Source organism: Aotus nancymaae, unplaced genomic scaffold (assembly GCF_030222135.1).
Source record: "Aotus nancymaae isolate 86718 unplaced genomic scaffold, 86718_ANA_hifiasm-v0.15.2.pri h1tg000019l, whole genome shotgun sequence".
Taxonomy (NCBI): Eukaryota; Metazoa; Chordata; class Mammalia; order Primates; family Aotidae; genus Aotus; species Aotus nancymaae.
The window spans coordinates 50,097,982-50,386,339 of NW_026988431.1; the positions used below are offsets into that span (position 1 = coordinate 50,097,982).

Below are 288,358 nucleotides of genomic sequence, written 5' to 3' on the forward strand. Positions count from 1 at the left end.
AAGCCCATTCAAAAGTAGGCGAAGGATATGAACAGATACTTTACAAAAGAAGACATACATGAGGCCAACAAGCATATGAAAAAATGCTCATCATCACTGGTCATTAGAGAAATGCAAATCAAAACTACATTGAGATACCATCTCACGCCAGTTAGAATGGCGATCATTAAAAAATCTGGAGACAACAGATGCTGGAGAGGATGTGGAGAAATAGGAACACTTTTACACTGTTGGTGGGAGTGTAAATTAGTTCAACCATTGTGGAAGACAGTGTGGCAATTCCTCAAGGACCTAGAAATAGAAATTCCATTTGACCCAGCAATCCCATTACTGGGTATATATCCAAAAAATTATAGATCATTCTACTATAAGGACACATGCACACAAATGTTCATTGCAGCACAGTTTACAATAGCAAAGACCTGGAACCAACCCAAATGCCCATCGATGATAGACTGGACAGGGAAAATGTGGCACATATACACCATGGAATATTACGCAGCCATCAAAAACGATGAGTTCACGTCCTTTGTAGGGACATGGATGAATCTGGAAACCATCATTCTCAGCAAACTGACACAAGAACACAAAATCAAACACCGCATGTTCTCACTCATAGACGGATGTTGAACAATGAGAACACACGAACACAGGGAGGGGAGCACTGTATACTGGGGTCTGTTGTGGGGGAGTGGGGAGGACTGCGGGGGGTGGGGAGTTGGGGAGAGAGAGCATGGGGAGAAATGCCACATATAGGTGAAGGGGAGGAAGGCAGCAAATCACACTGCCACGTATGCACCTATGCAACAATCTTGCATGTTTTTCACATGTACCTCAAAACCTAAAATGCAATTAAAAAAAAATACTGGGTCTAGATGCCAATTAAAAAAAAAAGAGAGAAATGACATTTAGACTATTTCCTCATATAGCAGTAGCTCTGAATTAAGAGGGAACAGAACACTTTCAAAGGACATCTGGTGCATAGAAGTGGATCTTCGTTAAGAATAGTGGAGCACACATAAAAGTTTCTTCTGATTACATGAAATGCCAGGAGAGACAGAGAGAGAGAGAGAGAGAGAGACAGAGAGAGAGAGAGAGGAGAGATATAAATAGAATATAAGATAATGAAGTAATGTTTTGATTTCTACAAAACACATGTAAAAACAATAGTTCTGTTGTCATAATACCTGTTTAATAGTAAATGTGTATATATGTGTTATGGATATTCTACTAATGTGAGTGAAATAGTAGTTAAAATAAGGCAAAAAATAATTCTAAAATAATTCAAAAAAGGAAACATTAGAATTTACTATTATTAGCATCCACTCCGCCTCAATTTCCAATGTGGTCTCATGAAGCGCTGTTATTCCTAGGCAAAAATGAGTCTACCATGTGTTTGAGTACGTTACGTTTTCACATTATTTGAATACTTTATAACTCTTCTAGATTGTCAATGCCAAAGTGAATTCTAATCATTTTATTGCTTGAAAGACAGAGAAAATGTATTTTTAAATTTGATGTAAGATTTTCAAAGATTTGTCTATAAAGTCATAAATAACTTATGTAAACACAATGCATCTGATTATCATTTTATAGAAAGTTCCAGAATTTCCAGCCCCCATGCTCTCAGAAGGTTTTTCTCTGAAGTTGACAAATTCAATATGTACTGGGGTTGAGGGGCAAGGGACATGAGAAGAATGTTCATATGGAATGTGCTCTCCCAAGGCTGGGGTTCTTATGGCAGGACTCAGGAGCTAAGGTTATCATCAGAGCCGGCTGCCTGTTGTGCTGAGTACATGGCTATAAGCCCTTGCATAACTGGGGAATACAAGGACATCCATGAGGAGGTGGACATCTGTTTCATCAAAGCACATTAAACAGAACCCCAACTTACCTAGGCAAGTACCTATAAAAACCAAGCCATAAGAGTTGTCTTGCTCTTCTGAAGTTCATGCAGCCCCCACCTATTGTACTCATTCTGCTCTATGTCTCCCACTGCTCTTCCTTCTTCTCCAACTTCCAACTTGACTCCAGGCCTTGCCTTTCTACTCCTGTCTTTGGTATGGTAGACTTTGAAGGTCTCTACTGGAAATGCTCCTCCTACTTGATTGGAATTCCTCTTCAGACACCTTTCTAATTTCAACCATCGGGTCCCCAATCTGTGATAGTGGGTAAAAGGCATATCATATTTTTATAGTTTTGGGTTTTATATTTAAGTCTTTAATCCATCTTGGGTTGTTACATATGGTATAAGGAAGGGGTCCAGTTTCAATTTTCTGCATATGCCTGGCCAGTTATCCTAGAACCATTTATTGAATAGGGAATCCTTTGCCCATTGCTTGTTTTTGTCAGGTTAGTTGAAGATCAGATAGTTGTAGGTGTGCAGTCTTACTTCTGGGTTCTCTATTATGTTCCGTTGATCTATGTATCTGTTTTTGTACAACTACCATGCTGTTTTGGTTACTGTATCCCTGTAGTACAGTTTGAAGTCAGGTAGCGTGATACTGCCAGCTTTGTTCTTTTTGCTTAGGATTGCCTTGGCTATTTAAAATCTTCTTTGGTTCCACACAAATTTTAAAATAGTTTTCTTTAGTTGCAAGAAGAATGTCAGTGGTAGTTTAATAGGAATAGCATTGAATCTATAAATGGCTTTGGGCAGTATGACCATTTTCATGATACTGATTCTTTCAATTTCTTTTTCCATTTGTTTGTGTCATTTCTGATTTCTTTGAATGGTGGTTTATAGTTCTCCTTGTAGAGATCTTTCACCTCCCTATCTGTATTCCTAGGTATTTTATTCTTTTTGTGGTAATTGTGAATGGGAGTTTGTTCCTAATTTGGCTCTTGTCTTGACTGTTGAATGCTAGTAATTTTTGCACCTTGATTTTTTATGTTAATACTTTGCTGAAGTTGTTTATCAGCTTAAGAATCTTTTGGACAGAGACTATGGGGTTTACTAGGCAATATCATTTAGGCACAGGCAAAGATTTCATGGAAAAGGTGCCAAAAGTAATTGCAACAAAAGCCAAAATTGACCAATGGGATCTAATTATACTACAGAGCTTCTGCACAGCAAAATTAACTATCAACAGAGTAAACAGACAACCTACTGAATGGGAGAAAATTTTTGCAAACTGTGCATCTGACAAAGGTCTAATATCCAGCATCTACAAGGAACTTAAATTTACAAGCAAAAAAACAAACAACCTCATTAAAAATGGGCAAAGGACATAAACAGATACTTTTCAAAACAAGACATACACGTGGCCAACACTCATGAAAAAAAGCTCAACACCATTGATCACTAGAGAAATGCAAATCAAAACCACAATGAAATACCATCTCACACCAATCAGAGTGGCTATCATTAAAAAGGCAAAAAAAAAACAACAGATGTTGGCAAGGTTGTGGAGAAAAAGGCACACTTTTGCACTGTTGGTGGGAGTGTAAATTAGTTTAATCATTGTGGAAGACAGTGCAATGATTCCTCAAAGACCTACAGGCAGAAATACCATTTGACCCAGCCATCCCATTACAGGATATATACCTAAAGGAATATAAATTATTCTATTATAAAGATACATGCACACGTTTGTTCATTGCAGCACTATGGAATCACTCTAAATGCCCATCAGTGATAGACTGGATAAAGAAAATGTGGTACATGGAATACTATGCAGCTACAAAAAGGAACAAGATCATGTGCTTTGCAGGAACAGAAAACCAAATATTGCATGTTCTCTTTTATAAGTGAGAGCTAAATGATAAGAACACATGAACACACAGAGGGGAACAACACACAATGGGGCCTTTCAGAGAGTGGAGGATGGAAGCGGGGAGAGGATCAGGAAAAATAACCAGTGGGTACTAGGTTTAATACCTGGATGATGAAATAATCTATATTACAGGCACCCCCATGACACAAGTTCACCTATGTAATGAACCTGTACTTGTACCCCTGAACTTAAAATAAAAGTTAAAAAATAAAAAGACATACCATGTGCACCCCCCACTGCCATCTCTGCCATCTTGACCCATTCTTTACCCAGCTTCCCTTTCAAGGATGTGCTTGGATAAAGGAGAGCACAGGCAGGGGGGACATAGAGACACCAGAAACACGGCTTATATGTGGACATCAGACATCCTTAGTCCTGTTAAAAGAGAGAGTAAGCAACCACAGGAAGAGCTGACCTCATACCTTTGAGGATAGGTGCATTGGGGGCATTTTAACCATTATGTTTCAAAATTTCTTACACTTGCAATATGCTTTACTGTTGACAAAAATGTTGACATATAATTTTGATTACTCTGAAGCAAACTTGCGTGGAACTATTAATACTTCCTTTTGCTAACTGCTTTACATTTTCTTCCCCACATTTAAATATCTCTGAAATGGGTACATGTTTTACGATAACTATCCACTGGGAATGGCTATGATGGGGTTTCTGTCATTGTCTATAGATGTGCAAGTGCCATCTTAGCTCTTTGTGTTGTCACATTTATACATACATGTAGATGGTTGACAGCACGTGGGCTAATTGCTGTTTGCTATGTCTTAAACAGGTTACAATTTGGTTTGGCTTTGAAACATAAAGTTATCATGTACACAGAAAAGCACAGAAGCAGAGGACTGGGATGAAACGTGATATTAGTGAACCAAAGAGCCAACATTGAAGTGATCACAGTTCCATATGGTCTTGCAAAGCAACCACTGAATGTTTTGCCTAAAAAGGAAGACATCAACATGTAATTATCATTAAGGCATGGCATCATAGTTACTTAATGGTACATAAAATCTGGAGTGTTTTTTTCAAGTACCTATTATGTTAAAGGTTCTCTGCTGGTTAAATTTAAAGGTTTTATGCTTTTATACGATATTGGTGGCTCTACCACTCTGTAGATAGTATTATCCCCAATCCACGGATGAAAGACAAGTAACTGGCTCAGGTTGGTAATCTAGTTTTGATAGAGCGAGGGCTTGACTCTTCATGAGCCTGTGCCTCTTTCCCTACCATGGTAGATGTCTTGATGATTTTCCAACCCCTTTGTCTTTCAGGAGCATCTTTGGGAAGGATTTGTCCAAAGGGATCTATACTCTGGTGCTATTCTGAGACAAAATGACAGTTTGTTTTTTTTCTTGGTTTCTCACCTAAAAATTTAGGGTTTGGGAACTGGAAATCCTTATTAGGGCATTTAAGCCATGGTATTTATTTCTCTGCAATGCACTTTGAATTCAGCTCACATATTCTTTCACCTTATCTCACAATTGTTTCTGAAAGTGGGTAATGCTTCCTTAAACATGGAATCTTTATTTATGTTTGAGAATAAGTCAGCACCACAAACAGGTCAGCACCACTTAGGTGCCTATGGAAAGTAGGTGAGTTGAAGATGACTCAGTAAATGCCCCTTGACATTACCAGCCAAGAATTTTATGGAAAACTCAGAATTAGAAAAGTATTGAACATTTGTTTTTACCAAACTCGAAGTTCTCTAGAAATAGCTAGATGAGCTTTTCATACATAAACATTTATATTTCCAATGCTATCTGGGAGGGAAAAAGAATAAAAATTAAATTAAAATGAAAACCACTTCAATTTCTTTCCATGATATAATTTTATTCATACCAACATTTTTAAAGGTTTAAGCATGTTTAGAAAAGTGGTTTCCTCTTAGATCGGGATCAGAAATGGCAGCCCTCTTGGGAAAGGCCAGTCTGTGGTAAACTCACCAGCAACCAGGGTGGAAGTGCCAGAAATATTCGTGGGAAGCTGATGATTCTGAAATTCCTAGTGCGACTCTGAACCCAGGAGAATTTAGTTGCATTTGGAATTACTAGAAAGTTCATTATTTACACTTCACACATTTACTTCTTTTTAGATCTGGTTCAAAGGCACTGAGAGTTATGTTCTACATTACAGGCATCCAATTAAGTAAATCACAAAGACCTTGTAGCAAGTAGTAAAAATAATTCTTTCCCCACAAATTGAGCTGAGGGGGGGCATTCTCCTCTTTCTTAGGCCAAGCACTCCACATAGCCACTGTTTTACCATGAGCTCTCTGCTATGAAAGTTTTAAGCACATTGTTGGCATTCAAATTGTGAATAGCTAATGCAAGGTCACCTAATACTTTGTCAGTGTTTATCTGTTACCAGTTGTTCCTAATTGACTAAAACAGCTAGAGTTGTTCACTGACTCTAAAGAACAGGGTAGTAGGTAGGTTTTAAAATAATATTTAAAGAATCATTTATAAGTATACTCATTCTCATCCTTTTCCTGCCCAACTTCATAGGAGTTGTCCATCTAATCCAAGGTGAGTCCCCTTTCTATACCCTGAATGTGTACATCAAAATTAAATTTACCATTTGCCTTATCTCTCAAACTGTTGCTTCTGAATTTTCTATTTTGTGAATATCACCATCATCATCTACCAAGTTTCCCAAGCAAACACTTAGGGATCAGCAGAAGCTCTTTCTTTCCATTCCCAAACTTCAGAGCCATTCAATCCACCAGTGTTCTTTCCATTTTACTAAATTAATATTTTTCCTGCCTGTTTGTTTATCTCTATTTCATTTGTTACTACATCAGTACAGGTCCTCACTACCTTAAAAGAGCCTCCCAAATGGTCTCCCTGCTACAATTTTTTATATTCTTATAATCCATTTTCTATATCACTATTAAGGTTATCTTTGCAAATGCAAATCTGCTTAAAACCTTTTAATGGTGCTTCATCATCTTATTTTTTAAGTTTTTTATTTATGTTGCCACACAAATTAATGCTTCATCATGTTAAGGAAAAAGTTTAGACCCTTGGCATGGAACCAAGTCCTACATCATATGGTCCTGCAGGTCTTTTCAGCATCACTCTGAACCATTTTCCATACACCTCTTATGTTTCAACCTTAGAGAAAAACTTACCATTCTGCAAATAGACCATGTTTCCTCTCCTTCTTTTGCATTTGCAAGGTGGTTCACTCTACTGACCATTTGCTCCTTGTTTGCCCACAGCAGTCCCACTAGTTCTTTAAGACTAGCTCATTTTCTGTCACCTCTGGGAAGCAGTGAGAGAATCTACTCTGAGTTTAAAGTCACTTACAATGGTGCCTTCGCTTGTGTTTCCACAGGACCCTGTACATATCTTCATCAAGGCACTTGCCACATAGTACTTATATTTCTGTTGTACATATATGTCTCTTCCACTAAACTTTAAACCACCTGAAGAGAAAAACTGTATCTTTTATCTTTGTATCTCCAAGTCAAGCATGGCACCTGTTGCTTAGTAGGTGCTCAGTTAATTACTGCTGAATAAAGGAGTTTTAATCCTTTCTTATCGTTTCTGGAAACTTTACTCAAGCAAAGTAATTTTGTTCCTCTTTCTTTGTGTATTTTAAACTCCTTCATCTTTTCCTGGAGTCTTACTCATTTTAAAAAGAGCAAGAAAACACATGCTCCATCTTAGCCCCTTTATCATAGCCCCATTTGGTTGGAAAAAAAAAAAGTCCAATTATAAACTCCTAACCTCCCGTTGACTCCCAGCCTGCAAAAGGTTGATGTTTACTCCCTTATTCCAACAGAATTATTCTTACCAATGACACCAATTGCTTCCTGATTGTGAAAGCCAGGCTTTATCTTAAGCGATTACTCTTCAGGATTTCAATTTGTTGCCCTGTCTGTTTTTCCTGAAAGCGCCTCATTAATTTGGCTTTTGTGATATCATTTCCCCTGGTCTGCATCTTCTCTGAACACTAATCAGCTATGCCAGCTGCCTTTACTTAAATCCTGGTGTCTCAAAGAACCCTTATTAATTCTTTTGTCTTCTTATTCTCTCTGGGTAATTTCGTCTAATTTTGCATCGTTGGTGACTACCTATATATCCAGTGATCCTGAATTTCAACCTCCAGAACTCTATTTCCAATGTGTAATAAATTCTGTGACTGACAATACCCTCAAACTTTAAACCTTCAAAATTGAATTGTTTCATTTCGCAAACATGGCCCCTTTTTTATTTCCTATCTTAGTAAGTTAGCAGGAGGATCAAGGTGTTGACCATTCATAATCTTTCTCCAAGTTTCTATCCTAGACTACATAATAAATAAATTTCAAGGAAAAAGTTATCCCCTGCATGTAGCCCAACTTAGCTTTTGTATTAGTTATGACTGCATAACAAACCACCACAATTTAGCGTTTAAAACAGCATACATTTATTATCTGAAAGTTTCTGTGGGTCAGGAGTCCAAGTATGGTTTAGCTGGGCCCTCTGCTCAGAGTTTCACAAAGCTGCAACCAAGGTGTTTGCTGGGGCTGGGCTTTTATCTGAGGTTCAGATGCTTCTTCCAAGATCACATGGTTGTTGACAAAATTCATTTTTTTGCAGCCATAGAACTGATGGCAGCTTGATTATTTAAGGCCAGTAGGAGAGAGTGTCTCTGACTTGTTCATCCTCTTTGAAAGGACTAGTTTGATTAGGTCAGGCCCACCCAGGGGATCTCTTTGATTAACTCAGAGTCGGCTGATGAGAAACCTTATGCACGTCTGCAACATCTCTTCACTTTTGCTACATAATGTAACATAATTATGGGAGAGATGATCCCATCAGTTTTGCCATATTCTGTTGGTTAGAAGCAGGTTACAGGTCCCGCCTACACTGGATGGGGGAGAGGACTATACCAAGGCATGGATCATTGAGGATCACTCTAGAATTCTGTCTATCATAGTGTAATTATATGTGTGTGTGTGTGTGTGTGTGTGTGTGTAGTGAAAAGAATAGATGTTTGTAATTTGGAGGTATTAAAAGGTTGAATACAAAGAAAAAATTATAGAACTTTAAAGTCAATTTTAATGGAGATGGCACATTATTTTGAAGATGGAGAAAATGGCTTTCTGTTTATTGCATATTACACTTACTGCCTTGGGCAGGATATATGTCCAAGTATCTAAACAATAGATTATATTATATGAACTTAAAGGGAATAATTAAATAAGTAATTCTGAAAGACAAATATTTAATGACATAACTGGCTTGATTTGAGAATCATTTTACCGTGTGTTAGCCTCATTTGTAGTAAGAGAGGATCATGTAATTATATGTCTTTAAGTAAGTCATATGGTTTTTCTCAGTATAAATTAGTTCAATATTTCTAACAGTTTTAAAAAAAAATTTTCTTTTAATACCTTTGGCAGACTGTGATTTTCATCAGAAGTGCTAACTTTCCTCAGGATGGGTAGTTCAAGCATCTTTTCATGTTGCTTTCTCACAGTTTTAAATGACGTATCTACAGAAGTTCTTTTATCAGTGACTTTTCCCTTCCTGGCCCCGTGCCATCTGAGGGCATACTCTCTAGCTCTTTTTTTTTTTTTTTGTAGGCATCAGATATATTCTGAAGTCAATACTAAAGCTGTTAGAGTATGACATTTACTAAGAATCCTGCCATTTTAGGCCCTTCTTCTTAAAGGACAACAATTCCATTGGTATTTAGTAAAAAACAACATGATTTGGTAAATTTAGCTCTTTTTCTTGACATTGGCAATGATAATACAATGCCTGTGGTATATAATTTTCGTGGCTGACTTGTAAATCCCTACAGATATGTGGTTACTTCTCTACTTTCCCTCTCTTTGGCTTGGGCAACTGCCACATTGATGCACTGGAGCCATTCTTCTGCATTCTTCTCATCCTTGGCCTTAAAGACATAGGTTTTATTGTCTGTGAAGATTTCGAAAGCCCGGGGGAGAGAGTGGTCCCTGCGTTTCTTGGCCACAGCTTTCACACTCTGTACTTTGCTGAGTTCTATTGGGCAGTCATCAGGGTCATCTTTCTGAAATGCATGGGAAGAAAAGAACATGGGCTGGCTGTTACTGTAGGCAAGGATCTGTGACTACTGGAGAATTTTCTAAGAGGGCCAGAATCCTTTCACTTTTTGTAGCTCAAGACCTTTGTTACTTTGGGTGCTAAGTCCTCAGAATCATTAGAATAACGGAAGGAGTGAGCAATCGGGCCTTTGCTAGAGTATACACAAGATAACTAATTTATAGAATATTATTATAAAGTGAGATTTGGGAAAATTCAGAGTTATTTCGTTTTCTATTGACATTATATTAATAGAGCAAGGTGCAAGGGTACAATCTGGAGTGCCATTAACTTATAATTTCAGATAGCTTGGGAGGCATGAAATTGAATTTTCCTTTGTGCTACCTCTGAGAAGGATTTTGCCAAATCCCTAATTGAATAAAGAGGTTTCCAGTGTTTGCATAGACCAAACTGTTTTTGAAACTCTCTGCAGCTTTGGAAGCATGCTTTGTCTACATAGTAAGAGAAAGAATATTTAATGGTGTCACATTTGCCTTGTATTAAAGCAAAGTATAAGGATCTCTACAATACCAAGGTTATCACACTGGGCTAAGATGAATAATTTTAAGGGGCCAAATATTTCTTTAAAGCAATTTCATGTCTTTAACATGAATACATGTTGTCTACCAAAGAAAGTACCTGTGGTTGAGAATCTTGCCAATTATCCTTGCCCACCTCTCCTCTTGGAATCACCCTCCTTTCACTTTGCAATGAAAAAGCATCCTCCTCACTCATCTCATGCTTTCTATAATGCTTTGTCCAATGTGAAAGAATCTCAGAAGCACCAAGCAAAAAAGCAATTCCAACTATCGACGTTAGGGAAGTATCCATCAACCAAGGCAATGTAATCACTCCTCATCTATTTCATTATGAGATGCATTTTCAATAGTATTTCAGTTTTTAATGTTTAATAATCATTAAGTTTGGCATTATACTTATGGATTTTCATGAAGGACACAACTTTTTAAAAAGATAACTGAATCATAAAAAATAACAGACAGATAGTCATAAGAAATTAAAACGATTAAATTTCAATTTAAAATTTCAATTTATAGTTTTACTGCAGTGAAAAAATGAAATGCCATTCAGGATAAAATGCTGTGATAGAGGTAGAATAGAAACTGATTTTAAAAAAAAGAAACAATGTGAACGTTTCTATTTAAAAAAGAGCTAATTTATGTATTAAAAATAGATAATGTTAGGTATTAAACTGCTATAGTATTTTAATCCAATGGTTACATTTAATGGAGAGATGTAATCCTTTTGTTTTAAAATGTCAATATTTACAATTCAACAGAAATAACAGTCTGGGCAAGTGTTTAAACTTATGATAAAAGTGTTGCTGCAACTTAAAATGCTGCAAGGTATTACATAGATTTTTTTCAAAATTCTTTTAGGGTACACAGGATAAAGTTTGAAGAGGTATACACTAGACAATACTTTATTAGCCTAATTTGGTTTATAGTAAGTATCTGACAGTAACAAAATTGCATTTCTTTGAAGTAGTCTATAATACAGAAATTGATAAATGAAGGACTGATTAAGAAAATTAAAAGTTACCATAGTAATTTTAAGATGGACAATCAACTGAGATAGGAATAGACAGAAAGTCAAAGGACACTATTGCCTAGCTGGTTGGTGGAGATCAAGGTCTTAAAAATGCAAAAGTGAAAGATTAGAGAATTTCATTAGAGTCTTTTAACCTCAGTTCTCATTTTAAAATGCACATTTCTTTCATTTAAAAGGGGCCCTTTCACAAGGATCTGAAGCTTTAGCAGGACTGTTCACCACTGGTAGGTTATTGTTTCCCTGGAGATCAGAGGTATTTTGCTGTGGCCTTCATTCTATATTAAATTATTTCCCACTATTTGAGCCACAAGTTTTGTCAGAGTTGTGGAATGTCAGGCCATTATTTCCTGATAAACATGTCAAACATGTTTGCTAATTATAAAATTGTTTTTTATTTAAACTTTATTTAAAAGCCATGAATCAGAAAGTATAAAGATCATTATTCGAGTTTAGAAAAACTCTTATGGATTAACTCTGCTTTGTCTTAAGGGATCTGGAAAATTATTACATCTTTATTTCTATTCTTGATTTCTGGAATAAAAACAGAAAATTCAGATAGTCATTTTAAACACTTTAAACATGCTTTAGTGTGAACCTACGCTAAAAAAAAAAAATTTCTTTAAATCTCCAATAGCTTCTAAATTGAACTGTCATAATACTTTGCTTTAGAAAAGATGTTCAGCCACAGAAAAGTCCATCTGTATATGTTGTAATACACACAGATGAATAAAGTAACATGAATACACAGTAGGTATTACAAAAATATTCTTTTTCATTCAAAAAGTTAACAGAAGACTTATTAATTAAAAAAGCACTGGTCAGAATTTGCCATAATTCATATATATGATACTTGATTCTTGTTGACTAAAATGTTCAAATAAGTTTTATAATCAGTACTCTAAATATATAGTGAATATGGCCCAGAATGAATTATAATTTTTAACTAATTGAATATTTTTCATTAATTGATTCAGACAGTTTAGTTTATGTGATCGTTAAATTTATGTGTCAACTTGACTAAGCTAATGGGTACTCAGACAGCTGGGAAAGCATTATTTCTGCATGTCTGTGAGGTGTTTCGGGAAGAGGCTGGCATTTGAATTAGTGGACTGAGTGAAGAAGATCCATGCTCACCATTGTGGGTGGGCATCATCCAATCTATTGTGGATCTGAGTAGGATAAAAAGTTGGAGGAAAGGTAAATTTGCTCTCTCTTCTTGAGCTGAGATGTGCATTCTCTCTTGCCTGTGGACATCAGAGCTCCTGTTGTTTTGGGCCTTCAGACTCTGGAACTTACCTCCCTCCCTCAACTCACCCTTATACCCTGGTTCTCAGGCCTTTGGCCTTGGACTGGGAGTTATATCATTGACTCCCTTGATTCTCTGGCCTCAGGACACAGACTCAATTACACCACCAGTTTTTCTGTTTCTCCAGCTTGCACACAGCGTATCATGGAACTTCTCACCTTCCATAATTTCATGATCCAATTCCCATAGTAAATCTTTTATATATCTTTATATATCATATATATATGTATCTCCTTTATATATCTGCTTCTATGGAGATCCCTGGTGAGTACAGTTTACCACTGGCTCTGTATTTTAAGTATACATGGGAAGCAGTAAACTCATTTAAGAACATGCTTTGGTGTAACACTGCCAGGTCTTGACCCCAGTTGTACCCTTTCTCACCTTAGTAGCTCTATCCTTGGACAATCCAATCAGTTTCTTTGACTCAGTTTCCTCATCTATAAAATGGCAATAATAGCAGTGCTGGCCTAATAGGATTGTTTTGAGGATTGTTTGAGGCAATCCAAGGTGTGGCATGATAAGCACTGAGAAAATGCTAGTCATTATGATTATTTTCTAAAATAGCCAAGAAGTAGGGCAAGATTTGATTCCTCTTGATCCTGAATCAGTAGAGTTTAATGATAAATGAAACCTATTTGAAAAGAAGATAACGTTGCATTATTGATTGGAATAGAATGCTACTTCAGAGGCTTCCCACTGAAAATTCACAATATGGATAATTACTGAGCATCCTATTCAAATGGAAAATTATGTTAAATAAATATTTATTAATTTGATCATAATTCTATTATATCCACTAACTGAATATTAAATAGATGAAAGACAGTAACATTTTAATCAGAATTAAACTTTGTTGACTATAAAAAGTACCTAAAGTAAATCAGCCTCCATTTTTTCCTCCTTGCCTATGTCCTCCTTTTTTGGACCCCCACTTCAAAATATAACTTATAGTTATAAAAAAATCAGAGCCAATATCGTAAGTCGTAAATTTGTGTACATGGTCCATAAAGAAACAAAGGGCATGGTCTCTGAGTCAAGACCGAGTAGTCCTTCTGCAGTTCATCTTCTAAAACTTAAGTCAACTGAAACAAGCTTCCATAATAAACTGGAAGGGGACAGTGAACCAACTAATATAGGAATAAATAGACTAGACACAGACACGTGTAATGAAGCAATGCTGTAAGATGGTGAAATGGAGATGGAACAATTATCAAAGTTTAAACTCAAGATAAAATGTCTAGCTAATTGGTGGAGATTAAGACCTTAAAAATGCAAGTGTGAAAGATGATGGAGGAACTTACAGACTTTCCTTTTTGAAACAGAAGTTGATTTCCAGCCAGTGTAAAATAACGTGTTTTCCATCTTTTGATGAACTTCCATCTGACTTGCTTCTCTTTAAGTTTTCCTTCTATGAGAGGCTGGCCATCTTGATTTATAACTGTTGAAGGTAGCAGAATGATCAAGCCATTTATTTTCCATTATTTATTTGGCAGGTGTTCAAAAGTCAGAACTGTACAGTGTACTAGAACCCAGTTAGCATATCTGGAAAGTAGGCTAGTAAATTATGAATTTGGTTAACCTTTCCTCCTTTGTCCCTAAAAGAATACACAATTCAGATGTGACAATGGAAAAGTTGAAAGCCCTCACTGATATTTTCAAAAGGAATTGGCTCACACAAAGAGCATCTGGTTAGCAGTATTTAAAGTTTATTGGGATATCTAGCTTTCTGTGCTTGGCTTCTCTGTTTCGTGGTGTTCCGTTTCTGATGTTGAAATGACCAAATTGATTTGGAACAGTTTGAAATTTTGGCACAAAGTACCCAGTATGCCCTAAGCTTCATTTTGATTTTGCCAGTAACTAGGTAATAAAAAACAAATTTCCATGCTTTATGACACATGAACTGCTGGAAATATAGCTTTAAAAATAATCATAAACCCAAGTATATTTAGCTATTTGGCAGCAAAAGTCAATGCAGCACTCCAAAAGACATGTTTCCTAAAGCCACAACACTAAGCAGCAAAGGCAAACTTACCCAACACTTGTACATACTATTCTCACTCTGGAACACAGGTATTATCTCTTCCCTCTCTGTACTCTCATCTTCACCTAGTCAACAACTGATCATTTCATATTTCAACTTAAATGTTGCTTCCTTTGGGAAGGCCTCTCCAAATCCAGATGAGGGTGGTTTTCCCCATATGTTCTCATGGCACAAGGCATGTTTTTTATATATCAAGGGTTATCATTTGTAGATAGATATTAGTATTTATCTAATATCTTTCTGTCTCATTCAGTTGGAAGCTCCACAAGGGAAGAGTCTTTGCTTTATTCAATGTTGAACCACCAAGCATCTAACATGATGCCTGGCAAATAGTAGGAAGTCTATAAATATTTGTTGACTGAATGGATTAATTTTACATTGAAGCAGAGTGTGCATGATTACAAATGATCACAGAAGATCCACTGCAATGTCAGAGTTTAGATGCTGAACTGAAGAATTTTATTTCTTTTACCAACAACATAAGATTCACTCTTCAGATTCAGATGAAAACATCTGACTTCAGTGGGAAGGGGCAATGGAAAGCTCAATATGTAGTAGGACAATATTTATTTATATACATTCATCTTCAATTTTCATGGCACCTTGAAAGCAATAAGATTTGTTCCGTCGCTTTGAAAAAATTCTGGATAGTGCCTGTTTGACCATATGAACACAACCTGCCCTTTGTACGCTACCATTTCTTTTTTCTGATATAGTTCTAATAATTGCCTCACAGGATTGTCCACCTTCACAGGGCATTTTCAGTATATAAATAATAAATATATAAATATATATATTTATAAAATATAAATTTATAAATATATTTAATATAATTTTTAAAATTATAATTTTTTAAATATATTTATATAAAAATATATAAATATATATAAATTATATATATTATAAAAATATATAAATATATATAAATTATATATATTATAAAAATAAATAAATAAAGTTTTTTTTTTGGGGGGGACATAGTCTACTCTGTCACCCAGGCTGAAGTGCAGTTGCACAATCTCCGCTCACTGCAACCTCCAACTCTTGGATTCAAGTTATTCTCCTGCCTCCATCTCCCGAGTAGCTGGGACTACAGGCAATCACTACCACACTTCGCTAATTTTTGTATTTTTAGTAGAGACAGGCCTGCCATGTATTTTGTATTTTTAGCCTGCCATGTTGGCCAGGCTGGTCCCAAGGTCCTAGCCTCAGGTTATCCTTCTGACCCGGCCTCCCAAAGTGCTGGGATTACAGGTGTGAGCCACTGTGCCCAGCTGAAATGTAGAGTTTTCATAAACAATGTATAACTAAGGCTAGTTTATTTATTTATTTATTTTTGGATGACTATGCAATTGGCTGTTCCAGTGTCACCTCCAAATTAAGGCTAAAAACTGGCCAGGTGCCTTGGCTTATGCCTGTAATCCCAGCACTTGGGGAGACCAGGGTGGGTGGATCACCTGAGGTCAGGAGTTTGAGACCAGCCTGGCCAACTTGGTGAAAGCCCACCTCTACTAAAAATACAAAAAATAGCTGGGTGTAATCACAGCTATTTGGGAGACTGAGACAGGAGAATTGCTTGATCCCGAGAGGCAGAGATTGTAGTGAGCTGAAATCATACCACTGTCCTCCAGCCTGCAGCAGAGTGAGACTCCGTCTCAACAACAACAACAAAAAGAAAAACACTGAAAATACATATCAAATAATGAAATATATTGTAAGATAGTGATAAGGGCTATGATGAAAATACGATAGGGAGTAAGTGACTTGGGAATTTGGTGTGCATGCATTTGAGTGATCAGAAAAGAGCTTGGATGTTCAAGGTTTGATCTGAGACGTCAGTGATGAGACCTCCAATCTTCTGAGAAGCTCCAGTGGAGGCTACTACTGAGCATAGCAGAGGCAGTGGAAAGCAGGAACTTACAATTAATATCAAGAATGTAATTTCAGAGTTCTGCTTTGCTTTGATAGGAATTGTCTGATGTGGAGCATTCTTTTTTTTTATTATTGCATTTTAGATTTTGGGGTACATGTGAATAACATGCAAGATTGTTGCATAGGTGCATACATGGCAGTGTGATTTGCTGCCTTCCTCCCCTTCACCTATATGTGGCATTTCTCCCCATGCTCTCTCTCCCCAACTCCCCACCCCCCGCCATCCCTCCCCTATTTCCCCCCAACAGAACCCAGTGTGTAGTGCTCCCCTCCCTGTGTCCATGTGTTCTAATTGTTCAACACCCGCCTATGAGTGAGAACATGCGGTGTTTGATTTTGTGTTATGTGTCAGTTTGCTGAGAGTGATGGTTTCCAGGTTCATCCATGTCCCTACAAAGTACGTGAACTCATCATTTTTGATGGCTGCATAATATTCCATGGTGTATATGTGCCACATTTTCCCTGTCCAGTCTATCGTCGATGGGCATTTGGGTTGGTTCCAGGTCTTTGCTATTGTAAACTGCTGCAATGAACATTCGTGTGCATGTGTCCTTATAGTAGAACGATTTATAATCCTTTGGATATATACCCAGTAATGGGATTGCTGGGTCAAATGGAATTTCTATTTCTAGGTCCTTGAGGAATCGCCACACTGTCTTCCACAATGGTTGAACTAATTTACACTCCCACCAACAGTGTAAAAGTGTTCCTATTTCTCCACATCCTCTCCAGCATCTGTTGTCTCCAGATTTTTTAATGATCGCCATTCTAACTGGCGTGAGATGGTATCTCAATGTAGTTTTGATTTGCATTTCTCTAATGACCAGTGATGATGAGCATTTTTTCATATGTTTGTTGGCCTCATGTATGTCTTCTTTTGTAAAGTATCTGTTCATATCCTTTGCCCACTTTTGAATGGGCTTGTTTGTTTTTTTCTTGTAAATCTTTTAGTTCGTTGTAAATTCTGGATATCAGCCCTTTGTCAGATGGGTAAGCTGCAAAAATTTTTTCCCATTCTGTTGGTTGCCGATTCACTCTAATGACTGTTTCTTTTGCTGTGCAGAAGCTGTGGAGTTTGATTAGGTCCCATTTGTCTATTTTGGCTTTTGTTGCCAATGCTTTTGGTGTTTTGGTCATGAAGTCCTTGCCTACGCCTATGTCCTGAATGGTTTTGCCTAGGTTTTCTTCTAGGGTTTTTATGGTGTTAGGTCTTATGTTTAAGTCTTTAATCCATCTGGAGTTAATTTTAGTGTAAGGTGTCAGGGAGGGGTCCAGTTTCTGCTTTCTGCATATGGCTAGCCAGTTTTCCCAACACCACTTATTAAACAGGGAATCCTTTCCCCATTGCTTGTTTTTGTCAGGTTTGTCAAAGATCGGATGGTTGTAGATATGTTGTGTTGCCTCTGAGGCCTCTGTTCTGTTCCATTGGTCTATATCTCTGTTTTGGTACCAGTACCATGCTGTTTTGATTACTGTAGCCTTTTAGTATAGTTTGATGTCTGGTTGTGTGATGCCTCCCGCTTTGTTCTTTTTGCTCAGAATTGACTTGGCTATGCGGGCTCTCTTTTGGTTCCATATGAAGTTTAAGGTGGTTTTTTCCAGTTCTGTGAAGAAGGTCATTGGTAGCTTGATGGGGATAGCGTTGAATCTGTAAATTACTTTGGGCAGTATGGCCATTTTCACGATATTGATTCTTGCTAACCATGAACATGGAATGTTTCTCCACCTGTTTGTGTCCTCTCTTATTTCGTTGAGCAGTGGTTTGTAGTTCTCCTTGAAGAGGTCCTTTACGTTCCTTGTTAGTTGTATTCCTGGGTATTTTATTCTCTTTGTAGCAATTGTGAATGGCAGTTCGTTCTTGATTTGGCTCTCTTTAAGTCTGTTATTGGTATGTAGGAATGCTTGTGATTTTTGCACATTGATTGTGTATTCTGAGACTTTGCTGAAGTTGCTTATCAGTTTCAGGAGATTTTGGGCTGAGACGATGGAGTCTTGTAGATATACAATCATGTCGTCTGCAAAGAAACAATTTGACTCCCTCCTTTCCTAATTGAATACCCTTTATTTCTTTTTCTTACCTGATTGCTCTGGCTAGAACTTCCAGTACTATATTGAATAGGAATGGTGAGAGACGGCATCCTTGTCTAGTGCCAGATTTCAAAGGGAATGCTTCCAGTTTTTGCCAATTCAGTATGATATTGGCTGTTGGTTTGTTGTAAATAGCTTTTATTATTTTGAGATACGTTCCATCAATACCTAGTTTATTGAGGGTTTTTGGCATAAAGGGCTGTTGAATTTTGTTGAAGGCCTTCTCTGCATCAATTGAGATAATCATGTGGTTTTTGTGTTTGGTTCTGGTTTATGTGGTGAATTACATTTATAGACTTGCATATGTTGAACCAGCCTTGCATCCCCAGGATGAATCCTACTTGATCATGGTGGATAAGCTTTTTGATATGCTGTTGCAATCGACTTGCCAGTATTTTATTGAAGATTTTTGCATCTATGTTCATCATGGATATTGGCCTGTAGTTTTCTTTTCTTGTAGAGTCTCTGCTGGGTTTTGGTATCAGGATGATGTTGGTCTCATAAAATGATTTGGGAAGGATTCCCTCTTTTTGGATTATTTGGAATAGTTTCAGAAGGAATGGTACCAGTTCCTCTTTGTATGTCTGGTAGAATTCGGCTGTGAGCCCATCTAGACCTGGGCTTTCTTTGGGTGGTAGGCTCTTAAATGCTGCCTCGACTTCAGACCTTGTTACTGGTCTGTTCAGGGTTTCGACTTCTTCCTGGTTTAGTCTTGGGAGGCGGCAACTGTCCAGGAATTTATCCATTTCATCCAGGTTTTCTAGTTTATGTGCATAGAGTTGTTTGTAATAATCTCTGATGATGGTTTGAATTTCTGTGGAATCTGTGGTGATATCCCCTTTATCATTTTTTATTGCACCTATTTGGTCATTCTCTCTTTTCTTTTTTATTAATCTGGCTATTGATCTGTCTATTTTGTTGATCTTTTCGAAAAACCAGCTCCTGGATTTATTGATTTTTTGAAGGGTTTTTCGTGTCTCTATCTCCTTCAGTTCTGCTCTTATCTTAGTTATTTCTTGTCTTCTGCTAGCTTTTGAGTTTTTTTGATCTTGCTCCTCTAGCTCTTTCAATTTTGATGATAGGGTGTCAATTTTAGATCTCTCCTTTCTTCTCATGTGGGCACTTATTGCTATATATTTTCCTCTAGAGACTGCTTTAAATGTGTCCCAGAGATTCTGGTATGTGTTGTCTTCGTTCTCTTTGGTTTCGAAGAACATCTTTATTTCTGCCTTCATTTCATTGTTTATCCAGTCAACATTCAGGAGAAAGTTGTTCATTTTCCATGAGGCTGTGCGGTTCTGGGTTGGTTTCTGAAATCTGAGTTCTAACTTGATTGCACTGTGGTCTGAGAGACTGTTTGTTATGGTTTCCGTTTTTTTGCATTTGCTGAGGAGTGATTTACTTCCAATTATGTGGTCAATTTTAGAGTAGGTGTGATGTGGTGCTGAGAAGACTGTATATTCTGTGGATTTGGGGTGGAGAGTTCTGTAAATGTCTATTAGGTTTGCTTTGTCCAGGTCTGAGTTCAAGTCCTGGATATCCTTGTTAATTTTCTGTCTTGTTGATCTGTCTAATATTGACAATGATGTGTTAAAGTCTCCCACTATTATTGTGTGGGAGTCTAAGTCTCTTTGTAAGTCATTAAGAACTTGCCTTATGTATCTGGGTGCTCCTGTATTAGGTGCATATATATTTAGGATTGTTAGCTCTTCTTGTTGCATTGATCCTTTTACCATTATGTAATGTCCTTCTTTGTCTCTTTTGATCTTTGTTGCTTTAAAGTCTATTTTATCAGAGATGAGAATTGCAACTCCTGCTTTTTTTTGCTCTCCATTTGCTTGGTAAATCTTCCTCCATCCCTTTATTTTGAGACTTTGTGTATCCCTGCATGTGAGATGGGTTTCCTGGATACAGCACACCGATGGGTTTTGGCTTTTTATCCAATTTGCCAGTCTGTGTCTTTTGATTGGGGCATTTAGTCCATTTACATTTAGGGTTAATATTGTTATGTGTGAATTTAATACTGCCATTTTGATGCTAGCTGGCTGTTTTGCCCATTGGTTGATGCAGATTCTTCTTTGTGTTGATGCTCTTTACCATTTGGTATGTTTTTGGAGTGGCTGGTACTAGTTGTTCTTTTCTATGTGTAGTGCCTCTTTCAGGAGCTCTTGTAAAGCAGGTCTGGTGGTGATGAAATCTGTGCGTACTTGCTTGTTCACAAAGGATTTTATTTTTCCTTCACGTATGAAGCTTAGTTTGGCTGGATATGAAATTCTGGGTTGAAAGTTCTTTTCTTTAAGGATGTTGAATATTGGCCCCCACTCTCTTCTGGCTTGTAGGGTTTCTGCTGAGAGATTTGCTGTGAGTCTGATGGGCTTCCCTTTGTGGGTAACCCGACCTTTCTTTCTGGCTGCCCTTAGCATTTTCTCCTTCATTTCAACCCTGGTGAATCTGACGATTATGTGCCTTGGGGTTGCTCTTCTTGAGGAATATCTTTGTGGTGTTCTCTGTATTTCCTGGACTTGAATATTGGCCTGCCTTGCTAGGTTGGGGAAGTTTTCCTGGATAATATCCTGAAGAGTATTTTCCAGCTTGGATTCATTCTCTTCGTCACATTCAGGTACACCTATCAAACGTAGATCAGATCTTTTCACATAGTCCCATATTTCTTGTTGACTCTGTTCATTCCTTTTTACCCTGTTTTCTCTAATCTTGCCTTCTTGTTTTATTTCATTGAGTTGATCTTCGACCTCTGATATCCTTTCTTCTGCTTGGTCAATTCGGCTGTTGAAACTTGTGCATGCTTTGCGAAGTTCTCATGTTGTGTTTTTCAGCTCCATCAATTCACTCATATTCCTCTCTAAGTTGTCCATTCTCGTTAGCATTTTGTCAAATCTTTTTTCAAAGTTCTTAGTTTCTTTGCATTGGGTTAGAACATGTTCTTTTAGCTTACGGAAGTTTCTTATTACCCACTTTCTGAAGGCTGATTCTGTCATTTCATCACACTCATTCTCCATCCAGTCTTGTTCCCTTGCTGGTAAGGAGTTGTGATCCCTTGTAGGAGGAGAGGTGTTCTGGTTTCGGCTATTTTCATTCTTTTTGCGCTGGTTTCTTCCCATCTTTGTGGATTTATCCACCTGTCGACTTTGTAGTTGTTGACTTTCTGATTGGGTCTCTGAGTGGACGTCCTGTTTGTTGACGGTGAAGTTATTTCTGTTTCTTAGTTTTCCTTTTAACTGTCTGGACTCTCTGCTGTAGGACTGCTGAGGTCCACTCCAGGCCCTGCTTGCCTGGGGATCACTTGCAGCAGCTGCTGAACAGTAAAAGTTGCTACCAGTTTCTTCTTCTGCTTTGTCCCAGAAGGATACCTGCCAAATGTCAGTATGAGCTCTCCTTTATGAGGTGACTCTTAGGATATACGGGGGTCAGGGAGCTACTTGAGGAAACAGTCTGTCCATTATAGTAGCTCAAGTGCTGAGCTGTGAGCTCCGTTGTTCATTTAGAGCTGCTGGGCAGGTTAGTTTAAGTCTGCAGCAGCAGAACTCATAAACCTCCTTTTTTATTCCCAGGTGTTCTGTCCCAGGGAGTTAGGGCTTTATGAGTTTCCACTGTGTGCTGCTGCCTTTTTTTTTTTTTTTCTTCAGGGCTGCCCTGCCCACAAGGAGGCAACCTAGTCACTCTCAGCCTGCAGAGGCTTTGCTGAGCTGCTGTGGGCTCTGCCCAGCTGCCATGTGAACTTCCCTGCAGTCCTATTTATATGGGTGTAGTTAGAACTGCCTCAGCAATGGTGGCCCGCCTCTGTAATGACGGACTCTCTCTGTAATGGCGGGTTGCCTCGGCAACGGCAGGCTGCCTTAGCAATGGCAGACTGACTCCATAATGGTGGAGTGCCTCGGTAATGGTGGACGCCTCTCCCCCACAGAGCTGGACCGTCCCGGGTTCAGCTGTGCTTGCTGCGAAACTCTCAATCCAGAGCATTTCCAATTGCTGTTTTTTTGTTTTTGTTTTTGTTTTAGTGGGGGTGGGACCAACCGGGCCTGATCACCTGGCTCCCTGCCTCAGAGCCTTTTGTTTTGTAGTTGAACGGTTGGCTCTCTCCCAGGTGTCCTGGTCACCTGTTGAATAGGCGCTGGGATCTGTGTGATTTCCTGTGCAGCAACCCACTGCGCTGGCTGAAACCACAGCTCTGAGATTCGTGGCGCTTTTTTGCCCAGGAATCTCCTGGCCTGGCTCCCTGTTTCAGCTCCCCTTGCTGACTAAGTGGGGATACAGTCCTGTTTACTCTGCACTGGGAACCGCTGTGCCAGTGTGCAGGCAAAACAGCCACGCTGGCCAAAACAGCCGCGCTGGTGACCCGTGGGACTCCTCCGCCTGGGAATCTCCTGATCTGTGGACAGTAAAAATCCCTCTGGAAATGCGGCATCCACTCACCCTCTGCGCTTTCACTGGGAGCTGCAATCCTGAGCTGCTCCTAACTGGCCATCTTGGATCTTCTCCGATGTGGAGCATTCTTAAAGCTAGTAATGCTTTTTGCAAATTTAAATTTTCCATAAACATGGTGGTTTCCTTTGTGCAACCACATCTACAGAGACTTCAGTTAAAGCATTTAGGCCACTGTGTCTCCCCACTGGGTTACACATTCCTTGAGAGCAGGAACTGCTTTAACACAGGGTCTGCCTAGCCTAGAGGCTCAGTAAATATTAACAGTGCAACGTTGAGTCATAAAGGGTGCAGTAGCCTATCTGAGATGAGGAAAAAAAGAGGTAAGCCAAGTGGAGAAAAAAGGGGAAAAGTAAGTAAAAACAAACAACAGCAACAAAATCCCCAAGCTGAAATTAATTTAAAAAATTTAAAAACACCAATTTTTCATATTTTCAAGTGAGAGAAAATGGTAATCTAATTGTTACATTTGAAGATTTTGAATATTAACTTAGAAGATTTAGATTTGAATCCTCTAAACTATAGTTTTCTAATCAGCAAGTGAAAATAATAATGGCCCCCTCCTTAACAGGAATACTGGGAGGTCAAAAATCAAAAGAAAAAAATTGATGTGAGGACGTTAGGTAAATAGAAAAGCATAAGGCACTACTCCCTCACCCTAGCCGCACTTCTAGGAAAAACTTTACAGTTTGTGATCACTGCTTTCTTGCCACGTTTTTTTTTTTTTCTTTTTTTTTCCCCCTAAGACAGGGTCTTACTTTGTCACCCAGGCACGAGTGCAGTGGTCATGTTTTGGCTCACTGCAACCTCTGCCTCCCCGGCTCAAGTGATTCCCCCACCTCAGCCTCTCGAGTAACTGGGACCACAGGTGTGCACCATCACACTTGGCTAATTTTTTGTAGTTTTTGTACAGTCAGGGTTTCATCATGTTTCCCAAGCTGGTACCATGGTTCTAATGGCAAGATGATTTAATGTAATGTGATTTAATAATGATACATTTTTTGTGTCTCAGTCTTTCATATTTACTCAGAGAAACATTTGAAATAGTTATGATATCTGAGATAATTTGAAATAATGATTGACTTAGATAATATTTAAGTACATGGATCCTTTTGGATCTGACATAGAGGATTAGCTACTTTCTCAAGGCAGATCCAGATGTTTCACTTGAAGAGTTACGTGTGAGAAAAGTTTACAAGGAACACTTGGCAAAATTGTTGGAGTCCTTAAAGACATGGAGTGAGTGGGATATAATGGTTATGATGAGAGAGTCAAGACAAAATGATAGGCTTTCTAACAACAAAGGATGAAGGACTTCAGAGACAAACCAGGAAGCAAATACTTTTCATTATAGCCCAGTGAAAATTAGCCCTAGGGAAAAAAAATCAATGGAAAGGGTTTTAGGAAGGAAATGTTAGCAGAACTTAAAAGAAGCTGAATGTTAGGCCCCAAATTTAGGCATTAGAGTCAATTTCAGAGAAGTCAGTAAAAGCCAAGCTATTTGGAGATTAACTTAAAAATAATTTCAAAAAACAAAACAAAATAAAATTTTTCTAACTGCTATACCATATCCTCAAAACTGTTTTTTTTTTTTTTTTTTTTTTTACTATTATGTCTAACATATGCATGGCTGGAGACGTGTAATTTTAAAGGTCTATTGTCCATAGTACGTCCTTTTAAGCAAGGGATTCATATACAGTATCACAGCCTCTTCACAGCTAAAACAAGAAACTAATTTTTTTCTAAGATTATCATATTCCATTTGAAAAGTAACATGTAGAATGATACTATGAGGGTATGATCATGTATCATCTAAAATAATCTTGTTTGTATGTAGAACATAGAGGATATTCAAACATTTTCTCACTTTCCAATTAACACCTTATTTCATTCAAAGCACCACAATTTGGCCAGGTGTAGTGGCTCATGCCTGTAATCCCAGTGCTATGGGAGGCCAAGACAGAGGGATCATCTGAGGCAAGGAGTTTGAGACCAGTCTGAGCAACACAGTGAGACCCTGTCTCTACAAAAAAATACAATAAAATAATTAGTTGGGCACAGTGGCATGCACCTGTAGTCCCAGGTACTCAGCAGGATGGAGCGGTGCTGAGGTGGGAGGATTGCTGGAGCCTCAGAGGTCAAAGGGTGCAGTGAGCTATGATCATATCACTGCACTCCAGCCTGGGTGACAGAATGAAATGCCATCTTTTGAAAAAAAACAAGACAAACAAAAACACCAAAAAACAAAGCACCACAATTTGGCTAGGACATTCTCTATTAACATGGATCTGTTTGTTTCTTTAGAAATCAACTGGCTGTAAAAGCTATGGGTTATTAAATTGAATTTCCTAGTGCAACTGGAACCCAAACTGTTACTGTGTTTATCAACTTAAAAGTTTTTCAGAATGCTAATACAAATGTTTATATGTTAATTGTATCCATTTTCTGCACCAAGTTAAAAATATTTGTTGATTAAAAAATGAATCGTGAAGATGTTGATCTTATTTAACATGAAGTTGATGAATAAGTATAATAATAATAGGTTTCCGAGAGGTGAGAAGACCCACAGCGGAAGAATAAAAAATAAATATTCATCTGTTCATTTATCAATCATCCATCCATCCCGTATGTATTTTTGAGCACAGTTAAATTGTAACACACTATGTTTGGATCTGAGGGGTTACGAAATCTCCCTCACAGGGAGCTTTAATTTATCATCTAGGGAAGGTAAAGCATTTTATAAATTCTACTGCTCAGTGTAGAGTTTGTCAAGTGCCACCGAGAAGTATAAGCCATGTGTTATAGCATTGGAAGAGTGGAAATTCCACTTCTAGTTGCGACAAGGTGACATGGGAGCTGGGCCTTGATGAAGAAGAGAGAATTTTCCTGATAGAGTGCAGAAAAGGATTGTGGTAGCAAGGTAGGTGTTTGAGGGAAACACAAAAGAATCTGAAGAAGCCAGAAGAATCAACAAACTCAGAAGCAAATATGTAAAGCAGTTGCTCTGGAATAGTCATGGGCTGAGGGCTGAGGGTAGAAGTCAGTTCAAGGTTTTCTAGGGGCAAGATCCAGGAAAGAAATCGGGTATCAGTCAGAGGGACGTCATATTGGACTTTATGGGAAAGTTTTTCTGAAGTCCCATTAGAAAGGACTAAGGAGGGGCCTAGAGAATGTGAGGGTCCAGCCATCCAGGCATGAAGCCTCATGGGCCCCAGATGCAATAAGTGATGTGTCATGCAGGGTCTTGACAGGAAACAGATGGCAAATCGAGCTGAGCAACTGAGGAGAGTTAATAGATTATTTACTCAGGTGTGGGCAAGGTGTAGAAAAAGCACTGTAGTACTCTGGAGGCAGTAACCATATAGGCCTAGTACCCCTCTGCCTGAAGAGGAAAGGGCAGAGAACAGTTAGGATCCAGTGGGAGACTGTATGGAGAGCACTGTTTGATAGGAGCTGTGGCCTGAAATAGAGGACACTGTCGACCTTCAGTGTCCAAGCAGGTGTGGGAGCCAGCAAATCAACAACTCAATCTCACCCTCCTCCCTCCCTCTGACCTCCTACTGGTGTCCCCAGTGGTGGAAGGTACCTGAAAGCCAGAGGTAAAGGAGGCTATTGACACAGTCACTGCATGGCAGCCTGTGGACATGGAGCTGGGCAGGAGAGATGGAGAACAGAAGTGACAAGCACAGATTATATATCAAAGTCAGCCAAGTTCAGATAAATGAGAGAACTTCAAAAGTTCATGAAAAAATGGTATTAAAGGAAAAAATAAAAAGTGGAAACTGTATTTCTCAAAATAAACTCCATCAAGTTCAAGACACTTTGGTAAGTGGCGATATCAGCCATTTAGTCCATCATGGAAGAGCTGAGGGTCCTAGGAATTTGACCATGTTGATGCAGTCTTTTTAACATTATTAACTGAAGCAGAATAAGTGCCCTTTGAAGATTTTTTAAGATTAGGAAATAAAAGGTCAGAAAAAGCCAAGTCAGGACTGTCAGGTGGATGCCTAATGATTTTCCATGGAAACTCACAAAATCGCCCTTGTTTGATGAGAAGAATGAGCAGGAGCATTGTCATGGTAAAGAAGGACTCTCTAGTAAAGCTTTCCTGGGTGTTTTTACCTACTTCCCTCCTTCCCTCCTTCCCTCCTTCCTTCCTTCCTTCCTTCCTTCTTTCCTCTTTTTCTTTCTTTCTTTTTTTTTCAGGGCCTCACTCTGTCACCCAGGCTGGAGTGCAGGGGCACAAACATGGCTCACTGCAGCCTCCACCTCCTGGGCTCAAGTGATTCTCCCACCTCAGCCTCCCTAGTAGCTGGAGTCACAGGCACGTGTCACCACACCTGGCTGATTTTTTTTTAACTTTTATTTTTGTAGAAATGGGATTTTGCCATGTCAACCATGGTCTTCAAACTCCTGAGCTCAGCTTCTAAAAGTTCTAGGATTGCAGGCATGAGCCCCATGCCCAGCCCCTGGGTGTTTTTCTGCTAAAATTTTTGCTAGCTTTCTCGAAACACTCTCATAATAAGCAGATATTATCATTCTTTGGCCCTTTAGAAAGTCAACAAGCAAAATGCCTCAGGCATCCCAAAAAACTTGCTATGACCTTTCCTCTTGATAGATCTACTTTTGTTTTGTCTAGACCAAAGTATTTATGCCTACAGCTTGCCAATTTGTAGGTATTTTGTGCTACAGACATGGTGGTGGTTGTCTTATTGTGGAGGAAGGGTAGAAAGGAGTTAAAGGGGGAAAACCATAGGTCCAAATAATGGAGAAAAATCCTTTTATCTTCTGGTGGTGGAATTGTAGCAAATGAGATGCCTCCAGTGGTTTCTTCTCAGTTAAGAGCATTTAGCATTCATGTCATTTTTGTCATGGAAGGCTGAGTTCCAGTTTTTGTTAATACCCTTTGCCATTTATTGATTCTCCCATTCTTCTATTCAAAATGCCTTTATTGAATGCTTACCATGAACTAGGCACATGCCAGGTAAAGGAGATATAAACACAAATATGACAGTCTCAATCATTGAGATGCAGAGCAATGCAGTAAGCAAATGAGTACAGAGTAGGATAAGTACCAGGCTAGATCTGTGCACAGGGTCTAACTGGAACACACTGAGAGGCACTTATTCTAAACTGGGGCATAGATAGCAGAAAAGCTTCTAGAGTAGATGCTGTCTAGGCTGAATTCTCAGGGACAAGTTGCAGCTATGAAGGTGAAGGGAGGAATGTTACTGAGCCAAAAAAAAAGAAATAAAAAAGAAAAAAGTTTACAGCGAAGGACCAGGGCTAAGAGAGGGAGGCATAAAATGCATTCTGAGAACTGTAACTCATTCTGAGAGGGAGCAGGGAGTGGGAGAAGAGGGAGAGATGAGGTGTGAGATTTAGAGACCAATCTTAAAGAACCTTGGGTACTATGCAGAGTGGAATGTAATGCTTTGTAATGTAACATAATGACAAAAAGCCTGTGTAGTCATAGACCTTATGTATTTCAAGTGCACAAGAGTTCAATAATTCACTCTCCATCTTGTTTTAAGATTTGTTGCAATTATGAATGTCTTTAACCAATTATAATTTATTTAACCAGTGTGCTGAATGCCATGTTTACTTTTTATCATAATAGACCATATGAGACTGTACCAAAGACTTTCTCTGGTACAGGCCTATGGTTTATTGGGTAAGGGCACTGTCTTTGGAGGTAGACCTCAGTTGAAGTCCAGAATCTGCCACTTACTGGCTGACTGGTTCTGGACAAGCTATTTAACTTCACTGAGCTTCCCTTTCCTACTCCCTGGAGTTATAATTAGCACAACACAACTGGCTGTGGGGGTTTTGTTAGTCAGGCCATACATCTAAGACTACATACACCATAAATGAAGGCACATAAAAGTGCCACAAAGGTTGACAGTGGCCTTGCTTAGCTGGGACCTGTTCACAATAATGAATCAATAAATGATAGCTACTATCATCATGATTGACATTATAGATCAATGTAAAACAATCATCATCATCCTTTTATTGTGATGAACAGGTGGTTTGAGAAATACTGTGTCCTAATGGCTTATATAAAAGTGTCAGGAATAGTAAGAGAATTCAGAGTAAGAGGAAATCTTGCAATCTTTGAACTTGGACCTTTAATAAAAATGGAGGTATGAAAGGCATTTCAAAGTGTCTCAAAAAGAAAGGTGTTCTCTCTCTCTCTCCCTCTGTGCATGTGTATGTGTGTTTTACAGACAGGATCTCCTTTGTTGCTCAGGCTGGAATACCGTGGCTTTATCATAGCTTACCATAACCTTGAACTCCTGGGCTCAAGCAATTTTCCTGCCTCAGGTGTGCATCTGCAGTTCTAATCACTGCAGGTGATCACATCTTGATAATTTTTAATTTTTTTTTGTAGAGATGGGGTCTTACAATGCTGCCCAGGCTGGTCTTGAACTTTTGACCTCAAGTGATCCTCCCACTTCTGCCTCCCAAAGTGTTGAGATTATAGGTATGACCCACTTCACCTGGCCCTCTTCTGTTTTTGAGTAATTCATCAATGTATTCATTGAAACTGCCATTTGCAAGCCAACGCAATAATAGATCGAGCTGCCTTGGGAGAATTTCCTATGTTATCTGTGGTTACTTTCTTCTCTTTCTTGTTTCTGCTTGCTCTTGTGACAGGCTGGAAGGGATGACGATAGACAGTAACCTCCACATAACTACTGTTCACATGGCACACTGACTTTCATACAGACTCAGAAAGTCCTTATTCTGTGTGCTTTTTGGCTTATGTCAGTTTTGTCTTGAAAGTATTGTATTGTGCATGAATAACTCATATTTGAGACTGTCATAAGTTTAATTTGTGATATTTGAATTTCTACATATTCTTTTCTGATTGTTAAAGATAAATGCCTTCAAAAGAAAACATATTCTAGAAGAAAAAAATATAAACCCCAGGCTAGACGCAGTGACTCAAGCCTGTAATCCCAGCAATTTGGGAGGCTGAAGCAGGCGGATTGCCTGAGCTCAGGAGTTTGAGACCAGCCTGGGCAACATGGGAAAATCTGTCTGTACTAAAATTTAAAAAATTAGCCAGGTGTGGTGGTGTGCACCTGTAGTCCCAGCCACTCAGGAAGCTGAGGCAGAATTGCTTTGAACCCAGGAGGCAGAGGTTGCAGTAAGCCAAGATCGTGCCACAGTACTCCAGCCTGGGCAACAGAGTGAGACTCCGTTTCAAAAAAAAAAAAAATGTGTGTATATATATATACCTCCAATTCTTAGTTTTTAAGTAAGAAGTGAGAAAAAGTATAGTATGTCATTTTCCCCCCTTGAAAACACTGCTTCTGGGAATTATGACTGCTTTATAGTCTATGGGGAATTTTTAAAAAATATATTTAAAGTTTCAAATTTACTTCAATCTTCTTCCATGGTTTTACTGATTTTTTTCTTTGCTGTGGGTGCCAGTTCTAATAAAGCCAACTATAATTCCAGAGGATATGCATAAAGAGGGCTAGAAGCATTAAATGAAGGGGCTGTAGGAGCCACATTTAGTAGACTGAATGTCTGTGGTTTTTGAAATTGCTAAAGATTATAACAAATGGCATGTTTCTTATGAATCTCCAGGCAGTGTTTTAGAGTGCTATATTTCTCTATTGGTAGTGGATAAACCAGGAGGCATAATCCTCACTGATTTTGTAACATCCTAAACAATACTGTGGGGACCAAAATTGGACAGACAAACTAAGTTTGACAGCAGCCCTTTGAGGGCACTGCCACATGTGACTGAATGGCATCCTTTCTCAGTAATTTCATACCCATCAAAACATAGTACACTTTCTAGGCTTCTCTGGCCAATTACTGATGTACTGATGCAAAAAAAAGTTTCAAAGCTACTGTGTTATAAGCATTTAGAGCTATGTTTTCTGAACTTTGTTGTGAGACCACCTATATCAGAATGATCTGCTGGCTTGTTAGAATGCACATTTCCAGGCACCACTCCAAACCTACTGAATCAAAGTTCTGGGATAGAGTGAGAAACCCTGCATTTTAAACAAGGGCCACAGGTGATTCTTATGTTGCTCAAAAACGTACAGGACATAATTAGTATCTTCATGGTAGATGACAGTCATAAGTTATATGACATATGAAAGAGTAAAATGGCAAAACCAATGGTAGAGAGAAAACTATGACCTTTTGATAAAATTAAAGACAAGAATGACAACATAAGCTTAGATTCATGTTCTTGGTTTCAGTCAATAGGGTTACAGAAAAAATGTTCAGAATTAGTGTTTGTGGAATTTTGCTTATTTATTGTGTTAATAGTGTAACAAAAATTATAAGGGCACTTTCCAAGAAGTTAACCTGTTCAGTAGTTCTGAGCAGTACGTGTCTTTATGAGAAGCTCATCAAAGAAGACTGGCCCAGGCTTGCTGAGCAATGACTGATAAAGACCAATAGGAAAAGACTGGGAGGGTGGCAATGAAGAAGTTATTTTTTATTTTTTGAGACAGGGTTTCACTGTCACCTAGGTTGGAGTGCAGTGGTGCAATCTTAGCTTACTGCAACATCTGCCTCCCAGACTCAGATGATCCTCTCACCTCAGCCTTCCAAGTAGCTAGGACTATAGGCATGTGCCACCACAGGCTAATTTTTGTACTTTTTGTAGAGATGGGGTTATGCCATGTTGCCCAGGTTGATCTCCAACTCTTGGGCTCAAGCAATCCACCCACCTGGGCCTCGCAAAATGCTGGGATTACAGGTGTGAGCCACTGGGCCTGGCCGATAATTGTTGAATTGTAGGATTAGCTTTTAATAAGAAACGGTTTCACACATATCCCATGTTGTTCCTACTTAGTCTTATTAATAAGATCTCATGAAAATATATTATTGATGGCATCTGGCCATAGGACTTTAGTTTTAAATGTTGAGGACTTTCCCATACTGCCTGGACACTGTAGAGTTTGCCTGGGTTGGAAAAAATAGATCTGACAAGCTTGTGCCCCATCTGTGATAAGGAGAGCCAACTTGTTTGGGTTGTACCATTCAAGCACATTGTAACTATTGTCCCACCTGCCTGTAAATTCTTGTATTCTGGAGCATTTTAAGGTGTTACCTACACTGCTTTCATGGAATTTTTAAACACGAGTTCCATCTGTTGTGGTTCAGCACTTGGCTTCAAACCTTTTGACAGTGAATGGACATTTATAATGTCTGCATTGGAAGCATTAGCAGTTATATAAATACCATCACATACTGTATGTTATATATAAACACACACATGTATATATACATATATGTGTACATATCCATGTGTATGTATATTTTTAATACACATATATGAATACATCACACATTCTATTAGCATGATCTGCTTATTATAGTACTTTTGAAAAACTTATTTAAGAAGAGACTGCTTATATAAAGAATATATTTGGCACAAAAGAGGTACTGTAAATGTTATTATATGAATATCTATCTTTTTCCTGTAAAATGAGTCACTGTTGATTCATTAATCTGTTTTTTTTTGTGATCACTTGACTGAGAAAATTTTCTGAGAACACTAACTTTGGCCATTAATTTATTGGTACATATTTATTGAGCATCTATTGAGTGCTAGGGGCTGAGGATAGATGGATGAAGAGAGCCCACTTCATAGAACTTACTATTTACTGGAGGAAGTAGACATTAATCTAAAAGTCACACATTAAAGTACAGGATGGCAGCTGTAACTAATGTTATGGAGGAGAAGTGTGAGGTGCTTTGAGGACATTGGTATGCATCAGGGGATTATAAAAGGCTTCCAATACTGAAGCTGTGAATTTGATTTGTAATCAGAAGGCTAAGATCTAGTTTAACGAGGTGAAGAGGAGAGAAAGGGAATTCCTGGTATAAGAAGAAGCACATATAAAAGCATGGTGGCAGGAAGAAATACAGTGAGTCTGGGAAATTTAAAGAGGGTTCTTCTAGGAAAAGCAAAGAGAGCAAGGGAAATATGGGACAGGGTGAAGCTGGAGAAGCTAGGGGAGACGATTCCTTATGAGACCACAAAAGGTATGTTACGAAGTTTGGTCTTTAAGAGCTATGGGAAGCTACATAAAATTTCATGCAAGGGGTGGCACAACAGATTTGTGCTTTGAAGAGTTCACTCTGGTTGCATTGTGTGAGATTGGAAGGGTTCAGAATAGTTCAATGAGGAGGCTATGGCCATTTTTGTAGGTAAAAGGTGATTGCACCTTGCACTAGTGGTATGGAGAAAAGTGGACATATTTGAGAGCAATTGAGAAAGTAAAATCCTCAATATTGGGGTGATAGATTGGATGGGGGTAGTGGAAAAGGCAGTATGAGTGTGTCTTTGGTTGGTGCAATAGATTGAGTGATGTTGCATTCACTGAGCTAAGGAATGCTGGAAGAAGAGTAAGTGTTTGGGGGAAGCAAAGAGACAAATCATGAGTTTTAATTTAAATGAACTGACACTGGGCACAGTGGTGCATGCTTGTCATCTCAGCTACTCTGGAAGCTGAGATGATTGCTTGATCTCAGGAGTTTGAGAGCAATCTGGTCAACACAGCAAGACCATGAAATATTCGTTTTGTTTCTTAAAAATGAAAGAAAATAAATGAACTGATTTTGAGGTGCCTTAGAAGCAGTCAAGTAGGTGGTAGGCGATGTAAATCTAGAGTTCAGAGGACAGGCTGGGACTGCATATATACATCTGGACATTTTTGCATAGAAGTGATTACTGCAGTAAGAGGGTTATGCCACCAATGACTAACTGGGTAAAGAAAGGTAAGCTGAGAAGGGGTTTCCAGAGAGTAGGAAGGAAGTTAGAGGAGTGGTGTGTCATGGAAACTGAAGGAGAAGAATGTTTTAAGAAGGAGGAATTGGTCTACAGAATGGAATATTCCTAAGAGACAAGTAACGTGAAGACTGAACCATGTGCAGTGCATGGGTGCCTTGCAGGTTTTTAATGACTATATAGAGAGATGATAGAGTTAGAAACAAGGTTAGAGAGGGATGACTCATGAGGAGAAAGAGACAAGGAAGTGGACAGAGATAGACAACTCTCTTGGCTTTAAAGGGGAAGTGAGAGATAAGGCAGTAGATGGAGAAAAAGGGGAGGATAAACCACTTAATTATGTTTAGAAGCCAACAGGAGGACTCGGTTGGAAGGGAAAAATTGAATAGAGGAGAAAAAGGTTAATCTATACTGAAAAGTTTCTGAGATGGTGGGAAGGATGAAATCCAAGGCAAAATATGATCATTCTTTGGTGACTTTATTCTCTGTGGCTGCTAAAAAGTACAGTATGTCTTTTAAATAGGTGTGTTTGTGGCTGTTAAACAAGTTTCATTCTTAGTGTACTTATATAGGTCAATAAAAAAGGATTACTCTACAAGATGATGGCTAGACCTCTTTTAAAATATACTAAGTGCTTTATTTTAAAAATTTCACAAATTTCTTGAAATCAATGTCATCTTATGCTTGTATGGTGATGAAACTAATGTACTCACATTAGTCTGCCTTTACAAAGCTTCTTCTCATCTATATATTGGCTTGACTTAGCTTGTTCTCTATGTGGAAAAGAACACATTACTATGTATAGTGATTTGTTTGTGGATAATCACAGAATGACTCATGCTTTGTTGCAAGTATAAGGCCTACCTGACACTTTTTCTCTATATCAAGACAAGATTGTTGACCCAATATGGAAAGGCAGATGAGTAGGACCGTGATGCTAGATGAAAAATAAAAGTTAACCTTTTATTTTTATACAAATCAAATCTTTTATATTATACAAATCAAATCTAACCCTGAGGGGTGTTAGATTACTGATCTTAGCTTGTTTCTCTTCAAGGTTCACAAGTTATTAGCATGTTTACTATGGGCTCTTTGCTTATGTGTATATTGTAAGATTTTAGCATAATACTAAAATTCAGTTTCCACAATATGTTGAAACCTTGTACACAGCAATGTTTCCAAGAGATGCTATTTCTATTTTCAGTTCAGTTACTTGTTTTCAATTTTGAGAAAGCATTAGATTTTTAAAAGTTAGATTTTACAGTTGCATTTCAAAACAAATTAGATTTTTCCATGGTTATTCTATCACTTAAGTAATTAATGAATTACTCAATCACACATCTATTGGTCAGACACTTATTAAACACTATAATGTGCCAGGCACTGGTTAAGGCATACAAAGATGAGGCATAATCATGGTTCTTCTTGTAGTTTACTGTCTAGAGGGAAAGACTGATGGCCACATGCCATATGCAATATAGAAGTGTGAGCAGAGGACGGAAAGGACAGAGGGAGAGAAATTAATTCTGCTTGGGGGTGGTGTGTAGGTGTGTGTGCATATGCGTGTGTGCGTGTGTGTGAGAGAGAGAGAGAAAGAGGGAGAGAGAAATGAGAGTGTGTGAGGAGGTTTAAGAGGGAGAGAAGAATGCTCATGCCACATAGGCATAAGATAGGAAGATGGAAGATGGAGAAAGGGAGAAGAGGAAGATTTCAGGATAATAAATTATCTGAGTTCATAAATGTGTTTTTATTTTGTCATTGACTATTGCAAAGTATCTCTGAACAAAAAGCTGAGGTTAAATTTTACATAATCAATATATACTCAGTAGTCCCAGTATATAAATGTGAAAATGTGAAGTTATTGTATAAAAAGCATTGCCTTGTTTTTGTTGTTCTGCCAACACTTAGCATGTAGAACAGTGCTCTAACACGTGGTAGAAGAAAAGACGTCATACTACAATGCTAGCCACCACATACGTCAAAATTGAGTTTTCTTCTATCACTTTTAAAGTTCTATGAAAGTTAATATTGAAATTTAATGGAAAAGCTTCATATTCATGGACTCACAAGGTCTTATGGCCTTATGGGCTAGGTCTTCTCAGAGGTCATTTAGTTCATTTTCACATTGGCATCTAGAGTGGAAAAATCATCTAGCCCACATGAAGGGTACCCCTCAAAGGAGAGCCACAACTGCTGTTACCAATTCTTTTGACTGTCTGAAGAAACTCTCCTGATACAGAAGGCATTTTGAAACCATCTCTATTTGCCCATGTATTAATGACATAATATAATAAATACCACATTCTTTTAAACAAATTTTATTTATTTATTTATTTTAGACTTAGAGACAGGGTCTATGCTATGTTGACAGGCTGGAGTGCAGTGACTATTCACAGGCATGATCATTGTGCACTACAGCTTCAAACTCCTGGCTTTAAGGAATCCTCCCACCACTCTCTCCTGAGTAGCTGGGACTACAGGCACATGCCACTGCACACAGCTTGACAGTATGTTCTTATAACACAACTATTTGAAATCAAGTTCTAAAGATGAATCATGATAGAAAGTTGTCTGAAAAAATTGTTCCATTTTCTTTTAGAACACAAGAGGACCTCTTACTCTTGATCACATTCAAATTCTAATGTCTAGTGACTAAGAGACTAATCATATGGGATTGCTTAGCTGTATTGAGGAGGACAGGAGTGCCAAAACTCTAAGTTGTTTTTTGTAGGGCGTAAGAACAAAGGCATCCCATGTGTCTCAAGAAATGAGTGAAAGTCATGACCCAGTTCTTCCTCCTACTTTACAAAAATGTGACTGAAGAGAAAGCCAGATGTGTTCCAGGACAGACCAACTGACTAACTCTTACTGTCAACATGCACTGTGCAATTTCAAGACACAAGGACAACTGATAAAGAATATTAGCTTGGTTTTCCAGAAATAAGTTCTGTTCTGTTCAATCTACTTGCTCAATCTCCATTCTCTCATTTATGTGGAGTAATGAGATCTGCAATAAACACCACGAGGCAAGTCTCTGAGGATTACTGAGTTATTTCAGTAATTTTCTAATCTTCTGTTCTGAACTTTTATAAAATGATTATCAGAAACTGAATCAGCAGTTGGAAGAATTGGAAATAGATTCTACTGTAATCATTTCCTGTAAGTAATAATTTCTCACACATTATCACACCAAAATCTCTGTTCATCTTTAAGTAGAGTAGAGTAAGTCATTGAGGAAATAGATCACTTCTAAAAAATTAAACTTGCCTCTGGGTCTTCATAATATATTTTAACATTACTGAATAATTGTTCTTTGAATTTCCAATATTTTATGTCCTTAACTTGAATTTTCCCTATAGGTTGAAAAGCCGGGTTCTAGAATTGGCCTGTCAGGATTAAATCCTGGTTCCATCACTGAGAAGCTGTGTGACCTTGGGAAAATTAATTAATCTCTCTGTATTTCAGTTTTATGATCTGTACAGTGAAGTCGATAATGGTGAGAAAATGAGAAAAATGCATGCAAGCTTAGCATAGCACTAGAATGATAAATGCTAGCAATTATAATCATTTTAGGGCCTTTACATTATTCTAGCATTTACTTTCCTCTGACTATCTGTACTTTATTAGATACAAATTTTATTATTCACCAGATATTAAACTCCTGTGAATTTCTGCATGTTGATGGTGAAGTTGATGGGAGAATAGTGATGATAATTTTACTTGAAGATGGGAATGTATGTGAGTTGAACATGTCAGTCAGCTGAGGTACTGTCTGTTTCTGAAGGAGTCCCCTGGCTAAGTCTACACACTGTTAGGAAGTATTATATATTTTTGGATGTCTTTCCTAATATCTAATTGAAATTCTCTAATTGTTTTATGTTTCATTTATGGAGATGCTGAACAGGATTAAAAAATATTGAAACATGAATATTTGAAAACAATTATTGTATCATTTGTTAATTCTTTTAAAAAATATCAAAAACCCAGTTTTTTCAGCCTTTTGTTCTGGACTCCAATTCTACTTCTTTTAACCCCTTCTCCCTGAGGCTAACAGGGCATCTGGCCCCTGTGTGAGTGTTGATGAAACTCAGACCATTACATAGAGTACGTAGAACTCAGTTGGGCACAGTACATTCTAGGTGCTAAGACAGGCATAGAAGTGGATCAAGGCTTTACAAATGGTGACTTCTCTCGAGGAGGAAACAGCCCCAACCTCCGTTTGCCAGGTTCAGAATGCATTGAGAATGGTATAGTGATGAAGTTGATATGGTTAGCATATAATCACAATCTTGAAACATCACATTTTGACATTCAAGGAATATTTGACATTGCAATTTTAAAATATTATACATTCATTCATTCACTCACTCAACAAATATAGCATACTAAAAACATGAAAGAAGTATGCTAGATTTTCTCAAATACACCTTTTGGCCCTAACTGAATTATTAATTTCTTTTAGAGCAGATACATCGTACCTTATTCATATTTCTATCCCAAGGGTCAGTGTGTAGAAGACACTCAACTAATGCAACAAACATGCTTTTCATAAATGAAAAATTAGATGCAAGTAATATGCTAACTGTGCATGACCAATAAAGTATTTGTTGTTATGTCTCATCTTTAAACTTTGAATTTAAGCAGAATTTGAATGCAAACACTGTCTCTATGAGTAATATATTTGGCAACAGTATTATGTTAGACCTTTCACTAAGAGTAAATATATAATTTATATGCTTATATAAAAAAGAAGAGAAAATCAACAACCTATATAAACTATCTAGGGAGTCAAGGGTTTCGATGAAAAAAAAAACAGTTTAAAATAGGACTTTTCTCAAACTCAAATCCTCTTTCATGTAATAAAAGGAAATGAGCAAAGAAATCCAAACCCGCTGAAGTTTTCAGGGTCAAGCATTTTGATTCAATATGTTCTGCTCTAAAATATTTGGTCTTGCTTGAATTTTTATTGCTATATGTTCTCAGTTTATATTTAACTGTGAGGAACGCAAATAAGAAAGAGTGAATGTGCAGAACGTTCTTTTCAAGAGCATGGCAGTGAATTTGAGAAAATACATATTAAAGGAACACTTTTTGTGTTTTTAACTTTCAGCCCCTTTTCTGAGTCCTCCTTTGGCCAGATAGGATTAAATATTTATTGATCTAAGGACTCAGCTTACTTGGAGTGAAAACTCTTCAGGGCCTCTCAGAGCTACCTAAGATAAGTACCTTATTTTAGGCCGGGCGTGGTAGCTCATGCCTGTAATTCAAGCACTTTGGAGGCCAAGGCAGGCTAATCACCTGAGGTCGGGAGTTCAAGTACCTTATTTTACTAGCTCTCAAATAAAGTTCCTTTTATGCTCTGTCTTCTTCATATATGAAATAAGGTCTAATTAGAAAGTTTTATAATGGAGACAGTCAATTCCCCAATTCCATATTTGTTTGAATTAACTTTTAAAAAATTGGGGTGTTCACTCTGGTGTCGGCTCAATCCAGACTCTGTAATCAGCCAACAATCTGTGCTTTACAAAGGCTGGCATCCTAACTGCCAGCTTCTGCCATCCACCCCTTTTCCGTGGGGTAATACATTTTAATTGGCACCTCTCCGGGAGCCCTGCACATCTCCATCTGGCCAAATAAACATACTTTTTCGAGTCAGCCTCAACATCTTGGCAGTTAACAAGAGGACAGACTTGCCACAATGGGTAATCTTTAAGATGCATAAAATCCTAAAATTAAAGGACTGAGTACAGGTGGTATAATCAATGGCTTTCTAGAGGATGGCTCATCTACAAAGTGGCTTTGTGTTCAAGAATCTTTTAACACTGCTCTCGTGGTCCAAACTGCGGTTCCTGAGCCGTGACGGCATTGAGAGCTCTCTCCTCTCAAAGGGCACATTAGTGATGAAATATTTCACTTCTAATGACAGCATAACTTTTTGGACATAGCCTTATTAGCAACCTGTTTCCACTGGTCAGATTGAGCCAAGTTTATCCAGGAGGCAGAATGGTGAAATGCTTAAGAGCATGGGTTCTAGAGTCAGGCTGGGTTCAAATTCTGCTGCTGTTAATTTATGTTTGTGACCTTGGGCAGTTACCATATCTCTCTGTGTCTCAGTTTCCTCATCAGTAAAGCAGAGATAATATCAGTATTTTCCTCATAAGATTATTGCAAGGATTGATTAAATGAGATAAGGTATTTGATATGTTTAGCATAGGGCATGACTTGTATTTGCTAACAATTATTTTTGGGCGAGTTCAGTAGACCAAATTCCTTGAGCAGCAGAAAGGAAGTGGAAGGATGAATGACCAGCTACAAGGTTATTTCTCAGATAATTTCTTACTCTTTTAATGCTTCACTTTTTACACAATTTACTCATCAAGCAACAGTGTTGGGGATTACATGAGATAATATGATCTGTGTGCTGATTCACTCATTTAGTGTGGGCTCATTTCCTTAAGGAACACACCTTGACAGAACACTTCTTTTCTCTCTAACCCTAAGGGTCATCTGGTTGAAATGAAGAAAACTTTTAGGGCAAGATGGCTCATACTACTTCTTTGATAACCACATATAGTTAAGGGATTTTTTTCTCTTCCTCCCCCTCCCAAAGTTTTCCCTTTTTCCTATGACCACTTCGGTGAGATGCCATTCTCAGCACAAAACAGGGACATGATTGTGCATTATTACAACTGGGGATGTTCATGCAAGAGGAAGGCCACCTAGAACAATGGGGCAGATAGATCCCTGTAAATCCAAGGGGCACAAATCATTCTTAGCAGCAGGTAGGGGTCTCTTACCAGTTGCTTTTTCAGGGTTGTTGCACATGAAGCATTGCCATGCTCCTGCTGTTTCACTGAAGCCAAACACGTCAAAGAACCTCACTTCTTCCAGATGGAGCTGTACCTGGTCCAGATCCTGTTTCAGAAACACAAAGCACAAAGAACACAAGCCACTTTGCCTGCTACCTAATACTCAGAGACTGGAAAAAGGGGATGTGGATCAGGATGGTCAATGCTCAATCTCAGTGCTAAGGACTAAGAGACAGCATTAAAAAACAATTTATCTTGGCCAGCCTTAAAAAAAGCTTTCAGCTCAAACTTTTCCATGACAGTATTCATAAATGCAGTGGGAGTGAGCACAGGCCCCAGGGCTGAGTGTCAGGATTGACGTGTCAGAGCCTGAAATGGCCCAGAATTTTCTTGCATCTAGCAGTGGCTCCAGATTTTCTAAAAAGAAGGGATATCCAAATGGCAATGTAGTTAGAAGAAATGCTGCTGGAGTATTTACATTTTATATAAAATTGAGAACCAGTTATCCATATCAAAAAATATTGTTGGCCCGGTCTGGTGGCTCATGCCTGTAATCCCAGCACTATGGGAGGCCAAGGCAGGCAGATTGCTTGAACTCAAAAGTTCAAGACTAGCCTGGGCAAAATGGTAAAATCTTGTCTCTACCAAAAATACAAAAACAGGTATTGTGGTGCATGCCTGTGGTCCCAGCTACTCAGGAGGCTGAGGTGAGAGGATAGCTTGAGCTTGTGAAGCAGAGGTTGCAGTGAGGTGAAATCATACCACTGTACTCCAGCTGGGTAACAGAGTGAAATCTTGTCTCAAAAAAAAAAAAAAATTATGTGTGTGTGTGTATAATATTTATTTTATTGGCTTTACAGGGGGCTGATGGAAAATGTGGGGGTGGGCTTAATCACTTAGCCCTTGGCTCCAGTACTGTTTAGTCTTATGCTTTATCCTAAAAGTGTATACAAATTTTGATTCTATTCCATAATATAGCTGCATTGATTTTTTTTTTTTTTCTGAGGCAGAGTCTCACACTATTGCCCAGGTTGGAGTGCAGTGGTGCGACCTTTGCTTAATGCAACCTTCACCTCCTGGGTTCAAGTGATTCTTGTGCCTCAGCCTCCTGAGCAGCTGGGATTACAGGTGCCTGCCACCACACCCAGCTAATTTTTGTATTCTTAGTAGAGATGGGATTTCGCTGTGTTGACCAGGCTGGTCTCCAACTCCTGACCTCAAGTGATCCGCCTGCCCTGGCCTCCCAAAAAGCTGGAATTGGAGGCATGAGCCACCGTGCCTGCCCTGCATTGGTTTTAATGGAAGATAATGCCTTAAATTATATATCAATAAATTAGTTAACTTTTTTCCTCCAGATAGTTTAGTAGACTTGACACTCCAAGAAGACTACCCATGTTTTATGTGCTCCGTGGCACCGCGCCAATGTGTTCCTCTTTAAGGGGCGGGGGAGAGAGGTTCTGTTAGACTGTAAATGGATGGAAAATTATTAGCCTAACCAAATTAAATAGCTCTACTGTCCTCTTGAGGCTTTCCTATTATGTAAATGACTTGTATTCTTTGATATAGGATGGCCAGAAACTGTACTCTTAAAAGGTTCCTCCTCCTAAGAGGGACTTAATGTTCTTGCTAGCCTTGCATATGCCCAGCCAACTAACATGTTTGTGCTCTGTTGAGCTGTGATTTTATTTCCTTTCCTCTAGCTTGCATACTCTTATCTTCTCTCCGTATAGGAACAGTTCTTAGAAATTTCAAGGGCTGAGGGGCATAGGCACTGTTTTCACTGCTTATAAGGGATCCAAATACAGAATGATCAAGTGGCTACCCAGATTGCATCCCAAAGCTCCTGATTCTCAGTTCTAAATTTCTTGACAGAGGTGAGAAGTATGTCCAACTATTAGTTCACTGAGAACAGAAATATATCTATTTTTTTTTTTCACAATACCCCCAGAATTCAGTCCAGCATCATTAATGGATTAGCACTGGTTTGTAGAACCAGCACAAAGCTTTTTTTTTTTTAACTAATGAACTATATAGAAGGTATTACAAAAATTTAAAGGGAATTTTTAAAAAGAACATTTACACACCCAGGAACATAAACACAATGAAGACAGGGATTTTGTCTGTTGTGTTGGCTGCTATAACCTTGGCACCTATAACCTTGGGACCTAAAAGTGCCTATCACATAGCAAGCACTAAACAAATATTTGTGTAATAACAAAAGGCATGCCCTGGGCCTAGAAATGAATACTTTTCAGCATCCTTTATTAAGACTATTGGCCGGGCGCGGTGGCTCAAGCCTGTAATCCCAGCACTTTGGGAGGCCGAGGCGGGTGGATCACGAGGTCAAGAGATCGAGACCATCCTGGTCAACATTGTGAAACCCCGTCTCTACTAATACAAAAAAATTAGCTGGGCATGGTGGCGCGTGCCTGTAATCCCAGCTACTCAGGAAGCTGAGGCAGGAGAATTGCCTGAACCCAGGAGGCGGAGGTTGCGGTGAGCCGAGATCGCGCCATTGCACTCCAGCCTGGGTAACAAGAGCGAAACTCCGTCTCCAAAAAAAAAAAAAAAAAAAAAAAGACTATTATGGCTCGTATTCTGGGGTAGGACATTTTGGAGACTTGACATGGTGATTGCAGCATTTTGGCTTGCTAACCTTTAATACCATATTGCAGGCATTCCAACAGGTGCTGTATATCTGGGAATATTGTTTTGACAAAAGTGATTTTGAATATGTTCAATGGAAAAAAAGAAAACTTTTTTTAAAAAAGTATGTTTTCCAAGATAAAGACTGAAGCACCTGGGAGTTTTGTGAGTTTCAAAGGATACGATCCATATTAAAATGTATGGGGGAAAAGCAGATGTTCATAAATATCAGTTTCAAAACTGCCAAGTCTCTGAAGTCTGTACTTGGCCATTGGCATGCAGATCACTTTGCTGTTTCCCACACAATTAAGGATCAATTTTTCATTTACCACAAACACTACTAGCAAACAAAGTGCTTAAAATAATGCTTAAGGGGTCCTTTATTTTCCTGTTCTGAGACCAGAAATGTCCCAGGTTGTTGCCTATAATCCACATTTGTCTTGGAAATAAAGTTACTTTAAAAGTTTCAGACAGATGGTAAGCTACATTCCTGTGTTCAAGTTCTGAAGCCAAAAGCAGGCTTACCTCTTCAGAGGATTTAGGTGTTGTGCTAAAGGGTATCCATGGTAGTTGTATGAACTTTGAAGTTGGTGATAATAGCAAACTTTGAATGGAAAGACAGATGAAACACATATAGTTTCCAAAATTTGTGAAAAATGAAAGCAAAATAAATCACGAAACAAGCAAACACAAACCAACAACTAGTGATACCTAGATTTTTGGAACTTTAGCCTCTTAAATGTGCTTGAGGTCAGTAGTTCTCTCTCCTACCTAACCTTTGCCCTTCTGGGTCCTGCAGCTTCCCAGGCCTTGACCAAGAATTGCTATATGACTTCTATTTTTTTAAAACAGGAGAACAAAAATAGATTTGTTTAGAGAATTACAAACTTTCTTTAAGATAACTAGACTCCAGAAAAGTGATAAAAATAACTCACATCTAACTCTAAGTCACTGTCTGAGTATTTTTCAGTTCTAATGGGATTGTGGCAGACAGACTCTAAGGTGACCTCCCAGTAATTTTCACCTTGTGGTGTTCATCTGTTTGCATACTCCCATCCCCTGTGTGTGGGAAGGACCTATGATTTGCTTCTGACCAAGAATGTGTCAAAGGGGATAAGATATCAATTCCATTGTTATTATACACACACACACACACACACACACACACACACACAGACCCGTCTTGCTAGCAGATGCATAGGGAGACCCTCTTGCTGTGCTTGAAGAAGCAAATTGCCACATTATGAACTACAGGGACTATGGGTGGCCTTTAGGATCTTAAAGGAGGCTTTCAGCTGGTTGCCAGTTCAAAGTCATCAGTCCTACAATTGCAAGGAAATGATTCCAGCCAACAATCAGAATGAGTTTGAAAGCAGACCCCACACATTTGAACCTCCAAATGAAAACACAGCCCAGCCAATACCTCGATTGTAGCCCGTAAGACCCTGAGTGGAGGACCCAGATAAGTTACAGCTGAAGTCCTGACCCTCTGATACTGTGAGATAATAAGTATATGTTATTTGATGTTGCTTGGTTTGTGCTAATTTGCTATGCATTATTGAAAACTAATACTGAGAGTGTGCCATGAAGAGGAAAGAAAAGTGACATCCTTTTGCCCAGTTCTCCATGAAAGTGATGATTCTATTTAGAAGAGTCACGTGCTCCCAAGTACACTCCAAATCAGGCCTCAATAAAACACAAAGAATGTTGAAGTTCAAATTATTTTCGTTGATGAAAAAAAAAAGGATATATATTCATAATAGGTATGAACTAAGAAGGATGTTCCTGACAAGCATCATTTAATTTAAGAAGGTCAAAAGTCACTGGAGGAAAACATAATATTTTTAAACATTTGGCTAAATGAGCATTTCTCTAGTTTTAGAAAAAAGTCATTAATGAGGGTAGGAATTTGAAAAACTAAAATAAGTCTAAGCCAGGCAGCATAGAAAGATGAGAGAATATTTACAACATCGTTTCACTGACAAATGGCAGCATGAGTCAACACAATGGATTTTGTAAAAGTGCATAGTAGCCTCTGGATCTTATAATGTGGTCTATGTTCTTTGAGAGGGTACTGTGAAGCAATTTTCCAGAAATCAGTGAAAGCATATGTCTGGAAGAACTTTGGGTTTTGGCACATTTAAATTCTGTCCTAAAGTTATTTGAGCACAGATACAAAACATAGGATTGCCTCATGTGCTCTGTGTGCCTGTGGTTAACAGGATGACTCTAGGCACATATTTCAAGTATCTTTCAAGAAATATAAACAAGAATTTATTTAAAAATCCCAAATATTTTCACATAATAATAATGTTTATGTTTGTATAGTTATTTCTAGTGCACATACTCTAATGATACGGAGTCCAGGATATTCCCTTAGTGAGGGAATATAATTAGCGATTGATCTTTATATTGTCTTAAATTGTTACAGGCATAGTGTCTTATAGGAAATGCTGTTTGTTGAATGAATAAACTAGCAAAAGAGACTTTAAAGAATATCCATGGCACAATTTTTTTTTTATGTCTTTCAACTTGTTAAAAATACTACTATTGGATTCAATTTATATAACACATTATTCATGGCACCTGTATCAGAAACCATGGATAAAGCGATGAAGGAGACATAGTCATCAGTCCAAGTGAGAAGGTCATTGGGTCTGCAGTATTCCTCACAGAGGAAACTGAATACAGCTTCATTTATGAGGTGTGATTGTTACTAAGCTTCTTCTGGTGTGATGTTTTTTGCTCTCAACTGGATTAAAGCTCTTACCAGGAAGACTGACTTCCATATTATTTTGCAGCTTTTTAAAATACTTAGTATAGCCCTTAGTACATATTCAATGAAGTATTATACATTTTTACTAATTGATGCACATAGCTCTTTAATTTATATCACAGTAGCATTTAGGTTTTTAATGTTCATGTCTATCCAACTATGACTATTAAGACTTTCCAGAATACATTTGTTTATATATGTATCTGCACATCTGTGGGTATTACAGGAATTCATTTTATTTAACAAGTTTTTAGAATAATGTGTTAATTATTGAAAAATGATGTTTGTCTTAATTCCTCAATATAGTCAACATGTTGACTACTTGTTCTCAAGACCCTCAGCTTTTCCAGATTGTTAATTCTCAGTTCGTATTGGCATCAGGAATCCTTGGGAAATTTGTTACAAACATTCTATACACTTCTCGTCCCTGAAAGCCTAGGCTGATGAGTTTGTGGTGGAGCCTGGACATCTGCATTTTTATTTTATTTACTTAATTAACTTACTGAGACAGGATATTGCTCTGTTGCCAAGGCTGGAGTGCAGTGGTGTAGTTATAGCTCACTGCAGCCTCAGCCTCCCTGGCTAAAGTGATCCTTCTACCTCAGCCTCCCGAGTAGCTGGGACTACAAGCATGTACCATGATGCCCAGTTATTATTATTATTATTTTGACTTTTAGTAGAGATGAAGTCTTGCTATGTTGCCCAGGCTAGTCTTGGATGCTTGGGTTCAAACAATCCTCCTACCTCGGCCTCCCAGAGTGCTGTGATTAGAAGTCCTGAGCCACTGCACCCCATCTGCATTTTTACACAAGCTCCCCAAGTTACTCCAGTGTGCATTTATAGTAAAATTAATCCTGTATTCTTGAGAGGGGATGGCTAATCTGTGTCCATTAATTGGTATTTGAGAAATTTGTCAGTCTCCATGTTCATATGCTCATTCTTTTCCACAATAGTTTGGTTTCAAGAGGCCAGGCATGGTGGCTCACACCTGTAATCCCAGCACTTTGGGAGGCCAAAGCAGGTAGATCACTTGAGGTCAGGAGCTGGAGATGTGCCTGGCCAACATGGTGAAACCTCATCTCTACTAAAAATAAAATTAGCCAGGCGTGGTGGCAAGCACCTGTCATCCCAGCTACTTGGGAGGCTGAGACACAAGAATTGCTTGAACCCAGGAGGCAGAGGTTGCAGTGAGCCGAGATCCTGCCTCTGCACTGCAGCCTGGGCAACAGAGTAAGACTCCATCTAAAAAAAAAAGAAAAGAGAAAGTTTCATTTCATATGACAAAATATGATTTTTAAATATCAGAGATGTTATTATTCCAAATTGTGCAGTACGGCAAGAAGAGATGAGGTTTGAAAATCGAACTTACTGGGCCCAATATGAAGCTTGGCAGAAGGCTAGGGTGGGTGGGGAGGGAGGTGGGCCATGCGGGGAGCAGACTCTAAGCAGAGGCAGCAGGGCACTGATGTGGAGGGATTCATAGTGCGTTTCAGTATTCAACATGGATGCCACGCATGTGCTATGTCCCATTGGCTCTCATATTTCTATGCCAAATTAGTAAGGCAACTTGAGGTAAACGTGACTGTATGAGGCCAATGTGGCAAACTCCTCACTATCACTACAGGTCGCTAAATAAACTTATATTTCTATCCTTTGAGTTTCTCTGTGTTGGGAAGAACAGAATTTCTTTTTGGCAAATCATGGCAGTTCTATGGGTCTGGCTCCAAGTGACTGGAAGAAAACACTATGTTTGATTCATTTCAGAGAGAAGTTTTGAAGAACACTTTAAGAACAGCAAATATGATAAAATTAAAAAAGCCAAATTGGCCAAAATCACACTCATCTAAAAATCGTGAAAAAATAATCTAACTACAGGATATTGGCAGTTAATGCAACAAGAGTTTAAGTAAAGCGATTTATGAAAAATCTAGTGGAAGTATATGAGTTGGGTAGAAAATAAAGGCGGCAAATTGCATAAAGCTATATAACAAGTTTTATAAATGTTTGATAAAACCACAATTATCTTTTTTACAAATCCAATTTCTTTGAAACTTCAGTTCATTAAAACCAGCTAATTATTTTTGTTAGAGTGGGAGCAAGGTCAAAACACTACCAATGTTCAAAATGTCAAGAAAACTTTAACATTTTTTACAGTGGTGTCAGCAGTAAAATGTAATCATAGAACTTTTGGCAATTATAGCGAGCACCTACATGTTCTCCTTTCATGGTGCAAAGCAAATAATTGCAGTGATTTTTTTTTTTCTAACTGATGACTGTCACCTACATTCAACAAATATGTAGTACTATTTGTTGAATATATTATGTAGTACTATACTACAGAAGATACTGATATTAAAGAGTTAATTTGGAGAGGCTCTTTTTTCTTCCTTTGGAAATCAGCAGGAAAACCATGCTCCTAGCCATGCAGGTTATTTGGTTGGAGGCAAGGTGCTTCTCTTATTCTCATAATTTTATTTTTTTTTCCTTTATCCATGATACCACTTTCATTTTCAGACTGTTTCTCCAACCTCCCCTTTATATAAGTACTCACTTTTTGGATTTGATGTATGTCTTAGAACAGATACGTATTCTTGAAAAATATGTAGCAATGTTTATTTTTCATTTTTGCAAATGATGTTATGCTGTGGATTCTATTTGGTTTCTTGTTTGTCTCACTCAAGATCTCTACATGATATTGAATGTGTATTTAGCTAACTGTTGCCTCTACAGCTGCACAGTGATTTCATGGTGTGCATCCACCACCCACCACATTTCACCTCACCGTTTCCCTAGTGTGGACACCAAGCGTGCCCCTGCCTCTGCATTTACACAAGGATGTAACAATGAATATTCTTATACGTGTCCCCTTGTGGATGTGAGCAAAAATTTTTCTGTGATAATCACTCAGGAGTGGAATTGCTGTGTCATAGTGTATTAATGGTAGGGCTGTAAAAATATTTTTGTGTTTCTGCACAGTTAGGGCTTTTTGAACAAATTTTACTGAAACTTGGGACCTGGGCTAAAAAAACAAGCTTTAGAAGTGAATTTATGACTAATTAGAAAGTGAAAGACCATCTAGAGAGATTTATTTTCCTGGAGGTATGTTTATGTTTTAAGATGGGGATGAGAACTAGGATATTGGAGCTTGGGTTGTCAGGTGGAGACATTAGTCTTCTCTTTCCCCTGGAGGGATTTGTTTACATTCTAAACGGTAAAAGTAAGAACCCAGATCCCTTCCCAAGGAGCAAAGATTTTTGTTCCCTCCTTTCACGGACAGCTGTTCCACCCTCTATGTAAATACCCAAATTCATATTGTCAAGGTTCCTGGCCTACAGTACAGATCCTAGGATGTGTAAGATGACATCTGGTTCTCATCACGTTGCCCCAGGGCTAACAACTGAGGCAAAAGGAAACTTAGGAGGTTATTTTGTTGCTAAGTAAATAATAATAATCTGCTATGCCCCAGAAACCTTGTTTGTATGAGACATTAAAAATTTAACATTAATCATATCCTCAATTTCACTACGTTCTACCAAATTGCTATTCAAGCTACTCAGGAGGCTGAGGTAGAAGGACCACTTAAAACCAGGAGTTCATGGCTGCAGTGAGGTATGATGGCACCACTGCACTCCAGCCTGGGCAACAGAGCAAGACCCTGTCTTGAAAAAAGAAAAAGAAGTATCATTTTGTTGACATGTTTACTACTTGGGATAGTTACAGAGGAGATAAAACTGACTCTACTATGGACTTAGAGATAATGTATTACTTCCCATGATGCTGGAATTTTAAATGTCTCCATTTAGTCACTTCACAGAGCAGAGAACTAAGCACTGGTGAAGTAATAGTGATGGAAGCAGTTTAAGAAAGTTGAACCACTACTCAGTAGAGAACTAGATAAAGTAAACTATGGTTGGCTAGGCACAGTGGCTCACGCCTGTAATCCCAGTACGTTGGGAGGCCAAGGTGGGCGGATCACTCGAGGTCGGGAGTTGGAGATCAGCCTGGTCAACATGTTGAAACCCCGTCTCTATTAAAAATTTAAAAATCAGCTGAATGTGGTGGCACACGCCTGTAATACCAGCTTCCCAGGAGACTGAGGCTGGAGAATTGCTTGACACATAACATTGGGCTGGGCACGGTGGGTCACACCTGTAATCCTAGCACTTTGGGAGGCCGAAGCAGGTGGATCACCTAAGGTCGAGAGTTCAAGACCAACCTGACCAACATGGAGAAACCCCATCTCTACTAAAAATACAAAATTAGCAGAGCATGGTGGCACATGCCTGTAATCTCAGGTACTCAGGAGGCTGAGGCAGGAGAACCGCTTAAACTTGGGAGGTGGAGGTTGCGGTGAGCAGAGATCATGCCATTGCACTCCAGTCTGGGCAACAAGAGCAAAACTCCATTAAAAAAAAAAAAAAAACCACGAAAGGGAAAAAAAAACAACAAAAAAACCATAACATTAAGTGCAGAAATCACATTGCAAAAGGTGTGTGGCATCTGATAATATTTAGGTAAAAATTTAAAACAATAGTACAAAAACATTAATGGAAATAATATACACCAACCTCAGGAGAGTATTTGTGACAATTTCTTTTTGTAAAGGGAGATATTTGATGCAAATATGGAAGAAATGTAAACATCTATCTTGTGGCAGGAATGGGTATCCTATTTCTGTACTTTTCTGAATTTATGAGCTATTTCATAATTTGTTGAAAAATAAAAATGAGGCAGAGAACACAGTTCAGTGAAGCAAAGAGACTAGCAAGGATCAGAATCTGTGAGGAAGAACGGTTCTGTGTGTGTGGGGTGCTTCCTTGGTACTCCTCAAACGTCCTATAGAGGAGTTCCTATTTTACTTGTGTGAGGGTGGCCTTGGAGGTGAAAGTCTTTCTCCTGATTTTTGCACTTATTCTTGTTAGAAGGCTCCGTATTACAGTTTCTTTTAACTTTTAGCTCTTCAAACTTGGAGATAAAGGAACAGGTCCAAAATACAAAGTGTTTGATATATGTTCTATTTTGTTTTAGAAAACAAAACAAAGCATGCCGACACCAAGTTCTGTCTTAGGGAATTATCACAGCATCGGCTAAGTGGCAGAGAGGATATTTAGAAATAGGAGTTTTTCTACTGAGTGGTACAGAATGAAGAATATAGGTTTTGGAGTCAGATGATCAGAGTTTGAGCCCTGCCACTACCATTCACTGGCAGTTCTTGGGAAAATATTTTAATTTCTCTTTGCTTTTAATGCACTCCTCACACTGTAAAATTACTTTGATTCCTAACCTGTCTCTTTCAGTGACTTTTTGCTACAATCTATTCATGGATAATTGTACTACTTTCTAAACTGTGGAGAAATAATAGAAAGTAGTGATAATGGCCAGCACAGTGGCTCCCTCCTGTAATCGTAGCACATTGGGAGGCTGAGGTGGGCAGATTGCTTGATCTCAGGAATTTGAGACCAGCTTTGGCAACATAGCGAGACCCCCATCTCAAAAAAAGTAGTGACAATGATGATAATTCAAATAAAGCAAAATAAGAAGCTCCTTATTATGCATGTAAAATATAGTGTTTTTTTATCTCTCAGCTAGGTAAATATATGTAAATCTTCCTGAAATGAATGACTTCTTTAAGAAACACTAATGTTAGGTGCCTGAGAAACATATTTAGTTTTCTAAAATCAAGTAACATACTTATCTGTCTGTTTTTGTTAGTTTGTTGTCAAACCTAGAAGCACTGGATTTAATGAGCTGCAAACATAGAGAGATATAATGTGATGTGTACGTGAACATTTCAAAGGGGAATAATGACATGCACATGCTTGATGAGGCCATAATGAGATGTTCAAATAGAAATGCACAGAAAATGTGCATGGGTAATGGTGCAATGAAATGCATACATAGATAAGTGTAATGGTAAAGGCATGGGGGTGTAATGTGATTTACAAATGGGAGCATTAAAAGGGGAGGGTGGAAGGGCAGGTTGTGGTAGATAAGAAGCAGAGAGAAAGAATGCGGTACTAAGCATGAATGGAGGAGCTAATAACATGTGCATCATGAGGATGTGATGAGATAAAAATGGGATGGCATAATGAAGTTCACAGATGGAGGGGTGTAATGAGTTGTGTAGAAAGGAGGAAATAACGACAAGCATAAAAGGAAGGATTTAATACGATGAAGAAAGAAATAGGCGCAAGAAGATGTGAGGACTGAAAGGAGAAGCAGAAAAAAGGGACATTAGTGAAGAGATGGGAAATAACAAGGTGGGCCAATGGAGCACTCTAACGAGGCTGAAGTGAAAAGGTGCAATGATGTGTACTCATTCAGGGAATAATTAGACACATGCGTAGGACGATAATGAGGTACCCAGGCCCTGATCAGACATAGACCATAGAACTCAGATCTTGCTGAGGAGGCGAAAAATTGAAAAAAATTCAGGGCAGAGCCACAAAGATACCTACAACCACAAAAGAGAAGACTAAACAGGTGATTTGGCCCCAGCCTTGTAGTTTATGAAGTAATAGTTTTATAGCTACACTTACTCTGTTCCAGGTGCTTTGCTAGGTGTTGAACTAAATGCGTCATCTCAATTCACCTTCTTAACAACCCTATGAGGGAGGTGTATTCCTTCCCAGTTATAGATGAAGAAATCAAGCTGTAGTGAGGTTAACGACTTGCCCAGTTCCCAGAGCATGTCTGTGGTGGTGATGTGACTCAAACTAAGTCAGTTGGATCTCAGTTGCCTTTGCCTCTGTTTTGGTGTTTTTTTAGAGAGGCTGTGGGAACTCCTGCCCTAGAACTACCAGGATAACTTGTCAAAGATGCAGAGCCACAGGCCTACCCTAGCAAATATCACTGGCAAAATCTGCAGAGTCCCTAGGAACTTGCATTTTCAACAAGCTCCCCAGGGACTCTTGCATAAACTAGATCTGAGAACTACTCCGCGAAACCAGCACTAGATTGTGTGGTGATCTAAGGCTATTCTCAGTTCTAGTGAAAGACCATAGAGAAAGGGGATTGCATGAGCATGAGGACTTTGGGTTGGTTACAAAGCAGACTGTCTGTTGGCAGAAGAAATTAGCAGACCCAAGAATGAGGCAACAAACCCAAAATTACATTGAATATAGGGTAAAAATATAAAAATGTATGGAAAATAATTAGATTCTAGGAAATATTTGTTTACTGAATTAAAAAGAACATAGAAATTACTCCACATTCATGGAATCCCTAAGAGAGAAAGGATAATATGTCCCTACAACCAAAATTTTTTGCCAATCCACATGCAACTTTCAGGATTCTAAAATTAAAATCTAATTGTAGCACTGACTGTTCTCTTCCTTGGTATGTCTAGTATTGATGTATCTAAATTGCTATGATTTTTAAGGTCAAAACCAATATTTCTATTTTGAAATGAGCATTAAGTGTGCATACTTGCATTTTAGTGACACAGCCTCTGGTCAAAACCTTTTTAGAAATGTATTTTGTAGTTGTTTCCAGTGTATATTTGTGAGCCATACAAGAAAATAATGTTCATTACTTTAGTAACTTTTAACTTGGAAATTTATTATTTTAACTAACCTTTAACTAATTAACTATTTTAATTAACTAACTAATTAACTAGCTAACTTTTAACCTGGAAATTTATTATTCAGTTTGAGTAGTCTCTTTTTATAGTACACATGGGCTCAGATAAATTTTGGGCTGTTTGTGAAAATAGAAGTCATTCTCAAAAGATGAAACCTGGCCAAACACAGTGGCTCACACCTATGATCCCAGCCCTTCGGTCAGCTGAGGTGGGTGAATCACTTGAGTCCAGGAGTTTGAGACCAGCCTGGGCAACATGATGAAACCCTGCCTCTACAAAAAATACAAAAATTAGCCAGGTGTGGTGTTGGGCGCCTGTAGTGCCAGCTACTAGGGCGGCTGAGGTAAGAGGACTGATTGAGCCTGGGAGGTCGAGGCTGCAGTGAGCCATCATTGTGCCACTGCACTCCAGCCTGGGCGACAGAGCAAGGCCTTGTCTCAAAAAAAAAAAAAAATGAAATCTTTGTCATAACTGAGAATATAAAGTCTAAAAACATTTACCGAGTAGCTGCTCTCCCTCAGACCATGATGCCATGATAGGTGCTGGGACATGCAGGCATGAATGGGAAGAGCCTGATCCCACAGCCTGTGAGAGGCATAAAGACATAAAAATTAAATGATTCTGCTGTTGTTGACATCTTTATTTACATCTACATGAAAGGTTGTGGGAATATGGTTGAGGGAGTCATTCATTTTGTTTGGAGAGGTCTTGCAGAAGAGATGCAATAAAATAGGACCAGCTGCTGTTTATTGAGCTCTTACTATATGGCAATCACTGCTCCACGGGCTTTACATGTGTTATATTTTTTAAATCTCATAATATCCCTGTGAAGTGGTTACTGCTATTTTCTGCACTTTGCAGGTAAAGAAGGTTAGGCACAGAGGAGTTAGACAGAAGCGCTGGTAAGTAGGTGGTAGAGGCAGGATTCAAACCCAGATCCTGAGTTTTCAGTTACCACTCTTTCTTCTTGTACAAAAAGAGGTGCTATTTATTCTAATAGTATAATGTCCAGTGTTTGTTGTCATTCACACAATATCCATGATAGCAGCAAAAGAGAAAGAAAAGGATTTTACTCATGCACTGATTATTTAAGAAAAGAACCTAATCACTATTAGATTAGAACAGATGTTGCACAGGGATTGCATACCTCTGCTCCCCCAGGAATAGAGTTATTTCGTTAACTATTTTCTGAATTTTTAAAAAAAATTTCCTTGATGCAGAACATCTGGCTAACTGTGAAGAAATGTTCACGAAAGTAATAAAATTGACATGCTTCATTATAGGACAGTCTGGCTTGTGAAATATGAAAGGAATATAATACGTGTGATAAACCAGGATTCCAACGAAACTGAGAAAACATTTGTGTCAATTTAAATTTGTTAAAAAGTATATGTACAGTAAGTACAGTGTAGGTGGACACTGGTTAGGGAGGTATGAATAGTGTATATTAATTAGCCAAGAGTAAAGGTAATAATTTTCTAAAGGAGATAAGAGAATTTAAAAGAAAGACCATAAAACAACAGACCAGTGTATAACAATGTAAAGACATCTGTTTCTTAATAGTAAATAGAACTATCACTTAGGTTCAGTGCATTTACAAAATCATGTGCAATCACTTAATATAATGGGTGATGTATACCTGTTAAGGGAAAGAAGTGAATCCAAATGAAGGTAGAAATAGTATTTAGGGAGGCAAAGTTTAGAATTTGGCCGAACTTCCAAACTCAGTGGTCCTAAGGCATCAATAAAAGTCATGCTTGTAAAAGTCTCTAAAGGTCATGCCATTTCTCTCAAGAACTCTTCACGTGTGAATGTCTCCTCTGATGTTACTCATATTAATCCCAGATGAATTATCATGGCTCTGGTGGAAAATGTGAGTCTACTGATACTAAATAAACTGTGATAAAAATCCATCTTATGCTTAAGCTGAAAACTCTCCCTGTGTTACCTAGCATTGCAAGTTTTATCCACGGCGCATGCTGTAAACACAGCCAGGGTCAGTTAACCTCATCTTGCTCCTGAGGCTGTTGTCGTAACCTTGGCCAGCTGCTTGGTGGGTATACTTATTCTGTTTTTCTGAGGGGAAGAGTAGAGTGTGTGTTGGGGCTTTAAGGAGAAGCAGAGGGTTCTTATAAAGAGAAACTCAGCACAAATCCCTCGTTTTCTTCACTCAGGAAATAACCGTTTTTTTTTTTTTTTTTTTGGCCCCCGGGCTCTAAAGACCATCTTTCTGTTTCCCAAATTGGTTTTCTCATGTGTAGATGCTTCCCTTTTCAGCATTTAAAATTTTCTTCTTTTGATCTGCATCTTTGCCCTCCATCTTCTCAAATACAGATCTTGAAACATTTCAGTATTTTATTACCACCCAACCAAGAGGCAAAAATCCAAACCTGGATGAATTCCATCACAGTACCTGAACAGTAGATTGGAGCTGGAGAAAATCAGATCTCTGCTTTACTCTAGATCCATAACCTCAGGTCCCATCCGGATGCTCCTCACTGCCTCACCACTCTGTTGTATTTCTCTAGGAAGCTCTTGGCCCCTTCTCTGAGCATTTAATTTCAAACCTTCTCCTTCCTCAAATCTCCTACCTTCCACCCCACCCTTTCCCTGCCTCACTTTCAGCTGATGGCCTCACCTCTTATTTTACTGAAAAAATTTAAAAGCTGTAAAAAATGCATTCTTTTCACCATCAAAGCTATTAATTGATCTGGTTCTGTATGCAATCACCTCTTCTCTCATCTGTTCCATCAATCTCACCCTCTCTATTGCATCATCCCAGCAATTTACAAACAGGCTCTGAAGTCTTCCATTTTTACCCATCTCTACAATCCCTCTACTTACCAACCTATTCAGCACCAAACTGCTTAAAACAGCTCTCTACATATGCTATGTTTCCTTCTTCTTTCCTTCTTGTTCTTCTGTTCTTACCTTACCCTTAAAACTCTATTAAAACTGCTCTTTCCACGTTACCCAGTTGAATGGACACTTATCTTCATTTGGCTACTAAATCCCATACACTTCCTTTCTCTCTCCTTCTTGGACACTTTCTTGATACCTGTGATGCCCTCTACACTTTCCGAGGTTCTTTTGTCTCTTAGCTGCTGTCTGGATGCAATCCTAAACTGGGATCGTTTCCTCTCTAAACTCTCTTCCTAGATTGCTTCAGTTTTCCTATGGTTTTCATCATCTGTATGCTGATGATATCCTCATCTATATTCCTGGCCTAAGTCACTTCACAGTTGGATATCCGATTATCTAAAAAACAATTCCACTGGGACATCTGGCAGGTGTTTGAAACTTCACATTCAGATGTCTGAAAGTCTTGCGTCCCAGCTCCCACCTTCACTCACTTGCCCATCCCCAGAGCTCATTTTCTTCGTTTTATCCACCTTAATAAATAATGCCACCATGCCAGAAACTTGACATCAGCCTTGATTCCTTACTTCCCCCTCACACTTACATGCCATTCATTAGCTTGTTATGTTACTTTTACCTTCAAAAGTTATATTGAATTGTCATTTATTTCCATCTCTAGCAGGATCATCCATGTTTAAGCTACTCTCTTCTCTCACCTGAATTAGCAAGTCTTTTTTGTGATCCCCTTAATTTTACTTTTGTTCCTTTCCAATCTAGTCCCCACACAGCAGACTGAACGATCTTTTAAAAACAAGCTGGTTGCAATGGACTGAAGGCTCACGTACCCCTACCACCACCAAATTCATACACTGAAATGCTATCCCACAAGTTGACAGCATTGGGAGGGGAGGCCTTTGGGAGGTATTAAGTCTTGGGGATGGAGTCCTCATGAATGGGATTAGTGCCTTATTAAAGAGGCCCAAGAGAGATCACTTGTGCCTTCAACCTTGTGAGGTCACAGCATTAGAGCGACATCTATGAGCCAGAAACTGGGCCTGCACCAGACACTGAATCTGCCTTGATCTTGGGCTTCCCAGCCTCCAGAACTGTGAGAAATACATTTCTGTTGTTTATAAGCCACCAGTTAATAGTATTTGTTATAGCAGCCCAAATGGACTAAGAAACTGAACTAAGGACTGCTGCTTAAAACTCTTCTGTGGCTTTCCATAGACTGCAATAAAATCTAAGCTCCTTGCCATGGTCTAAAAGGCCAGGACAGAAATCCCCAGATGGACTCTCCAGTTTCCACTCTCCCCTTTGTTCACTGGCTCCACCAATGCTGTGAAAGGCAAGTGTGCTCACTTCTGTGTAGGTGTGACCATCTACTGTGATGTGGGAGGAAGAAAATATTAGAACTTTCATTTCTATTTTTTATCTTGTCCTTTAAATTTTCTATTTCTCATCTTGTCCTTTAAATTTTCTATTTCTCAATGTTTTATAGTGAAATAACAAGTATGTAAAATAATATATGTATATAGTTTAAAGATAAATAAATATATACATATTGAAGGTACTTATTCAAAAAAATTTTTTTTGATGGGATGTGTGACTTACATTTGAGGAGAATGCTCTAATATCCCAAAGCTTTTCCTTTCTCTTATTCTTCCTTTTTTGTTTTTGTTTTTTGATTTCAAGGCCTTTGTACAAATTGTTGTCATTGCCAGGAAAACATGTCTGACATCTGTTCAGAGAAGCCTTCCTTGACCATCCAACAAATGCTCATTTTCTTTAGGCATTATCTTTTATAGTATCTATCAGCATGCAGTTGTGTATTTGTTTCTTAGTGTATTGCTTGTTTCCATCAGGGCAGGGATCATGATTGCTTATGTTTAGTCTCTGCACAGTGGTTGGTATAGAGCAGGCATTTGCAAAAAATATTTTTGATGGAATACATGAACTTAGAGTCATATTTACCATGATTTTGCTGTGGTTATTTTGTCTCCTCCATGTTATTGCTCATGCAATTCTTTTTATATGGAACTATTTTTCTCTTTAAAAATAAAAAAAGCCTCCAAACTCTGTATTTTAATTTCTACCACTCTCCCAACTGGCTCCTTCCCTGAGCAAAGAGTGTCCCAGACATTTGCCTCTGCATCCACATTCCACCTTCAGTCTGCTCTTCAGGCCCCTCCATGATTTTGCAGTCTTCATTTAGTTTTCCCCTCAATCACTGGATTAGCCCCTTGGCCTGGCTTCTTAGGGTAGACTCTTATTCACACTTTCTGTTTATCTTTTTACCTCACCATTGCTACTTAGAAACTGCCTATCAGATTTTCCTGGTTCTGAGCTCATAGCCTAAAAGCCTAGAATCCTCCACCCTCATCTGGGGTTCTGAAATCCCAAGCCCCGCTTTCCTCTAGCTTGCTCTGAAATGAAGGTTCTCTCGAATATATATTCATACAGCTCTCTTGGAGACTGACCTGCCACAGCACTTGTCACTTCCATCACACATGTAGACTTACGTTTTCTCATAAGACTTTGAACTGTTACATCATATATACAATAAGCTCACTTTTTATTTACTTACTTATGCATTTATATATTCAAGCACATTAACACTTTAACCCAAAACACTACGTCTAAGCCTGTGGGAGCATCAGAAAGTCTCCTTGAGTACCACTCAGAATTAAGGTTTCAGTTTTACTTATGCCTTGACACTCCCATCAGTTATCCTGGGAACTGTCAAGTGTGTTTGTAGCAATGTGGACTGAAAGCAAATCACCAAATGTTAGCCAGATGGGGCACATTTTATTTCCGCAGCAAATGTATTTTTTTTTTTTTCTGTAAGGGACATAGTTTTGAGATCCCGTTTCTGTAGCATATGACATTTCCCTATGCTTTCGTAACTGGAATGAATGTGTCAATAAAGGCATTTTCTTTCTGAAATTCTGGCCCTTTAGCAGTCCCCCAATCAACTTTGTCAACTGTCTGGTCCTCTGATAATCAAAGTGCCATTCCCTCTGAAGTGTTGGGCAGCACATGCACTGAAATGAAATTATTAATAGTAATCTCTACTTGCTTCATGGAGGTCTTTCTCATTTCTTCAATAAATCAACTGGTTTTCCACACTCTTTCGAAAATCCTTATTTTATAATAGAAATTGATTGTCTTAGAATGGATTTTTCTTCAAGTAAACTGCTCTTTTACATAAGGCAATATAACTTAAAGTATATCTTTTTTCCTTGATTATAAAAGAAATATTTTTTGTTCTTTTTTTTTTAATTGTACTTTAGGATCTCGGGTACATATGCAGATCATGCAGAATTGTTGCATAGGTACACAAATGGCAATGTGATTTGCTGCCTCCATCCCACCGTCACCTACATCTGGCATTTCTCCTCATGTTATCCCTCCCCGACCTCCCCACCCGCCCTGCTGTCCCTCCATTGCCCCCCTGACAACAGACCGCAGTGTGTGATGCTCCCATTGCTGTGTCCATGTGTTCTCATTGTTAATCACCTGCCTATGAGTCAGAACATGTGGTGTTTGATTTTCTGTTCTTGTGTCAGTTTGCTGAGAATGATGGTTTCCAGATTCATCCATGTCCCTACAAAGGACACAAACTCATGATTTTTTATGGCTGCATAATATTCCATGGTGTATATGTGCTACATTTTCCTTATCCAGTCTGTCATCAATGGGCATTTGGGTTGGTTCCAGGTCTTTGCTATTGTAAACAGTGCCACTATGAACATACGTGTGCATGTGTCTTTAGAATAGAATGATTTACAATCCTTTGGGTATATACCCAGTAATGGGATTGCTGGGTCAAATGGAATTTCTATTTCTAGGTCTTTGAGGAAGTGCCACACTGTCTTCCACAATGGTTGAACTAGTTTACACTCCCACCAACAGTGTAAAAGTGTTCCTGTTTCTCCATATCCTCTCCAACATCTGTTGTCTCCAGATTTTTTAATGATCACCATTCTAACCGGGGTGAGGTGGTATCTCAATGTGGTTTTGATTTCTCTAATAATCAGTGATGATGAGCATTTTTTCATATGTTTGTTGGCCTCATATATATCTTCTTTTGTAAAGTGTCTGCTCGTATCCTTCTCCCACTTTTGGATGGCTTTGTTTGTTTTTTCTTGTAAATCTGTTTTAGTTCTTTGTAGATTCTGGATATTAGCCCTTTGTCAGATGGGTAGATTGCAAAAATTTTTTCCCATTCTGTTGGTTGCCGGTTCACTCTAATGATTGTTTCTTTTGCTGTACAGAAGCTCTGGAGTTTAGTTAGGTCCCATTTGTCTAATTTGGCTTTTGTTGCCAATGCTTTTGGTGTTTTAGTCATGAAGTCCTTGCCTATGTCTATGTCCAGAATGGTTTTGCCTAGGTTTTCTTCTAGGGTTTTTATGGTGTGAAGTCTTATGTTTAAGTCTTTAATCCATCTGGAGTTAATTTTAGTGTAAGGTGTCAGGAAGGGGTCCAGTTTCTGCTTTCTGCACACTGCTAGCCAGTTTTCCCAACACCATTTATTAAACAGGGACTCCTTTCCCCATTGCTTGTTTTTGTCAGGTTTGTCAAAGATCAGATGGTTGTAGATGTGTGGCATTGCCTCCAGGGCCTCTGTTCTGTTCCATTGGTCTATATCTCTGTTTTGGTACCAGTACCATGCTGTTTTGATTACTGTAGCCTTGTAGTATAGTTTGAAATCAGGTAATGTGATGCCTCCAGCTTTGTTCTTTTTGCTTAGGATTGTCTTGGCTATGCGGGGTCTCTTTTGGTTCCACATGAAGTTTAAGGTGGTTTTTTCCAGTTCTGTGAAGAAGGTCATTGGTAGCTTGACGGGGATAGTGTTGAATCTATAAATTACTTTGGGCAGTATGGCCATTTTCATGATATTGATTCTTCCTAACCATGAGCATGGAATGTTTCTCGATCTTTTGTGTCCTTTCTTATTTCCTTGAGCAGTGGTTTGTAGTTCTGCTTGAAGAGGTCCTTTACATCCTTTGTTAGTTGTATTCCTAGGTATTTTATTCTCTTTATAGCAATTGTGAATGGGAATTCCCTCATGATTTGGCTGTCTGTTAGTCTGTTATTGGTGAATAGAAATGCTTGTGATTTCTGCACATTGATTTTGTATCCTGAGACTTTCCTGAAGTTGCTTATCAGTTTAAGGGGATTTTGGGCTGAGATGATAGGGTCTTCTAAATATACAATCATGTCATCTGCAAATAGAGACAATTTGATTTCCTCTTTTCCTAACTGAATACCCTTTATTTTTTTTTTCTTGCCTAATTGCTCTGACTAGAACTTCCAATACTATATTGAATAGGAGTAGTGAGAGAGGGCATCCTTGTCTAGTGCCATATGTCAAAGGGAATGCTTCTAGTTTTTTCCCATTCAGTATGATATTGGCTGTAGGTTTGTCATAAATAGCTTTTATTGTTTTGAGATATGTTCCTTCAATACCTAGTTTATTGAGAGTTTCTAGCATAAAGGCTGCTGAATTTTGTCGAAGGCCTTTTCTGCATCTATTGAGATAATCATGTGTGGTTTTTGTCTTTGGTTCTGTTTATGTGGTGGATTACGTTTATAAACTTGCATATGTTGAACCAGCCTTGAATCCCCGGAATTAAGCCTACTTGATCATGATGGATAAGCTTTTTGATGTGCTGTTGCAATTAGTTTGCCAGTATTTTTTTGAAGATTTTTGCATCTATGTTCATCATGGATATTGGCCTAAAGTTTTCTTTTTTCATATAGAGAAAAAAAAAAAAGAAAATGATAATCCCATCAACTAGAGCTAACTATCATTAACATTTTAGTATATTTCCTTTTGGTCATTTTAATGGGCAATCCTCCAAATAATATTCTTTATAAATATAATTTTATACCATGAAATATGGTATTTACCATAAGTGAGTTTCATGTCACTAAATATTTCTCATAAATATAATTTTTCAGGATTTGTTAATATTTTCTGTTCTCTCAGCAGAGACAGCCAGGAAATAATTCTCTCTCTTTCTGTGTTGGCCTATTTATCTATCTATCTATCTCATCTGTCTGTCTTAAAAATATTCTTTTATCTGGATTCAGGGCCTGACCTACAAAAATATTCTTTTTTATGGATGTATAATAATTTCATTCTCCCATCTTTAGATATTTAGGCTATTTACAAATCCCTGTGCAATAATTTTTGTGTTTGTTTATCTTAAGTTTTATTTCAGATTATTTCTTTAGAACAGATTCCTAGAAGTGGAATCACTGTGTGAAAGGATATGAATATTTTTAAGACTCTTGAACTGCATTGCTAAATTGCTTTTTAGAAATGTTGAAATAATTTACACTTCAACTTAGAAATGTGTGAGTGTCTTTACTCTCTTGCTCAAGCCAGCACTGATTATCGTATTTTAAAAAATGCATTAAAAAGGTTAACTTATTTTAACTTTGACTACTTTGCCTACTAATGAGGCAGAATATCTTTTCTGGACTGAGTCTCCTAGGTATTGGCTCATGTCCTTGGCTCATTGATTATTGATTTACATGAACTTACAATAGTAGCTTAAGGATATTAAACTTTGTTTTTCATGCTTGTTACAAATATTTTCATTTGAAATTTTTGTGCATAAAAGGTTTTGCTTTTTACAGATTTTATGTTTTAGGTAGTCAAATCTACCAATTCTTTACTCTTTGATATTAGCTACAAGTGAAATTAAGTTTAAAAAAGACAGAAAAAGCATCTACAAAGATACTTTAACAAATACCCATGTACCTGCCAGCCAGACTTAACAAATGCTAATATTTTGCTTCTGGTTATTTAAAAATAAAATTACAGATGAAATCGAGATCTTCTTAATTCCCTTTCCCAGTAACATTTTCTTCCTTCCTTTCCTCACTTTCTCCTTACCCAAAGGCAACCCCATCATAAATTTGGTATAATTTTAAATATAGTGTATTTTTATCATAAGTGTATGTATGTATAAATAATGCATAACACTGCTTGGTATGTTTTAAAAATTTATACAATACAATTTATGCTATCATAGTACTCATATCATAGTTTTGCAACTTGCTTATTAAAACTCAATATCATATTTTCAAGATTTATCCCATGTTATTACATATAGGTCTAATTAATTCACTTTAACTGCCTGTATAACATGACTATACTACAACACTTTTTTTCTCCCATTCCTCTATCAAGGGACATTTATGTTGCTCCTGATTTTTTGCTGCAAAACATGCTTCAGTGAATATTTCTGTACATGTTTCCTGATGCACATATGTAAGAGTTCATCTAGAAATAGAACTGCAAAAAAATATGGCACATTAAATTATAATATAACCTTTGATTATATTATAAAGAGCAGACTGCTCTTTAAGAAGTCTGTAAATGAAAATTTGTGGTTTTTGGTTACATGGATGAAGTCTAATATTTTAGTGCAACCCTCACCTAAATAATGTACACTCTACCCAATATGTAGTTTTTAAGCTTCCAAGTCTCCAGTGTCCATTATACCACTCTCTATGCCTTTATCTCCCACTTATAAGTAAGAACACATGGTATTTGATTTTTTATTTCTGACTTACTTCACTTAGAATAATGGCCTCCTGCTCCATCCAAGTTGCTACAAAAGGCATTATTTTGTTCTTTTTTATAGATGAGTAGTATTAGAACATTTTTGTGTACTGTAATAGAAAACCTCCTTGTACTTAAGCATTTTTCTGATAAGCTTTAAATGGAATGAAGACTTCAGAAATCCAGTTACTCACCCATCTTAACAGTCATCTAGCTGTCATTTGTAAGTCTAATTAATGATTATATACATATATATATATGTTCTTAAGTATGTTTTTTTTTTTCTAAACAGGTATACCTATTTTACTTCCATCAAGAGTGTGTGAACATTTCCACTTTTTCACATCTTTGCCAAGATTTGTATTGTTCTATTTTTTCTAATCCTGGAGTTATAAAGATAACTTTTGATATTTTCTTCTAATTGTTATAAGATTTCATTGATTACATTTAAGCCTTTAATTTGTGTGGAGTTAATTGATCTATATGGTGTCTGAGAAGGATCCACTTTTATCTTTTCAGCTTGGAAAAGTCACATGTCCTTACATTATTTAAAACATATTTTACTTTCTTGTCACTGATTTGTAATCCCCTTTCTATCACCTACCAAGCTTTCATATATGATTGGGACTGTTTCTGGGCTCTTCATTATTTACCATTAACTTATCCCTGAGGCAATAATCACATCTCATTTATAGTTTTGTATGAGTTTTCTTTTTCTCCAGCAAAAAAATATCCTCCTCCACAGTCTTTCTTAGAATTTTGTTTATTCTAAATTTAGGACCAGTTCATCAAACTCCATGAGGAAAGTCTGTTGCCATTAGGATTGGATATGAAATTGTACTTATATTTTAATTTGGGAGAAAGTTTCCATTTATATGATAATGGCTGTCCTTGATCATGAAAAGATCATATCTTTTCATTAATTCAAATCTTTACAATTTTTTTTTCATTAATATTAAAAATATTTTTATCATTAGTTTCACAGCTTTTGTATTTATTCCTAGGTCCTTTATAAACTTTATTGCTATTATAGATGGCATGTTTTTCCACATTTTCTATTTAGTTATTACTCATGTATAGATTTGTTATTGATTTTGCATGTTGATCTTATATCAAATAACTTTATGGATCTTTTATATATTCTAAAGGTTAGATTCTTTTGAACTTTCCACACAAATAATCTTATTGTCTATAAATAACTTCTCTTTCTCTCATCTTCCCTCTCATCTCTATCTCTTTCTCTTTCTGCTTTATTCTGTGGACATCCTTATACTTATCTGCTTTTGTCTTCCTACATTGGGTAGGATCACTGTAAAATGCTGAAGTTTGAGAGTGATAGCAGGTATCTTTGTTTAATTTCTAATTATAGCAAATACCTTTACATTTTTTCTATACGTATAAAGTTAGCTCTAGGGTTTTGATCTTATTCTCTTTTATGTAGGATTTTAAAAAAGGATTTGTTTCATATGTAAACAATTGTATATATAGATTAACTGATTATATGTGATTCATGTTGATTTCTGGACTAGTCTGTTCTGTTTATCTGCATTCTTTCCCTAAAAGTGGAATAATTTAATAATTGTAGGGTTTATAGTATGCTTTAATGTTTTGGAATGTCCTTTTTTGCCTCTCAAAAATTTTCAAACTAGTCTCATCTATTTATCCTTCTGGCTGTATATTGCCATAACTTCATAAGGGATCAAAAATCATTCTCTTAGAATTTAAATTGGAACTCAGTTAATGTGTTAATTAACTTAGGAAGTATTAACACTTTTGTAATATTCACTATTTCCAGTCATGAACGTGGTAAATCACTGTTCATTCAAGTCTATTTCTCTCCATTGCTCTGTGACTTTGAGAAAATCTTTCTTCTACTTAGTTCACTCATTTGTAAAATGGTAATAATAATTCTGTCTATCTCATAGTGTTGGTCTTGGGATTAAGCGAAATAGTTGATATTAAATGAACAGGACAATTACTGGCACATTCTAAATGCCCAGTAAATTATTATTAATTCTAATAGTGTTCTTTTTATTCTCATATTAGCTAAAAGTAATGTTGAATTTATCTCCTTATTTCAAATAATATACTTCTTATTTCTGTCTGTGTTCTATTTGTTATTATTATTCTTATTTTTTTAGTGCCTAGTATGAGCCAGGCATGCTCTTTAGATATCCTGGATTCTGTAATGAACAAGCAGACAAGATCCTTGCTCTCATGGGGCTTATATTCTCATGTTGACTCATGCTTTTGAACAATACTAAATTATAAAGTTTATAGTGGATATTCTGGTTTTATTTCAGTATTTAATAAAAAAATATTCGATTGTTTACCACTAGGCATACTTTTTCTTTTGTTATCAGATAAATATTTATCATGCTAAGAGCACATCTTTCCATTTCTAATTAGTAATAGTGCTCTCTCACTTTATTCCCTCAACACATATCACTGAGTGTCAATTGTTATGCCAGGCTATGCTCTAGGTGCTGAGTGTACAATGACAAGCATGCGTTCTCATGGAAATCCAGTCTAAGGAGACATAGACATTAATAATTTTTTCTTTTTGTCGGGGGGACGGAGTGTCACTCTGTTGTCAGGCTGGAGTGCAATGGCACAATCTTGGCTTACTATAACCTCCACTTCCAGGGTTCAAGAGATTCTTGTGCCTCAGCCTCCCGAGTAGCTGGGATTACAGGTGTCTGCCACCATGCCTGGGTAATTTTTTTGTATTTTTAGTAGAGACAGGGCTTCACCATCTTGGTCAGGCTGGTCTTGAACTCCTGACCTCGTGATTCACCCACCTCAGCCTCCCACAGTGCTGGGATTACAGGCATGAGCCACTGCATCTGGCCAATACAATTTTTATACAAAATATGTGTTAGTAAAATGATTGTTGGATTTTATCAAATGCCATTTAGGTGATAATTTTTAAAAATTTGAACTATTGAATTTATGCATTTTACTAAGTTCACTAATGTTGAACTTTTATTTTTACAGATTAAAAATATTTAGCATTATATTACATAAGCATTTTCACTCTCTGATGCCTGTGTGAGACTGATATATAGTTTGCAAAAGATAATTTGATTGAATTTATTTATTTATTTATTATTTGATTTTATCTTATTTATTTTTGAGATGGAGTCTCGTTCTGTCTCCCAGCCTGGAGTGCAGTGGTGGGATCTTGGCTCACTACAGTCTCCGCCTCCCAGATTCCAGCAATTCTCCTGCCTCAGTCTTCTGAGTAGCTGGGATTACAAGCATGCACCACCATGCCCGGCTAATTTTTGTATTTTTAGTAAAGACGGGGTTTCCTCATGTTGACTAGGCTGGTCTCAAACTCCTGACCTAAGGTGATCTGCCTGCCTCAGCCTCCCAAAGTGCTGGGATTACAGGCATGAGCCACCGCACCTGGCTAAATTTTATACTGAAAATTCATGTTTGAAATTTGGAAAATGTTTCTGGTAATGTCGATCTGATCAAAGTGGAAGAGTACAATAACTTGAGAGATTATTATTCAGGTTCATCTTCCTACCTCCACTCTGAACCTCCCATAATGCATGTAAGACAGATTTGAATTTGTGTTATTTGAGGTTGGGTGCTGGCTAGGGATCAGAATATTAGCTAACATTTATTGCGAGATCACAATGTATGGCCATTGTTCTGAGAGCTCTACATGTATTAACTCATTCAAGTCTCAAAACAGTGCTATGAGGTAGGTACTAATATTATCTCCATTGTTCAAGTAAAGTAACTGGGGCACAGAGACAAAGGACACAGAGCTGGTAAGGAGCAGAGCCAGATTTTAAAGCCAGGTGATTCAGAGGCAACATGCTTAACTACTCTGGTAGGTGTATGAATCAAGAAAGGCAGGTTATGCTGCTGTAACTAATACCAAAAATTCAATTTCTGACAAAACAACAGATATTTCTTTCTCTTGGAAAATGTTTGTTGGGACTGGGTGGCTCTCTAGAGCAGAAGTCCTCCATGTTGTGGCTCAGAATTCCAGGCTGTTTTCATCTTCTGGCAACTTAATCTCAACATTTTCTCCTACGATCATGATGATCGTGGTAGAGGAAAAGAGGGATTGCAGAGGCTTTTAAAAGATTCCTCTTGGAGATAGGAGAATCACTTGAACCCAGGAGGCAGAGGTTGCCATGAGCGGAGACCACCATTGCACTCTAGCCTTGGTGACAGAGTGAGACTCTGTCTCAAATAAACAAAAAAAAGATTCCTCTTGGAGTGACACATATCCCCTCCCATGTTTAATTGGCTGAAGCAAGTCACATGGCCAGCCTTGCTTCAATAGATAGGGAAATGTGATCCTGTCCTGTGCCCAGAGGAGGGAAGTACCAGATGCATTGGTGACAACTCTGATGTCACAAGGGTATGTATATCATTTCTAACTCTGCCACTGACCTTCAACATGTCCCTTCCAATTTTGACATCCAGAAAATGACAAGATTTTTAAATTTCTTCAATTGATACGTACTGTTTAATGAGAGCCTAGTGTGTGCCAAGCACCGTGTAGCTCTGGCAATACAATGGTAAATATGGCAAAATTCCTGCCCTCAAGCAATTTACAATTTAATAGGTATCTCATGAATAATTTTTAGTTCTAAAATTCCAAGATTCTATTATAAAGCAACCACAATAACAAACTTCTCTTCGTATCATCCAGAATGTTATATTCTAGATACTCAGGCATTTTCTTAGGAGTTTCTTCCTTCTTTCTTGTGTACCTGAATCTATTTCGCTGGTACTCCATCGAAATAGTGAAACTCCATCACAGCTGTCGATACACACATGGCCATCTCTTTCAAATCACTAATGTAAGTCTATATGGCACCTATTGTGAAAATAAAACAGACTTTGCACCATTCTCACGGCTGTTTTGAATTTAGTACACAGAACACTTCATAAAAAATAGGAAAAAACAAAGGAGAAAAATACTTGGGCAGATATTGCCACATAATGTACATTGCAGATATAAAAGTTTTTTTCTATTACTCATGAACAAACCAAATTATAAAACTTTAAAAAATTTTAAATTTGGTTTACTGTTAATTTTCCCTTAGAGAAATGTTTATTAGTATAAAATACAAGAAATATGAATAAGTATACTTCTGAGTATGCACAAAACTAGTTTGCCAAGTACTTTTTTAAATCTCTTAGGATTTGAAGCAGCCTGCCAAGTTTTCATTTACTAGTTGCCTCTAGTTAAAATATAGTTCTCAATGAAAAATTTATGAGAACTTGAGGCATTGTCTTCAAACATGATGCAACAGTTGAAAATTTGAATGAAATGTGCAAAGAATTCCATTTTACTTTACACTGATGCAATCGTGACGTTTCCTTTATTTTTAATACTGCATGTTGAATTCCTAAACCTAAGCCAAAAAGTAGTGATGCAATAGTTTGATGTGTCTTTAGAGTCTTACAGACCATTACAAATAAACTTCTGATCAATCACGTTCATTTTCATCTTATTAGAATTCTTAATCACTTGAGAGATATTATGTTAGTTTCACAAGATATCAGTTCTGGAGTACTTAATTTGCTACTTGTTTGTACTTTGAATTTGTTTAATATTGGCATGATTGTCCAGTCTTCTGCCATGACATTAAGTGCTGGCTTGTGAATCCCAAATCCGTATCTCCAGTCATGGCTTTGTTCCTGAGGCCCACATTGGCATTTAACCACCATCTCCACCTGGTTAGCCATATAAACGGCTTGGATTCAAAATATGTAAATCAGAATGCTTTATCTTCTTCTGCTCCATCAGATTACTTTGTGATTTCTCATTTTCAGGGTGATATCGTCATCCAGGTAGCCAAACAATGCAACTGGAGTCACCCTAGATTCTTCTATTTTTCTTATCAGGCTCTAAGTCCTGTTGATTTGACTTTCTTAATAGCTCTCCAATCTTCCTGCAACTTCTAACTTTAATTCAGGCCTTCTTTCTTAGTCACTGTGCTTCTATAACAAAATACCTAAGACTGGGTAATTTATAAATAATGGAAACTTATTTTTTACAGTTCCAGAGCTGGGAAGACCAAGATCAAGGAGTAGTGGAGCTGCAGGCATGGGCTACCATGCCTGGGTATTAAAAAAAAAAAATTAGAGATGGAGTCTTGCTATGTTGTTCAGGCTAATCTTGAACTACTGGCTTCATGTTATCCTCCTGCCTCAGCATCCCGAGTAGCTGGGATTACAGGTACAAGTCACCACACCCAGCTGTAAAATGTTTTCTATTTCATACTCTGCATGCAGTTATTGTGTGGTTCTAAGGAACTGTATTAATACATAGACCTCAAAGGGCAATGACCTTGTTTACTGATACCACTCTATTCTGAATCCTCTATGGTACCACGTGAAAATAATTACTTATAAGTGTTTTCTGATAATGATAAAAAAAAGGTAAAGGAAAGAAGGAAGAAATTAAGTTGCTAAAAAAAAAAAAGGTAAACCATTTCAAGGCAGTCTTAAATCTTGGCTTATAATATGGCCAAGGAAAGGAACCTTTACCTTCTGCTGTGGAAACATGGACTCCATCATGGCCGTTTCAAAGCTGTGAGCATCCCCTGTCTGGGTCTTCTCCCACAGGGCTCGGAGGAATTGCACAGAATGACTCTGTATGGACAGGGGCTCCGGAAACAGGCTCTGAAAGGGCATTACAGACAGAAACAGAATATACTATGTCTTCTCCCATTAGTACTGTTCGATTGATTTCAAGGCACTGCTTAGGCTTGGTTTGAACTTTAATATGATTTAAATTTAAATGAAACAAGAAAAAGATCTGTCTTAAAGATCCAACATATGGGGGTTGGGCATGGTGGATCAACCTGTAATCCCAGCACTTTGGGATGCTGAGACAGGAGGATCGCTTGAGACCAGGAGTTTGAGACCAGCCTGGCCAATATAACAAGACCCCTTACCTCTCTTAAAAAAATTAAACAAAGAAATATCAAACATATATTTCAGGATTTTCATTTTTTAACAGAAATTTAAAATTATTTAATAGGATTTTCAAGGCAGTTGATAATGATCTCCATAAATATGCCTAACCTTTGTAACATAGTGTTTATCTCAGTGATTTCCCAAGGATGTTCCTTAATTGGAATGTAGTTAATATATTCATATTTATTTTCGCAAAGATTTGGCAATTAAGGATAAAATTAAAATAGGGTAAAAAAATCAAGTCTATACAGAGTAGATCATGAAGAATAGAAGTTAAATAACTAAGTTCATTATGAAATTAATCAAATATGAACAGTATGAGTGAGTGTGTGGGGGACAGAAAAACAGTTTTAATTCTAAAATGTATAATGGTTGAATATTATTGAAACTTTAAGATAATTTCTTTAAGTGTTGAGTAGTAAGAATGTGAACATAAAGAAAATCACATTTACATATGTTTCATTCAAGCCAATGAAGACAAACTTTTCAAAAGAAGATTTTAACTTGTTTGTATATATACTAATTAATGATGTGTCTAATAATCATTTACATGTGATAGTGTTATATCTATAAATTTAAGAAGCTTTTCAATTCAAAAGAATAATTTTATAAAAACATATAGAACATCTATAAAGGTATAAAATACCATTTACATACATACAATGTGATATATAGGATCCTTTATGTATAATGTACAATAAAATAATGAGATTGGCTTATAAAATAATATTTTCTTTTTATGTCAATGACTGTCTAAGCACTGACATATGAGACTCTCTAAGTGGTTTGTATGTACAAAGCTTCTATTTAGTGAATGAAGATTAATAAGTACTATTCCAGAAAAATTTTGTTATTATCATCAAAATGAACTATTTCTAGTACTGAATGGGAAAAGATGAAGGATCTTAATGCTCAAGTTAGTGATCCACAGATTAAAAATATTTAAAAGCCAGTAATAGAAAAATTACATAACCCATAATGTGGATACATTTGAGAATTTATTGATTATTATCAAAAACTGATGCAGCACCCAATTTTTCATTTAAAGAACAGGACCTGATTTAATGAATCATCAATCTAAAGAGGAGCATTTAGACTAGAATCTGTGAATTTGAGAACTGTATGAATGTGTGTAGTTGACAGAAAAGGAAAAGAGTTTGGCCCAATGCAAGAGACTAGTGCCAGGTTGTAATTATTAATATTAAGTCAAAGTTTGATTTTTATTTACCCTGAAGCCAGAATTCAGCCAGAAGATGACATATCATAAGTGTGGATAAAGAAAGAAACCTTTATAGTAAAATGAACACGGAGAAACATAGCATACACAGATGCTTTCTGGTGATTTTGTTTAAAGAGAAAGACAAAGAATCAGACAAAGTCAATAAAATAATACTGGCGGGCAAAAAAGCCCCATCAAGATTTCTTGGTTTGTTTTCAGAAAACTGACAACTGTTTAGAACAAAGCCAAAGATGAAAACAAATATAAAATCACTGATGAAAACTAAGTGAAAAATATAAGCAAAGTAGAAAAAAATAAGGTCGTTATTTTAAGAAAAGGAAAGAAAGTCAATGCTGTTCTTTGTATTCATGTACAATTTGTTTGGCACCAAAATATGAGTTGTTCTCTATGCGACATTATTAAATGTTCTTAAGAAGACTTGTTATAGAAAAAAACGGTCTTCCTAAGGCATGTCTAATATGTCTCTTTTCTTAATTACTATAGTTCTGCTTTATTATTATAATGTATTCAGCATTAAAATTCATTATTCCTCAATAAGCCTGACTTTATTTTATAAAGAAATACAACTGTCTGCTTGGTGACTTTTATAGGAGCTATTATAGAAATATTTCATTAACAGAAGTAAATAAAGTGTCATATAATTTGCTTTTCAGTCATATTACAATATTTGCATTTTGTTTTTTTCTGCCTTTGTCCTCTCTGCTTGTAGTTGCATAAAATAATGCATTTTAAAAATAAAAATACATTATTTTTCAACATACATGCAACAATAAAAAGATCACTGGGTCAGGGGTAAGACGATATGAGATCTACCCTTCAATTTTCTTATCTGTAAAAATGATTCCTAAGATTCCTTCTATTACTAATATTTTATAATCTATACTCAAATGTTATGTGAAAGTTTGGTGCATCCAAGAGAACTATTTTCAAATAAGAATCTCTTTTGATGCTAACATCTCTGCATTAAATTCTTCATTCTCGTTAAAAGTTGCTTTTTACATAATTTCACCTATGTATATATATTCTATAGAAAAAAGAGGCACTCCAGTATCTTAACACTGTCAAAAAGAATATACTGACACTAACATTAACTGGAGATTGGAAGGCTCTAGACAAATCAAGGCTAGCACTATGTAAGGGAAGCTATTCTCCCAAATAAGCTGTTTTTGCTGTTGTTTAACCAAAGATATTTTCCCTTTCATTCTTCTATTTTAAAGCTAATGATATTTAAGATATTATTAATATGCTTGGTCAACTGATTAATAATGCCTTCTTTTATAAGGAAACTATTCTGAAATATAAAAAACCCAGGTTAAAATTATTAATGAAATATGTATGTATTGCTGTTATCTACATATCAACTCTGGCCAAAGAATAATTCAATAAAAATGATTATAAGCCCATATCCCACAAGCTCATTGAAGAGCCTGATGAACACAAATTATACAAACCTGCTGAAATAGAAACATGATCTGGATCCATGGCTGAGGTTCTTGGCTGATGAGAATAAAACTGGACTTACTGTATAGGCAGTAATGACCCTTCAAGGAGCAGGTGAAGAACAACTTTGCTACACAACTTCTAACAGTGTCTAGGAACAAATACATCTAGCATTAAACATACGGTCTTTCCAGAGTTACACTTTATATTAATACTTCAACACACAAATGCCTTTATAAAATGTTTTTCAGTTTTCAAATTGTGAGCTAATAACTACAAACAACTGTGTATTTGAGAGTGGATCCATTTCATGGAAAGTAGATTAAATAAAGATATTTTAAATTATTATTATTATTGTTTTAATTAACGTGTGAAGACTCTTTGAGCAACTCTCATGGGGGGAAACCCTCTCGCCAATAAAATGGGAGGTACCATATCATTTTCATCTGATGGGACACGTTGAAGTGATAACCTGGGAACAATAACCAGATGGATAAAGAAAATCCGGGCATTTTCTGGGTAGTAAATGGCTTGCCATGAACTGTGGATGCTATTCTCTTGGTTGCAGAGGGGCCTCAGAGATAGCTTCCAAAATAACTCTGGCTCAAGTGTAGCTCCCTGTGAACTGGACTGTTCTGGTTTGGAAAGGTCATCTCGCCTTGAAGGATTTAAGCTGGGAGGGTTCATGAGATTATCCTGTAGGGACAAGGAAGTAGTGGGTGGGTGGTGTAGAGCAGAGGTGGTGAGGTGCCATAGGTAGAGACAGGAATAATTAATAAAATAAATGAATGAAGCAAATATGGGTTGAAATTCTATATACTAGGCAGTGTGTTAAATACTGGATAATGAAAGTTAACATTAATCAACTTCCACATGTATTATGTGTTTGACTTCATTTAATTTTACCCTGCAAGATGGGTATTATTTCTGTTTTAAAGATGAGGAAACAGCTCATTAGAAAGTCAGTCTAGTGAACCACTGTGATTGCATTGTTAACTCTTATAACCTTGGCACATGACAGATAAATATTAATAGATAACTAATGTCTGAAGAGATGAAAGATGAATGATGCTCAGAGATCCAGAAAAAATGGCTCAGGGCTGCTCAATCTGTGGCAAAGCCAGGATTGGAACTCAGCAGGTTGATACCATGTTGGAATGTTTTAGGCTCTACTATACTGAGGTTTTTTAAATATCTGTAGAGTCATACTGATAGCTCATGGGGCAGCTTTTGTTTCAGAATTAATCTGACATTTTAAATGAAGTGTTTTGAAAATTAACAGAGATCAGGCATGGTGGCTCATGCCTGTAATCCCAGCACTTTGGGAGGCCAAGGTGGGCAGATTACCTGAGCACAGGGGTTTGAGACCAACCTGGACAACATGGTGAAACCCTTTCTCTACAAAAATTTGCTGGACACGGTGGCATCTGCCTGTAGTTCCAGCAACTTGGGGGGCTGAGCAGGAGGATCGCTTGAGCCCAGGAGGTGAAGTCTGCAGTGAGGTGAGATAGTGCCACTGCACTCCAGCCTGGGTAACAAGAGCAAAACTCCGTCTCAAAAAAAAAAATGGAAATGAACTAGAGTTTGTTGAAAGTCGATGAGAAAAGCCAGGCACGTTGGCACACACCTGTAGTATTAGCTACTTGGGAGGCAGAAGTAGAAGAATCCCTGAGGCCAGGAGTTCAAGGCCAGCTTGGGCAATATAGTGAGACCACATGTCTAAAAGCAAACAAGCAAAATAATAAAAACTGATGGGGATCCTAATAAGGGTGACAAAGTCAGTCCTCACCTAAGAGAGTGTTGTTGAATTCTCTAGAGAATGGGAGAGGAAGACTTATCTGTGCTCCATCAGAGGTCAGGTATGAAGGAAGTAACAGGCTTTTCAGGAAAAGTTTGGAAAATCTTAGAGAGAGTGGCCAATGACAGATTAGGGGAGAAGGTCTTGGAAACCAAACAGCAATGTAACAGAGCAAATTAGAGATATATACAGAAATGTTAATCGTTAATAGCTTTCTGTGATTGTGAAACATTAGTACAGAAGATGACTAGTTTTTGTGGAAAGTACTTGTTTCAGTACTATCTAAACTATATTGCTACAATAATTTATAAAAGCACAAACACATGAATATGTTTGCTGAAACTGCTAGACTATAAGTATTTACATATTGAACATAGCTTATAAATAAACAACAAACTCAGAGAAGCCATTTTGAGAGATTTAGGAAAAGAACTAATCTTCATTGACTCCTTACTTTGTACCAACATGTAAGTATAACCAATTACATTTCATCTTTATGAAGTAGGCTTTGTTATCTCCATCTTACTGAAGAGGAAATCTCAAGATAAAACTTCCAGGAAGCAGCTGAGCTGTAATCTGAACCCAGGTGCCAGAGCCTATTCTCTTTCTAGTACATAAGTGAATGGCTCAGATAAAATAGAGGTAATAGAAGTACCTCATAGTAAGTATAATTCAATAGAAAGATCATTGGCTCAGGATTCAAACAAATAGTGTCTTATGGGTAGATTGTGTTACTTTTCCTCTCTGTCCTTGAGTTTCTTATCTGGAAAGTGAGAGCAGACCAAAAGCTAATTCAGAATGAAAAAAAAAACACATCTCATCTACTTAAACAATTTTTATATTTTAATTTGCTTATTATCTCTCTCTCCTAGATTGTGAGCTCCATGAGGGTAATAATTTTTTTATTGTGATAATTTATATAAAACATACAACTTACCACTTTATGGATAACATGGTTTAAATTTTAAACCATTTTTAGGTGCACAGTTCATTGGCATTAAATTCATTCACATTGTCGTGCAATCATCACCACCATTCATCTCCAGAACTGTTTTGTCCTTCCCAATTGAAACTCTATACCCATTAAACCGTAACTCCCCATTCTCCTCTCTCCTGAGCCCCTGGCAACCACCTTTTTATTTTCTGTCCTTATGAATTTGACTACTCTAGGTACCTCATACAAGTGGAATCATATAATAGTTGTTCTTTTGTTCTGGCTTATTGCACTTAGCATAATATCTTCAATGTTCATACATGTGGTAGCTTATGTCAGAATTTCTTTATTAAAGCTGAATTATTTTCCATTGTATGTATATGCCATGGTTTGTTCATTTATCTGTTGATGGACATTTGGGTTGTTCATACCTTTTAGCTACTGTAAATAATGCTACTATGAACATGAGTATGGAAATGTCTCTTTGAGGCTCTGATTTAAATTCTTTTTGGTATATACAAAGAAGTGGCATTGTTGGATCATATGGTAATTCTATATTTAGTTTTTTTTGAGGAACTTTCATATTAGAAATGAAACTTTTATCTCTGAAATTCTTCAATTCTACAGGCCTACAGCGGGCTGTGAAGAAATCTATCTGTGATGGCTGTCCAGAGCAGGGCTGGACATTTGCTCAGGGCTGTGAGGGCTTGCTCTCGGCACTCAGGACAGGCCAGATGACCACAGAAGGAGTTTTCCTCTGCCTACTTGACACTAGTGAGACAGGAACCTTTGAAGCAATTTTCTTTATCTCCCATTTAATTCTTGTTTAATGTATTTCAAAGACAAAAAAGTAAAAACATTGATGCAATGAATGAATAATAGTGTCATTTAGTTGTATGAATGTCCTAAACTAGACAGAAGAAAAAGTAGAAGAAATTGAAACTGGTAATTTGTCTGATAAGAGCTTTTCAAAAGTAGGTAAAATAAAGCATGTTTTTGAAGTAAACCACAAGGTCCAATTTGGGAAGAAGTGTAGAACAAACTCCTTACTTTAAATTACCATTGCTTTTGACTGAAACAATGGAAGAAGGTATCACAAACCAGTGTGGACCACTTGTAAAACTTTGATTCCATGTTATTTGTAAAATACATTAGTATTTTAGACTAAAACTCTATTCCTCCTCACTCCCAAGTTAAAGGTTAGAAGTTTTGAACAGAATAGCAATTATTTCATAACTTTGATATAGTAAATAGAAGAAAAGATATTTTAAGGTAAAAATAAAATGAGATTCTCTAATGATAAATTTGAAATAACTGTTTGAAATTCCATCAAATAATTATTCATGAGTGGACACTGCTCTTTTTACTTAGAATTATCTTGGCTCTTCAGGCTCTTCTTTGGTTCCAGGTGAATTTTTAAATAGTTTTTTCTAATTCTATGAAGAATGTCAATGGTTGTTTAATGGGAATAGCATTGAATCTAAATTATGTTGATCAGTATGGCTGTTTTCATGAAATTGATTCTTCTATCCATAAGCATGGAATATTTTTCAATTTGTTTGTGTCATCTCTGATTTCTTTGAACAGGGGTTTGTAATTCTCCTTGAAGAGGTTCTTCACTTCCCTTGCTAACCGTATTCCTAGGTATTTTATTCTTTTTGTGGCAATTGTGAAGAGGAGCTTATGCATGATTTGGCTCTTGGCTTGCCTGTCACTGGTTTATAGGAATGCAAGTGATTTTTGCACACTGATTTTGTATCCTGGGATTTAAGCGAGTAACTTAAATGATGTCTCACTAATTACCATGTAACAGGGCTAATATTTATAGTTTTAAATATGGTTTTGTTTTTTGCCTTCTGAGTTCACAGCCTTTGCCTGAATTCACTCAAGCCTCCACCTATCTGACTGTCAAGTGGAGGTGGGAGTGGCAATGGAGTAGATATTCAACAGTTATAGGAGTACCAGAAAAGTAGAATGGAATTAATTTTTTAACTGCCCAAATTGAGGCTTTTGTCTCAAGAAAGGATTTTCTAAGTTTCCTTACCTCCCTTTAGCCTATGATTCCTGAGCATGGAGGGCATACATTGTAGAACCTGAAGTATGGAAAGGGTGACAGCTTGGTCAGTTCTATTGTTGTACGGTAGAGGAATATAGCATGGAACAAGTAAAAGAAAACTTTTTAGTTCTGGCAGGGGAAATTATTGAGGGAAGGAGAGAGAGAAGTGTAAAGCCATCAGAAGTGGGTCCTGACTTACCCCCACATTTGAGCTGTGGCCTGGAGAAGGAGTAGTATATTAGATACATTATGGTAACACCAAGGGCAGTGGTCACCATTCAGAAAGAGATTCACTCCCAGGTGGCCCTCAGCACCAACACAGGATAGCCAACTTAATTAAAAGCACAGATCATGAAGCCAGGCAGAAAGGAACCTCTGAGGTTTAGCTTTCATGGTCACTCTTTCCTAGGGGCCAGAAGTAGCTGAGTCTCTTGCTGGTCAACTTTAGAGAAATCACCATAGTGAGGCAAGGGGTATGGTGTGGCTCTGCACAGTAGACTACAGAGAGAATTGTCCAAGCCAGGACTCAGGGGGTGCATCTCACACCAGTGGGTACTGAGATGGGGTCAGATTGGCAAGGGAGACCCCTGGACCTGCTCATGTGTATAGTGAAAAAAAACCATTATCCTTCAGGCAAGAAGACATACCACATCCCATCTAGGGACATCAATGCTTTCTACTACCACAAGGAAGCAGGAGCCACTTCCTCATGCCCCCAGATGCCACCTTAGGGAGATAAGCATAGGACAGATGAGAGAAAGAACTTTTTTTTTTTGAGACAGAGTTTCACTCTTGTTGCCCAGGTTGGAGAGCAATGGTGTGACCTTGGCTCACTGCAACTTCCACCTCCCAGGTTCAAGCGATTCTCCCACCTCAGCCTCCCAAGTAGCTGGGATTACAGGCATGCGCCACCAAGCCCAGCTAATTTTGTATTTTCAGTAGAGACGGGGTTTCACCATGTTGGTCAGGCTGGTCTCAAACTCCTGACCTCAGGTGATCCACCCACCTTGGCCTCCCAAAGTGCTGAGATTATAGGTGTGAGCCACTGCACCCGGCCAGAAAGAACATTTTTATCCAAATGAATGATTGTCTCCTAAAGTACCATTCAAAGGAGCAGATGGGATTAACTTTAGTCAGGGACTCTTAATTTTCTTCCTCACTAACCAGTGGTTGGTTGCTCATGATCAGCTCTAGACATAATGATGGTACATTTTCTCTGCAAATCTAAGTTGTAATGTAAAATAAAATTTGCAATATTACAATAAATGAAAAAGTAATCATGGAGAATAAAACTATGATACAGTGAAGAAGAAGACTCATGTGGGGAAAGAAAAATTGTCCTAAAGAACCAGGGAGCTTTAGGAACACTTACAAGAGTCACACAGCAAAGGGTAGAGGGTGGGGTGTGAGCTGTAGGAGGACACTGAGGATTTGCATGTGAGGGCTGAAATCAAATAACACAGTGGTATGTAGTATCCCTTGGTGCATATACACTTGCGAATTTCTTAATGAAAACTGTTAAAAAAAATTGTGCCTTCTTTATGTTACTGTTAAAGAACAGAGTATGACTTGCCCATTAACTGATTCAAATCAGGTGTTGAAGAGCCTTGCACGCTCTCACAAGCAATGTTTCTGCCCGGAGAAAGGGAACAAAGAGCCCTTCCTCTCAGAAGCCACTCTAAAGCCAGCTTCTCTGATCCCTTATCCAAAGTTCAATTCTTCTCTAAGGTGGTGGTTAGGAGCACAGATTCTGGAGCGAAACTTTCCTATTTACTAGCTGTGTGTCTTTGGGCAAGTTACAAAACCTCTCTGTGGCCTAACTGGGAAGACTAATAAGAGCTCCTATTTCTAAGTGTTGTTTAGGGTGACCAGCCATCCCGATTTGCGTGGGATTAGGGTGGCTCTTGAGACTCAAGTCTTCCAGTGCTATCACTAGGAAAGTGCTGGACAAACTTGAATTAGTTAGTTATGTGAGCATTAAATGAGTTAATTTATGTGGGACTCTAAGACAGACATGTGCTTGGCACAGAGCTTGTGTTTAATCATGTTCATTAACATGATCACTGTTACTGCTACTATTGTATATGGAAAAAAATAGATCCCTAGGCCAGGTGGAAATGTTTGAATGTTGCTGTAATGCTGTTTTAATTAGAGGAAGAGACTGCATAATGACCCTTGGCATCTAGGTTGCTCAGTGTCCTGAAATGTTCACCTAATTGCTTATTTAAAAATGAACTTACTACACAGCTAATACTGACATGCAGGCCAAAATCCAATTTTATACAATGGGAATAAATATCTCTGGGGCACAAGTGGAAGATCCAACAAGAAAGAAGATCTCATAACAGTGCACAAAGTGGTCACTTGCTCTCTCTGAGCATCTCCAAAGTCCTAGGACTGTAAGCTATGTGCAAGTAAGGCTTTTGATGCACATGTTGTTTTGAGGCCCAGAAGTGTAGAAATGTTGCAGGAATGCCACCAGGAAGCTCAGGAAAGGATTGATAGTTTGCTCTATTCAAAGCTTCGTGAAAGGACGACCAAAAAAGCTAACATTAATTGATGAGTTTTTAAGTACTGGGCACTAAGAGTTTTATGTGTGTATTGCCATTTAATAATCATGCCAATGAAGTAGATCCTTCTGGTTTTGTGGAAGAATCTGAGGCTCAAAGTTATCAAGTAATTGACTGACGTTCACATGGCTAGCAACTGTCAGTCCAGACAAATCTAGACTGTTTGACTCTAGTGCCCTTTATACTCTGCAGCTTACGTACGTTGTGCTTCAGACAAAGCAGCAATTATTAGTCCTTCAAGTCAAAGAGGGATTTAATTTATACCCACTTATTTTTAATGATTTAAATCTTGTAAATTATATATCACCTTCATTGATTCTGTATTTAGAGACTTGTTGATAATTTGTTTTGGTTTTTATAGCAGTTTTGATCTTTATAGTATAATTGAATGAGTTATGTAGCACATTCCCATCCATGCCCAAACCCCTCTTGAGAGAAGCCCAAGTGATTGACCCATCAAATCTCAGCTCAAGGTATTACTGTTTTCCAGTAGGAACTACCTGAACTGAAGGCAACAGGAATCAAAGAAACAAGTCAAGGAAATAAATTGCCTCTGTCAGGTTAGCCTTAGAAACCAGAATATCTATAGTAAAAGCAAATGTCATAATCATTAAATTATTTAATGCTTCACATGACAGAGGTCAATATATCTTTGAAATCTTAGTTTCATTTATTGCTTCTTTCAAGTTGTATTCATGTATAACTTATTTCACTTTTATGTGACCTAAAATCCAATGATGATGACATCAATCATCATAATTAATATTAAACAGAGTTGCCTTTTTTTTTTTACTATTTCTGATTAATTATTTTTACTTTCATTTTCTTACTGCTACTCAGATGAAAAGTCATAAAACAGATTCGTAATGTTACTCAGCTTCCAGAAACTCAACCTTCTAGTAGTAAATTTGAAACAGCTGGTTATATATTTTGCTCTATTGAAGGAAACAGAAAGGTCTACTGAAGAACTAAAGTAAAAGTTAACAGAGTTGAATTACCTCTGCCTCAATTGGCTATTTCCCAGTGGTCCATAGGGTAGCATGAACTTTGGGATGAGAAGACAACATTAACTCAGCAGAGGCTGTAGGAGTGTCTTATTGTCCCCAGAAACTCTAGAATCTCAGAAAGTTGCCTTGTGAAGGAATTTTGATATTAGGGGTCAATTCAAAATCTTATGTCCCAGAGTTAGAAGGGACTTTGAGTGGTGGTTGCTCTTCTAATAGGCAGGATTGCAATGGAGTCAACTCAGAAAGCTCTTCTTTTCTTTCAAGTCTTGAGATCCAAAACACTTAAAAGCATGAAGAAGCTCACAGTTCAATTTTCCTCATATCTTTAGATCATAATGACTTCACTTTGAAATTAAATAAAGTGTTTCTATATTAGCAAGACCTCTATTGTCAATTTTTCTGCTTCACTGAGAGTCCTCTCTTGTGAAAGGGAATCTGGAAATTAGAAAGTCAAGATGAAGGCATTTATGACCTAGGGCCTGCTTGAAAATAGTTGGAATATTTAAAACCCATCTGCACTTCATGATAGCTTATTGCTCAAAGGAAATCTGTTAGCAGAAAACTGTTGAGCTGTTGCCCCCAGGAAAGGGCCTTCCACATTCATAAACACGCAACCATCTGAGCGGCTACACAGTAACTCGGATTGTTCTATATGAAAAAACTCTATCATAAAACACTTCATTATTATTGAGTCCTGGACTGGACTTCTGGGTTGATAGAAGTGGTAACAAATAGATAAACGATGAAGGGTCTTTCTCAGGATTTAGAAGGCAAAAAGGCAAAGGGTAGCTCAAGCACTAAGTTTCCATAAGGAGCCTGAAAAGGCCATGCTCCAGCTGTAGGGATCATGGAGCCTGCTCTTGCTTAAGCCAGTCCTCATCAACTGTCAAGAGCAGCAATCTCCCATGGCAGGCTTTAACCCAGCCACATCCAGAACCAAGGGAGGCAGGCCTGGTGGTTAACCAAAGTTCCAAGGCCACTGTGTTAACGGGCTGGAAATAGTCTGGGTTGTGGATAAACAAAGATGGAGATATATAAACAAAGATGGAGATACATAAACTATGAGTCTTCACTCTTCTACCCTGGTGGGATCCACCCCATCTTTTTGTTGGAATAGAAGCCACCTCTGAATTCTACCTGGCTGCTGCTAGTGCCCTCATATCTGGAGATTCGCCCTGCACATGGATATCCCGTGTTCACCTGGATGGATCTTGCTGGATGGATGAAACATGACTTGTGGCCAAGAACCGCATCTGTCGAGGAGCTCTTGCTGCCCTGCAGATTTCATCCTTTCAGATAGGATGCTGGAGCTCATCTGCAGGGCCACTGCTAACAGCAACACAGGCTTTTCACCACATGAGTCCAGGAGGGAAGTCATTCCCACGGGCCACAGTGTAAGTGGTGCCGTCTGGAGTTGGGCAATACAGAAGCTCTGTTTATCCAAGGCAAGTAAGCCACACTCCTAGGACAGTGTGATTTGAAGTGGTATGGTGATCCTTGTGGGAGGCTGACATTCTATTCTAGTTAGTCTCTTCTCATCCATCACTTCTTACCCCACTGCGTATGTCTATGATATTCTTACTTCTTTCAACCCCATGCATGCCTGTGGCCAAGACCCTGCTTTACAACTCAACCAAACCTCACCTCACTTACTAAATCCAGCCCCAGGAATGAAAGACAGGGAGAGAGGGCTATATTTGAGAAATCGGATGTAACTCTTGTTCCAACAGAAGATGACTGCAGAGGGCCGTAGGACCCCTCTGGCCAGGACATAAGGCTTGCATAGCACAGTAAATTTGCACTAAGAGAAAATCACACTTCTTGCAGCCTTCCATGGTATGTGTATGTTCAATGGTAATCAGCCAAATAAATAGTAAGAGAAACAGAAATGTGGTTGTACTTGCAGATTTGAATACAAACGGTCTATTCTTTAAGGACTGAAACTTTGTCAACATTGTTCTGAGAGCTTGAGAGCACTCTCCCATTGTACATGATCTTTATTACCACAAGACAAGGTCAGCTCAGCCCATAGCACAGGGGCTAATAGGACGCACCATGCTGCTACCCAGCCTGGGCTCAAATCTCAGGTCTACCTCGGGTCTGCCAGTTAAGTGATCTTAGGCAAATATTGTTTTCTATATTTCAGTTTCCACTTTTGCAATTTGTGGATAGTAATATGTACCTTACAGGGTCAAATAAAACATTTAAAATACTACCCAGTACATGGTGCTTGCTGCTACTGCTGGCATAGAAGGGTTAACTCCAACCACTCCATAATTATGCTGATTGTGTGTTTATTTGTGGAGGATATGCTGCTTATTAAGTATGGAGTTTGTCACAGAATGTGTGGTCATATATTTAATGCAAATTTTCATTGTGGTAAAATACATGTAACATAAAATTTACCACTTTCACCATTTTCAAGTGTACAGTTCAGTGGCAGTAAGTACATTCATGATGTTGTACACCCATCACCACTGTCTAGTTCTAGAACTTTTCCATCACCCTAAATGGAATTCCCATATCCATTAAGCAATTATTCCTCATTTCCCCTCCTTCTAACTCTTGGCAACCAAGAAATCTGCATCTTGTCTCTATAGATTTGGCTATTCTGGATATTTTATATAAATGGAATCATATAATGAGTGACCTTCTGTGTCTGGCTTCTTTCACTTATTATAATGTTTTCAAAGTTCTTCCATGCATCAGTATTTCATTTTTTTCATGGCTGAATAATATTCCATCATATGAATATATTACATTTTATTTGCCCACTCATTCATTCATGGACAATTGAGTTGTTTCCACCCTTTGATTATTGTGAATAGTGCAACTATGAACATTCACGTACACATTTTGGTTTGAACACTTGTTTTCAATTCTTTGGAATATATTCCTAAGAGTGGAATTGTTGGGTGGTATGGTAATTCTATGTTTAACTTGTGAAGAATGGTCATATATTTTAAAATAATTATTTCCTTATTCTTAGTGTCCAAACTTAAAGATAAAACTGTCATATTAATTATGAAGGAGGTGAATTTGAATAGCGACATCTGCCATCGCTTTCCCAGTCTCCTGATTGTACAGACAGATGAGGAGCAGCCCTCACAAATAGTACTCAAATCAGAATCATTTCTCATTGGGTGTCTGCCTGCTTACAATTACAGAAAAGTGTTATTGAGGCAATGCTGTTCATATTTTTGGATTGATTTCAGTGTTGTTTCTGATATTTCCAGGAATTTAGCCAATAATACTTCCCAAAGTAGGAATAATGAAAGTATAAATTATGAAACTAACTGAAAATTGAACTTCTCTCTAAATGACTATATTGACACTTTTAGTTCTCCAGTGAATTTTTGGTATCCACTAGGAAGAATACACCTTCCAACAATACTGATGAGTGTTACTCAGTTCTGTGATAAGGAATCTTTTCTTTTTTCTTTCTTTCTTTTCTTTTCTTTCCTTCCTTCCTGCCTTCCTTCCCTCCTTCCTTCCTTCTTCCCTCCTTCTTTTTCTTTCTTTCTTTCCTTTTTTTTTTTTTGGAGTCTTGCTCTGTCACCAGGTTGGAGTGCAGTGGTGCGATCTCAGCTTGCTGCAACCTCTGTCTCCTGGGTTCAAGTGATTCCCCTGCTTCAGCCTCCTGAATAGCTGGGATTACAGGTGCATGTCACCATGCCCAGCTAATTTTTTGTATTTTAGTAGAGATGGGGTTTCACCATGTTGGCCAGGATGGTCTCGATCTCCTGACCTCATGATCCACCCACCTCAGCCTCCCAAAGTGCTGGGATTACAGGTGTGAGCCACCATGCCCAGCTGAGGAATGTTTTCGGGCAGTTATCTGATCACAAAATCCTCCAGGGGAAGTTCACTCTGAAGAACTCAACATTTTCCTACGAGGTACTCTTGATGGTCACAAAATGCAAGTTAGATGTCCAAACATTAAGAATACAAAGTAGTCAATGTCAGCATGATCAGAAAGAATCTGGGGTATTTTCATAGGAATTTAGTACAGTTTGTAGACATGAAAGTAATTTTGGAGTTTACATGAATTTTAAATCAAATATACACATATCTATATATTTGCATGATGCTAATGTAGTTGATTTATGGCAACAATAGAGTCACTTTGTGGTCATACTGAGTCAGTGGAAACTCATATGGTAGAAATATATACTTGGCTTTACCAAGCACAGATTGATCAAAAGTTGTTCAGAGGCAAGTAAGGCAGGCAAGCCATGATCCCCTGCAGGTACCATTCCAAGTGCTACCAATTACTTTGCAACTCTGCAAAATGCATAACAGTAACCAGATATGGGGCACAGAAAACTTTAGTAAATTCCATTATTAAACTCCACCAGAATGAATCTGTTTACATTTTTTTTCTCCCCAGAGGAAGGAAGGACAAGCCTAAGATCATGTATACGTGAGTCATTCATCACATTGCTCTCTCCAGTTGGCAGTTCTGAACTAAGACCTTCTGGTCTAGTTGCCACCAGGCCTCAGAAGAACACTCGTGGGAGAGTGATACGTATTTACCAGGAGGTTTATCATGTCAGATATGTTGGTGCAGGGTACACAGGACCTCCACATAGTGTATATCAACTGTATCAAACTCAGTGAAACTCCTCTTAGAAGTGGACTTTAGCAACTACTAAGCCTGACTTTGCTAAGATACCAACCATCTATTCCCTGTTGATTTCATGATCATGTGGCTGACATGATAAAGTTAAGGGGCATCTTATTTCAGCCACTGCTGCTAAATGAGGTGTTATTGAATAGAAAGCAACTAATTCTGTGCAGCCAATTCTGGGGATATATCATAAATTTGAAAGCCAATTGTAGAAAATAATTCTAGTCTTAAGGAAATTCAGTTCTTCAGCCTACAAGTAAGGCTAGACGCCTCTGAGGAAGGTACTTTCATGAGGCTAATTGTACTCTTAGAGCATAAGTTCTGAAAAATGTTACAGATTACTTGTCATTGATGCAGCTGCTGTAGTGACACGAACAGCCATTAAACTTGAGGAAGGTTGATTTCATTTGTTATCCTGCACTAGGGAAATGTCTAACAGCATCACAATCATTAACAAATACTTTGAGGACTTACCAAGAAGGAGACATTGGGCTGAGTGCTAAAACTATAAAAAGACTCAGAGTCTTACAACTTAAAACAGAGATGTCAGAAGTATATGAATATTTAAAAAGAGCAATCCATGATCAAGTGCCAGATGAGAAGTACTAGGAATCACTGGGGTATAGGAAGTAAGACATAGGTGAGCCTTGATGAATGCTAGCCTAGATAAATAAAATAGAGGGCACCTAGAGTAGCAACAGTTTGGGTAAAGGCATGAAGGTGAGTTTGAGAAGGCAGTGCGGGATAGAGAAGCAGTGGCAAGATCATAGAGCCATGGCCAAGTACTGATTCTGCCTCCTACTGGCTATATTACCTTGGACAGGTTATTTGCCTTTTTATTTTCTCATTCATAAACTGAGGACAGTGCTAACTACACTACAGACTTTTCACCAGGATTAAATAAAATTATTTGTTCACTTTTTAAAATTTTCTATCACCTTCATCAATATTATGATGCTCAAAGTCAATAAAATTATCTCCAAAAGCTGCTGTCAAAAAGCCCAAAGTCTGTTGGCACTGGGAAATTAGGAGGTGTTTTTTTTTTTTTCTTTGACATTCTCAAATACATTAGACCACTGAGCAACATAGTAAGACCACATCTCTATGAAAAAAAAAAAAAAAAAAAGCTTTGTATAGTGGCCTATGCCTGTAGTTCCAGCTACTTTGGGGGCTAAGGTGGGAGGATGGCTTGAGCCTGAGGGTTGAGGCTTCAGTGAGCTGTGTTTGCACCCCTACACTCCCGTCTGGGCAAACAGGGAGGCCCTATCTCAAAAACAAAAAACAACTCCCCACAAGAAGAAAAGGAATGTGCATGGGATAAGGAAATGCAAATACAATGAACTGAGACAGAAAAGGAGAGCAACAAAGAGTGGGAGAAGATAAGACGATTTATTATGAAGAAAGGAAGTCAAATCAAAGGAAAGGCAATCAGGGAATAGTGGGTAGTAAAAACCCAAGAAGTCCAAATCTTTTCCCCTTTGAATAGAGCATATAGGATCTGAATATAGATAGTGTCTACTGTGGGGCAGAAGAGGGAACAGAGTACAAAATGTGTCCATCTCTACAAAAAAGAAATCAGTCAACTATACATACTTTTTTTTTCTCATCAATTCTCTAAATACTCTGCTGTGAAAAAGATGGGAGTTATTGGCTCTGAGTTAGTGAAGCCTGTTATATGTGACTCCAGTGACCCTTGAAGTTTGCATGTCACAATTGAGCACACCATTTTCTAACACACTGCCTTTGTCTGCTGGGCTCAAGCAGGGCAGTGGAATGAGTCACTACATAGCCCACCAGTCACCATGGCTACCAGCCTCCCTCTAGCTGCTGCTTCCTTCCTGGACTGAGACCCTAACATGCAAATCAGCATTCTAGAATCCTCCTGCTGGCATTTCTTGTCTTCTCATTTTCTACTCCTTCCTTATAGAATAGCTCCTCATCAATGAGTACTAGGGGCGACTGCAAATATTGGCGAATATTTCCCTTGGGTCTTAGAAAGTAGGCTAGAGGGAAAGGGTTTCAGAATAACTTAATAGCAGTAAAAGCAGTGGATGTTAAACTGCTAGTTATTGTTGGCACGATTGTTGTCTAAACCCTCTGAATACCAAGATATTTACAGTTAGAGTTAGGACCCCTTTCCCCCCAAAACCAATTACTTTGAATTTTACAAATGAGCTAAGTGTGGTAGCTCAGACAGTGACTGCATCAGATTAGGACTTGGCTTTTCTGAAGAGCCATTTACTGGCCCTCCAATGATGGTTAGAAGAACTCAGCAGAACTGGACAAAATCCTTCTTATATAGCACCTCTCTTGGACCACAATGGTATTACCTGGGCTCTGCTTACTGCTAGGTCAGTGAACACTCTTGCATCTGCTTCACTCTGCTCAACATAGTATTAACTCATCTCTGTCTGTTGTCTTCTTCTCTATTCTCCTGAGCTTATACCTTTTATGTCCTTTATTATCATTTAAGTGGGGTTTTATCGCTAGCAGAGATAAACATGTTCAATCAGCCATGTTTACCAGAAGTCTTGCATGGAGGATCAGAAACCCTTACACACCATCTAACACAAAATTCCAGGTGAATGTGGTGGCCAGAAAAAAATATAATCTAGAGCAGGGGTTGATAAACTACTGTCCACGGGGAAAATGTGACTCACTGCTTGTTTGTTTAAACAAAGTTTTATTGGAACACAGTCATGGCCATCCATTTATGATTTAACTATAGTTGCTTTCATACTACAATGGCAGAGTTGAGTAGTTTGAACAGAGACCAAACGACCTGTCCAAAAATATTTACTACTTGGACTTTTATGTGGGAAGTTTGCCAACCTCTGGTCTGGAACACAAATTGATTAATAGTGAATAATATTGTAAGACATAATATAAATATTTTTCTATATTTCAAACTTGTTTGAAGAATGTTAAAATTTTTGGAATTATTACATTTAGTTTTAGTGTTAAAGTAAATGCCATAGGCAGGAAAGAAATACATTTCACAAAGGAATGGCAAAAGAATATCCTTTTAAAGAAAGGTATTACCTAGATACAACATCTTATATCAAATATAGCAGTGGGATAAATGTTACTTATAGAGAGAAATCTGGCATTTCTTTACATATTAAATTAAGAAAATGTTAGTTAACAGGTCTGTTGTTTCCAATGTTTCAACAAAAATAATTTAAAATATTGAATTTAATTTTGTAGCAAAGGCAGCTACTATTGAACATTGCTAGCTTAGATCTTTAAACTGTACTCCTAAGCTATTCCACATTTTTCAATCCTCAGCTTTCACCATCATAATTAAAAAGTGAAGCATCTTTGAAAAATAATCCGGGCCCATAAGGTGAAAACATTTTCCAACATAGAAACAATTCTGGAAGGAAATACATATCATTTCTAAAAGTGGTAAAATGATAAGATTAAGAATGACTTCCTTTAGTTTTTTTTTTCTATTTTCCAATTTTTTGTAGTGAATATTATACTTTTATAATTGGGGAAAAATACCTTCACTAGAATTTTTTTCCACCGGGAAATGGATTAGAATTGAGCAGTGCTGTTATAATAGATTCAATTAACCTTTTAACTGTCACAAAGTTATTATCACAGTGGGCTAGCCTTCTGAGGGATAAAATGATCAAGTAAGTTTATTTTTATTATTTTATTTTATTATTATTATTTTTTGAGGCAGAGTTTTGCTCTTGTTGCCCAGGCTGGAGTGCAATGGCGCGATCTTGGTGCACTGCAACCTCCGCCTCCCGGGTTAAAGTGATTCTCCTGCCTCAGCCTCCGAAGTAGCTGGATTACAGGCGCGTGCCACCACGCTCAGCTAATTTTGTATTTTTAGTATAAACAGGGTTTCTTCATGTTGGTCAGGCTGGACTCGAAGTCCTAACTTCAGGTGATTCACCTGCCTCAGCCTCCCAAAGTGCTGGGATTACAGGCTTGAGCCACCGCTCTCAGCCAAATAAGTTTATTTTATACATAAAATGATTTTAGGTGATAGCCTTAGAGATGCGAAATACTCAATAAATAAGAACTGTGTCTGAAGATCATTGGATATAAATTGGCGGTTTTTTTTTTTCTTCAGCTCCCACTCTGGCTTGAAGAATAAGGTGACATAGCACCTCCCCAGAACATAATAACTGTTCTGGGGAGGTCTTTACCAGGTCCACTTCTCAACCAGGCCTTATGAGTGGGTTGGGGGACAGGAGCAATGAGAACAAGTTATACAGAATCCTTCCCCCCTGATATTTTCCTACAGATAAAAATGCATGTGTAATTAGTGTCTATGATAAATAGATCTTATAATGTGAATACTGATTGAATTTAAGGGTAAATGTACTAAGAGCTTTTAGAAGGAAGTCATTTTTTTTAGATGCTTTCCTCATTTAATTCTCAAATATGCAATGAATTGGCCATTATTATAGATTCAGAAACTAAGTCTGTAAACCAAGGCATTGTCTGCTGGAGCCCATGTTGCAAACCACCCCTCCTGATGGACTGACTTCTGCACTTCTCTACCTTTATGAATGACTATAATGAAGCTAATTTATTTAAAACATTGAATGCTGCTAGTTTAGATCTTCAAACTGTACTTTTTCAAAAACCTAAATTTTCACCATCATGATTAAAAAGTGAAGCACCTTCGAAATAATTCCCACTAATTATATATTTTCTTCAGTGTATCATATATTTGAAAATGCCATGCATGTACTCCCAGCAAATAGTTTAACATCGTAACCATTCTGCTTCTTTTTCAATGCTGAGATTCAGGTGTCATTTATTTGTGACAGTCTCTGTGGGTTTTCAAACTTTTATATTACATCATAAGACAACTAACTTTTCCTAATAAGGGCTGTCACCTTAACTATAAGTGAAAAGTCACATGCAATGTTAAAGCCCACAGAAAGATTATGATTCAGTCACAAGCTCAAGACTGCACATTGATGGCATGTACATCTTATTAAGTCACGTGCTGGGCAGACCTGTCCCTTGCTTCTCATTTGTTGATTCATTTGTGAATTCACTGAACTGCACTGTGTTGAGCTCTTGCTTTGTGCCCAGTGCTGTGCTAGCCACTGGGGCTAAAGAAGGTTCAGAGGCTACAGTGATACTGCAAAGGTATTGACTCAGAACCTTGGTGCTGACTGCTTCTATTCTCAGTTGTTGTGGTTAGGGTGCTCCACTCTGATTCTGGCCCTGGGACTCCAACCCATCCCCTACACACACTTCAAAGGTAACTATGAGGTATGTAAGATAACTGGGTTATTTAAGCCAGACTCCTAAAAGCAGAGGCTATTGGAAAACTAAACAAGGCATCTTGAATTCTACGCAGGGCCTAGGGAATCTCTCCAGGCTCCAAGGGCTGTTTCTGTCCCACCTGGGGCTTGATCAAGGTCCCCAGGGGCTGAGAAGATTGTTCTAGTGCCCTGGGCTTCTGCCTGTCCAGTGTTTTAGGGGACAAGGAAATATTTTGCAAAGGTCATTTATCTGTGAAAGCAGTGACTTATGACATGGGAAGGCCTCTGCTAGCTGCAGGGGTTGGCCCTGGCCAGATTTGTTGCTGCGTGGATTTTTGTGCCCTGGTCAGCCATCCACCAAAGGTGGCAGTCCTATTCCTCATCCTGTGCTGATGTTGCCAAGCACTGGGCCCTGCACTGGACGAGTGGGGCAAAGGTAGCTGAGGGATCCACTGCTCTAATGATACTGACCCATTCACTGTGGACACCTCAATCTCACACTCATCTTTATATTCTCCCGTGTCTCTAAATCCTCACCTGTCTGGAAAATGTCAGCCCCTTGTGTCTGGCAGAAAGTGATAGAGGGTGGGAACACAAATGAATGTACTGCTAATATAAATTATTTGAGTATTCTGTTCAAGAAGGTCCGGTGGCGGGGTTGTAGAATTTGGATTAGAAAAGAGAAAGGGAATTCTTCTTAGATCCCTTGACTCATTTATTGTGCCCAAACCCCTTCACTGTTTGATGGTTGTGGTATTCCAAGCCAGGCTTACCTAAAGTGAAAGAATAGAGTGTCCTACTCGCATCTTCCTGAACAAACCTTGCCCACAATCAGCTCATTCCATGTCAAGTTGTTTTTACTTATATTTAATTTGTAATTACATCTGAGATACAAGGAAACGAGTATGACTAAACCAGAAAAAGATTATTTTTCCTTCAAAAGTCAGTAAGGTCATCATTATGGCAGTCTACGTATAGGCCTCTTCTTAACATCTGCAAAGGGCATTTCTTGATAAGATTTCTATTATCAGCAAAATATCTCTTAGGCATCAGAAGAGCTTACAAAGCATATGAAACACCCCAAAACAGATGAAAGGATAAAGAAAAAGTGGTATATAAGGCTGGGTGTGGGCTCGTGCTTGTAATCCTAGCACTTTGGGAGGCTGAAGTGGGCAGATCACCTGAGGTTGGGAGTTCAAGACCAGCCTGGCCAACATGGTGAAACCCTGTCTCTAATAAAAATACAAAATTAGGCATAGTGATGCATGCCTGTAGTCCCAGCTACTTGGAAAGTTGAGGCAGGAGAATTGCTTGAACCTGGGGAGGTGGAGGTTGTAGTGAGCTGAGATTGCTACTGCAGCCTGGGTGACAGAGTGAGAAAAAGAAAGAGAAAGAGATAGAGAGAGGGAGAGAGGGAGGGAGGGAGGGAGAGAAGGAAGGAAGGAAGGGAGGGAAGGAAGGAGGAAGGAAAGAAAGGAAGAAAGGGAAAGAAATAAGGAAAGAAAGAAAGAAAAAGAAAGAAAATGTGATATATAGACACAATGGAATACTATTCAGCCATAAAAAGAATGAAATCCTGTCATTTGTAACAACATGGATGGAACTGTAGGACATTAAGTGAGAAGCCAGGAAGAGAATGTTAAACATTGCATGTTCTCATTCATATGTGGAAACTAAACAATGTTGATTTCATAGAAATAAAATGTAGAACAGAAGATACTAGAGGCTGAGAAGAGTAGAGGAAGGGAGACACAGGGAAAGATTTGTTAAAGGATATAATCTGACAGGTAGGCAGGAGGAGTAAGTCCGATCACTTAGGATGACTATGGTTAACAATAACATATTATATAGTTTCAAATAGCCAGAAGGAGAATATTGGACATTCACAACACAATGCTAAATATGTAAAATGATGGATGTGCTAATTACCTTGATCTGATCTCTATGCATTATATGTATCAAAACATCATTATATACCCTGTAAATATGTGCAATTATTTATATGTCAATTAAAAATAAAGTATTAAATAAAAACATCCAGTTAGATTAATTTAGAAATATAAATGACAAGTGAATTTACATATAGATACTTGTCTCAACCCACTTTTCAATGTTTTGTGTTTAGGAGAGCATGTATGTGCCTCCAACACATTTTTGCTTAATTTTAATTCTCTGCAAATTTTAAGCTAAATGTGATCTGTATGTTTCTAATTCATTTATACAACTTGGCTAAAAACATAATTGAAGACGTATTTGATGTCCATGGTATTTTGAGGCTTTTAAAACTGTCTTCCATGAGGAACTAAACACTATGTTCATAAAATATCAGAAAGACACAAAACACAAATTCAAACAAGGTGTAAATCTTCCTGGCTTCCAAGTCTATCCATCTTTTCTTAAAATTCATATCCTGTGAGAAGAATTAGACAACCAGAGCCATAAATTCAGTGCCATAAGCAGTCCAGATAAATAAGCCTGGTCTCTTTGAAAAGAAATCTCATCTCTTCAATTTTTTTTCTTTTCTCTTTTTATTTTTTTCGAGACAGAGTTTCGCTCTGTCCCCAGGCTGGGGTGCAGTGGCGAGATCTACACTCACTGCTTGATTCCCGCCTCCTGGATTCAAGTGATTCTCCTGCCTCAGCCTCACGAGTAGCTGAGATTACAAGCGTGTGCCACCATGCCAACATATCTTCATATTTTTAATAGAGATGGTGTTTTACCATGTTGGACAGGCTGGTCTTGAACTTCTGGCCTCAAGCAATCCACCCGCCTTGGCCTCCCGAAGTGCTGGGATTACAGGCGTGAGCCACCATGCCTGACCCATCTCCTCAACTAAGAGGTGATCATTAAATGAAGAGTCCATTTATTTAACCACAAATTTGTTGTCTTTTCTCTATTAGTAGTGTCTACTGGAAATTCTCATTTCTGCAATAGTAGTGCTTCTTACATTTTAATGTGCTTATGAAACACCTGGTTTGTGGGGAGTCTTGTTAAAGACTCCCCAGTAGATGCTGATTCAATAGATCTAGGATAAGTCTGAGAATCTGAATTTCTAACAAGTACCAGGTGATGATGTTTTTGGTCTGTGGACCATATTTCAAGAGGTGAGGATCTGCTGCAGTGTTTCTCAACCACTGCTGATATTTTTGGATTATTTATTTTGGGGTGGGAGGCTGTCCTGTGTATTGTAGCATTCTTGGGCTCTATCCACTAGAAGTCAGTAGCACCCTCTCCCAAACTGTGACAATGAAAAATGTCCCTAGACATTATCAAATGGGGGAGACAAAATTACTTCCAGTTTAGAATAATTGCTCTATTGTTATGTTTAATGGTTATATGCTTGTTGCATAATAGAAACACCTTTTTAATGAATTGGCTTTAGTAAGAACATCATTTGTCAGTCAAATAAACAGCTTTCTTCCCCTCCCCCTGCCAGGACTTAGTACAATTTTATTTATGGACACTGTAGATTTTTAAACCAATATTGTTGCCCTCCTTACTATGACCACTAGAGTGCTCAGAAGTAAATTTCAAACCACATTTAGCAATTGTGAAAATTTCCAGGGATAAGTTCCTGAAAAATAACTCAACTACTGAATTCATTTTATTTCTTTATGTTTGCTTTTTCCCCCCACGTTAAATATTCTTTTTGCTTTATTATATATTATTGTAGGCTGCTTCATGTACTGTTTGAAATAGATTATTTTCTATTGAGTAAGGTAAACAAAACTATTAAAATAGAAACGGCCAGGACAGATACAATGCATTAATTTGCTGATGGTGGTTGGTTATTTGCTGTTTGATACATATTAATGAATAAATCCAAGCAAATGGTGAGACAAGCCTCACAACTATTGAACAATCTGGCTTATTTTCTCCCAACTGTTGTAAACTGATGAATGCAGATGTCTAGAGAAAGGACAGGAAATTAATATGAAAGAAAAATTTCATTTTTTTACTTTATATTGGAGATATAAAATTAGTAATAAAGTTGTTTGTGGCTGATAGCAAAAAAACAAAAACAAAAACAAAAACAAAATTTGGCTGAATAACTAACATTTTATATACTTTGCCAGCTCTGTCATAAAACACTTGGGATTAATTACATTTAGAGCATAAAGGACCTTAAAAGTTATTCAACCCAGCGTTTTACAAGCTTCTTTAAGCTGTGGAATTCTTGGTTTAAACATCCATCAGGAAGGCTAGTGTGTGAAGCCAGCTAAATCAGGGCTGTTCTGTTTGCAGGGCAGGTAAAGGGAGGAAAAAGGGGGCTCTGGAGCCCCTTGAGGGAGCAAAGCTTGCAAACTCATGACCCTGTAATACACTCTTGGGATAAGTGTAAGGAAGTGGTGACCAAATGAAATAACCTGTTCAAGGAATCAGAATTGCCCTACAGCAGAGGTGGAACTGGAACCCGATTTAGACAGGATGCCGGGCATCTGTAGTTATTTCCCAGTTCCAAGTTACCTGCATCTCTATTACTGAAGCCAATTATTCTTATAAAAAATTTCCAAACCTTGCAGAAATATTTACATTAATATTTACTCCCTCTTGCTTTTTTCTCCACCTGCATCCCAATCTGATTCTTCCTCTTTTTATTTTTTTGAGACAGAGTCTGGCTCTGTTGCCCAGGCTGGAGTGCAGTGGCACGATCTCAGCTCAACCTCCACCTCCTGAGCTCAAGCGATTCTCCTGTCTCAGCCTGAGTAGCTGGGACCAGAGGCACACCACCACTCTGGCTAATTTTTGAATATTTTAGTAGAGATGGGGTTTTGCCATTTTGCCCAGGCTCTTCTTGAACTCCTGAACTCAGGCAATCCATCCACCTTGCCCTCCCAAGTGCTGGGGTTAGAGACATGAGCCACTGCAACCAGCTCCAATGTGTTTCTTCAGAGAAAAACAGTGATAGTTGTTTAATATGTGTCCTTCTAGAAGTTTCCCTCCTCTTTTCAAATTTGTACATACATACAGTAAATCCTTTTTTTTTTCTTGGCTTTTCTTGGCTGGCTCAATTTTTTTCTTTTATCATAGCACTTAACACTTTGTAATATCCTACATATTTTACTTATTTATCACTTCTATTATTTATCATGTGTCTTTTCCCACTAGAACAGCCTCCATGAAGGCAAAGATATTTGCCTATTTTGATCACTGATGTTTCCCAAGTCCCTGGAGTGGTGCTGGCATGTAGTAGGCACTCAAAAATGTTGTAAAATGAATGAATGAATGAAGAATGAATAAAATGAAGAAGCAGAACAGAGAACATTTTTAGGGCAGTAAAATTACTCTGTTTGAAACTACAATAATGGTCACATCACTATACATTTGTCAAAACCCATAAAAGGTACAATACCAAAGTGAACCTCAGTGTAAACTATCGACTCTGGATGATAATGTGTCACTATGGGTTCATTGATTGCACCAATGTATCGCTGTGATGAGGGATGCTGACAGTGGGGGAAGTTGTGTGTGTGGTGGGGACACAGGGGGTAAATGGGAATTCTCTATACTTCCCACTAAATTTTGCTGTGAACCTAAAACTTCTCTAAAAAATAAAGTGTATTAATTAAAGAAAAAGAAAGAGTGGTCATATCAAAATTTACATGTCTAAAACCAAGCTCTTGATTTGTATCTCCCCACACGTTTTCTCTTCCTCTAGTCTTGTCTGTCTCATCCATCCATTGGATGATTAGGCCCAACCCACCAGCACTGCTGACAGCCTTCCTTTGAAATATATCTGGAGTGAACACTTCTCACCACCTGCAGTCCAATCACCCTGATCTAAGGTCCCACACATAAAGTGTCCTTCTGCCTCACGGCTTTGTATTTACTGTTCCATCCTTGCTGCTTCTCCTCATTCATGTCTCCATTGCAAAATCACTTCAGTAGAGAGACCTTCACCAGTCACTCTACCTAAATAGCTATCTCATTCTTTATCCAGCCCCCCCTCCCCGCCGCCAGCTTGTTGTGTTTCATAGTAACCATCATTACTTGGCATTATTCTTTCTATATGTTTTTTGTTCTTGGTCCATATCATCCCATAGAATAAGTTCCAAGAAGGGAGAGACTTGGTTTTGTTTGCTGCTATATCTTCAGTGCCTAACCCACTATAGGGACTCAAATTATTGCTGAATGAATGAATGAATGAATGAATGAATGATGAATGAATTTCTCACCAGGGGAATGGCAGTTGCCTCCTAAGGAGTCTTTAGCTCCCTCTACAGGTCAATCTCCACATTGCAGGTAGGGAGATATTTTTTCAATCTGATTTTTCTCTCAGGATAGACCCCAGATCCCTGCCTATGTTGAACTATCCTCCTCCCCACTTCACTTCAGTGCTCCCCAGGGGCCAAGCTTCAGTCCCTGGAGTAGGCTGTGATCTTTCTTTCCACAGGACAGATGGTTTTGTTCAGTTCCCACACCTCTACTTGCTCTTCACATTTCTCAAGAGTTTCTTCTTCAGGGAAACTGCTTTGACTCCCAGATCAGGGCAGATTCCACATGATAGGCTCTGACAGAACCATGTTCCTTTCCTGTAGATAACTCATCTCACTTTGTAACTACGTATTATGTAAGTTCCATGAAAGCAGAGGCCATGGCTGTTCTGCAGACAGTTGTATCCCCTGCCCACAACAGTGTGGTCGGTACCTGCCAGGTTCTCAAGAAGAGTTGGTTGATGAATGAATGAGGGCATAATGATTATGGCGATCTTTGCTGTTGCCAGACCAGTCTCCAAAGCATATCCAGAGAATGAACCTTTCAGGCATCACTAACAAATGCTTCCAGTTTGAGAAACCAGGGAACTCTAGAGGTGACTGGCTAAGTTTTGCCCTGCCTGGCCCAGTGCCAAGTGCTTTGAGCACAAATATTGGCTAAGTAGATGACAATGTTCTTGGGCTTTGAGACTTGGAAATCTCATTGGGGAGACACCGTCATCTGTCATTGTCCCTAGCCATGTAAGTAAGGGATTACTTCCAAGATTAATATTTCTTCAAACATCTCCACTTACGTGATCGTTGTAAAAAGTGGTTTTTACTTACACGTATAAACTAGAGGGCTTTACAGGAGAAACAGAATCATACTCTTAGAATTTCTTTGACAACTTTATGTTTCCTGCATTTGTGGCTTATTTTAATTGCCAATATAATATTTTAATGGCTGTGGGATAATTGATGTGGATATTTTCATCTGAAAAATGATTATTTTCTGTAAAACAAATTATTTTTAAAAGCTTGCTGACTTTTTTTGAGACTGGGTCTCTCTTTGTCACCCAGGCTGAAGTGCAGTGGTGCAGTCATGACTCACTGCGGCCTTAAACTCTTGGGGTCAAGCAATTCTCTCACCTCAGCCTCCCAAGCAGCTGGGACTACAAGTGCACACCACCATGGCTGGCTTATTTTTGTATTTTTTGTAGAGGCAGGGTTTTGCCATGCTACCCAGGCTGGTCTCAAACTCTTGGGCTCAAGCAACTCACCCACCTCGGCTCCGTGTTGGGATTATGGGCGTGAAGCACCACACCAGGTCAACTGAATCTTTTTATAAGGAAAAAACAACAACCTGTTTTTTATAATCTTTCACCAGTACCTAATGTGAACAGGACAATAATGTAGACACAGGAATTAGCTGTCTTTTACTTAGCTCTTTTTGCCTCACTCCAAGTAGGCTCTGTCAGCTTTGGACTCATCTGCTATAAATATGTGCCTCTCTGAAAATGAACTGTAACACAAATCAGTTCCTACCAAATTATCAAATACTCAGACTCTTGATTTTGCTAACTATGTATGATTTAAAAAAAAATTAAAAATCCTCTGTCACCTGAAATTTGATGGTTGTTGTGTAGCAAACAGGAGGAAATAATCTACCCTCCTCCACCCCACCTTTTTCTCTGTCTTATCAAAACCCTTTACGCAGCTATATAATCTCTTTTCAGTTTCCTGGCTACCAACTCCTCATCACCAACAGAGCTCAAAAATATGGATTTACTCTGTTTACTTTGTTTTTAAATGAAATTTGAAGACATCCAGGGACCACTCTGCTTTCCTACAGGGCATATACTGCCAGTTTCATAATGAAAGTAAATGGAAAAATAACGTTCACTTTACTGAAATTTGGTTTGTGGCAAGCTGGATTGGAATGTACTCTTCTGCTGGGGACCGTCAGGGGCTCAGGACTATTTTGTACTGCACTGTATCCCTTAGAGTAAAGATAGTCCCCAAACAACAATAATGGACGATTGATAATAATCTCTGAGTATAAGCTTCCCTAAAAAATGATAAAAGTACTGACTGTGGATATAAGAGTATATTGCTATATACCCTTCTATCTTAAAAATAATACATTTCAAAAAATATATTTAAGAATATGAAATATGCCACAGCAAACTACTTCTTTTACACCACCTGCATCTCCTCATTTTTCTTTTAACGTGGTGACTTTTAGGGTGAGATATATTGAAATGTACTCCTGTGCATTTTTGCTCCATTATGTATTTACTTTTCCCTCTATTTGTTAGCAAGGTCTGTGTAAATCTATTAGAGACAAAACCAAAGTGGCTATCATGTTAGGGGAACTAGCGATTTCAAGGTTTCAGATGACTGATATCATTTTCAGTTTGGATCTGCTCCTGGATCTCCATACAAATGTCCTAAGAGTGCATGCGCTCACCAATTTTATTTTGTGCTGTTTTCTAGGCGGATGAATATTCATCTCCTCTGTAGATAAATATCAGGTAACCGGAGATGCAGACCAACAATATACTCCTTTGACCAACTGTATTGTAAGGAACATTTTTCTTTTTTCTTTTCTCCTTTTTTTACTTTCTTTCTATTTTTTTTTTTTTTTTTTTGAGAGTCTCACTCTGTCACTCAGGCTGGAGAATGCAGTGGTGCGATCTCAGCTCACTATAACCTTCGCCTTCCGTATTCAAGTGATTCTCCTGCTTCAGCCTCTTGAGTAGCTGGGATTACAGGTGTGTACTACCACCCCCAGCTACTTTTTGTATTTGCAGTAGAGACGGGGTTTTGCCATGTTGGCCAAGCTGGTCTCAAACTCCTGACCTCAGATGATCCACCTGCCTCGGCCTCCCAAAGTGCTGTGATTAAAGGCAGGAGCCACCGCACCTGACTGGAACATTTTTTCTTTAATCATTTATCTAAATGTGCAAAGGAAACCAAACATTTTTTATTTTAAAGAAGCGCTTTTAAAAATATAATTAATGAGAAATACAGTTATCTTATGTCCTCTTTTGAAAGTTTGCAACATGTTAAATCGTGGATGTAAGTAGGTAACATCCTTCCCAGTGATTTGTGGTTAAATGCCCGAGTCTTGCACCTATTCTTGGCTGAGGATGTGCAAGGGCAGTGATCTGATATTAACTCATTAAAGCAGTTTGCAGAGAGTCTTTTCAAAAGGATTTGTAAATCTTCATTTCTTCCTGTTATTTGTATATTTTATGTGCTGTTGCAGATGACTGGGATTGGGATATGTGTGGCAGGAGAAAGTTAAGATAGAAACCAGTCGCTGTTCTGTCTGCCTCTGTCAACTAAAATTCAGTTTGGAGAGGTGGGAGCAGGTAAGTAAGGTAATCCAAGAAAAGTCCCAAAGCACCAAGAAAAGTTCTCTAGAAAAGTATTCCTTAATAAGTGTCCTTCTAACAGGGGCCCGAGAGACTACCTCAATGAAATGAGTATCCAGGGAATTTGGCAACGTTTTCCTATTTGCTGTTTTTCTTTCTCAAATTGTGTGAAAAAGATTTAGCATTTTTCTCTGGCTCCAAATTTTACAACTTCAATTCATGGAGAAATTATCCTAAACCTATGATTAAACTAATCCATTAAAAAATAAAAAAGAAAGCTTCCTCAGAAGCATTAAGTGGATGGCATTATCAATATCCCCCAGATGGGACCAACTGGACCAGAAGGATGCGAGCACCCCACAGTCACACCAACACTGAGGCTGGACTTGACTACATGCAAATTTTCAGTAAGGAAGCTTTATTTGTCATTAACCATAAAAACAATGCCCACTAATTTATATTAATAATTTATCTCATTTTAAGCAAAATTCACCTGTGTGGATCAATAAAGAAAGGACTACATTACTGGCTTTAAAATTAGCTTTCTTAAGTCAGTCTTGCTGATATGCTCTACAGATGGGATGTATTTTCACCCAATAAGGAAATACTTCAAAGTAACATCGATAGGTTTTTGTAAGCTTTTATATCATCCTTTATACAACTTCATTGATGGGCCAGGTTTTCAAAGATTTAGTACAATATCATGTATGTGTTTTTGTGACCTCTAATCAGCTTTGTTCAAATAAATGAAAAACAATGATTCATATTTTAAAAATGTTCTTTGGCAGATGAATTCAGTTCTTCCAGTCTTGTATATAACTATAATCAAGCAGTGATATCAGACCATTGCTCTGCTTATGAATACATAACTTTAAGTTGTTGGTAAACCTGCACAAATACCAGAGACCTACAAGGCTCAGAAGTGAATTACTGATCTAGGAATAACAGGCTGTACATACCCAAAACGACATTGCTGACCCAACCTCAACAAGACTTGGGGTTTGACATTTTTCCCAAACACGCTGATAGATTCTCACTGATCTGTTTATACTCTATTGCCTGTCCCCAATGTGATCAATATCATGCAATAATAGATGGCTGACTGGAGTTATGAATGCTATTTGTGACTTTGATTCAACTTATACAGAATTCTGCTATACAGTAACCAGTGAGGTTCCTATTCATTTAACATAGTTTATACTTAAGTATTATTATGCAGAACCATATGAAATTGATATTTTTGTATGTCAAAACAGTCTAATGTCAGTTTTTTCATGCAGACCAACCTAACATCAAAAGAATTTCTTTCAAAGGTTGTTTTGTCGTGTTCTTATAGACTTCGTAACAGCAGTCCAAAATTTTTCTGAACACTTTGTTGCTATTGCCTGCAGGCTAATTTGTCCCTTTAACTTTAAATGTTTCAGAAGTGGTTTTTATAATTCTTCTCTTTGCTTCTTGACTAGTATGCATAATTCACCAAGAAAGATCAAATATGTTGCGTTTATACCAACAACACATTAAACATAACACAATTAAGCCTAAATCTCTTTTTTCAATAAGTTTTTAAGGAAAGAAAAGTAATATTGTTGAGCGATCTTATGATAACAAGCAAAACTGTCAGCCAGATGACTGTGGGCATGTCACTGAATAGTTTATACTACTTCTGAAATAATAACAATGCGTCCCCTGCAATCAGCCTGAGCTCTTTCTCAATGGATGTATTAACAGTGAATTATAAAAATTTTCCATCCTTCACACATATCTCTGTGCAAGGAATTGCCCAGTAAATTCCAAGAGTATGAATGAATTCCAAAATGTCAACCTAAAAAAATACATACTCACTTCTACGTCATCCCTGGTAGGAAACATCAGTATTTAAAGAAAGTATTCTCTTTTTTTTAAAGTAAAGATGATGAATTTATCCAATGTTTTCAGAAAAAAAAGCGAAGTTAACTAGTTAATTGTCAAACTATATATATTTTTGCCTAACTGTAGGCTAATGTACGTATTCAGAGCACATTTAAGGTAGGCTAGGCTAAGCTGTAATATTCATAGGTTAGGTGTATTAAATGCCTTTTCGACGTAAGATATTTTCAAAGTTGAAAGTTGACTTAGATTCCACTATGGCTCAGTAAGACACTGATACTGATCTTGTCATCAGTTAAAATTTTACTGAGTTTTTATTGGTGCCACACATGTACCTGAGGGAGGTCCTGGCCTCTGACATCCTGTTTAAAATTTTTTATTTTTTTTACTTTGCCCTTTGTTTTCTGACTAGCTCAGCCTCTCACTGGCTCCTATTTCTTAAGTCACCTCCTGACTATGGTTGTGCCCTTTTCTTGTGTACAGATGGTCCTGACATATGATTCCCATTTTTTGACTTTACAATGGTGTGAAAGTGATACTCATTCAGTAGAAACCATACTTCATGTGAGTGCCTATACATCCATTCTATTTTTCATTTTCAGTACAGCATTCAATAAATTACATGAGATATTCAACAGTTTAATATAAAATAGGCTTTGTGTTAGATAATTTTGCCTAATTTTAAGATAGTGTAATTGTTCTGAGCATGTTTAAGGTAAGCTAGGCTAAGCTGTAATGTTTGGTAAACTAGGTGCATTTTCAACTTATAATAGATTTTGGGGGACATGGTCTCATCCTAAGTTGAGCATCATCATCTATACTTAATCTCTAAGAGGTCAGGGATTGTATCTGTGTGGTTTATAGCTGAATCTTGAGTACTTTTAACACACTGCCTCGCACACAGTAGCTGAATGGAAGCTGACATTCAATGTTGTGCATGGCTTTCTTGCATGATTATGTGGTTGGGAAATGTCTACGGCAGAACTCCTACCCCAGAGCCTGCTTTAGGGTCACCAACCTCTTTGCAGGATTTTCCTGAATTCTGGGGACAAGGGACCAGAAATAATATATCTTGAGGTTTGCAAAAATCAGAGAGTCAGTGGACTTATGTGCACTCAAGTAGATTCAAATGGGAATCAATGAGATGATCAACCTTTTTTTGCGGAGGGGGGGACCTCAAATAATGTAAAGTGTTTTAAAAAATGATCTATTTTGCAAAAGACCCAGAAAAGAGTATGCTAATTTACAGGATTTGGGCTTTTTGTTTATCTGCAGTGACTCCTGAAGTTGCTGAGGTTTGGGAATTACACAACACTTACCTTCAATGGTACACTGATCAGGGACTGGAATCTTCTTTCCAATCTCCATGGCATATGCTTTCACTTTGCTGAGGTTCTTTTTTAAGTGCAAGTACAGCTTATCTTGGTATTCTACAGGACTGGCAGTTGCCTCTGGAGTTTCTTCCTGGAAGTTTTCTTTAACAGTTTCTGGCAAATTCTCTGAGTCTACACGTATAATATTTGGGTATGAAACCGAAGAATCTCCCAGCTGTAATCTGTCGGTGTCTGTCTTAAAGATCAGCTTGTCACTTCCTTGGCTAAGTGGGTCTATTTCTGAAAGAGAGATGCTGGCTGGTATATCTCCCCTGTTTGCATCTTCACCATCATCTGAACTCACACCTTTTGTGAGCATAGTGTGCAAAGCCAAACTTTTTGACCTAGAGTACAAACAAAGGGAAAGTTAAAGAAGTTGCATTACCATTCACTGACAAGGAAAATAAATAATAATAACATTGGGACAAAAAGTTACTTCCTCTGGAATGTGAAACTGTTAACAGACTTGATAAATGTAGACAACCAACAAATGACATAATAAACCAAACCTTTGAAAATCTAGGTCACCTCCAAAAACAAAGGTTTAGAAATCAATTTCATGGCAAAACTGGCTGCAAAATGGTAGACTTACATATTTTTCATCTTTGTCTACTTTTACTTTTGATTTTTCATCAGAAATCAAGAGACAGTATTTTCCATATGGCATACTTATATTTTAAAATTGCTTTAAAAATTAGGCAATAGGTTTGTTTTCCTTTCATAGTACCCATTTAAAATAGTGAGCTTCTTTGGATAATGAGAGCATTGTGGATAATATTTCATTCATGTAAGGACAGCACTTTGGGTGGCTATAGGTAAAAGATAAAAAACACCCATAACAGAGTGATAACAAAACTAATAGCTAACATGAAGTACATGCTATGAAAAACAAACCAAACCAAAGTTATACCTGTTAAATCTAATGTTTTTTCTTTCTTCTTTAGAAACTTGGCCCAAACTATATCTTCTGATAGAGCTAGGGACATTGCTCTCGGCATTTATCTTGTTTTCAAAAGCCTGGATTTTAACTTGGAGTTTTTCATGGTCTTCATTTTCAGCTACCATGAGCTTGGTTTCTTCCAGTTTCTCAGGGAATTCAATTTCAGTGCTGATTTTTCTCCTAAAGGAATAGAAATCATTGCATTAGATTGTGGTCTTATATACCCTTCAGAACAGTGTTATTCTCTGTTTAACTGCCTCTCACTCAGAAGCGAAAACTTTAGCTAATCATTTTTTTCACTGGTCATTTAACAAATATTTACTGAATATCTACTATAGGCATAGGTCTTTGAAATTGCTTCTATAGCTTGTTCTGCTGGAAGTTTAGAAACAGTGATGTTTATGTGAACTTTGCATTAGAAATGCTTTTTTAACGGTTCAAAGAATAAATATCGGTTTTTATGCTCATGTACTATATTCCTATCTAGAAACTCTTCAAATGTATGGCTTTCACATGAAATGTATGCCAGATATTTTCCTTCCTTCCTTCCTTCCTCCCTGCCTCCCTCTCTTCCTTCCTTCCTTCCTTTCGACAGAGTCTCACTCTGTCACCCAGGCTGGAGTGCAGTGGTGTGATCTCAGCTTGCTGCAACCTCTGCCTCCTGGTTTCCAGCAATTCTCCTGCCTCAGCCTCCTGAGCAGCTGGGACTACAGGCATGCTCCACCAGGCTCAGCTAATTTTTGTATTTTTGGTAGAGACAAGGTTTCACCATATTGGCCAGGCTGGCCTTGAACTCCTGATCTCGAGATCCACCCACCTTGGCCTCCCAAAGTGTTGGGATTACAGGCGTGAGCCACTGCATCAGCTGGGCCAGATATTTTCTAAAAAATTTACATGTGCTGATATGTTTGTAAAAAATTACAGAATGAGAACATTTCACATGGACTGTCTAAACTCATGGTTTTGTTAATTTTTACAAAAATCAGTATAACTCTTTCATCTTCCAAGCAAGAAATATCTTTCTGAATTTTAAGATGTTGGAAGAAAGAGGTTTTCTATGAATGATATTAATAGACCCAAATATCTTTTACAGCAGAGTTTATAAACCACTTTGTGGGTCATTAAAATTACTTTCTTTAAAGCAGGGACCATGTGTGGTATGCTTCTGGATTTCCTCTGAGGGCTAACAGTGCCTTAGCTAGAATAAGTACCTACAAATAAGCTGCAGAAATAGCTTTCTGATGTTCACTGAGGTGCTGAGTGATTATAGAAAAGTGGCATGTATTTATCTTCCCTTACCTATCTTCTAATATTGAGCTGGCTTACAGCTACTTTAATTTTTATTTAACAATCACTATCCATTTTTATAACATATACTGTTATCATTAATTCTTTTCTTAAAAAACAAGAATAAAAGGAATTATTTTTACTTACCACACTTTTGACACCTAATGTGTGGGTTTTTTTCTTATACTAACTAATTCTCTAACCCTGTAGACAGCAACTGTCCTGCAATTCATTTCAACCCTAACACTGACGACCTGGAATTAGCCCCAGGCTCCACAGACTGCCCCCAGTTCAGATGCCAGTCAAAAGTATGAGGTCCCCAGCTTACCCACACTTCTCAACTTGGCTACAAAGGTTCCTGTACTGCTCCACCCCCATGGTTCAATAATTCACTGGAATGACTCACAAGACTCAGGAAAACACTTTAGTTTATTATTATTATTGGATTTATTATGTCTATGGCCACACCACCCTGAATGCGCCCGATCTCATCTGATCTCGGAAGCTAAGTGGGGTCGGGCCTGGTTAGTACTTGGATGGGAGAATTCTCACAGCAAAAACTTTCTCTTCTACACAATCTCCCTTGTTTTTATGATTTAGATTTGTAGAGCACAGAAATCAGTGGACTGGGATGGTAATGAAGTCATCGAGGCAGCCAAGGTCTCCAGATGGATCAAAGGGAACTTTCTGTCCCTGGCCATCAATCCACCTGGGCATGCCACAGAACTTTGCTGTCAGGGAGGTAGGACAAACTTCAATTCCAGTAAGTTGGAAGGTCAGGAAATGGTAGATAAGGGTGTTTGGGTTTATCATAAACATTCCCTGCTCCTTTAATTCTTCTTCTCTTGCTTCTTAAATTTAATATAAAAAGATAGAAGAGGAGTATTTTGTTTGAAACATAGTTTTTGGACAAAAAGTTCAAAAACAAAGATCTTTTCCTGAGGAAAACAAACTTCTGCTTCCCTTCTAGAGCAAGGAAACACATCACAAATGTGACAGTGCTGGTGGAATCATGGGTCCGCTGTGTGTTTGCTTGTAGAGTGGTGGGGGGTGGGGGCCAGTGGGTTGGGCTCACGCAAGGGGTTGTTATTTCTTTTCCATTTGTCACTTTTGACCCCAGAGGCAATTTAACAGGAATCTTTGCCAGAGTTCTATAATCCCCTAAATATTAACTTGGCCTTAACTCAACATGCCACGTTACAAGAGGCTCAGATAATTTCCAGTCTGAACAGTTTCTGGTCTCTGTTGCCAAAGTAAAGTTTTTAAAAGTACCTCTAGGGATGCCTAGGGGGAGGCCTAATTACCTCCCTCCTGTGTGAACAGGGACTCCCCTTAGAAACAAATTGGCCCTTTGGCTACTCACTGCTCTTACTAAGTCAGGAGATGAGACTATAAAGCTGGAAGGGGTGGAAAGATTGGCAGCCTCTCTTCCTGCCTCCTTAAATCAAGGAAAAATAATATTAGTTAATGTTTGAGGATCTTGGCTTACAATTCCATGTCCAGTATATGTACTCCTGCAGAGTTGAGCTTGTTAAAGGAGAAGTAGGAGAATGCAATTGACTAAATCCACATTGGAGTGCTAAATTCTTAGAATGCTATGTTTCTTACTCTTCAGTAATCTCTTGGGTCATCAATCATCATAGAGAAGATCCCCCAGCTTCACAGTGCTAGCATCTGTTTGGGGACTGCAATAAATAATGCTGCTGGAACACCTACGCTGGAATGTTAAGGGAAAGGACAACAATAAGACTCAGTTCTTGGTATCTATTCTGCCTCTGACCTGCTCAGTGGGCAAGAGCAGAGATGGGCAGGTACCTAGTTATGTGGGGGTCAGAATGCAGTCATGCCAATGGTAGAACTCTGCTAAAATTAAATAACTCCATGTTTTACTTCATTCACACAAGATTTTAAGAAGAGATTTCAAAAGGGGACAGTTGTGGGAAAATCGACTGATCAGGATCTTAGGGGAAAGACCTAGGTTCATGACTCCAATTTCATGTTTATTAGTGACGCTGTAAAACTCATAATGACTCTACATTTTATTTTTGTTATATAAAAATGGGACTAATAATATTACATCATCGGATTGCTGAAAGCATTACATAAGATAATGGATTTGACAGTGTTATCCATATAGAATGGGCATGAAAAATTGAAGGCATGGTAAAACCCTGAATGGCTGCTGCTTAGTGTGGACACTTGACACTAAAGGGAGCTTTGCTCCAGTGTACCAAACCTGAAAGATATCCTTTTCATGCTCAAGGCCAGGGAGGACTATAAAATCCCTCCTCTTACTGCAGTATCTTAAAGAGTGTGTACTAAAAGAGAGGGACTCTTTTACTCCATGAGCATACAAGAAGTGGATATAGAAATAGCCTATTTTAAAAAAATCCCTGTACTTCAAGTATGAATTCTGAGCAACTGCAGACAAAGAGAATTTCCTGCAATTAGAGTGAAAATACAGAAGTTATGATACAAGGAAGTGACACTTCACATGCCCCGTCATTTGCTCACTTTTCAGTTATTCAACTAACATGGGAGAGAATAAGACATGGAAAAGGGATCAGCAAAAAGTGCAAAGCCCCTGCTTTTGCTACTCAAAGTGAGATTCCTGGATCAGCGGCATCAGTATCTCCTTGGAGCTTGTCAGAAATGCAGAATCTCAGGTTCTGCCCCCAGATCTACTGAATCAGAATGTGCACTTTAATACGGTCCCCAGGTGTCCAGTGGCACATTTCAATTTGAGAAGCACTGGCCCCAAAAATGAAATAACAGAATCTGAAGAGGACCAGGACAGGGGACTTTTTCCTCAAGCAAGCCTGCTGAGGATTTCATTAATTCTGTAGTAAGATAAGACTTAATCTGTACATTATTTGGAGTTGGTGGGCTTTGTCTTTTATCCTTTTGGGGATACATTCCGAGGTAAAGGTACATTTTTGGTTTTTGCCACTGATAGATACTGGTTCAGATGGACCCCAAGTCTTTAGTTTCCTGAGACAACTGGGCATATTGGGTGAGCAGTAGCCTTAATAGAAGCCTGCCGCATCCTAATGAAGTGCCACCGAGATGTAACACAAGCTACAAAAGCACTTTGTAAATTTTTAAGGACCATAAGAAATGTAGAGTAGGAATATCATCAAAGCACTGTGAATTAGGAGGGAGACCTGTAAGGCAATGTGCTCTTCTTTGTCTAGGCTGACTTTATCCTCTGGGCACAGAAGTAAGCAATAGGGTGTGGCCATGAGGATTAAATAGCTAAGACATTGTCACTCTTGGTATTTGACACTGGAAGAGGAGGAAAATGGTTAAAATGTTTCTTTTTGATACATCCTCTCATAGTCTTCATCTCAAATATGATACTGCAGCCAATTTTTAATTGGTAGAAAAATAGTTACCCCAGAAACGGAGGCATATAATTAATCAAAAACACATCAATAACTGAGCTGGGGATAGAACTCTACAAAAAATCTTGTGATCCCATTCCGAGTCTACCCAGAATTCAGCTCTTACTTACAGCAAAGCTCAGATAACAGCCTTCAGGCTGCCAACTAATGAAAAGTCTATCTTTTGCTTTATGATAAATATGAATAATATTAAGAACCGTTTTTCCTCAGTTGTAGCCCATCTTAGAGTAGCTGTATCTCAGCCATGGCCATAGTGATGTGTGTTCATCACCTTTCATTTATTAAATCTCTTTCCTTTTGGTCCTGGAAGAAAGTTTAGGGAGTAAAATATTAGGTATTAAAAAAAGTTCTCAGATTTAGTCTGGGTCCAGCTGCATCTAACATTTAATATGGTAGTTTTTAAACTCACTGTAGTAAAGCATTATTTTTTATGTTTTAAAAATTTTCATAAGTCACAAACCAGTATATTTGTAAAAATAGCAAAAATAAAAGAGAAATGCAACGAATAAAACAAGACATACAGTGTCCACTGATCAGGTATTTGGATATTACTGCAATATTAAATTGCTATAAAAGTTCTAACTTCTTATGTTCTTATTTTTAATATCTGCAGTCACTTCATAGCAGTCTGATAAGAAACAGTTTGCCGATGGGCACTGGTCTAGTGGATATGCCATGACTTATTATAATGCGTACCTGTAACAAAGTGCTCATGCTACTCATTAACATTTACTGAGGGCTTTCTATGTATAGTCTTCACTGTTCTAAATCTGGTACATTAATTGCTTCTAACACAATCAAGTGAGGCTGACCCTATTAATAACTCCATGTACAGATGAGGAAACTGAGGCATACTGAAGGTCACTTAGTTAAACCAACATTAAATGCAACTGTTTGCCTCCAGAGCTCATACTTAACACTCTGCACTCCACACTTCCTCTAAGTAGGTATGGTTCAGGTTACATCTGAATGTTCCCCAGGAATATGTAATACATATTAGGGGACTGGTGATATAGCATGGTAACCAAGAAAAGTTATTACACTCTGATATCTTTAAATAACATCCTGTGGGAACCAGACACCAGAATAGAGTTGATATATAGTCACTGGAGCAACCCTTCGCATTGATTGGAAAAATGAATTTTGGCACTCTCTTTTATTTATTTTTATTTATTTATTTATTTTTATTGTACTTTAGGTTCTGGGGTACGTGTGCAGATCATGCTGGATTGTTGCATAGGTATATACATGGCAAGGTGGTTTGCTGCCTCCATTCCACCGTAGCCTATATCTGACATTTCCCCCCATATTATCCCTTCCCAACCTCCTCACCCTCTGTTGTCCCTCCCTTGGTCCCCCCAACAGACCCCAGTGTGTGATGCTTCCCTCCCTGTGCTCATGTGTTCTCATTGTTCAACACCCATCTATGAGTGAGAACATGCGGTATTTGGTTTTCTGTTCTTGGGTCAGTTTGCTGAGAATGATGGTCTCCAGATTCATCCATGTCCCTACAAAGGACACGAACTAATCATTTTTCATGGCTGCATAGTATTCCATTGTGTTTATGTGGCACCCTCTTTTAACACAAACTAAAAAGGTGTTCAAAACTCAGAAAATGTCATACAAATGGCAACTTTGAAGTTAAATTATGACAGATGCTAAAAAGGAACAAGGAGCATTTGGGGAACCAAAATAGCAAATAGCTAGGTCAGGCTCCAGGAAGAAGTGTCTGAGCACCAGCTGTCACCCTGTCACTACTTTCATGTGAGTTGTCGAGGGTCAAGGCCCTCTTACCTCTTGTTCCACAAGCACAGTTTTTTCTCTTTCCCCAGGCTAGAACTTTGGTGTTCTCTGTCTTGCTTGAAATGGGAAGCCAGGCCATGGGCACTTGATGAAAAGCTTTCTTTTTTTGTGTGTGCCCTATGTTTTGGACATTGCTATATTACAGAAAATGGACCTGGTTCCCCGTGAAGCTGACATTACATTGTCCACACTCCATACTGGGGCTGCCTGAGTCTCTACCCTACTGTGTCCTTACATGGCAGAGCCAGCCCACCTGAGGCCTCACCCTCCCTGGGCCTGCTTCATTGTCTCCAAAGCTGACAACAATGTCTCCTACCTACGTCTCTTGCTGATAGACAAATTCCTGAAATACCTTTAAAGACCCTCACATCACCCTAAATGCTGCATTAAGGGAGGCCAACTGGTGGAGTAAATGAATAACAGATGGAACATAAATGGTACCACATGTCAGACTTAACCTCTTCAGTAAGAAGAGGGGCCCAAAACCAAAGCCCCTTTCCTTCCTTTTCCATGCACTGAGGAGTAACAGCAGCTGCAGCTACTGCCACAAATGGCTATGATGATTTTCTTTTTATACAAGTGATCACCGTAGACCGCTCTAGATTGAAAAGAGATACTCGACTGACACAAGAACAGAAAATCAAACACCGCATGTTCTCGCACATAGGCGGGTGTTGAACAATGAGAACACATGGACACAGGGAGGGGAGCATCACACACTGGGGTCTGTAGGGGGGAAATAGGGGAGGGACAGCAGGGGGTGGGAGTTGGGGAGAGATAGCATAGGGAGAAATACCAGATATAGGTGATGGGGAGGAAGGCAGCACATCATACTGCCATGTGTGTACCTATGCAACAACCTTGCATGTTCTTCACATGTACCTCAAAACCTAAAATGCAAAAAATAAATAAATACACCCCCCCCCCAAAAAAAAAGAAAAGAGATACTTGTTTCTTATCAAAACAACTTGTTTCATTCTTAAAATTTACCTTGGTGGGGCAGAATTACAGTCAGCTTTTCCTAAGCAGGGGGCAACGCTGACCAGCATATCACATGTTTCTAATTATGGTTCTGAACTGACTTGTGTACCTTCCCTGAACCAAGAGTTGCTTTCAAAGAATCAATTTCTCTTTGTACAAACGCTTCTTGGCTAAAAATGTGGAAGTTCTCTTAAGCATTTATAAGACCTTATTTTTCCTTCCATAGGGCATAGGCTCTGAATACTAGCTCTTCAAGTTTGTGGAAGAGTAGAGGGACAGAGAAAGACACCCAACACTTCAGGGCAGGATGGCATGTGCTGGGAGATGGAGAGGTTGTATGAGCTGTGGGAGCTCAGAGGAAAGTACAGATCATTATGTGTGATGGTGGGCGGGAAAGGCCTCATGAAGAAGTAGTACCAAACTGGAGTCTTGGTTCTGAATATCAGCCTTCAATGGGAAGAGAGGCACAAAGAGGGCATCCTAGAAGGTGATGGTAAAGACTAGCGGGGTACCACTTTGGGAAGGAATAGGCAGAAGTTACCCTTGACCTTCCTTTAAAATTCTTTTAAATTATCCATGAAATACTGTGAACACTATAACTGTCATCCACACTGAAATTTGAGATTCATTGGACCAGATTAAAAGAAGAAATTAAAAGAAACTTAATGAACTGATGTCTGACCATTTGTATTATTGGCTCTCCAGGAATTACCATGGACTCATAGCAAGAATTTTACTTTGTTCTTGCCCATCTGCAAGGTTTATCCCATTATGCTCTAATATGAAGTATCTATTATCCTGATGCATATGAAAAGAGTTTTTGTTGTGAAGATTAAGCAATATATCAGAGCTGAAAGTCCCTAGCACAGAATCTACCATGTGGTAAGAGCTAGGTTTAAAGCTTGATCAGTCCTACATAAGCAGAATATTTTTGCAGAGTTGCAGAGAACTTGGCCTCTGTTCTCTGTAATGTGTTGCGGACTCAGTGAAGAGCCATTACCCTCAAGCTCTTGGGCAATGTCTTGGGGAAATGATGTCTAAGTATGTGCATTATTGTTATTTCTACAGTTAGGTTCTGATGTGACTCCCAGGATATCAAGATGGGAACTCTGGAATGACAGGTTGCAAAGGGCCTCGTAGTTGAAAAGGTTCTTTACAGGCTGTGTTGCTTGAGTATACATTAGGGCCACACAATACATCAAATGTGTCTCTTTGCTGTAATCCATTTCTTTGATATTCATTGCCTGGAATGTGGGATATAAACGGAATTCTGGAGCCACTCCAAGGAAGACAGATTACCTGAAGTCATTTTTCTGTGAATATGGTTGACTTATCCTATTTTCCCTTCATTCTCCCACATGTGCTATTGTTTTATTTCCTTACCTCGTTTGTGTCATCTCTTTTCACTTATTCAAAGTCAGATTCACACCTATTCAGTCAGTTTTGACTATAATTTAGCTTTTATTATTCCTTTCTGTTTTCAGGCCTGATTCTTAAAGTGAAGAGCAAACATAAAATCTCATAATCACTACCACCATCACCACCAAAATAATAAAAAAAACACAACATTCATATAACTAAACCAAAGGGTTGGGGAAGCTTTAATCACACACTTTGTCTTAAACTTTTCTTACACAAACAACTTCTTTTTTCCCCCATAACTTTCATGGCTTTAGCTGAAGTTTGCAGGCTGGATCTGAGGGAACTGTAACCTTCCTCCTCTCTCCTCCACCCCAGGCCTGTGTCAGGACCCTTTCTCCTGTCTCCTCAGGTCTCCCCTTCTGCTTTTTGCCCTCATCATCCTCTCTCACTATCTTTTTTTCATTTCTCCTATTTATCTCCCACTGCTGCTTTCCTTCCATAATTTCCATCCCTCAAGGTTTCCATTCCCAATTGAGGCCTGAGCCTAACCTCTTACTAAGACCACCTGTGACAAATTGCCCCTATTCTGATGGCGCCTGATTATAGCAGCCTCCCTGGCGCCAAATAGATTTGGCAAAAGCATGTTCTGGGTAATGATCACACCACTGCTCTGCTCAGCCAGTTACAGAGGTGCCCGGAGCTCACCCTCTCCCTCCCCAGCTTCAGCTGGGCTCTGGCAGACAAACAGCTTGATGTTTAGGGCTAGATAGGGCTTTCACGGTATTGAAAGGTATAGATCTCTTCTCCAACCTGACACCTTCTCCTTCTCAATTCGTAATAGCTCTTGTACCCTTTTGCTTCTGCAGAATTAATTTCAAATATATAAATGCTTTGTTTGACTGTCCTGTTACTTATTCTCTGTTGGTTTATTATTTAGATATAGACATTCTTTCGAAAACAGGAGCAGGAAAAGTGCAAGTGAGCTCACCTGATGCTTCCAACAAAACTTACCCAATTTATTCAGTCATTTGGCACAAGAAAGGCTCTTGTGTGCTTCAGTTTTTCATTCTCTCTAGGATGCTAATTGTTTTTCTTTTGATAATCTTGTAGTTTTGGCCTGAAGTCTAAAATCTGGCCTGCTGGGCTATGTGTCAGATTTCTAAATTTGATGACATCTGTTTTGAATTTTATCAACTTTAATTTTCTTTCAAGCTTGCTTCACTTATTCATTTCCCTTTTAATTGTAAGGATCAGACTTTGCTGTATGCTTTAGACAAAAGTGTAAACCTTTCTGCTTTGGGGGCAGAGATTAAAATGACTGAAGCTAAATGGTCACAGTGAAGGCTATTCAAAGAAAAGATGTTGGGAGAGAAGGCTTAGCAACCATCCCAGAGAGTATGAGCCATTCAGACAAAAGGCTGGCTGTCTACACCAGGGTTTAGAGATTCCCACTGAATAATTGCAATCGATTGGAAAAAGATTGACAGTGAGGGTTGAACTGAGAGAAGTATTTTCAATTGAGAGAAGCTGAGGTGGGTGATGATGGCAGTAGTGGTATGAGGTGAGTGGTGACCTTTTCATTGCTTTACATTTAATTTTGCTGTTTCCTAATCTCCTGCCCTCTCACCTCAGAAAAATAGTAAATAAAAGATATTTTAAATGCATTCTCATACATGCAGACTCATATTTTCATAGTGGAACCTTATTTTTCCTTTTTATCTACATATCTCCTAAATTCTTTCTTCATGGGGAAATTTTTTATTGCTAATTGAGTTGGGCATTGATATGGTTAGACTTTGTGTCTCCATCCAAATATCATCTTAAATTATAATCCCCATATCCCCACATGTCAAGGGAGAGACCAGGTAGAAATAAATGAATCATGAGGGCAGTTTCCCTCATGCTGTTCTTGTGACAGCAAGTGAGTTCTCATGAGATCTGATGGCTTTATAAGGGGCTCTTCCTGCTTCGCTTGGCACTTCTTCTGGCTGCCTTGTGAAGGTGTCTTGCTGCCCCTTTGCTTTCTTCCATGATTGTAAGCTTCCTCAGGTCTTGCAGCCATGCCAAACTGTGAGTTAACTAAACCTCTTTTTTTTTCTTTTTTTCTTTTTTTTTATAAATTACTCAGTCTCAGGCAGTTCTTTATAGCAGTATGAAAATGGACTAATACAGGCCTACTTATTAAAAGTGGATTTTCCTGTTAAGATGCCTAATGTAACACCTTTGTATAACATTTCCTTTCTTTTTGTATAAACATTTTCACATATATAATCTCAGAAATGTCAACTGGCCTTTTGAAACCTTGTGTCAATAGGACAATAGAGAATAGGTGAGCACTGGCCAGGACATGGGCTCAAACTTTCACTCATGGCACATGTCAGCCATGGCTGGGAAAAGACACACACAGTTCAGCTGTGCATACAGCATAGAATGGCTCCCTCAAATACCAGCTGCAGAGACTGTAAACCAAATTTCTGAAACTGCATCATTAAAATTGGCCAACAGCAACTTTGTGGCTGCATATAAATGGCAAATCTTTTTCATGATGCTGGCCTTGACTCTCCTGGATGCTGCCATGTGTTTAGGTCATTGTTAGTTAACTCATGGGTCTATGAAAATGCTATTTTTGAATGATATATGTATATAGTAGTGATTCTCAAGTGGGGGAAGTTTTTGTTTCCTTAGGGACATTTAGCAAAACCTGGAGGCATTTTTGGTTGTTGCAACTGAGAGGGGGTGCTGTTACTATCATCTAGTGGGTAGAGGCCTGCATTGCTGGTAAATATTCTATAATGCACATGGCAACCTCACAACTGAAAATTATCCAGCCCAAATATCAATAATGCCAGGGTTGAGAAACTCTTGTAATAGGCATCTATGTATCAAACCAGGTGACAACACATTTTTATATGCTCAATCAAACCCATCGTGTTGAAAGAAAAGAATATTTATGATGACTCTACTTCTGTGAATAGTTATTGACTCTGATGACACTATTGGTCAGATTATATTCTCTGTGTGTAGGGGCTGAGAGTCCCTCCCAGCTGGCTCCCCTCCTGCGACCTCCTTTCTTGGTTATCAGCATCATCTTCATTTCTATGCAGTCACTCAAGCTAGATATCTCTGGGTGTTCATCCACTCCCCTCTTCTTCTTACTCCACCTCCTATAGGTGATCAGTTCCCCATAGTTTTGTGTTCTCTACTATAATGATCTGCCTTGACTTCTTAGGCTCTCATCATTTTGTCTATACCTCTCACTTTGTCTTTTGCCGGCTGGCTTCTCCAGCCAAATTAATTCAGTGCTTCATGATATTAGTTACTCCTGATTTACCTATTCATTTGGTGAAAATATTTGAGTGCTTACTATCTGTTAATTCCTGTGCTAAGAGCTGTGGTCATTCTCTACATTAAAGTCTTTCTAAGCCTCCTTGTTGCTTACAGAACAAACCCTTGCTTCTAACGCAGCATGTAAGGCCTCTGATAATCTGCCTCTGACCTAACTTTTCAACTTACTCTCCTACCCTACTGAACAAATTATCTTTCCTTAGTCTGAGCACATACTATATGTATTGTTGTATGTGCTATTTTTTTTCCATTTGTGGTGTCCTTTCTACTCTTATCTGGGGAATTTTCATTCATTCTGTGCAACTTGACCTAGTGTCTAGAGAAATGCCTGGCACATAGAAGATAATAAATAGGAAACAAACGTAAATTTTACCTTCTCTGTGAAATATTCGACTCCCTGGCTGCTGGTCAGTGCATCCTTTTTTCTCCATAGCCCATTGTAATCACTTCTAGCACATCACATCCTCTGACTGTGACTCTTGAGGGTAAGGATAGTATCTTATATCTCTTAGGACCTCCAGGCTCTACACCATGTTGAACATAAAGTGGACTCAAATGACTAAATGCTCACTTCTTTATCAAGATGGCTTCTTGTGGAATTCTTGTCTCACACTGAAATGGCATGCATCACTTGTAATTCCAAAAAACCCACAGAATTTGGCAATAGTCGCAAATGGGGCCCACCTTCCTCCATAACTGAGCACCTTCCATTGTCTATGATGGGGTCGAGTCCCTCCTCTTCCACTTTGTCATTGTGTTACATTGGGAAGATATTTAACCAGTATCTCAGCCTCTGTTTCTTCTTCTGTAAAGTAGGAGTAAGTGACATCTGCCATGTAGAATGGTCATGAGGATCAAATGAAATTACATACTTAAAAGCCTTTTGTAACTTCTAAAGGTTATAAAGCTTTTTCAGTTTCTCTCTATTCAAAACAGAGCAAAATAAATAAAACCCCTCCCTCAACCCTGCATGGCCTTGTATATTTTTTTCCAAAGACAAGCTTCTTGAAAAGGCCAGTTTGTGCATTGTGTCCACTCTCTCTATAACCCCCATCATTCTGTTTTCTGCCAGCCACACCAATGGCAGCTTCCTCACCTCAGTCATCAATAATATCCTCATGGCCAACACCTATGCACACTTCTGCTCTTCCTTCATTTGATCTGGCTCATCTGCCATTATACCCTGCCTTTGTACACGGCAGGGTATAATCAGTCCAGATTTCAGGAAGCTCACCCCGGCCCCAGTGCAGACATCCCCTGCCGTGTACGAAGCTCCAGAATCACTCCTCACTGCTTTGAGGGAAAAATTGAACTCCTTAGTCCACTCCGTTGAGCCCACCATCCTCTGGTCCCTGCCTACCACTTCATCAGCATCTCCTAATGTTATTTTCTTTGTAACATAACCCTAGTCATACAAAATGACTTCTGCTTCCAGAAAGTGCTTTTTCAAAATGCTGCCCAAAAGACACCCTGGTGCAATCTTTCACTACTTGGTTCAAAATATCACCTCTTCAGGAAATCAGCTTCCTACCTCTCTCCCTTTGATGCAGAAGCAGATACTCCATCACTGTATTCTCCATGCCCCTTGAACCCGTCTTGATAAGCATAACCTTTTAGCCATTCTCCCATTATGCACTTAAATATTTATCTCTTATACTAGTCAGTGAGCTTCTTGAATGCAAGGGACATGTTATTATCTCTCTATATATGTCTAGCTTCCTAGTACATAGTAAGCTATGTTAAATTATTCAGTATGACAACTTAAATTGTTAAATGCTTGTTGAGTAAATAAATGGGTGCTATAAAATACTATTTTTACTACATTCTTATTCCTTTACCATATATTGTGAACCTTTTATCTATTGTTTTATTACATTCTGGTTTTCACATATTTAGAAGAAAGATTCTAGCAAGTGCCATGATTTATACAGATATTACTCTCTGTTGAGATACAGGTTTTAGCTTCTTTTGGAAGTTAGAAAGGCTTAGCTGTCTGCGTTCCACCTCCACAGGCGCACAGCAGCTCCCTGAGGTACACAGAAGCTTTTGCTCACCTGCTACTTCCAGCTTTGGCATTTTCCAGTTGTCGGGTAAGGAGTTTAGCAATGGCGGTGAAGCTGTTGCTCATCCGGAAGATGTCTCTGCTCTGAGGGCCCAAGATTGAGGAGAAGGTGTCGGTGATGCTTTTAATCTCCAGGAGGAGAATATGGTGAAATGAATGCTCCATGTTGGCCAACTGACTCACCAGGTATGTCAGGCAGCTCCTGGCTCTCTCCTGCCAAGAACAATGAAGAAAATACGTTTATATTTTAAAAGAAAATCAGTCAGCCATGGTAGGCCATACCTGTAATCCCAGCACTTTGGCAGGCTGAGGCGGGTGGATGGCTTGGAACTCCTGGTTGAGAACAGGAGTTTGCAACCAGCCTGGGCAACATGGTGAAAGCCCATTTCAACTAAAAATAAAAAAAATTAGCTTGGCATAGTGGCACACACCTATACTCCCAGCTACTTGGGAGGCTGAGGCATGAGAATCTCTTGAACCCAGGAAACGGAGGGTGCCGTGTACCAAGATCGTGCCTCTGCACTCCAGCCTGGGCGACAGGGGGAGACTTGGTCTCAGAAAAAAAAAAAGAAAGCAAAAAGAGAAAGACAGAGTCCCATGAGCAGCAGATGGTAATTCTATAGGAAGCTAGCTCAAGTTGAATAATCAGTTTCATTCATAGTTCCTCTGAATCTGCTTCTTTGAGGTTTTTAATTTATTTCTGATTTCCAGGACAGACTAATAAGCAAATATTCTCATTAACCTATCTTTCCAGGTCAAAACCTCTCAATCATCATAAATGATTGAACCCCAGATATGCACTTTTCACAACTACGTGAACTGCTAACTCCACCTGCATGGGGCAGGTATGGTCCATGGTCTCAAAGTGAGCCTTGACCCTGGCACATACAACCCATCTGTCTGTCGGGTGATGGCTGCATATTCCACTAGTGTGCAAGGCTGACTTCCTTGCTGCAGGTTTTCTCAATGACTTGTTAACTTTAAGCATCTTTCAGTGTATTATGGTTTTTATATGCTTGGCTGATTGAGTAGATTATATTGTCTAGCTGTAACCAACTAACTTTCACAAGTCATTCAAGTTTCTTCAAAGAACGGAAGATCAAGAACAATGTGAATAATGTAGGCATGAGCAAATAAGAAAAGCTGACACATCTCTTATATCTATTAAAACTCCTCATTAGACATATTTTGAGGCAATGTGATCTAATCTGACATAACTGGGAGTTAGCCAAAAAATTCAAAATTATTGAAAAGGTTATTTGAAATGTAGATTTGTGCTCAGTAGAAATAATAATAATATACCATGAATAAATAACAATTTAAAATATGGCTTATTTCATCTTTAATTTCTCTTTTAAAATCTTATTTTTGTATATGTCTAAAATTTTTCCTTGTTAGTGTACTGGAACATATGTATAAATATAAATATATATTGAAGATTGCTGCTCACAATCCTTCTAACCAATTGGTGCCCAGATCTAGATTACTCTCCTAGTTAGGAATTCTTATTTACCCTTTGTTCTAGCATTTGAAGCCTTAATTTACTTCAAGATGCAACTCTTCCATGAGGCTGTTTTTGGTGACTCCTTCTGTGTAAATTTTTACTGCATTATAGACTCTTCAAAATCTTAAAATTTTCTTTTCTTTTAGTATCTTTTGAGATAGTCACACTCTGTTGACCAGGCAGGAGTGCAGAGGTGTGATCACGGCTCACAGCAGCCTTGACCTCCTGGGCTCAGGGAATCCTGCTGCCTCGGTCCCCTGTGTAGGTGCATGACAGGCGTGTGCCATGATACTCGGCTACTTTTTAAAAATTTTTTTTGTAGAGACAGGGTCTCACCGTGTTACCCAGGCTGATATTGAATTCCTTGGCTCAGTAATTCTCCTGCCTTGGCCTCTCAAAGTTCTAGGATTATAGGCATGAATCACTGCGTCCAGCAAAAAATCTTTTTAGTACTTAATTGCATTTGATGATTTGCTTATTCATGCTTTTATTTAATCACCAAAGAGGTATGGCATGGCTATAATATGCTTTTACTAGACTCTAGATAACAAAGGTGAATGAAAGGATGTCCTTGCTTTTAAGAAACACACAATCCCCCGACCTGTTATTTATCATTTCCTAATGGTTACATGTGCCAGTCATCTTCTAAAGGAGTTATTTTTCATTTATCAATCATCAACCAGACACAAACTTGAGCCTGTGGATTCCACACCCAGTGTGCGCGTCTCTGTTTACTGATTTTAAAAAACCTTATATGTCAAAATATGACCTTATGAATAAAGTATATTGTTACAAAGGAATTCTGTGCTTTACAAGAAATATTTAATACAAAACAAATTTAAGTAGTGAAGTTCCTTCATTTTTCATACTTGATTTTCAAATGTTCCATGTACAATTGCACTGGAACACATCTCTTGGGGGAAATGGGGTAGTTCTGCCATCAATCCCTTATTTATTTTTTAAACCCCACTAGGGCACAGCACCCTGTATGGGTATGTGAGACAGAGGCTTGTGCTTTCATGAGCTAGACAGCTAGTTGAAGCTAAAGACATCTATTCATCAAAAAATAATGTTAGATGAATGAAAAATAAAGACTTCTGGAATAAGTTCCTGGAGCCCCTGTTTCATATTTTGGCTCATACAATTGCCAGGAATGCTCTTGGATCCAACAGTTTTTTGCAACATTGACTCATTTATTAATTCAAAGGCTCCATGTATGAATTCATGATATGCGATGCATCAAGGGACATTTTCCATTCCCGATTTAAAGGTAAAAGCTGGATGTAGGGGGTCCCTACCGTATGTCAAGCTCTGTTCTAGAAGTTAGGAACATATCACTGAAGAAAAAGCACAAAAATGCCTGCCACGATAATGAGGCAGACAGACAATAAACAAAATACCTATGTAAAATATATAGTGTGTTAGATGGAGAAATATGCCTCAAAGGAAAATGAAACAGAAGGGGGAGCCAATGGCAGATAGTGTATTTAGGTCACATCTCAGAGAGAAGGTGACATTTGAATTAGGCAAGGTTTTAGACTCTAAACTCAGCATTCTCAATAACCTTAGAAAACAATTACCGTAAAATTTATCCTGCTTGATATAGGGTGGTAGGAAGATACAGGAACTCAATTTTATATATAGTTTGTCCTACTAAGATGTGATTTAAAATTTTAGGTAACTTCTTTACTTTCAGAAGTAGATTTTTCATTCGTCTGTTTAAAAGCCATTTCACAAACATTCCATTTGCTTATGCAATAAATGTCCCCAGGATTTCATTAAGAATCCTTCTCACTACAAAAATTTGCAAGCCTCCTTCTTTAAAGCATATGTCTTTTAAAAGGTGAAGGTCATTGTGTGGGTATTTGCTGAAATCAACATAATTCTGAATGATTTTCTGGCAGCCAAACTGAGCTGAAAGGAAAATTAATCACAGTGCAGAAACAAGAAAAATTATAACTGCTCTGGAAGTAACGTATGAAACCAAGCCAACCTCACATCATTTGTTCTGAAACCTTGGAGCACATCCACGTACCTCACAGGGGTAACAGATGTGATTTTGGATTAGAAAGTGTGATATTAGGGCAGGAAGGGGGTTAGAAGATTCTGATTTCTTTCTCAGCTTCATGATATTTTGTCTCTGGGGGCTAGTGACTGGATTTTCCTGCTTTCAGTCTTCCCATTGAGGGGATAGGGTCAGCACCTGTAAGACTTAATTGTGGGTCTGACCTTATCCCTGCTGACACAAACTCATTGTTTATTATTAAACAAAAATAGCTGACCCAGAGATGGCACTTGCTCTAAGCACCAAGCATATTCTATATTCTCTTTAGGTATTTACTCACGTAATCCTCCAAATAATGCTATAACATAAGTACTACAATCATTGCCACTTTTACAAGGAGAAAACTGAAGCACAGATAGAAGACTAACTTGCTCAAGGCCACATATGCCCTCCCTGTTTCTAAATCTATACCCTCACTTGCTATATGGCCAGCTCCTCTCATCAAAAAACTAAACCGACCCATACACATATTTTTCTACTTCTTTTTCTTATCTCATTCATCATCAGAGTTATGTGTTCTTTTTTCTTAATTATTTTTACTTAGTTATAGAAATATTATAAATACTCTGTAAATACAAAATAGATCAGCAATTTTCAAATCTTTTGGTTTTAGAACCCCTTTACACTCTTAAAAATTATCAAAGATCCCAGAGTTTTTGTTATCTGGTTTATATCTATTGATATTGGCTATATTGGAAGTTAAAATAGACAGTTTTTAAAATGTATATTTTCATTAAAAAATCACATTTTCCAAAACAAAAAATTTAGTGAGAAGGCTGGTATTCCTCTATATTTTTGCAAATTTCTTTAGTAACTGCTTAATAGATGACATCTAGACTCTCATATGTTTCTGTATTTGATCTGTTAAATCTGGCCTCATAAAAATATGAAGTTAGAAAAAAGAGGACTATTTTCAAAATAGCCTTGATAATTGTGAATATTCTTCTTGGATACGATACCAGAACTCAACAAGTAGTAGTTTCTCAAAGGTTAGTCGCGATATGTGACATTAATTAACTTTGTATCCTATCACATTAAAATCCACTAGTCTGTCTTTCACTTTGAATAATCTTTTACCTATGCATGACTTTAAAATATTAAGCACTGGTAATGTGGAAAAATACTGGTTTACTGAGTTAGGCATATCTTCCAAAGGTTGATGCATTTCATTACATAGTATAAAACACATTCAGCTCAGAGAAAAATACGCTATTTTCACCACTGATCTCATCAGAAAAGTCTTTTAAGTATTGAGAAACTTTCAAGTTTACAGTGGCAGATATAGATTTTCCAAAACTCCAGTTTTCATTTGCAAGCTCAAAATGTATCACTGGCAACAAATACTAATATCAGTAGTTTTGCTTGAAGTGAAAACCTCACTTCATTCATTTTCTGCATAAGTCTACCAACTAGCCCCAAACGAAGAATCATAGATTGTTCATTAGTGGTTGTTTCAAGTAAAAACTGTTCCACACACAAAAAAAAACTGAAAAAATGTGGCAATAAAAGGGCCAAAAGAAAAAAATTGGTAGGTTGGCACATAGGCAAATAACACAAGAGTTTTTTTTGTTTGTTTGTTTGTTTTTTTAAGATAACCACTGAATTTCTGTATTTCAATTAGCAGCATAAGTGCCAAGCCAATGCATCCTTCCCATTTAGTGGGAGGGAAACTTAACAAGATGTGTACTTAGGATTGAGATTTAATAAAATTAATAATTTCTACTGCTTCATCAGGTTAACTTGGTGGTTCCTAGTGGGAGGGAGTGGGGAAAAGAAAGGGAGAGGAGTGATTATTTTCCTCCTCAGAGGGAATTTGGAGAATGTCTGGAGACATTTTTGTAATGACTAGGAGAATGGGAGGGAGGGCTAGTGGTATCTGGTGGGTAGAGGCCAAACACTGCACAATGCACAAGACAGCCCCCACAATCTAGAGTTGTTTGGTTCGAAATGTCAGTATTGCCAAGGCTGAGAAACACTGACTCAGGTGAAACTGGCTTTTTTTCTTGTCCTGCAAATGGGTGGTGGGAAAGAATATGAGTATATGGTGCCACTGTCTTGGTTTGTGCTTAGGCACTTGCAGTTTTACCACCATTGCTTTATTCTATTAATGCAAATGTCAACTTAGTAAAAATGGTAAATGATGCCTTAGTACTATTGTAAAAATAGCTTTGACCTTACAGATCCCCTGAAAGGGTCTTGGTGTCCATGGACCATGCTGAGTATTGATGAACTAGGATCAAGGGTCAAATAAACATTTTCTCTAAAGAAATGGACAGTAACTATTTTCAGCTTAGTGGGCCAGATGTCTCTTGTTGTGGGAGAAGAGCTAAAAGCAGTAAGTAAATGAGTGGGTGTGGCTGAATTTGGCCCACAGGCAGTAATTTGTTAACCCCTGAACTAGATTATGTGTTTGAAAAATTGCATTGGCCATATTGTTCACTTTTTATCAGTTATTTTGTTTTTTAATACTACTAAAATTCCATAAAGCTACTCTGTTATCTGTCAGAATAACAGAATACAACTCAGAAAATGGGCAAACATGAAAATGTGGGGGTCTGATAATAATAATAGTGTCCATTCACTAAGTATCCACTGTGTGTCTGGTACTTGACATGCTTTTTCACTTAATCTTCACAATGACCTTGCAAAATGACTATCTAGATGAGGATACTGATGTCAGGAGGGACAGTAACTTCACTAAAGTTGCACAGGTATAGTCATAAGTGGAAAAGCCAATATTAAATCAAGATTCATCTGATTCCACAGCTTGAATGTTTCCACATCACTAGGGCTGATGAAAACCATTTAGGGAAGCTTTGTAGGCTGCAGCCCTCCTTTCTGTACTCTACCTGTGGTAGGCATTGCCAACTGATGATAGCATTCATTCCTCCCTGCTGAACACAGAAGTTTCCTGAGACTCTTTCTCAATGCTGTTCTTCTTGTGAGTGGTTCTCAGCACTGGCTGCATGTTAGAATCACCTGAAAAGCTGTTAAAACAATTCTAATGCCAAGTAAATCTCTCCTGCTTCCCAATTCCTATTCAATTTTATTGAAATGGGTGGAGCTCAGGCATAGGAGTTTTTAAACCCCTTGGATGATTCAAATGTGCAGCCAAAGTTGAGAATCACTGGTCTATGTAGAGTCCTAAATCTCTGAAAATTTGAGAATTTGCTGATGTAGGAAATGTGGATTTGCCCTATAATCCACATTTTTCTTTCCTCTATTTTTTATCACTTTACAAACATAAAAGAAAATAATATATTTGGTTGCCTGAATGAGAATATTGCATTTCCTGGGCATTTGTATTTTATACTCTTTGATTTAAAGACTATCTTTCTTCATAGTTCAACTCTTTGAAATCTCTACACACATCAAAGGTATACTTGCAAGGACCGTTAGAAATGTAAAGCAAATGTTTTTTTTTTGTTAAAGTTCTCTCAATGGAACTTTGCCAGAGTGACCCCAGGCTTTTCTTAGGAGGCTTCAAAAGCCTGAGTGTGACCAGTGGTGCTTAACTGCCTGGGGGTGTATTTATTCCTTGAGAGTCTCTTTCCTAATAATAAGGAGTTACTAGCTTCAGATCAAGAGTTGAAGGGTTTGTACTGAGCTTTCCTCCCACCCCAGTGCTTCTTTGGGTATGAGAAACTCTGGTATCAGGGAACAATTCTTTGTTTGCCCCAAGATTTTCCCAGTTTAGCACTAAAGTCTTGTCCTGGGAAACTCCTTAATCATGGGCAATTCAGGACAGTTGACCACCCTCCTCTGGAGATTGTGGGCCGGTAGAAAATTCAGCTCAGAGGACTCTATTCAATAGACTCACGTTGCAGGTGAATATCATGATATATCACTCTATATACCTCCCTGTACAGATACAGTTGACCCTCTATATTGAAGGGGTCTGCATCCACAGATTCAACCAACTGCAGGTCAAAAATATTTGGAAAAAAATAGAAAACAATGCAACAATAAAAACAATACAAATAGCAACATAGAATAACAACTATTTATATGGCATTTACATTGTATTGGGTATTATAAGTAATCTAGAGATGATTTAAAGCATACAGGAGGATGTGCATAGTTTGTATGCAAGTCCTATGCCATTTTATATAAAGGACTTAAGTATCCTTGGATTTTTGGTATCCACAGGGGTTCTGGAACCAATTCTCCTCAGATATTGAGGGATGATTGTATATATATTATGTTGATTCTTTTTATTTGGGAATAACAAGTAGCTATGTTCCATAAAATTACAACCCTCAATTAGGCAATAGTGAAGTATTGCTTCTAGGGAAAATTCAGGGTTAGTTTCCTGTAAGCCTCTGGTCACATTTTCGTCAACTGATTCATATATAACACTGTTTTATGTGTGTTTCTATTTAAAGACATTTAATATATACTGTTGATTCATTAAATTTGAACCCATGGCCAACAGCAGTGTAATTTATGCCAGAACAAAACTTACCCCACGCATGTATTTTCTCCATAAGGCACATCACAGTCTTTAGGTCTAAATGCACCATTTAAAAGGCACAGCATCTTATTTAACCACTTTGAGCCAAAGCCTCATCTGTAGATTGGAGCTAACAGTTCAGTGGCGATACTTTTGATTGCCTATCAATAATCGTCTCACTGTATCCCCTTCTTTCTTACTGGTAGAACTTCCAGCCTGCTATAAAGTGAAAATGACAGCTATTCTATTTCTCAGGCTTCTTTTAAACTAGAACATGGGTATGTGATTTAATTTTGGGCAACTGGACCTGATGTGAAGTTTTCTGGAGTAGTAGACTACTGAAAAATGTTTTCCCCCAAGATAAAAAGAGATGGAAGAACACATCCCTGTTCCTTAGCCAAACATTGTTGTATCTATATGCACTACCTGGATCTGGGTAGTTATCTTTGCAAGTGTGAGGGATACGTTTATGAGGCCAGTTCAAATATACTGATGATAGTAGAGACAGAATGGAAAGAGGCTTATCATCTAGGGTTCTTGATGATGTTGTGGAACTTCTGAACAAACCTGGGACCCACCATGTTTCCCAGGCTTTTTGTAATAGGAGATAATAAATATTTTTCTTTTTGAATCAGCTCTTTGGATATGCTATTACCAAATTCATCTTAGCTGACATAACTGCTTCGTGATGTTATGAGTAACAATGAAAAAATAATTGTGAAGTGTCTGGCATAGAGTAGGTGATAAAACAATGGTATCAATCAATTGTTATTAGCATTTTTTTCAACTTCTTTTTTTAAATTATATTTTAAGTTCTGGGGTACATGTGCAGAAAGTGAATATTTGTTACATAGGTCAACATGTGCCATGGTGGTTTGCTGCACCCATGAGCCATTCATCTACATTAGGTATTTCTGCTAATGCTATCCCTCCCCTAATCCCCCAACAGGCCCCTGTGTGTGATGTTCCCCTCCCTGTGTCCACGTGTTCTCATTGTTCAACTCCCACTAATGAGTGAGAACATTATTAGCCTTATTTTAAATATGATCTGATGATGCCAGAAATATCAATGAATTTAAAAAATACGTTACTTAGTACAGCCTCAATGCTTTATTAGAAAGATTATTGTTTTCAATGCCAGGTATACTATCTGGCACATGGCAAATATTCAATGATTCTATTTTTCTTTGACATTATGGAATATATGCTACATATGAAAGAATGTATATAAATAAATGTAATGTAACAAGAGATTATCAATAACATTGGCAGCATCTGTAAGCCCATTCCTACCCCATCCCTCTTCCTACTTCTACATACTTCCCTTGCAGAGAAACCAATATCAGGTTTAGCCATTTTTAACCAGTGATAATCACTCTGGAGGAGGTAAATTTCTATCTACTGCAGGTATATGAAAATTTGTCCTACTCTATTGGAAGACTTTTGTTATCTCCTGTTTTGTTGTTTGTTCAGAGCTTGAGATACTAAGCTTTAAAGTAAAATCTCAAGTACTCTTATTGGCTGGTGGGTTTAGAGCCACTTTAGAAAAACCAGAACCAAAACTGAGACAAAGCTACTAAAGTCCTGCTAGCACTGCCTTTCTGTTGGATTCAGCTGGTCTGTCTGAGTGATGGGTTAAGTTTCTCCATCCCAGAGATGGGATCAGGCATTTGAGTTTCAGGAGGCTTTCTTACTGCAAATAGAATTGGTGGGTAAGGGACTAGAGTGTCAACTGTTCAAAATGTCAATACATGTGAAAGATTTTCTTTGGATAAGCATTAACATGGCAAATTTTATCTTTGAGGAATGAAAAGGTAGTAGTACCACTAAAGCCTTCATAGCTGTGCCTTGTTTGTCTGAGCAGGCAAGTGCAATAGCATGGTTATTTATAAAGTGGGTTCAGAAGCCTTATCCTAAGTTTGAATCTGGCACTGTAACTAACCACGCATGGACCTTGGATGAGTTATTTAACCTTGCATGGCTTAGTTCATTAAAAGGGATTAATCATAGTATCTGTTTCATAGAGGGGTCATGTATTAGTCCATTCTTGCATTGCTATAAAGAATACCTGAGACTGGGTAATGTATAAGAAAAGAGGTTTAATTGGTTCATGGTTCTGCAGGCTGTATAGGAAGCATAGTTCTGGCATCTGCTTCTATGGGAAGACTCAGGGAACTTTTACTCATGGCAGAAGGCAAAGCAGGAGTAGGCAGATCACATGGTGAAAGCAGAAGCAAGGGTGGGAAGGTGACACACACTTAAACCACAAGCTCTCGTGAGAACCTACTATCTTAAGGGCAGTATACCTCACTCTGGAACTAAGGTCTCTTGGCCAGCAGTACATAATTTCTTGGGAATATAGAGCAAAAATGTTGCTAGTGGGTCGCTAGGGGTAATGGTGAGTGGTGTCACTTCTACTTCCACCCTTGATTCCTGGACCTGTGAATCCTACCTATGGGAGAAACAGTACCATATACTGGATGCTGATTCAGAGCATATACAGCCTTCTGGAGAACTTTTCCCAGCCCTGCAAAGTATTGTCACCTGGTTGGCATTGTAACTATTCAAAAATCTGTTCTATTGTTCTGTCAAGCCAGTTGCTTCAGGATCAAGGGGAACATGGTAAGACCAGTGAATGCCATGATCATGAACGCATTGCTGCATTTCTGTTTGTGGAGTGAGTTCATTGGTCAAAAGCAATGCTTTGTGTAATACCATGGCAGTCGACAAGGCAGTTCTGCAAGTCCATGGATGGTAGTCTTGGCAGAAGCATTGCATGTAGGAAAGGCAAATCCATGTCCTGGGTAAGAGTATTCCAGTAAGAACAAACCCTGCCTGTTCCATGATGGAAGTGGTCCAATGTAATCAACCTGCCACAGAGAGCTAGCTGATCACCTCAAGGAATAGTGCCATATAGAGGGCTCAGTGTTGGTCTGCTGCTGCCAGATTGGGCAGTCAGCGATGGCAGTAGCCAGGTAAGCCTTGGTGAGTGGAAGTCCATGTTGTTGAGCCCTCCTTCTCTGACACCATGTCCACTGTGTTCATGAGCCCATTGGGCAATGACAGGAGTGGTTGGGGAAAGACCCTGAGTGGTGTCAACAGAGTGGGTCATCATATCCACTTGATTATTAAAATCCTTCTCTGCCAAGGTCACCCTTTGCTGAGCATACACAGAGGACACAAATATCTTTACAGTTTTTGACCACTCAGAGAGGTTCATCAACATACCTTTTCCCAAAAATTTCTTTGTTACCAATTTTTTTAACCTTTATTTTAGATTTGGGGGTGCAAGTGAAGGTTTGTTACATAGGTAAACACGTGTCCTGGGAGTTTGTTGTACATATTATTTCATCACCCAGGTGATAGTTATCTTTTCTACTCCTCTCCCTTTTCCCACCCCCCGCCTCATGTAGACTCCAGTGTTTGTTGCTTCCTTCTCTGTGTCAGCAATTTTCTTTTCTTTTTAATTTAATTTAATTTTATTTTAAGTTCCAGAATAGATGTGCAGGATGTGCAGGTTTGTTACATAGGTAAATGTGTGCCATAGTGGTTGCCTGTCAACCCATCACCTAGGTATTAAGCCCAGCATGCATTAGCTATTCTTCCTGATGCTTTCCCTTCCCCACCTCCACTGCAGGCTCCAGTGTGTGTTATTCCCCTCCCTGTGTCCATGTGTTCTCATGGTTCAGCTCCCACTTATAAGTGAGAACACGTGGTGTTTGATTTTCTGTTCCTGTTTTAGTTTGCTGAGGATAATGGCTTCCAGCTCCATCCATGTCCCTGCAAAGACATGATTTCGTTCCTTTTTATGGCTGCATAGTATTCCATGGTGTATATGTACTACATTTTCTTTATCCAGTCTATCATTGATGGGCATTTGAGTTGATTTCATGTCTTTGCTATTGTGAATAGTGCTGCAATGAACATACTCCTGCATGTATCTTTACAACAGAATGATTTATATTCCTTTGTGTAAACTTTCAGTAATGGTATTGCTGGGTCAAATGGTATTTCTGCCTCCAGGTCTTTAAGGAATCTCCATGCAGTCTTCTACAATGGGTGAACTAATTTACATTCCCACCAATAGTGTAAAAGCATTCCTATTGCTTCACAGTCTTGCCAGCATCTGTTATTTCTTAACTTTTTAATAATCACCATTCTGAATGGTATGAGATGGTATCTCATTGTGGTTTTGATTTGCATTTCTCTAATGATTAGTGATGTTGTGCTTTTTTTCATATGTTTCTTGACCACATGTATGTCTTCTTTTAGAAGTGGCTGTTCATGTTCTTTGATGACCCCACTTTTTAATGTTTTTTTTTCTTGTAAATTTGTTTAAGTTCCTATTAGATTCTGGATATTATGTCTTTGTCAGATGGATAGATTGCAAAAATCTTCTCCCATTCTGTAGACTATCTGTTCACTCTGATGATAGTTTCTTTTGCTGTGTTCTTCAATTAGATCCCATTTGTCAATTTTTGCTTTTGTTGCAATTGCTTTTGACATTTTCATCATGAAATCTTTGCCCATGACTATGTCCTGAATGATATTGCCTAGATTTTCTCCTAGGGTTTTAATTATTTTGGGTCTTACCTTTAAGTCTTTAATCCATCTTGAGTCAATTTTTGTATAAAGTGTAAGGAAAGGGTCCAGTTTCAGTTTTCTGCATATGGCTAGCCACTTCTCCTGGCATCATTTATTAAATAGGGAATCCTTTCCCCATTTCTTGTTTTTGTCAGGCTTGTTGAAAATCAGATGGTTGTAGATGTGCGGTCTTATTTCTGAGATCTCTATTTTGTTCCATTGGTCTGTGTGTCTGTTTTTGTACCAGTGCCATGCTGTTTTGGTTACTGTAGTCTTGCAGTACAGTTTAAAGTTGGAGAGTGTGATTCCTCTAGCTTTATAATTTTTGCTTAGGGTTGTCTTGTCTATATGGGCTCTGTTTTGGTTCCATATGAATTTTTAAAAGTTTTTTCTGATTTTGTGAAGAATGTTAATGGTAGTTTAGTGGGAATAGCATTGAATCTATACATTACTTTGGGCGGTGTGGTCATTTTTATGATATTGATTCTTCCTATCCATGAGCATGGAATGTTTTTACATTTGTTTGTGTTTTCTCTGATTTCCCCTGTGCAGAGATTTGTAGTTCTCCTTGAAGAGATCCTTCACTTCCCTTGTTAACCATATTCCTAGGTATTTTATTCGCTTTGTGGCAATTGTGAATGGGACTTTATTCATGATTTGGCTCTCTGCTTGTCTATTGTTCTATGTCACCAATTCTCTAAACATATTCCTTCCAAGTTCCTGACCATCCAGCCAAACTATTGGCTACAACCCATGTATTAGTATATAACTGCATGTCTGGCCACATCTCCTTCTAAACAAAGTGCACAGCCATGTGCATTGCTTGAAGTTCTCCCCACTGGGAAGATTTTCCTTTACCACTGTCTTTCAGGGATGTCCCAGAGAGATGTTCTATAGTGCTGCAACTGTTTACTTTTTGTTGATGCTGCATATCATGCAAAGCCATCTGTAAACCATGCCCTAGTCTCTTTCTCTGTCAACTGATGACAGGAAACTCCCCATGAGGCCATACATACAGATGAGGAGACAGAAGGCAGGGTAGCAGGAGTACCTTCATGTAACTTACTTGTGTTTTCAGGACTTACTCAAAGCCTGATCATGTATATACCACTTCTGTTTGATGATGGAATGCTGCAGTGCATGCCCAATTTTATATCTTGTTGGGTCAGAAAGCACCCAGTTCATGATAGGCAGTTCAGGTCACATAGAAACTTGGTGACCCATAGTCAAATATTCAGTTTCTACTAAGGCCCAGTAGCAGGCCAAAGCTGTCTCTCAAAAGGATTTATCTGCAGAAGATGGTAGGACCTTGCTCTAGAATCCTGAAGGCCTCCACTATGATTCACTTGAGAGGACCTGCCAAAGGCTCCAGACGGCATCCCTATTTGCCGCTGATACCTCAAGCACCATTAGATCTGCTGGGTCATATGGCCCAAGAGGTAAAGCAGCTTGTACAGTAGCTTTGACCTGCTGCAGAGACTTCTCCTGGTCTGGGCCCCACTCAAAACTAGCTGCCTTTCAAGTCACTCAACCGATGTGCCAGAGTAACACACCCAAAAACAATACTTCACCAGATATCTAGGCATCCCTCAATCCAGTCAAGTTGATACCTAATATTAACCATCATATGTTGTGAGAATTCAGTGAGTTGAAAAAAAGTGAGTTAAAAAATGCCTGGCATACAGACATGTTAAATCAACATTAGTTATTATTACTTGAGTATCAAAGATCTTAAATGTGAATGCAGAAATGTTTGAATTATCACAAAAATGAAAACAAGCCATTTTTGAAGTAATATAGCCTTTTAATTTTTCCCAGTTAATTTATCTTGAGAATTGATAATGGTTAGGAGGTTCTCCAAATGTCCAAGACCCCAAAACCAACTCAGTGTAAGCAAATGTGAGCCAGTGTTTTGGTAACTGCAAAAAAGTTTACCTAGAAGTGAAATATGTTCAACATTTCACCAAGAAAGCCAATTTCTCCTTTAAAAGCAGTTGCATGATTAAATCAAAACATTATACAACTTAATATTTTCTTTGTGACCTGAGCCCAATTTTAGTTCATTATTTTAGATATCTAGATAGCAATATCGTTTTCTCTTTGTAATTATTCCTCAATCTTTTCCTATTTCTGAAGTAAAAATATTACAGTCTTTTCAATTCTGCAAAAAAGTTGCTGTTATTGAAGTAGGGAAGCCAATAAAGGTCAAAATTACCACCTAGTAATCTTTAAATTCCAAGATAATTTTACAATTAATAAATTTCATCCTTTAAACATTTGCCACCCAGACAAGACTATGCTCTTCTAGCCTTAAAATATTAGCATAAAATACCTGTAAAATGCTTGCTAAGAAAGTAGACATTAAATGTTAATCATATTCAAAAGCTAAGAGTCAATAATATTTTAACAGAATATCAAGAGACAAGCTGCCTGAAATAATTTTTTGTGGAACAAAGCAGAAAATGAATAAATAAAAACCTTATTGCTATCTCTCTTAGGTAGATAATTCTTCAACTTATAGCTGATTTTTAGAATAGCATTACAAAAAAGTCACTTCCTTCAATTATTTCTTTTATCTTTTGATCATGTGTCAATTTTTCTGTATATGAGCTTGGGGTAATTGAATATATTTTTCTACCCATTGATTTAAAAAATCATCTATTAGAATTTGAACACATTTATCTATTTTAAATGATTACTTAGTCAATTGTAAAGGAAATACGTTTTCATTCTTCATTATTTTTGATTCAGGAACACATAGTTTTTGTGGGCTCATGGGAGAGTAATGAATCACGCTTAGTAAAACAAAGCTGTCTGGGCAAAACAATTTTTAAAAATAAATCCCAGTAATTCTTAAGAAACAGTTGATGAAAACAGATGTATTCTTTGTTTTATATGAACCTCAAATTTTGCAGCATGCTAAAAATAAAGGGTAGCTTGGATTTAGTTCGAATCTATGCATTTGGCACAGAATGCTAAAGCAAACCCCACCCTTGAGAAAAAAAGGAAGGTATAATTTTTTAATTATGAGACAATTATGGCTAAGATTTAGTTAAGTGTGGAACTTTGTATATCTTCCTCAAAAAGATGTTTGAATGAAATTGACTTAGGATTTAAAATAGAAATCAGAGGATATGAGAGGTGGCTTAACTTTATGCTATGCTATTTAAGACAATAAATGATGTCTTTAGTTTGCATTTTTCAAAGGGCAGAAAACTTTACACTGTCTGCTGTCAAATTTGTCCAACTTCAAATTATTTTTCCCCAAATAGCATTCAATGTGACCATGTCTGTATTTAAAAACCAAAGACAAAAACCACATGATTATCTCAATAGATGCAGAGAAGGCCTTTGACAAAATTGAAACTAAAGACACACTGGGGCCTGTTGGGGAGGCCAAGGGAGGGACAGCGGAGGTGTGGTGGGAGGCTGGGGAGAGATAACATGGGGAGAAATGCCAGATGTAGGTGATAGGGGAATGGAGGCAGCAAACCACATTGCCATGTGTGTACCTATGCAACAATCCTGCATGATTTGCACATGTACCCCAGAATCTAAAGTACAATAAAAAAAAAAACCTCTCTATTTGTGCTAAGAGTTTGTTTTTCCAGAATTTTTTGTTGCATTGACCCCAAAATAATTACAAAATCTTAAAGCTTATGGAAGTCTATCTAATTTTAGCTTCAAACAGTATTATTTTATGAATTAATAAAAGATGTAGAGGTTCTATAGTTAGGATTTACTCTCTAAAAACTAGGGTCTTGGGCCTTAGCCTCTTAAAGGTAGACCTTCTGTGTGGGCTCAAGGGACCCAGAATGAATTATACTGAGCCAGATTTTCTTCTCCCACCATGCCATAGTCCCCTCCTATACTCATTGATTATCCTGAACAATGGCTACACTATTTCTTTTGCTTCGATTAAACAAACTTTTTGAAAGACCACTGGGGACTTTGGAATTGAAACATTTCTAGAGAACTTAAAGAAGCAGCCCATCTTCCATTACACAATATCTGTTTAGTAAATGATGTTCAGTCTCTGATTGAAAGAAAAAAGTAACCACAGGTCTTCTGGCCCAATCATGGAAATCATTTTGAAGAATGATGCCTATTATGGGTTCAAAAAGAAAGAAAAGTAAGAGAAATAAAAAGAAAAAGAAAGAGAGACTGATTGTATTAGAACTTTTTGCTAGTAAGAAAGTACATGCTTTTAGCTCATTAGAAAAAGGAAGAATATGGTAAAATTTAACTCAGTCAAACTATACATCAGCTACAATTAAACTTTCCATAATTTACTCATTACATGACATAATTTACTCATTACACAATTAGATGCAAGGTGCCTATTTTTCTTTGCACCTACTTATTTCTAAAACAAATAGCCAAGATGTTTTTATTCATGGTAATTGAGATGTCATACCCAAAATACAGGCTAGACAGAAAGATTTGGGTATTATTTCATTACTTATAAGGAAGAATGAAATGGAAAAAATGCATTTTGCCAAAGTGTAAACCTTGCCTTGGATTAGTGATTTCCTTAGCTAAGGAAAGTTTGATATATTAATAATTTCTCTGGTACCTTACCCACCAATCCTTCCAAGATTCCCTTTTATAGTTCCAGGATTTTTCCTGGAGTTAATTTTTTTGTTATTGTTGTTTCACAGCAACTGTGATTCTCTTGTGAACTGCCTTAATTGCTTTCTAGAAACAAGCAGATAATGAATGAGTGAACAAACGAATGGAAGCAAATTTCAGTTAATAGAATGGGGTGTGAAGATACCCCTGGCTAGGATGTCTGCAAAAGAAAAAGTCTGAAATATGCTTGCCTGGAGAAAACCATCAGTTTCCAAATTCCTTTCCATTCATTTGTGAGTTTCCCTTTACGTAAATGGTGGAAATAGAATAAAACAGTTTAGGACTTTTGGATAGGGTTGTGTTGAGATCTTAACACATTTGGTTTAATCTTGACATTTTTCAATACAAGAACAGAAGAGTCACCTCATTGTATCGATAGTGCCTATTGGTATATTGTATGGGATGCTAAAATCCATGCATCTTGCCTTTGAGGTCATTCTCATTTCTTAAGATGAAGGAAGGTAGAATTGTTTTCTTCAGGGAACATTCGTAACTTTTGCTGTTGCCCCTCTATCACTCTCTTACTCCCCACCTTTATTTCATATTTACTAGTTAAGAAAGCCAAACAGTGCTTTAGAAATGTGTAGCTGTCATGGAGAAGGTAGGCTCTGGAAACTGTTCTGGATGAAGAAAGGAAGATTTGAATGAAATAGGAACTCTCATCGCTCATGGTGGGAGAATGCTGCCTACAGCTTAAGGAAGTTTGCCCTCTTAAAGCAGAAAGCAGCAGAAGAAAGAACTGGAGAGAATGGAAATGGAAGTAGGAGTTTAGTCTAATCCAGGGATTTAAAAAATCAACCACACATAGTAAATAAAGATTTCAATGAAGCAAGATGGTTAGAAAGGTTTACTTTCTACTTTTCTGAGTGAATTGTTAGCTGTTTAGACCTCAATGGGATCTATACTGCACTGAAGGTTGGGAAACATTACCCAGACCACTTTCATTTATTCATCAACAGTTCTGGAAACATTTATTTTCTGTTTATCTCATATTTATCAATCTTAAAAAACAACAAATATTTCTTCATTTACTTTATTACTTAGCAAGAAATAAACTGATGTCAAGATACCCTCTCTGTAATTTATTACATGTCATCTACATGAATACTCATAGATAACAGCAACCATTTTGGTTACTATTATGATCAATACCTATGAACATTTTGGTGTGATAGTGTATTGCTGTTAAGTCAACTGTTAGATGCATGTTTTCTTAGAGGGCTTAAGCTCAGTTCATGTAAACCAGTACTAAGTTCCTAAGTCCTACTCACTACAAAATAAATACAGGCTTAACTTTTTTGATAAATAATGAAGAAAGCTAAAATGTAAATATAATTCCAAAACAGTATAGTTAGTCATGGCTTTGCAACAAAATTCATCTACTTTCAAGTACTCTCTTCATGTATTTTGACAGTACAACTGTTTACAATTTTACATCATAGTGATAATACCTCTGTGTCAAATCCTGCAGGGAGTTCTGGGAATGCTTTCAGATCCTGCTTGAACTACAAAAAAATCAAATAACATTAAAAAAAATAAAAACAAGAACTTAAACAATAGAAAAGACTTGTACATATCTCCTGTGATATTCTGTGTGAACCATTAATTCAGAACACCCTCTATCTTTATACGGGAGTGGGAATGAAGTGAGTAATTCTAATAATATTACACAAAAACGTCAATGCATCACAGTTCTTGCCTAGGAAAGAATAATTTCTTTTTCTTTTATTTTTTAAGAGAGGGGGTCTTGCTTTGCTGCTACACTGGAGTGTAGAGGCACAATCATACTGCCTTGAACTCCTGGGCTCAAGTGAGTAAAGGATCATTTCTAAGTGAATAAAAAAGTCCCTTTTTATAGCAGAGGGATTGAATTTTATTTAACATTGCACTCCTTATACTGCCTTGCATACAGCAGGTGTGTGATAAATGTTCATAAACTGTATTGTCGATAATGCATAATATTTCCTGACTTCATGTATATACGGACATTGTCAAAGATTATGACTGTTAAAGGTTATTGATTATTTACATAAAAACAAGTGGATCTCACAAAGAAAACTGTGTGGGTATAGCTGTGTGTGTGTCTGGAAACATATATGCATCAAGCATGTATATATATGTGTGGGCATGTCTAGACTCCCCAGGTTCTCTAGCAGATAAATCCTGTAGAGCCTGGGTCCTCAGGAGCAGTACTACTTATACTTTCATGTGCATACACACCACTTGGGCATCTTGTTAAATTATGGATTCTGATTCAAGTTCCTGAGTGACACTCAATACTACTTGTCTGGGCACTTTGGGAACCACATGGGATAGAGGCTGGCAGATCCTAAAAAACCAGTAGCCACAACTGTTGACTAGAACCCAATGTCTATAGTTTTCATGGCCTCCTCAAACACACCTTGCCATGTCATCAGATGTCATCTACTAGTAAAAGACACTGATGGTCAGTCAAGTCCCAGTGTCTATGGAACAGTTAGTTGGCAAGTACCTGTGAACCATCTGCTATGAGCTAATTACTTGGAAGGGTTGTGCCAGGGTCACGAGGAGGTGTAAGGTATGGTTCCTTCCTTCAAAGTGCTTATAGTGGGTTGGGAGTGTATGTATTCATGCACTAAATAAATTAAAAGCAAATGCAACTGGAAAACAATCAGATGCTAAACTCTGTGTTATAGATGTACATTCTCAAATGTACATTCAGAGCAGGGCAGATTGCAATGGCTTGGGGAAGTTCTAGAAATGTCTTTGTCTTGGATTGGGCTTCCCAGAAATGGACAGACCCTGAGATGATTTCAGTGCAAATCATTTATTTGGAAACTTCAGGAAACCAATAGGGGAATAGAAGAGTGAGAAAGAGATGGCAAACAGCTTAAAAAGTAGTCTGGAAAATTCTAGGGAGAGTTTATTTCATTTGAGGGGTAAAGGAGTTATGGGAGTTTACAATACACCAACTCCCATCACTGGTTGTGGGATGCCATTAGACAGTATTCACTCCTCACATATGCATATGCCATGTGTGTTAGCAGAATGGTTTGTGAAGTCGGGGAAGCCATAGGCAAAGAAATTCAAATACTAACCATTGGGAGTAGAAATCAAGTGATTTTGGTCTGAGAGCTACATACAGGCAGGGTGAGGACCTGCTATCATCTTAAAAGAGCAGCAGGATTTGAACTGGAATTGGCAACTGCTTTGTCCTCTTCAACCAATCTGTTGCCAATGCCCAGTTGTCCTTTCTGGTGAATCTGAGGTTTGTTCACTTCTTAGGCTCATGGCTAGAAAGGGCACTTACTAAGTGGTGGCTTCCTGCCTTTCTTGAGGCAGCACCTACTTCCCTCCAAGACACCACTGTATGAAAGTCAGATGGTCCTCCTCTGGAAAGAGGAAGATAAAAATCTCTGGGGACCAGACTGCCCACTTCTGGGGTTTGATCCTGGTCATGAAGACACCCTTTCTATGTGCAGCCATGTCATGGGACTTGCGAAGCCGTCCGGCTCACAGGGAACTGCAGGTCCTCTGTGGATTTGGTCAGTTGGCTCAAATTACGGTTGATAATTACAAGACATTGTTAAAAATTTTTGCAACATGTAACCTTTGTAACCAACACTTACCACTCTAAATTTACAAGTATTTTGGGACTGTTTGTCCTTTCACCAGCTCTTTAGTTTCTTAGGAATTCTAGGGTACATAGGATTGCATTTACTTATCTGTCCTATGAAGGGAAATAAAATATTGTTCCTAGAATCAGCCAAGAGAAGGTGGAAAACAGGAACTATCTGCTAATCAATAAGGAGTTTTCATAATCCGACCTAGCCCACTGTCCAGCTCCATCTCTCCCCCTCCCCTCCATTATTCATCCTATGCTCCAAGCACTTGAAATCCTTCACAGTTTCTAGAAGACTCAAGACCTTTTCCTGACTGATTGTCATTGAATGCAATGACTTCCCATGGATACCTTCCTCCTCTTCCCCTGACATAACCCTATCATCTTACAAGCCAAACTTATAATGCTATTCTAAAACTCCCTCACATGGGGTTAGTTCCTTCCTTCCTGGTCCAGTTCAAAATTCAGTAACAGCAAGTAACAAATTCAATTCCAATTTCTGTTTTTACATCTTACTCATCCCCAATTGTGAGCTCCGATATGGCAGGAACCATATCTTTCTTTCCTCTGTGTCCCCATCACCAGTACTGGACCTTATACTTGGAAAGAATCAGCAGCTCCGCCCTATATCACTGAGGGAGAGAGGATATGCAGTATCAGTACTCTTATTTGAAAGTATATTTTGTATGTACTAAAAGTCTGCCTTTGTTTTCCTTATACTTTGTAAGAGGTTTATTGTTAATATTATTTACAGTTAACATGTACCCTTTTAAACAATGCAAATAAAAATAAATTTTCATTTTGGAAAAAATCCTTCCCCAATCCATGACCATTTTGCAATATTAAGTCGCAGCCTCTGGCACCTACAAAGGCCTAAGAAAATATATCCCCAATGTCACTGAACCTACCAAAGTTTTAACTAAGTTGATCATCCTTGGGGAAATTGTGCTTTTAAGTCACAGGTCCTTCCTCTTGTAGAATGGCCCCAGATTTTTTTTAGTCTTGATTTGTAATTTAAAGGTGTAAATCATCCACCCAGCTCCCATTTCTCAGGATGTTATTCAACAGCCAGGATGAGGACAGTAATGTGGTTCTCAGTTGCCTTTGTCATTCTTTTCCTTTTCCTCCTGAAAGTGTTTTTGTAGGCATGCCGGATGTCACAGAAACATGACCTGGGCAAGATGTGTGTCACTTCTTTACTTGAAAAGTGTCCATGACTCTCAGTCCAGAGAGGATGTAATGAACACGCCCTGATGCTTAGCCAGCATATTCCAGCTAGTTAGAAAAACAAGGCAGAGGGCACAGGATTTAACACACAGGATGGCAGTGGCTGCACTCAGGGACATGCCATTTGATTCTTCACAGATGTGGGCTATTGATCTGCAGTGAAGGAAAAACAAGTGGCCATAGAATCCTTCCATGCGCTATCAGATTATCCGTAAAAAATTTTTGAAGCACCCCGTCTCTGTTTCTACCACTAGGTCTGCTGCCTTGTAGGTCTGGCACAGAAGAGGGGCATGGTAATGGAGTGCATGCTACATACTGGTATGGGCTTTCTAATATGACCAGGTCCTAAAGTAAAGATGACTATTAAACTAAAACTTGTTCCAGTCCACTTATTTGAGACTTAAATATATGGAAAGATACATGAATTCAAGTTGGCCTCTCAAAAAAAAATCAATGCCATTCCTAAAGCATTCTCTTTTCCAAGTTGACCCATGTTAGGAAAGAGGACTATAATAGCGATAATACCTAACAAGTGGGCTGAGACCACTTGCATGGCTAAGAGAGTCTAATTAGGGAAGAAAATAATGAAAAAGTAAAACCCTCTAAAGTGGAAACAAACATTCTATTTCAGTCCTCCATGGACAAAAAACATCAGCTTAGTTTGGGTTTAACTTAAACCACTGCAGATTTAGTTAATAAGAGTTTTATAAAAATGGCTGCAAACTTATTTGAGCTGTTTATATAGGTGGGGGCGTGGGGACCACCTACCCTTTATGGAAAGCAATGTACTTCCAGTGACCCAAGAAAACAAGGCCTATTTTAATTTATGAAGTTTTATAAAATGAGGCTATTATTTTTGTTATCCTGATTTCTCCCAGGAATGGTGGTCTGTGATGTCAATGTAAAACAGATATACATTCCACCCTGAGGAAGAAAAATGTACATACACCAGTTATTTCTTAAAGAAGAAAAAAATGTGTAGCCAGTTCTGCTTTCCAGCTTTAATGATACATGTGGTTGTCTATGGCGCCTCATTCCTATTCTGTCTCCTGATTTTGACTGGTCCCACATACGCCTATCCACTCAGCTGCTTTCCTGGGAGAAGCAGAGGCAAGGTAAGCCATTTCCCTAGTTTTCATCTCCCTAATTTCAGTCTGTTAGGGTCATGTTTTAGCCTGTATACAAATAAATGCAATGAGAAAGCCTTGGGCCAAGCTGAGTAAAGTAATCAAGTGCTGACATTTATCAAATGTTTACTATTTGCTAAATACTGTTCCACATGGGTTAAGTCATTAAATCCTCACAACAAACCTATGAGGTGAATAACATTCCCATTTTACAGATGAGGAAACGTCAGTCAAGAGAGCTGATGTAAGTTGCCCATAGCTGGAGAGTGGCTGAGTCAGGATTGAAATCAAGGCAGGCTGACTCTGAGCCCACCCTCTTAGTCAACATGTTACTTTGCCCCCACCGTAAGCAAGCTCATTTATGTAATAGATTCTTGCACAGACAGTTCCTTGGTGGTGATCACTTCTCAGTTTACAGTAGTGAGGGCTACTTCTTGGAGCTGTACTTCAATGCATTTGCAACTTGCTGAGACCTCATATGTGAAAATCTCTTTATAATCTACCCAGTATCATCTTTCACTTTTGTCGCCTACCAGCAGCCATTATGGATGGCCATGGCTCACCACATGTTTATGGTATAGTGACTCCATATTCCACTGTCAACTTCATTATCATCTTTCACCTGCTAGATATCAGAGATAGCTTGTATAAGCTCAGAAATATACGGCCCTCTCCACACTAATATTTCCTCTTCCTCTCTCTTAAGTTATAATTATGTCAGTTAGGATAAATGGACAGAGACTTGATGGAACCAAAGTTCAAGTGAGAATTCAACCCTCAAATTTTAATTACTGGTGCTCTCAAGTACTCATTCAATCTTATAGCCAAGGTGAATTCAGGACTCAATATTTTATTTATTTACTCTGGAAGCTGAAAGACTTAGGGAGGAGAAAAAGACATGAACCTGCAAATTACAACATGACATGGTTGAGATACAACCGTCACACTTTTGAGGTACAACAAAATTACTATGGAATTATAGACTGGGAGTGACTAGCTTTGCCTAAGGGGACAGAGAAGAACTCACAGAGGAGGCATCATTTGAGCTGGGTCAGGTAAGGTAAGTAGGAGAAGGGGGTGAAAACTGTCCAGGCAGAATAAGCTGTGAAGATCTCAATGTATGTCAGAGTAAAGGTGTTCAGGGAAGGGTATAAAATCCTGAGTAGTCAGAACATAGGGGAATGAAGTAGACTGGACAGGTAAGAGCTGAAGCTACAGAAGGAAGTTGGGGCCACGCCAAGAGGTTTGCATAGTATCCCATAGGCAGCAGATGAGACCACAGAAGACTTTGTGCAAGGAAGTAGGATCACACTTGTATTTTTCCCTCTCTCATTGGCCTCTCTAGCTAGGCAGGTTTTGTTTGTTATATTGCTGCTGCTATTTTGTTGCTGCTAGTTGAAATGCATCAAGCATTTTTTTTAATATGCCAGGCACTGTGTTAAGTGCATTGTATGAATTGCTAGATATATGTTTGGGGAATGAACCCTTAGGTGATACTAAGAAGTCATTTCTGCTGTTGTCTGAAAGGTTTCCACTACAAACTTCTCATTTAAGAAAGACGAAATGGCCCATGTATTTTTGCTGTGTTTTGGGTACATTTAATCAAATACTATTTCTTATTTATGAATTTACTTCAACTGAGAATACCAGATAAATGGAGTAAATCCTGGAATTATAAACAACTGGATAGATCTTTACTGAAAGGTGCACCTCAAGGGCAACAGTTGATTGGTCCTCCCAGAAGCAAATTTCTCTGCCCTGGAAGTGGTCTGTGAGTCATTCATGACCTCCACAGTGACACCAGCACTATATGACTATTAAACATGGCTTTATTTACGCTTGGACAAAAAAGATCCCTGCGTTGATTTGGGAGGTAGAGAAAATAAGAATCTGTAGGATTTTTGTTGTTGTTCTTGTTGTATATATACAACTCTCCTCTGCTGAATGCAGTATAGATGGAAAAATTGTGATGACGCTATCAAGCTGTGGAAAACAGTTTGCTCACCCAGATGGGCCCTCATTTGAAAGACAGGCACACCTGGTCAGTTCCCAGTAGCCAGCCCTGCAATTCTTATACCTGGCTTCATGCAAGCATGGAGGGTAAGGCATAAGCCAATTAATAACTTGTGTGATTCCAGGCTGTCTCTACCCAATGACCAAATCTGGACTGAGGATTGCAAACCTTCAGGAGACTCTGCTCTTCTTAAAGATGAAACATGGGGTTTGCTGGAAGCCAGGAAACAAGGGAGGGCTCTAAAAGTATGCTCTGATCAGTCATAGAGTGTATATTATAAATGTCAGAGTAGGATCTCAAAGTTGAATTGGCTTTTCCTTATTTCCAAAATCTTTTAAATCCTGGCAATAAAATTATCTGATAGTTTGAACCCCTACACATAACTGAAAGAAGTACTTTGGTGTCAAAAACAAAAACTTCAAATGAAGTCAGTTTTTAGATGAGAACAGAATAGGATAAGAGAGAGGATCCTGGGGCCAGAGTTCACAAGGGTCCTGTGGCTGTCTTATAAGCACCCCTAAAATCCCCTTGCCTCATATAGTCCCATATTCTACTATTTCCCTATAGACCAAGCTTTCCACATACAAAGTAGTGGGACTTTTACAGGGCAGTTTTGCCTCTCTTTCTTTATTGACATTTCCTTTCACCTAGGAACCCAAGACCTCATACTGGGCATCTGCCCTCATGCCCAAGTCTCAATGTACCTCAGGAACTTCTTGTTTCTTTTTGGAAAGAGGCTAGGTAGAGATATACGTGCATACATATCTTGCCTATAGTTTTTGGTCTTTAGAAATACTGTTCCACAAGGTTTTATTTAGAAAGGTGGACAAATTTACTCAAATTAAGCTGTTTCTAGCTGCTTAGATGACTACACTTATTCTCGGGACATCTGAACTTTAGCATTCCTTACAGCTGAAAGAACTCTCTTACAGTAATATTTCAGGCACTAAAAATAATCAAGAAAGAGCATTATTTCTGAGCAAAGGAGCCTGCCTGACATTTGTAGGTGATTTTATTAGACTGATCCTAAATAAAATGGAATAATGGAATCAAATAATATCAGACCCATAAGAGAGGTAATCTGGTATAAAGCCATTAATTTTTGAGGAGAGAAAACAGATCCACAGACGTGAAATAAATGACCAGCTGCAGCAGCAACATCACTTTTTCTGCCTTTGTCCCCTGTTTAACTCAGCATGTGGCCACGCCCAAATCCAGGAGACATGTTCCAGTCTGCCTTGCAGCTACATATGGTCATATTCAGGTTTATGCTATTTAGCAAATGGGTTGTAAACAAAAGGTTGTGTTTGATGGCCTGGAAGATTCCTTCTCCACTTCCCCCTTCCTGCTGGCTGAAAGATTGTTGTAATGGGTGGAGACAGTGTCATCTTGGACCATGAGACAGAAGCTATATGCTTTCTGGTGTGCTCAGGAATGGTAGAGCAATAGGGTAGAAGGAGCCTGGGTCTCTGAAACATGGCACTCTAGGGAGATTGCCTTCTAGACTTCTTTATGTGTAAGAGAATCAGATATCTATCTTTGTTTAAGTTACTGTGGTTTTGGATTTTTGTGTAACTCTTAGCCAAGCCTACTCTAAGCTGCTATATCAATAGTCTAGAAAATTATCAAATTGATTAACAATGGCTTGATGGAAGAGAGCAGCATGGGTGATGGGCAAGGCCTGATTCTAAATCTAGAAAGAAAACACTTCAAATATTCTCTGTTACTAAATACTAAGGAAATTATAACTTAGTAGGAATTCTGTGGGGCCCAAGGACATTATTTAAAAGCTCCTCACATAATCCTAATATCTAGATATATCTAGATATACCTAGTAATTATCTGATCTACAATTGTTCTCTGCTGTGAGTCCGGGGTAGGTGGTGAATCAGAACCACCAGAATGAGTTGTTTCTTTTGGGGAAAAAAGCAAACAAATATAAATTCTGAAATAATTTATTCATCAGGCTATTTGGATCTACCTTTCCTTCTCCTGGTATCCACTGAGAGTCACATATATGTCACCAAATGAACTGTTCTCTTTCGGGTTAGCCTTTGATGTGACTGGGATCTGTGTTGCCATCCAAATCTTATGTTGAACTGTGATCCTCAGTGTTGGAGGTGGGGCCTGGTGGGAGGTGACTGGATCACGGGGCGGATGTCCCCTGTGCTGCTGCTCTCATGATAGTGAGTGAGTGCTCATGAGATCTGGTGTAGACCTCCCCACCTCTCCTCCTCCCGCTCTGGCCATGAGGTACCTGCTTCCCGTTTGCCTTCCACCATGACTGTAGGTTTTCCTGAGGCCTCCTCAGAAGCTGAGCAGATGCCAGTGTCATGCTTCCTGTTGCAGCCTTTGAAAGTGCAGGCCAATTAAACCTCTTTTCTTTATAAATTACCCAGTCTTAGGTATTTCTTTATAGCAGTGAAAAAATAGATGGAAACAACCTTAGTTCAGACAAACTGATAGTGATATAATTGCATGTGGTCAGATTGCATGTGGCTACTATTTTTCTTTTTCACAGATTACATTTTTCCATGGGAGTTTAGTCAATGCCAATGTGCATTACTATACATTAATGAATCATTTGTGATGATTCCAGGGCTTCACACCTCAGAGGTTGAACTTTTTTGGTCCTTGCAAAGATCCGCAAGGTCAGCAGATTCAGTTAAACAGCTGTCAGGTGAAGTCAGCCTAATAACACTCACACATACCAGTGGGTTCTTCTGGCAGAAAAGGTGACAGGCAGGGGAAAGCACTGCCAGGAGGCAGACTGTGGCGAGGCATTCCCAACAGCAGTGGACAGAAAGGGATTATACTAAGAGTACATCTGCACCAAAGAAATACCCTTTCAAGATCCATCCTCATGTTGACAAGTGCAAGCTTGGGAACTCCATTCTCCCACCCTCTTCTGGGAAGCCAGAGGAGACAGAGCCTCGACCAGGAGGAAGCCAGGCAGGACTCAAGGGGCTCACCATAATCTCAGAAGAAATATAATCAAAAAGCACCAAAGATGCATTTTAAGACAAAATTCAAAAATGGATGCCGAAAATACCAAAGATCTAATTGTAGCTGGATTACCAACCCAGTCTGAGTTTGGGTAAGTCACATAACTTTTCTGTTTTTTAATTTTATCCTATGCAGAATCAAGGGATTGAATTCAATGAACTATGAAATTTCTTTTAAAAGTTGGACAATTTTATATTTATCTAATGGTTAATTATTTTATATGTAAGTAGGTTAAAGGAAAGTAGGTTAAAGGAAAAGCTCTCAGTCAATTATAGATTTGTTTTTATTTTAAAATATAAAAATCCTAGATCCCAACATAAAGTCAAAAGAGAGATATTCATGTCATTGGAACATGAATCTCTGAAAACTTTCCTAATTGCTTAATCCCCATAAACTCTGATGGCATCCTGTTGTCCCTACTGAAAGATATCAGTATGCAAATATTTAGGCTAGTACCTTTAAACATCCATAAATGTTTATTTCACTCTCCCAAATAACATCATTCAGAGGACTGAAAACATTCTGAGCCCAGGCACTCATTGATATGATAGCTATGGACTCTCATTAGAGGGAAGTCTATTAAATCTAATTCTTTGCTTACTGATGGTCTCCTGCGTTAAGAGAAATTGCAACCTGAAATCAGATACAGCTGTTTTTTTTTTTGAGATGGAGTTTTGCTCTTGTTACCGAGGCTGGAATGCAATGGCACGATCTCAGCTCACCACAACCTCCGCCTCCTGGGTTCAGGCAATTCTCCTGCCTCAGCCTCCTGAGTAGCTGGGATCACAGGCATGCGCCACCATGCCCAGCTAATTTTTTGTATTTTTAGTAGAGATGGGGTTTCACCATGTTGACCAGGATGGTCTCGATCTCTTGACCTCGTGATCCACCCTCCTCGGCCTCCCAAAGTGCTGGGATTACAGGCGTGAGCCACCGCGCCCGGCCTACAGCTGTTTTATTAGTTGTTGTTACTGCAAAGTGGTCTCGAATCTCTCAGTGCTCTCTCCATTTTAACCCTCCTTCTTCAGGTGACACAGCAACAATAAAAGACTCACTTCCTAAGTCTTCCCTATAACCCTGCTACTTGACTCAGAGGCCATTGTCCATGTAAAGGGATTGAAAGAGAAATTGGAACTCCCAGAATTCCCAGGACAAATTTGTAGGTCATAGAGCTCCAATGGATTAAATAGGTTGGTTTAAGTACCAGTGCAATTCAGGGGAATGGAGAGAAAAAAGTTAAACTTACTTCATCCACATGCCCAACAGCTCCATAAATCCTTGCCATCTGTCCGATGAGGTAGGGGAATCTCTCACCAATCTCCTTTAGCATTGGAAGAAAACTGTTCAAAGCCACTGGCTCATAGCTTGCGACCTCTATGAGGATGTTTAGGATGATGTCATTATGGGTTGAATCCTTCAAATGCCCAATTAGGAAGGGAATACACTTCTGAACTGCCTATAAAGAGAGAGGAGAGGAGGAGGAGGAAAGAAAGAGAAAAGTTAATTAAATCAGAATTAATTTTGAAAGCAAACTTTTTTGTATAAAACCTGAACTCAACACATTCTGGGATTATTTCCCTCATTGGTATTCAAGCAAATCTCCCAAGTTTAGAATTTAAAATTTATAATAAAATCTTCATAGCCTTTAGTTTCTTTTGCTTTTGATCTGTGCCTTGCTATTGAAAAGTGAAGTTTAAAGTAATGCTTCAGTGTTACTATTCATAAATCAAGTTTTGATGTGTTATTTCCTTATTGGGAATGCTATACTTCCTCCAATCACCATGAAAGCTGCAGTTTAAAGGACAATTTAAGTAGGGGGGAGATCCTTGTTGACTTTAATCAAAGCCTTCAAAATGGAGAAATTCAGTTTAGAAATGTTTAATAAATAAAAATAAGAAAGCAGAAAAGATCTCACATTTTCTTCAATTTTCCATTTTGATCACAAAAATATAATAAGATAAAATTATTAAAGCAAAAATGATTTATATCATAGTCTCATTATCTTAATATATTTTCTTGATTCTTATGAATGTAAAGGTGAAATTTATCCTAGAAAATGGAACTCTTTTGTGGAATAAAGACACTATGTTAGTATGTCACATACTGATATTTTAATGAATTGTTTTGTCTGCTAAAGTGAAGAATTATAAAGGGAAACCTGTGGGAAACTGAACAATAAAGGCGAAACAGATGAAACAGATTTGCCCATCCATATTTCTGCTTTGTTTATTTCTTTGTTTGTGTTTGATTTACTTTATTGATTTGTCATTTTTTGGGTAGGGAAAACATTAAATGTAGCTTCCAGTATTAAAACCAAATCTGATCACAGCACCATCTTCCCAAAGCTGAACTCATAATCCACCCCCTGCCAAAAACCTGCTTCTCTCTCCCACCACCCCTCTGGCCCCAAGTGCCTCCTTTCCCTATAAATGACATCACTATCCACCTGGCCACTCAAACTAGAAACTGTTTCTCCCTTACCAGCCACCATTATCCAAGCAATTACCAAGTCCTATTGTGTCCAGTACCCAAGAATCCCACAGATCTGTCCATTCCCTTCTCTTTATATTCATCCATTCATTCACTCATTCACACTTGTTGAGTTCTTCCTATTTGCAAGCTATAGGTGATTGATAGGGATAACAATAAGTCTGACAAGATTCCTGCCTTCATGGAATAATTTACTGTTTAGTAAAGGAGACATTCAGCAAAAGTCATAATCACATCAGAAATGAATAATTATAAATTTTAATAAATCCCATATAGAGAAAATGTAGGGCTCTGTGAGAGACTGTCCCAGGGCCCTAATTTAGGCTAAGCATCAGCGAAGGCCTCTCTCAGGGGGACATGGAGCTGAGATCACTGACTCAGGCATCCCACACATCAGTTTTTCCTAAAAAGTCTCCGTGCCTTCAGTCTTGCCCATCCAATCTCTTTTCAGCTTTAGTCACAATGGTGTTTTTTCCTGCCTTAAAACCCTGCAGTCACTTGCCCTTGTTTTCAATCTGACTCCTATCCATCTTCCCACACTCAGTTCCTTGACCACTTGGTCCACCTTCCCCCAGTCCAGACCCCACTACGTATCACACATCAACTATGATGAATTTTTTTTTTTAAGTTCTTAACTTGCTAAATTTTCTTTTTCATCTGGGATTTTACTCATGTGATTTGCTCTTCCCGGAATTCTTGTTGCCCCTATTTTGCTTGAGTAACTCCTGATCATTCTTGAGACCTCAGATGAACTGTTATTTCCTTAAAAAGCCTCCCTCAGCTCCTCTCCTCTTCCTTCTCAGTCTAGTGCCCTTGTGGAAGTTCCCATTGTACCATAAACGGCCTGAGCAGGTCCTTCACATGCTTTCTTCTTACTGCTGGTCTAGATGCATGAAGCATTCCCACACATTGCCCTCCCTAGAGAGCCCACTCAGTTTACCTCCAAGTTACAGAGTATCAGGAATGCTTTAACGCAGACACAGAAGCTCTACTTGAATTCCAATTTCACAAGGTCAGAACCTCCTTATTTAGCTTCCTATTTCACCTGAAATGAATTAGGCTTAACTTGAAAGCCTTGGTATTTCTGATTGTCACCACTTATTTCCCTTTCCCTTCTCAGTGAACCCTTTCTGTTTCTCCACATTTCCTTCTATCCCCCTTGCCCACTGTCTAATTAAGGAAGAGGTGAGAGAGAAGGTGAATCAGGCGGTTTCTGTATTGTTCCACCTGTGGTGACAGACCCCTTGAAATCAAGGGTGCACTCTAGTTCTAGGAGTGCTGGCAGCAGCAACAGAGCATGAAGAGCTGAGGGAGGCAAGTGGAGGGGATGCTTTACCATGAAGGTAGGGCTGACAGGAGACAGGACTCAGCAATCCCCCCATTACAACTTCTTCCCCCCAGGGAGAATCCTGGCACAGGTTGGGTCCATCCACATCACTGTAGGTGCTCCCTAAACCCTGGCCTCTTTGTTCTGGGATCCATACTCAGCACCCACAGTACCTAGCACAATGTGAGTTCACTCTCTCCTCATTTTGTTTACTCTCCTTCTCTTGTCTAGTCCACCCTCAAACTGCCCTCTCTCCCATACCTTCTCCTATGTCTTCTGGAATTCTCATTTGCTTCACAAGCCAGAGCCTTACAGTCTTGATTCTTTAGTGTGTTGAGGTCAAAAGATTTCATTGGTTGGAATTAGACTGGGTTTGTATTGCTGCTTGGCCTGATCTGTCTGGCTTTGGGAAAGTGACCTAGCTAGTGTGAAGCCCAGATTGTCTCTGTAGGATAGCTTTAGGGAAGGTAGTATGACTCTGATGGTCACTGGGGGACACGGAAGTTGAAAGGCTGATGAAGATGAAGTGCATGTGAAAAGCCACCTCACCCACCAGGTCACCCTTTGGTACCACCACTGTTCTTATTAACCTCTCCAAACTTTAGCTTCTCTATTTCTAAAATAAAAAGCTTGTTGTAGGAAATAAATGCGACGTCTGTGATATACCTACATAGTGCCTGGTACATGGTATGAGTTCAGTCACTATTAGTGCCATTGTCCAAGCTCCCCTGCCTGCTGGGACCAGCACCGAGAAAATGCCTTCTCTTGTAGCCTTCTCTACAGTGGAAGTGGAAGTGGAAGCTGCCCAGTTATTTCTCCAGTTGGGGGCCTCTGCTCTAGGTGATCCAATAATTCTTCAACTCCATTCTTCACCCCAAACTACTGTACCTTTGCTCATCCTTTCTGTCCTCAATCCTTTCCAAAATTGGTTCTCCCACTTGTGCTCTGGAATACATTCCACATCTTCCTTCAGCACCTTGTTCTGTCTCCTATTTCCTCTCACATCTTCAATCCCTTTTTTCTTACTGTGTCTTTAACCCTTCTTGTTTCTTCTGAAATTTCTGAATTGGCAGTCCATACTCACATGGTCCTTTCCTAACCTTCCCTTCCATATGCAATTCACAATAAATGACTAACTCCCCCCACCCTGCCTCACAGATGCTGCCTTTTATAAAAAAGATACAACTGGTGAGCCCCAGTTGCCAAATCCAAGGTCAATGCCTGTCTCTTGTATTCTTTACTTCTCTAGACCTTGACCCTGTTGAGCCACTTTTTCTCCTTTGGAGGACACAGCACGACTTTTCCTTTTTCTTCATGTCTTCGGTCTTTTTGTCTCTTGTTAAATTAAATTTATTCATTTCTTAATTCAGTAACTTTTTATTCAAATCCTACTATGTAAGCCAGCACTACACTAGGGAGTGCATATGAATATGTAGATAAGAGTCCCATGTACCTCAAGGAATTTACAGTGCGCTGAAAGAAACAGTCATGCAAAAATAATGACATATTGTTCTATGGGCAAAAGGGACAGTGCATACTGTAACAGAGAAGTTCCCAGTCCTCTGCCTGAGCTCTAGCCTTGCTACTCAATGTGTGGTCCCTCAAAGCAACAGCAGCAGCACCATATGGGTACTTGTAATAAAGACACAGTTGGGGTCCCCAGTTGTGTCTACTGAACCTACTGAACCAAAATCCCCGGGAGTAAGGCTCAGGCATTGGTCATCCTTGTTGGTCTCATTTCCTGAAGCTTCCTGTGAATCCTGCTTTCCCATATCCAAGATTCCTAGCTCTGAATCATCTGCATAAAAGTATGCATTCTTCATGGTATGACCCTGACGTCACTCCCTTTGTGGAGCTTCATGGCATCTATTCCCTCGTAAAGTAGAATTTATCATCCCCTCTCTCTGTTTATACCATTTGCAAAGCATTTATCACCTTGTTTAATTTGGTTCTATGTTAGTTCTCAGTTTGGTTCTATGAATGTTTATTGAGCTCTATCAGGTACTATGGAAAAGTCTAAGATACAAAGGAAAAAATAAATCATTTCTTGTCAAAGGGCCTTGCAGTCTATTGTGGCTAATTATGCATATAACTATTCTTTCTTGCTTTTCTTTGAATAATTTGGATGTTGAATACAAATGTTCCAGTGTTCACTTTAGTATTGATTGATTTTTTTTTTCAACTGGTGAATAGTGACATTAAAAAGAAATGGGGCAGGCCAGGCGCGGTGGCTCACGCCTGTGATCCCAGCACTTTGGGAAGCTGAGGCAGATAGATCATGAGATCAGAAGTTCAAGACCAGCCTGACCAAGATGGTGAAACCCTGTCTCTACTGAAAAAAAAAATACAAAAATTATCTGGGTGTGGTGGTGCGTGCCTGTAATCCCATACACTCAGGAGGCTGAGGCAGAGAATTGCTTGAACCTGGGAGGCAGAGGTTGCAGTGAGCTGAGATGGTGCCACTGCACTCCAGCCTGGGTGATAGAGTGAGACTTCATCTTAAAAAAAAAGAAAGAAGAAAATAAATGGGGCAACCATAATTAAATAACCTTGGGCTAACCATTAATATTCACTGTGCACACATGTTGGTTGATATGGTTTGGCTCTGTGTTCTCACCAAAATCTCATCTTAAATTGTATTCCCATAGTTCCCACATGTTGTCAGAAGGACCTGGTGGGAAATAATTTGAAGAAGGGGGGCAGTTTTCCCCATACTATTCTCATGGTAGAGAATAAGTCTCATGAGATCTGATGGTTTTATCAGGGGTTTCTGCTTTTGCAAATTCCTCATTTTCTCGCCACCATGTAAGAAGTGCCTTTTGCCTCCCGCCATGATTCTGAGGCCTCCCCAGCCATGTGGAATTGTAAGTCCAATTAAACCTCTTTTTCTTCCCAGTCTTGGGTATGTCTTTATCAGCAGCATGAAAATGGACTAATACAGTAAATTGGTACCAGTGGAGTGGGCTGTTGTTGAAAAGATACCCAAAAATGTGGAAATTGCTTTGGAACTGGGTAACTGGCAGAGGTTGGAACAATTTGGAGGGCTCAGAAGAAACAGGAATATGTGGGAAAATTTGAAACTTCTTAGAGACTTATTGAATGGCTTTCACCAAAACCCTGATAGCAACATAAACAATAAGATCCAGGCTGAGGTGGTCTCAGATGGAGATGAACTTGTTGGAAACTAGAGCAAAGGCCACTCTTGTTATGTTTTAGCAAAGAGACTGACAGCATTTTGCCCCTGTCTTAGCAATTTCTGGAACTTTGAACTTGAGAGAGATGATTTGGGGTGTCTGGTGAAGAAATTTCTAAGCAGCAAAGCATTCAAGAGGTGACTTGGGTGCTATTAATGGCATCCAGTTTTATAAGGGAAGCAGAGCATAAAAGTTTGGAAAATTTGCATCCTGACAATGTGATAGAAAAGAAAAACCTATTTTCTGAGGAGAAATTCAAGTAGACTACAGAAATTTGCGTTAAGTATTGAAGTCAAATGTTAATCCCCAAGACAATGTGGAAAATATCTCCAGGGAATGTCAGAGGGTTTCATGGTAGCCCCTCCCATCATAGACCGAGAGACCTAGGAGGAAAAAATGGTTTCGTGGGCAAGGCCCAGGGTCCCTGGGCTGTGTGTGGCTCAGGGACTTGGTGCCCTGTGTTCCAGACACTCTAGCTATGACTGAAAAGGGGCTAATGTACAGTTCTGGCCGTGGCTTCAGAGGGTGTAAACCCCAAGCCTTGACAATTTCCATGTGGTGTTGAGTGCACAGAAGTCAAGAATTGAGGTTTGGGAACCCCCGTCTAGATTTCAGAGACTATATGGAAATGCCTGGATGTCCAGAGAAAAGTTTGCTGCAGGGATGGGGGTCTCATGAAGAACCTCTGCTAGAGCAGTGCAGAAAGGAAATGTTGGGTCAGAGCCCCCACACAGTAAAGCCCAGCCTGTGAAAGCAGCCAAGAGGGATGCTGTACCCTGAAGAGTCACAGGAGCAGAACTGCCCAAGACCATGGGAACCCTTGCATCGGTGTGACTCAGATGTGAGACATGGATTCAATGGAGATCATTTTGGAGCTTTAATATGTGACTGCCCTGCTGGATTTCGGACTTGTGTGGGACCTGTAGCCCCTGGTTTGGCCAATTTCTCCCATTTAGAACAGCTGCATTTACCCAATGCCTGTACTCCCATTGTATCTAGGAAGTAACTAACTTGCTTTTGATTTTACAGGCTCATAGGCAGAAGGGACTTACGTTATCTCAGATAAGACTTTGGACTGTGGACCTTTGAGTTAATGCTGAAATGAGTTAAGACTTTGGGGTACTGCTGGGAAGGCGTGATTGGTTTTGAAATGTGAGGACATGAGATTTGGACGGGCCAGGGGTGTAATGTTATACTTTGACTCTGTGTCCCCACCAAAATCTCATCCTGAATTGTATTTCCACATCCCACATGTTATGGGAGGGACACATTGGGAGATAATTTGAATTATGGGGGTGGGTCTCCAATACTGTTCTCATGGTAGTGAATAAGTCTCATGAGATCTGATGATTTTATCAGGGGTTTCTGCTTTTGTATCTTCCTTATTTTCTCTTGCTGCCCCCATGTAAGAAGTGCCTTTTGCCTCCTGCCATGATTCTGAGGCCTCCCCAGCCATGTGGAACTGTAAGTTGAATTAGACCTCTTTTTCTTACCAGTCTTGGGTATGTCTTTATCAGCAGCATGAAAACGGACTAATACATTGGTTCCCTCTAGAATCCATTTCTAATTCCCTCTTCCTGGCAGCTTCTAGTTTCTGTCTGTGTATCCTCCAGTTCAGGAGAAGCACTAGGAGTACAGCATGTGCCCTAAACAGAGAGAATATCAAGACTTTTGTTGGATGTTGGTGGCAGTGATAGATGTAGGAGAAGCAAAGTGCCAAGAGAACCCCGAGCACCTATTGGAGATGACAAGGAGAAAGCCTGTGGAAAATGGAAGCCTAGAAGTCAAATCTGAGAAATCAAAATAGAAAAATTGTTTGTTCACATTATTTTTGAATCACACCTCATCTGAATTTTTTCCCATCACATTAGCTATAAATTCCTTTCACTGATGAAACTATTCTGGTTTGGGTGTTCTATTACTGATAATCATAAACATCCTAATTGTTACAGTCTTCTACTTGAATCCAAAGAATGACAACTTATTTGCTATCTAGAGAATGAGTCTTTGCTCTCACTATAGGATGATTAATTCACAAATAGGATTAAGTGTAGGTCTTTTCTTGGTCTTACCTGAGAAACTACAGTTCCTAGGACTGCACAGCCACATTAAACTTTCTTTAATGCCACACTACAATAACTACAGATTTGCACATTTGTTGCTTTTCTATTTATTTATTTATAGTACAGAGTCTCACTCTGTCACCCAGGCTGGAGTGTAGTAGCTCAATCTCAGCTCACTGCAACTTCTGCTGCCTGGGTTGCAGAAGCAATTCTCCTTCCTCAGCCTCCCAAAGAGCTGGGATTACAGGCTCCTGCCACCATGCCTGGCTAATTTTTGTATTTTTAGTAGAGGTGGGGTTTCACCATCTTGGCCAGGCTGGTCTTAAACTCCTGACCTCGTGACCCACCCACGTGGGCCTCCCAAAGTGCTGGGATTACAGGCATGAGCCACCACACCCAGCACATTTGTTGCTTTTCCTTACTGTATCTGTATGATGATTTTTTTTTTTTTTTTTTGAGACAGGGTCTCACTCTGTCACTCAGGCTGGAGTGCAGTGGCATGATCATGGCTCACTGCAGCCTCAACTTCCCTGGCTCAGGTGATTCTCCCACCTCGGCCTCTTGAGTAGCTGTGACTACAGGTGCACTCCACCATGCCCTGCTAATTTTTGTAATTTTTTGTACACACAGAGTTTCACCATGTTGCCCAGGATGGCCTCAAAGTACTGGCCTCAAGTGATCCACCCACCTCAGCTTCCCAAAGCGTTGAAATTACAGGTATGAGCCACCATGCCCGACCTGTGTTGGTTAATTTTATGTGTTAACTTGACTGGATCATGGGGCACCCAGATATTTGAGTAAACATTATTTCTGGGTGTGTCTGTGAGAGTGATTTCAGATGAGATTAGCATTTCAGTGGGTAGACTGAATAAAGCAGACTGCATCTGCAATGTGGATAGGCCTCATCCAATTAACTGAGGGCCTGAATAGAACAAATAGGTGAAAGAAGGTAGAATTTACTTTCTCTGCCTGATTTTGTGAGCTGGAACATTGGTCTTCTCCTGTCCTCAGACTGTAACTTATGCAATCAGCTCTCCAGTTCTCAGGCTTTCAGACTTGAACTGAAACTGCCACTGGTTTTCCTTGGCATCTTGCTTATACATGACAGATGGGATTTCTTAGCTGCCATAATTTCATGAGCCAATTTTTCATTATACAAGTGTAATAAGTAGATGAGGGTTTTCACTTTAAAATTGACATATATAGATGTTTGAGACAGGAACTCCTAAGCACATATGCTGTTCACACACACAAAAAAAACATGCTTAGTTGTGTGTACCATGACATGTACAATTTTTACCTCCCGTTGTTTTTTCTTTGCTGCTACATGCAGAAGCCGTAGTAGATGGTACTGTTCTGACTGTTCCAGCTGAGACATTAAAGCCAAGAGTTCTGTCAGGTGTCTATTAATTGGCTGAGGCTGCTTTTCATACACAGCAGGTAACACTCTCAACAACACGGTGTTACCTGTTCAGGGAACAACAAGGGGAATGATGACTTTATCAGGCCATAAGCAACAGAAATAACATTATTTCCAGTGCAATAACATTTACACTTACACATTAAATAGCACAGACTAATGGCCAAATCTTCTACTAAAAATAACATGGTAACTTATTCTGAGATTAAAATGTGATTTAATCTGATTCTATAAAAGGAAATATTTTATGATATGATCAGTACCATTAACTAATAAAAAATTTTCCTGAGTAATGCACCATGGGGATAGAGGAACTTTGACAGTAATCAGACCACACCCTTGAGAAGGAAACAGTTCTGCTAAAGAATTCCTGATGAGAAGCAAAATTTGTGTAATGTTTAAATGAAAACTAAGCAGTGCTATAATCATGGACCTAGATGAAACTGAACTACAAGAAAAGTGAAGAGGAATGAATTCACATTCCTGAAAGATACAGAAGCATAATTTAGACAACTCACATACAGAAGCTATGCCTTATTTTTAGTATAGGAAGTAGTAATGCAAATTTAAATCCCCAATTTCTGCACTATTTCAAGGGAAGTTTAGCCTCAACTGGTTTGTCACACATGATTTCCTCAAAGACATGTATAGACAACTAGATTTAAAATGGCAAAACCTCAAGAAAAACACTACATGAACTATAGGAACTTAGCAGCAAACAACATACAAGCAACATCTACTTATCACTTGATGGTATGGATTTTTTTTCTCTCAAAATCCTCTCAAGTACATAAATGTCTCAGGGGAGTTGGTTTCTAGGGATTTTTTGAACGAGAATTTTCTTGACTCTATTTACTTTTACTTTAAATTTGGCTTTGTATGTAGAAGCCAAACACAGAAAGAATCAAATAAGTAGGAATTACAGATATATAGACCTTCATTAAATGGTAGGAACATGCCTATAAATAAAAGACAATTTAGATATGATTATTAAAGAAAGAAGGCCAGAATTTTCAGAATATCAATATCTAAATTTAATGAAAGCATGATTCTAATAAAACTGAATGAATTTGGGAGACAATAAAAAATGAGAATTGTTTTTTTCCACATATAGTTCATAGAATAAGTCTAAAACAGGTTTTATCATGTGCCCCAGAATACAAGTGGTTGGAAATATTTAGAGTTTTCTTTAAAAAGGTTGTGTTCATCAGTATTTATTTTCAATAAAATAATTTTCAACAATTTGTGTTGTTTTCTGCTTATTTTACTATTAGCATCTCCTTAAAAGATCAGGAATTTTTAATGCAATACCCAATTTGTACCGCCCACATTAGATCATAGAACTTAGTTACAAGAGGATACTGATGGTAACGTTAAAAGGGACTGTAGTTGCAACCTAAAACAGGAAACTGGTGTGTGGCATTTTGGTACAAACTCACTAAAGGCCCTGGGAGCCTTGAAGGGGAAAACCCCAGATTAGTCATTTTCAGCTGACTTGAATTTCAATGAAATAATACAAAAACGAATGCAGAACTTTTGCAGAAATCTTATAAATTCCATTATAATTAAATAATACATTCTTTTAAATTATGAAATAGTTTAAGTCATCAAACAAATGTAGGCAATAACATAAGAAGCACTGGTGCACCTACCAACCAGATTTGTCCAAACTTAACCTTACGTCATAATCGCTTTTCATCCCATTTGTTTCCTTTTCTCCCCAGAAACAACCATCATCCTAAAGGTAGTATTTATGATCTCCATACATATTTTTACACTTTAATTACATGTGTATGTATCAATAAACATTTTATAGTGTTGTTTTGGGTGCTTTAAAATTGTCTATGAATAACATCATACTGTACATATCCCTTTGCAACATATTTTTTCCTATGCAACATTTTGTTGAAGTTAAACCTCCAAGAAGCTCTTCTTCATTTATTCTCACAGCTATGTGTTATTCCAGTGTATAAATATGCAACAACTTATTCACACATTTTATGATTGAAATATATTATGTTGTTATTATTTGTTGCTTTAGTCAATAGTGCTGAAATAACTGTCTCTGTGCAAAAATGAGAGTTATTTCATAAGGTAGTGCTTCTGAGTCTAATGTACTTAGTAATCACCTGGGCATCTTTTAAAACTCAGATGTTGGCCGGGCGCGGTAGCACACGCCTATAATCCCAGCACTTTGGGAGGCCGAGGAGGGTGGATCACGAGGTCAAGAGATCGAGACCATCCTGGTCAACATGGTGAAACCCCGTCTCTACTAAAAATACAAAAAATTAGCTGGGCATGGTGGCGCACCTGTAGTCCCAGCTACTCGGGAGGCTGAGGCAGGAAAATTGCTTGAACCCAGGAGGTGGAGGTTGCGGTGAGCCAAGATCGCGCCATTGCACGCCAGCCTGGGTAACGAGCGAAACTCCGTCTTAAAAAAACAAAAACGAAAACAAAAACTCAGATGTTGATTCAACAGGTTGAAGGTAGGGTTTGGGAATCTGAATTTCTAACAAGCTCTCAGGTGACACTGATAGCCCCTGGACCACATAGTAAGTGGCAAAGCACTGGGTATGTTCCTTGGAGTTAAGTTTGTAGATGTTCAAAAATTTCTTTGTGGAGCAATTGTATTCATTTTCTATAGCTGTCATAAGGAATTATCTCAAAATTAGTGGCCTAAAATACCACAGATTTATTACCTTATATTTCTGTAGTTCAGAAGTCTGACATACATCACCCTAAGTTAAAATCAATGTGTGCCCAGGGCTGGGTTCCTTCCTGGAGGCTCTAGGAGAGAATTTGTTTCCTTGACTTAACCAGTGACATGGTTTGGCCCTGTGTCCCCACCCAGATTGCGTCTTGAATTATAATCCTCACATATCGAGGGAGGGATCTGGTGGGAGGTGACTGGATCGTAAGAGTGGTTTTATTTATGCTGTTTTCGTTATAGTGAGGGAGGTCTCATGAGATCTGATAGGTGAAAAGTGGCCATTTCCCCTGTGCTCTCCTTTCTCTCCTGGTTTGTCCTTCGCCTTCCATCAGAATTGTAAGTTTCCTGAGGCCTCTGCAATCATGTGGAACTGTGAGTCAATTAAACCTCTTTTATTCATAAATTACCCAGTCTCAGGTAGTATCCTTATAGCAGTGTGAAAACAGACTGATATATCCAGCTTTTAGAGGCTGCCTGCATTTCTTGGTTTGTGGCCCCTTTCTCCATCTTCACAGCCAGCAACATGGCATCTCTCTGATCCCTGTTTCTTCATCACATCTCTCCTTGTGATTCTCTCTTCTGCCTCCCTTTTCCACTTTTAAGGACCCTCATGATTATATTGGGTTTATCTGAATAATCTAGGATTATCTCCCTATCTTATTTAGCAACCTTAATTCTATCTGAAATGCATATTACATAACATATTCATAGGTTCTGGGTACTAGAAAGAACATGGACATCTTTTCTTTTTTTTTTTTCTTTTCTTTTTTTTTTTTTTTTTTGAGACAGAGTTTCGCTCTTGTTACCCAGGCTGGAGTGCAATGGCACGATCTCGGCTCACCGCAACCTCCACCTCCTGGGTTCAGGCAATTCTCCTGCCTCGGCCTCCCGAGTAGCTGGGATTACAGGCACGCGCCACCATGCCCAGCTAATTTTTTGTATTTTTAGTAGAGACGGGGTTTCACCATGTTGACCAGGATGGTCTCGATCTCTTGACCTCGTGATCCACCCTCCTCGGCCTCCCAAAGTGCTGGGATTACAGGCTTGAACCACTGCACCCGGCCAACATAGACATCTTTGGAGGACCATTATTCTTCCTACCACCAAGATTATGACAATCTACTCCCACCAGCAGCATGAGTGTTTCTGTTGGTCCACATCCTTGCCGACATTTGGTTGTGACAGACATTGGTGTTTGCTAATGTTTGATGGGATGTATCTAATATTTTTGCTTTAATTTTCATTTCCCAATTACTTGTAAGTCTGAGCACCCTTTTCATATATTTATAGGTGATTTCCTCTCTTGTGATTTGGCCATTCACATACTTTGCCTATATTCTATTGGGATGTTGGCATTTTTTCTTATTAATGTTTATCAGTTCCTTAAAATTATTCAGAACTATTGAATGAATTGTTTATTTATTTATTGTAAAGTATAGCCTTAATATAGTCAACTTTTTTTCATTTTTTTACTTCATCGTTTAGGTTTTTTGTTAGAAATTTTTCTGTATTCCAGGTTCATAAAAATATTCTCCTATATTTTCTCTTGAAGGCATTACAGTTTTGTTTTCTTGTAGTTGTCTTTAGTCCATCTGGAATTGACTTTTGTACACATAAGGAAGAAGTTTCATTATATTTTTCTTTATATAAAATAACTTTTTCAGCATCATCTATTGAGTAGTCAATTGTTACTCTTCTGATTTGCAACACCTCTTTCATATATTAGGTTTTCCATATGTGTGTGGGTCTGTTTCTGTGCATTTAACCATCTCTTCATCAGGTCTACATTTTCTTAATTACAATAATGTTATAATAAATCATTGTATCTCATAGGGCATATTTCCTCACCTCCTACTTCTTCAAACTCTTCTTGGCTACTGTATACAAACTTTAGTATCAGTCTGTTAACAACCTTGAAAAACCAGACTGGGATTTTTTTTTTCATGTTGAACATATAGACTAATTTGGCATAACTGACATTTTTGTAAAACTGAGTCTTCTAATTTCAGGAGATAATTTATCTTTCCATTTATGTAGATCTTTTTATGCCTTTAAATAAGGTGTTACAATTATCTGTGTCTTATGTGTCTTTTGTTAAATTGTTGCTTGGGTATCCCATAGCTATTCTTGCTAATGTAAATGAAAACTTTTTTATTTTCAAAGGCATTTTCAATTTACCTACTGGTATTTAGAAAGCATAGATTTTTGTATGTTGATCTTATATCCAATAAAATTTGTACAGTTCTTATTAATAATGTCTTCCGAGTCTCTTGGATTTTCTGTATGTAGATGATCCACTCACAATAAATAATAATAACTTTGTTTCTTTCCATCCTAATCCTTACGTCCCTTCTCCTTATGTCCTTATGTCCTGCTTCACAGGCAGGGACTTCCAGTACACATTTTAATGAATAGAGTACTGTCCATGGATATCCTTGTGTTATTCCTGTTTTTAAAAAGTATGTTTCCAAGGATTTACAATTACATATGTATCTGTTTCTATCGGTTTTGGTATTTATACTTTTTCAGTTGAAGTAAGTTCCTGTCTGCTTTCTAGTTTGATTATTTTGAGTGTTGAATTTTATCAAACATTTTTCTCATCTGTTGATATGATGATTCTTCTCCTTTAAACTGTTAATCTAATAAATTAATAGCTATTCCAACATTTAATCAATCTTGCAGCCTTGGAATAAACTCAACTTGGCTATAATATATTTTAGGCACACTGCTCTGCATAATGTGTATTTTTATTCATATTGCTGTGTTTGTTTGACTAATTCTTTATTTAGAGCTTTTGCATCTACATTCTTGATGAGACAGGTTGCAGTTCTTTCTTGTACTGTCCTTGTCTCTTTTTGGTATCATACTTAGCAGACATGTAAAACGAATTTAGCACATTCTTGCACACTCCATTCTCAGAAGCAGTTTGTATAAGGTGGGATTATGTGTTCCTTGAATGTTTGGTAGAACTTGCACATCAAACCATCTGGGCAGTACTCTATATATTTTATTATATCAAACTTTAAATTATGTAGTTGAAGTTTCTGTATCCTTTGACAGACTCTTTTGGCATTTGAATGATAAGTTATGACATAGGTGAACTTATCACTTATGTTAAAATCTCCCTCCATGATTATGGATTTGTCCATTTCTCCTTATAATTCCGTCAATCTTTAGTACATATTTTTTGAAACTATGTTACTAGATAATTCAAAGGTATCTTCCTGTTAAAGTATTTCTTTGTATCATAGTGAACTATCCTCTTTTGCCTAAGTCTATTTCTTGCTGATAGTACTATTGCTATGCTAGCTTTTTGGAATAGCACTTGCTTAGTATGTTCTCTTCCTCCCCTCCAATTTAACGTTTTTAACTTTTAAAATTTCTACTTTCTTATGTTTTATGTGTTGTTTTTGTAAGTGATGTATAGCTGGATTTTAAAATATTTCTTTTCTCTTTCTTTCCTTCTTTCTTTTTCTTTTCTTTTTCGTGTGTGTGTGTGTGTGTATGTGTGTGTCTGTGTGTGTGTCAGGGTCTCATTCTGTCACCCAGGCTGGAATGCAGTGGCGTGATCATAGCTCACTGCAGTCTCAACCTCCCAGCCTCAAGTGATCCTCCTGCCTCAGCCTCCTGAGTAGCTAAGATTACAAGTGCACACCACCACACCAGGCTAATTTTTAAATTTTTTATACAGACAGGGGTCTTGCTATGTTGATCAGGCTTATCTCAAACTACTGGCCTCAAGTGATGCTCCCACTCTGGCCTCCCAGAGTACTGGGATTCTGAATGTGAGCCGAGCCTAAAATATTTCTATATGACAAATAGAAATATTTGTCTCTTAATTGGAAAACATTTTTCATTAACATTTATGGTAATTATTGGTATATTTTGATTTATTTTTAGGACATAATATTGTACCTTTTACTTACCTTCTTTGTGCTATTTTTTCCTCCTTCACTGATTTTTTTTTTTTTTTAGACAGAATCTTGTTTTGTCACCCAGGCTGGAGTGCAGTGGCGCAAACTCTGCTCACTGCAACCTCCACCTCCTGGATTCAAGTAATTCTCCTGCCTCAGCCTCCTGAGTAGCTGGGACTATAAGCGTGTGCCACCGTGCCTGGCTAATTTTTCGTATTTTCAGTAGAGATGGGGTTTCACCATGTTAGCCAGGATGGTCTTGATCTCCTGACCTCGTGATCCACCTGCCTCGGCCTCCCAAAGTGCTGGGGTTACAGGCGTGAGCCACAGTGCCCGGCCGTACTTTTTTTTTTTTTTTTTAAATAGACCAAGTCTTTCTTTAAACATTCTCCCTGCTCCTTCAATTTGGATGTCTATGTTCTTTTGGTAGTTGTCCTTGAAATTGTAACAAATTTTTTTGAGCAAAGCAAAATTAGTAAATTTCTTTATCATCCTCCTGAACAATGAAAGGATTTTAGAATACTTTTACTGAACATAAAAGCATACATTTTAGATTATTTCCTTATATCTGTCCTCCAGTTCATTAATGTTCTTCTCAGCTTTGCCTAATTTGCCACTTAATCCATGCCTTGAGCTTTTAAAAATTTTAATTGCCTTTTTTTAATTCTAGAAGTTATATTTGGTTCTTTAAAAAATCACCTTGCCTTTTTCTTTTTGACAATGTCTTATTCTTTTCTCATATTTTCAATTCCTTCCTTTAGAGCTTAAATAATTTTAAACATATTTATTTTCTAGCCTTTGGCTGATATTTCAAATAAATTAAATTCTTGGGGAGGGGTGTCTAATCCTTTTTGGTTTCTGCTGATTTTCATTTATAGTGATTTGCTTCCTCACATGTTCAAATATCATAATATCATTGTGAATTTTTTTTTACAGTGGCAGACAGTATACATTGGAATTCCAAACATGTTTGAGGTCAGGCCCAAATTTGCAAACTCAGAGGGACCTTGTAGAGTTCAAAGAGAGACATGGTTGCTTCCTACCTTTTTGTGTTAGGGCAGGGTAGAATGTACCTACTGAAATACAATATGTAACCCTCTAGGTTCCTGGCTTTCATGAGAGTCTCTCATCTAATTCTCCACCTTTGAACTAAGCTTTGCTTCCCCATGGTCATCAACATTTGGTGATTATAGAACTAATAACCCTTAACTCTCTTCATTCCTATTCCAGAGGAGCCCTAGCATCAGCTCATGGGATTGTTGGTTTTGGTTTCCTCTCTCTCTTTGGCCCCTGGATATTTCCCTTACTTTAATGGGAGCCCATCTGTATCTTTTAAGTTTTTATTAATATCATATGAACACAGACCTGTATATATTGTTAAAAGCAAAAAATCTCTATGTTTACTTTTAAAACATGATCCTTGCCTCTACACCTTGTAGAATAATATAATGTCCACATAATACCAAGTTATGAAAAAAACATACCTAAGTAACTAAATAAGTATATTCCTTTTTTCCCAGCTTCCGGCCCCCACCCCATTTAGGTTTACCCAGTTGTACTGTGTTGTTTGTCATTTCAAAAGTGTGTCTATAAAAGTACAGGTGCAACTACAGAAGGATTAAAGACAAGACAGCTTGGATTGGACTTGACTTCCAGAGCCATAACAATTCTTAATATGTTGGTTTATCTTGGAATCAGACCATTTTCATTTTCAACCTGTAAAACAGTGTACAAAGGAAACATGGAAAGTTTTCTATATATAAAGGGCTATGAAATAAGAACAGCTCACAGAAAATGCTGAAATGGTGAATTCATTCAGTATCCTCTGAAATTTCTCCCCCTACCACCCCTTCTTCATTTTCATTGCTATCAATTCACGTTACAACAGCTAATTGTCAGGAGAATAGTGGAAACCCAGTTTCTCTCCTCTTTCCCCTCTGACCCTCCTGCAGTTAATCTGACTGCAGTGTAAACCTTTGCGGTTTACTATTGTGCAACTTCCACATTTCCGCGCCCTCCCACCCAGCCCCCTCCCCCACCTAATTCAGGGGAACTCCCGTTACCACAGTGCCACCAGCATTACTCATTCATCCCCATTCAGGCTTTCCCCAGCATTTATTAAGGGCTCTCTCCTCCAGCCTCTCACTCTCACTCTCCTCTGCTCAAACTCAGTTCACTTGAGAGTCTCCTCCCACCAGCTGTGGAAGGAACTTTGCGTCTCTCCAGCAATGCATCTCCTTACGATTCTGTTTTGTGCTCTCTGGTCTGCGGTGTTGGCCGAAAACTCGGACGATTATGATCTCATGTATGTGAATTTGGACAACGAAATAGACAATGGACTCCATCCCACTGAGGACCGTAAGTTCACTTTAATGTTTCTCTGCTAACCCTAACTATATATCCACCTCTTGGTCTAAATAATACACATATACTTTGTAGCCGGTGAGACGAGTTAAAATTTTTAGTTTGTTTTGCCTAAATGAGAAGCACTTGAAGAAAGAGGGAGGTTTCAGTTATTTCTGTAACATACATAATGGGTTGAGTCATATAAAATCGCCGATATTTGACTGTTTTGAGCTACATAACCGGCGATTTCATAGGATACAACTTAATCTATACCTGAATGAATGATTTCTGTCGTTCTTGAGACATTTAAGTGCTGTTTTTCGGAAGTGTCCTTAAAGGGAAGGGAAATGCCAGGGACGGGCTGCAACTTGGCACCACCGAGGGAGGTCAGCTTTTACAAAGCACATCCTAGACAGGCCTGGGCGGGCTGGTAACGTGTGTGCATCCCGCGCTCTAGCCACGCCGTGCGACTGCCGTCAGGAGCACTCGGAATGGGACAAGCTCTTCATCATGCTGGAGAACTCCCAGATGAGAGAGGGCATGATGCTGCAAGCCACGGACGACGTCCTGCGGGGCGAGCTGCAGAGGCTGCGGGCGGAGCTGGGCCGGCTCGCGGGCAGCCTGGCGAGGCCGTGCGCGCCAGAAGCCCCAGGGGAGGCCAGGCTGGCCGGTGCTCTGGAGGAGCTGCTGCAGGCGAGCCGCGACGCGGGCCGCAGGCTGGCGCGTTTGGAGAGCGCGGAGGCGCGGCTCCCAGAGGAGGCGGTTCGCGCCCTGGCCGCGGTGCTGGAGGAGCTGCGGCAGACGCGAGCGGAGCTGGGCGCGGTGCAGGGCTGGGCGGCCCGGAGCTCGCTGCCGGCAGGTAAGGAGGCTTGCTGGGCCGGGACCTCCCGCTGCGGCTTTGTTCCGGGAGCGCGCGTAACGGCGAGTCAAGCCAGGCAATTTTCTAGGGGAAGCTTTCATGGGAAGCGCGCGCGCGCGCGCGCGCACACACACACACACACACACACACACACACCTATTTCTCCATGCACCGGCACAGAGCTCAGACATACCATACAAGGCGGGAAAATCGGCTTTAAAAAAGTATTCCTCAGTCCTAAGGAACTCTAAAGAAAGTTGTGGAGGTAACCATCACAGTCTTGAAATAAGACTTCTAGGGCCCCTGACACCCGATCTGATCAGACGCTGCAGGAGGTCCACTGGCCCGTTATAATCGTGACCCCTCTCGCCGCCCAGCTTCCCTCCGTTAGGGATTTTCACGTCTTCTAATTTTATCTTGGCTCTGTCTTTTGAGGAGCTCTGGTTTCCCGCACTATTTCAGGGCCCAGGCTAACGTTTAGGGATGTTTTCCAGTCCCTCCGCCGGCCCCTCCTCTCCGCCCATTCTCAGCAAGAAACTTGAGGCTGAATCTAATCTCCCGAAGGGTCAGCGGAATTCTCCAGGGATCCCCCAGCCTCCAGGGTTTGTGGAATAAGAGTGACAGGGGAGGTCAGAGGGTGTGAGGTTTGAGATTCAGCGTGGAACAGTCAAGTGTGAGGGCCAATCCGTGAAGGCGATCCCAGCCCCACCCCAGGGATTCAGAGAACTGGGGCCAAACAGGAGAGTGACTGTTCAAACCAGAGGCAACTTCTCAAAGTCTCATGTGACACTCCATGAATCTCTAAACAGACATGAGTTCCCAAAATAATACATTCTAAAGATGGTTAAAAGAAAGAAATAGAAGACTTGGAGCCTAGCAATACTCCTTTGTATGCCAAAACTTCTAAGAAATGGTGGTGTGACAATCAATTTGGATTATATTAGAAAATCAGTGTCCTAGGTAAGAAAATATAACTTGCACTTTTCCTGAGAATTCTTCCCTGTATTTCCAAGAAAACAACTTTTGCTACATGGGGGGAGGGGGGGAAGAAGCATGTTTGAAAGCATGTTTCACTTAAAGTTAGAGAAATTATACCATATTTTCAAAATATTTGAGTAGTGCTTATCAGTAAATATCAAATAGTGCATCAGAGGAGAAGAAGCATAAAATCAAAAAGTACAGTAGATCCTCAATGTGATAGGAGAGAAATTAGAATTCTGCAGCCATTTTAATGAATGAAATGTCTTGTGTTTTGCAAACAATGTAAAGTCATTGTACATATAATGCACCTGAAAAACTGAAGAATTACTCTATTTTTTAATCTTCATCTTTGCATATTAGTTAGAGCAGAAGAGCGATGTATTTCTGAATTTAAAAGGTTAATCCTTATTACATCGATAATTCTTTTACCAATATGCTTTGATTTCTCTTCTCTTGGTCTCCAGCCAACTTGGCTCCTAACCATTCTGTTGTTAGCCTCCTAAGAACCTGGCTTTAATTTTTGTTTGGTCTTCAATAATCAGAAAAACCTATTAGTTAACAGCCATTTCATAAGATAGTTTCTGATACTTTAAAGAAGTATTAAGAGCCAGAAGCCTCTTAATACTTCTTTAAAGTATCAGAAACTATCTTATGAAATGGGTATCACTGGTTCCCAAAAGAAGCTCACCCAAAATAGCCAACATGTGGTTCATCTATCCATGAACTTAAATAGCCAGTGTAGCCTAGAGAGAAGCTGAGTCTGAGATGCAATCAAGGAGTGCTTTGGAACGCAATCCTGACTGCCTGGGCTTATTTAAAGAGGAAATCACTTAATTAGATTGCAGTAAGGCACCCTCTTGAACGCTACTTTACTGAAACTTTATAGAGACTATATCAAATGCCCATGGATGTGGTGATTTCCTGTTCAATGATTTTTATTTGATTTTAATTAACATAGCTAGAAAAAAAGATGTACCTAGCAATGTCATTTGAAAAAAGAATCAGTGCCTCATCAAAAATTAATTTTTAAAAATCTTCAAAAGTTCAAATTATTTAGTGAAAAAGTATCAAAGCATGACAGGGCCAGTTTTGTGTTAGTATTGTAGTTACTTTTACATGATTTTCTGAATGTCAATATTTTATTTGACTATGCCTAATACTAAAGGATAAGGTCCATATTTGTTTAATGTTTTCTGGACAGAGCCTAGCCCTGATCCCCTTGTAGGAATCTGACATAGTTTACCACACTTTTACATGGATCTTTGGTTTCTGCAAGTTCTGTCTCTTTACCAGTTATTCTGGAACCATTCTGGGAGTTGGCTTTTCAAAGCTGTCTTATGGCAAATCTTCTTTAGGTTGTTATATCTATCCCTAATTTAGGTGTTTTTTTAAAAATACATACATACATACACACACATATATATATACAAAAACACATTTATATATATACACACATTTATATACATATATGTGTGTATGTGTATGTTAGATATATATAATTTAATATAATATAATATGTAAATTATGTCAGGTTCCTACAAGTGGCTCAGGGCTACATATGTGTGTGTATATACATACACACACATATATGTGTATATATGTGTATACACACACACAGAGATAGATAGATATTTCAATATTTTGATAGATAGATGAAGAGCTCACTTGTTCTTTCCCAGAGACACATAAAAAGTTTTTGTTTCAGCATCTCCAGTTTCCCAAATGACTAAGTGGCCTTGAGATGGACAGTGGTGGAAAGTTACTGAGCTTTCCACCTCAAATTTGAAAGTCCTCCTCCTAAGTGCTCTTTAGCAGAAACATGTTCTTCAACCAGGCCCCTTGAAAGAACGTACTCTTCTTTAAGAATTTCTATTACTACTTAAATAGTAATTATAAGCATGTGGACAAAGTAAGAATTTTTAAACATTCTTCTATTCAGCTCTTAAGTGCTACACACTGGCTGCTTACAGACTTGCAGAATATTAGGAGCAGAATGGAAGGGCCTTTTTTAGATAACACTGAAGCCTGGAGAAATTATGAGGCTCATCCAAAGTTACACAGCTCATTAGTAGTAACACCATCTGAATTTTAGCCCTCCTAGAGAAATCTAGGTGTTCTATTAATATAGAGGCAATGTCCTGTGCTGGTTAAGGGTGTGGCCTTTGCAACCAGACCGCAAAAATTCAAACTCTAATATTACTACTTATTAGCTATGTAACATAGACAACATAACATAAAAGTAACATAGACAAGTTACTTTTGCCTAAGTTTTCTCATCTGTATAACAGGAATAAAAAAGACGATCTCTTGGGATTGGCATGAGGATTAAAATGACATGCAAAGTGATTAGAACAGTATCTGGCACATCACGAATGCCCAGTAAACTTAGTCATCATTATTATACATTGTTGCCTTTCAAAGGTAGTTTTCTAAAAACTCTACAAAGTTTGTAAATATCTGAGAACATTTGGTGTATTAAAATATATTCTGCAATAACATCACTATTCTAGAATTTTGCTGAAAAATGCATGTTGTTAAAGGCTAAATGGAGCAAACTAGGTCTACTGGATTTCATAGGTTTATCATTTTAGGAACTTGGTGGTGGCAGAAAGAGAGAACCAGGCTGGGCTCTGAATTATTGGAAATTATAGAATTATTGTCTGAAGTTAACTGATAGTGATTCAGCTTTTTTTTTTTTTTAAGCAGTAACAGAAATATGCAAATTGGAAGGGGAGGTAGTCATGTCTTTTATTATTTTGTGGGTTAAGACTAGTTGGCTTTTCTATTTGCAGGCTTTCTCTTCATTTAGATGTTTCATTGGATAAGACAACTGGCTTTCCTTTTTCTCATTTTCTTTGCTCTGCAGAGATTACACCTGAAGCCTCTTAGGTCATAATGTAGGATTGCATACAGCTTTCAATTATAGTTATTAAAATGCTTATGTTAAAATAATACCAGAATCATTTTGAATGAATTTATATTTTTTTTAATATTCATCTTTTCTTGCTACTCTAGGTTGTGAAACAGCTATTTTATTCCCAATGCGTTCCAAGAAGATTTTTGGAAGCGTGTATCCAGTGAGACCACTGAGGCTTGAGTCTTTCAGTGCCTGCATTTGGGTCAAAGCCACAGACATATTAAACAAAACCATACTGTTTTCCTATGGCACAAAAAGGAATCCATATGAGATCCAGCTGTATCTCAGCTACCAGTCCATAGTGTTTGTGGTGGGTGGAGAGGAGAACAAGCTGGTTGCTGAAGCAATGGTTTCATTAGGAAGGTGGACTCACCTGTGCGGCACCTGGAATTCAGAGAAAGGGCTCACATCCTTGTGGGTAAATGGTGAACTGGTGGCTACCACTGTTGAGATGGCCATAGGTCACATTGTTCCAGAGGGAGGAATCCTGCAGATTGGCCAAGAAAAGAATGGCTGCTGTGTGGGTGGTGGCTTTGATGAAACATTAGCCTTCTCTGGGAGAATCACAGGCTTCAATATCTGGGATAGTGTTCTTAGCAATGAAGAGATAAGAGAGACCGGAGGAGCAGAGTCTTGTCACATCCGGGGGAATATTGTTGGGTGGGGAGTCACAGAGATCCAGCCGCATGGAGGGGCTCAGTATGTTTCATAAGTGTTGTGAAACTCCACTTGAAGCCAAAGAAAGAAACTCACACTTAAAATACATGCCAGCTGGGAAGGTCTGAAAACTCGATGCATAATAGGAACACTTGAGACTAATGAAGTAGAGAGTTGAGCTCAATCTTTATTTATACTGGCAAAATACTGAATAAACAGTTGAAGGAAAGACATTGGAAAAAGCTTTTGAAGATAATGTTACTAGACTTTACGCCATGGTGCTTTCAGTTTAATGCTGTGTCTCTGTCAGATAAACTTTCAAATAATTAGAAAGGACTGTATTGTTGAACAGAAGGACAATTGTTTTACTTTTCTTCAGTTAATTTTGTTTTGGCCAGAGATGACTTTTACGTTGGAAGAATAACAAAAGAAGATCCATTGTCCATTGTTACTGGTATGAACTTTATTACAAAAAAAGAAGATGAAAACATATTTATACTACAAGGTGACTTAATAACTATATGTAGTTTATGTGTTATAATCGAATGTCACTTTTTTGAGAAGATAGTCATATAAGTTATATTGTAAAAGGGATTTGTGTTAATTTTATTAAGACTATTTTTGTAAAGCTCTACTGTAAATAAAATATTTTATAAACTACTCATGTCATTTAATTGTAAATTTAAGAGATGTCTTGGAGCAAACTCATACTTTTTTCTTTTCATTTAAAGTAGGCAGTTAGTTTTCAGATACTATTATGTAAACAGCATGGTTAATATTGTTAGGAATGAACAACTATAGACTTGTTTTAAGCTTTAACTTCCTCCTGTAAATCACAAGCAGGAAATATTATCTCTGCCAAGTCTATTCTTCTCTGTGGGTTTTAGTTTTCTCAACTGAGAAATCAAGGAACTGAGGAAATAAGGATCTCTAGGTCTCTTCCCATTTGATGATTCTAGGAGCTTATACAACCTTCTGTACTGTGTAACATAAAAACGAACATCAAACATGACTCATCACAGTTCCCCAGATACACATGATGCTTGCAAGAAATGGCTTAGGACTGTTATTTAGGAGATCTAAGAATCTGGAAAAGAAACAACCGCTGCCCTGAAAGCACACCCCATTCTCTTACTTATGAGGGAGAGGTCAAGCCTCTTCACACTGTGGATGGGGAAGTAACTTTTCCCCACCATGCTAGTATTCTATAGATTCTATGTGAGGGCTGATAGAAGGGCCTCACAAAGCTGCTTCTGAAATGTGATGGACCCACAGTGATGATATGTCTTTCTAAAGATAGGGCATGGACAACCACAGGACATTTCCTCTTCATGAGGTTTGGAGAATAGGGCCAGGAGTAATTTTGTAACTAACTAACTAGGGTGTCAGACAAGTTACACAACTCCTCTGGATCCTCTCAGTAAAAGAAGATGATTGGACTCAGTGCCTTTCAGCAGTAAAATTCCATAAATCTAATAATTTTTGAGGTATGCTCATCATATAAGTATAGCTTCATCCCACTTGTGAAACCCATAAAAGAGGCTAACTCTCTATGAACGTCACTTGTAGTTATGAGCTGATAGACCAGTCTCATACTCTTGGAGAGCACATAATTCAAGGCTGTAGGCACACTGGGCACATACAAAGTCTAGCCATTGTCTGTATGACTTAAACTCCCAGCAGGAAGAAGAAAAACTAGACCCAAAAGTTAAGCAGAAAAATAGGCACGATTTCAACTTCTTTACATGCTGCAGCATGAATTATACATGTTGCAGTGATGCTAGATGTTGCAGGCCAAGACAAATGCAAACTCATATGCTGACAGAATTTAATGTAAGAAAACTTTTAATTTTTTAAAGTAATTACATGTTTAGGGCAAAGAACAAACAAATAGAAGAAAATAAACAATTCTTGGGTTAAAAAAGTAAAAATTTCATCTGCTAGAGCAGTAACTCTAGCTAGCTGTTCTAGGGACTTCTAATTCTTTCCAAATATCCATTTTCTCTCTTTTTCTAAATGACAGAATTCTAGCTTTAGTGGCACATGTGACCACTCAGAGTAACGTCTACATTTTTCGACATTACTTGCAACTTGATCCAGCCATATAACTACAGTCTGACCAATGCTGAAATCTTATATGTGATTCTTTTCCTCCTTCTGTCTGATTGGAATATAGTAATGGGCTGAAATTTCAGCAACCATCTTAGACCATGACATTCCATGCAATAATACAGAAGCAGCATGGATTTCTGATCATTGTGAAGCCATCTAGCCAGTCCTGGGCTGCCTGCCCATGGACATCGTTTACATGAGAGAAAAATATATTTTGGTCATGTTTAATCTGTTAATTGGTTGAATACCCTATCTAATTTTGATCCAGTAATTTTTTTTTTATTTAAAAAAACTACAGCCGGGTGCTGTGCCTCACGCCTGTAATCCCAGCACTTTGGGACGCCATGGTGGGCAGATCACGAAGTCAGGAGATCAAGACCATCTTGGCCAACACGGTGAAACCCTGTCTGTACTAAAAGTACAAAAAATAGCTGGGTGTGATGGTGGCACGCTTGTAATCCCAGCTACTTGAGAGGTTGAGGCAGGAGAATCGCTTGAACCGGGAAGCGGAGATGGCAGTGAACCGAGAATATGCTACTGCTCTCCAGCCTGGCAACTGAGCGAGACTCCATCTCAAAAAACCAAAAAACTTTATTCTCTCTAAAAACCCATAGCCTAAACTTGTAAAATACATTTTACAAATTCTCAGGAAGTTGGATATCTGACTTACACACACACACACACACACACACACACACAAAACTAAGCAATAACAATGAGTCTGAGAATATATAGGTGTTAGCAAAAGGAGGAATTAAGAAATGTGTAAAACAGAGATAAAACATCTAAAAAGAAGTATCGGCATGCTGGCTTAGGTTAGCACATTGACACACATTTTTATTCACCAGTTATTTAGGCATCACCATATTACAGCATAGTAAAATAGTTGCGCAAGATGACTCAAGCTATTAGGAGAAAAAAAATGTGTCTGTGTATTTTTTATGCATATAAATAATATTATTTGTGTGTGTAGAGTGAGCAACGGTTCTGGTTTGCCTAAGACTGTCCCAGGCTTTAGCACTGAAAGTCCCATGTCCTGGGAACCCCTCAGTCCTAGGCAAACTGGAACAGTTTGTCACTCTAGTATGTATGTATGTATGCATGTCAGTTACAGCTAACTTTTATTGCAGAGATAATATATAAACTAAAATCAGTTGATATATTTTCCTCATCTATTACAATATTAATTGGCTTATAAGTATTAACTCCTTTAAAATACATTCAGAACTTTTTTCTACTAAGCGTATGTTGTAGAATTGTAGAGCTTGCTATTTACAATTACTTGACTGACTTCACTTTAATGAAGAATTAGATTTGCAAACAAACAAGAAATTATCATTGATTTTTGTTTCATTTCCTGTCAAATATTATATTAGAAATCTCTTCCCTTAGTTTTACTAAGGCCAAATGTTTCCAAAATTGTCTTTCAGCCACTTAAGAAATATACTCCTAAGGTTAAAGTCTTGATTAAAGTAATTGTATATGTTCATTGATGTATTCTTGGAATCAGTGAACATGAACATTCATATGACTGACCCTTGCATCAAGTTTTATAAACTGGAGTAGAGAAGAAAAGTTTGCTGGGCTTGGGGTCAGAAATCCAGCATTTCAATTCTGGCACCATCACCTACTAACTTAATAACTATAAGAAATCGAGCCTGTCAAGTAACCTCTATGAGTCTCAAATTAGTCAAGAAATTAAGGGTAACAAGACTTGCCTACCTTGTTAGTAAGCAGATAATTTTCATAAAAGTGCTTTCTAAACCATAAAGTTATAGTGAAAATAATATAGTTATCATAAAAAATGTTTTTCCAAGTTGTTTTCAGTGGATTGAAACATAAATAAGCAAGCAAACAAAAATATGAACAAATAAATGAAGGTAAGGATTCTTCTCCATTGTGGATACGTCATTTTTCAGAGTTCAGCATACAAATGTCCAAATCTATGCAGGCCTTGTTTTACTTCACAGCAGCATCTACTGGTGAAGTCAAGAAGGTGCAAACTCTGACTTAGATCTGATCCATGACTTGGTTTAACAATTTCAAAGTCTTTTTCTGTTTTTAGATATGTCTCTATTCCTTGATCTATATGTGCATTGTCTTTTTAAAACCCTACATTTAATATTTTTCTATGAGTATTAATATTCAGGTTGAATATTCTTAATAAGATTTCTTAGTAGCTTGTTTCGTAGAACATTTGATTAATAAACTCTTTCCTAACAACTTATTATATGGTGAACCTAAAAACCACTTCCTTTAAGAATAATTGCATAATAAATTTTAATGGTTAAGGATCTCTCTAGAGATTATGAAACTCCATTAATGGATATGGCTCTGCCTCCAATCTTTTTTTTTTTTTTGAGATGGAGTCTCACCCTATCACCCAGGCTAGAGTGCAGTGGCATGATCTTGGCTCACCACAACCTCTGCTTCCCAGGTTCAAGGGATTCTCCTGCCTCAGCTTCCCAAGTAGCTGGGACTACAGGAGTGTGCCACCATGCCGGGCTAATTTTTGTATTTTTAGTAGAGATGGGGTCTCACCAGATTGGCCAGGCTGGTCTTGAACTCCTGACCACAAGTGATCTTCCCACCTTAGCCTCCCAAGTGCTGGGATTACTGGCGTGAGCCACTGGGCCTGGCCTGCCTCCAATCTTTTAATATGGACCTGGTACATGGCAGATACTCAATTGGTGATGACAAAAACAACCAGGATGATGATGATGATGATGGTAGGAATCATGGTAACCATTGATGAACTATGGGCCCAGAATTGTACAAAGTACAGATATTTTATCTATTTAACTCTCATATATCCTATGTCATATATATATTACTATCATATTAAATGGGGGGGGACAATTTTCTATCTCCATTTTTCTGAGACTGCTCACCAACCAGTGGTTTGAATGTTGTCTCACATAGAGAAAAAAATGAGCTGAATTTATCATAATTAACTGGACAGTATTTTCCAGGTCATTGCCAGCAAGTGAAAAAGGAATCTGGACTCTTGCTGAGATAATGTTATATTTTCTTTTCAAAGACTTTCTACTGAAGTTTCAAATCATTTGAGGTCATTTTGTGACTTGTGCCAGAGGACCGTGTAAAAGGCATATTGATGAAGAGGTATATTTCTTTATTATGATCACTGATTCATAAATGCAGAAAAAGGGACATTACTACTTTTAGATTCAATAGCAATGGAGTTCATTGCATCATGGAGTTTCAAATAAAAATTTTGAAAGGGCTTCCCTATAAACCCTCACATAATCCATTGCGGTTGTATGGTCTTGAAGGAAAGATATGCTAACTTGTGCTGCACTAGCATTGGTCGTGCTTTTACTTATCGGTGCTGAAAAGACATTACAGACTACTTTCATATGGCAAAGAACGAGTTTGGAAACTTAGGAGCACTGGAAAGCAACTTTCCCTTCTAAAAAGGTTCTGATTTACAAAACATCAAATTTTATCCCTGATATAATTTAAGTAGAAAACAAATTCATTGCCCAAGTGATACGGTTTGGCTCTGTGTCCCCACCCAAATCTCATCTTTAATTGTACTCCCATAATTCCCACGTGCTGTGGGAGGGACCCCGTGGGAGATACTTGAATCATGGGGTTGGTTTTCCCCGTACTGTTCTCGTGGTAGTAAATAAGTCTCATGAGATTTGATGGTTTGATATGGGGTTTCAGCTTTCACAACCTCCTCATTCTTTCTTGCCACCACCAGGTAAGAAGTGCCTTTCACCTTCTGCCATGATTGTGAAGCCTCCTCAATCACATGGAACTGTGAGTCCAGTAAACCTTTCTTTTGTAAATTGCCCAGTCTCAGGTATGTCTTTATCAGCAGCGTGAAAACGGACTAGTACACCAAGTGATATCCTTATCTTATTTTTTAATTCAAGGAGAAACATTAATATTTCCCTAATAACTGTAATTTTAGTTTAGTTGTTTAGTATTAATAGATATCTTTTATCAGAATAAGGATGTTCCCTTTTATTGCTTGCTTGCTGAGAGATTATTTTAAATTTTACTAAAGAAGAGACTTAGATTTGTTTTATGTATTTAGGTCTTTATTCCATCTAATATTAATTTATGCATGTTGTGATGTGGACAATTGTCTCAGAACCATTTATTGAACAGTCCATCCTTCTTTATTGCCAATATTCCCCTAGCATATATTCAGTTTCCATATGTGCATGGATTTGTTTCTTGCCTCTCTGTTCTATTCTATGGTTTATTTGCTTATCTTGCACCAGTGCTACACTGTCTTGATTACTATGATTTTACAACATTTGATATCTGGTAGGGAAATAACTGCCTGTTCTTCTCCCCCAACAACTCTCATCTTCTTTTCCTTCTGTGAAACTGTCTTGGGTATCTGTTTCACTTGATCTTGTAAATTTAAAAATCAGCTTGTCATCTTTCATGGAAACTTCTGTTGGCATTTTATCAAAAATTTCACTAAATTTATTGAAAATTTACATCTTTGCCACATCAAGCTCTCCCATCCACGAACATGATATATTTCTCAATTTTCTTATTTAATTGCTTTCAATAAACTTATCATTTTATTCTCAAAAGCTACATTTTCCCATAGGTATTGTATATTTTTCTACTTTAAATAACATTTTTAATATTACATTTTCAATTTATTATGACTAGTATGTAAGAAAACAATTAGTTTCTCTAAATTGATCTCACTTCCAGCAATTTTACTGCTTTACTGAAATTTGTTTTATGTTGTCTTAAAAGGCCAGTACCTGATATATAGTAAGAACTCAGCAAATGTTAATTATTATTTACTTTAAGCACTGCTAGAGTCATTTTGCTAAAAATTTTTATTTATGAGTTATGCATATATATTCACAATTAAGATGAGTCTGTATTTTCATTTCTCATACTGTCCTAGTCTGGTATTGTCATGGCTATACTAGCCCTGTAGAATAAGCTGGAGAATTTTTTTCTGTTTCAATTATCTGGGAAAGTTTGAATGAGATTGTAATGATCTGTTCTTTGTATATTTGTTATAATTTGTTGGTAAAACTAAATGGGTAGGGATTTTTATCTTTTACTTTTTTTGTGTGTGAGTTGATTTTAAAATACTGACACAACTGTCTTATTTGGTATAGCGATACTCAAGTTTTATATCCCCTTAATTTTCAAGTATGAATCAAGATAACATTCTAATTATACCTTCAATCCTTCCTCCAAGAGGAAAGACCTTTTACAATGACCACTTACTGGGAAAATTCAGAGAATACAAAACAGACAAAATAACTCTAAACGATTTGAATAAAATAAATGTATACTTAAACTTAATGTAAAAGTAAACATTACCTATATATAGCCATTAAGAATAAGAAGTAGTAAAAATTGACTTAGAACTATTGAAATATTTACTTTCAGGGATAAATACATAGCCCTTTGGACAAAGTCTCTCATGATTCACTCATAAGCACAAAAGAGGCATTTGGTTTGAAATCAGGCACAGGATGCAAATGGATGCATACGATACATTTGTTAAAAAATACGATCAAGGAAATAATAGCAAACAAGTCTAAGGGGCAGATACCACTGCTATGGAATAAGAGTCTCCTGGCCCCATGTGGTCAACATTTTAATCAGTGTTTTAAAATGAAGACCAGAGTGGCTTGCTCATAAAATTTACAGATGACAAGAACTTTGGCAAAGCTGCAGATACACTGAGATGAAAAAAACATCCAACAAGATCTTTGCATGCCAAAGCAATGGGCTGAATCTCATAAGAGGACAGTGTAAAGAATTAAAAATAAGTACTTACATTAAGACAAAAAACCTGCTAAACATAGAGTATGGCAGAAATTGCTTAATATACTAAAACAATTTTTATGTAAAATTTTGGAGATTTCAAATATAAGTCAAGAGAAACCAAAGATGTCAATGTGTGATTGACAAAAAAGTGAATTTGATTTTAGGTTATATTAAGGAAAATATAGCTTCTCAATAGGGAGGATAAATCCATTATAGTCCTCATAGGCAAGCAAATCAGAGGACATGCAGGGGGGCAGCCAAGCCAAGCAGGGGTCCGGGTATTTCTTACAAATGGATGCAAAAGCAAGTCATCATCTGCTGAATCAGCAAACTTAGAGGGAGACTGTGAATGTTATGCCTAAGGAGGAAAAGAGGGAACTGCAAAGGGAAGGAGTGGTGAAATATGAAAGTTGTAGCTACTTTTTGATAGTTCGTCATGTGAAAGAAGAACGAGGATTTATTACCCAAGGAGAGGACCTTGGTCAAAAGTGGGAGGCCACAAGAAGAGAACTTCTAATTCAACAAAAGGAAGAAATATCTAGTACTTGGTTTTGTCCAGAGATAAAGTGGGTTGTCACAGGAAATAGTGAGTGAGTTCCCTGGTAATAAAGGGATTCAGATATAGGAAGGCAAGGATGATTATCATCATCACTACTTTAGCTAATATTTCTTGAAAGCCAGCTGTGTTTTGGCATTATCTCATGTCATTGTCTTGATATCTATATGTACACATGAGGAAACAGAGGCTGAGAAAATAAAAATACAACTAGTATTTGGTGGCGCTAATATTACATTGTGAAAACAGACTTTACAGTGAAATGGTCAGGGTTTGAATTTTGTTTTTAATTTCTCTAAGCTTCAGCTTGCTTACTTACAAATTGATATATTGGACATTTGTGTTCTTTCATTTCCCATTATTCACTCAGCTACTGTTGGCAACTGCCCTGGGTTTCTTTTGGGGATCTACTCCTCCTACTCCCCATCCACGTGGCTTTGCTGCAGCCAACTCCTTTCCACTGCTTTGAGGGTGGCTTGACCTAAGCCTGACCAATTGAAGTACAGTATCCTCTGGCAATAACGATGGATTGGTTGAGAAATGTTCGTGTGGCCTGTGTCAGGTCAAAGAGAAAAAAGACACTGGATGTGGACTTTCTTTTGTTTAATTGGTATTCGTGATGATGGGAGCTGGAAGCTGCAAAGGCCCACACCGAACATGAAAGCAAAATCCATCCTGAGGAAGCAGAACTGAGAGTTGACTTTTGGGACACCACTGAACCCTGAATCAACCATCTGGGAAGTCTGGTATACTCATGAACTTTGCAGGCATGTGTGCCAAGGAGGAGTTGTTGCTTCTCCTTCTCCTCCTCTTCCTTCTCCTTCTCTTCTTTCTCCTTCTCTTTTTCTCATCATCAAGCCATTTATATATGTTAGTTTCTGTTACCTAAACTACTACTAACTTGTAAAACGGGATAATAATAGGACTTCTTTTATGAGGTTCTTGTGGGTATTGAATGATATAATGGGTATAAATGGCTTAATACAATATCTGGCATTAGAAATGCATGCAGTAAATTTTGGCCACTGTAGTTATTATAATTAGTATGATCATCATTGAAGGTATTACCATTCAATGTATTTTGTAGAAGTATGGGAAAATAAGGATTAGTGTACCGTAAGGCAAAGAAGATCTAAAAAGGAGAAAAATAATAGGTAATGAAAAAAGAAATCCCATCATGATTCCTCAGGCTGTTTGGTAGGGGATGTAAGACAAAGATTTGCAGAGCAGAAAACTTACTAATCAGAGACAGCAAGATCCCTTCTGCTTTGCAACTTAAAGTTTGATGGGCTCATGTTAGTGATCATTGAGTTTTATGATCACATCAGTTTTAAAACTCCAAACCCTGAAATACACAGCCCCAGCCTTTTATAGGTTAAATTACCATTCATTTTATAATTTTCATAGTGCCTGATCAAATACACCAAATTATTTGTTTATTTCAAATGATTGCAGTGAAATTAGAAAGCATACTTTGTGTTTCAAATATTTCATTGTCATTGAAAAAGCATTTTTTAAAAAATCCAAAGAGATGAGCTAAGCTCTTGGCAGCAATAAAGGGCTAATTCTTTTTTTTTTTTTTTTCATAAATCTGTTACTAGCAAGTCTGACTATCATGGATTTACAATATGTGGTGTGTATAAATGTTTGAAATTCCTGTAAAATATGTTTCAAAAATATAGCCAAGGTGTTGGAAAAAAACATAATTGCTTTTCTGGGCTTTCAGCAAATTTAATATTACGTATAAAATGAAATTGAGATTTAATCCTGGAGCCAAAGGAAACTGGAAATGAAAATACTCCCTAGTATTATTAACAACAAATCTTTAGAGGGAACCACAGGTTGAGTGATAAACTTCCACTGTCATGCTGGAGTTCAGACATACCTGGCAGACCATTGGGGTGGCTGGTCAGAAGTCTTGGGATGGTACCAAGAACCCTCCTTAGGAATGTCTGGTACAATCAGCTTAAGTCAGGAACAAAACTTTAGTTCTTAGAAGGCGACAGGCACTTTGAGAATTAAAGTATTAATTTGTTGGCAACCCCAACTCCTGGGTGAATAGTTGAGCCCAGGGGAAGGAAAGAGAGTTTTAGATAAAACAATAATCTATTTTATTGTATTTTTTCAACTTTCATTTTAGAGTCAAGGATACATGTGCAGGTTTGTTACAAGGGTATATTGCATTATACTAAGGTTTGGGGTACAATTGAACCCATCACACAGGCAGTGAGCACAGTACCCAATAAGTAGTTTTTCAATCCTTGCCCCTCTCTTTCTCCCCGCTCTTTTAGTTCCCCCAGTGTCTATGGTTCCCATCTTTACATCCACATGTACCCAATGATTAGTTCCCACGTAGAAGTGAGAACATTTGGTATTTGGTTTCTGCATTAATTTGCTTGAGATAATGGCCTCTAGCTGCATCCACGTTGCTGCAAAGGATATGATTTTGTTCTTATTTATGGCAGCACAGTATCCCTTGGTATGTATGTACCACATTTTCTTCATTCAGTCCACTGTTGATGGGTACCTAGCTTAATTCCATGTCTTTGCTATTGTGAATAGTGTTGCAATGAAGATATGAGCACATATGTCTTTTAGGTAGAAGGATTTATTTTGCTTTGCGTATACATACCCAGTAATGGAATTGCTGGGTCAAATAATAGTTCTATTTGAACTTCTTTGAGAAATCTCCAAACTGCTTTCCACAGTGGCTGAACTAATGTACATTCCCACAAATAGCATATAAGCATTCTCTTTTCTCTGCAGCCTTGCCAACATCTGTTGTGTTTTGAATTTTTAATAGTAGCCATTCTGACTGGTGTGAGATGGTCTCTCACTGTGATTTTGATTTACATTTCTCTGATGATGAGTGATGTGGAGCATTTTGTCATATATTTGTTCGCTGCTTTTATGTCTTCTTTTGACAAGTATCTGTTCACGTCCTTTACCCACTTTTTTCTTCTTTAAGTTCAGGGGTACAGGGGCAGTTTTTTTTTTATATAGGTAAACTTGTCATGGGGGTTTTGTCATCCAGGTATTAAGCCCAGTATCCATTAGTTATTTTTCCTGATCCTCTCCCTCCTCTCACCCTTCACCTTCAAATATGCCCCAGTATCTTTTGTTTCCCTCTATGTGTCATAATTTAGCTCCCACTTATAAGCAACAACATGCGATACTTGGTTCTCTGTTCCTGTATTAGCTTGCTAAGGATAATGGCCTCTGGCTCCATCCATGTTCCTGTAAAGGACATGATCTTGTTCTTTTGTATGGCTGCATAGTTTTCCATGGTGTATAGGTATCACATTTTCTTTAGCCAGTCTATGATTGATGGGCATTTAGGTTGATTCCATGTCTTTGCTAGTATGTGTGCATGTGTCTTTATGATAGAATAACTTCTATTTCTTTGGGTATATACACAGTAATAAAATTGCTGAGCTGCATGGTAGTTCTGTTTTTAGGTCTTTGAGGATCAACCACCACCAACAGTGTATGAGCATTCCTTTTTCCCCACAACCTTGCCAACATCTGTCATTTTTTAATTTTTTTTTTTTTTTTTTTTTTTTTTTTTTTTTTTGAGACGGAGTCTCGCTCTTGTTACCCAGGCTGGAGTGCAATGGCGCGATCTCGGCTCACCGCAACCTCCGCCTCCTGGGTTCAGGCAATTCTCCTGCCTCAGCCTCCTGAGTAGCTGGGATTACAGGCACGCGCCACCGTGCCCAGCTAATTTTTTTGTATTAGTAGAGACGGGGTTTCACAATGTTGACCAGGATGGTCTCGATCTCTCGACCTCGTGATCCACCCGCCTCGGCCTCCCAAAGTGCTGGGATTACATAATTTTTTAATAATACACTGGTGTGAGATGGTATTTCATTGTGGGTTTGATTTGCATTTCTCTAATGATCAGCAATGTTGAGCTTTTTCATGATTGTTGGCTGCATGTACATCTTCTTTTGAAATGTATCTTTTCATGTCCTTTGCCTACTTTATAATGGGTTTTGTTTTTTCTTATAAATTTCTTTAAGTAAGTATCTTATAGATCTTGGATATTAGACCTTTGTCAGATGCATAGTTTGCAAATAACTCCTCCCATTCTCTAGATTGTTTGTTCACTCTGTTGATAGTTTCTTTTGCTGTGCAGAAGCTCTTTAGTTTAATTAAATCCTATTTGTCAATTTTTGCTTTTGTTGCAATTGCTTTTGGTATCTTCTTCATGAAATTTTTGCCCATTTCTGTGTCCAGAATGGTACTACCTAGGTTGTCTTCCAGGGTTTTTATAGTTTGGGGTTTTACATTAAGTCTTTAATCCATCTTAAGTTAATTTTTTATGTGGTATAAGGAAGGGGTCCAGTTTTAATCTTCTGCATATGGCTAGCCAGTTATCCCAGCACCATTTATTGAATAGGTAGTCCTTTCCCCATTGCTTGTTTTTGTCAGCTTTTTCAGAGATCAGATAGTTGTAGGTGCATAGCCTTATTTCTGAGTTCTCTATTCTGTTCTATTGGTCTATGTGTATGTTTTTGTACTAGTACCATGCTGTTTTGCTTACTGCATTCCTGTTTGAAGTCAGTTTGAAGTTAGTGTGATGCCTCCAGGTTTGTTCTATTTGCTTAGGACTGCCTTGGCTATTCAGGCTCTTTTTTGGTTCCATAAGAATTTTAAATTTTTTTTTTTAGTTCTGTGATGAATGTCATTGGTAGTTTAATAAGAATAGTATTGAATTTGTAAATTGCTTTGGGCAGCATGGCCATTTTAATGATACTGTTTCTTCCTATACATGAGTATGGAATATTTTTCCATTTGTCTGTGTCATCTCTGACTTCTTTGAGGAGTGTTTGGTAGTTCTCCTTATAGAGACCTTTCAACTAACTTCCTGGTTAACTGTATTCCTAGGTATTTTATTTGCGTGTGTGTGGCACTTGTAAATGGGATTGCATTCCTGATTTGGCTCTCAGCATGGCTACTGGTGGTGTGAAGATATACTAGTGATTTTTTTACATTGATTTTTGCATCCTGAGACTTCACCGAAGTTGTTTATCAGCTTAAGAAGCTTTTGGGCTGAGACCATGGGGTTTTCTAGATATAGGAGCATGTCGTCTGCAAATAGGGATAATTTGATGTTCTCTTTTTCTATTTGGATGTGTTTTATTCCTTTTTCTTGCATGATTGCTCTGGCCAGGACTTCCAATACTATGTTGAATAGGAGTGGTGAAAGAGGATGTCCTTTTCTTGTGCAGTTTTCAATGGTAATGTTTCCAGCTTTTGCCCATTCAGTATGATGCTGTCTGTGGGTTTGCCATCAATGGGTCTTACTATTTTGAGGTATACTCTTCAATACCTAGATTATTGGGAGTTTGTAACATGAAGGGTGTTGAATTTTATCAAAAGCCTTTTCTGCATCTATTGGTTTTTGTCTTTAGTTCTGTTTATATGATAAATCACATTTATTGATTTGCATATGTTCAACCAACCTTGCATCCCAGGAATAAAACCTACTTGCTTGTGGTGGATAAGCTGCTGGATTTGTTTTGCTAGTGTTTTATTGAGGATTTTTGCATCAGTGTTCAAGGATATTGGCCTGGAGTTGGGTTTTTTAAAATTTTTATTTATTTTTTATGTTGTGTCTCTGCCAGGTTTTGGTATCAGGATGATGCTGGCCTTATAGAATTAGTTAGGGAGGAGTCCATCCCCCTTAATTTTTTGGAATAGTTTCATCAGGAATGATACCAGCTCTTCTTTGTACATCTGGTAGAATTCAGCTGTGAATCTACATGTATGTGCCCAAGAATTTATTAATTTCTTCTAGATTTTCTAGTTTATGTGTATAGAGGTGTTCATAATATCTTTTGATGATTGTGCTTCTGTGTAGTCAATGGTAACATCCCCTTGTCATTTCTGATTGTGTTTATTTGAATCTTCTTTGTTATCTTCTTTATTAGTCTAGCCAGCAGTCTAGCTAGCTCCTGGATTTGTTGCTCTTTTAAAATTTTTTTGTGTCTTAATCTCCTTCAGTTCAGCTCTGATTTTGGTTATTTCTTGTCTTCTGCTAGCTTTGAAGTTGGTTTTTTTCTTGGTTCTTTAGTTCTTTTAGTTATGCTATTAGGTTGTTAATTGAGATCTTTCTAACTTTTTGATTTGCACTTTTTAATGGGGTTGTTTCTTGCTTGTTAAATTGCTTAAATTTCTTATAGATTCTGGATATTAGACCTTTGTTGGGTGCATGGTTTGCAGAAATTTTCTCCCATTCTGTAGGTTGTGGGTTTACTCTGTTGATAGTTTCTTTTGCTGTCTAGAAGCTCTCTAGTTCAGTTAGGTCCCCCTTGTCAATTTTTGGTTTTGTCGTAATTGCTTTTAAGGACTTAGCCATACATTTCTTGCCAAGGCTGATGTCAAGAAGGGTATTTCCTAGGTTTTCTTTGAGGACTTTTATTGTTTGAGGTCTTACATTTAAGTCTTTAATCCATCTTGAGATAATTTTTGTATATGATGATAGTTGTCCAGTTTTATCTGCATATAGATAGCCAGTTATCCTAGCACCTCTTATTGAATGGGGAGTCTTTCCCCCATTGCTTATTTTTGTTGAATTTGTCAAAAATCAGATGGTTCTAGGTGTGCAGCTTTACTTCTGGGTTCTTTATTCTATTCCACTAAAAAGCCATCTATTTTACTGCAAACATGGCAACTTAGTTTGGCACTGCTCTGGGGCCTCTCTACCAAGGTGTAACACTAAGGAGAAAGGCTAGTGTTCTTTCCCATCCTGCCAAAGGCTGCCATACTAAATTACTGGGCTAAGGACTTGGTAATTCCTGAAGCTTCAGGTGGCTCAGCACAAAGGCTGCCATCACTGGCAGGGCAGCACGGAGTTCCCAGGAGTGGAGTCCATTCCTGGGACCTGCATGGCAGTGGCCTTAGGGTCTGCTGGGCTCAGCATGGTGAAAGAGGGCAGCACCCCAAAATGTTATGCCAGGAAGCATGGACAGAATAGCAGCATGGGCTTGGGGATTGGTCTGGATACCTTGGGAAGAGAGCACACATAGGACACCATTGGGGACCCTAAGAATTATTTGAACTTTGAGCACTTTATAGGGGGTTGATGATCAACCTTATCATGTGGTGGGTTATGTCAGTAAACTGTGGACTGAGATACTCATGGACCTCATGCATTTTTATTAATGAGAATTGGGGACATTTGGATACATATTAATTAATAACATATATTGTTCCTTGACCCCAAATTAAAAAAACATGTTTTTTGATTGATCTGAAACAAAAGAAAATAAAAGAAGACAAGGAGAATATTTTGCATGAACTAATTTAAGAACCTCTTTCATTAAAATGTTATAACAATTAACAGAGGTATACTACTTGGCTTTTTATGTTTGTTATCATTCCCAAATCACATTCACATTTAAGAAGTTATTACATATTTTCTGATGTATTTTATCTAACAAAAGACATTTCTTGCTTCTGGAACCAAATGAAGAGAGGTTTTTCATCTCCAACTGAGTGACATTTTTCACTCAATACATAGAGATAAGCTCTCCACAGTTGGTAGTTGAACAGGTGACCAGAAGCATAGAAAATACAGTTCTTCAAATTGAGAAAGACAGATTTGGAAGAAAGCTTAAAATTCTTTTAATGAGTCTGAGTAATTCATCCGCCTTGGGAAGGGACACAGACTCAGCCAGATTAAGTAACCTTTTGCATGTTCACAAGTCAACTAACGGCAAAGCAGAGAAATTAACTTGCTTCTAATACTCTAGGTCTTGCTTCCCACAAACTACAAATGCTTCATGAAAGTACTTTTAAATGCCTCCTAAAACATGTTCCCAAGCTCAACCTTTGCACCATACCTTGGAGTATGCTCTTTACTATAACTTCCGTGTGATCAGCCAGGAGATCTGCCTTGGTAATTGCGGCCAGAGACAGGTAGTTAGACATATTCCTGCACAGTTCTTTGTTGCCTCTGTGGAGGAATTTCACTGCAATGGGGATGGCTAATGCCATCACGGGGGGTCTGTTGTAATTCTGAGAAAATATAAGAAAGCCACAAATAATAAATGACTCATTGTTCATTTATTCATTCATTCATTCAAAAAATACTTATTGGATTAAGCTCCCAGAGCACAGCTGTGAAAACACAGGCCCTGCCCTGTTTGTATTGTATTTGGGAACTCTGGGAACTTTTGGTTTTGTTTAAGAGACCTAAAGACAAACAGGTAGTTAACAGCAGAAACTGATGACAGCCGAAATGGGCAAAAGGCAGGGTACTAAAACAGCAGAGAAGGAGCACTCAATCCAGTCTTCAGGAATGTCAAGCAAGACTTCCTGGAGGAGGTAATGTCTTAGTTGGGACCTCATGGATGAACAGGAGTTGGCTGAGTGCTGGCAAGGCAGGGAGTAGGCAGAAAGAAGGAAGAGCAGGTGTGCAGAGACCGAGGTGAGGGAGCACCTGATGGCACTGGGGAGTTGTCAGTAGCTCAGGATGGCTGGAATGTGGTTATGTGTGAGGAAACTGGAGTGGGTGGTGAGGGGAGAGATGGGACAGGTAAACAGAAGATGATTATGAAAGGTCTGGCATACAGCATACCAGGCTAAGGAGTTTGGAATTGATCTTTACGGTAATCAGGGTTGACTGATGAAAGGAATCACTTGTCATATTTACACTTGAGACAAAAACCTAAGGAATGTTGAACAAGTCACTTTTTGACTATATCTATCTTCAAAACTAAGGTTTCAGCTAATTAGATTCAGAGGAAAAAAATAAATGAATGTAAGATTAAAATCTAAAGATATTCTGGATCCTAAAATAATTCTCTTCTTGGTATGACTGAATATAAATGTACTTACATACAAAATAGTCTTATTAGCATTTAGTTACCTAATTAGGGAATAATATTTAGAAAATATAAATTGTTTTCCTTTTTTCCTACCACATAACGTTTTGGTCAACAAATTGTTTTCTTAAAAATGAATGGTACATATTCACTACCCCTGGCCGTCAACCCCACCTCTCAGACTAACGTTAGGAAAAAACTGTGCAGTGCACAGTGTGTTTGGGAGTGGATTTCATATTATATTATAAATAAAAAGTGTTTTTTTTTTCTCAAACTGTTCATGTGAAAAGTGCTTATCTTTCCACTTATGGATTATGCCCTCTAGCACCTCCTACAGTTCTGGGCTTATGGTGAGTACTCAATATCGTCAAATTGAGTGACTAATAAAGAAAATGTAAATCTATTGTGATAGTTGCCACTGGGAAAATAATGTGGTGGGCAGGGCATCTGATGGAAAAAGAAAACTGTGTATTCTAATTTCAGCTCTGCTACCATGATCATGAAGGTGTCATCCAGCTCTCTAGGTCTTACTCATAAGAGTGATTATCATAATCTCTTCCAATCAAATGGTCTCTGATAAAAGGATCCTAAAGCAGACATGACATCAACTGTCTGACATAGGAAGACCTTCTAGGCTACTGAGGGATCACTAACCTATTAAAGAGGGTCAGATAATGATTACCACCCAAATAGAGATCTACATTTAGGTAATCAATATCTAGGTTTGCCTGCATCAGACTGAGAAGACTGAGAATAAATCTATGATGGCAGTCAAGAGTATTCACACTACTACTAGAAATTACTAACTGTCCACCAGTAATTATTCACCTTCTTTTATTTTAGTAATACATTCCTGAACTTCAGCTGGCATAGGACCACATGATGAAAAGCTGCATTTCTCAGCCTTCTTTGCAGCTGGATGTGACCATGTTCAAAGTTCTGACCAATGGGATAGAAATGGCAGTAGTGTGTTCAACTTCCAGGTTACTATTACCATGAAGTGACTTAGCTTCTTATTTTTTTTTCTTTAATGCTTGTTGGAATGAGAATATGGTAGCCATATGTTGAATAATATAAAGAAAGTAGAAGGATCCTGGACTTGTGATACCATAATGCCAGCAAATTAGCCCTGGACTCCTACTCTTGCATTATTTGATGAGAGACAAAGTTCTGTGTTGCTCAACACACTGTTATATTTAGATCTTTGTTACTGCAGCTGAGCTTGTATCCTGATTAATACAATGCAAAGCCAGGACCACTTTCATTATTTAACTTTCCCCTGTGGCTGAAGAGAAAATTATATTCTTAGAATGAAATGTAGAATTCCACCTTTATATATCAAATCCTACAATAAGGACAAAAGAAAGGACATGAGATAAAATTGTCATTGATACATACAACTCCTGAGCAATAGAAATGGGGCAGTTGGGTAAAATAGATATTTACATGAGAGAAAAATATATCTCTACCCCTGTATCTGCCATAACAAAAATTAATTCCAGATAGATTGCAGATCTAAAAGTGAAAAATAAAACAAGACAGAGAAGACAACACAGGAGAACATCTCCATGGCCTAAGAGTAGGCAAAAATCTGACTGGGCCATTACTGATAGTTCGGAGACCTCTCTGAGAGGCTAGTCGCTCCCTTCCCCAGGAGTTAGTCCTCAGCTTTAGAAGTCAGGGCATTTGCTTGGTTGGAACACACAAAATTGTTTGGATCCACTAAGGCTAACACACCAAAGAATTTCCAAAAGGCTGGTACATAAGCAGGCATGCCAGTGCACTCATCCCCAGTGAGAGGCTTTTATAGGTCAGACCTAGGGTAGGTATCCCTTTCACATTTTCAGGATACCCAGGAGCTAGATTAGAAGCTAGAATGTTCACTCACGGGCACAAAATCAGATCACAGCAGAGAGAGAGCCTGAGGGATATTTCATCTAGGCCGTGTGAAACCTGATTAAAAGAACACTCCTGCCCTATAACTGAATACCTTTCTCTGGTCACTGGAAGTTTCCATTCATCAGATTCAGTATTTTTCCTAGTGGTGTTGGACAAAAACATGCCAAAATAATTACATGATATTGAGCATCCTCTTTTTGTTAACATACTGATCAAACGTGATGTTTAGAAAAGCTAATTGATTTGGTCATTTTTCTAAGTTATAATCATATTCTGTCCCTGCTCCCTTGACTTATATTAAAAAAAATTGCTCATTAGAACATTGGGTATTCCCCAAACATCTCAGTCTCACCTACGCAATTTCCTGGGTTGCTCCTTTAGGCAGCCAATCTCTTCCTAGCATGTAGGCTTTTGCTAGTTCAACTTTTAAATGACACATCCTGTCCCTATCATCCTTGTTCAAGCTTGAGGGTGAAACACAATGGCACAATTATTCTCAGAACTTTCCACCCAAGAACTCCATACCTAAATTTACTTTATACACTCTGGGTCTTTCATCAAGAACAACTTGCAGGTAGAGAGATACATAGCTTCCATCAGAGAAATATGTCTTCAAACACATGTACTTATAACTTGCTGAGACACTTTTTTTTTTTTGAGTGCATTAACTGGGAAGTGTTCCTTACTTTCTGTGAACATAGCCACAGTGAAAGATTGGTGAAAATCAGTATTCCCAGTAACTGTTGTTTGTAAACCTTGGTGTAAGCTAGCACTTACCAGTAATCATGAAAAACAGACTATCTTAAGCAATTTGATCATATTCTTTTTAAAAATTCTAGATGTTCTAGAGAAATTTAGTGGCCAGCCATTCAAGTCTCTGAAGTGTGGTTCCAAGTAAAGTGTATAAAATATCCCCCAAAGTATATGTCTTTTTTGTTTTTAATTAACTCACTTTTTTTTCCTACCACAGCATCCAGAAATCTTTCAAATGACAAAAAGTAAAACAAGCAAATAGTTCATACAAACACCAAGAAACTGCTAAAAAATCTCCAGACAATGTCTAGACCATTCGTGGTATATCAAAAAGCGATGGGCAAAGGGCTGGGAGGCCAAGATGAGACTGGACAAACAAGGGTCCCATGGACCTAACAGGTACCAAAAAACATCCAGTGGCTGAGCTTCACTTTCAAAGGCAGCAAAAGGAGTTGGTAATGCAGTAGATCTCAAGCCCATGAAATTACTTCATCTCTATAATTATTTGGGTCACAGAAATGCTAATGGCATGCATGCAGAGAAAGCCCTATGATTACAGTTTTACAAATAAATGACTTTAGCAGCAGCTGATAATGCCAGAGCCTATGACAGACCTTGCTTCTCAGTGCAGATGTGAGCATGTTGGTATAAATATCATCTTACAGTTTGGTGCTGAGGGAACAGATTCAATGAAGTGCAGCATAGAAACAGACTTTCTCTTGGGTACAATTATATCTAGCTGTAGAGGTTAAACAAGAGGGCTTTGTTCTATGGATGCCAAGAATTATATTTCTAAACTCGATTAGCACCAATTTGAGCTTTTGGTTGAAATTGGCCTTTTGAAAATGCACTTTGGGAATGTTTCCCAGTGTTTTTAAAATGGAAAAGAATAAAGCTAAGTAGAAAAGATATCTATCTGAGGTGATAGGAACTAACAAGCTCTTTGGCTCTCAGGCCTTGAATTCAAGTAAGAACCGTAAAAATGATTAAGCTCAAAAAACATTAAACCTCACTTATTAAAATAGGGTTCCTTGATTATTCATTCAGCATTATCAATCAAAGTTAAACCAATTTTGGATTTACATATAAAATGGTTCATTCTTCCCAGCATAGCTATATGTAAAATCTAATTGGCACACAAGCCTAAGTTTGGAGTGTAAGGAACCTGGGAGTGTACATCCCCGTCTCCTCCCATTTCATGCTGCTCTCTGAGAAGTAGGTACTGAAGCCTACTCTGGAGAGAAGTGTAGCTGCTATGGAAGCCAGGAGGTAGCCACGTCTCCTGAGCCCATTCACTCAACCATTCAACAAATATTATTTGAGCACCTACTATATGCCAAGCACTATTCTACGTGCTGGGATTACTTCAGTGAATAAAAGAGCTTATAATTTGGGGAGAGGAGAGACAGGATATTTAAAACGTGGCTATAATACATAATTAAATCAATAGCTTGTTAGAAAGCATTGAGGGTTATTTTAGTCTCCTGCAGATAACGATAATGATGATGATACCAACCAGAATTAATATTCATGCAGCACTTCCTATGTTCTAAATATCTTGTCTACCATTTAATGTCTATTCATTTAATTTTCACAGAAAACTCATGAGGCAGCTCTTCTTAATATCTGTACTTTACATATAAGGCCATTAAGGCCCAGAAAGATTGATTTTCCCAAGACCACACTACAGGTACACGGTGGAACTGGGATTGCCTACTGAATACACTGCTCGATTGGCATAACCAGTCCCATCTCTAAGAGTTGTGAAGGAAATGCTTTCCACTGTCTGAGTCACTTCACATGCAACACTAGCAAGAGCAGAGATTAAATCTTTATATTGCATTGACTGGGGAAGAAGAACTGAGAGGAATGTGTGGCATCAAGGAGAAGGAACAGTGGGTCCTTCTATAAAGAGGGAAAAATAGGCACTTTCTGATTTCCCAGCAGCAGATCTGGGATTATTCCTATTCCCACTCTTACCCTGCAGGCATCCTGCTTTGGTTATTTCCCTCTTTATGGAGTCATCAACAGTGGTAGCGGAGATGAGGGAAGATGAAATGTGGAATGATTAAATACATGACAAGGTCTCTGCTAAGTGATTTGGTTGGGGAGGAGGCTGTGACTGCAGCAGAGTGAGGATAGAGCCAAGCATTGGCTGCCAGGCTTCGAGATGGCTGATCTGCCAATTCTCTAGAATTTCATTCTAGAACAGCTGCCATGTCAACAGTTGTAATGTCCTTGAGGTGCATTTTAATTTTAATCAAGTTTGCCAAGTTTGTTTTTTTCCTAGAATGTAATACATATTGTATGGGTATATTCTTTTTCAGGATTTTTCTAGGAGCAAATAAAAAGGGGGTGGGCAATGGGCAACTCCAGATAGATATCTGGTCAGAGGGTCAGAGAAAGCTGTTAACTCTAAGTAAGCTGTACTTTGAATTAGGTACTTCCGTATAGTGGCTAGAGCACAGATAGAGATTGCTTTTGAAATACAAGATCCTCTTCCTTTGCACCTACCACCACCAATTAGAAGTACTCAACTCCCATAGTTTGATGTCCTGAATGGAACCCACTGAATGCTCATTTTCATTGTCCTGCAAGACTGGATTAATTTGCTAGCTACAAACCACTACTTCTATTGGGCACTTACTATGTAGCAATTGTACTATGTAAACACTGTATATGCAATATCATTTTAACCTTCATAACAGTTCTGAGCAGGAGGTATTGTTATGCCAGTTTTAGAGATGGCAGAACAGATATTTAGAGAGAGAAAATATCCTGCCAATCTTTCATGTTAATAAGACCAAGATCCAAATGACATGGAAGCCTTCAGGCTCTAAAGCTCTTTGCTATTCTACTCTTAGAGTCTCCTCAGGGAGTCAAAATTTCAGACTGGGAGATGACATGGAAGGTGATCTGGTTCAATTCTCTGTTTTATATATAAGTTGAGAGACTTGTTTAAGGACACAGGTTGTATAGAAACATAGGGCCCAAGGCCAGAGACAAACTCACAAGTGCATGCCCCATATATGTACTGATTTTGTATTAAGGAAAGAGTCGAAGGTGAGTTCTGGAATTTTAAAGGTTATTTTAAGGTAAATGTGGCAAGTTCATAAATTTAGGGACCAAGAAAAGAGGTATAATTACCAACTAAAAAAGGAAAAGGAATGGTCACCTGAAGTAGGTTTGCGTATAGGCTGACAAGAGGAAATCTGGGGGACAAAAAGAAAAGTGTGTGTGTGTGTGTGTGTGTGTGTGTGTGTGTGTACACACACAGTTAGCTTAAAATGACAGTGAAGTGGCCAGAAAAAAGAAACCAAATGAAATAGCCAAGGGTTAGAGAAGAAAAAAATGACTGGGCCTCTGCTTGATCAGAAAGTAAGGCCCTGGGTTGCTTATCTGGGGAGATGGGAAGGGTGGAAAAGGAATCACTCATTTTTTGTTTGTTTGTTTTCCTTCCATTTTGTATAAAGCTAAAAATGCTGAGTGCCTAACTTTTGAAAGTTGGTCTATTGTTTATTTTACTGAAAAAATAGAACAAAATGAGTCATTTGGATTTCTACACATTCCCCACAGGAACCTAAGTTACAAGTAATACAAAATCATCCCTTCAATGTTTACTGGAAGCCAAAAACTTCCCTTTAAAATTTGATGAAAGCTAAATATAAATGCTATGACCACAGCTTTGCCTTTGGTTCCTGGGGCTGACTTTCTGGGACTCCCAGGGGTAGCCAAGATAAGATGCTAAACTTTGCTGAAAGCAACTTTGCCTTTAGGCCTTCCTGCTTTCCATTTTAGTGGATTTTGCCTCCTTCTGAGGGCCTACAATGGACACCCCATGCCTACACAGGCCTTATATGTTGGACTTACACATTTCTCTGCCTGACTTGTCCCTCTTAACCAAGGAGCCTACTAGCCTTCAGGCCTTTTCTCTGTCACTTCCCAAAATATCAGCCCTTGACCTCCGAACCGTGCTCTCAACAATCTTACAAACTTATTTACATTAAGTCTTGATCATCAGTGAGTTTAGCATTTCAATTTCTCAAAAGCATTTAATTCCCTACATCATACCCCATCCCTCTTAAGTAGGAGACATAATACTTTACTCAGAATAAAACATCCCATCTAACATAAATGTTAGAATTCTGGACATTTTGGAAAGGTAGCATGCTTATAATTCTCTGATCTGGGTCTTATTTCACAAATCTGTACTTTTGCACAAGCTGTTTTTCTGCATAGAATGTCTTCTGGCTCTACTTTGCCTATCTAGTGAAATTCCTGCTCACTGCTCATAACCCTTCCAAACATGAACTTCACCGAGAAAACTTGCTCTGATTACTCTAGAACTGTGTCAACACAGGTGCTACTGACCATGGGATGCTCCTGAGCATCTGAAGTGTGACTAGTTCATTTAATGATGCACTAAAATACACATCAGATAGGTAAGAATTGTTTAAAAAAATGATGACTCATAAGGTCAGGAGTTCAAGACCAGCCTGGCCAATATGGTGAAACCCTGTCTCTACTAAAAATATAAAAATTAACTGGGCATTGTGGTGGGCACCTGTAGTCCCAGCTACTTAGGAGGCTGAGGCAGGAGAATAGCTTGAACTCAGGAGGTGGAGGTTGCAGTGAGCCAAGATTACGCAACTGCACTCCAGTCTGGGCGATAGAGTGAAACTCCATCTCAAAAAAAAAATTGTTATATTGATTGTATGTTGAAATGATACTGTTTTGAATATAATGGGTTGAGGAAATATATTATTAAAATCAATTTCACCTTTCTTTTTACTTAAGTGGCTTCTAGAATGTTTTCCTTTTTAATTTTTTAAATTGATATCAAATATACATATATAATTTACCATCTTTACAATTTTTAAGTGTATAATTCAGTGGCAATAAATACATTTGTATTCTTTCTCTCCCTCTTCTCTACTGTTCCCCTACTCACCCCAGGCCAAGAACATTTAAAATTACATATTTGGCTCCTGTTTGTGGCTTACATTAGATTTCTATTGGATAGCACTGTCCTAAAGTCTAGGCCAATGGTTTTGAACCTGCAAGGGGAGTGGGATAGGATGCTTAAATTGTTTGAATGCTTGTTAAGGTGCACAATGGGGTGAAATAATCTATGTTTCTGATAAATATCAATAATATACCAAGATAACCAATGAAGAGCAAATGCATTGGGTCTTTGTTGTTCCATCAAGCACTATTCATCTTTTGTTAATTTTGCTGCAATCCCCATTTTCTCCCCACCCATCCTTAACCCTGGGGATGAAGGAGACACAGTGTGGTGGTGCATGAAGAGAGTCTTTTGTTCAGTTGACCGATTCTTAGACTGATCAGACAAGGTAAAATATGATCCACTTAATCATAAACAACTGTGGGGAAAAAAGGAAGAAGAATAAAGGATGCTAATATCAGCTGCCACATGCATTGCTAAGCATTTTAACAGAACCAGATTTTCCTGACCTGTGCTCAGTGGAACACAGGTTCTGAGGGATGTTCAAAAGTGTTGTGTTGGGAGTGGGGAGGAGAAAGGAGGTTCCATGGTGAAATCAGATTGGAAAATGCTGGCCTAAACAAAGTTAGCCAGCTTTCTTTATTGTTGGACTTTACAGAACCTTCAACATGCCATTGTGATCACTCGAAGGGGAAACACTGAATTGTTTCCCAACTTATTTGATCATAAAATTCTTTTTTTGAGAGACAGTTATCAACATCACTGGTTGGTAAATTTGTCACGGACAGTGTCATTTAACCTGCGCTTTACCGGGAGAACCCCGTGGCTTAAGAAGTTAAGAGACCTGCCCAACATTGCAGTGTTACACAACTCGTTAGTGGCTGAGCCAAAACTCCAAATTCACATTTACACGAGAGGAAAGAATTAACTGTGGTCAGAACAGGCAAATATCATCATGAAAAATTCTCAATACATACAGAAATATGTTTGAAATGACTTAGTTACTTTCCCTGCTGTATCCCTAGCTCACTCCCCTCAGTTCATTGTTGCTTCCACTGTGTTCTCCCTGGATGAAAGAGATCTCCTCTTCTGAATTTTCTAGTACTCCTCCTGTGGGTCTTGGCACATATTGCTTTATTGTTAACTTTTTATATGTATGCTCTCCAGATTAGAGGCTTCCAGTGGTATTACTTGAATTCCCTGCCGTGTGTCTTGCATGCAGCAGGAGCTCTATAGAACTTTCTCAGTTTATTAATTACCAGCCCTCCCAGCTTAGCTATTGATGGCTTGTGGTGTCTTTTTACAGTATCTAAATGCTACAGAAGCATTGGCTCTTGGTTCAGAGACATCACAGGTTCACCTAGGCTGCCAACTCAGTATCAAATAGCCTGATGTTGAACACTGACATACCTGTAAAATGCAACTCATGATATCAGATGCGATTTTTGCATGAGGAGTATCTTCATCTTTCCCAAAGGGTCTCAGGTTATGTTCCAAGCAGGAGTCCCAGAGCTCCACAAGGGCCTTTGCATGCTTTTCAATGGACTCAGTCTCTCTGATGGCTGTTGTGATTCTCGTGATACAGATTTCAACTACCGCCTGGTCGTTGTTATTGGTTTGGTAATCCTGTTTAGAAGGAAAATCTTCATGTTAAATAATACCCTAGAAAGTTATCCTTCAAAGGACAAAATACTAACTCAGTCATTTGGAAAATGGGTACACCAGGCTGTGTGCTAAGGGGTGAGGGTGTAAAGACTAATACAATAAAGGCTTTCTTCCTTGGAGATCCTAATCTTGTGAAAGAGGCAGATATGCAAACATGCTAAAATGGAGCAGGTTCTACTATCACCTAGACAGGGATCCCTGAGAGTCCATAGGAGCTTAACTATTCACTTGCAAGTGGGTTTAATCTTTAGACTATTTCAGTTTCTAAGTCCATTACAGGGCAGGGGTTACTTTTTACTCTTGACATTTCAGCAACTTTTGTGAAATGTTTCAAATTACCCCTCAATTTTCCCTTATGAGTTTTCTCCCTCTCTCTGGACACAATGTAACACATCATTTCATCTCTCCCTTTTCAACTCAAAAAACTATAAAACCCATTTTCGCTTTCCCCAACCAGGTTTTCCTCCATTCCCCCGTTTTAATTCTCCTTCAAATACCTGACCATCTTTACTGACAAATAATGGGACCTCCAAAACATCTAAATGTGAAAAAGAGGCTCATTGCATTAATTTGGAAAATTGGTCTGACCGTGAGCTTCACATGGTGGACTCACAAAACTGAAAACAAAATAGAGCAGCAAAGTATTTAGAGCCTTACATCATCATGTGAGATTAGAGATGGGAAGTGATAGGGTTTTTGGCACTACTGCAAACTCCAGCTCTAACAATTTTTGTTGTTTTTGTTGTTGCTCTAACTAATGGGGCAGTAAACATCTGGTGCATGCAGCTCTCTCTACATTGCAAATTATTTATATCCTAGAGCCTCCAGAAGTAAAAATTTCCAAGACAAAGGACAGGAACATTTTAAAGACTCAAAATAATTACTGCTGAACTATGTTTCAGAAACGTTTTACGAACTTGAACTCCCTCCAGCTGGGTAATAGCATGATCTCCTCATTGCCCACTTGCAAGAACAGAGTATTTATAATATTTCTAATTTTATTAGTGAAAAACAATATCTTATTGATGTTTTGCTTAGGAATTTTCTTGCCCGAAAGTGAAGTTGAATGGTTCTGTGATTATTGGCTGTTTGTACTTCCTCCTTTAGGAACAACCCACTGTGTCTTATGTATATTTTTCTTCAGTTGACCTCATCTTTTTTTTTTTTTTTTTGGTCCTTCTTTGGTACAATATATTTTTCTATTAAGGATATTAAGTCAACATTTGACATTTGGCTGCAAACATGTCTCCATGTTTCATTACTTTTAGGATTTTTGTTTTGTTTTGTTTTGCAGCTATTCAATGACATCCTAAGATTTTAAGTAACTAAATTCATCAATTTTGGTGGGCTTCATTGTTTTTCCTTTTCTAAATTGGAAACTTAAGTTGTTTACATTATTTTTTAAAGGTAATACATGAACATGGTACAAAAATTCAGAAGATGCAAAGAAAGGTTTAAAGTGAAAAGTTAATCTCCCTCCCAGCCCTGTCCCTCATCCACAGTCCCCTTCCTCAGTGGGAGCCAGGCTCAGCAATTCCCTATGTATTTTACAGAGGCATTCGAAGCACATGCAGATATTATTCACGCAGTCTCCTTTTTTTCTGTGTGATTACTGTAACAGATTTTTGTTTAATTTCAAGTTTTCCTTATTCAAAATTTAACAAAACATCATCTCTTTTTTTTCCCAGATTAAAAAAAACTTCACAGAACACTCAACATTTATTACTTTAGAAATTCATCTTTAACCATTTGCTTAGCTCTTAAATCTAGCTGGTATTTATGGAAATAAATAAAGATGTACATTTTCTTCTAAATAGCTAATCTAATCTTCCTACTACCATTTAGAGAATAATTCATTTCCTAGTAATTGTTTTAAATATATCAGAATCTATTTCAGGGCTGTCTTTTCTATCTGGGCCATTTCTCAATTCTTTTGCAATACTAATTTTGCAACTTTCCCTATGTAAGCTTCAGATTTTTTTTTATTATACTTTAAGTTCTGGGTACATGTGCAGATCATACAGGTTTGTTACATAGGTATACACATGCCATGGTGGTTTGCTGCATCCATCCCCTGTCATCTACTTTAGGTATTTCTCCTAATGTTATCCCTCCCCACTCCCCCACCTCTTTTATTTTAAGTTCAGGGGCATATGCAAGTTTGTAATTTAGGTAAACTCATGTCATGGGAGTTTGCTGTACAGATTATTTTGTCACCCAAGTATTATGCCTAGTACCCATTAGTTATTTTTTTCTGATCCTCTCCTTCCTCTCACCATCTGTCCTCTGATAGACCCCAGCGTGTGTTGTTCCCCTCTATGTGTCCATGTGTTCTTATCATTTAGCTCCCACTAATAAATGACAACATGCAGTATTTGTTTTTCTGTTCCTGCATTAATTTGCTAAGGATAATGGCCTCCAACTCTATCCATGTTCCTACGAAGAACATGATCTTGTTCTTTTTTATAATATTCCATGCTGTATATGTACCACATTTTCTTTATCCAGTGTACCATTGATGGGCATTTAGGTTGACACCATGTCTTTGCTATTGAGCTTCACAAATTTTTAACTGTGTTTCCTAGTATATTTTATGTCTTTTTGTTGTTGCTGTTAACAAAATACTTGTTTTTTTTTCTCATTATAACTTTTAATTAGCTTATTGCTGATTAAATAAACCTATTGCTTTCTCTCTCTCTCTCTCTTTTTTTGGATGGAGTCTCACTCTGTCACTAAGGCTGGAGTGCAGTGGTGAGATTTCAGCTCACTGCAACCTCTGCCTCCCGGGTTCAAGTGAGTCTCCTGCCTCAGCCTCCCGAGTAGCTGGGACTACAGGTGTGTGCCACCACACCTGGCTAATTTTTTGCATTTGTAGTAGAGACGGGTTTTCTCCATGTTAGCCAGGATTGTCTGGATCCCCTGACCTCATGATCCACCTGCCTTGGCCTCCCAAAGTGCTGAGATTACAGGTGTGAGCCACAACACCTTGCTTTTTGTATTTATTTTGTAACTAGCTATACAGCTCATCTATACTTAATTACGATAAATGTTCAATTCATTATCTTGGGTTTTCTAAGAAGATTTTTGTGTTTTATGCAGCCTTTCTGAGATCTATATGTTTTATGTATTCCATGGCTTATTATGTTGGCTAGAATATTCCATGTCATTTCACATAAAAGTGATTAGAACAAGAATGCTAACTTAGTTCCTAGTTTTGGTTCTTGACTTTTGGCATAAAATTTTATGGTCAAAACCAAAAAAAATACAGTAAATGTTTTAAATCATATAGAATGCATCACTTTCTATATTTAAAATTTATATATTTGATTTCATTTCTCTAGTAAGCATTATGCTGGCTTTTTGGGTGAGGGATTTTATTATAATTTACAATATTAAAGAGGTGTCAATCTATTGCTATTTTATTGAGTTTATTTTTAAATAAAGAATAAAATGTGAATTTCATTAAATGCCTTTTTAGCATCTATAGATATGTCAAATATTTTTGCCCTTAGATCTATCAATATGATAAATTACAGAAACAAATTTCTCAATATTAGTTAACTTTGCTTTCCTGGAACATGTCGTACTGGATCTTGGGAAATGATTTTTTTTAATGTGCTGCTAAATTCTGTTTTTAATATTTTATTTAAAATGTTTTGCATCAATATTTGGTCTTATGTTTGTCAGGTTTAATATCAATTTTATGCTAATTCCATAAAAGGATTTTGGAAGATTTAAGCTCTCTATAATCTTACTTATTATTTGACCTTCATGTGGCCCAACAGAAGTGAATTAACATTTCCTGCAACTAATGTGTCTGTTTTTACTGGTATCTCCTGGAGGTTTTGTTTTATGAATTGTATTGCTATGTAATTTAACGTATAGATATTCTTAATCTTTATAACTCTTGTGAACTGAATCCATTAAAAACACTAAGTGCCTTTATTTTATTTAATGCTTTTTGGCATGAAATTTTTCTCATCTGACATAAAGATCATGGTCCCTGTTTCTTTTGGTTTACCTTTTCCTCATATCATTTGCCTATTTTATTCTTATTTTTAAAATTTCTTTTACAAGCCTATATTGCATCAAATGAATGGTTGTTAACCCTTTTTATATAACTTTGTAGGAAACAATTTAGTAGCATTATTCAATGATTTTTAATAGTAAAAAATATGCCTCGTATATAGGGCATACAGAAGTAAGTCCTTGACCACCATCTGAGCCCAAACCATCCTATCATAATCAACAATTTAAGCATGGTGGAGCTACATGTAGACTTCACAGGTCTTCATTTGAGAACAGAGGGCCCTGCCGTAGCAAATGAGTGGGCAAACTGCTTCTCACAATTTTAAGCAAAGAGGATTAGTTTTGACTCAGCATTGATTTTCTATATCAAAGGATCATTTCCTGTGCTTTATCTGCTAATTTGGCATGATGCATTAAAAAAAAAAGAAATAGCCTATATATTAGGTTTGAATATGTGATATGATTTTGTGGTAAACAAAATTATTTGCTTTAATTTCAATTATTCACATGTGTTTTATACTCAAGTAAATCATTGTTTAATTTTGCATCTTTTTATTTTAGATTTTCTAATTCTTAATTATTGTTTTCTTTCAGACAGGTTCTCTCTGCCACCGAGGCTGGAGTGCAGTGGTGCCATCATGGCTCACTGCAGCCTTGACCTCCTGGGCTCTAGCATTCCTCCTATCCCAGCCTCCCGAATAGTTAGGATTACAGGTGCATGCCACAATGCCCAGCTAATTTTTTAAATATTTATTTTTGTGAAATGGAGTCTTGCTACTTTTCTTTGGCTGGTCTTGAACTTTTAGGCTCAAGAGATCCTCCCCACCTTGGCTTCCCAAAGTGCTGGGATTATAAGTGTAAGCCACCATGTCCAGCCTATTTTTACATTTTCTAAATAATTTCATGAAATATATGTCTCTTGCTTGCCAGATTTTGCCTGGTGGTCCAATCTAAAAGTCTTTTTCTAAAAATACGACATGATAGATACATTTGGCCTTAAATATGTCATATTAGCTCATATTATGCTTGTGGTTTTTTTTTAACTTTTAAAGTTCAAGTATTTTACTAGGAAGTGGCACATTTTGGATCAGACGTGAGCAAGGCCAGAGTGTACAAATAAGCTGTTTGAGCAAGTGACCCAGACCCCTGTATCATCAACCACTATAGAAATAACATCTTACACGCAGGTGACACTTATGGCCATGTGAGGGGTTCCCTTATGACCAGCTGACAGAGGAGAAAAATGTCTCAGCTTGATTTACTAATGCTTTGGCTGGGTATGTAGGTGCAATTCAAAATGTGACTTCTCTTATGTCAAAATGTGACTACTCAGGGGGGACCCTGAAAGACAAAAGCGAGGGAACATTCTCCCAATGGTCAGAGCTTCAGCCATGCACCTGATCATTAATTTTGTGTGGCAAGAGAAATGGCTTGGCTGAATGGCCAAGGGCCTGAAAAAAGAAAGATTAAGAAATTGGAAATAAGGAGTTCTGAGTAAGAAGCATGGATCAACATGTGGAATTGGATATAAAGTATAAACATCTTTTATGCTCACGAGAACATTCACTACACAAGAGGCACTAGACCACAAAGCAGAGAGAATGACTCAGCCAAATGACATCACCCAAGCCTCTATCATCAGTCACTCCAGTGTGATCCAGTTGGCACATAAATGGAGTAGCCATGGAGAGTGATAGAGGCTAGGCATCACCCAGCACTGCCTTGATGTGAAATCTGCCAGCAACAGAGGCCCCTGCTGACTCCTCAGAATGGTACCATCCCTCAAGGAAACAAATCAATCACTTGGTGGCTAATTATTTACATTAGACTTTTTCCATCTGGAAGAGACATCAATCATATTGAGTAGAATTTACATGTAATCCCGGGTCGGGTTTGTTCTTTCTGCCCACAGGGCTTAAGCCTGATTCCCTATTTGAGGAATCACAGAGTATTTGGTTTGCTGACATAGGATTCTACATAACACTGCATCAAACCAAAGAACTATTTTATAGCAAAGGATGTCCAGCAGTAGGCACAGGATCATGGGACTCACTGGTTCTATCACTTACCATAACCCCCTCTGCCTCCACCCCAATACTGCAAGACTGACAAATCAATGGAACAGGCTTGCAAGGAAGCAATTCAACCTTATATTCTGTTAAGGATGAAGTACCACCCTCCAAGAGGCAGTGCACATACTTAAACAGTGACCATTGCATGATACTCTATTCCCTACAGGTAGAACACATGAGCCCAACAGCCCAGGCACCTCAGGTTCTTTGTGTCAAGAGATCAACAGATTAAGAAAGGAGTCACCAGCCTGGCAGGAGTAATTGGCCATGATCATTAGGAGACAGTAGGCTGCCATTACACAATGGGGCATCTCTTGGTATTCCCTTGCCCAATTTTGATGGTAAATGGACAACAGAGCAGTCACAGCCTGAGAAAGGAATGGAGTCCAGGGACTCAGATCCCTTAGGGAAGAGCATCTGAGTACCTCAACTGGGAAGCAAACAGAGGTGCTAGCTGAAGATGAAGGAAATCCAGAATGAGTGGTAGAGGAGGACACTGCATTTGTCTTCTTATGCGATAAGTAATTATCACGTACTTAGTGGCTCAAGAATTAGTGTTGAGAAATTAAAGTTCTGGAGGTCAGACATTAAAAATCTCACTGGACTAAAGTCAAGGTGTCAGCAGGGCTGGTGCCCTTTGGAGGCTCTGAGGGGATATTCCTTTTTTTTTTTTGAGATGGAGTTTCACTCTTGTTACCCAGGCTGGAGTGCAATGGCACGATCTCGGCTCACTGCAACCTCCGCCTCCTGGGTTCAGGCAATTCTCCTGCCTCAGCCTCCTGAGTAGCTGGGATTACAGGCACGCGCCACCATGCCCAGCTAATTTTTGTATTTTTAGTAGAGACGGGGTTTCACCATGTTGACCAGGATGGTCTCGATCTCTTGACCTCGTGATCCACCCACCTCAGCCTCCCAAAGTGCTGGGATTATAGGCATGAGCCACCGTGCCCGGCTGGGGATAATCCTTTTTAAAAAAAAAAAAAAAAAATCTGTTCCAGCTGCTAGAGGCCACCTGCATTCCTTGGCGCATGGTCCCTTCCTCCGTCTTCAAAGCACATCACTTCAACCTCTGCTTTCATCATTGCCTCTCCTTCTTCCATCTTTGACCTTGATTCCCCCCATTATAAGGCCCCTTGATTATATTGGGCCCACCCAGATAATCTAGAATGATCTCCCAATCTCAAGATTATTAATTATACTGTATCTGAAAAGTTCCTTGCCCATGTAAGAGTATATTCACAGATTCTGGGGATTAGGATGGGGACATCTTTTGTGGGCCATTATTCAGCCTACCACAGAGATGATGCATACCAATTACAGCCTTGATAAGAACTGGAGTGGTGTACACACAGCCATGGGCACAAAGTGTAAACATATTTTTTATCCCATGTTAATGCCTATGAGAGCATTAATCACAAAAGAGGCAATAAAACACAAAGTAGAATGCCTCAGCCAGATGACGTCAAGCTTCTGTCATCAGCCACTCCAGTGCGATCCAATAGACACGCAAATGGAAGAGCTATGGTGGGGGATAGAAGCTATGTATCACTCAACACTGCCCTGATGTGAAATCTGCCAACAGCAGAAGCTAATGCTGGGCCCCAAGAATGGCACCATCCCTCAAGGTAGCAGTCAATCACAGACATGTTAGATCTTCTCACTAACTTTCTTCTTAAAAATTTCCTCAAAACAAAAGATCAATCAGCTTATCAAAGAAGCTGTTTCCATATAGGATAAATTTATTACACAAGGCATACAATTTAGAACAGTGCTGGGACAGACTATAGAGGACATGATGATACATTGCCCAAATCCCCGCTCCAGGACCTAGACACTCATTCTCTCAGCCAAGTCTGCCTACAGAAATTTTCTACAGTCAAAGGGAATGGCCTTATTCAACATTTTGCAGGACAACCTGCATCCAATGACTAGTGATCATGGAGATATGAAGGTCTGGTCCCTTGTCATAGGATGACTCTGACGGGTCATCCCAGTTCCAGGGGTCCCTATGAGATTAGTTGAGGCCTTTTTCTTCACAGCTGCATTACAGTGCAATTTTTTCCTCTGCCCAATCCTGCTTCATCCACTTCCTAACAGGTATTGTTTCTAGAAGCACTCCCCTATAAATGTTCTGCATGGTAATAACCATTTCAGAGTCTGTTTTCCTGGGAACAGAGTTTATGTAGATGACACTGAGAAGCATAGCAAACAATGTCCAAATAATAGTTTATTAATAAATGGCAATGAGATTTTTGTCTGAATGAAACAAACCTCAACAAAAGTGGAAAGTACAACTCAATGAAAAATACATGATAGGCATCTGTGTCTTGGTCATGAACACTTAAGACTCAGTTTCCATGCTAAGAAAGCATTGAATTATCAGGGAATTTTGAAAGGGGTCTTTTGACTGAGGCCAGTGTGTATAGGATGGTGTCAGTGACATTGTTGAACATAAGGCAAATAGTCTATGATTTATAACTAAAAAAGTTAAGCAGCTGTCCATAAAGATAAATTAATTCATACTGCTCATAATTGCAGCTAATATAGTAATATATCAGGTATAGATATATCAATTATGAACTTGGATATTACTGTGAGCATCTTAAAGCTAAGAATTTCTCATTCCACAGCACTTTAGTACAAAGCAAAGAGATTTTTCAACTTCAAAAATTTTATATATTCAAATTCTTCATGGCATGAAGAAAAAAAAATATTCTCCAAAATGAGATTTCCTCCAAAAAAAGGGAAAACTGGAATAAACAGTTAACTGCTTCATTTAACAAATATTCATAAAGACAAAAACAATTTTTTAAGCTGTTTTAGTGGCATAACTGAATGATTTAAAGCTTTTTGGTGAGGGGTCGGCTTTACAATTAGGGTTTTTCTGACTTGCATTACAGAAAATACCCTGTTCTTTTGAAATATATGTGTGTATGTATATATATATGTATGCATATATGTATACACACATATACATACCTATACATATATACATACATATATATGTACATTGGCATTCATACTAATAATCCGTTATATTTTCATCACTCTTTCTACTTTTAAAAGCATACACACACACACACACACATATTATGTGTATATAATGACACATTATATCATTTATTCTATCACTTCAAGAATCTCCAAAGCCAAGATGTCACCACCACTAACAACAAGTGAGCTCAGAACTGACAATATTGCTGGGACTCCTCGCGGAAGCAAATATAAACCAATTTGAAGATAACACACTCAATCCAGGCCATTCAGTACTTACACAACTAAAATCTTATTTATGCTGAACATAAAAATCTAATATTACAAAACATCCAAGAAAATAAACCAGTATGGGCACATGTAAGCAGATTAAACACAGAGCACATTAGATACTTAAAAATTTCAGGTAATGAAATTATTGACCTCAAATTATAAAATTATATATTCAAAATCAGTCAATGTATAAAGAATAATTCTTTTTATTAAAAAAGACCAAGTCACTTTTTCAAAAACCAGAAATTTTGTTTTTAAAAAAGAAACTTCTAGAAATTAAAACCTCAGTAGATGGATGAAACAGTGGATGGATTAAGCTAAAAAAAAAGACAACGGATTGGAAGATAGAGCTAGAAAATAAAATAACATCACATGGAGATGGAAAATATAAAAAATCAAAAAATATGGAAGATAAAATGGGATAGAATATGATGGATATGAGGGCAGTGATTTTGTCTGTTCTTTTATTGTACTATTATGTTCTCAATGTCTAGAATATTGCTATAAGAGAGTGTGTACTCAATACTTTGTTGGGTGCACAACTGAGTGAATAAATACAATTTCCAAAAGGAAAGACTAGTTGTAAAAGTCAATATTTGAGAAAAAGTTTAAGAACTTTACAAAATTGAAAAAAGACATAAAACCCTCAAACTCACAAAAGACAATAAAGATTGAGTAGAAATATACAAATAAAACCGTATCTAGACACATAATAGTGAAACCATAGAACACCAAAGGCACAGGGAAAATAAATAGAAAAGTAGATTTGGTATAAAGAAATGGCAAGTAAACTGAAAGCACATTTCATAACAGCAACAATAGAAACTGCTGAGAAATAAAATGGCTGCCAACCTAGAAATGCATATTCAGGAAATTATTCAAAATTAAGGGCAAAAATAAGGACTTTTTTAGAAAAACAAACATTGAGAGAGTTTATCATTAACAGACCTTCACTGAAGGGACTTTCTTTTCTCCAAAGATAGGGTCTTGCATGTTGCCCAGACTGGAGTACAGCGGCTACTCACAGACGCAATTATAGCATGCTGCAGCCTCAAACTCCTGCCTCAAATGATCCTCTTGCCTCAGCATCCTGAGTATCTGAGACTACAGGGACATGCCACTGAACTGGCTGAAGATACTTTAAAAATGTATACTTCAGAAAACAAGAACTTGGATTCAGGAAAACAAACAAAAAAGAAAGTCAAATAAAAAAATGAAAAGGTGAAAAAGAAACAGGGAAATATTAGGTACTTTAAGCAAGGGTTGACTATATATATATATATATATATATATATTTAAAGCCTGTTGTTTAAAAGAATAGTTTCAAGGGTATTACACAAGGTAAATAAAAGTGCTGACTAATAACATGTAAGGCGGGCATTAAAGTATTCCAAGGTCCTTCTAGGAATAGGAGGATAACAGAGTTCCTGAATAACTTTAGACATAGTTACTGTAATTAATCAAATGTAAGACGGCATCAATGAGAAGATCTAGGATTATTTCATGTTATGAAGAAAAAGAAGAGACTGCCAATTAAACTGTGAGGGGCATCATGCCCCCAAGAGAGTCCTATACAGGATTTTAATTGAGCACACTAGACTCTCATTTCCTTGAAATTTCTTTCATCTATTCTAAGAGAATTGTCCATTTCTCCTGCCCTCAATTGCATTACTTATTATAGTGTAATAGATCATCTTTTACCAATATCTCAGTAACAAAAAGTATATATTTTTTAGGTTCCATATAGTGCCCTCAGTTATTCTTTTGCAAGAAAATGTGGAATTGCTGTCATTCCCCCAATGATGAATATTTGGTTCACTAATATAAAACTTATATACCGTGATGCTATCTCTGCATGCCTTTCTGCATACACAATAAGTTTCTGTTTCAGTGCCACATTATAGTCTAGTAGTTTTGAAAACATTTTAAATGGATATTTAACTCAACATTGGTAGGAACAACAGTGCATCTAATTCAGTTACAATAATAACAATATGAAGAACAATATGACAAGTTCCTGCACATGTAGGCCATGACAGCTTAGGTATGACTACGGCCTGGCCAACAGCAATGGGAAGATTGTCATCAATTATAAAACATACATTTATTTCAGAGACATTAACATGGGAAAGTGTCTATCTTAGAATTGATGAAATATTATGAGTATGCTTGCTAAAATGTTAAAGGCAACTATATTAAAATAATAGAAGTAGAATACAAATCTTCAAACCACTAGCCGCAAGAGTGGCAGAAAATAAAATGATAAAAAATCAATTAAAATTTTTCAGAAAAAAAGATAGAAATAAACATGGAAAAATCAGAAAATATAACACAAATAAAATGAAGAAATACATCCAAATATATTGCTTATCACAGCAAGTGTGAGTTGACTAAATTTACCAATTAAAAGATGGATATTTTCTATTTGGATTATTTCAAAAATCTACTTATATAACATTTATAAATTATGTTTAAGTCATAATGACATAGAAAGGTAAAAGTCAAAAGACAAAGAAAAAATAGATAACTACTACTCCAAAGAAAACAGGCAAAACTTATTAGGAATAAAAATGCTCAGTATATACTAATGAAAAGAAAAGTTCTCCAAGAAAGAAATACCAATATTTATTGGTATCTTTATTATATATACATAATAAAAGAGCCCCTAAATTTATAAAGGCAAGCTTGACAAAATTACAAGTGACAAACCCAAAATTATAATAGAAAATGTAAAAAATATCTGTTAGTAACTGATAGTCCAAACAACTGCAAACTTATTGAGGATATACAAAATTTAAACAATATCATTAACAAGAGTTCTTTAATCAACATATTTAATATCTAATAATATAGATATTACTTTATACAATAATTAGAGAATACATATTCCTTTCAAGCACTTTTTTTTGGTTATACTTTAAGTTCTGGGGTACATGTACAGATCGTCAAGCACATATTAAACATTTAAAGAGGCAGCATAGTGTGGTGGCTAAAAATAGTTTCTGAAGTCACATTCTGGGCTTAATTTTTGGTTCTGGTACTTACTAGCTGTACAACCTTGGTCAAGTGACATTATTAGCCTTTCTATGCCTATTTCCTCATGTATAAAATGGGAATATTAGTATACTTACCTCAAAAATTTACTGAAAGGAATAAATATATTAACATGTGAAAAGCTCTTAGAACAGTTTCTGGCACACAATAAGTGCTACATAAGTATTAGCTATTATTATTTACACAGATTAGCCGTAAACTCTGTAACAAAGCAAGTTGCAACTACTTCCAAATAACGAGTATCATGCAGTTCACATTCTCTGACTATATGCAGTTAAGATTTCACTTAACAACTAAAAGACATTAAATTCTTGGGGAAATTAAGACTTACTTCCAAATCACCTGTGAGTCAGAGGAAGTCACAATAAAACTAAGAAAATATTTAAAATTTACAATAAAAACATATCTCAAATCCTGTAGAATGATGCTAAATGTTTTAGCAGGAAATGTATGGTCTTGCATGGTTATATTGGAAAATAAGAAAGTTAAAAACATCAATACCCTAATTATACAACTGAGGAGATTAGAAAAAGAACAGCAGAATAAAGCCAGAGAAAGCACAAAAAATAAAATAGTAAAGACTTAAAAAGAAATTAATGAGATTTTGAAAAGATCTTATACAGATGATCAATAAACCAAAACTTTAAAAAGTAGAAGACAAAGCTTTGAAAATATTAATAAAATATCAATGAAAAATATATTTAAATACAGATGCTACAGAAAAAATAAGAATAATTCAAACAATTTGAATTTGATGCTAATAAATTTGAAAACTCAGATAAAATATAAATTGCTTAGAAAATATACTTTACCAAAAGTGACTGAAGAAAATTCCTAATTTTCCGCAAAGAGATTGAATCAGTAGTTTAAAAATCGAAATACACAGATTTATGGTGCCAGAGAGTTTTACAGTGTTCTATGAAATCTTTGAGGATTAGGTCATCATGATATTACAAAATTCTTGCAGATAACAGAAAATGTAGAAACATTTCTCAACTCATTTTATGAAGCCACTGTGTATAACTTGATATAAAAGCCAGGTAAAGACAGTGGAAAAGGGACATTTAAAGACCAATCTCATATATAAACATAGTTCTAAAACTCCTTTAAAAATAGCAAACAAAATTTTTAAATGCTTTAAAATAAACAAATTTTATTTTGCTCCAGGAATACAATAACATTTCTATATTTTAAAAATCTATTACTGTAATTCACTACATTAACAGATTAAAGGGGAAAATAGGATTATCTCAAGAGGATAGAAAAATCAGTTGATAAAATTAAACAATTCTTAGAAAAACAGGAATAAATGGGAACCTCCTTAATCTGATAAAGAGCATTAACCAAAAGCCTGGAGCAAACATTATGCTTTCATTGAGAAGTCAGAAAACTCTCTTTAAATAAAAGGAGAGAAGGATAACTCAATCTATTCAATCTAGTTCTGAACAGCTAGTCAGGATATGAGACAAAGAAATCAAATAACAGAATAAAGATTGGAAAGGGATAAACAAAACCATAATTATCTTAAAGTGATGACTTATACATAAAAAAAAAAATCCAAGAATGTGCTTCTCCCATTTAAAACATACTTTTTCTTGATCCTCTCCTCTCTCCCCATCCCATTCTTTCTAAATACCAGCCCATTTCTCTGTTCTTTATGGGAAAATGCCCTGGGTTGTCACTGCTCATTTTCTTCAGTTCTTCTCTTTCCACTGTCTTGAACTACTCCAATCTGGCTTTTAGTCTGGCCCATCCAATGACAACAGCTCTTGTCAGGTCCTAATGACCTTCACGTGTCTGAGCCTCAGTCAGTTCTCAGTCGTGACAAATCTTGACAAATCTCACTTGACCAATCAGTGGCATTTGACATAACTCTGTCCCTAGAACAGTTTATTCACCTGGCATTGATGACACCATGATTTTCTGACTTTCTTCTTTTTTCACTCCATATTCCTTCTCAGGTTATTTTCCTAGTCTTTCATTATCTCCTTGACTTCTGGGCACTGGGCTCAATCATTGGACTTTTTACTTTCTGTCTGCACTCACTCCCTTGGTGATCTTGCTCACTTTCAAGGCTGACAAGTTCCAAAATTATAATGGTCAGCCCAGACTTCTCTCCTGCTCCAGACTCATACATACAATACTTGCACATCTCCATGCAGAATTCTGACAAAGTGGAATTCGTGATTCTTCTTACATTCCCTTTCCCTCACCATCCCTCTCCAAATTCCTTCCTTCATTAGTCATCTTCATCTTACTTATTGACAATTTTATCATGCTAGTTTTTCAGGCCAAAAATCTTCAAGTTCTCTTTCTCTCTCTGTCTCTCTCTCTCCATCACACACACTGCTTCAACAAATCCTGTTGGTCCTATCTTCAAAATCTATCCAGGATCATCTGAACACTTCTCACCACCACCACTGCTCCATGATGGTCAGAATCTCTGCTGCTTCTTATCTGAATTATTTCAGTAGCCACTTAACTGGCGTTTCTTATTTCACTCTTGCTTTTTCACAGAATATTCCCAAAACAGGAATAGAAAACTCAGACAATGTTACTTCTGCCCAGAACTCCCCAGTGGCTGCCCAAGGCTCCAAGGATCCTGCCTCCACTTCTCTCCTAACCTCATCTCCCTTTCCCCATGTTCCCTTCACTACAGCCACACTGACCTCAGAAACTCTAGTCTACAACCTCAGGACCTTTGTACTTAATGATTCTTCTGCCTGAAATAACTTCCTCCAGTACAGCCACACTGACCTCAGAAACTCACTTCTACAAGCGTAGGACCTTTGTACTTAATGGTTCCTCTGCCTGAAATGATTTCCTCCAGGTATCCACAAGTATTGCTCTCTCATCTCCTTCAAGTTTTGCTTAAATGTCAGCTTTTGTCTCAGTATGGACTACCTTGTCCACCCCATTTAAAATTTCAAGCCTCCAATACCCTGTCACTGCCCTCTGCTTTAGTTTTCTGCATAGCACTTACTTACCATCTTCTAATACACTACATGTCTTCCTTATTTATTTTCTTACTTTCTGTCTTACCCAATTAAATGGATGATTTCAGAGGCTTTTTTTTTTTTTTGGTTTTTGATTACTCTTATATCCTAGCATCCAGTTCACTGTCTGAAATATAGATGCCTAATAAATATTTGTTGAATAAACAGGAATATGTGTATAGACAAATTATTAAGATTAGTAGGAGAGTTCAGTGAGTTTGCTGGCCATAAAATCACACTATACAAGAATCATTTATGTTATAATCAACTAAAAATAGAATTGAAAAATATAATTTTAAAAAAGAATATTATTTATAGTCTCAGAAAAAAACATACATTTAACAAAAGATGCACAATATTCTTAACATTCTTAGAAAAAATATCATAAAACCTCTTTGAACAACATTTAAAAACATATAAAGGGATAGAAATGCAATGTCTATAGATATGAAGACTGTACATAATGATGTTAATTTTCTTCAAATTAATCTATAGATATAATAATACCCAATTAAGATACTGATAGAATTATTCATAAAATAGGAGAAGCTTAATATAAAATTGTTAAAGAACAAAAACAAAGCAATGTTAAAGAAGTTTGGGAATACTGTCCTACCAGATATCATGACTTATTACAAAATGAGAGATGAGCTGTGTATCAGAGTGAGATATGCAACCTGCCTAGGTGACAAAGGACTAATACAAGAATATACAAAATACTCCAAGTTAATAAAATAAGATTTTTAAACTACAATAAAAAAAAGAAAAAGAAGCGTAAATAGGCAGTTCACTGGAAGTAAAGTGGTAGGCACTTCCTTCAGAGGAAAACAAACAGCAAATAGCAAATAAACATATGAAAAAATGGTCAACCTTGGTAATAATGAGAGGACTGTATATTTAAACAATTATATGCTGCTTCACTTGGATTCAAAAAACTTTTAAAAATCTGATAAAAGCAAGCACTGGTGAGGATATAAAGCAACTGGAACTTTCATACACTGATGTTCTGTGTGTAAATTGGCACATCCACATTGGAAGGCAGTCCGTTGGTATATCACAAAGGTGCAAGTACACAAAACCCTAAAACCAGTTGTTTCACTTTTAATTGTGTACTTTAGAAATACTTGGCAATTACTAGTATTTAGAACTTAAGGAATAATTGGCCAAAATTGCCAATTACAAGAATGTTTACTGTAGCACTGTTTAAATAATAAATGTAAACAAACAAACAAACAAAAGAACGGATACATTGTAACACATTCATATAAGGGAATACTCTGTCTCAGCAAAAATAAATGAGCTGAAACTATATGTACCAATATAGACAAATCTCAAAAACATAATTTGAGCCTTATGATAACATTTATATAAAGTCTAAAAATACTAAATACTATGCTATGATTCACTTTGGAACCACGCATATGTAGCAAAAACCAAAACCAAAACCAACCATGCATAGCTAAATACAAAAACAGGATATTGTTTACCTCGGGGACCATAAGGGAGGAGAATGGGATGAAAAAGAGACATGCAGGGATTTTTGATTGTACCTAACATATTAAAGTGGGTGATTCTTTGTACCTGGTGTGTTTCATTGTTAAAAGAGAAATAAATAGAACTGGAAAGCAGGTGGATCAGTTGGGTATGAGGTGAACACCAATGGAAAGGTGGGAGAAGGGGATGAGTGCATAAGGAGACAATCTCACTTGGAGTAGTCTGAGAAGAAAGCCAAGTTAGTACAAGAAATAATTATCAGGTAAAAGTGGTCTAGAAAGGACTCAAAATGAAAAGACAAAACTTAAAAGTATGTTTGGGAACTTGGAGAGGATATTGAGTTGAGGAGTCACATTTTCAAAGTAAAGCATAAGGGCAAAACATCCCATGGCAGTATTTTGGAATAACTAGCAGAAAAAGAGGACATGGACTGGAGAGAAAATCTAGTAAGGTTCAATTATTTTGTGAGTGGCTTTGGGGGAAGCATTGGAGGCCTGCTTGCCAAATTTTTGGATTCCACAAACCTGAAAGTGAAAAGTAATATATTTGACAGAATCATGATGTTTAAAACACATAGATATTCTGGAATGAGAGCCTAAAGACAAGAATATTTTTTTGCAATGTTTAAAATGTGGCATAATACATTTCAAAAAATTTAAACTTATCTAATTACAAGTCTTGATTCAACCTGAATGCCTTAGCACATCGCGGGACAAATGTGAACAACTGATTTGTTAAAAAACACAGAATATTTGACAAGTATTAGTAGTTGTTCTAAGCAATGGGTCCAAATATTGGGCAATGATAAATTACAATAATAAATTAGGACTATTCCAAAGGAGGGTAACCAGAATGTTAAGAGTGTAGGCAGTACTTGGGAACTTCAACAAAGCATTCTCTAACAACGTAGAAACAAGATTGTCCTTTGAGGATTAAACCAATAAAGTCCACTAGTATGAGTGGGATTAACCAGCTACAGGCCTAAACCAAGACATTATCTTTTCATGGGTGACTTTGCAAGTGAGTTAGATGTAATCTCAGGGAGGAAGGACTGGAATGTGATTGTAATAGAGGAAGAAACCTAATCAATGATAGTATTTCTCATCCAAAGAAGGACTGAATAAACAGACCTGAGGGGAGCAACATTCTGATGCATATGAGTTATAATTTTCATTGTAAATCAACAAATCCTTTTCAAATTTATATTTTCAATTCTTGTATTTGGATAGCATGACTTGGATAGCATTTCTCATGTACCAACAAAGTTGAGTTTTCCAGCTGTGACAGTTGAGGGTTACAACATGAGATGGTGTAACCTTTCCCTGACACAGGCTCCTTCTTTGTCATGGAAAAACCCAAGGATACTAAGATGTTTAGCTGGGAGGAGACAAGCCAGAGGTGAAGGCTGGTGCTTATCTTCAAAAAGTTTAAAGTGTTTCTTGTAGAAACAGAGGTTAGACTCTTTCGATTGTTGGGGGCAGAGAACAGAACAGAGACAACAGGTAGAAAGTACAAAGTTAAGATTTCATCCGGCTAAGAGGAGGAACATGTTAACCATTTGAACTCCCAACAGTGAAACAGCTAACATCTTTCTCAGGGTTCTTTGATCATAAGCAACAGAGAAAGTCTGAATAAGTATAGCAAATAATAATAATAGCAATAATAAAAAGATAAGAAGTGGACCACATATTTGAAGGAGAAAGTGAAGTACTAGGCCTTCAAGGGGGCAGTGATCAAGGCAGCTACAGTGATAGAGGGGCAGAAAGTAAAGAACTGTTTCTTTGGGGCACCATCCTCATGATGAATCACCCTCTGCTGATATCCTCCTTAAAATTACTTGGGAAAAAATTCTGATTTTTAAGCTGAGGCCAGGTGTCTCACCTCTTCTCTCCCCCACCCCTGACAGGGAAGGGTAGTGGGCCATCAAGAGTAAGGAATCTTGATGGAGACACCATCAAGGCTTCATGCAATGTAAAGGGGCAATTTACCAAACAAAAATTGAGAAGCAAGTAAAACTACTAGAAACCCACCATATTCTCATCATCGCAAGTGCAGGAGAAGCCACCTGTTTTTCATCAATCTTCTATGCTGGTTGTTGGAAAAGGCGATTTAGAAGACCCCTTTCTGTTCTATGTTTCTGAAGAGAAATTGAGAGGTGGAATTGATTACTGAGATCCAGGGTCATTAGGAAAGGCCTAGTGAGGAATAGCTGGGGCTGGATGTGAGGGAAGGATGGGACGCAGCTAACAGGGGAGTAAGCCGTAGAGCAGGCATGGTGGTTCAGTGCACTAATCAGAAAAGGAAGATAAGAAGCTCCTGTCATTGGTTACCTCAAACTTGATATATTTAAATTAGAAGCTACCAGTTTTCTTCTGTTCCATGACATGGTTACAGATAGAGAAATGGAAGAAGTAAGATGTGGTAAAAGTTAGTAAATGAAGAAGGCACAGGAACTCCTGTCTCTCCAGACCTCCTGGTAGAGTGAGACGCTATTTGGAGAATTTAAGGAATGGATGATGATCCTAATGACAAGGGACCTGCCAGCCTTAATAGTTAACCAGTGGAGCTATGTAACAGAACTGAGTCACAGTCCTAAAATTCTGAATTTGATGTCTGTGAAACAAAGCAATTAATGAAGGAAACAAAAGCAATAACTGGCCACTAGTGACCTCTAGTGGAAGTAGGCTTTAGGGAACTTAAATGATCTTTGATTTGTTTTCCTATTAAGAAGATGAAAATCAGTGTTTTTTGCCAACTTATTTGCAGAGGAGTGTGAAGGAAGGAGCTTCTGAAAATAGGACAAAAATCCTACCCAGAAAATGAAAATGTACCAGGAACATGTTGGGCTTTGAGTCAGAATAAGTTGAATAACGTTCTGGAAAAGATGTGGATGAGTAATTGCCATCAAAGACATTACCTGAGAAAAGAAGAGTTTTTGAGCAGTGACTTCATTGGTCGCTGGGGGAAGTTTGGCATATTAATGGCAGCCAGCAAGAGAAAATAGGCTTGAAGAGGAGGCTGCATGGGTTGCCAGGATACCTTTTAAACATCTCTTCTTTGTAACATGGAAGAGCACTATTGTTTCTGAAATATGCATACATTTGCCAATTCAGTATTGTTTGGCTTGAGTCCCACCACTTTCCTTTTCCCAATGGGTGTCTGTGCCAAGTGCTGGCGAACGCTGCTGAGCTGGGAGGATGTGGGCAGATGCCTGGTGGCCTTAGGCCTTTGAAGTGAGACCAGCCTCCTAGAAGGTCCAAGTGCAATCAAGAAGGTCAACATCAAACCACACTGGGCCCTCCACATCCATCTCCTTTGGGAAGTGCTTTCAGAATATATAATCTTGACACTGAAGAGAAGCAAAGGAATGCAAAGATTGATGGGAGGTTTTACATCTGTCTGACCACACTGGGGACTAATAACGGGTGGGTAGAATTAAATGGCAGGTCCCAGGGGCAGGGGTGTGGGTGGGTAGAAAAAGAAGCAAGGAAAAGATAAAAAATAGAGACAATACAGAAATAAACAGAATCAGCTTATCAAGCCCTGGGCAACTGTCACTTCTGGCAGCAGAGCGATCGTTGTCCTTGTCTCATATTACCTGCGTGGCAGGAGGTGTCATCCTGCCTTCTTTCATTATTCAGCCTCTTCCACATACCCTGCTCTTGTTTACTGATGCTATTGTGCTGCTCTGCAGGCCTGCTTTTCCCCCGGATTTGCTCTCTCTCCTCTCAGTGTCATTTCAAGGATATAAAAATAGCCCCTAAATAATATTTTTGTGAGAATTCCACGCTGGTCTGCAATGTTCAGAATTCTAGTCTTTGTGTGTGGGCAAAAGATGATCTAACTGCCCCCTAAGTCATGACTTCCCTAATGTTATTTCTTAGATGCCAACAAAACCACAAAGCAGAGTTAAGGGAGACCAATATTAGTGGTATTTCCTTTTTCCCCTGCAAAGATCCTTCTGCCAGGATATATACAAATCTCTAGCTGTAGGATAGGCCATTTCAGAGATGTAGTCCATAAACCAGTTTACTTACTGAAGATGAGCTAATTATCTTAATTTGCTCCAAAGCTTCTGTCAGGCTGTCTTCAATCTCAGAGTCATCTAAGGAGAAGAGGTCCCCAGCTCGTGAGAGATCTTTTTGTCCCAAAACCAGTCTGAACAGTTGATGCATGGTGAGGAGGAGTTTGATCAGTTGACTTTCTACAGACTCAGAGCCATATGTTTCAGTTATCAGAGGTCAGTAAGACAAAAACATGTAGCAGGAGGTATATTTTGTATTCCATGAAAGGTCGTTTTTCTCCAGACTTTGAGGTCTTCATTGACACTCTCTGCAAGGGAAACAAATGACATGATCTAGCCACTGGCAGAATGGCACAAGCTCAGAATGTGAACTTGGTGTCCAGCACAGAGAGAGAGAAAAAAAGAAACTTGGAAACATGTGCCTAGAGTAACAGATCCTGGCTTAATCGTCTTTAAATGAGCTCTTTCTTTGTTTTTGTCTCAAAAAGTCTTGTCAAAAATTACTAGGTTTCTCCAGAATTTAATTTGAACTTTAAAAGTCAACATGAGCCTCATTTTCTCCTTTCTATATCCTTCTCTTCTCTCCACGTCACAAGGACAAGCAACAATCATGCCTAATACTTGCCAGATTTTCCTCAAGCAGATTCTCATCGGAATCAAACAGAAAGGGAGAACAAAAGAAAAGAAGGAGCATAGGGAACACCATGAGACCTACGTCCTGGAACCCTTTCTTCCAGAACCAGGACAAAGAAACCAGTGCTTACCCTCTTGGTTGGGCTGCCTTGCTGTGCTAGCAGTAGAAGTTCCCCCCTCCATCAGTCAAAAAGGTGACCTCGGTACTTACCCTACTCCTGTGTATTCTATAATCAAGTGGCAATGAAATAAAGGGTGCTGCTCAGGAGAGTGGGGTTAGATAAATCTCTACTGAATGTGAAGATGAACTTGATCACTGAAGTTGAACATGATAGCCCTGCCATGCAGGCTAAAGAGGAGGGCTTTGAGATCAGGCAACCTTCCCTCTATTCCCACAGTTGAAATAATAAAGTCCCACTATATTTCTCACCCAATTAACAGTCTACAGAGAGTAGGGCAGTGGCACAAATTAGACATCTGATTAGTCTCATCAGCTCTCTTCTGGGCCTAATATAATCACAGACCATTTGCACTAGTAGAGATCTTAGTAATCATTTAATGGCCAGTGAGGTTTAATGACTTCCCTAAGGCCCCATAATAGCTGTGGCAAGGCTAGTCTCCTGATTTCAGTCCAGTGGGCTTCCCTCACAGTTTACAGTAGAGTGGAATCACCTTATACATATGGGTAGCTCACAAATGCAGCCACATGTTAGATAGTGAGAGCCAAGAGTGAGTTATTTAATATAAGCAATAGGCGATTCTGTCTAGCATTTTACTCTGAATGTGTTTGCCAGAAAGAGTGTGAAAAGGGAGAGGCGAGTCTGTTGTTCCCCTGGGGAGTCTCAGACCTCTCCTCTGAGCTATTGCTATGTGAGCACCTCTTTGTGTTGAATGCAAGTTTAAAGACACATACGCTTCTTACAACATGGTCTCTAAATACAAGCCAAATCTTTCATAAGACACTCAACTAAATAAGCAATCTGTAGTATTCTAAGTGGTACAATTCATGGGCTATAGGGATTTCAAGGGCAATACTGCCTATGTGCAGTTTTTATACTATCTACCGGCTTTTGAAAAATGATGCCTGATACTTACATACCTTTATCTATGTACCAGGCATAAACACTTTGTAAATATTAATTCATTTAATCCTCATAACTATATGAAGATATATCATCCCCACTTTATAGGTAAACAACCTGAGGTAGTCAAATAACTGCTAAAGCCATGCAATTACCAAGCTGCAGAGATGGAATTTGAACCCAGAGACGCCAGTAGTGCTAGACCCCGAGTTCATAACCATTATGAAATATTGACTCTGTGTAAGATGTGAGGCTACTGTTAGGAGTAAAGGTCCTCAGAGCATTATTAATATTTAGTGATGAAGGTGTGAGCATGGTTATCAAGCAAGAAAATTAATTCCTCTTCCCTCCTACACTGCTCCTGGATCCTTGCCCATCTGTGCCCTGGGATTTAGAGCAACCAGAGAGCAAGAAGAGGAGATGCTTGGAGGAAGAGCAAAGGAGAATGGTAAGCTTTCAGAGGGAAGTGGAGCACAGAGTGAGGTACCGCAAAGCAGTTTGCAACCTGGCAAACGTGGAAGGATGAATCACAATATCTATAAGAAAAATCAGCACAGCGTTTTCTGACATTTTTCTCTTAACACATTTTCCTCCCAGGTTCAGACATTTACAGTGACAAGAGTCTCAATAAAATAATACTCAGGAAAGGTGGATGGAAATGACTTCACCTGGCCCCTGAGCTTGTTGGACATCCAGCATTCCCTGAAATAGATTCAGCTGCCCCAGCCATAGATGCTCAGGAGCTCCAAGAAGGAGCAGAAATACGTGCTAGTACAGAAGAGCACCCCCAAGCTTTTCCTGGGCTCTTTCTGCACGTTCCGCATTTACATGACACCTGGCGTGGAGTCCCACATTTATGCTTCCAACATCAGCTCTTACTTTTGAGGGTCCATTACATGCAAAACATTGCTTTGGACCCTAAACAGAAACATAAAGTTGTTTAGCACACAGCCATGCAGGAAAGCTTTCACAAATCTAGGGGTGGAGTGGGGAGAGGTAAGATTTGCACATTATTTTGCAAAGGACTCTCTTGTGCATTTTCAACTGTGATCTTCAAAACACCTTCTACAATATGGGGATAACCAAGAGAAAAATATCCTGGATAATACAAAAAGAAGTTTGGGGAAATACAAGGGAGAGAGAGGTCACTTACAGTGGAAGATGATAATGATTAGCGTTATGGAGGAAATGGCATTTGAGAAGCACCTAAGATTTTTCCAGGGTTTTATTCAATGCACCTTGTGCTGAGTTCATACTAAGTCATCTGCTCATCTGGGAACTGAGGATCAAGTCCCAGCTCAGCTACAGCCATTGTGGGACCTTTAGTTCACGTTTTTTTCCTTTCTTGAGGCTTGGTTTTCTTATCTGCAAAATGGGGCTGATACACACCTAGTCTATTTAACCACGGTGTTTTGAGGGTCACAGGTGATAATGTGTAAAGGATCGCTTTCTAAAATAATGACACAACTGATATTTGGTGGGTGTTTGCCATGTGTCAGGCACTTATCTCAGTGCTTCCCCCATATTGAATGAATTAATTCTCATGACAACTCCATGCAATCAAAAACTGATGTTTAGAGAGGAAAGTAACCACCATCCCAGAGGCACCTGAAGAGTAAGATTCAGAGTCAGGATTGAAGGCAGCTGGTCTCCCAGGATAGTTGTATTCATGACTGTGAGATTATTATTGAGCCGCCTCCCTTCCCATCAGCTCTCATTCAGTGACCTCCACATGCTGCACGTCCCTTCCTAGATAAAGGCTGGCAAGGCACGTTATTTATTTTTCAGCAGCTCTCATCAATATTTTGCTCAGGTGTCTGGCTTCTCCTGCTGGTCTTTTTGTAATAGCAGAATGGTCAGAGCCAGATCAAATTCTACCTCATGTTTGAGAAACTCCCTATCCTTATGAATGTATAGTCCTGTGGCCTGTGTGCATGTATACATATACATGCACCATATACACACAAGCACACACATGCACATATGTGCACATACTTTCTAAACATCAACCTTTTTGCTAGACACTAGACACTTCCTTCTCTTAGTTCTCCCATCAGCCCTGCTGGTAGATACTATCACCTAAGAGGAAACAGGACGGGTGAGGTTGAGTGTCATGCCTTAAGTTACACACAGAGCCAAGATTCACATCCAGGTAAGTCAGACTCCAAAATCTCCTACTTTTTGTATGACTTTTAAAAACTGGCTTATAAAATTCTTTCCTACTGCCTTTAGTTTGCTTCCTTCATAATTTCTTTCTCTAATCTTTAAGGGGTTCTAATCGGAGGCCCACCTTCTCATTATTTAGTTTGTTTTTTTTTTTAAACAGATATTGGCTGGAAATGGCATTTGAGAAGCACCTGTAAGGAGTGCTTTCTGTAAGGAGAAACAGAAACCACAGAAACAGAAATGACTGCGCCAAGCGTGGCACATTTCAGGGAGTCACAGCTATCGCGCGCAAACTCGCTTTACCTGCATGCTACTCCTCAAAGGCGCCCTTGCAGTTACTCAGCTGCAAGGTTTGAGACTGGGCGGGAGATTCAGGCAGGCTCCGAGGCCACAGCGAGTGGAATCCGCTCAGCTCAGTGAACCTGAAGTTGTTCATTGCGGAGCCGGTGCCGGGTGGAAGAATTCAAGGAATGCAGCCTGATGGCACCGGCAGCCCCAGAGACCGGTCAGGTGACAGGCTGCACCTCACCCAGCGGAGCTCCCTCCCAGTGCAACGCTCTGTTTCCTGGGGTGAAACACAAAGCCTGCTCCAGTAAAGGAGAGTTGTTTTTAACAGAGAAAACAGAACTCCCTGTGTTCGTGAAAATCTATACTTTCCCAGGGAAGAGTAGGGGGCGGGGGCGAACCACGCAGGAAACAGTTTTCAACAGGAACTCAAGCAGGTGAACAGAATGGCTGTAGGGAGCCACCTCTCACAGCCCCAGGGGAGGAGAAGAGAACTGCAGCTTCATTAACTCTTCCCTCTCCCTGAGATTTCACACAGGTTTTGGAAACACTGAGCGTTCGTCCAGTAAGAGTCACCTCCTAAAGAAAATATCCCTTTGCTCTGCCTCTAGAGTAATATTGTTGAAAGTTTAAGTTTGCGGGAAGTTGCTAATAAACAGAACAAACTTACTTCACGACATACATACTCTCTCTGTTTCCTTATTTGCTGGGAAGTTCTTCATAAAAATCCACGTGGACCAGATATGTTGGATTTGTCCTTTTAAATATTGCAGCAACACGCAGGAAAAAGGTTTATCCTGCTTAATCTATTGACACTCCGATGGAGAAAAGGGCTCTGGAAACTTCCCTTATTGTTTAAACAGTTAACAGTGCACTTTAAAAAGGACAGTTTTAAAAACTGCATTCTTCTCTACCCCTAGGTCGTCTGTTCCTGTGGTAGATCTATAGCTGTCAAATCTCTCTTCTGGCAATGCGTACAGGTGGCTATCGTGCAGATAATCTCATCTTTGCGCTCACTAGGTTGTGTCTATTCAAAGAGTGTGGTCAGGGTGACCACGGTTAAACCAGGTCACATGTTCCAGGATAATGACCTCATAAATCTGTCTTAGACACTTGGTGATCAATCATGTTTTTATGCCATCCACATTCGGAGAACTATCCCCTTGAAGAATTCCTGGATAAAAACCAAGAATCCAGTCATTCATGAGTAGCTGTAGTTTTTCACTGGTAGTTTTCTAATTTACAAGATACTAATGAAGTCTCCTGTTTTAATGGAATAGATGATATTGCTTTAGCCTTCCCTTTTAATCCTCTATTCATTATTACTGATTTTTAATTATTATATTTTTATGCAGTTTTCCTTCTTTTTTTAAAAGTGTGTAGTGTCCTGAATTGAACACTCTATGGAACTCCGGTAAAAAGAGCAGAGTGATAAGAGTATGGGAATCTGGACTCAACTGGGTTCCAAGTTCAGCTATGCCATTACCTGCAGTGTAAATGTGGGCAGGTTAATTAGCATCCCCCCCCCCTTTTTTTTTTTTTTTAAGAGTATAGAGTCCTGAATTGGACACTCTATGGGACTCCAATAAGAAGAGCAGAGTGATAAGAGTATGGGAATCTGGACTCAACTGGGTTCCAAGCTCGGCTGTGCCATTACCTACAATGTAAACGTGGGCAGTAACGTTGATTAGCCTTCCTGAGCCTCGAGTTCCTCCTTTGCTCCTGAGGATTTTGATATGGGTTGTTGGGAGGTTTCAGGAGATGATGTAAAACATTTAACACAGAGCCTGGCACATGGCAACCACAGAAGAAGCACCAGCAATCATGTCCTTAGGAGTACTATTATTCCTACAGATGGTCCGCCAGTTAACACATCCCATGCCATACCTTTTAAAAACTAATACACTACCATACTGTTCACTAAATCGAGTTCACAGAGCTAAAGATGCTTAGGTTGTTTCCATTTGTGCCATATTTATATCTTAGTTGTCCTTTCCCTATCTTAGTCATTCTGTCCTTAACTCTGGGTTGTTCACTTTTCATCTATAAACTTCACTCTCTTGAATGTATCCCTGTTGATTTTTTAGCAACCTTATCTTGTTTCCTGGAGAGATAGCTTTACTGTGATCCTACCCCCACCAAGGTTGAACAATAACAGTGAATGTTTTTATAGAGCAGAAATGGGCTAGGATACAATGTACCTCAAACTTTTTGTGGCGGGTAATCCAAACACCTGAGTTTTCCATGGAAGTGTAGCACTCCTTCCCTTGTTTATTAGTGAGAAGGGAGTTCCCCTCCAGGACACCAGCTACTTTCTTTTCAACTTTTAAGGTGACCTACACCTAATGCCCACTAATAATACATGAGTGGCTTACTCTAGTCTGCATCTGTAGATTCTGCTAAATGAAAATATACACGTACCAGAGGACTTAATCGCCACACTATTGGGATACTGCCTGTAGAATAATTGAAACTCTTGGGAGATATTTCAATCACCATAATTAACTCAAGAAACCAATTTATTCTGAAGAATTCAGCCTCTAGCTTGCAACTTAGGTTAGGATATTCCCTGGCTTTCCCACTTCACAAAATTCCAGAACGGCAAAATTTATTTACATTACGCTTTAGACTATGTTATTCTGTATCAAAGTATTTTCGTTTTATTCACCTGTATTAAAAAAATGCTCATTAATAAACTTAGACTTATTTCAGTTCTAGAAACTTTCAATAAAGTTCTCAGATTTTCTCTTGAAAGAAAGGATTAAAGATTCTTTTGAAGGAGCATCTTTTTCACACAGCGTGAAAGGACTACAGGCGTTCCCATGGGAATTGGCTGCATACATTTCAGCCCTTTCCACAAGATGTCTATTGTTCCCTGGACGTCTCGGGGCTTCCTTGGCTGTGACGAGTTGCTACACTTCACTTCTACTGAAAGCCTCTGAGCCTGACTTATTCCAAGCGATCCTAAAAGACTCAGCCCTGTCTTTTTGCTAGAGTACATACAATCTAAGTTTGTAGCAAGCTTAGTTCATAAGTATATGTAAAAAAAATAGGTTTGGTGACCTATTTAGGCAAGAGATCAAAGAGCTACTTAATTTTGATTACATATTTCAACTTATTAAAACACAAATAGGAAACATTTCCTTCCAGAAGAATGAGAAATACTTATCTTCAAGTCTAATAAACTTTTTTAAATCAAGGCTTTTGTGACTTGTCATAATTTTACACTGTATTTATTTTCACCTGTAAATTTTGACTTTGCAGGCCATTTTTGCTCTGGAATAATAAAACCTTGCTGAAAAATCCTAATTCAAATTCTGTGGGTTTGTTCCTTCAGAAAATGTACCAAAACTCTCAAACTACAAGGAAAACTCAATGTTAAATGCTTCATTTACATTTAAGTTTCCTTTACTAAATATCTTTATGGCCAGCTCAAATAATTCTCTAAATTTTTTTTTTGCTTTTTAAATTGAAAATATATAAATGTCATTTAATCCAATGGTTGACTACTATAGCAATTTAAGTGTGTATCTGAAAGAACAAAAAAGTGGTTAGATTTAATTATGATTTTTAAGATATCTGAAACATCAAAGGAAAAAACAGCAGCAGCAACCAACAGTACTGGTGACCCTGTTCGACCTACTGACTATAGTGATGCTACCGTATTTAATTTTATTTGAAAATTCATAGGCAGAGCCAGTTTCTTTGTTGGTTGCAAAATGTTGACTGAGGTAAACAAAAGTATAAAATAGTAATATAGAGACTGGATTATTACGGAGTAAAACAAAAATGCACATAATATGAATCTAGAAGCACAGCTTTCTGCTCCTGAGGCCTAGAGACACGTTTTAATAACCCGCAGAGAAGTGGCTTTTTTACCCTAATAGCTGAAATGCATGCATACATGGCTAGACACACAGCTCCCGAATGCGCTATCTGCATAATCAGCCAGCCCCTGGAAGTTTCTCAGCTCCATTCTCCTATCCCCACTCTGCCTCTCTGCAGCCTCTGATATTTACTTTAATTAGCTTTTGTTTTTGCTGAACAAAAGGACATGAAAGAAGATAGCCATACCTCTTTGCACAGGAATCTCTGGTCATAGAAAATAGAAGGCAAAATGCTTGATCTTTAGGGCACTGCGGCTGGGACCCATGACCATGCTCAGAGGCAGCCTTGCAGCTGCTGCCCAGTCCTGTGGGCTGCAGCCGCGTCTCCCTGTCCTGCTTGTCAAGCCAGCGGTACACTTCATTCCCTCCCCAAGGACTCAGCGTGCAGAATCGGGCAAATAAGTAACTTCTCCTCTCTCTCCCAAACTTCTGCTTAGACCTAATAATTGGCACAAAGCTTCACTTATTTCTACACTCGATTTGCAGGTTTCTCTGAGCAGATCCGTAGTTTAAAAGAATTAGATTTGCCTAACAACCAGTAATTTAGGTTCTGTTAATGAATAACTCACTTTAAGAAATCAAGGAAGTTTTAGGTTAATATCAGCTGTGGGGCCTTTTAGCAGGCATCAGAAAAAAGGCTTGGGGAAGGAATGGAGGAAGGGAAGCACTGGAATGAGATGGTATTTAAGCCAAATACGATAGAAGAAAAATACCACAAGAGAAGCAAAAATGGCTAGTGTGAAGGGGCAAAAGTCTAATTATATTATTGGTATCGCTTACAAAACACAAAACAACTGAACGAAACTTCCCTGGTAGCACTAGGGATTTTTCTGAGCCTGCATGGTTCCATCTTGCATCCACCCAAATTGCTAACTCCCTTCCTTTTACCATCCAAATATAGAATTCCTCTCTTCAGACCTAATTCATTGGGGATCCCTCACAAGCACTCCCACGTTGCCTCGTCTCTCTCTCTTTTAAGAAGAATGCACTTTAAAACCCCTAATGTATAAATTAATTGGTGGTGCCCAGTGGATTATTATATCTGGAGGCTCTTCTCTCCCTCTAAGTGTACGGCATGGGCTTTCTTCTCTTATTGATCTGAGGTTTTACCTACACATGAAGTGATACAACATTTCTGAGCCTCTCCCAGCCAGAGCTTTCAGACAAACCATGTGAGTGTGGTGGGGGATTGCGGGGCGGGGGGGCTTGCAGTGGGGAGAGTCAGGTCTAAGGTGTACAAGTGGAAATACAAGTATTTCCATTCAGAGGTAGTCATGCTACATGTAAATAAATTACTGGATCAATTAAAAGGACTACTCATGGGGTGAAGATTACTTTCCCCTGTGTTTGCCACTCAACATTCACTTGCTCAACTTCTAGTCAAAACTGCACCCAAATTTCCCTTGGGAAATTATATCCTTTGGGTAGAGCTGATGGCCATAAATAGGATGGGCCTAATTGGTCTTAGCCAAATTAGAGTAATTGCATTCTCATGATTGTAATGACTAATGCAGGGGAGGTGTGTGACACCTTCTAGGCCAGTGAGAGGACAATGATGAATGCTCAGCTTTGGGAGAAAAAAGTCTAAGCTGCTCGGCTTGATGACAAGAAGGTATAAGGTCTGGCTGCTGTTGCCCTTTTGCCACCAAGAAAACTGTTGACTTCATTTGGGCCCCTTAAACCACTGGCTCCTAAAGCTAGCAAGATCTACCCTTCAGTATACACTAATAAATTCCTTAACAGCTTAAGTGATTTTATTTTGGGTTTTCTGCCATTTACCATTAAAAACTTTCCACCTGACAGAATTGGCCTAACCTAGGTTTGTGGGAGGGCTCTCCTGGGTGCAGGAAAGCTTTCTGAAGGTCAATTTGGCTTGTCAAAAATCTATAAAAATGTGCACCTTTGGATCCAGATACTCAATTTCAAGGACTCGGTTATAAAGACATTCATCACAGTGCTGTGAATGTCTTATAATAGCAAAAAATGGAAAGGGATAGACTTGAAGTCAGAGAAATGTGATAGGTCATACAGAAAGGAACAAGTCCATAGTCTGCTCACAGAAATGGCTCCAGGTGGAAGTCACAAGAGCAGTGGAGGAGGTTCACCTGATGACTCAGACAGCCCTTCCTCTGAGGCTGAACATGTAACAGAGATCTGAGGAGCTGAGACCTTGCGACCAAGCCTGGGCACCGCTGAGGCAGGGACCCAAACTTCGAAAGCTGCAACCCTAGAGCAGTCTTGGTTAAGAGCCTGCACAACTAACCAGTCCTCAGTGACCCACACTATGACATCTACAACACCGATAATGGTAAGCTTGTCAGACTCGATCTCTCTCTCCAGCTGGCATTTGGAAGCAAGACTAAGCTAAACTGAGAAATCTCCAACTGGAGACAATGGAGACATGTTTAGCATAAAAGGAAAATAGTTTCTGATAATAAGAAGAAGTGAGAATGTGCACATTAATTACACAAATAAAATTGATGTGACCACATTTTTTTTTTTTGTATTTTAGGTTTTGGGGTACATGTGAAGAACATGCAAGATTGTTGCATAGGTGCATACATGGCAGTGTGATTTGCTGCCTTCCTCCCCTTCACCTATATCTGGTATTTTTCCCCATGTTATCTCTCCCCCACTCCCCACCCCCTGCTGTCCCCTCCCCTATTTCCCCTAACAGACCCCAGTGTGTAGTGCTCCCCTCCCTGTTTCCATGTGTTCTCATTGTTTAACACCCGCCTATGAGTGAGAACATGCGGTGTTTGATTTTCTGTTCTTGTGTCAGTTTCTGAGAATGATGGTTTCCAGGTTCATCCATGTCCCTACAAAGGACATGAACTCATCGTTTTTGATGGCTGCATAATATTCCATGGTGTATATGTGCCACATTTTCCCTGTCCAGTCTATCATCGATGGGCATTTAGGTTGGTTCCAGGTCTTTGCTATTATAAACTGTGCTGCAATGAACATTCGTGTGCATGTGTCCTTATAGTAGAACGATTTATAATCCTTTGAATATATACCCAGTTCCCTAATACAGTGAAGTGGGACCAATAGGTTACATATTTATACCTTTTTAAAAAAAAGAGATTATACTGAATAATATAATCTTTTTTATTTAATTATATTATATATTATATAATAATATGTTGCAAACATCTTTTCAGATTAATAATATTCATCTATATCTTTTAAATGTAAAATAATATTCCATTGCTGGTGCTCACGCCTGTAATCCCAGCTGTTTGGGAGGCTGACACAGGTGGATCACCTGAGGTTGGGAGTTCGAGACCAACCCGACCAACACCGAGAAATCCCATCTATGTTAAAAATACAAAAAAAAAAAAAAAAAAAATTATCTGGGCGTGGTGGCGATGCCTGTAATCCCACCTACTCAGGAAGCTGAGGCAGGAGAATCACTTGAACCTGGGAGGCGGAGGTTGTAGTGAGCGGAGATTGTGCCATTGCACTCCAGCCTGGGCAACAAGAGCAAAACTCTGTCTCAAAATGATAATAATAATAGTAATAATCCATTTATATTCTATAATGTGCTATATATTTCTCCATCTTAACCATGCTCCAACATTTGAATATTTTCTTTCTTTGTTTTGTTTTGTTTTGTTTTGTTTTTTAAAGAGAAATTGATCCATCTCTTATCAGGATGGAGTCTGCATTTCAAGGACTATTGTGAACAGTGGCTTTTTTAAGACCAGGTAAGTTTCCACAATACATTTCCAAGGACAATGAGAACATCTTCATTCTTCATTACATAACTAAAAGAAAGAATCAAGTGACTCTTACCTGAAAAAAGCAGATCTGCTGTAAGATAACTAGCTTTATTCATAGGAGAGAAACAGGTTCCATTTTTTCATAGATAAATATCCAGCTAGGTGAATAAATGAGAAACAGAAAAAGAGAGAGAGGGGGAAGGAAGAAAGGAAGGAGGAAAGGAAGGAAGGAAGGAAGGGAGAGAGGGAGGAAAGGAGGGAGGGAGGGAAAGAAACTAATCATCAGGGTGTGAAAGGTGGATATCTACTCTGATGAGGTCACAAGAATGCCTTCTTTTCTTATTTTACTTCTCTTACTGATTTTTCTGCACCGATCATGTTATTTTTGAATAGGAAAAACATTAATAAATTGTAAAATGAAATTGTATAACCACATATAACTAAGATTCATTCAGCTACAGAAAAAAAAATTCTGACCTGACTTGAATTTTTGTTTTTGCAATGCAGTCATGATAAAAAGATCAACTGATTTGAAAATATCATAAAATTAGATTTCTATCAATGCTTTTAGAATTGAAACAGATTTATCTAAAGAGATATTTCAGAAAGCAAAATCACTGCATCAGAATATTTGAGCTTCATAAAGAAATGCAGTCTTTAAGGTTTGAGAGGCATGCATTTATAAATAATTTATATTCATATAAAATTGTTTTACATTGAAAAAATTTTCAACTATGCTTTGAGAGTTATTCATATGTACATAAATGATATAGCTACCTATAGATGGATGCATACATGATAGATAGATAGATAGATAGATAGATAGATAGATAGATAAAGAGATAGCTATACTTTTAGTTGCTGATAGCATTTCGTGTTATGAATATAGTGCATTTTGTATATCCATTCCTCTATTCCATTATATCCATTCCTCTATTGATGAAGCTCTAAGTAGTTTCAAGAATTTTACTAAGAGGTAATGTGGATTTAGGGTTGAAAGAGCACACTTGGTCTGGGTTGCCAGCCTAAGTTCAAATCCAGTCCTACCATTTACAAGCCACATGACCTTGGGCAATGTCCTCAACATTTTTGTTATGTTAGTATTTTTTTTGTAATCTATAAGGTGAGGATCTTAATGGTACTTACCTCCTAGAGTTGTTATGAGGATTGTATGGGGTAATATTTGCAAAGTGCTTGGAATCATGACTGGAATGTAGTAAGTGCTACATGAGTGTTTGTTAAGTACAAGCCAAAAGGAACATCCTTTTAAGTGCTTCCTTGTGCACAGTTGCAGGAATTTGTCCAGGATTCATAACCAGAAGTGAGATTTCTGGGTTGTAGGGTATGCAGATTTTTAATTTTATTAAATGCTGCCAAATTACACTTCAACATGTCAGAACAAATCAACGTTCCCACAAGGGTGACTTTTTGTCACACATCTGACATTGTTCAATAAAACCTCCTTAATTTGACCTGATGGATGAAAATGGTATCTTTTTTGTATTAATTTACCTTTTTCTGATAAGTGATGAGAGTAAATATGTTTTACACTCTGAACATATTCATTCCTCTTCAGTTAGCTATCTGTTCAAATTCATATTTTTTTCATGGATTCATATGGAGTGTTTTTCTTACTAATTTGAAGGAATAGTTTACATACTGCAAATACTAAGGCTTTGTTTGCTACATTTGTTGTAATTATATTTAATTTGTTTTTCAGCTTTGTTGACAGGAAATATTTGCTATATACAAGTTTTGTTTATCAAAATTTAAAATTAAAAAAGTAATACATTAGTATAGTTTAAACTTTAAGATGTACATGTATAGAGTGAAAAGATACCCACTCACATATCCTTGTTGCCCATTTACTTAGTTCTTGCCTGACCCTCTGCCACAAGAAACAAGATGTAACCCTCCAACGTTTCTTAATTCAAACACAAACAAGTGAAAGTATGTCTTTTATTTCCGTGATTTTTTTTTTCCCCTGACAGGGTTTCTGATACCTAGGCTGGAGTGCAGTGGTACGATCACAGCTCACTGCAGTCTCAACCTCCCAGGCTCAAGAGATCCTTCCACCTCAGCCTCCCTAGTAGCTGAGACCATAGGTGTGTGCCACTACACCAGGCTAATTTTCATTATTTTTTTGTTTAGAGATAGAGTTTTGCCATGTTACCCAGGCTGGTCTTGATCTCCTGGGCTCAAGCAACCCACTCACCTCAGCTGCCCAAAGTTCTGAGATTCAGGCATAAGCCACCATGCCTGACCTATTTCCACAATTTTACATACAAGGTTGTTTGCTCTATACACTCAGTTCTGAAAATTGCTTTAATTACTTAACAATATGTCTTGGTGCTCTTTCTAACTCAGCATATGGAGAGCTTGCTGACTCTGTAAAGCTGTCTACTAGTCCATTGAGCAGATGTGCTACCATTTATTTAACGACTGGCACTTGGGTAATTTCAATATTTTGTATTCCTAAAAATCGAGCAATAAATTAAATTGAATGTTTTCATTAAAAAAACATTTTCCCTTGATAGTTTATATTTTTTTCTGTCTTAAGAAATCTTTGCTTAGCCCAAGTTCATAAAGATTCTCCTTTATTTTCTTCTAAAATATGTAGTTTTTTTCCTGTTTAGGTTTTAATGCAAAATTCATTTGTTGTTTTTAATGTGAGGCAGAAGTCTGGTTTTATTTTCTGTATATAGATAGCACATTTTTCTAATACAATTTTTTAAATGTAGTAATACTCTATTGATTTATGATACCAGCTGTTATACTCCAAGCTTACATATATGTTCAGGCCTATTTCAGGAGTCTCTGTTATGGTCGTTGGTCTATTTGTTTTCCTTTATGCCAGTACTATACCATTTTTTAATCTTCATTTTATAATGCCTTAATATAGTGTAGAAAGAGTACCCCTTCATTGTTCTTTCTTCTTGAAATGTCTTAGCAGTTCTTAGACTACAGAAATTTTACATGCAATCAGAGTCCATAGAAATCAATTTGAAATCTTGATGAGAATTGTAATGAATATATAGATTACTTGGGGGGTATCGATATCTTTAGCATGTTGATTTCTTTACTTTATGCACAAGGTAAAATTTCTACTTATTCAAGTACTCCTTTTTGTTCCTCAATAAACCATTACACATTGTTTTCATTAAGTTCATGCACATATTTGTAGGGTTTATTCCTAGATACTTTATAGTTCAATTGCTGTTGCTTGTTTTTTATGTGATTCTTTCTTCCTATTCCATTTTCTATTTTATTAAAGGGAACTTCAAGGATTTTTGTATATTGTTCTTTATCCACACCCTTGCTGAACCATGTTATTAGTTTTAAATGTTTACTTGTAGATTCTCTTGCATTGTTGGCAATCTTATCATCTGAAAATATAAACTTTTTCCTAATTTATTTATCTCTTGCTTCTTTTTAAAATTTATTTGTACTCACTTCTAATTTTTTTTAAAACTTTCCTGTCATTAGTCATTTCAAGGAACCAGAGTCAGTCTTGTTGGTCAGCCTCACTCCCATGTTTTTTATTTTTATTTTTGTATTTTCTATTTCATTAACTTTTGCTTTTTTTCTCCTTGTTTCTTTCCTACAACTTTTATTAGGTTTACATTTTCCCTTAGCCTCTTGGAATTACTATTTAGCTATTCATTTATATATATATTTGGTTTCCTAAAGTCTTTGCTGTAAGTTGTTTATGGATTTTATATTTTTATCTTCATTACTTCCTTCTACTTTTTCTAGGTTTATTTTGCTGTTATCATTTTTTTTCTTTTACTTTCTTGAGCTTGAAATTAAGGCCATTGATTTTTAGCTTTTCTTTTTTCTTCACATTTGCTTTTAAAACCGTAAGTTTCATGGCTGTAGTTGCCATTTGTAAGTATTGATATGTTGTGTTTTTATTATCATTGAGTTCAAAATATTTTCTATTTTTATTGTGATGTTTTTGACCCAAGCAGCTATTTAGAAATCCACTGTTTGATTTCCAAATATTTAGAGATTTTTCTAATTACCTTCTTATACTCCCATAGTGGGTAGAGAGCCTATTCTGTTCAATCCTTTAAAATATTTTGAAGCTTGTTCCATGTCTCAGCATATGACCATTTAAAAACTGTTTTGCATGCTGGATCCAGTGTTGTACATCAGATCAAGTTTTAAAATTATTTTTCTATTATTATAATCTTATAATGTAACACCTCTAAATATTTAATTTCCTTCTTGTTCTATTAGATATTTAGAGGTGTGTTACAATTTTTGGTATGTTTTGGAATTGTCCATTTTTCCTTCTATCTATTTTGAAGTTCTGTGTATTTTGTAATTCTATCTATTTTGAGTTTCTGTTATACTTGGATAGAAAGTTTGAATTGTTATAATCTTCCTGGTGGATAAAAACTTTTATTATTTTATTTTTATTTTTAGAGACAGGATCTTACTCTGTCACCCAGGCCAGAGTGTAGTGGCATGATCATAGCTTACTGCAGCCTTGAACTCCTGAGCTCAAGCAATCTTTCTACCTCAGCCTCCTGAGTAGCTTGGACTACAGGTGTACCACCATGCTCTACTAATTTTTAAAAATTGTTTTAGATACGGGGATTCTGCCATGTTGCCTAGGCTGGTCTTGAACTCCTGGTCTCAAGTGATCCTCCCACCTTGGCCTCCCAAAGTTCTGGGATTACAATCATAAGCCACTACACCCAGCCAAATTACTTTTGTTATTATGAAACATTTTCTAATCGTGTTTTTCTATCAAAGTTGGCTTTGCTGATAATAATATAACTACATAATTCTTTTGGTTAATATTTGCATGCTATGTTTCTTTTTATCCTTTTAATTTTATGCTCTCTTTATCCTTATGTTTTAGATATCTCTTTTTTATATCATATGGTTTTTTTTTTCTTTCAATCTGATCATCTTTGTCTTTCAAGTAGAACATTTAGACAATTTGCATTTAATTTCGTTACTTAAATATTTGGGTTTAAATTTGCCATCTTGGTATTTGTTTTTGATTTGTTCTCTTTGTTTTATGATTCTTTTTCTCTTCTGTCTTTCTTTTGTTTTCATCAAGATTTTTATTCCTCTTTTCTCCTCAGTAAGTTTAGAAATTATTACTATATATTATTTACTGTTCTTTTAGTGCTTTATTAAATAATATAACAAGTAAACATGTGTATAATTTAACATGTGTATATATAATATGTGTGTATGTATGTGTGTGTGAGGAATCACCACAAGATATTATTTCAATAATGGCATTATGATATACCTAGGCGTGGATTTCTTTTTATTTATCTTGCTTAAGATTCATAGGGCTTCTTGAATCTGTAGTTTGAGGTCATTTTTGGAGTATTTATAGGTATTCCCTCTTCAAATTATTAATCTTGCCCCATTCCCTTTCTTTTTCTAGTAAGTCTTCAGTTACATGTATACGAAACCACTGTATTGCACTATATATGTCTCTTAATTTTATTTGTAGTTTCTATCCTTTGGCTCTCTGTGCTTCAGTCTGGATTATTTTTTTTCTGATTTGTCTTCTACTCTATTAATTCCCTCTTCAGCTGTGACTAACAGACTTCCATCCATTAAAATTTTAATTTTAGCCATTGTCACTTTTGTTATAGAATTTTCACTTGTTTCTTTTTTATATATAAATTCCAATTCTCTACTGAAGTTTTAATTATGTCTTTTCCCCCCTCCTCAAATATGGTAAGCATAATTATTTTAAAGTCTCTGCCTAACAATTTCAGTATCTGGGGATTCAGAGAGTCCATTTCTGTTGGTTATTTTTTTCTAGTTTTTATTCATATTTTATTGTTTCCTTGTATGCTTATGTGTGTGTGTGTGTGTGTGCATGTGTGTGTGTGTGCATGCGTGTGTGTGTGTGTGCATGCGTGTGTGTGTGTGTGTGTGTGAATGGGCATTGTATTTGCAGTGTCCATTGTAGAAATAAGTTAATGCTAAGAATGTCACAGTCCTAGGAAGAGGATTTATATTTGCTTATGCCAGATACCTAGAGGGATTAGCATTGGTATCATCTCGATTCAGTTTAGGTATTTAGATAAGTTTAAGCTGAGTTCATTTTTATTTCCAGTTTGTTCTGTCTCTGGTATAGAGGCCCTCAGAGTTTCTACAGGGGTTTCTACAAGTCTCCTTTCCTTCTTGATAGGTCCTAAATTCTAATGACCATTCACTTTTCTCTTGAAGCTGTGAAGAGTAATGCTCAACTTCTCAGCCTCTTCGACTTTCAGGTTCCCTTTGAGTCAGTAAAGCTCTCCAAAGAATAATGGCCCCCAAAGCCAGGTTCACCTCCCTGAGCTTTGATCCCTTCCACATATTGACTCACTGATACTTTATTGTCGCTTTGCATTTTCTAAACCTTGGAACAAACTGTTCTTCCAAACACTTAAAAAATATTTTTTTCCAGATTTTATTATCCTTAGTAGAATAACTAAGTAGAATAAAGTATCAGTCAGATTTACATAGCCTATTTTTATTGAAACTGGAATTCTGAAGCAGTTAGTATTTTATTTTAAAAATGCATTTTTTCATAAGATTAGAATATGTGTCTACACATGTACTGGGATTGCACTAAGTTTTAATATATTTGCTTTAAAATGGCATTTATGAATGCTTTTGTGTCATTTCTACAACCTTACTTTTAACAGTTCAAGAGTTCAAATTGTGAAGACACTAAATAAAGCTATAACTTGCCTTGAAAAATGTCTAAACTTCGAATATGTTTCACCAGCATACATAACTCTGGTTCTTTGTAAGCAACCGTATTAGAGTTGCCAGGGAAACACCTTACCTAGTTCCTTTATCCTTGAGCCATCATAAAAGATTTCCACCAAAATTTCAAGGACAAAACAATGACTAACTTTCTCAACTAAAGGAGATTTCAGAAAATAACTAAGGCTGATATGAAACATATGCTAAAAAGGTCAGAGCCTTAAATTAAAATTTTTAATGTGAGTACTATTGTCTTTATCTTTACTACCCCATAAAGAATGGTTTGGGAGCTGGATGCGGCCCCCATCCCTAATATGCTTCATTATTAAAGCAACACTTAATTAAGTGGCAGACAAAGTCAGAAACATGCTGTGGTTTAAGAAAATCTCTTACATTATTTTCAGATGTTTCTAGTTTGGCAAGAGCCAAAGCATATTTTGTTGAGCACATTTTATTCCTATGTGTATTTTAAGGGAAATCTAACCCATGTGTTTTATTTCATTAATATTTTGCCAAGTTAAATGGTTCTTTTGTAACATATATTTAATGTTGTTATTTTTATGAGGCTTTTTCCCTGGGATTATGAACTCATATGGCACCTAAAATAAGTATACTTGATCCAAATATCTTGTAGTTACAAAGTCAGAAACCCACAGAACTTGGGTGATTTTCTAGCAGTGCCAAATACAATATTTCATTTGTAGTACTAACATCATGATTTTTCCTCATATTTGTCAATCAGCACTTCATTGGAAAAACAAGAATTATCCACCTTTTTAAGTCCTGCTTTTTGACAAATGTCCAGAGAAGACTATAGCCAAATTCAATATGAACCACCAACTTCAGGTAGTAGGTATAGATCTAAATGTGTGATTTTTATAATGACTAAATCACAGCTACACTGATTTAAGAGGACACATCGGAGGACTTGATACTAACCCACAGCAGTGTCAAAAGTGGCCAGTGAAGATATGGACAGAGGAACTTTCAATCAATACTAGTGGAAGTACAAATTAGTAAATTGCTTTAGAAAACAATCTAGATTACCTAATGAAGTTGCAGATGTGCATATTGTATAACTTGATAATTTCACTCCTAGGTATAGTTCTAGAGAAACTTGTACATGTAAACCAGGACATATATAAATATTGTCATAATAAAAAACTGTAAACAACTTAAGTATCCATCAATAAGAAAATGGGTAAATAAGTTGTGATATTCATACAGTGAGATTATACAGAGCAATGAAAATCAATGAATTTCATACACATAAACAATTATTCATCTACATTATCATCATGGATGAATCTCAAGAGGGTGTTGAATGAAAAAAACACAAGTTATAGGAGAAAAACACACTACGATTATATTTATATGAAATTCAAAAATGTGTAAGAAAAGAATTTAATGTTTAAGAATATGTATAAATATATAACACTAGAAATAAAAACATGGAATGATATAAATAAAATTCAAGATAGTCATTATTTCTCATAGGATAAAAAATGGAATGGTGAGGAGCTAGAATACACGAAGAGCTTTAAGATTGCATTAATGTTCTATCTTCTAAAAGCTGGTATGTATGTTAGTTTTCTTTTTTATCCTTTTTGTACTTAAGAAATATGTTGTGAATATTATTTTGTATTTACTCAACTTTAAAAAATCAATTTAAAATGCAGATGCAAGCAAGCAATCAACATACTGAATTATTTACCTACACCCCCAATTCCCGTGAAACTGAAGCAAAAGGTGCAGTCTGTCAGAGTTTAGTTATATGTTTAATGCTTCCTTTCCTGTCCTGACTTTTCAAAAAAAAAAAATCCCTTTGGGTCTTTCTATGTCTTACATAGCTGGGGTATTTCTTATATTTTCGAATTAGATTAAATACTATCAGGCAGCTTCTGTCATTCCATATAAGTAGTAGTGATTACTCTATCAGAAAAAAAAATCTATAATAACATAGCATAGTAGTTAATGTTTGACAAGCAAGTCTCAGTGGTGTACTATAGCTGTCAGTATAGCCATTAGTAACATGAAGATACAATGGGCTAAATTCTACAAGAGAATAGAACTCTCCCTCCGTGAAAACAAGCACTGAACTCTTTCCAAACAAGGAATCTATTTATTGTGTAGAATCAATTATTTACAAACGCAGGGTAGCTAGCCCCTTTCCTCCCCTTTCTCTGCCTTTCTCCCCTCTGTTCCTCGCTTCCTTCCTTCCTTTTCCAACTTTATTATTATTTCTTTTCTTTTTTTTTTTTTTTTTTGAGACCAAGTCTCACTCTGTTGCCCAGGCTGGAGTGCAAAAGCGCGATCTTGGCCCACTGCAACCTCCATCTCCCAGGTTCAAGCGATTCTCCTGCCTCAGCCTCCCAACTAGCTGGGATGACAGGCATGTGCCACCATGACAACTGATTGTTCTGTATTTTTAGTTTTACCATGTTGGCCTGGCTGGTCTTGAGCTGACCTCAAGTGATCCACCCGCCTTGGCCGCCCAAAGTGCTAGGATTATAGGTGTGAACCACCGGCCTGGCCTTTTTCCAACTTTACTAAATATCTATTTTGTGCCAGTTGCCAGATGTTTATGTATGCACTGGTGTCCCCAAAGAATTGCTGGAACTTCTGGCAGTGCATATTCTGCAGTCACAGCTCCTTTTCACTCTGGCAAAGAATGACCCATTCTTTGGTTAATCAAGTGACACTTTCACAGATTTTGCCGTTTTTGTTACTGGTATAATTTCTTTTATTTAAATTATGAGCTCTACAACATATACAAATGACTATATGAAATGTATATTTATATATAAAGAATGATGACATTAACACTCATATACTCACCACTCAGGCTAAGGAATAGACATTAATTGCAATTAGAATGTGTGCACTTCCCAATTTTTCCTTCTTCTCATCTAGAAATAACATACTGCTTGAATTGTGTATCATCATTCCCTTGCTTTTTGCTTCATAATTTTATAACCTATGTTTTTATCTAAATATTTTCCATGTTTTGAAATGTTAATGTGGTAATATAGTACGCATTCTCCTGTGACTCAGTGTTTTCCTTCAATATTCCAGGCTTGTGACTCATCCTATGATGCTGTGGATGATTTGCTTTTTACAGTTGCATAGTGTTCCACTATATGCCTTTCTCTTATTTTATCCTTTCTTTTATGATGGATGTATGACTTGTTCCCAGCTTTTGCAATTGCAAGAGTCAGCTCTGGACATCTTTATTCATGTCTCCTAATGCTAATGTGCAAGTGTTTCTCCTGGCAATGGCTTTGTTAGGTCATAGGATATGTGAATCTCTCACTTTACTGAAAAATGCTTATTTATTTTCCAAATAGCTGTGCTGATTTACATTCTCATCTGCAGTAGGTGAGAATTTTTCACTCTACATCATTATCAACAGTTAATAGTGCTTGATTTTTAAATTTTTGCCAGTCTAGTTAGAGTGAAGTTATATCATTCTGGTTTTAAATTGCAATTCCTGATTATCAATGAGTTTGAACATCTTTCAATATTTATTTGTCATTCATATTTTCTTCTGTGAAGTGCTTATTCATATCGTTTGCCTATTTTTCCATTTGGTTCTTGATCTTTTTCTTCTTGATTTGTAAGTGCTTTTTATATATATTTTTATATGTTCTTTTCTCAATATACATACCTCAAATATGTCCTCTGCATCTGTGGCTTAAACTTTGATCTCTTTATGATATTTTAAAATCACTTTTATGTCTATTATATTGTAGCCAAAATTATAAATATTTTTCTTTATGCTTTGTGCTTTTTGTGTCTAATTTTAAAAAATCCTTCTCTACGCAATTAAAAATATATTCTCCTTTCTTGTCTCCTAAAAGTTTTTAAAGTTTTGCATCTCATATTTAAGTTCTTAATCCACAAAGAATTGATAGTTGTTTGTGGTGGAAGATAAGGATCTGTTATTTTCTTTTATTTTATTTTTGTGTAGTCAATGAAATAGAGCTCCATTTGTTTTGGGAGTTAATCCCCTCTCCAGTGGTCTGTACTGCCATCTTTACATATACCATTTTCTTCTAGGGAAGGGTCTGTTTCTGGAATCTATAATATGTTTTGTTCTTTTAGAATATAGCCTATCCCTGCACCAATACGACACTGTTTCAATTACCATATTTGGTAGAGCATATTGCCTTATTTTTCCTTCCTCAAAATTATTCTAGCAATTCTTGATCCTTAGCATTTCCATATAAACTTCAGAATCAGATTGCAACTTCTATGTAAAACTCTATCTAAATTTAAATTAAATAGTATGGGTCAGGTGTGGTGGCTCACACCTGTAATCCCAGCACTTTGGGAGGCTGAGGCGGGCGGATGGTTTGAGCCCAGGACTTCAAAACCACCAGCCTGGGAAATATTGCGAAACCTTGTCTCTACAAAAAATAGTAAAATTATCCAGGCATGGGGGCACACACCTGTAAGTAGCAGGTACTCAAGAGGCTGCAGTGGGAGGACCGACTGATCCTGAGTTGAGACAGGGCTGCAGTGAGCTGTGATCATGTCCCTGCACTCCAGCCTGGGTGACAGAGCTAGAAGAAAGAAAGACAGAAAGACACAAAGACACAAAGAAAGAAAGACAGAAAGGAAAGAAAAGAAGGAAGGAGAGAAAGGAGAGAAAGAAAGAGTGAGAGAAAAAGAAAAAAGGGAGAGAGGAAGTATGAAATTTACAGATAATTTGGGAAGAATTAACATTTTTACATTAAATTTTCACATTCATAAGCTTGCCATAATTTCAAAATTATTTAGGTCTTCTTTGATGTTTTTCAATAAATTATTTTTTTCATATTTGGCTTTGTACATTTTTTGCTAGGCACTTTATGTTTGTTACTAATGTCAGTGGCAAAAATGCAAATTCATAAGATTGTTCTCGAAAACTTGTGACAGTACCTTATGACATGGAAGAAACACATGCCTATCCCTGGCAATGCTAGTCCCAGCTGTGTACCAAGGGAAGCTCTTGCCCATGAACACCAGGAGATCCGTAAGAACAGCCTTACTCACATTCAATAACAAAAAACAATCCACATGTCCATAAGCAGCATAGTGAATAAATTATTGTGATAGATTTACTGAAATAGCACATAGGAATAAAATTAGCTAAATCTATGCATATTAACTTGTATCAATATTAAAATCATAATGTTGAGTGAAAACAGCAAGTCACAGAAGAATCCATATAGAACGATCCTTTTAATATAAAATGCAAGGCCAGAAAATATTATATTTAAATATATTAGACAATATGTTAGGGGCACAGGCATATGTGCTAAGATTATTAAAAAGGTGGCTGGGCAAGGTGGCTCACACTTGTAGTTCCAGCACTTTGGGAGGCCAAGGCAGGTGGATCATCTGAAGTCAGGAGTTTGAGACCAGGCTGACCAACGTGGTGAAACCCCGTCTCTACTAAAAAGACAAAAATTAGCTGGGTGTGGTGGCACGTGTCTGTAACCCAGTTATCCAGGAGGCTGAGGCAGGACAATTGCTTGAAGCTGGGAGGCGGAGGTTGCAGGGAACTGAGATAGTGCCACTGCACTCCAGCCTGGGCGACAAAGTAAGACTCCGTCTCAAAACAAAACAAAACAAAACAAAACAAAAAAGATTGTTAAAAAGGCAAGAAAATGATTAGCATTAAACTCCATACAGAAGTTAACTGGGAAGGAAAGGAAACAGAGTTGTTATTGGAGAGGTACATTGTCAGCTCTGAAATAGTCATTTTCTATTAAGTTGGCTAGAGGGAACGTGTGTTTGTTTTATTCTTTTGAAATATACACATGTGTTCGTATATATGACATACATATATAGTATGTATACTTTTGATGTATGATATCATCTATAATAAACTCTTAGTATAAATTTAATTAAAACTTTTAATAATTGAACTTTTTTTGGTAATCCAAAGTACTTTTATGGTTTCATAATGGCTCTTTAATGTGTCAGCCTCAAGAGTGGCTTATGGCTGGAGAGTTTTCCATAGTCCTCTGGACAACTGAAAATGGGATAAATGACAAACTTTGAGATCCTACTTTTATTTCCAATCCTCATTTCCTGCTTAAAATTATCCACTCCAAGCTATATCTTTTCATACACAAGACTGTTTCATTGACTGAATTGCATGAAACTCTCTTATTTAAAGAAAGTAATCTAGTCCAAATTTTCCTAAATTCCAAGCCATTTGAAAATCCCTTTATAATTTTTGAGATATCCATGATCACATACACTGTTACATATACGGTATTTTTCTTCATTTTTCATTTCCTATTTTATTTTGAAATGTAGTATTTTTCTTTAAGTTTATCTTAATTTGGCTGACTTTTGCTATACTTACCTCACCTTAAGAAATATTAGGGAAATAATGAGTTTGATGTGCTATTTCTATTTTATCTGACATTCGTGAAAATAGAATTATAACTATTCACATATTTTAAAGTTTTCCTCATACCACTTCTGACCAAATGTCATTCTATGTTCATGTACCATACTTCAGGCAAGTCTAATTAAAGGTAGAAAAAGACACACACACAGACACACACACACACACACACAGACACACACAGTCACACACAATTGTCTGCTTCTCTTCTCATTTCCTCTGCTCCAACAGTACATGCTCACTGGAAGGGCAACCAGCAGCCAGCTCCGGCCTCAGCATTTGCCAGGCTGCCAATTTTCCCCTTTGTCTGCAGAATGTTTCCCATTTGAATTTGCTTTCCGCCTTTTATTTGGGCTTGCCATCTTTCTGTCACCCAGCTCACTATAAAAGGGGGTAAATTTATGCCCTGGGAAACCAACATTCCTGCAGCTGCAGCCGGTCAGCCAAGATAAAGTAGCAGAGCAGAATTAACAGACTGGTGCTCAAGTCCCTGTTTATACACGGGCCAAGTCACTAGGGGCATGTGTGGCTGTGTTAAGAGTAGGTTGTCAACCTCCCCATCAGAATCCTGCCAATAGCAGGGTGACAGCAGGTCCCATAGTCTTCTGTGACAATCCAATTCACACATCTCCTCTAGTGATCATCAACCACTCGGGCTTAACTGACTCAAATTTTCCACCAACTTTCTAGCTTGGGCATTCTTGATTTATTAAGTCCTGCTTAATAGCATGGGGCATCTCTGATACCGTTTGATTAAATAAGTTTTTTCTTTTCCTTTTAGTTGCTCTTCAAGGTCAGATGGTTTAGATATTTCCAGAAGGCTGCCACTGCCTCTTAGTTCCATACATGCGTATATGATGCCATTGGCAGGGCCTTCCAGGCGCATAGCTGAGTCTATTAAGACTTAGTGAAGCTTGAAAGGGAAAATCAATGTTTCATTTACATCAGAAGGCTCTACATCACATCACATCCTGCTGGACACAGGCTGGACAATATCTTAATACTAATCAGCCTTTTCTAACATTGAATTATAAGGCTTGGTATTTTGAAAACCGAAAGTATTAGCTCTGGCCCTCCCAGCTGCTCTCTGACAATTGTCTGCCCCCTTGCCAGACTGTACAATTTGACACTCTTGTTCAGCGACTTCTCACTCATTAAACTGATCAAGATACAAAACTTGTTAGTTAATTTTTCATGCACTTGGGGGATCTGGTTGCATATTTTAATGATCTGCTCTCAGAATGTGCTGATCAAACTGCATATTTTGTTGATTCGCTGTGACATATCCTTAACCACAGTGTTGCTCACACAGGGTCCTGGGTGATGTGAGCTGCATCCAGGAAACGCTGACTAGATGCCATGTGTGCTAATTGAGCTGTGCAGCTCCGCTGAGGCACTGATGTACTCTTTACTGATAGATTTGAATAATAACCATTTGGAAATTTCATATTCCGTATCCTAGGGCTCAGATGATATCAAAACTAATATTTATTAGAGTAGCGTTCATTCTAGTTAGACCCTAAGGCAGTCTTCTCATTTGCTTAAGGTTTGGTCATGAAAACTGGAGAGTCCACACACGTGCGCGTGCACACACACACCCACACCATGCATAAATGAGATAAACAAAGATGCAAGGGAGCAAGTCTAGGCAAGGTCAAACAGAACGATAATAGCAATACTTAGCTAGACTCTCTGGGTTCTGTTCTTGTTGAGAGCTTAGGAATTGGCTGTATGTATTGGAAAAATAAATCATCTGACCTTGCTGTCTCTACCCACAGGGCATTGATTCCAAAATGTCTGCCTCAGCCAGAGAGGGTGCTCGGGGGCCCCTGCCAATGAGGAGGCAGACAGCTGGGCCACCAGGGCCTTCCTCAGAAGGTCAGGAGAGTTAGGCTGTTGTCCAGACCCTACATGACTGATCACATGACTCCTAGCAAATAAATCAGGATCTCCAGATGTCATTTGCCGAGTTTGCTTTTTAAAAAGATGAGTATTGACTGAGAGTACCTTGGGGAAAAAAAAAAAAAGAAAAAGATGAGCAAGGTCATAGGCATTTTCAACTTCTAAATTCTGTAAGGTGTAAATAGTCAGGTCATGGTTTATTATTATTTTTTAATCTCTACCAAGGAAAATTATTTTACATTATAGACAGGTGGATTTTGCTTTAATGTACCACCAAAACACAATAATAATAAAATGGAAAATCAAAATTAGAAAGGGGGTTTGGGAGTAGTGGGATTGTCTTCTCAGGATAGAAACAAAAAGATGACATAAATAAATATGATTTTTCAGCATGCTTCAAACGAAGACTTTTTGGGTAGATAGTCTGTATGAACCTATAAAGGGCCAGATACTAAATATTTTACTCTATGTGGATCATATAGTCTCTGTCATAACTATTCAACTTTTTCATTATAGTGGGAAAGCAACCACAGCAGATGCCATAAACAAATGAGCATGGCTATGTATCAATAAAACTTTATTTATAAAATCAGGCAGCTGGCTGAATTTGGTCCAAGAGCAGTTATTTGTTTACTCTTAGCCTAGAACATTATTATTTTTCAGTTTACTCTTCTATAAAAATAAAAACATGATAGAATCTACTATTTGAGAATGTTAGGAGAATTAAATGAGTTACTACAATATTTCGTTACTCAAGTACTTAGAACCATGACTCACACATAGCAAGCACTATGGAAATGTTAGTTAATTTTTGTTACTATCAGTTATTATTTGGACTGTATAACCAAATTAATTCATTGTCCTGATAAGTAAGTCTCTACTATGTGTCATTTTTGGGTTCTGTGTTGACATAACCAATCAGAGCATTTTTGTCATGGAGTGCACAGAATGGGGTGGGAGTCAGAGATGAGAAAAGAGATATTCATCTCTCTATGTATCTCTCTCTCTCTGTTTCTCTCTCTCTGTTTCTCTCTCTCTCTCTCTCTCTCTCTCTCTCTCTCTCTATATATATATATATACATATATATACATGATCTGCTCTCAGAATGTGCTGATCAAACTGCATATTTTGTTGATTCACTGTGACATATCCTTAACCACAGTGTTGCTCACATAGGCTCCTGGGCGATGTGAGCTGCATCCAGGAAACGCTGAGTAGATGCCGTGTGTGTGTGTGTGTGTATATAAAGAGAGAGAGAGAGAAAGAGAGAGAGAATATATATCTTTCTCATAAATGATATGGCTATATCTATAGAGGAAAGAGAAGGAATAGCTCAGAAGCACACACACATAGTAGAAACAGCCAACCCATGAATGGAGGAGATCAGATGAGGCTTCCAGGAGGAAGTGATAGCTAAACTGAACATGCAAAACTAGCAAGACTTTGCCTGTCAAAGGAGAAAATGGGGGATGAGGGCATAGCTGAAAGGTAGATGAAGAGTGTTTAATCAGAGGAAACAGACTGAGAAGAGTTGAGGACACAGCTGGATTATTGAGTGAATGGGAAGTGATGAGGAGGGAGGCTAAAGAGGTGGACAAGACCTCATGAGCCATGTTGAAGATTTGGGGAGGATCCAAAGCTGGAAGCTTGAATGGTTTAAGTAGAAGAGGGACATGATCAGATTTTTGTTTTAGGCAGAATACTATGGCCACACATGGAGAATGGATGGGAAGGGGCAAGATAAAACCATTGCAAAAAAAAAAAGAGAGAGAGGGCAAAAACATATGGATGAAATATAGACAAGAAATGGAGAGATTATCAAGAGGTTGGGAGGATGGTCAGTCATTTGAAACTTTTCAGAGGGCTCAAGAAAAATAAGGCCTAAAGAGAGGTCATCAGTGGCCCCAAGAAAGTGCTTGTAAAACAGTGATAAGGCCCAGCATAGACTGTAAGGACAGTGGTCACTGTGAGATGTTGATTACCACCTGTGGAATCTGTCCTGCAGACCCTGACTCAATGACAAGTGAATGAACACACTCACATGTACTAATCTAAGTGGGCTAGGGATGGTCATTGGCTGCTTTCAGAGGGCAACTGCAGCTAACCGACCATAACTCCCTGTAACTGTTCACATTTATTCAGGATAGATTTAATAACAGATGTTTTAAGTCAACATACTGTGAGTAATTAACATGGCTAAAAGAGTGATTTTTATGAATGATAAAAGCTTAGGTTCTGGGGCAGAGTAAATACCATTAACAAATTTTCCTTTGACCTCTCCCTGAGAGGACCATCCAGCACAAAGTTTACATGCACAAACAAATTAGAGCAGAGACAAAGGAATGTGGGGTAAACAGACTAAACTGGGGAAGCCTTTATTGTCTCTATCTTTTTACCTATGCTAATGTAATGAACCAGCTGCCTTCAGCCTGCCCCAATAAAACCTTTTGGCCTTCCAAAAGGTTTGAGACTATAATCTATAACTTTCTCTAATATTTCCCTAATATTTTACCAGCCACCCTGAGTGAATCTCAACATACTAGAAATATACACAGAGGTTAATTTCAAGAAAATTTGAAAAAGAAGCAGAAGTTGAGTCATAGGTAAGTAAAACTGGAACCAAATAGAGGAGAAGGAAGCAGCTCACCAGGAGAGAGAAGGGGGATGGTTGATGGAGATGGTCACTCAAGAAGGCTCCAAGGAACAGGATCCAGAACAGAGTGTCAGGTCACCCTTGGCAGAAAGGAAGGCATACCCCCTGTGACATGCAAGAAAATGTCTTAGAGTAACAACAAAACTCAGTCTGTTGTGGACAAATGAGAGCCAATAAAACTACCCTAGATCTTCTAAAGTAAGGGATGGAACATGATTTCCTAAGCGTGGGAAGTGGTAGCATCAGACTGAGAAGCTAGGGGTGGAGGAATAGGTCTGGGTAAGACACCATGGAGGATGTGATGGGATAAGGAAAAAATGAATACAAGATTCGAATGAAGCCTTGAGGTCTCAGATCAGAGTTTGAGAGCATAAATACATGATAGACTCTGACAGCACCATTTGGGGATTTCTCCCTGCAAGCAATGCTCTTGCTTCTCAGCCCACATCCAGAAAAGACAAAACAGAAAGTGTGAGTGACCCAGAGGTGTGAACTGGCTAGGTGGGAGTTGAAGAAAGCTTCTGAAGAGAGGGTGGTAGAGTGCTGGAGAGAGTGCTGTGGGGACAAAAACGAACGACCCAGGCTGAGGAGCCTGCCAAGGGAGGCAAGAAGCACAGGGTGGCTACAGGGAATGTCACCGATGCCCAATCTCAGTTATTACAGTCATTAAACTGATTTTGTTTCATTTCATAGCATTCACTAGAATGAATTAATTTCCAAAGCTTATTGGGCTGTCATTTTTTCATATGAGAAAACAAAAGAAACTAACTCATTATAGTGACTAAAGAGAAGAGAGGTAACTTCTAAGTGTTAGTTAATTGAAATGGAATTCCCTATCTGATAACTATTTTACAAAAGTAGCATTTCAAACCTAGCTTGTGGAGCTCTCAATTGAATGAGAGATAGGGCAGAACCTTCTGTCAGCACGTCTTCCTGAAGCTTCCTTCTAAATGAGAGCCCTTCAGGCCGGGTGTGCAGCCCTCACACCCAAGGCACACTGCTGACCTCCTTCCCGGAAAGCCACTCTTCCACTTAGTCATACCAGTGCTTCTTGACATTTTCAAATACCTGAATTTTTGGCAGCAGATTTGAGGAAATTAAAAGGCAAACACTTCTTTAAAAAATAAAAGCACGTTTCAGAAAACTTTCTATAATTATCCTTTTATTCTTTTGTTTGCCCTTTGGCACCATGTGGCTGCTTGAGTGGAAATGGTTACTGCCCTGATAAAGTTCTCTTGTGTCCTCTTGGAGTAGAGCTCTTCTGGGTTCCAGAAAACCTGTGCTCTTTCTGTGGCCCTGGTTCCATTTCCCATTTCTGCCTTTGCCTGTCACAGCAAGGTGACCCCTGCCCCAAACCCCAACAGCTGTGCTCAGCCATGTACCCAGCCCCTCACTGACCTCACCTCAACTGTGTAAAAACAAATTAGTCACACTGATTCAAATGTGTCTGGACAGATTGCCCCCCACGCACACACATAGAATGTGAGTTGAGGGGAACCTGGTTTCCATCTCTGGAGCAGCCTTAAGCTGAAAAATCTTCAGCTTCACAACTTTCACAGAGCCACAGAGCTTTCCTCTGCAGTCGTTGAATGCCTGTATCTGGAAGCCATTTTTAAAAATAGGAAAGGAAATGTTTTTACTGTTTTTAGATGCACACACTGGCAGGTAATAGCGATAGCTATTTCAATACTGCAGACAGTACCCTAAAAACACTTTCCATACTTTACCTCATTTACTCCTCACAGCAACCATTACCTGCAACAACAGCGAGCATCTAAAAAGGCACTGTTATTATTCTGTCTTTCAGATGGGATGAAGGAGCTTAGAGAACAGCAAAATGATGCCCTAAAGTCACACAGCTACTAACAGAGCCAAGATTTGCACCCAGCCAGGCTGAGCCCAGAGACAGCACTCTGAAATGCCTCATTCAGTGGCTAGTTCATTTATATTCATTATAAATGATTCAAGTGTTCTGGAACCTAAGACTGCGAGCTTACATAACCCAGGGTCTCCTTTCCGCCCGGTTACACTCATTTCCTTATTGAATACAATGCCTTCTCCTTACATGGTTCTTTACCAAGTGTGGTCTACAGGCTTTTAATTCGTTGTTTCCTGCCTCTTCAGTCTTCTGCCACCTTCAATTCTTTCCCAAGATCTCGGGCACAATACTGTTTCCTCTCTATCGTTTTTTACTCACATCTTCCACAAGGGGGCACATTCTGACCATAAAGCTTGTGAGGCTCTTCAATCAGCTAAACTACAACCAGCGTCACCCTAATGCTTTCATTCTGTTACAAGAAATGCCTTGATTCAAGCTACATTCCTCATTGTTATTTTATGCAGGGGAAACAACGGTAAAAAAGGAAACCATATAATATTTGTGGACTGTTTGACCATAATTCATTCACTGGATTTCTATGTTAGGTATGGAATCCATTAAGCAGGATATTGAAGCTTATGAATGGAAACCTAGTAATTCCTCTTTAATAAACATGAGTTACTTTTATTTCTTAAACTTTATTAGGCATTTACTCAAAACATTACTCAGAAAAGTTTATTGATAATATGAATGATGATTTTGATTCTGTTTGCATTATTACTATGTCTAAGGGTCCAAAACACAAAGTCTGGATTATTCATAAAGACTGAGAAAATGGCTGGTGTTTGAATGTAAATCTTAGTTCTTGAGCCTAACTCCATCTTGACACTTCTCACCAACCCTTGTAAGGAAGGAGTGGCTGCTACCACAGGGGCTTTTTTGTGTAGCTGAGGAAACTAAGACACGAGGAGACTTGCTCAGGCCTTACAAGAGTCACAGATGAGGAACAGGGCTGGTTCTTGTCAGCTCCCTGAGGCTGCGCTGGTCACCAAGCAGAGCTAACACAAGAGGAAATGAAGAATAAAAGAAATGGGAAGACAATTCTCGCATTAAAGGCAAGCTCACCTAGTCCTCTTTGCCTGCTAGACTTCTAAATGCTGGATTCCTCCCAGCTTAGTTCCAGGCTCTCTTCTCTTCTTCATTCTTCCCCTAAATGATTGCATCTGCTTCCAGGACTTTTAATATCTCCCCAGACCTCTCCTCTGACATACTTCCCCTGAGTCATAGCTAAATACCTATCTGAAAACTCCATGTGGAGGACTCCTTGCCATAGTAAACTGAGTAAGTGCAAATTGAAGCAATTGATTTCCTGCCACGTCCCTGAAAAAGCATCAGCATCCTCCCAGCATCCCCCTTTCCCAAGTTCAGAAAACGGCCCTGATGTCTACCCAGTTTCTAAAAGCAGACCCCTGGAGCCACACTGATATCCATCTCTGCCTTTTCCCAAACTCAAATGCCTCAGCCAGTCCTCTTGATTCTAAATCTGAAATAAATCTTGTATTTTTCCACTTTTTTTTTTTTCCATTTTGTGTTCAAGGTTCTACAGTCTCTGGCCTGGACCACAGCAGGAGCCTCTCCCTGGAGCCCTGTTTCCATTCATGTGCCCTCCTTCCACAATCCAGTCTCCACACAGAAGCCAGATTAGTCTTCTTAAAATATAGATTTGACTATTATTTATCCTGCTTAAAACTCTTAAACAGCTTCTCTTGGCATATGAAATGAAACCCCAACTCCTTATTATGGCCCACAAGTCCTGTACCCTCTGGCCCCCGCCACCTATCCTGCTTTACTTCACTGCTCAGCTGCCTTCTGTGGGATCCAGAGGAGGCCATGCTCTCTTGCATCTCAGGGCCTCTGTGCTGGCTATTCCTTCAGGCCTTCCTTGGCCACCCTAGCTAGGTCAGCCCTAGTTATTTTCTACTATCCTATTTTTTTCCTTTCTGATACTTTTTACAGCCAATAATTATTTTATTTCTTGCTTACTCATTTATTATCTCCCTCTCAAACAATGTAACTCCAACAGAGAGGGACAAAAATATGAATAGTCCAATTAAATTAAATAGTAATTTGACTAATTAAATAGTTTAATTTTGTTTATAAATCCCTGTTCTGCCAAGATAAAAAAATGTAGTCTGAATTGAAGTGGTCCCTTATCCATTTCTGTGGGGTTGTGCACAATTTGTAAGGGGATTACACGGGCACCCCATTAAGATCACCATGTTCTCTGTCTACACTAGCACCTGCCATGACACCTATTGTCCTTTCAAGTCTCTGTCAAATGTTCACAAAGGCCACCAGAAGGATATTCTCTTCCCAGTCATGGACCTTCTTCATCCAATGAATCTCACCACTATTTCTATCAGGTGCAAGCCACATCATTCTGCAGCTCCTGCACCATGCTGGGGTCTGGAGAGACCTTGTTGTTGGAGGCGTGGTCTGTCTCAATCTGACTCTGCAGTCTTTCCTACTGTTTCCTACCCGGAACAGGCACAAAGCCCCTTTTTCAAGACCCATCAATGTCTGCACTCTTATTACTCCTCTTCCAGCTCTCTTTCCAGTTCACTGAACCTTTTCCTAGAAGGAAGAGTGGAGGGAATAGATAGGAGCATTGCTCTTATCTTAATGTAGAATAAAAGACTTAATATAGAATAAAATATTTGAGTAAGGAACCTTACTCAAATATTTTATTCTATATTAAGTCTTGTGTGTTCCTCTGAGGGCCTAATTTTTTGAAACACAAAAGCAAAGAGAAGCTTTTTTCTCTGCTTACTAGGTACACATCACTTCCCCAAATGTATGAACTCAAAAAACAGAATTAGTTGAATTGGGGGAAAGAACTTAAAAAGGAGCCTGGAATATTTGTATACAAATAAGTTAAGGGTTCGAAGTATCTCTCCCGTACATTAATATTGTACCTGGTGCATTGTTGGTGTGTAATAGGTATTTGTAAATTAAAAATTAATAATAAATAAATGAATAAATATGCAGTATTGTCAGAAAACTGCAGTTAGGCAGACAGTCCAGATTACAAATTAGGAGGGACAACTTCTATTCTTTACCGTCCTGCTGAGTGCTTGATCCCCTGTGGTTCACTTAATTATTCCATTCCAAACTTTTACAATAGACACACAATTATGGTTGATTCTTCATAGATGATGATAGCCATGTTGCAGAGTTCTTTGAACTCCTTACAACAAAATATAAGAATATAATGGTTTATAGCCTTTATAGAAATCAGTTTATTATGCTTTCTTTATGAACAGAATACTTTCAAGGATCCTTCCACTGAATTGTTTCATAAGTTTGTGAAAGTCCTTATGTGTTAGGTTAGTCTCTTGAAGACAGCAGATGGTTGATTGGTGAATTCTTATCCATTTTTTAAGTGGAGCATTCAGGCCATTTACATTCAGTGTTAGTATTGAGATGTGAGGTACCATTCCATTCATCATGCTATTTGTTGCCTGTATACCTTGGTTTTTTGCTTTTAGTTTTTGGCTTTTAAATTGTATTTTTGCTTTATAGGTCCTGTGAAATTTATGCTTTAAAGATGTTCTGTCTGATCTGTTTCCAAGATTTGTTTCAAGATTTACAGCTCCTTTCAGCAGTTCTTGTAGTGGTGGCTTGGCAGTGGCAAATTCTCTCAGCATTTGTATGTCTAAAAAAGACTGTATCTTTCCTTCATATATGAAGCTTAGTTTTGCTGGATACAAAATTCTTGGCTTATAATTGTTTTGTTTGAGGAGGCTGAAGATAGGGCCCCAATCCCTTTGAGCTTGTAGAGTTTCTGCTGAGAAATTTGCTGTTAATCTGATAGGTTTTCCTTTACAGGTTACCTGGTGCTTTTGTCTCATAGCTCTTAAGATTTTTTTTCTTCTTCTTAACTTTAGATAACCTAATGCCAATGTGCCTAGGCAATGATCTTTTTGCAGTGAATTTCCCAGGTATTCTTTGTGCTTCTTGTATTGAATGTCTGGGTCTCTAGAAAGGTCAGGGAAGTTTTCCTTGATTATTCCCCCAAATATGTTTTCCAAACTTTTAGATTTCTCTTCTTCCTCAGGAACACCGATTATTCTTAGGTTTGGTCATTTAACATAATCCCAGACTTCTTGGAGGCTTTGTTCATATTTTCTTAATCTTTTTTCTTTGTCTTTCTTGGATTGGATTAATTCCAAGATCTTGTCTTAGAGCTCTGAATTTCTTTCTTCTACTTGTTAAATTCTGTTGCTGAGATTTTCCAGGGCATTTTGCATTTATATAATTGTGTCCATTTTTCCTGAAGTTTTTATTGTTTTTTATTTATGCTATCTATTTTCTTGAATATTTCTCCCTTCACTTCTTGTGTCATTCTTTGGATTTTCTTACTTTGGGCTTCACCTTTCTCTGGTGCCTCCCTGATTAGCTTAATAACTAACATTCTGAATTCTTTTTCAGGTAAATCAGGGATTTCTTCTTGGTTTGGGTCCATTGCTGGCGAGCTAGAATGATTTGTTTTGGAGATGTTAAAGAACTTGGTTTTGTCATGTTACCAGAGTTGGTTTTCTGGTTCCTTCTCACTTGGGTAGGATCCGTCATTTGGACACCCAAAAAGTGCCCAAATACCAAATATTGTTGAGGAGGTCGAGTACGAAGGACCCGCTGACTGTGGGTAAAGTGCAATGGTGCTATCACCTTTAGAAAAATTTGATGGGAAAAATTTTATCACCTTCACAAAAATTTGTAAAATTGAAGAGATATGTACCCATGGCCCAGTGTTTCTACTTCGTATTAAGATCCTTGAAGAAACACACATATATATGAAACAGGAAATTCACAAGAATGTTTATAGCATCATTTCTTCAAACACTTCCTCTCAACCTCTCAAAAATAAAAACTTAAACAGGAGACTTGGTAAATAAATAGTAGAATATTCATACAATAAAATAGTATACAGCAGGGAAAATTAATGAACCAGAGCTGTAACTTTCAGTGTGAATGAATCTCACAAATGCAGTTAAGCAAAAACAAGCACATAAAGAGTGCAAATATTTGCAGTGATTATAGTTGTCCACAGACATTCTTGACTTTCCACTTTGTAATAAAATACCAATATTACTTAGAAAATTGCTTCCCATAATAAAAGGGATCTTACAGTTTGGTGTGGTTATGTGATTGAGTTCTAGCAAATGAGCTGCAAGTGGAAGTGATGATTATGATTTTAAAAACCTTCATAAAGGAGTTTTGCTCAGTTGCTAATGACCCTTTCTTTCACCCTTCTACATTTTTCCTTTCTTCGAGCTCACAATGTGGACAGAATGATTGAAATTCTAGCAGCCTACTTTACTCCAGAAGGTGAGTTTAAAAATGGAAACTCTGAGCTAGGATGGTACAGAAAATAGGTATCTGGATTCCTAAATGCCACCATAAAAGCTCTGGCTGGCCTATCTCCAGATTTCTTTAATCTGATAGAAGAATAAATTTATATTTTGTTTAGATTACTATCCTTTGTTGTTTTCTGTTATATCTATCTGTTTCTATTCATGTCTGATACAGATGTGCATAAAATACAGAAATAAATTACATCTAAAACATGTAAAGCAACTAGCATGCGGCAAAGGCATGGGAAATCACACAACGGCAAACTACAAATTTAGGATGGTGGTAACTTGTGGGCTAGAAAACAGGAGGAGAAGAGCGGGGCAGATATATACAACCTCTATTGCATTTTGTTTTGTTTTATTCTTTATGTTTTTTGTGTATGTTAAATACTGGCATAGTACTGTTTAAGATGTTTAAACAGAAAAGGCCCCTGGAGTTCTTGGAGCATAAAGCATAAGGAATTATCATTATGAACTCTGCATTCTATCTGCCCCCTCTTGAAACTCCTTGGCCTCTGGTGATCGGAGTTGAATAAACTGGTGATTCTCTCGGCTTTTTAATTTTCTCTTCTGTTTTAGACAGAGTCTTACTCTGTCACCCAGGCTTGAGTACAATGGCACAATCTCGGCTCACTCACTGCAACCTCTACCTCCAGATTCAAGTGATTCTTGTGCCTCAGCCACCTGAGTATCTGGGATTACAAGCGCCCCGCTAATTTTTGTATTTTTGGTAGAGAGGGAGTTTCACCATGTTGGCCAGGCTGGTCTTGAACTCCTGGCCTCAGGTGATCTGCCTGCCTCAGCGCCCCAAAGCGCTGGGATAACAGGCATGAGCTACCATGCCCAGCCTTAACTCTTCTTTGAAGGCCAAAACAGCTGCTCTGTTTACTCCCTCTCCTCTAGCCTACTCTTGTCCCTCACAGATATTCAGAAGTTGCAGACAAGCCTTTCTTCAGCCAAAAGTCTTTCCAGTTTTATAACGCATTCATACTTCACATGTCACCTCAATCTGTGTTTCCAGAGAGGAAGAAGTAGAAGGAGAAGACAGAGAGCCTCTATCATCTCTGTGCCTAGAGGTGAAGTTTGGTTCTACTTCACATTAAGCTTTCTGTTGTTCATACGGCGTTATTCCAAAGGGCCGGCAAACCAGGAGTTTTGTTATGTGGCTAGCTGGTGCTAGGTGCTTGGCACATTGGGCTGCCATCTCCCCACCATGCTAAGAAGATGTCAAACATGGGGGGTGCTGATGCGCATGCCAAGAATAGAATAGCTTCTGCAATGACAGTAAACAATTTCCCCTCTGGAATGTTTCACAAATGGGCTGATGGGATTAGACAGCATGCCCTTCTTAGAAGACTTTATAGACACAATCACTTATATTAAGATGAAAGTGGTGTATGGGGGAAAATGCCAAGTTGCAAATCTGAGGTGGAGAAGACATTCCATTAACCTTGTATCTACGAGGCTATTAATTTCAAATGATAAAGGGAAGTCAGATAAAGCCAATTAGCATAAAACACTCCTGCTCAGCTTTGTAGACCTTTGACAAATAGCAGCAACGATGAAGGACGTTTGGGGATGGAGCTTTTCCAAGGGACTATTAATGTGATAGTGTCTTCACTTTCTTTCATCTTGTGTTTTCTATGTGCTAAGTCCTAAGGAAACTACTATGTGATTTCTTAAATCCATTCTTCTTCCTTTTCTTTCCTTTATGATTTAATGCCCTGGATCTTTGCAGAAAATAGACAAATGATGGCATATTCTTTGGGGGAAGAAAACACATGATTACACCTGATGTCCAGAATAAATGGAAGTCCCTCTACCTGCTGGGGAGCTGCCATTTTGAAATTCTTGGTGCAACTGTAGTGATGAGATTTTTACCCGGGATTATTTCAGCATTTAAGAGTGAGGATTGAGGCAACATGGGTGACCATATACAAATTTGGTTTGCGTGGTGGTGACTCTTTTTTCCAAGTATATCTACAAATATACTATTGCGGGTACATTTTTGAGCATTCACCTTATGCTCGGCTCCAGGTAGATCAACATGGAAGACACAGGAGGCATCTGAGGTATGAAACTTTCCACTGCAATAAAGAACTTGGGAGCAAGGACCGTGCCTTGCTCATCTTTGTTTCCCCTGTGCCTGGCATGTGGTGGGTGCTCAGTTATAATTTTTGAGTGAATAGAGCTATAGACATCAAACAATTAAAAAAATAAATGATACTATCATATGTAATAACTACCAAAATGTGGTATTGACCGTAAGATGTATGGAAGCTAAATAATTTAAAAAGACAATAATAATTACTATAGCTAGAATTTAATGAGTGTGTATTATATACCAGAAGCTTTTCTTATTGTTTTACATTCTTTAATCCATCACAAGAGGTAAATATTTGAATGAGTTAAGGCAATGCTTCCTGCTCTAACAAATTCCAAAATGTCCAATGGCTTGAACACAATGGAAGATTTTTAATTCATCAATTTATTTTTTGATGCTTCACGGTCAGTATGGGTATTCCTGCAGGCAGGCAGGTTTTCCCCAAATGGAGATCCAGAGGGCCCAGGATCCTTCCATACTTTCTTGCTTCCTCATTTCTAATGCGTGGCTTCCTTGTTATGTTCTGGGCACAGACATCGAGCTAGCAAATAAAGGAAGAACAGGTGGAAAAGGTGTAGTGACTTCCAAACCACATTAACAGAAAGCAACATACATCACTGCTGCTTACATTTCATTGAAATAACCACGTAGCCCCACACAGATGCAAGGGGAGGCAGGAAATGTCGTTCCTGGTCAGGCAACCACTTCACAGAATAATTCTACGCTGTGGAAGGGGAACAAGAATCATTTGTCCTTGAGTGTTTTTATTATTTCCATTTCTAGGTTGAAGACATTGATGCCTAGAGAAGTCAAGCAACTTGCCTGAAATCAGAGTGATGGAGTGTATTGGACTCCTTGGAAATATTCTGTCTTCAAAATAACTGTATATTCTTGTGTGTTTATTTTTTTGATAATTATGGGTACCTATTGCTTAATCAGGCACTACTAGATGTAACAGGAAGATACTATGGAGACCAAATTAAACTGAAAAACAAAAGTTCCTAAGGACTGTCCCATCCATGCCACCTTTCCTCCCCCATCTGTGTCTGGAAATGTGTGATTAGTTTTGATTGTCATGCACACTGGGGTACTACTTTAATTTAGCGATCAAGGCTAGGGTTGCCAGATGTCCTGTAATGCCTAAGACAGTGAAGAATTGTGTCTTAGGCATTCTCTGACTCTGTGAAGAATTGTCCCATCCAAAAAGTAAGTGGTGTCCCTATGTGACACTAGACTAAGGCTGTCTGAGATGTGTCTAAATGCCAGTGTAGAGAAAAGATATTGGCTGAGAACAAACTAATAGAGTCCGTTTAGAAGGAGTGTAGACTCTGGGATTGGGCCCTGACACTCTTGGGGGGCTTGTCCCAGGTGGAGCCGGGACGTCAGGGATCTGACCATTTAAACGCGACCTGGGCAGGGGCGGTGGCGGGAGTGGCTGTATCCTGGGAGGGTGGTGCTAGCAAACCTGGCCGCTGACTGGGTGGGGCGTGCCTTCCCTGGCAGTCCCGGAGGAGAGGGCTGAGGGTCCCCGTCCGCGCCCCGCGTGCTCAGGCTGAACAGCGTTTCCTCCCTGATCTCTCAGAGGCGCCTGCCGGTGGCCAACGCAGGGCAGCCTCCTGCGTGCGTGCTGTGGGGTTCTCCTTCAGCTTCCTCTCATTGCCTGAGGTTGCGCATCAATGCGGCGGTACATTTTCTTGAGGTTGGTAAACTGCCCCTAGGCCTCCCTGAATTGTAATCTCAGTATTCTGATGGGAAACTTAAGACCACCTTTGTGCAGGATGATCCCCTGTCCACTCTGAATCTCGCTCATGAGCATGTGTGAAAGTACCGGTGTGGGGTGGGGGCAGAGATGGGGTGGTGGAGCATTCAGCTTCTCAGGCCCAGGGGGCCGGCCCAAGTGAACCAAACTTTGAGAATCCTGCCGGAGAAACAAGACTATCTTGAGGCCCATCGAACTCCTGGAGCAGTTTCTCCTTTGTAGAGAACTTGGTGAGGTGGGAAGAGAGGCTGCTTTGCCCAGAGTGCGATGTTGTGTGACCTCATATGAACATACCACTGCCAGTCCCTCCGCTCCGTGGCCCTGTGATCTTGGGCAAGTCACTTAACCCCTCCAAACGTCTGTGAGAACTGAAGACAAAAGCTTCTGAAAATATTGCATACAATGCCTAGCACTTTGCAGGCACTCAATAAATGCTAATCATATTATTATTATTATTATTATTATTAGACAAAGTCTCACTCTGTTGCCCAGGCTGGAGTTCAGTGGCACAATCTCGGCTCACTGCAAACTCCGCCTCCCGGGTTCCAGCCATTCTCCTGCCTCAGCCTCCCAAGTAGCTGAGATTACAGGCATGCACCACCACACCTGGCTAATTTTGTAATTTTAGTACAGATAGTTTTACCATGTTGGCCAGGCTGGTCTCAAACTCCTGGCCTCAAGTGATCCACCCACTTCAGCCTCCCAAAGTGCTGGCATTACAGGTGTGAGCCACCGTGCCAGGCCTAATGATATTATTAAATTACATTGTCATCTTATTAAATAAGTCCTCATTGAATTGGGGTTTACTCAATGCATGGAAATAAGGAAAACGGTGGGAGATGGACAAGGGAGAGGTGTCATGGTTTAGATTTCATTCCTGGCCTATAGGTACTTAACATCTATAGGTGCTGAGAGAGGAGGCATCTTACCTGGTTGCCATTAATTGCATATGATGGCAGTCAGTACTTCTAGGGGATAGAGATGTACAGAAAGTGTGTAATTTTGTGTTGGCCTATTTAGGTGGGAAGGTTTCCAGCACCAAAAGTGCTGCATGGCTGGTTCTCTGCATGATAAAGTGCCCAAGTAGAGTTTCTAGGCCAATAGCTCTCAAACATCCCTCCTTCAAAATACTAAGAGCTACACCTAGTGTTATCTGACTGCCAAAATAAGACAGGCATGGTTGTCTTCCAAATTACAGGGGTAAAAATTAAGTTAACAAAACTGCCTTATTTTTAAGTTTCCCTCACAAATATTTCCTAATGCTTTGAAGCTTCTTACAACTTATTGGCTTGTGAGTATGAACAGAGGGCAAAACAAGTGACCAAGGAGCAGATGACTATTATTGGCAAGATTCAGAAGCAGCTGTGAGATATGATAACTTAGATGTTTTAAATTTTCCAGCTTGTGTTTTTTTTTTTTTTTTTTTTTTTTTTTTTGAGAGGGAGTCTTGCTCTGTTGCCCAGGCTGGAGTGCAGTGACACGATCTCGGCTCACTGCAACCTCCACTTCCTGGGTTCAAGTGATTCTCCTGCCTCAGCCTCCCTAGTAGCTGGGATCACAGGTGCATGCCACCATGCCCGGCTAATTTTTGTATTTTTAGTAGAGACGGGGTTTCACCATGTTGGCCAAGGTGGTCTCAAACTCCTGACCTCAAGTGATCCACCCGCCTCAGCCTACCAAAGTGCTGGGATTACAGGCATGAGCCACCATGCCCAGCCGTAGCTTGTGATTTTTATACTCTTCACTCATGTGATAAAATTACATATTGTATATTTCATGGTGTTTCTCAGAGAGATTACCACAATTTTGAAGATTCTTCTTGCTAAACTCTATTGAGAACCTCAGCTCTAGAACTGAGAGATAAATGACTGCTTGAGAGACTATGATCCCTTCTGGACCACTTGGGAAAGGCTCAAACTTTCTGAGTCTTAGTCTAAGCATATACAAGTTAGTCATAATAATTTCTACTTTGGTGAATATTAGAGAATATAGATACAAAGTATCTAAAATTCCTGGCACATAAAACATGCTCAATAAACAGCCCAACTGACATAAACAAGCAAGTGTCCAAGTGACACAGTAGGTAAACTACAGCAGAGCTTCTCACACATTAATGTACATAGGAGTTATCTGGAATCTTGTTGAAATGCAGATTCTGATTCTCTGTAGGTCTGGACTGGGGCATTGCTAACAAGCTCCCAGGTGACGCTAATGCTACTGATCTGTAGACCAATATTCAGTAGCAAAGAACGCAACTTGACTATATAGCAACAGCTCAGGTGATGGGTGTTGAGAGATGGACTTAACCAAGCAGCACCTTGGGAGAAGCTCTAGGCAGGAGTTACAGGATTCATAGAGAGGAGATCAAGGTATAAGGATGAATATTTCATTTGGCAGTGGCTCTGTCTTTTAAATTGAATTTCACTCTTGTGTTCCCCAGGCTGATGGTTTTCTTTCCTTGCTGTAAAGACTCCTCAGGTGTTCTCTCCGTATCACTGAAAAGGCTAGGACTTCTGAGACTTACCTCCAGCTGTCTGTAGGACATAGAACTAGGGAAGAAACCAATCTTTGTTGTTGTTGTTTTAATGTTTTACTAATACAAAATAGATGTACATATTTTCAGGGTACATGTTGTAATTTGATACATTAATATAATCAACTTAGTATAATTGGGATATCTATCACCTTAAATATTTACCTTGCCTTTGTGTTATCATTCAAATTGCTCTTTTCTAGCTATTTTGAAATGTACAATAGACTAATGTTAACTATAGTCACCCTACTGATCTATTGAACATCATATCTTATTTCTTCTAACCATTTATTTTTACCCATTCATCAACCTCTCTTCTTCCCCTCTCCCCAACCCTTCCTTGCCTCTGGTAACCACCAATCTATTCCCTGTCTTCATGAGATCCTCTTGTTTTAGCTCCCATGTCTAAGTGAGTACGTGCAATATTTGTCTTTCTGTGCCTTGCTTATTTCTCTTTACATAAGAACCTCTAGTTCCATTCATGTTGCTGCAAATAACAGGATTTCATTCTTCTTTATGGAGGAATAATATTCCATTACCTATTTGTTGTTGTTGTTGTTGAGACAGGGCCCTACTCTGCCACACAGGCTGGAGTGCAGTGGTGCAATCACGGCTCACTGCAGCTTCAACCTCCTGGGCTCAAGTGGTCCTCCTACCTTGGCATCCTCAGTAGCTGGGACTACAGGTGCATGCCCATCATACCCAGCTAATTTAAAAAAAAAAACGGTAGAAAAGGGATCTCACTATGTTGCCCAGGCTGATCTCAAACTCCTGGGCTCCAGCAATCCTCCCACCTGGGCTTTCTAAAGTGCTGGGATTACAGATGCATGCCGCCACATCCAGCCAGCATTTTCTTTATTCATTTATCTACTGATGCACACTTTATATTTTGGCTACTGTGAGTACTACTGCAGTAAACATGGGACTACAGATATATACCCGGTAGTGGAATGCTGGATCCTATAGTAGTTCTATTTTTAGTTTTTTGAGGAACCTCCATATTGTTTTCCATAGTGGAAATGCACTAATTTACATTATTCTGCTTGTGTTTATCCAGTTTTCTCAGGACCATTTATTGAACAGACTGAACTTTCCTGTCGTGTGTTCTTGGCAACTTTGTCAAAAATGAGTTGGCTGTAAGTGTATGGAGTTATATCTGGGTTCCATATTCTGTTCCATTGGTTTATGTGTTTGTTTTTATGTCAGTACCATGCTGATTTCATTACTGTAGGTTTGTAGTGTATTTTGAACTAAGGTAGTGCATTGCCACCAGCTTTGTTCTCTTGTTCAGGATTGCTTTGTCTATTGGGGTCTTTTATGATTCCATACAAATTTTAGGATTGTTTTTTCTATTTCTGTGAAGAATGTTATTGGTATTTTGATGAAGATTGCATAGAATCTGTAAATTGCTCTGGGTAGTATTTTTATTTTAACAATATTAGTTCTTCCAATCCATGAGAATGTAATCTCTTTTCTTTGTGTATGTGTATGTTCTCTTCACTTTATCAGTGTTTTATAATTTTTTTTTTCTTGTAAAGATCTTTCACATCTTTGGTTAAATTGATTCCTAGGTATTTTAAATTCTTTGTAGCTACTGTAAATGGGATTTTTTTTTTAAGAAACTATTTTCAGATTGTTCGCCATTGGCATATATAAATGCTACTGATTTTTGTATGTTGATTTTGGATTTGCAACTTTAGCTACTTCATTTATCAGCTCAGTTTTTATGGTATAATCTTTAGGTTTTTCTAGGTATAAGATCCTGTCATGTGCAAACAAGCCTAATTTGACTTCTTTCTTTCCCATTTGGGTGCCACTTATTTCTCTTGCTGAATTGCTCTATGTAGGACTTCCAGTACTATATTGAATAAAAGTGGTAAAAGTGGGCATCCTTGTCTTGTTCCAGATCTCAGACAGAAGACTTTCACTTTTTCCCCATTCACTGTGATGTTGACTGTGAGTCTGTCATATATGGCCTTTATTATTTTGAGGTAGTTTCTTCTATACCCAGTTCGTTGAGGCTTTTTATCATAATAGGATGTTGAATTTTATTGAATGCTTTTTTAGCATCTATTGAAATGATCATATAGTTTTTCTTCTTGGTTCTGTTAATGTGGTGTATTACATTTGTTGACTTATATATGTTGAACCATCCTTTCACCCCTGGGATGAATCCCACTTGACCATAATGAATGATCTTTTTAATGTATTGTTGAATTCAGTTTGCTAGTATTTTATTGAACTTTTTTAGTTTAGTTTAATTTTGTTTGTTTTTTTGCATCTGTGTTCATCAGTGATATTGACCTGTAGTTTTCTTTTCTTTTTTTTGAGATGGACTTTCACTCTTGTTACCCAGGCTGGAGTGCAATGGCGCAATCTCGGCTCACCACAACCTCCGCCTCCTGGGTTCAGGCAATTTTCCTGCCTCAGCCTCCTGAGTAGCTGGGATTACAGGCACGCGCTAGCTAATTTTTTGTATTTTTAGTAGAGACGGGGTTTCACCATGTTGATCAGGATGGTCTCGATCTCTTGACCTCGTGATCCACCCGCCTTGGCCTCCCACAGTGCTGGGATTACAGGCGTGAGCCTCTGCACCCGGCCAGACCTGTAGTTTTCTTTTCTCTTTTTTTTTGTTGTGTCCTTGTCTGGTTTTGGTATCAGGATAATACTCGATTCATAGAATGAGTTTGAAGTATTTTCTCTTCTCCAGTTTTTTTGAAGAATTTAAGGAAAATTTGGTAGAATTCAGCAGTGAAATTATTGCATCCTGGGCTTTTCTTTGATAGGAGAATTTTTCTTATAGTTTTGATCTCATTTCGCATTATTGGTTTATTGGAGATTTCTGTTTCTTCATGGTTCAATCTTGGTAGATTATATATATCCAGAAAGTTATCAATTCTTCCAGGTTTTCCAGTTTGTTGGTGGATAGTTGTTCATAGTAGTCGCTAATTATCCTTGTGGTCTCAGTTGTTATGCAGCTTTTTTAATTTCTGAATTCGTTTATTTGGGTCTTCCCTATGTTTTTTTAGTTAGTTTAGCTAAAGGTTTGTCAATTTAGCTTATCTTTTTTTAAAAAAAACTTTTATTTCATCGATTTGTATTTTTAGAAATATCAAATTCATTTATATCTGTTCTGATTATTTCTTTCCTACTACTAATTTTGGGTTTGATTAGTTCTTGTTTTTCTAGTTACTTGAGGTGCATCATAAAGTTGATTATTTGAAATATTTTTACCTTTTGGGTGTAGTTGTTTATTAATGTAAACTTCCTTCTTAGTATTGCCTTTTCTACATTCCATAGATTTTGGTGTGTTGTATTTACATTCTTATTTGTTTCAAGAAACTTTTAAATTTCCTTCTTAATTTCTTCCTTGACTTATTGATCAAGGAGAATTTTTTCAATTTCCATGTGTTTGTGTAGTTTCTGAGATTCCTCTTGTTATTGACTTCTAGTTTTATTCCATTGTGGTAAGAAAAGATACTTGATATGATTTCTTCATATCTGAATTTTTTGAGACTCGTTTTGTGACCTATGATGTATTATATTCTGGAGAATGCTCCATGTGCTGATTAAAAGAATGTGTTCTGTAGTTGATGGGTGAATGTTCTTTGACTGTCAAACAGGTCTATCAGGTCTTAAGTGTAGTTAAACTCTGATGATTCATTGTTGGCTTTTTGTTTGGTTGATCTGTTCACTACTGAGTGCAGTGTTGAAGTCCCCTATTATTACTGTGTAGCGATCTATCTCTCCCTTTAGATCCACTGTTTGCTTTATACGCTTGGGTGCTCCAATGTTGGGTGCATAGATATTCATAGTTGTTATATCCTCTTGCTGAATTGACCCCTTTATCATTATATATTGACCTTCTTTCTCTTTTTACAGTTTTTAACTAGTAGTCTATTTTATCTGTTATATATATCGCTGTTCTTGATCTTTTTTGGTTTATCTTTTTCCACCCCTTCACTTTCAGTATCTATGTATCTTTATAGGTGAGGTGGGTTTCTTTTGGCAGCAGGTAGTTGGGTCTTGTTTCGTTATCCATTCAGCTACTCTGTGTCTTTTAATTGGAAGATTGAGTCCATTTACATCCATGTTATTATGGACAAGAAACAGAATGGCAGGACACACTGCCATTCTGTTTGTTTTCTTGCTGTTTTGTAACTCCTCTCTTCCTTTCTTACTGTTTTCCTTTTGTGGTTAAGATATTTTCTCTGGTGGTATGTTTTAATTATTGCTTTTTTATTTTAGTGTATCTATGACAGGTTTTTGCACTTGGTTACTGTGAAACTCACAAAAAACATCTTTTAGACATTACAAGTTATTTAAAGAAATGACAACTTATCTTGGATCACAAGGGAAGAATGGAAACAAAGAAAGAAAAAACTAAAAAACAAAAAACAAACAAACAAAACTACACTTTAACTCCATCCCTCCTCCCCATTTTGACATTTTGTTGTCTTTGTTGACATGTTTTGACGTTGCCTATATCTTAATCAGTTGCTTTAGCTATTCTCATTTTTGATAGATTTATCTTTTGGGCTTGGGCAGATTTTTACATTGAAATTAGAGTGGGTTTTTTTTTTTTTTTGAGTTGTCTTTGTACTTAATTTTAGCAATGAGTTTTATACCTTCCACTGTTTTCTTTTTGCATGTTATTATTGTTTTATTTCAGATTGAAAAACTTTCTTTAGCATTTCTGTAAATCAGTTCTGATGATGGTGAATTCTTTGGGTTTTACTTACCTGAGAAAAACTTTACCTCTGGTTCATATTTGAAAGACAGCTTTGCTGGTTGTTTGGATGGCAGTTATTTTCTTTCAACACTTTGAAAATATTGTCCTACTCTTTCCCATCCTGCGTGGTTTCTGTTGAAAAGTCTGTTGCAATACTAATTGGAATTCCTTTATATGTTATTTGCTTCGTTTCTCTTGCTGCTTTTAGGATTCTCCCTTTGTCTTTGACTTTTGAGAGTTTGATTATTATATACCTTGGGATAGTCTTCCTTGGGTCAAATCTGGTGTTCTCTGACCTTCCTGTACCTTAATAATTGTATCTTTCTCAAGTTTTGGAAGGTTTTCTGTTAGTATTTCTTTAAATAAGCTTTCTACCCCTTACTCTTGCTCAATGCCCTCTTGAACACCAATAATTCTTACATTTGGTCTTTTGAAGTAACTTTCTATATCTTGCAGGCAATCTTCATTCCTTTCATTCTTTTTTCTCCTCTGTGCATTTTCAAATAGCTTGCCTTTGAGATCACTGATTGTACTCCTTCAACAAGTAAGCAAGGTAAGATTTAAAAAGATTTTGAGTAAATAAGATGAATAGGAGCCCAGAGATACTGGGCCAGTTTACTAAGACACAGAGATCCATGCTTCCCATTTTGAAAATGATGGCTTCCTTACAGAGTATTCTACATTCATGCTATAGAAGCTATGACCATGTTCTAAAAGTCATGGGAAACTATAGAGCCAATGCTGCAAACTCAAGCACTGATAGGTCCAGAGGGTACTTGACCTGTCTTAGAAGGTATGATATTGTGATTATATACATCAGTTTTTATCTGTGTTTTCTGCTTCATAACTCCCATAGCCCTTGTTATAATTTGGGGGCACTTTAGGCCTCAGAAGTTGTCTTCAGAAAACAGAATCTCTCTCTGACCTTCTCCTGCCTGCCTTTCACCTGCTTCTTTTTCTCCCCCAGGCAGGCATTTCAAAAAGGGAATTTATGTTTTTCTTTACAGAGAAACAAACCCATTGTCTGTGGTCAAAGATAGTTTACATTTTCCTTTACGTTCTATTTGCCTTTAATTTCTTTTTCTTGCATTATTGCACTGTGCCAACCTCTGTTACCATGTTTAATAGAAGTGGTAAGACCAGACTTCCTCATCTTGTTCCTGATGTTACAGGGAGCAGTGTTTTTTATGGGCCTAATTTTGCCTCCTATTCAGGCAAAACTTTTCTTAGTATTCTACCCAATGTGTTGTGAATTATTAGGTTTTCCAGTCTGAATAGTTAAAACAGGCACTAGTCCTGGCTCTGCTGGACATCCAGAGATTTTTCCTTCTAATTTTTTAGGATGTTTTTCCTCTTGGTCTTAGGTAGTTCCCTTACATGGATATACTTATTAGTATTTAGTTGATGATTTGAGAGGGACTCTGCAGAGTTATCTCTTTATGCAGTTCTATCCTCGCTGGTACCCTATCTGCAAACTCTAGCCCTGTGGCCTCCCTGAACTTCCAGTTCTTTCTACACAAGCTTTCCAGTATTTGTAATACAACCTTAAGACTCTCCAGGCAGTAAGTTAGGATAATCATAGGGTTCCTTCATCTCCTTTGTTTCAGGCATCTCAGGGTTCTCTGTTCTTCATTGACTGATGTTCAATGCCCCTAAATCATTGTTTAATATATTTTGTTCATTTTGTGATTTCAGGCATGACGGTGAATGTAATCCCAACTTACCACTGTTGAAAGTAGATGTCCCAAATATCTTTTTTTAAATTTTTTTCTCATTTATTTTTGTCATGGCCAAAACACATAATCTGTATTATTATGATACTTTAAATTTATTGAAACTACTTTTATGGCCTATCATGTGATTTCTCTTGATAAATGTTCCATTTACTTGAAATGAGTGTATCCTCTGAACATTATAATGTGTGCAATGTTTGATAAATGTCCATTAGATCAGCTAGTTGATAGGGTTGTTTGTGCCTTCTCTACTGTTCATTAAGAAGACATAACAATCCTTGCTGAGTCAATAAGAAGTTAGCTAATAGCACTGTTATATCAATCACTGAGAGAAAAAAATTGAAATCCTGAATATAGTACTAGATTTATCTTATTTTCCTTTTTAATTCTGTCATTTTTGCTTCATATATTTCAAATTTCTGTATTAGGTGCATAGGCATTTAGTATTGCTATGTCTTCTTGAGGGGTTGACTTCTTTATCATTATAAAATGTCTCTTTCTTTCCTTTAATAATATTGTTCTGAAGTCTACTTTTTCTGAATATTATAGCCAACTTAGTTTTCTTGTTTTTTGTATTTTATAGTATGCTTTTTACACAATCTTACTTTTAACTTTGTTTTTACCATGTTTGTATTAGTCCTTTTTCACACTGCTGATAAAGACATACCTGAGACTGGGAAGAAAAAGAGGTTTAATTGTACTTACAGTTCCACATGGCTGGGGAGGCCTCAGAATCATGGTGGGAGGTGAAAGGCACTTCTTACATGGTGGCAGCAAGAGAAAATGAGGAAGATGCAGAAGCAGAAACCCCTGATAAACCCATCAGATCTTGTGAGACTTATTCACTACCACGAGAACAGTATGGGGGAAACTGCCCCGTGATTCAAATTATCTCCCACTGGATCCCTCCCACAAATTGTGGGAATTATGGGAGAACAAGTCAAGATGAGATTTGGGTGGGGACACAGAGTCACACCATATCATTCCACCCTGGCCCCATCCAAAATTTCATGTTCTCACATTTCAATACCAATCATGCCTTCCCAACAGTCCCCCAAAGTCTTAATTCATTTCAGCATTAACCTAGAAGTTCACAGTCCAAAATTTCATCTGAGACAAGGAAAATCCTTTCTGCCTATGAACCTGTAAAATCAAGAGCAAGATAATTACTTCCTAGATACAATGGGGATATAGGTATTGGGTAAATACAGCTGTTCCAAATGGGAAAAATTGGCCAAACAAAGTGGTTACAGGGCCAGTGCAAGCCTGAAACCTAGTGGGGCAGACAGATATTAAAGCTCCAAAATTATCTCCTTTGACTCCAGGTCTCACATTCAGGTCACAGTGATGCAAGAGGTGGGTTCCCATGGTTTTGGGCAGCTCTGCCTCTGTGGCTTTGCAGGGTACAGCCTCCCTCCTGTCTGTTTTCATGGGCTGACATTGAATGTCTTTGGCTTTTCCAGGCAAATGGTGCAAGCTGTCAGTGGATCTACCATTCTGTGGTCCGGTAGATAGTGGCCCTCTTTTCACAGCTCAACTAGGCAGTACCCCAGTAGGTCCTCTGATTTGGGTGCATAAAAACTTATAATTGTTGTATTTTCTTGGTTAATTGATGCTTTTGTCATTATATAATGTTCTTCTTTGTTGCTTATGACAGTTTTTGACTTAAATCCTATTTTGTCTGGCATAACTATTGGCCACATCTGGTCTTTTTCAATTACCATTTAAACAGAATGTCTTTTTCCATCCTTTTACTTTCAGTCTATGCATGTCCTTAAATCTAAAGTTAGTCTCTTATAGACAGCATATAGTTAAATCTTTTTTCAAAATCCATTCAACCACTTTGCAGTTTATTTGAGGAGTTTAATCCATATATATTTAAAGTAATTACTAATAATAAAGTACTTATGATTAACATTAGATTAACTATTTTATATTTTTCTTGTAGATTTTTGTCCCTTTTTTCCTATCTTCCTTTGTGTTTCATTGATTTTATTTTTTGAGTGGCAGGTTTTGATTCTTTTCTCTTCTATATTTTTTTAATAGATGTTTTCTTTGTGATTACCATGGGACTTACATAAACTATCTTATATTTATGACAATGTATTTTAAGTTGGTAACAACCTTAACATTCATTGTATACAAATGCTGTATTCTCTTACTTCTACTACCCCACACACTTTATATTATTGATTTCACAAATTACAACTTTTTATATTGTGTATCTATTAACATTTAATAGTTACATTTATTTTTCTTACTTTTATTTTTTAAATTAAATACCAGAGTTAAATGTTATTTATGCACCATCATTACAGTATTTCAGTATTCTGCATTTGTCTGTAAATTTACCTCTTTCCATGAGTATTACACTTCCATATTCTTTTATGATGCTTTCTAGCATCGTTTTATTTCAACTTGAAAGACTCTTCTTAGTGTTTCTTGTGATGCAGGTCTAATAGTGATTCTTTCCACTTTTGTTTATCCGAGAGAGTCTTTATTTCTCCTTCATTTTTGAAGGACACCTTTGTCAGATAGAGTATTCATAGTTGGAAGTTTTAACCTTTTAGTACTTTGACTATATCATCCCACTTCCTTCTGGCCTGCAAGGTTTCTGTTGAGAAATTCACTGATAGTCTCATGAGGGCTCCCTTGTACGTGACTCTTTTCTCTTGCTGCTTTCAAAACTCATTCTTTGTCTTTGACTTTTGACAATTATATTATACTATGTCTCACTGTAATATTTTAAAAAATGTTTAATTTGTTTTTTTTTTTTTACTGAATTGATGTACATAATTGATGTATATGTTTGTGGGGTACATGTGATACTTTGATATAGGAATGTAAAACGTAATAATCACATCATGAAAAATGAGATATCCATATCCTCAAGCATTTATCATTTATGTTATAAACAACCCAATTATACTTTTTTAGTTATTACAAAATGTACAATGAAATTACTGTTGACTATAGCCACTCTGTTGTGCTATCAAATACTAGGTCTTATTCATCCTGTGGGCTGTCTCTTCACTCTTCTTTAAAATGTTCTCTGATGCACAAATGTTTCTAAATTTTGATGAAGTCTAATTTATATTTTCTTTTGTTGCTTGTGCTTTTGGGATCAGTCTAAAAATCTGTTGCCAAATCAAAGCTCATACTTATCTACCCCTACGTTTTCTAGATTTTATAGAGTTTTATAGATTCTCAAATTTAAGCTTTTTATCTATTTTGAATTAATTTTTGTACATAGTGTGAGACAAGAATTCAACTTCCTTCTTTTACATGTAGATATCCAGTTTTCCCATTGCTATTTGTTGTAAAAAGTATTCTTTCCTTATTGAATGGTCTTGGCTCCCTTGTCAAAATCAACTGACTATAGATGTATGGTTTTATTTTTGGGTGCTCCATTCTATTCTATTTATCTATATGTCTTTTCTAATGCCATTACCACACTGCTTTGATTACTGTCTTTGTTACATGTTTTCAAATTATAAAGTAGTAATTCTCTAACTTTATTCTTTTTATTCTGAGTCGTTTAGACTATTTGGTATTTTAACGATTCCATATGAATTTTAATATCAACTTGTGCAGTTTTGTAAAAGATCAGTTGGAATTTTGATAAGAACTGCATTAAATCTGTAGATGATGATGATGATGATGATGATGATGATGGTGATTTTTGAGACAGAGTCTTGCTCTGTCACCAGACTGGAGTGCAGTGGCACAATCTCGGCTCACTGCGACTTCTGCCTCCTGGGTTCAAGTGATTCTCCTGCCTCAGCCTCCCAAGTAGCTGGGATTACAGGTGTGTGCCACCACACCCAGCTAATTTTTGTATAGTAGAGATGGGGTTTCGCCAGGATGGTCCTGATCTCTTGACCTCATGATCTGCCCACTTCAGCCTCCCAAGCGCTGGGATTACAGGCATGAGCCACTGCACCTGGCCAAATCTGTAGATTACTTTGGATAGTTTTGCAATCTTAACAATATCAAGTCTCCTAATTCATGAATATGGAATATCTTCTCATTTATTTAGGTCGTCTTTAATTTCTTTGAACAATGTTTTCTAAGAAAAAAATTACATATTTATTTTTTAAATTTAATTTTTACAGATTTGGAAACAATTTGTAGCCAAACTTCAGTATGAATCAAAGTATTATTTTAAAGGAAAGCGTTCATTCTGACATTAAATTGTATTTTCCAAGAACCAGCACAATCAACCATCCAGACTTTAATTATAGAATCACAGGTGCAACTGTGTATCTCCTCAGAAGAGGACAGGAAGATCTGCGTGACTAGGACCTTATGGATTTGGCATCTCCTGCAAGATATGTATCCAATTCCTGAGAATACTGGAGCATGGTTATAGAATTGGTTTCTAGTGTCTATTTTCTGTTTGTTGTTCTATTGTAAGTTAAGAATCTTGGATTACAAGTCTATAGTGTAATACTATTGTTCATAATTTCTTATTTTTAAAAATATTTAAATGTTTTTACATATTAAATATCTTTTCTTTTTATTATTTCACTTTAAGTTCTGGGGTACATGTTCAGAATGTGCAGGTTTGTTACATAGGTATACATGTGCCATGGTGGTTTGCTACATCCATCACCCCATCGTCTACATTAGGTATTTCTCCTAATGCTATCCCTCCCTGATTCCCCCACCCGCTGCTATCCCTCCCCTAGCCTCCCACCCACCAACACACCCTGGTGTGTGATGTTCCCTTCCCTGTATCCATGTATTGTCATTATTTAACCCCCATTTATGAGTGAGAACATGTGGTGTTTGGTTTTCTGTTCTTGTGTCAGTTTGCTAAGAATGACAGTTTCCAGCTTTATCCAGTCCCTGAAAAGTACATGAATTCATCCTTTTTTATGGCTGCATAGTATTCCATGATGCATATGTTCCACATTTTCTTTATTTAATCTATCATTCATGAGCATTTGGGTTGGTTCCAAGCCTTGGCTATTGTGAACAGTGCCACAATAAATATACTTGTGCATGTGTCTTTATAATAGAATGATTTATGATCTTTTGGGTATATACCCAGTTATGGGATTGCTGTGTCAAATGGTATTTCTAGTTCTAGATCCTTGAGGAATCACTACATATATTAAGTATTTTTTCAAATTATTTGGGCTTGCTATTGAACAAATATTCTCTTTGTCTTGTATATTTTGAAGGTGCTAAAAAACATCACTCTAAAACATTTTGGAATATAACAGCAAAGTTGTTGATACATTATGCTGACTACTTTTTCCTTAATTAAGATATACAAATCTTTTATATTTAGTAATCAAAAAGGCAATAAAGCATATGTACCTTACCTCTTCACCATCCTATGTTGAATTCCTTTTCAGTATGTTATTTGATAAGAGTAAAAATTTAAATACTTTTTGGTGAGATACGGCATTATGCTATTCTTTTCTTGTGGGCATGGGTTAATTTTCCAAAAAAAAAAAAAAAAAAAAAAAAAAAAAATCCCAGCAGTTTAGTCTACAGGGGAATGTTTTCCATTTTTGCTAAGTTTATTTATAATTAGAAGTCAGATACCAGCCTTACCTACCCTGGAAAAAAAATCTCAAGCCAAAGAAAGCTGCTTCAAAGGAAACTGTAAAATATGTGTGCCTACATAGGTCATCTGTTCATAAAATATTGGGAAAAGATGCAGAATACAGTCAGTCCTCAGATGCTTTGGAAATCTGAAACATAACAAAAAGTATTTTGAAAATCACATTTGTATGTATACCATTCACCACCACTTAATAGAGGAATAACTTGGCATTGATGTGAGTGGGATTATGGTCTCAGATGTGAATTCTGAGAATATTAACTTTTAGGTAGTATACGTGGTAGTGAAAAATTATAAACTTGGGGTCAGCAACTTTAGGCTGATTCCCAGTTCTACCACTGGTGGCTTATGGTCATCATTTAGTCTCAAGTGGGGCCACCCCATTTAAACCTTGGTCAAATTCTTGAAATAAACACTTCTGGTTTAAGAAGTTAATCTTACTTTATGGATATAGAAAGTGAGACTCTGAGAGGTTAAGTAATTGTCTGATGTTCCACAGGTGATAAGTCATGTCTTTAGGTCTTTTGGATCCCAGGACCCAAGATTTTAAAAAATTTTCCACACAAGAGATGGCATTGTAGGGAGCCAAAAAGATTTTCACATTAATGTCTCCATTTGTCCACCTGCATACGGGCAACATGATTAGAAGTAAAGTTAAAGAAAAAAAAAGAAAAAAAGATGCTGACTGAAAATGTAATCACTGATACACACTTTGAACCCCTATGCTTATGTTTTAGTAATATATCTAGTCTCTCTAATTGTATGACTTAATATCTTTCCCCATTATGAGGCCAAGGAAGAATAAACATGTACTTCGGACATATATGTATATATATAAATTCTGATAGAAATGATAAAAGAAAAGGCAGAAATAAGAGGCATTAATGTTTTAATATTGTCACTGAGCATCTTTTAGGTTTTAGATATGTTTGCTGTGTGCTGTGAATGAAGACGGGTTAAAAAGTGTCCTAGAGGCTTGACTGGAAGTGAATGAGATGTTTTATTGCTGTACATCATCAGTTTGTTTTTATCTGGTGTTGAGAACATTAAGTTCTGTGCTCCAAGTGTTGATTTGTCAATTGTCACTTTCCAGTCAGCTCTTTGTAGCCTACAGAAATGGAAGAGTGGATGCAGCAGTCTCTCTGGGTTTTCTGCTTTGCTGGATAGGTGGAGACCTGACAAATTTCAACGGCTGCTACCTGACTAACCAACTGCCTATTCAGGTAAACCTTTCTCCAGATTTATCTTCAAAAGAGTGAAGGTTCTGGGTTATGTGTGCATGGAGGGCTTCATGTGTAGGGTTGACAAATTTAGCAAACTAAATGGAGGATATCCAGTAAAATTTGGATTTCAGATAAACAACAAATAATTTTTTAGTATAGACATGCTCTAAATATTGCATGAGTGTTCTGTATCTGACAACCCTCTTAATGTGGCAAATTTTTTATAGTAGAATAGAGGCCTATATGTTTTCAGATATATTTTTAAAGTCTACATCCAGTTTTAATTCTTATCTTCATACAGTTTTAATATTTTCTTGCCTCAAGGTAACTGAACATGATATGTTGCCATCAGGGGATTCTTATTCTTTTCTATACTAAGGCTGAACAATAATCCACTGATACTGACACATAGTCTGCAATGAGAGTCATCATTAAAAATATAGTCAGTGGCTATAGGCAAATATTTCTACAACAGTATTCAAATGAAAAAAATAAAGTGGATGATTTGTAAGCTTTTAGAATACTTTGTTAATGTATTTAATCATGTAAATGACTTTGTCACCTTCACACACTATACTATAGATATTGGATAATGGTGGCTTGGGATTTTATATTTATGGATGTCCATCCTTCTTTATCACTCCAGATTTTTACAACCATCTTTGCATAAACATGGATGTAATCATGGATTCACAATTCATGTACTACAGGTTAAAGAATCAAATGAACAAAATGTAAGATTGATAATAGTTCATTCCAAAACTTCTATTTGTAATAGAACATTTTCTCATTTAAAAACCAATAGAGCATTTTTTGAATTATTTTTAATGAATAAGGCATATTTTAATAAGACATAATATTTCTTTCAACCATCCAAGTGAGTCCTTTGAAAATTTTTAGATGTGGCACATTTAGATTCCATGTTATTAGGTTTTTTATTTTTCAGTTGGTTTGTGTCATTGGAATTAACACATCTATGCTATTGGAAAACAAACAAATGATTAATCAGAAAAAGGTAAGAGAGAGATTGGCAGGAATAGTCAAATGCTTTTAGAGGTTTCTGCAGGTGATAAGCAGTACTACTTTTCTCTTGTAGCTAATCTAAAAATATATCCTCCACAAGATAATAACCACAAATAGTTTTTAAGTGCTTGCCATTTGTCAGCTCTGTTGCAACTTATTTAATCTTCATACCACCCAATGGGACAGCACTATTTTAATGTTCAAAGGCTGGTCCCATAAGAATAGGCTTGCAATATAGATTTACTGAATAAATGAATATTAATATTTTTATTTTTGCTTTCATTGCTGTTTTTTTAAATGATTGTTTCTTCACTTTTGTATTTTTGAGCCAGCCCAACAATGAAATTTGTTTTTAGCTATGTACCTATGAGAGTGGCCATATTTTCCCCCTTGGGACTGGGAGAGTATATTTTTCTACTGCCCCCTGGTGGTTGTAAGTATTACAAGGGTGAGAACAGCTACTCAAATCTACAAATCAAATAGAAATCCCACTGGATACTAGTGTGAGGCAGGCAGGAAGATGACCCCCAGTTGTGTACCAGGCAAGGTGAAAGACCTTCTATATGTGCTCCTTGAACTCACTTATTTTCCATGGCAAAATCCATTATACAATTGAGGAAATTGAGGCATCAACAAATTGGACTGAGGTCACACAGCCAGCTGGTAGAGGGATTAGATTTCAAAATCAATCTAAGGTGATATCAGGTATGTATCAAGCTTATTTACAGTGTAATTGATGTCATGTGAATCATAAGCTCTATAAGAACAGGGATTGTTTCAATCTTGTTCAAGACTGAGTACCGAGCAGGCATTCATTGAATAGTGGTGAAATGAAAGAATTATAAAATATATGGAAATCTCCAGTAAAGCACTTGGTACTTAAAGGGCACCCAATCAGTTTCCTCCCCTGTGTCTCCCCCCTACCCCCCCAAACCTACTTTAAGTATATTAAATAAATCATGGCATCAAGAACTAAAGTAAAGGAAACATTTTGTAAAAGGTCACTAAAATAATGGGACATATATATATATATATATATAGTCACCACCATAACTAGTTTAATCAATCTGGAACTAATCCTGAATTTCTGTGGCAAACAGTCTAAAACAGTATGACAGGCCAGCTCTCTTCAATTTACTCCCTCAGGCCTAAATTGAGCAGCTCACACAGTTTATGAGGTTTCTGGAACAGGGTTTTGCTTAGCTGCAATATCTTCTGTGGGCAAAGTAGACTGAATTTGGAATGCTGTTAAACTTAGGGTCAATGCAGAGTTCAAAAAAAATTCAGTTTCACCAAGGAATGTGTGCTCAATGGGCTATCCAACCTGGAATGTTGAGGGATAAAACGAATCCCTCAAATACGAAATGTGTTTGAAGGTAATTTTTTATTGAGGTCTATTGTCTTAACATGTGGTTGTAATATATGAAAAGCCATGAGCCCTACCTTTGTAGTTATAACTCTACAAATGTTTTAAAATAAATGCTTCATCAGTTTTTATGTTAAACAAGTGGGAATGATTTAGCCAGAATTTTGCAGTCAGATATCTGTGTGTCTAATGTCTGCTGATGCTAACCCTAGTACAGATGCAACATAACTAAAAAATTAAAAATGGAATATAGAGGTTAAAGCTGCATAGACCTACCCTGGCCCTAGCAACCCCTGGCAGATGATTGCCTGGTTTATAAGGGACCGCATTTTCTACTTAAACGTAGGTTTTTGTATCTTTGTATTTCCTAGCTCCCTGAACAAGAGTGTTCAATTTGATCATCACTCCTGGAAGTTCTCATGCTTTTATCATTAACTGATAGAGTAAGAACATAGCCAGCCAGTGCCCATGGAGAATGAGTCACTCTGTTCTGTATGGTTAACAGTTATGGACCAGGTGCTTTTTGACTTTTTCCTCAGAGAACTTTCTGAAATGTACCTTGACTGGCTCTGCTGATTTAAACTTCGAGTGACCTAGATGCAGATTTAGGTGATAAGATCCATAGGATGTAATGACTTAATTTATAGTCTCTTGGAGCAGGGGCATAAATTATTCAGTTCTGCATTCTTGGTTGCTAAGAATGTAGGTGTTTAGTAAGAGATTGTCGATTAAATGACTGCTCTTCCATATCTCTGGAAACCTGCTTACTATGTTCCAGTGGCGCCTGTGTTTTTCATAGTCTCTTTGCTTTTTATCTGTCTCAAGCTCAGGGCTTTTTGCTTCCTCTCTTCTCTCAGAGGCCTGAATCACACTCCCTGTCGCTGCCTTTAATTTCTGTTGGCTACTGTTGCCACTGACACCACTTTTAATCTCCTCTGATCCTATTCTGTGCTATCGTCCTACTTCATTTATGTAGTGTTCTTCTTTCTTGTCTGCTGTTCCCTCCCAAGGCCTGTCAGCACTGGGATGGATGCACTGAGCTTGTAAATGTGTAGCTGGACAATTAAAGTAGCACTTTCCTACAATTGATCTAGCCAATCACAACCATCCGTCAGGTGCTATCTGTGGTTATCCTCTTCTCAGATGCACTTAGTGATCTTGAGTTCTAACTAAACAGCATATTTTTTTTCTGGACGCTGTTTATTGTGGAACCATTCTGTAAATTCACGTATTCTGGAGATTAAATACCAGACAACTGATATTTAACTGCAGTGAATATGTGTGCTGTTGGCTATCATTTCAGCAGCTTATGGCAGTTGTTCGCCATTGCCCTGGTTGTTTTTAAGCACTAGGGGGTAGAAGCCTGCAGAATTTATGTGTGACTTGAGGGCCCAGTGTGCATAGTGCTGTCAGTGGTAATACCAAGTCTATTTTTGATGGAGAATCAACATGGGACTTCAACAGAAGCAAAAAAAAGATAACTTTTATTTGAAAAGCCCATCAACTCTTTGTTTTAGATCCTTTTTTTTTTTTTTTTTTTTTTGGTCACTTTAAAAATATTTTTGCAGAATTTTTTATTGTTAATTTTATAACCTTCACAAAAATAGCATAGAAGTGCTGAAATTAGTCCAGGAAGTATTTTATTTCAAAAATGAAATGATAGAATGCCAGAAAGCAATCCCCGCCTCTCTCCATGTTCTCCCAATAAAAAATTCAAGAAATAATTTTGATTAACTTTTAGAAAACTTCTAAGAAACTTCAGGCCTTTGGGATTTCACAGGTAGTGTGCTTTAATATATTAGAATTGACCAGGGCTCAGTAAGATCCTGAAAATCCAGAAAGCACCTTCTCTCCTTTTGGGATGCAGGCTGGTGGGCAGAAAGGCTTGACCCAGACTGAGAAGACCCATTTTTCTGGTGAATCTACCCACTTGGCCCATCTACAGGTGGGTACTTTTATATATTCCAAGCAGAGAAAGGGTTCTGTGGGGTCGAATAAGAAATTCAGATAGAAACCCTGTAAATACACTTATACTGAATTCATTTTTTTCCAAATCTTAATTGCCATTATTCAAAATAATTTAGCATTTCCACATGCATGAATAAATGATGTTACTGCTTGATTAGGGAATACCACCCATCCTAGAAAGATGATTAATATTCATTGGCCTCCAAAATAACAAGGCTACAGAGAATAAATACTTTCACCATGGTTTTGTCCAGTGACCCTCCATTTCCCTTAAAATATTTAGATTCTAATATACGTTTAGATTGATCCTTAATACTATCACTCTTTTTGTGTTACTGCTTTTAGGATACTGTGGGCATAGTTGAAATGTTAGGCTTTATTTGTGGCTATGTATTTTGGTTTTCTACTTGGGAATCTCGATTTCCCCAACTATATAGAAATGTAAGTACATTGTTTGTTCTGTTCATTCTGATGAATCAAAAGTGCTTCTTATGACTTTGTGTCTACCTTTGGAAGAGATCTAGGCATTCTGAGTAGTGCTTTTGGGACCAACAATGTGGAAGTCACAGTCACAAGAATCGATTCTTGATCAAATTTTTTTGTTTGTTTGTTAAGCTCCATAAAAGCAGAATTTAGATCAGCTGGAATTGTAGTCCATATCTGTTTTCCTGGGTTTGCATATTAATGCCAGTGTAATGAAGTCACAATAAATTATACAAAGCATTTGGCATGGATGTTGTGGTTGTGTTCAACTTGTGAAATAGTCATGATTCCCTTGCACTTTGCAACTAATATACTTTATTGTTGCAACCTAGAATGGACTCAATCTGTACATGTGTACTTTATCTTTCTGAATTTTCAACTACCCATTGTTTATTCAAATTTCCAATAGTATATTCTTTTATTTACCACAGGTCCTGAAAACTGAACACTCTAACTGAATTTCTGAATGTTTAATGGGAGTAAAAGAGGAATTTTCTCTAATTAATTCATTTGAGTTTCCATCTAGTCAAAATATTCTCACATATTTGTCAATATTTTGAAAGGAAGTATTATGAAAGGCTATATATAAAAGAATAAATAAGCCAGTCGTCAACAAGGGAGTGCACTGCAGACATTGAATAAAGAAGCTTCATGCAAACAGTACTTTTTTCAGGGAGATTATTATAGTCCCTCGCTCAGAATTGCTTTAAAAATGAGCTTAAGAGGCAGCTTCACAGATTAGCATTTACTAACTCCCAATCCAATACTGGACTGCATGATTAACAGGGTACTAATCGTCATCATTATCACACATCGATAATATTTTAAATGTTTAAATCTCGGTACTTTTGTATCTTAAAATAAATGGAAAAGGGAAAAAATTTATAGAATTAACTATAAATATTTAATGTCTGTACATCAAATATAGGCATAAAACAGAAATGTACAAAATAGATAGGAAGCACATATGGCAAAGAACAGAATGTTAATAAGAATTTCCACAAACCAAAAGGAAAAAACAGCCAAATATAAAAATTTACATAAGACTCAAACATGGATGATTAAAAAAGAAGAAATAGAAATACATGAAAAATAACTTCTCTAGGAATTAAATAAATGCAAAATAAATTAACAACTTTTTAGTCCAACAGATTAGCAAATATAAAGAAATTATAGGAATCACAGCTGATAAGAATAGGGTTTGTTTGCACATGCATCCACTGCTGAGTAGGTATTTAAAAGCCTTTCTAGAAGACATTTTGACAGTTTGTGTCAAGAGCCTTAAAAGTATGAATTTCACATCTAGATATCAATTCTAAGGAAATTATCAGAAAGATGGAAAAATATGTAGGTACTGAGGAATTTGTAAAAGTGCCATCCATAAGATTGGGGATGACTCAAATGCTGAATACAGTGGAATATTCTGAAGCAATTTAAAAATATTGATAAATAACTTTTAATGATATGCAAAAATTATTATAATCTATAATACTGTAGAAAAGGATATAACAAAATATTATGAATACTGTGTATAGTCATGCACCCTGCATAAAAAGAAGGAAATGAATCAGAATATTATCTGAATATTCAGATTATGGGGGATATTATTTTAGTCTTCATGTTTTCCACATCTTCCAACATTTGTACAAGAAATTTTTCTTTTTTTTTTTTTTTTAACAATCAGAAGGTATTTATGATAATGAAATACAATTTGAAACTTGGGTGATTTGTGAAGCTGTGTATTGTATAGTGAAGAAAACAACAATTACTGTCATCCTTGCTTCTGCTGATCATTCTAAAGAAGATCTACTGAAGGAACTTTATTTCTGCTGTTTGCATTGGCCATGGTTGGGAACTGCACATACTAACTTGGTATGGTTTTAAAGGTACCAACTGCTAAATGCCACAAGAGTACCTACTTTGTGCATCATCTTCCTTGGCTTATTGGAAGTTTTGGAATCTTATTCCTTTACTTTTTTGTATCTTTTGCCGTTAGATTGTCATTAGAGAATAAACATGTATGGACACTTAATATATCACCTAAGAAGTATATATATCTTCTAAGAAGTGTAAATCGCTAATGCTATAGCCATTATTTATTATATTTGAAATATTCATTTATAAGGAAAGCCCTCTCTTTCCCAAAGTCTCCTAGATCATTATTATTATTCTAGCAGAGGATCAAATTCAGATGAAGATTTCTTGGTTTCTTTGGTTCTTCCAATTAAAAAAAAATATGGCTAAGATTAGAAGCATTGAAATGAATACATCTTAGATATTAAATTTTAGTAAGATTATAACAGCAGATATTAAGGAAAAACCATGCCATCTCTGAAAATCTCTACAGCGAATACTTTGAATTAATAAGTGACAACTGGTGTCTTGCTTTTTGTTGATAAAAGTGAGTTTCATGACTTAATAGTTTATGGTAAATAAAACATTTAGAATGACTGGTTAATGAATTTAATGAAAATTGGCAATAATATTTAAAACTACATATATCATTTGTATGTAGGAAATGAATATGAGGGTGCTATTAGTTCTCAGTATCTAAACTTAGTTAATACTGAGTGTGAACTTGATTAGACTGAAGGATGCAAAGTATTGATCCTGGGTGTGTCTGTGAGGGTGTTGCCAAGGGAGATTAACATTTGAGTTAGTGGGGTGGGAAAGGCAGACCGACCCTTAATCTGGGTAGGCACAATCTAATCAGCTGCCATCATGGCTAGAATATAAAGCAGGCAGAAAAACGTGAAAAGGAGAGGCTGGCCTAGGCTCCCAGGCCTACATCCTTCTCCTGTGCCAAATGCTTCCTGCCCTCGAATATCAGACTCCAAGTTCTTCAGTTTTGGAACTCCTTGCTACTCAGCTTGCAGATGGCCCATTGTGGAACCTTGTGATCGTGTGAGTTAATACTTAGTAAACTCCTCTTTTTATACACACACACACACACACACACACACACACACACGTATACTAATATATATACATACATGTATTAGTTCTGTCCCTCTAGAGAACCCTGACTAATATATTACTAAAATTTATGATAGTTATATTGTCAGATAGAAACATCTCTGTATTCTTTTACTCATTTGTACTTTGAGTTTCTAGAAACATAGGGGTGTATATTTATGATAGGCTTCATAAAATTGGCATAAGCTGTCAGTCTGATTGCAAAGTGAGGAATCCAAGGTTTATTTTATGGATTGTCAAAGTACCAAATAATTACTGAAAAATTCTTGGTATGAATTTTGCTTTTATTTTTTGGACTCAGCCATTAAAGGAAATGAAAATGGCCACTTGCGCTTTAGCAGCTCTTTATGATTTTCAGTACTTCGTGACAGATCACTAATTAGTTCATTGCTTTTAAGAAGCAGAAAAATAAGAGCCTCATTTAAAATCAAATACTTTGAGGCAGACAGTTAGGAATACACTGAGTTAGCAGCAAGGTGTGGATGCTTCCTGAGCGCCTGTGCTCAGTAGGGAGCCCCAGAACAGAACAAAGGGGAAATCTGGAGTCATTTCCCCTTCTTCAACCATCTAGTAAGATGGGAATCAGGGGAAGGGCAGCACGAATGGAAGAAAGGAGCTTCATGCTCTTAAGAGTCTAGCAGAGAAAAATTGTGGTTATGTGATAGTATTGTTTCCATTTCTTTCAAAGCCTGACTTTACCACTATGCAATATATTCATGTAACACAACTACCCCTTAAACTTATACAAATAATAATAATAATAATAAAACAAATTGGCAGAGTAGGGTAGATTTATGATCTTTTCAGTGAACAACCCAAATTTCTGTTTCTATTTTAACTTGATCATATGAATGCTTAATCTTCTGCTCCAGATATGGAACGCATGGGAGGGCATTGTCCTCTAACTGACCTTTCCCAAAATCCAATCCTGTCTAGAAGCTGAAACCTAAAACCTATAATCATTGGCCTTAAAGAAGTTTTCCCAAGAGAATTAGACCATTCCTTTTTCATTTCTAAATGTATGTGCTTCATGCATGCATTCAGGAAGTATGGTATCCTTGGCCTCAAGCCTCCCTGAATTTTAGGATACATGTATAAGCAATAATCTCTCTGTTCCAACTTGATTGGAGCCTGAATCCAATCTCTCCTGAAATTAGTTTCAAATCCAAATTCAATTAAAAACAGATGTTTCCAAGTAGACTGAAAAAAGGCTATAAAAAAAAAGGCAGGCTCACTGCCTTGAGAATTGGTTGAATTCTCTAGGTATTTATAATCACAAGGAAGAGAGAAATCAGAGTTGTTCCGGAGAGTTTGCTCTTCCTTTCACACTGAGTCATCCGGTGCTCGGAAACAGTGTCCTTTAAGGAGGTGTGTTATGATTTGCCACACTGCACTTTTCTACCTGAGCCACTTTCTGATTTATTCCAGGTCAGGACAAATTTGAATCTTGGGTTAGACACTTAATAATTCTTATTGCTGAGAATTAATTTCTCCATACAGCAGAAGGGACATATAAAAAATAACTTAGTTTCTACAAGTACTGGCATATCAGGGATTCTTGCACAGAAAGTTTCATTTAGCACATTTTAAAAAACTCCTTCTAAAGTTAGCCTAATGGCAATTCAGAAAACATTAGTGAGTTTTGGGTTTTTTTTCCCCTCATTGAAATCAAAACCCCATTAAGGAATGCATAGTGGGAAGAGGGAGAAGAAAGCTTACTTGTAGACAAATAGTACCCACGAACTTTAATGCATTAAAATGGATTCATAAGTTCTTCAAAGATGAGAAACATGTGTCCAATTATTGTGAGATTCACCACTCCTTACGAGTTCAGAGCAGACAGTCCTCATCTCCTTGTCTTAAAATGCATATGTCTATTTTCAGAATAATTTTTAGCATTGAGTCTGGACCACCATTTGATTTTTAATCTCCTCTTTTATCCCTGGAATCTTGCATTCCTGGTGTACTTCATCTTTTTTGTGTGTAATAATATCCTTCAGAAATCTTTGATGCATCAGTGAATTAAAAGAAAAAAAATGAGATGTAAGTGCTTACTCTATTTGTCATTTTTAATATGTTTTGAACTACTTGATTTATGATTAAGCATTTCTTGGGAGAGGAGAATGTTTAAGGTGGTATTTTGAGCTCCATTTAAAGCAATTTAGTTGTCATCAGGCCTCCTCACCCCATAACCTTTGTAAGACCTTGCTTCATAAGTTGGACCCAAACAATTGGCTTGTGTTTCAAGTAGACAAAGCCTTATGGAAATAATACTTGTTAAGTGTTTTTATTGGCCATCTGGGTAAGAGTCAGCCTTTGTCAGACCAGTCACAAACTACAGCTAGCCTGACTCCAACACTCTTGGTGACAATTTCTGTTCTTAGCAAACTCTTTAAAAAATTTATTTTAAATTGAGAATGAATGATATTGTTTGGATTCATTTCCCCCCTGCTTTCTGCTTGGGTTCCTGATTCTGTGGCTGAGGTTAAAAACATTGACTCCATTTCCCCTCATCTTTAGGTCAGACCTCTTTTCTTCATCCTGTGGGATCCTACCCTAGCATCAGGTGGAATCTCTGAGGCCAATGTTATGTTCCTGTTATGCCAGGATGCTGTGGCTCTGCTGAGAAATGGCAGAGGGATTTCATGTCCTGGAAGTGCTAAGTTGAGCTCAGCCAGCTTGAAAGATAACCAGGATTGTCTTCACTCTCACTGCCTCCTCTCAGTGAATCATCTAAGTCTAAACTAACATTAGATGCCAGTAGCATAGACTTCCCTCAATGTCTGTGTGATCAGATGAGAGACAGCAAAGGTTAGTACAATTGTATAATTCCATTACATTTCTTTTTATTTTTTAATTTTTTTTATTTTTATTTTTAGATGGAGTCTCACTCTGTTGCCCAGGCTGGAGTGCAGTGACGTGATCTCATCTCACTGCAACCTGCGCCTCCCGGGTTCAAGTGATTCTCCTGCCTCCTGAGTAGCTGGGACTACAGGCGCCCTCCACCATGCCCAGCTAATTTATGTATTTTTAGTAGACATGGGGTTTCACCATGTTGGTCAGGCTGGTCTCAAACTTCTGACCTCAGGTGATTCACCTGCTTCAGCCTCCCAGGCGTGAACCACCGCACCTGGCCCAATTCCACGCCATTTCTTAATAGCAAAATTTACCTTATATTTTAAATAAATGAAAGCCAGTGAAGGCAGTATCCCTTGGGTGACTGCCAGATGAAAAAAGACTGAGGGTGCCCCATGTAGTATTTTTCATTGCTTGTATAGAATGTTATACCTGGAAAACACTCCACAGTCATAAAATTAATTCTATAAATTCCCAGGCCAAAGGCAGAGTATCTCAAATTTGGAGACAAGGCCAGGGAGTGGTTTGGCTCAATATGAAGCAAAAGCAAAATAAATAAACAAAAGGGAAAGAGAAGATGTTGAG

General features: G+C 38.0%; 2 protein-coding genes across 6 annotated transcripts; one reads left to right on the top strand and one right to left on the bottom strand.

The window, feature by feature from the left end:
* Positions 1-8,174: 8,174 nt before the first annotated feature.
* VEPH1 (ventricular zone expressed PH domain containing 1) lies at positions 8,175-229,243 on the bottom strand. 4 transcript variants are annotated; one of them, XM_012447362.3, is made up of 14 exons: positions 228,969-229,243; positions 220,742-221,036; positions 199,538-199,753; positions 189,526-189,700; positions 158,714-158,880; positions 149,586-149,795; positions 120,119-120,339; positions 105,853-106,062; positions 104,889-105,286; positions 73,903-74,042; positions 70,780-70,914; positions 40,795-40,912; positions 14,024-14,160; positions 8,175-9,812 (listed from the first exon to the last, which is right to left on the bottom strand). In XM_012447362.3, exons 2-14 carry the CDS (start codon positions 220,877-220,879, stop codon positions 9,576-9,578), a joined length of 2,502 nt encoding a protein of 833 aa, XP_012302785.1. In that variant the 5' UTR covers positions 220,880-221,036; positions 228,969-229,243; the 3' UTR covers positions 8,175-9,575. The 4 variants fall into 4 exon arrangements, with proteins under 4 accessions (XP_012302785.1, XP_012302786.1, XP_012302787.1 ...); XM_012447363.3 differs by lacking the exon at positions 228,969-229,243 and adding an exon at positions 224,913-225,174; XM_012447364.3 differs by lacking the exon at positions 8,175-9,812 and adding an exon at positions 12,286-13,353.
* On the top strand, positions 120,118-173,877 carry PTX3 (pentraxin 3). 2 transcript variants are annotated; one of them, XM_064378859.1, is made up of 3 exons: positions 167,575-167,815; positions 168,261-168,662; positions 172,659-173,877. In XM_064378859.1, exons 1-3 carry the CDS (start codon positions 167,686-167,688, stop codon positions 173,270-173,272), a joined length of 1,146 nt encoding a protein of 381 aa, XP_064234929.1. In that variant the 5' UTR covers positions 167,575-167,685; the 3' UTR covers positions 173,273-173,877. The 2 variants fall into 2 exon arrangements, 1 of the variants encoding a protein (XP_064234929.1); XR_001106596.2 differs by lacking the exons at positions 167,575-167,815; positions 168,261-168,662; positions 172,659-173,877 and adding exons at positions 120,118-120,312; positions 120,881-121,268.
* Positions 229,244-288,358: the final 59,115 nt, after the last annotated feature.

Excerpts from the sequence above, each read along its gene's own strand:
- PTX3 (XM_064378859.1), top strand. The coding sequence starts at position 167,686 with ATGCATCTCCTTACGATTCTGTTTTGTGCTCTCTGGTCTGCGGTGTTG. Across the intron at positions 167,816-168,260 it reads ACTCCATCCCACTGAGGACC|CCACGCCGTGCGACTGCCGT; the intron begins GTAAGTTCACTT and ends CCCGCGCTCTAG. Across the intron at positions 168,663-172,658 it reads CCGGAGCTCGCTGCCGGCAG|GTTGTGAAACAGCTATTTTA; the intron begins GTAAGGAGGCTT and ends TTGCTACTCTAG.
- VEPH1 (XM_012447362.3), bottom strand. The coding sequence starts at position 220,879 with ATGCATCAACTGTTCAGACTGGTTTTGGGACAAAAAGATCTCTCACGA. Across the intron at positions 199,754-220,741 it reads AGATAATTAGCTCATCTTCA|GATTACCAAACCAATAACAA; the intron begins GTAAGTAAACTG and ends CCTTCTAAACAG. Across the intron at positions 106,063-120,118 it reads GCCAAAGCTGGAAGTAGCAG|GAGAAAAATCAGCACTGAAA; the intron begins GTGAGCAAAAGC and ends CTATTCCTTTAG.